Source organism: Pinus tabuliformis, chromosome 5_2 (assembly GCF_031772625.1).
Source record: "Pinus tabuliformis cultivar Carrire ecotype Pingquan chromosome 5_2, CPIR1, whole genome shotgun sequence".
In the NCBI taxonomy this organism is placed as follows: domain Eukaryota; kingdom Viridiplantae; phylum Streptophyta; class Pinopsida; order Pinales; family Pinaceae; genus Pinus; species Pinus tabuliformis.
The window spans coordinates 60891663-61180020 of record NC_142306.1 but is presented as its reverse complement, the minus strand read 5'-3'; the positions used below and the strand labels follow the sequence as shown (position 1 = coordinate 61180020).

The 288358-nt window shown below is 38.4% G+C and overlaps 1 pseudogene; it reads right to left on the bottom strand.

Moving 5' to 3' along the window:
* Positions 1–89685: 89685 nt before the first annotated feature.
* LOC149157543 (pyruvate kinase 1, cytosolic pseudogene) lies at positions 89686–218596 on the bottom strand (annotated as a pseudogene).
* Between the last annotated feature and the right edge of the window lie 69762 nt (positions 218597–288358).

Here is a 288358-nt window from a genome sequence, read left to right as displayed (position 1 = left end):
CATTGATCCCCTTGAAAGCACCTCGCCTGGTCAACTAAGACCATATCATGCTTTGACCCCAATTCAACTAGTCCCTATGGCCCCTTCCATTGCTCCGGTTCCACCACAATCTCAATAGGAACCCACTCTTGTTTCGAAAGCATCTATAAATGGGGAAATTCCAAGAGGAAAAAACCTAAGGACAAGGATCCCCAAGCTCCTCTAGCCCCCAAAGCTCCAAAGACATAACCTCTGTGCGCTTTGTGTAAAGTTGTTGGGCATGCCACCAATAACTGTCCTAAATTTCCTCATCTCAAACCTTTGGTTCATGAAACATTTCCTCAGTATAATATCCCTGAGGTCCAAGTTACCTTACTGGTTCCAGCCAATAAAATCAAAACATTATGCATAAATCACCCTTATGTGCTCAACATGGTTACTATTCCCATTTTTTCCCTCGTCTCGATGAATTTCTTGATTGCCTGGATGTGCTTTGCGAATACAAGACCACTCATAGGGGATCAACTACTCCTATACCCATGGATTCTAGTACTACTAGTACATTAGAATAGGGGGACTCTGGTCCCACCATCGTGATCCCTCCTCTCGATGTCGAGATGACAGACACCATGGGCCATATCCTTTACCTATTGTCATCCTTGAGTTCCTCGCAGAAAAACATTTTTGAGGTTCCCACACATACTTCTATCTAACCTCCTTTGTTAGAAATCTAGGTCTCAACATCAGTGGATCTTCCATATAGTAGCTCATCGTCTACCATTCTAGATGATGCGTATGTGAACCTTCTTTCTCAGGTTGATGCACTAGGTAAAACCACTGCATCATGTAGTCAGTCTTCCTCTCATTCGCCCATCTTCCATTTTGATGGGAACATCATGGAAGCCATGTCTGCCCTTGATTACCTTGCACTTAAGCAAGGGGGTATATATTTTGGCAGATTATGAAGGCCATCTCCTTCCTAATTCTCCCAATGCACTCTACCTCAACAAATTTCTCATAGCATGTCCCTTTGATTTGTGTGTATTTATTTCTATCATAAAGTTAGGTAGGTTGCATCATATCATCTGTTGTATTTTGTGCCTTTCAAATGGATCCATCATCCACACCATGTATCGGTTATGCTGACAGTGAAAGTTGCTTCTACAGGAATCTAGCCTTGGCAGCTTGGGCCATTTTTACCCTCTTTCATACGTTAGTCCTTTCAAATGGCATGTGCACTGGATTTTCCACCAATAAACAGGCCGAATATGATGCAGTGATAGGTTTGTTAATCGATTCCCTCACTCCTCGCATCCTTCATACTCATGTTCATTTAGATTCCTTGGTACTTGTCATGCAATTGAATGGTGTGTATCATATGGATAACTAAGTCCTATTTAGAAAATATATAAGAGTTAAGCTGTTGGTACGTGAATTTGAAACCATCACTTTCAGTCATGTTCCTAGAGCTGAAAATAACTATGTAGATACCATTGAAAATAACGTTCTAGATTGGCATTTATCACATGTATACCATAGAAGAAAGCCATAAACAAAACACATGGTTAACCATCATCATCATATAAAAATGCATAATCATATTATGTATCACATAAAACATATAAGTGTTTGGATCCCATAGCTCTAAATACATCCGAAATGCCCATAACATGTTCCAAAATCAAAACGAAAGGAACCCACATGTCCTTCACTATCCGATGGATCTTGAGTCAAAGGCTCTACTCCACCTGCACATAGATCATATACTTCTTGACCAGCCATCACCATTCACCACATGATCCCTCTCCACTCTGAGGGAAGTCCTATACACTCATCTGTGTATCGATCGTCTAACTCATGCCATCTACACTCAAAAACTCTGGTCAATAGTACCTCACACCTACAATGTAGATCAACGAGTAGTGCACTATCCTGTAGACTCTGACGTGATGATGGTGTTCCTTGATCTACAACCCCTGGTGCTACGGCTTGTCCTACATATCCTTCTTGTTTTACCAATGATATGTCTACTTACCACATATTTTACACTAAGTACCACATACATGTGATAAAAATATGAAATGCACCATAAAAATAACAACTTAACACTTACTGTCTAGTCCCCATGCTCACCCAGGTGGAAGTGGAAGGTCAAGATCACCTTGATAGTTCAACCTGCTATAAGGATAATCATAAATGTAGAGGGGCATATGATACTAGTATGTGAAAAATTTGGGTCAGGACACCCATCCGCTCCCCCTCCTCCTCCTCTCCATAGTAGCTTCTCCTAGCGGCGCATCCTGGGCTACTATGGGTCCCCATCTCAGATTTGTACATGAGGATGGATGGTGGGTATCTTCTCAAAGAAGAACGCATACATCATTGTACCAAATGCATAGTCACAGTTCACCTACGTCCTCAATAGACTTAGCTGTCATTTCATCGATGACATCATCATCTGGGCCCACCCATAGTAGGTCCCTGCCAAAATGATCTCAATCAATGTCATCTGCCCACTAGTAATGTGGTGGAATGCATGGCTGCACAAAACCCATAGCACTGCTGCAGTGACAACCCATGTCTCTAATATGTCTAGATAATTGACTGGGGTGGTCATGCCCTTCACACACACACACCCCGTGGGCAATGGCACTCCACAAACTCTGTAATGTTCCTCCCACGAGGCAACACCAGATGTATATCTCCCACCACTCCTAGGGGAGGGAGTGCAGTCAAGAAATAAATATCCCATAATGTGAGCTCAATCTGGTGCCCCTGCACTACAAAGACCTTCTGGTCTGGATTCCAATAGCTCACAATCCTCGATAGCAAGGGCTCAACTTGCCCTCATCAGTGGGTTCTCTACCAACTTGAGAACCCCTTAGTGAGTTAACACCCCTCGAAGCCCCAAATCCTTTTGAATCTCAGATTGAAGGGTATCCTATTCTTGCTCACACCAGTGGATTCTCAACTCTACCATACCTCCATAACACCACATGTCTTGTCAGTTCAGAGAAGAACACACTATCCTTGTTTGGTAAACCTACAACCTCCACCAGGCCAACAGACGACCCCTCTTTTTAGCTCCAAATCACAATTTTCTGCTAGAAACTACGAGCTCACAAAATTTTCCCTCTTTCCTGCGATCTAGATCACAGTTATAGGCCCAAAAAGTTCTACCTAGATGAGAAGAGGAGTAGGGGTTTCCCAGGGAGCTGCAAGATGCCAAAAATTAGGAAATAAACCACTAAAATTGAAAAGATGAGTAAGGCCACCTACATGAAAGTGGCAGATCTAGATTCTGATGGTCGATTTCTCTGCTACGATATTTACAAGATTTAAGGCCTCTTCCTCATCTCCAAATTCACCACAACTTACTTAGCAAATTAATTCAAATTAGAGGGAAAACATCCTTTTATATAAAAAAACTGAGTTTTGTTGTAACCCATTGTGACCAAACCATAGCTCAATTTGACAAATCATTAACATGATTAGAAATCTCTCATCAGGTACTATAATGGGTCTTTCTTAGTTTTTGATGATTTGACACTTCACCCGGAAGCCATTTTTCCAAGAAGGGTCACTTCGTCACCTCCCAAAATCGAATTTATTCATATATGAGGCATGTACCTTAGGGACTACCTTCCTCTAATTCTTGTCATCTCACGTGTTGATTTTCGTCATGAGTGTTGACCACTATGTGTCAACAACCCATAGCAGTACATCCCCTTTTTTTCACAAAAGGGATAGTGCCTGATCGATGTGCTCGTGCCGTCCAGCTATCATCATCAGCTTGATCATCATATTATAATGTAAACCCAGTTTGCATGTGTATAATGTAAATGATCTCAGTAGATCTGTGTCGTGTATGTAATTACCTAGGTAAGCCTACTTTTCTGGTGACGATCTACATTGCAGGAGGTTTTTTGTCTCATCGATCCATTCTCAGATGGTCGGCAGAGTTTTCCTTCAGCCTTACCCCAAAGTCAAAATGGATTTTGTCACTAGGATCTTAGGGGAGTCCCAGTGTTCTTGATCGATTCTATGTAAAAGTGATTTGGGAATAATCCTAACTATTTAGTTAGGTTATTACAAATTGCTTGATCTGCAAGATTATATTTTGTGTCACAGAACTAGTTAGTCTGTGAGGGTCTTTTGCAAATGGGTCTTTCCCCTTGAGATGTAAAAATGTAAAAATCATGATGTAAAGTGTCTTAAGGGTTAGAAAAATAATTTATCCCCTCATAGGTTAATTAATTAAATTTTTTGGCCAAAATTAATTAAAATCCTAAGCAAAAAATTTGATTAATTCTAGGTCCTGGGTAAACTTAAATTTTCCAAAGGCAAAATTCATTGGTCCTTAAAAAATTAAAGTTTAAGAGGTCCAGGGACTACGGTAAATTAACTATTTTGCTAAATTTTAAGCATTTGGTCCCTGGGGTTAAGTCAAAGTAAAAATTTTGAGGAAATTAATTCAAAAATTTAATTTTTGAATTAATTAAAATGCATTTAATTGAAAATTTAGAATTTCCTCAATAATTTAAAATTTTGACGGATGAGATTAAAAGAAATTTTAATCCTCATCAACGATCGAGATTGCTTTGACGAGGATCACTCGAACTACCCATTGGAGGATTTATATTTAAATAGGAGGTCATTTGCTAGTCAATTCATCTGATCTTTGGATCGTGTACTAAGAGAAAAGCTCTCTTGTAATATTTTTATGAGCAATAATGAAAGACTTTGGGGTTAAATTTTTACTAGTGTTATTCTTCCTGGAAATACTGTAAGATGTGTCATTTTCATGCATAGATTTCTTTTTAGCCATTGATTATAGCTTTCTGAAGAGTGATTTGAGTACACGTTTCTTGCTCAATCACTGGGTTTTGAATGATAATTTAAGTTTTGAATACAATAGCAGGTATCTCTATTTATATGAATTTTATTATCATTTTCTCACTCTATGTTGATGGTTAAATTGAGTTTTGCAGGAAATCCTTGATTATTAGATCATCGGGTGTTCGTGGAGGTTCTTGGCTAAACTATCCAACTCCCGATCCATGTTTTTTGAAGAGCCCAACTTAGTTTTATCCTGGGCTTATCATAAGATATTTTTTATGGGTGATGCATGAAGGGTTTTGAGCTTAATACCTCCTCTAAAATTAAAAAAAAATAATTTTTTTGGTGCTAAATCGATAGGTCTGGCTGTTAAGAGCCTCAGATCATCAAATTTGGGAGCAGAATAAGACTCACACTCCCTAGATATGATACATCTTCCATTTATGTACATAGATTTGTAGTTATTTTCAGTTTTCTAACTTGGGTTTTTGGGGTTTTAGTTTTTTGTGTCATTGTATATATCATTTGGGTGTTTCTTGTTGTCCTGCAACTGCAGATCTGAAGCTGAAAGCTGTGTAGACTCAGATCTAGGCCCTGGAGGGTAAGATATGGATCTCTGGGTCTATCAACATCATTTTGGCAGGGTTTCTATCTAGAGATTTTGCAGTCCAAGAGTTTTGATTTTTTTTTAAAGAATCTGGAAATTTTATAAGGGTTTCAAAGAAATCTGAAGCAGAGCAATTTAAACATTTAATTAAGATTTCTGGAAATTTTTTTAGAGGTTCTAGTGGAAGTTTTGGGCCACCATTTTGCAAATTGATTGGCTGCTTGGTGGGGTTTACTGTGCATTTTTTATTTTTTTTAGGGCACTTGTTGCCATTTATCAGATCTGTGTCTGAGACTCCCATCACTAAATCCTCACTATCTCAGTAATCCTCATCTCTACATACTGACCAACATTCTCCCTCTTGCTACTGCATTCTTCATCTTTCCTCATTTTGCTGGCCTATGTAGCTCCTCATCTACTACTTGTTGTCCTCCCGTTGACCTACAAAAAATCCCTACGGTTTTCAAACCCTCATTCACTTCGTTCTATCCTCACTTCTTGTTCCAGCTCCCTCGCATTCCTTTTTTGTCTACTCCTCAGCACTACCCACACCAAATGCTTCACCTATCTGCAGCCTTTCCTATCCCTCACCTACGTGCTGCCTTACATCTATCCAAAACCTACACAAGCTTGTTGTTCAAACGCTGCCCTCTTCTTAACCCTAACACTGCTCTCTAACTCTTCCTCACCATTGAACCCTTGTCTCCACTTAAGACTACATCTCTCTATCCTGATCTGTGCTGCCTCCTCCATCGTTTCGTTGCCAAGAAACCCTCGACGTCGTCCCTGCTCCTTGCTCCTTCCGTCGAGTTTTCCTCAACCTACACCTGCACACAACAAATAAAAGGATCTCAATTTTTTTTTACTTATGTATGCATTAGCATCTTTTAGGGTTAGTGCATTCATTTTTATTTGATTTAGCTAATACTTTAGTTAGAATCATTTAGTTTTCAAAATAAAAATAAAAATAAAAAAAATCAATTTTGTTTGATTCAGTTTTCTTTAAATTCGATTTCATTTCCTTTTTTGTTTGTTTGTTTAATTTATAGCTAGGGTGTGTATGCTTTTTTTTTAGTTTCATCAAAATTTTAGCTTAGGAATTTAACAAAAAAAAAAAAAACTAAAATTTCGATTTTTATTTTTATTTTTATTTTTCTAATTTTTTTTGCGTTTCGCCTTTTTTATTTTAATTTTTCATTTAAAAAAAATAAAAATCTAAAAAAAAAAGACTTAAAAGAAAAGAGAAAAAACTAACCTTTTGACCTTTTTTAATTTTTTATTCCTAATTTAAAAAATTCATTAAAAATCATAAAAAATTAAAAAAAAATAAAAAATATTTAAAATTTCACAACATTTTTGAAAAACTTAAAAATCCTAAACATTAAAAAATTCTATTTTTTTATTTTTTTTGATTTCCGACTAAGGATTTAAAATGAAATAAATTGGGGTTTTTGCTTAAACATTAAAAATTTTAATGTGGCCTATGGCCCATTAAAAATTTTGATTTATTAACATGTTGATTTGTTTTACCTCTTCACATTATTGCCTAAGGGATAATGAAAGTTTAAATTTGAAGTTCCTTAGTGTTATTAAATGCGTTTTCATATTTATCTATGGTCAAGATACGAGAAATGTTTTAAGTTATATTGACTATTGGAGAAAATTAATTAATTCTAGACCTTGGTCATTAATGATAATCATTTTAAGTCTATAATATCTTGCATGATAAAGTTTTGGTCATCTTACATTTAATTATTCATAATTGTCACTTTTCGTCACATATTGGAAAATTGTTCTAGATAACTTGTCTTATTACTTAAATCTATAGTCAATTGAGCATAAAGGCACTGGTCTATAATGGTTCCTATCTTGTGGTCATGTCTTGGTTACATTAGCATTTAATTTATTCATCTGAATTAATCGGGATTCATTTAAATTCATTAAGTTGTCCATCATTAAAATCTCCTAGAGCCCATGTTTCACAGGCTCTCTCATCCATTTACATCAGGGACTACCCCCTTTGAATTGCCTAGGAGAGATTCTAAACGGAGTGAGTAAGGATCAAGAGTGACAACCCTTACTCTGAGCGTTGTCACAGTGCCTAGACACTTTGTGTGAAAACAATGAGTAACCATCATTTGCTCATGTTTTCATGGTCCCCACCGGGCCTATTCTTTGTGCCAATGTCATCAAGTCACCCTTGTTCAGAGCATCCACGATGAGTCAGCTTTTCATTCATGGATTCTATTTCACATCCCATTATATCATGTCATAGTATTCCATCCATCTTTCCATACCATTCATCCTGTGTTATCCATTTTGGCCTCCAGTCATACTATCCCCCATCCCCTCTAGAGTTGAGTTAGCCGCTGCCAAGTCAACCATGCACTTTACGCTCTGACAAGGGAAGTCATTTTTTTGTCCCTCAGTCCCATTTTTTCCATTCTCCTTGGTGTCATTCCATCAATCACATTACTATTTTCCCTCGTACCTTAGTTGAGGATCCTCATTTCATCACTCATGGAAAGTCCTATTCTATCGAAATCAACACATCTATTCCAGAAGAACGACCTAGAGGGTAGTGTATCTTGGTTCTAGCTTCCATCCTTGCTCAGTGCCTTAGATCAAGCAAAGGGACTCATCATTTCCCTTTGACGTGGTTGTTTCATGTTCTTGATTCATACACTTGATGGTGTAGTGATGCAGAAGATTGTGCTGTGATTCCCAGGTGTGTGTGAGACATTTCAGACCTCATGAGGTGTTGACCCTTTATGTAGCCCCCCACATGCTCGGATGACTTCATATTATGCTGCAACCTTAGACGCAGTTCCACAGATTTGATGGGTTCGGTTCCAGGCGCTTGTAACTTTCATAGCATGCACGTCTTCTTCAGATGATCCATTCAGTTTTGCAAAGCCCATTCTTGTTCAACAGGACTTCTTTGGTTGTTCTACCCTCCCTCGAACCCGTTTTTTGAGGGAAGGACTATTATATTGTTGGAAATACTGGGGGGGTGAACCAATATTTCTTTTCAATTGTTATTTTTTCAGTTAAAACATTTATATTCAGAACACAAGATGAACAACAAGAATAAATTCTTTTATTAATATAATCTTTGCAATAAAATAGATACAATATATATATATGGTTCCAATATGTTGCCAAGCACCAACCTTGGTCTTAGGAGCACTAACTCCCAAGACACCAATCCTTCTAGTTTTGAGGCACCAACCTCAAGGGCTCCAACCCTCTGCTGTCAAGGCACCAACCTTGGATATAGGAGTACCAACTCCAAGGACACCAATCCTTCCAACTTCTGAGGCACCAACCCCAAGGGCTTCGACCCAATCTTGTCAAGGCATGTTTGATAGTGATTCTCTGCTCCAAAAACTCTTCTTTACTGAATTCTATCTGTTTACATCTTCATTGTAGTCTCCATGCTACAACATCAATGGTAACCAGTCTTCATATGAAGAAGTCTTTAAAACTCTTCATACTGTCCACACAGAGTCTGCAAAAGTTATCTCATGATGATATCAAATAGCCATCATGATCTATGTTAATGTCTCCACATGGCTTTAGTGAGTCTACTATTGGCTGCACTAATCTCTGTACAAGAACCAACTCTCTATTTCAAGTCTTTGTTCTAACTATCATGGTGAATGCTTCCAGCATGACTACTGTGCACTGTTCTTGCTATTGCAATCTCTTACTTCCTAGATATACATTCACATATGCTTCAATACTGGTGCTTGCTACTGTTCCCTTCAAGCGATATCAAATGAAACTTTATTTATCTTTTCACGAAATTGTTCTTCAGGCTGTGTTATGTACCTGATTAATTCATCATTAGTCTGAGCCTTTCATAGGTTAGCATGAACAACAGAGTTGCTCATCCATCAGCTTCCTCCTGTCTTGCTGGACCTTTGGCTTCCTCTTGTCCTACTAGACCTTCAGCCCTTTTCTGTCCTGTTGGACCTAAGACTTGCTCCTTTCTTCTAGTTCGCCAACAACTAAACTTTCCTTGTTCTCTGTTTTATATTCCTGATACCCCTGACCTTTGGCTTCCTTTCTCCACTGGCTCTTCAGCTTCCTCTGCACTCACTATTCAGCTTCCTTTATCTCTTCAAATCCATCAATACACATAGGACACGTTAATGTGGAAGAGAGGCTGAATTAAAATATTGTTGCATATTAAAAAATATCAGAGAGGCCTTTTTTAATATTCATACAATATACATTAATTGTTCACGTAAACCATATAAGAGAGACTATAACCATATAGAAGTCCCACATGCCACGTCATCCTTTTATCGCAATCGTCACTTTAATATGACAAGGCCTTAAGCCTTTAAACCTGGGACCATAAAATATATCAAAATACAAGGATGCATAGGAAATACATAGAAAATACACCCTCCGAACACCTAAGGTTGGACTTCAAATGCATTACACCTGCATCTATAACTTCATCAGGTCCGCTCCTTCACAACTTTATCGCAATCGGTAGATTTGCACATAACATAGCCAATTCCTTGATACTAAGACACGATATTATTTTAAGCTGTTTTAATAACTTCGTCGAGTCCATATATATATATCACAATCGGTGCTTTCAATGTGGAAAGGATTTACAAGAGGCTTGTGATATGCGACAGATGCGATAATATATTAAGTCATATTGCAATGGTCCAGTCGGGTCTGTATATATATCGCTATCACAGTTTTAACATGACAAGGCTTAAAGCACTATGATACATAACTCCCGATATGGCAGACGCGATATATCATTAGGGCGTGATATAATAGGACCATTGGGTCTACAACTGTATATCGCAATTGGAGGTTTCCGGGTGACAACCCTTTGAGACTAGTGACACAGTGGATGCGATATTACATTAGGGTGGTTTATAATGGAGCCGTGGGTCCATGTTATTATCTCATCTATATAATATATATACTCCTCCATTCTTAAATTTGGTTAATGCGGACTTAACCCATAACCCTTTATCCCCTTTAATTATATTATAACCCACCTATAATGGGAATATACACAAACACACGAGAACTTGCATTTTCCACTTTTCCATAGCCTTGGCGCGTTTATCGATGCTTACCTTTATCAGGGTCATTCTCCACCATAGATTAACTCTCACTAGATCCAATGGCTTGGATGAATTTTGGGTGAGCGATTTGCAAGGGAAATAACTGCCTATAAAAAGTGGTTTTCTCTCTAAACCCTCACACTACGTGTCGCTCGGTTAATGGAATTGGGCACTCTCCTCTAAATACTAGTTACCGCCTAGCGTTCCCCTGAAAACCACTGCCACTATTACAAAATCCACCTTTTGGAATATGACCACGTTCCTTCACTTTGACTTTAACCCAATATTATATACTTTAACCCAATATATGTGGTGATATACTTTAACCCGATATATACTCCTTCACTCTTTTCTAGCCTGATATGATTCAACGATGGCTTCCGATACACTGCTCCAATAGCTCTTCTCTGACATCCTCCGATATCGCATGATATGGCTCCTCTGTTAACTGCTCTTCCACTGGCTTCTCCTCTTGATGTGTGTTCCTCTTTGTTCCTTCTAATTGACAATATGGCTCCTCTATTAATTGCTCTTCCGCTGGCTTCTCCTCCTGATGTGTGTTCCTCTTCTGATGGCTTCCATGATGGCTTCTGATACTGCTCCAATACCTCTTCTCTACTTTGATTGCTCTGCTCTGATAGCTCCTATGACTTCTAATATTCTCTCTAATGGCTTCACTGTCTTGGCTTTCCTCTGGTTTCTTCTCATGGCTTTTTTCTCCTGTTTCTTCACGGATCTGCTCTACTTCTCCTTGGTCTCACATCATTTTTTACTCATCGAGAATATTACCATATTGACATCAATGACAATCTAGGTCAACATATATCTCATGTAATCATATGTTATTGTATTTAGTCGTGGTTCATGTTCTTTCTAGACGTATTATGTATATGGGACAAATTGTATTATGTTTTGGCCCATTCATGGCATCGTGTCATGTACCACTCAACATGTACTTCATTACCCAGTTTTATATTTCCGGGCACATCATTATTCTTCTACTAAGTTATCTCGGTGGGTATAGGTATGCCTCCCCCGCCTCACTGAGATTCAGTACCACAACATAAAAGGAGACTTGCATTGGTCTTGCCCCCTCTGTCCCTATTCTCTTTTGCTTCAACGCCATCGGTCTCCTTCTCTCTCTCTCTCTCTCTCTCTCTCTCTCTCTCTCTCTATGACTCCACTTTGTTGTATAATGATTGTGTCTTTACAATGTACTTCGGTCATACATTTTTATCCTAACACGCATACGTTGGAAGGCAATTTGTTATAAAAAAAAATTGATCATCTAGCCTTAATTTACTAGATGGATCGAAGTACACAATGTAAGGACAATTTTACCATAGTAAAATTCCTTTCACTGTGAGAAATTACTTAATAAACCACATTTGTTAAGAAATTTATAATTAAACCCATGAAGAATAATTAAATAATCACTATTTATTTAATTATCTTCTAGGAATAATTAATTAAACCATTGTTTAATTAATATTCCTTATCACATTTGACCTAGTTATGAAAAATAGACAGATAAATTAGTAATTATCTTATTTTTCTCTAGGAATAATTAATTAATCACTAATTAATTATTATTCCCAATCAAGTTTGACTAAATCCCCTAGGAATAATTAAACAAATCATTATTTGTTTATTATTCCTTAACCATATTTCTTGAGATGCTAAATAAATAATTTATTTATTTATTATTTCTAAATAAAAATTTAAATACTTTTCCCCTCCTAACCAAATATAATAAAATATTCCAAGTGGTTAGTTCTAGAATGAGGTTAATAAAATTTGATTATTTCTCATTATTCGAGGATAACCTAATATTTTGTTATTATTCACTTTTGATTATTTTTCATTGTTGCACTCACTGTTCTAACTTTGATTATTATCATTGTTGCACACAATTTTTCTTTCCATTTGAGTTCTCACTAAGCTCAAACATTTCATTTGCTGGGTTTTACACATTATATAGGAGAGAGACTCTATCGAAAAGCTAAAGACATTTGAGGATAGCCAAGAACCCATCCCATAAAGGGGGAGTGGTAACATCTATTTGTTCCCTTCACATGGGTCGTTTAATAAAATATATTCTTTATATATCTGGTTTCCATTGGATTATTGGAGTTACCAACATTTATTACTATTTCATTTTTCTGTTTTACTATGATCGTGGCATAGATCAGGGATTTGGCAGGTTTTGTTTCTATAATTTGCTACAGATCTACAATGTTTAGCAGCCATTTTTATTGTTAAGACTATTTTTCATCCATAGTCTTAGGTGATTTCTTTTCATACACATATGAGGAAAAAAACAATATAACATCCATGATAGATGAGAGAATATTCATCTGGTCCTCCTAGCACCAGAAATATTGATGGCATTGGACCCGCCAACATGTCAAGGAATCTCCCTGGTAAGAAGTCCCAACTAGACCTCAGACTGTTTAGAGTAGGAGTCCCAGCAGTGGGTAGTACAATATCCCCTTGACTATAGTTGTGCGCAGAGGTAAGTAAGATGTCATTGTTGGAAGTAAGTTTGTGACCTTGCAGTAAGTCAAGAAAGGTGCATGAAGGGCTCTAATACATGGAAGGGGAGAGGAGTGCACCCCTTTGAAACCTGTGATAGCATGCAAATTGAAAGGGAACACACGAGAAGAAAGACATCACGAGATGGAAAGAAGGCTAGCCGATGATCCAAAGTGATGGATTATATCAACAACACACTTCGATAAGTTTCATACAAACACATATAGAATAGACCACACATACATGCATAAATTACAGCTACATAGTACATACATCATTAGAGTAACTAAGATAGCCAAAATACAATAACATATGCATTAAACATGTTGGCTCTATTATATTAAAAGAGTGAAAGATCCAATCATACATACAACCATGACAACCACTAGCCCTGATAGCGGAACATTACAATCACTGCCACTTGCTCCTCCAATGAAATGTACTAGCTCTGCACTGTGGAGAATCCAAGGCTCGTTACAATACATTCCAAGCTTTCTCTAAGTTATACCTATAGGAAGATTAACTCCCAAAAGCCTGTACAATGAGTTATGAGGTTCTATAAATAGAAAAGGGTGGGTTGACCCTTGAAATTCTCCTTTGTGACTCTTCACCTACCCTCACAACTCTTCAACTTACACATGATTGTTACATTATACTATTGACACCTAGTCTTTCACTTCTACAACATGTATACATGAGAATCTGCACATGTACCCATGTGAGACAAAATATGGGCTTGAGTAAGCCATGAAAGACATCACTAAGACTCAGACAACTATGGGAATACTAACTCTTCTACATCCTCTCGATGAGAAATGGTGGCAAACTGATTCCAAGCTTGGTAGTATGTTATGGTATCTGCATACTTTGTGGTGATATCATTATGAAAGTGAACCCTTGCCTCCATACAAAAATTACCTGCATACGAATTCTAAAACAAAAAAAATAAACAATAGTGAGATCGTAACACATAAAACAAGTATACACAGAGATTTTCCCCTGGATCCGAAAACTAGGGCTACCAGATTGATTTTTCATTAGGTTCCTTTAAATGTTACAATACATATATATGCATGCTGAAGCATCCAATACCATGGACCAAAAACCGTTGCACCCAAAACCATTTGCGAAAGCTATGAACAAAACCACAGGTAGGTCCACTCACCTAATATAGGGTCCAATTTTTTTTCCCAGAGCACTGCCCCAGACTCCATAGAGGGGGGCTAACCGCCCCACTGAAACTCCCTGTGACGCCCCCACTACACATTGGTGCAATGAAGGGGCAGCTGCACCCCCCTCATAACCCCCCGTTACACCAGGGAAGCTAGTTGTGGAAAGAATATAACACAACCCAACATTCTCCCACTTGTTGTTTTCTTTCCATAGGGGGCAAAAGAAGAGCTTAGTCATTTATCTAACCCCGCAACACCCATTGTTTCTCTACACCAAGAGAACTTCTCAGAGTTCACGGATTTTGTCAATTCATTTGCAATATTCTTCAAAGTGTCCACCTTTACCACCAACACCTTTTTGTCTTCTATCATATCCCTCACAAAGTGATACTGAAGATCAATGTGCTTTGTCTTTGAATGATAAACATGGTTATTTGCCAAGAAAATTACACTTTGGATGTCACAGTCTATCCTTATAGCTCCTTGTACTAACCCCGTCCTTGGACACAATCTCTGCAACCAAACTTTTTCCTTCCTTGCATGAGTGACTGCCATGTATTCTGCCTCTGTAGTTGATAATACCACTAAAAATTGTTTCTTACTCATCCAACTGACTGCACCTCCAAATAGGTTAAACACATACCCACTTGTAGATCTTCTCTGATCCAGATCTCTAGCTAGTTTGCATCAACAAAGCCACGAATATCCAAAACTCTGTCCAATCCTGGTCTTCCTTAGTAGCACAAACCATAATCACTAGTGCCACACAAATACTTGAAAACCAGCTTCACTACTATCCAATGCTCCTTCCTTGGTTTTGACATAAACCTTATTAGTACTTCCATTGCATGTGCAATGTTTGGTTTAGTACAGACCATCGCATACATTAGGCTACCAATTACACTTGCATATGGAGCATGAGACATTTCCTCTTCCTCTTCTTGTGTCTTGGGACACTGTTCAACATATAACTTTATACCTACAGGAATAAGAACCTTCATTGGTTTACGATCCTGCATATTAAACCTCTACAATATTTTCTTGACATACTTCCTCTGGTTTAACTAGAGCTTCCTCTTTGCTCGATCTCTTTTAATTTCATGCCCAAAATATAGTTTGCAGAACCAAGATCTTTCATGTCGAATTTGGAGGACAATGGGGTCTTCAAATACTGGATAATTTCTTTGTCATTTCCAACCAGAAACATATCATCCACATACAAGACTAGATAAATAACACAGTCACCAATTAATTGAAAACACACACAGTGATCTACTTTGCTTCTAATGGAACCAAGTCTCCATATAAATGTATCAAATTTCTGATACCACATCCTTGGTGACTATTTTAACCATGCATAGAATTTTTTAACATGCATCTAGTTCTTTCTTACCCTTCACCACAAAGCCTTCAGGTTTCTTCATGTATATTTCTTCTTCCAGATCACCGTGAAGAAATGTTTTCTTCACATCCATCTATTCTACCTCAAAATCAAAAGTAGCAGCAATAGATAAAAGTATTCTAATAAAAGCTACCTTAGCAACAGGAGAAAAAATATAACCAAAATCAATTCCCGACACTTGGGAATAACCTTTTGCTACCAACTGAGCTTCGTATTTCTCCACCTTTCCTTCTGCATTTGTCTTCTTCTTAAAGACCCATTTGCTGCCAATAGGTTTCCTTCTAGTCGAAAACTCCACCAGATCGCAAGACTCATTATTGTGCAAAGATTTCATTTCATCAACCATGGCCTCTTTCCAAAGTTTTCCATCCTCTGAATCTACTACTTCCTTCATAGTTTGGGGATCATCATCAGTAATAGATAAAGAAAAATTTGAACAAAAAGTGAATGGACTATACCTTTCTGGCTACCTTCTTTCTCAAACTAATATTCTCACAAGCAGAGTTTGCAACTCTTTATCTTCTAATTCCTATTTAGCTGTAGAGTCTGATTCTTTCTCTTTAAGCTTAAACTCTATCTTCTCAGGTTCCTTTGGTTGGACTTCATGTTTAATAACATCTTTCACCTCTCTGAATAACACATCTCGGGTATACACAACCTTCTTTGTTACTAGGTTCCAAATCTTATAACCCTTTAAACCATCCTTATACCTAATAAAGATGCACTTTTCAAATTTACTATCTAACTTTTTTCTTTCCTCCTTTGGAACATGTACATATGCATCACATCCAAATACCCTCAGATGTCAAATATTGGGTTTCTTACCAGTCCATACCTCTTGTGGAGTCTTATCCTCCAACGTTGATGAAAGTGATATGTTAACCAAGTAACATGCAATCTCCACCGCCTCTGGCCAAAATTCCTGTCCTAACCCGACACCACTGAGCATGGTTCTTGCCCTTTCCATCAATGTCTTGTTCATTCTTTCTGAAACTCCATTTTGCTGAGGGTTTTATGGAGTAGTCTTCTATCGTGTTATACCACCTTTCTTACATAACTCTTCAAATTCCTTCTTGCAATGCTCTCCACCATTATCTGCCCTCTCTTGGATTTCATGCGATTATGAAAAAAATACCATGTGGATGAGATGCTAAGTAAATGATGTATGGATGGAAAGGCTAAATAAATTCTATGTGGATGGGAGGCTAACTTAGGGATGGAAGGTTACTAAGTGGGTAAAATAATTTTACAAGCAAAGGAGTAAAACAATTTTACAGGCAGAAAGAGTAAAATAATTGTACATCTACCAGAAAAAGAAATTCATGGGTGCAATGAGAGACAATAAGAGGGAAGTTCATGAAATTAATGTACATGTCAGGAAAAATAGAGCGCTTCATGTAAGTGAGTTTTAGACAAAAGAGGACAAGTAAAAATGAGTTTTTCCAGAGAAGCAAGATATTTTTGATTTTACAAGGATAAAAGTGAAAACATAAATGTTTTACTTGCCATGGATTTACAACAAAAACAAAACATAGTTTTGGAAATCCATCCAAAGATTTACAGGAGGTAAATGAAATTTATAGGGGAAGCTAAAAGGAGAAACAAGACATGGTTTTTGAAAATAGCCCATGGATTTTTGAAAAATTCAAAAATTCAAAATTCACTGGTGGCTCATCCGCCTCTGGAGGGCAATCTCCTGCCCATATCGTGAGTGAAGCCCCAGCTCCCACTATCCAAGTGGTCCAGGACTCACTCGATGAAGCTTTGAAGTTCTCCGAAAGTGCCCTAATTTTCCGGTTCAATGGTTTTTGACCGCGGCTGATAGCACTCCACAATTGGATCTCGGAGGTATGGAAGCCTATCATTTCTGATGAAATTAATATCTACCCATGCGGTAGAGGTTTCTTTATAGTAGATTTTGAAAATCCTGAAAGCAGACAATGTATTCTAGATTTCGGCCCTTGGTTTTGGGAAAAATCAGGCCTATTCATGAAGCCATGGAACCCATCATTCGATCCCTCTACAGCAGTGATAACCTCAACACCAGTTTGGGTGAGATTGCCAAGCCTACCCTTGCATCTCTGGAATCTCTCCTCGCTAAAAGCCATCGGAAATGCAATTGGGAAATTTTACTGCAGGTGCCCAGAAACAGAGGAATATGCCAGAACCACCTATGCACGCATCTGTGTGGAAATGGATTTCAGCGCCGGATTCCCAGCTGAAATAAACCTAACAAGTAAAGACTATGTGTGGAACCAGAAGCTTGATTATGAAAGTGTCCTCTTCAGATGTCGATCGTGCTTTGAGACGGGGCATCTAGCCAAAAATTGCCCAAAAGCCTCTGAGAAAAATTTTGCTAGAAAAAACCACCACAAATCTACATGGTGGGAAGGAGCACAAAAAGAACATTACACTGTCATCAAAGAAGAATATTCTAGAGAAAACTCTGAGTCACAAGAAATCAAGGAAGAAGGAAACAACTCTCAAAGCAAGCAAGGAGAAATCCCGCCCCAACAAATCAACAATTATGAGGATTTGAATACCGCAGAAAATAAATCTTCATTTAACAGCAAAGCAGATCTCCTAAACCAAACTTCTTCTCCGACTATAGATCGCGAAGCTAAGACACCAATGTCCCAAGAACCAGAAGAGATGAAGGAGATGCAAGACAAAGGAAGTTGGAAGACCGTAGAGAAAAGAAAGAAAGCTACAACACCAATCTCGCCAAGAAAGACGAGGAGCCAGACAAGATAAAATTAAGAAAATTGTAGGTCCGATAGACCAATTTGGTCTCAGTGGACGTTAACCATCATCATCATCATCATCATCATAAATCATTCTAATAAATAATTTGAATCATGAATTTCATTTAAATATTTGGAAATAAATTTAAATTTATTATTTAAATCCAAATATTTTGTGACAAAACAAAGTATTTAAAATATGATGGATAAGACAATACACATGACAACAACAAGATAAAGAGGGACATCAGTGCATACTCAGCACAACATTTCAGAACAGAATGCAGTATAAAGAGGGACAACAATGCATATTCAGCCCAACATTTCACAACAAAATGTAGTAGAGAGAGGGATGACCCAAAAATATGCTAGAAAGACAAACAACATTGCTCATTCAAAGGCCTAGTCACCACCAAAATGCCTAGAAACAACAAATTTCTAGTGTTCAATAAACCATTTCGGGATTTGAATGGTTAATACTTGCAGACAATTCAAAATTTATAGCAAACAAATTAGAGATATTATATTATCTTTAGTTTATTATGTAGGAGTTCTCTAGAAATAGTCACAATCATCAACAATTCACTTTAATGGCTGAACATAAGGTCAAAAATAGTATAGACTTCCTATTACTTAGTTGTGTTTTGGGAAATATCTACATGTTTTTGGTAGATATTGTTTATAATAATTTTTATTCAGATTTTTCCTGAGATTATTAGAGAATATTTTGTAAATAATATCATTTTTTTGGATTTGTTACTAGTTTAGCAGAAGATCTCAAGATAATTTATAAATTAACTATAAATAAATTCATCTTCAGAAGTATTAGAGGTTGATTTCCGAATGTAATTTCATCTTTATATTATATATTTTCAAGAACTGGAGCATTAATAATACAAGGACCTTTCACAGGATTCATGTGGTGTACTAAATGATGATGTGTCTCTTATTTGTATTTGCTTAAACATTATTTTTCCTTTCTCCATTATTCTAAATTTCTGAATTAATCAACATAAACTGTGATAAATAGGATTTGTTAATTAGAGCACCCTATTTTTGCTGTTGATAATTTAATGTTTTCCACTGAAGTCAAATCAAGGAATTCTTAGTTGCTCCTTGGTATCTATTGAACCTTACACTTCTACTATTCCATAATTCATATACTTTCTAAAAAGATCCATTAAGTGCAACCTAGCTTGCCTTGTGAGAACTCCACTAAAAATTGATGCAAAATTACATTTTAGTTTATAGAATCCATAGCCCAATGGAATTATAACACTCAAATAAACTAAACCATTCAAACCAAACAAACAAGCACAGTCATAACTAGCCTAAAATTTACATAAAAACAAAGCTAAAATAAATAGAGAGATCCCTCTCTAAAGATGGAAGGGCTAGATCCCAACTTCCAAAGTGGTTTTGATGTTGTCCAATGTGTTTACCCCTCAACCTCAAAAATACAAAACGAAACAAGATAAAATCTAGTGGATCATGTCTGTGCATGGAAACATGGGATACCTGCATGCAATCTGGTACAAGGCAGACTTGTGTATGTTGACATAGACTCTGCGGTCCTCCCGATTCCCCTTGAAGGTTCCTGAAAAGATGTTATTTTTGTCCTACCATTTCATCTTGATTTACATGTCTATGAACAAATTAGTGTCTTCATATATGGGAAAGCTCATAGAAACTTGCTCGACGACATCTCCAGTTGCACTCTCAATGGTGTCCTTTGACCCTGCTCTCTTGGAAGTCATTGTACATGTACTCCTGAGAGATGGACAAACACCTGTGGTACCTAGAGATAGATAAACACTCATGGCAAGCAAACTATTAGTTGAAAACCAAAAGTAACTTGAGGAATGACATGCAACACACCTGGATGACTGATAGGAAGATTTGCAGAATTTTCACTAGGAGGCTGGGAGACTATCTGTCAGAACTGCGTAGAACATAGTCCATACTGATTGACTGTTGAAATTGCACAAACCACAATCCAACTTGGCCTATTGAGGACTGAAACTATGTAATGCGTAGTTTTAGTCAGCATGAATACAACCCAATCAAACTGCATCTGCGCAATTCTAGGGGCCAACAAGGCACTTTCTCTCAAAATTGCATAGAGCAAGCCTGGGAGGCCAATGCGAGGCAATATCTATGCAATTATTGATGGCCTTCACTCTCAGAAATGTGCAGTGCAAGCCAGGAAAAGGCAAGGTCTGGGCCAAGGCAGACAAGACCCGCTAACGGGCAACTGTAACATGTAAAGGATGAATGCTTGTGTGAAGCTGAGTACAGAAAGGAGTGAATGGAAATGCATGCAAACAATGTGCAGGATTCAATAAATAGGAAATCAAGTAACTATGTGAAGCGAGTCCCTACAACAACGATCGTCAATGTAGAAACAATGTCATGCATGCGACAACGAGGAGATCCAATGAAAAAGTTGAAACAATGATTCTACAAGTTAACATACATTAAAAATACAACAAGGTTTCAACAAAACCAAGCAAGAAACACTCACACAAACCGAAAAAGAAAAAAAAAAGCGATAGAAAAACAACAAAAGTCATGAAAAGTGAATTTACTCAGAAAAAGCTGACTTGAATGTGTTGAATTCTCCTAGATGCAATGGGGAATGCCATAGCTCCAAGATTGAAGTGAAGAATGAACTCTGAAGTGTCGAATAAATAGTTTTGATAAGATCGAGGCTTATGATGCGCATGACACAAATCTAGGAAAAAGTGACACTTGGTGGGAGGTTTCTAAAATGACTTTTGCATGTAACCCCAAACTACTAAAAATAGCTCCCTAAAATCTAGGGATGATTTTTTGTTTTTTGGGAAAAAGCAGCCCATGCACGCAAATCAAGATTGCTTAGTCCTGGAGGGAACATGTCAACTTGGGAGCACATACAACAAAATGCAAGCCCTGGAGTGATTTTTGTGCAGTTTTTGGGCTGAGTGGCTCTGGGTGCCCCTTAGGCTCTGCACAATTTCTGGGTTGAGTTGCTCTAGGTGCCCCTCAAGCTCTACGCAATTTTTTGATTGAAGCCAATGCTGTCAACCATATCTGGGAAAATTTTGAGAGCAAGCCCAATGATGGGATGCTCTGCAAAATTTTCAAAGGGAAGGCTGCCTGCTTGATCTACGCATTTCTAGAGAGCAGTAGGCTTCCTTGATTCTGTGCACAATTCTAGAAATAAACGTTGTTTTCCTCCAGTTCTGCATAATTCTTCAAGTGAGCACAACATCCAGATGATAACCAAGTCACAAGATGTCAGTGTGCGGGTGGAAGGTAAACACGTGACCAAACACAAGATGATAAGGCACATAAACTCAACTGAAGTATAAGTACTTTTCAGTGCAAGACATGCTGCTAAGGATGGTTGGTAGGGAGGCTCCAAAATGAAGCTAAGGAAAATTTTTGGAGGGTGGCTATAGCCACTACAACACAATAATAGTGGATGAGGGTGGGGGTGTTGTTGTTGTTGGAGATTTTTCACAAATTGTGTGCTCTTTAGAAAATATGTGTTCACCCAAAGAAAGCATCAGTTCAAAAAAAATTCAAAAAATCAATAACAATGAAGTTAGATCATGGTTATCTTACCTATAAAATGCACATTTCTTGTTGTTTCTGATTTTCCAAGATCACGCAAAGTGCACAACAAAGAGAATACATAGTCAAGAAAACACTTTCTACTTTGTTGTTCATTTTCCAAGACCGCATAGACCATAGGTAAAAAAGCACATGCAAACTATAAGGAGTAGTGAACTAGGAATATAAACAAAAATCTAAAATATGAACACTGTAAAAAGAATTATAAAAGGGCATATTTGGACTGTATCCCTCTAGATCTGACAAAAAATGTTGTATCTTGGGAAAGAAAATACCTTTTCAGATGAAACAAAAGTCATTCTTAGCTGAAAACAATGTTACAAATTCAATGGAATAATCCATTTAGGAAAGAACGATATATAAATAGTAGATATTGGAAATGAAAAAACATAGACTTCAAGATCTCAATCACCAAAGAAATTAGTTCTTCAAGCAGGCTTTGATACCTAGTTTGGGTAAATAGTGTATTCCATATGGGATGAACACCTTTCACTTGCACCATTTTTATTGTTGCAAAAGAAAATATTTCACATATGGGAGTTCTCATTATCCATGACCATCCATGCATTGATTTTTGCATCTAGGGAGAAATCCCCTAGCCCTCCCTCCTAATTGAGCACACAAAGAATAAAAATAAAAATATTTATTTATTGAAAATAATTAATTATGAGCTCACCAAGTCGGCCTTAAACCTTGAAGGTATTTTTTTAAAATAAATTTTTAATTTTTATATCCACTTCAAGTCAGCTCAATTTGATCAAATCAACTTAGCAAAACTTTGTGTCCCTTCAGACTCTCAAACAACTATGAAATGAAGAATTCACGTCTCTCTATAATTTCGTTTGGTTTGAAGCTTCCAATGGTTATAGGTCGCTCTCTAGCTCTTGTACAGGCCTATCTCTTGCATATTTTTCGCTTTGTCTCACTATATTGGTATATGACTTCACACATTAGTTAGCTTGGATTATGAGATTTATGGTTTCAATTGACATGACATCAATTTATTTTATTATAGTTGACATTGATTTATGATATGTATGAGATCAAAACTCTCTACTATGGAATCACATGGCACATATGATCTAGTTCTCGCATGATTGTTGTTTCATATATATTATATGGCTCTCGCAATCAATATCTATGAGGCTTAGGTCGTGGATCACATAAAATTATTTTAGTGGCCATGTTTCTCATTATACAATGGCTACAATTGCCATTTTACCGTGGTGTCTTTTGATAACATGGTAACATTCTTTGGCATATGTATTTTTCCCGTTGCTCATTATTCTGTGACATGCCATAGACTATGGTTCAATATTTTTTAGTGGTTCATTCTATTCAGTATACAATGTCTCTATAGTATTAGCAGTAAGGATGTAACCATCATTATAGTTAATAGTGAGACAAAATTATTTTATTGACATAAATGCCTTTACTCCATGTTATATGATGACAATATTCACATGCTTGATTTAGAGTTATCAGGCTTCAATGATCTTGCTATATGATATCAATTTCCATTGATAAAGGAACCTTTCTCTTACATATACATATACATATACATGGCTTTGATATTGCTCATGTGATAAATGATGTTAGAAAATAAATAATCTTAACAATAATGAATGGAAGAAGTGAGTATGATTCTATGACATGTTATATTGAACTTGTCTCATTTAGTCACACACGAAGATGTGAACTATCCTAGGTTGGGCCTAGGATGCATGATGGATTGATGTATCTTGCCATGGATGTACTTTGTATCTTGAATAATTGATGAAATCTAATAGAAGAAGAAGAATTGAATTCAGAGTTTTCCCCCTTGTGGGGTTTCTCCCTGGTCTCTAACCAAATTGTGGTGTCCCTATTTGTGCATGCTTTTCTTCTATTGTTCTATTATGTTCCGATGCTATATTGATTATATTGTTCTTTCTACATAATTGGATCTGATGTTATTAACTTATTATCTATTGGGTTGAATACATATAATGAAAAAGGTTAAAATACAATTATCAAAAGCAAAGAACAATACTTTCCTAAGTAAAATTAACACCATGCCCTTTAAATAGAGATCATTGACCAATCTATGTTAAACCACATATCAATAATTGTTAGTATCAAGGATAATATGAGATTTTGGATCACTCTATGTATATAACATATCATGACCATTGGATTACAATGCAACTAATGCATACTAAATAAACACACGTTTATCTAATAGACACATTAGACCAAGTTGAACTTAACTAAATCCTATGTGTCTAAGAATCCTAAACATTTCCTTCATCCCTCTACTAAATCCATTGGAGATGAAATGGATGAAATTAATATCGTCCTCACTAATGTGAACAACCATCTCCAACTTTGAATTTTGGCGCCTCCTCTTAAAGAAGCACATTATCAAGGCCCTATTAAGGAAATATGTGAATCTCCTTAAGCCTAAATCATGTTGCTCACAACTCCTTTCTTTTCCTACACATCATCATCCAACCCCAACCTCTCTTAAAATTAACAATGCAACAAACTGAAACATCTCACCAAATGATGCATCACTAAATACCCACTGATCTAAGGGAGAGGGTCCAAACCCTTTAACCTAATGTGTGGAAATCCTCCAATTGTAAATGGTATAGGTCCAATATGAATAATGATTCAAGAAGAAGACAAATAAATTGAGAGATCCAAAGAGTTTATTGTCTAAATTTTAAGGTGTGATCCGAAATGATAACATCCATCAACACATCTATAGGAAAAATCTTACTTGAAAAGGACATATCCTCTCGCAAACCATAGAATCAATCCAAGTGAGCTTGAATCCTTTCATGCCATTGCCTATAGTTGTCTAGGTGAAAGAACTACCATAGTGAAGCCCATTTTCTTTTCCAATTGTGGTCCAATTAGAGAGAGACCTTAAAACATCACTAAGATTACTTCTATGTACCAATAATCATAGAACTTGTGCCTCCACATCATTCATCTTCCCATTCCTCTAACAATTCACTATTAAGTCAGAAGAGAAGAATCCATCCAATCCCAATTTCTACCACACAATGAACCTATATTAGGAGAATTATGGTAAAGAATCCTATCACTTGATCTTGGATTAGAAGTGTGATTCATACATGTTGATCCTCAAGGTTCAAACCATAAGCTACCACAAAGATTCACAAATAGGATAAAGGGAAACCACCACCCCTCTAATCATCTAACAATGCTATGGAAACCTACTCCATGTGTGGGTCTGGTGCTGGTGAAGTTGAGGAAAGGTAGTTACAAGAATATAAGAAAATTAATTTTTTCACTGATGCAAGAGCATCTAATCTCCAAGTCAAAACACTTTTTGACTAGACGTAGGGGTTTCCTTTACCAAGGGAGTTGGTTCTCTAAATTGGATTTAATTATTTAGTTTAAATAGGCTTTTAGAATAATTGTACATAAGTGATGAATGTGAGGAATATTCTAATCATATCTACTCTTTAGGAAAAATACTGAGAGTGTTTGAGAGATTTAGAGAAGTTTGAGGGTTAGTTAGATCTCTTGGAGGATATGTGGATCTAGGGGATCTAGAAATAGGGATTTTTTTGGTGATTAGTGGATCTAAACCAAATTACGATTTCAGAATACTATTGTATAATTATGTAACCAAAAGTACAAAATGTATGTAGAAGTGTGGAGGGGAAGGTTGAGAGAGACGAGTGAGGGCAAGTGCGATAAAAGGTCCAAAATTGGCCAATTCATTGTAAATTAGTCCTAAGAAGGCATAAATTTCCTGTAATATATTTGTATATAATAAAGGAAACATTATGCTTGATTGTTTGTAATGAGTGTGTGTCGAACATTTGTATACTATTATATGGAATTTCATTTTTGTTATTAAGCACAAGTGCATTCCAATCTTGTAGCATATAAGCTTAGGAGGGAGATAGTTTCAAGAATTCATATTAAAGTCAATGTAGAGGAAACTAAAACCCTTTTGAATTGGGGATGAGCCATTCCTTTACAGCCATCATGAGTAAATTAGTTGATCATTGATCCATAGAGTGATCAATGATCCATAGTCAATAATGAATTGAAGAGGGGCGCAAGTCTATGACAAGGACTTGACAAAAATGGTAAACCTTTGATAGAGCTTGTTGCAAAAAAGATCAAAGGGGTGCAGCGGAAGTAGTGGAATATAAAATCCACAACATAGAAAGATAGAGATTATGAGAGCGATGTTGAAGTATATTCTAAAGTTAGCATAATAGAATATTTCTTGTGAAATAGGGCTGCGACTTAAGTGGAGCATGCAGAATAAAAAGGGTAGAGGACTAGGAAATGGGAACAAAACTCAAAATTATATTTGAATAATCCTACCAAGATACATCATCAGGATTATGTGTCCTAGAAGGTTTTTCACATAATTGTTGATTTGTATAGCTTAGGAGGTACTCCAAGCCCTAGGGTTCAGGGTTTGGAGGGAAAAGTGCGACAAGGGTCATTTGTGGGCTTGGAATCCAAGTATGGGGTCTTGCACCAAATTAAGTTACAAGAATTTCTTGGAGTAGATTTTTACATGTGATGGCATGAGATGATAGAGGGTGGAAATGAGAACCCAATGCTTTGAGAATCATCGAATTTTGAGTTGTAGAAATGGAGATATGAATTTTGAATGTAGTTTTTAGGTTAAAAACATAGGTGTTAAGGTAAACCTAAGGTTATGTTAGGCCCATGACAGCTGAAAAGCCCTAAAATGTGACATTTTGGAGCCCATCTCTTTGGTATAAATAGAGGGCAAGTATGTGGCTTATTCCTCATCCATTTTTGCATCACAAGGCAATGTAAAGGATAAAGACACTTATGTTCTAGGCTGCAACAAGGAGGGATAACCAATGAGGGAGATAGGATTGTTTTGGGTCCCTTTTGGTGACCGAAATTGCAAGAAAGGAGGGAGGAGGTACAAAGTGAAGTATGGAATGTTTAAGGGTTTGTTGTGGGTAGTTTATCCCTGAAATGGTATACTACAAGCCTTGCTATAACAATAAATGGAAAATAAAGGGAGGACAAATCCTTCGAGAGGTAGTTGAAGCTGTTGTGTGTAGACCACAAGCCCCACCACCTTGTTTGAGGGCAACGTAGGGTGGATTGAGGGTTGTTCATGCCCAGAACAACAAAAGAAGAGGAGGAGACCTTTCTAAGAGATGACCACAACAAATAGAGGGAGACATAGGTGATTCAAGAAACTGTGTGTAGGGATATTGTATTATGCTAGGTTCCCTAACCAGGTAGTTAATAGACATAAAGAGAAAAGAATTTCTTGTGTTGGGTCAAGGATAGTGACTAGATTTGGATCAGATTCATAGAAGCCCATGGGAGCTAATTTGGAGGCGTTAATGGAATCCTTCATCAGTGTATATCTTTCAGTGTACTATTGGGCATCATTGGTTTGGTGGAGGGTAGCGTGTTGATAGCCCAAAGTAGCCCTAGATGAGCTATATTGAAGTGACAAAGAGGCACTGAAGATTGGGTAAATTTTGGTGCTAAAGTGCAACACCTTGATGGACTAAGGTAACTTCTAGCCTAGCAGTTTGGAGCTCAGGAATTAGACATACCCAGAGAGAAGATTGGATTAACCCATATACATGCTAAAAAAATGACTTGGAGTCTCGATGTGTTGTTCTTTGAAGGACTAAGAGGCAACTAGTGAGTAGTATGGAAGAAATGGACTGACATGACAAGATACGACTTCAAAGTTGCAGTGAAGTTTGTCATTGTATCTTGTATACCATAGAATTTCGTATTATTCAGATTTGGTTTAATATAACGAAGATTGGGTTGAACATTATTGTATAATATTTGTTAAGAAATGTGTATACTTGTGCATATGTGATTTAATTCTTTATATTTCCACTATGAAAATTAGTTTATGGTTGAGATTCTTGGTTTGGTAGCATCAATGATTTTAATACTCTAACCTAGACCCAAGGTCATGGAAATTCAACATGGAATCATAACATGCCTAAGCTACTTTTGAAGTTAATAAATCATAATTGTGCACAATTAAGTACAACATGAGAGGGAGTTGGTCACATTATAAGTGAAGGGCTCACTACAATGTTGAAGTTGCATGTAGGTCTTTAGTATGAGGACATGTTGGAGGGGTTGTACAACTATAGTCCTTGGAAGGAAAGGATCAAGTTCGTATTCCAGGTCAATAAGATCTGGGAGATCGCCGAGAAAGAGATAATGTAGCCAACCGACCTTATGGAGCTAGAAATATGTAAAGATTTAGATGAAAGAGAAAGATTGATCATCCCAGATGGTGTGAAGAATGACCTAATACCTCAATTGTCTGGGAAGAACAATGCACATGAGATGTCAATGGATCTTCAAAATTTGTTCCTGAATAAGACCGAGAACCGAGTAATGGTATTGGAGGATAAGTTGAAGTCCACCAAGAAGATAAAGGTTGAAAGCATGTCCTTGTATCTGACAAGATTGTCTTAGGTCAAAGATGAGCTTGCTGCCATTGATGTGACTATCTCAGATGGAGATATGGTAAGGATTGCCTTGAAAGGGTTCAATGAGGAATGGAAGCCCTTCATCAAAAGAATCATTTCCAAAAAAAAGTTGCTAGACTAGGATAGGTTGTGGGATGACTTCATTTAGGAAGATTTGTGAAACAAGGATCTTCATCCAAGGAAGAATTATTTTGATGATGATGTGCCACTTGTAGCATGAATGAAGGGTAAGCAAAACAAGGACTTCAGTAAAGTCAAGTGTTTCAATTGTGGTGAGATGGGTCATTATTCCTTTATATGTTCGATGAAGAAGAAGGGAGGTGATGAGAAGAGGAAAGGAAATCAAGCCACCGGTGTTTCCACTTCAGCTAAGATAAATGATCTCATTAAGAGATTGGAAGAGGAGGACTTTGCTATGATTTCTCATTTCTCATAGGGTATTATCAATGAGGATGGATGGTACATGGATAGTGGTGTGAAAAATCATATGACAACATCACATGAGATTTTTGAGACTATATTTGAATGGGACTCAAAGTTGCACATGGTGTTGTGTGAAAAGAGTCAGTTGGAGATCTAAGGATCATGTGTTGTGCCATTCAGGATGGAGACAAGATGTGTGATATGTGTCTAGGAGGTACTATTGTACTAGGACTCAAATATAGTGTGATTTCCATCTTGATGATCGAGAGGAAGGGGTTTGAGGTCTTGTTCCACGATGGAAAGGCAAGACTTAGGCCCAAAGGCTTTAAGTTCGATGGGATTGTACTTGGAATTAGAGAGAATGGTCTCTACAGGTTGATGAGAAAGCCTGTGGATCATGGAAAGAAGTAGGCAGAGATGGAAGAGCAGGTGCATGTGTAGGTGCATGCTTCATAAGAGTAGGTACATGTTCTGGAGAAGAAGGTACACTTTCCAGAGAAGGTCTAGGTTCCAGAGACTTAGAGGGAGTCAGGAGCTTGTAGGTTCAGAGGGAGAATATGCAGCCTAAGAAGAGTACGTGGTCAGTGGGGAGCAAGGGTGATCCTAAAACTACCAAGAAGGAATCATTGAAGGATTGGAAAGAAATAAATGAGAAAAAGAAGAAGTATAATGCTTCTAGTGACAATGACACTTCCAAGGAAGGCATAGTTCACAGAACAGGAATTGCTATGATTGTGAATGCCAAGAGTTGGGCAAGTGTTGCGAGCAGTGGTGATGATGATGAGTTACTTCCTATTGTTGAAATTATTCCCTCTCTAAGAGGGATTGTTGAATTTTGTAGCTTGGGAGGTACTCCAAGCCTTAGGGTTTAGGGCTTGTAGGAAAAACTGCCACAAGGGTCACTTATGGGCTTGGAACTCAAGTATGGGGTTTTGCACCAAATATTTTTTGGAGATTTCTAGGAGAAATTTTGTAAATTTGATGGCATTAGATGATAAAGGGTGGAAAGGAGAATCCGGCTCTTTGATAATCATCAAATTTTGAGTTGTAGAAGTGGAGATGTCAATTTTTGAATGTAATTTTGGGGCTGACACCATAAGTATCAAGTTTGGCCTAAGGCTACGTTAAGCCCATGACAACTGGGAAACCCTAAAATGTGATGTTTTGGAGCCCCTCTATTTGGTATAAATAGAAGGTGATTATGGGGCTTATTCCTCATCCATTTGTGCATCACAAGGGAACCCACAAGGAGAAACACACTTATGTTCTAGGCTATAGCAAGGAGGGCTAACCAACATGGGAGAGAGGACTATTTTAGGTCTCTTTTGGTGACCAAAATTGCAAGGAAGGAGGGCTGAGGTACAAAAGTGAAGTCTGGAATGTTTAAGGGTTTGATGTGGGTAGTTTATCCCTGAAATAGTATGCCATAGGCCTTGATGTAATAGTCCATGGAAAATAAAGGGAGGAAAGACCCTTGGAGAGGTAGAAAACACTACTATGGGTAGGCCATAGGCCTTACCACCTTGTTTTAGGGAAACATAGGGTGGATCAAGGGTTGTTCATGCCCAAAACAATAAGAGAAGAGGAGGAGATCTCTCCAGGAGAAGGCCACAACAAATAAAGGGAGCTGTAGGTGATTCAAGGGTCTGTGTGTAGGGCTATTGTAGTATGCTAGGTTCTGTAACAAACTGTAGTGAATGAAAACAATAGTTAACAGACTTAGAGAGAAGAATTTGTCTTCTGTTGGGTCAAGGATAGTGACCAGATTTGTATCAAATTTAGAGCAGCCTATGGGAGGAAATTTGGAACTATGATTGGGTGATTAGAAGCCTTCATCGGTTCATATCTTTCAGTTTAGTATTGGGAATCATTAGTTTGGTGGAGGGAATCACGTTGATAGCCTAAAGTAACCCTAAACAAGATATCTTGAAGTGATGAAGAGGAGATGAAGGTTGGGTGAAGTTTGGTGCCAAAGTACAACACCTTGATGGACTAAGGTGATTGCTAGCGTCACAGTTTGGATCAACCCATGTACATGTTACCACTGTCAAATGGTTTGGGTTCAAGTTTGAAAATGATTATGTTTGGTTTGAGTTCAAATTTTCTGATAAGGTTCATATATATATATATATATATATATATATATATATATATATATATATATATATATATATATATATATATATATATATATATATATATATATATCAAGGGTGGTTGAAAGACACTAGGTGGCCATTACATCCATGGGAAAAATTAAGGCAAATCAACCTAAAGGGATCTACCCACCAACCAAACAAGTAGGACCTCACCCTAAAGGCCTTGAGGAGATTTGACGCCATGACCTCCCAACAAGAGAGCTACTTAGCAATGGGAACTCGACCAATTGAGCTAACCCTTATGGCTTTATACACACACACACACACACACACACATAATGAATTATAGGATAAAATATTTAGAATTAAACATCAATAAACATCAAAATGTTATCACGGACATGGAAACTGGAAGGATAAATTACAAGCTTTAGTTCTTACATGAGGTTATGAGTTTTGATCTATGGACTTGGTCAATGGTTATGAGGTTTGATGAGGTTTTCCGAACCTCAATTTTTTTTAAGGTTCACAAAAATTCAAACATCAAGGTTAAAGTTCGATGGACCTTGTGACATAACATGCTACAGAAGTGACTTGCAACAGTGTTAGGTGGCAGTCCTCCTCGAGTCTTGATGTGTTTTCCTTTGAAGGACTAATGGGCAGCTAGTGAGAAGTACGAAAGTAAAGGACCAATAGGACAAGATACAACATTGAATCTACAACGAATTTTGTCATTGTATCTTGTATACCATAAACTGTTGTATTATTCAGATTTAGTATAATATAACGAAGATTGGGTTGTACATTATTGTACAATATTTGTTAAAAATTGTGTATACTTGTGGATATGTGATTTACTTCTTTATATTTCTGATGTGAAAAGTAGTTTATGGTTTGCATTATTAGTTTGGTATCATCGGTGATTTTAAGACTCTAACCTAGACCCAAGGTTGTGGAAATTCAACAATAAGAACAAGGAAGGAGCACATAAGAGAGAGCTAGGATGACTAGGCAATAGGCAGACATGGTAGTCAACCAATGAGAAAAGCGTCAGGGTGACATGGCTTACATTTTGTCAGAAAATTGCTAAAATATTGACATGAGACTTTTCCCCTTCCCTGAGTTCTGTCTCTTGGAGGTGAAGTCCTTGCACATTATTGGAAAAGGCTAGGATGGTAAAGGAGCAAGATGACCAGGAAGTCAACCAATTTGTAAATTTCCAGGATGATCTAGAGGTTTCTTTATTATAGAGAGACTAATAAGTGGGTCGTAAAGGAGTGGGGACTCTTCCAAGATGTAAAGGGTTTGCATGCTTCTAAAAGAGTCTGGGATGACAACTAACGAGAGTTGGGATCAATAGTTGATGAGAAAAATTCTCATTTCCTGAAGTCTATCTCCTAGAAGGTAGAGTTATGCAAATTCTTGGGACAAGACAAGATGATGTAAGCCTAGGAGGACATGTACAATGAATAAAATTTGTGCATAAAGACAAGTTAGGGAACCAAGGTCATAGACCTTGGTCACATAGGAGTTAATCAAGGCATCGAGGGCTTGAGTGTTAGTGTGAAGAAACACTAAGAATAATTACAAAGGAGCTTCGACAAAGGTAAAGGGGATTTACAACATAATTCTTCTCGCACACTTGTTTTATAGAGGAGTTGAGGCTACAATGGTTCTTCCCTATAGTTGGGGCCTGTGCACTTACTATAATATAAATACTTGAATTCGGTGGTTTTGTGGAATTCCTCCACCCTTGTGGCTCCTGCCACTTAATTTTAAATGGGGATTTAAAAAAGGATTCATCCCCCTAATTTAGGTTTAAGGAAGCACCTTTTTAACCATAAGGTTGGCATTTTTTGTTTTTGGGCTAGCAAAATTGCCACAACTAGTTTTAGCTTGACATCACCCACACTGATTATTCACATGAAAAGTGTTAAAATACCTTCTACTGCAATGTTGAGGGACTTGGAAGATGTTTGTTGACACAAAAAGAAGTTATTGTTATGCTTTTTGGAAAAGGTTTTAAATGTGTAGCACATATATAGAGAAATAATTATGTCATAGAAACTATTCCAAGACATATGGATTTTAGGCATATCTGATTTAATAATAGGCATATTTTTAAGAAGGCACGTGAAAAGGGTACTGTAAAGTATTGTCAGTGAGAGTTTTTGTAATGTCCCTTTGTAAAGAGGGATATCAATTTAATTGTTCACTATCACTTAAGAAGAAAAAAAAATTATAAATTGAAGTTGAGTAAATAAAGATAAAGTAGTTTATATTATTTTATTATTTAACCAATGTGTTGATATGGAAAAAACAAGAGAGAGAATATTTTATTGATGTATTGATATGGTCAAGGAGGAAAATGTTATAAAATGAGATTCATGTTCACTCCTTGATCATGCATTATTTATTGATTTTTGATAATTATTTCATGAGATATATTAGCTTATAGAGTGATATGAAACCCTTGTGGATATCCTAGTTTTGATGGTGGAACTATTGACTATAGAAGGTCACGATTAGTTTTGGTGGTGAAAAATGCACCCTAGCTAGTGAAGCAGGAGAATCACCTTAGGTTCTTCATTTGTGTTTAATGAATAAGGAGGGAAAAAAATATATATTTATAAAAGATCAAGTTGCTGAAGGGCGAGTTGTCTGGGAACTAGTGAAATTGTTGAGGAATTATCTAACCAAGGATTCCTAGATGATTTATCCATCAGGTTTTCTCAATTAAATTGATGTAATTTCCTCTCATAATTATAAATAAAGTAGTTGGGGTTTTGTAGCTATGTGTTAATTGATTTATTTGCTAAATTTCTTGGGAAAACTTGTGGAGGGTATTTTCTAGGGTTTGTAGTAAATTATTTGTAGCTTTATGATTACTAGATTTTTAATTGTTTAAATTGGTTGAATTTTCTAGCAACAAACATGACATGTTTTTCTAAAGAAAATCCATAATAAAAATTCTAGGAATTTTAGATAAAATTAAATAAATGGATATTATAGTGGTATCAAAGTTGTGCATCCTTCTAGACTAATGGGGTTGATCAATGAAATGTAAAATTTAGATTCCTCTTGACATCAATTTTAGTGGCTTGATTGGTTGGTTCATTGGGAAGATGGAGTCTATGCAGGAGATTTTTGCAGAAACCAAGTGGGGTAATGACGCAGTGCAGAAGCAGACTCAAGAAAAACCCAATAATCACCCTGTGGATTCCTTTTTACTTATAACCTAACTATTCTTCTTTTTAACAGAATACACTGAAAAAAAGTTGAAACAATGAATATTTACCTTTTTAATATTGGCGTGCTTATCGTACACCAGAAGTCAATGCATCAAACCTCGGTGACCTTTGATCTTGATCTGTGAGATTCGATGGTCGTTGGAGATTTCATATAGAACAATAGATCAGGGGATAACTACCCAATAAAGCAGTTTTCTTCCCCACCTCCTTTGCTACGTCTCGAAGGGTGAATGGGATCATGTGCCGACCCTTCAAAACAACTTACATCCTTTGGCGTGCCCAAAATTCCATCCATTGTAGCGAGACCGTTGGGCAATTCAACAATTGTGGTTGATCGTGATCCAACGGATGCAATTTAATGCACAATCACAGTTGCAATGTCCTCTTGGACAGACTCCTTATGTTTCAATGTGGTGATTGTTATAGACATATTTGGGCACTGCAACCCCAATCACATATGTCCATAAACCAAGGGCTTCTAAGTCCCTAAAAGTGTTGTTTCATAACCTAAAGGAGCAAGGTCAGCTGATTACATCATCTCCCAGAAGTTCTCCCTGAAAAACTACTTAGAACTGGTCAAAACTGGGCCATACAGACTGCTCAGTGCTAAGGGTGTGGTGCATCTCACCTGCCACATGCAAAAAGTGTGATGCATACTGAAAATCCCTTCTATAGGGTGTGATGAGCGAGAGCAGACAAATGGCAGAAGCAGTTTGCTAGGTGGAAACCCAGAGAATCTTCTAGAAGCTGTTCATTCGAAACTTCTCTGAATTCGCCCAGGGATGAGTAAGAGATCATGAAATCTCCAAGTGGAACCAAGAACTATCAGAGAGATGACACTAATCAAAATCCCAGATGCTAACTCACCCACCTGCAAATATCTATATACGGATCCCTCATCCTAGAGATCCAGAGGCTGGAATTGTGTATTTGGTAAGGAAGTGTTATTGGTTTCTCTATGCAACATTGTATTGTTGGGTGATCTAAGCTTTTCATGAGGTGAAGAGGGCTTTCATGCTGGGAGGATCATGCTGGGTCAGACCAATGAGTTGTAATCCTCTCTTCTACTACTTCTATCAATAAAGCTATTTGAGTTTTCCTCCATATTCTTGTGTATCTCTAAATCTTGTATTGATATATGAATTTGTATGGTTAATATACATCTGATCCTATATTGTTTATGGTTATAGATCTCTATGCTTTGATGGTATTATGCTGCTTTGACTCTAAAAGTGCTCTTTGAAGTGGGACAAGTAAGGAAAGAGTGGTGAAGTTCTGTAAAAGGGGAAAGGAAACAAGCAAGGAGCCAAGCGAAAGACTGAGGTTGGTACTCTCTGCTTCTTTCTCATCTATCTCTCATAAAGGAAAACATGAATGACTTTAGTTTGTTTGTTTCTAAGATAGCTACCCGTCTTAGCGGGACTAGCAACTCTGAATGGACACTAGTTTTCCTGATAACAAAATGGCGACTCCACTGGGGAGCGAATAGCTTGTTTGCTTGTTTATATTTGTTTACTTTATAAACTACAGACAGAGCCTGAAGTTAAGCCAGCTAGCCTTCAAACTGCATTTGCTATGCAAGTTCAAAGTAGATCAATGTTGCTTCAATCTATCTCCAGGTTTTGTTTATAAACTGAAAAACTGACTTGCAAACATCCTAAGTGCCCCGGTGGTAGCTCAAGTAACCTCATTAGATTAGCCCCTATACTTTGTTTTTACTGACTATCATTAGCTCAGCCTAAATTCCTAAACTAAGCTACAAACTGTGACCAAAAACCAAGTTAAAGTCTCATCCTTGGACCATCGCACTGTCTCCTTTTGGCAGTCTGGATGCATTGCACCTCCTATGTGCAATAGGTGAGATGCATCCCTGTTTCCTTGTGTTGTAGGTGCGATGATTAGATAAGACTATTTCTGCCTCCAGATTTTGGTTTTTTCTTCATTCTCTTCAGCTTTGTTCAAGAGTTTTGTTGTCTGTGATCAGTATACCAATGTTGAAACTCCCTTTCTTTGCATTATTCAGCCTCCATTGTACAAAGAATTATGAATGTTTTTATGTATTTTTCGTCATTTACAGTTCTCCTTTACAAAAAGTAGCTTAATCAAACTGTCGTCTTTTGATTTGGAAGTGTCACAAGTGTCGTTTTCAGTCAAAGAAAAGAATCCTACTCTTTTTGATGGTCGATTACACTATTACTCTTGTATTTGATTTGAATTAATAGTATTTCAAGTGTCGAAAGCAGTTTTCAAATTGAAGATGAAAGTGTTGTCTTAGCCTTACTTTCGTTTTTTAAATTTGAAATCACAAAGTTTCATCTTAGCCTTCCTTTCATTTTTTGAATTCGAAATCGCAAAGTAGTCTTCCTTTCATTTTTGAATTCGAAATTGCAAAGTATCATCTTGGTCTTCCTTTCATTTTTTGAATTTGAAATCGCAAAGAGTCGTCTTCGTCTTCCTTTCATCTTTTGAAGAGAAAATTGTTAGTACTATCGCTTTGAGAGAAAAGATAGTTCAGATTTGTATTTAGCATTCTTTTTGTCACTCACACATTAAGAAAGTGGAAAACAAATACATGCATGTGCATTTTCATTTAGACTGCTTGTTGATTTTGATTTAGGACAGTGCATCTAGTGTGTACTCTCTGCTTTATGTTAAAAGAATTTCGCTTCTCTTTCCTTAGTAGCTAGGATTTTCATTGCAAAAAGAAGAGTAAACGACTGTTTATCATCTTAGATTGCATATTTAAGAATTATATATCTACATCATGTGGTGAACCTTAAAGGAAAACTTCTTAAGAAATATCAACTGTAAAATAAATTCAATGAACATAAAAACGCTTTGGAACCTAACGCACAACATTTAGAAGTCTAGGCTAGAGACATATTTCGGTGTCATAAAGCTTGGTAACTATCGCTTTCATCATAGGTTGGGTGATTCCTCCTCTTTGAGATGACAAGTGCCAGTACGGACTTGTGCTCCCATATACCGTCGAGTATATATTGGGAGACCATAATAGGCTACATCCTTTATCCTTAGGAAGTCGTGTCTGCCACCCTATTGATTGCAATGCACTGAACACAACATTCAGGAAGATTGATTGTCGTACCGTAAAAAGTATTCTGCAGTTTTGCAATTGGTTTGGTAATCCCTCTATCTAAATTTCCAGAGTAGTTACTTTTGTTCCTTTTCAGACTCCTTAAAAGAAAAGGTCCATCTGAGCACTTGTCACTTCAGGCTCATTAAAAATCGAAGGTGACTAGAGTCATCTTTAGCTTTTTCTCGACTCTTAAAAATTGAAAAAGCAAGTTGTGTCAAAGTGTCATAAAATTTATTTTAATCGGAATAACATCCCTATTCCCTCGTTGATCTTAGGTTGAGAAAATGGAGTCCACCAACCAAGGATTTCTGCTTGGGGGAAATCCTAGTCCTTTCTCCTCTTGGGGAGATGTTGGTGCACCTCATATGGCCACATTGTCCCTTCTAGGACTGACAATTGGCCTGCCAGTATGGCTCTTCTCGACCTCTGTCGTTCAAAGCACCGTGATTCCTAAGCAATCAAATCAGCAACTGGATGATACTAGAGTTACCTCCCAACCTTCTACTTCATTTGTTTCTCCCTCTCCTTCTTCCTCTTCGCTTGGTGAAGCTGGTAAAACTAAAAACCAAGTAACTGAGAAGGAGAAGAAAGAGAAGGAAAAGAAGAAGAAGAAGCCAACAGCGAAAGGGGGAAACCAAGCATCGTCTAGTGAAAATCCACACGCTGCACCATCCAAAACTAAATCTCCATGTGTCATTTTCAAAGGGGACGACTATCATCAAGATTGTCCTTGCATCCGACAGATCTTAAGGGAGTGATCTCCCCGCTTGCACAATCTGGTGTCCTCAACCTCTGAAAATCATGTTGAAAGTACACCGTCAACTAGTGAAAACAAAGTCACTGGACAAAAAGGAAGATCTAAAATTCCTTGTAGACTGTGCGAAGACGATCATGCCATCCACCGTTGTCCCTTCCTAGACGAAGCTAAGAGAGTCTTGGATAACTGTCCTGCTTCATCGCTACAGCGTCCTCTTGGATACAAGAAACTCTTGCCGAGTCCATCACTATTTGAAAATCTGCCTGACACACCTTTTTTGTCAATCGAAACACCTATCATTGAAGGTAAACCCTCTAAGTCCACCCTGGACCAAAGTCAACAGGTCGAGATGACAGTCGACCCAATCTTGTCCTCAGAGGATCCGCCTTTAGATGATACTGTCACCCAAGAGAACGAGAATGACACCATTCAAATTCTTTTCGTAAACACAGACTCCGATGAACATAGGGGAAATTTAACCGTTCCTTTACCACAGGAAGGAAGTTCGTCAGAGATTTATCCATCCATTGATTCGGTCCCACCTCCAAGCAATCTAGTCATTTCCTTTGATTGGAATCTACTAGGCGAACCCCATCTACCATCTAATGTACCATTCTGAATCATAGTACAAGCTTACAGAATGATCATGGTTGGTACTATCATAGATGAAGGGGCTTCTGTGAGTATCCTTTCCTCAATTGCTTGGAAAGTGCTTGGTTCACCATCGCTTCTGCTTGAGATGCGAAATCTGACAAGCTTCGACAAAGGAACCAGTCGACTGTTAGGGATCCTTCCAAGTTTTCCTATAACTTTGAGAAGGAAAACTATCTACTTGAATGTAATGGTAGTCCAAGGACCTTTAGATTACAATCTACTCCTTGGGTGTGACTACATTTATAGCATGGGAGCTATTATTTCCTCACTCTTTTGAGTGATGTGTTTTCCGCATGAAGGCAGAGTGGCCCAGCTCATAGACCAGCTTTCATTCCCTGGCTCACACATAGCTAATAGTCAAATGCCATCCCTAACTGGTCTTTTAGCGCAAGAAATGTCTCATCAATCTCCAGTCTGTCAACCTAATGAGAGCGAGTGATTCGGTGATTGTGATTGAAACCCATGAGGCATGCGCCCTGGTCTGCTTCGGTAGAAAAACCCCAATTATAAGGTAGGTTTCCGTGTAAGAATATGACTAGTCTGACACACTTGTCCATTTAGGAAAATGGGATTAGACTGGGATAAGATTCCTTTGTGAGAAGGTATGCCTTTCTCGACAGAGCCATGGAAGTGTTTTTTCTACAAATTGAATGGTAACCTGGAAACTCTACTTTGTTATACCTGGGGGCATGCAAACATTTTTGCATGCAAGTGAAAAGCGACCATCTATTTTCTTAGTTTGTATGTTCATAACCCATTAAAATCGTAGGATTGGTCGTTCCTAGCTTGCATAACAAAAGGCTCCAGAGTAAAGTTTCGAATGGGGCAAGCTCCCTAAAAAATGAACCTATCGATGAGAAATCCTTATTATACGACTGGCACGAGCAGTTTTACGCGAAGTTCAAGCTCGTTAAGAAATAAACCTAGCAATGAGCATATGTTCCACCAGAGTTTAAGCTCATTAAAAAATGAACCCACCTCCGGTAAATAACCATTGTGATCACATTATTATCAGCTTTTGAGCCTTGGTCGTGTTCTTACCATCACCTCCACTCTTTTTTAGCCGATCATATGCCTCCATTTGATTGTTTACCACTTTTGAGGAACAACTGCAACGAGTGATCTTATTAGCTGCCTTCTTTACACTGCCATGATTGAAAAAGTTCCAAACCTTACCTGGAACCAACTGTTGTCTGAAAACATCACTTGTTCCTCAAAAAACGAGTCTCCTTTAAGATCTTTCCATCTGACTTGTAAAATATGAAAATATTGCAGAGCAATTAGCCTCTCCAGCTCGTTAAAGCGATTGGAAGTGCTATCCCTCCTCTAGATTTTAATCTTTTTGGACCTGAGGGATCATTACACAAAAATATCGAGCGCTTGTCTTGTTCGGCTCATTAAAACTATCGAAAATTCATCCCTTTCGTATTATTTTACACTTTTTTGGACTTAAGGGATTACATTGTAAAAAAGGAATACTGGAGTTTCCTTTCCGTCCTTTTTCAGACTCTCTAAAAATGAAAAGGACCAAGTTATCTTTGTCATTAAACTCGTTAAAACAATAGCGACAAACTTGTCCATCCAGGCAAGGGCAAGTTTCACTGTCGCTATGCTCGTTAAAACATAGCGATGGGTTTGCCCAAAGGGAAAATTATAGAACAAGCATATGTTATCCTCCTTAAGCTTGACAGAAATAAAGAGTTACTGGTCAAAAATGACTGGGGAAAAATTGGGAAGAAAACTTGAAGAAACTTTATTGGTAGCAGGTCGCTCTTGAACATGACACTTTCACTCCATCACCATGATTGAGTCGGGTTGGGTTATTCCGTTCATCGATCATATTACCATCGGTCCATTGTACCATCCACTTTTTGGGGTTAACACTACCAATCCATTTCAGTGTCGTCGATACGTTCAATATAAGTCGCTCAAATAATTCACCAACCTAGCTTGTGTCTCATCCGCTGCAATACCTTCACGCTTCATTCTTTCATGACCGCCACCCTGAACCTTATATCATCAGATTGATTTCACCTCCACAAAATTATTTGCTCCATTCCATGTCATAGATGTGGGATTCATTAATGCCCTCCTACAATAGGTCACTTCTTGTCAACATCAGCTCATTATCCAAGAAGTCGACCTAGGAACAACCCTTTCAGTACTTTGAAGCTTGCATGCCTCAATGGCAAGTTTCTCACTTCCGGCGACAGGTTTACATTAATGGCATTCGACATCGAATCATGTATTCACACCACGTGGATTGTACTATAGTACCTTGAGGGTCATTATCATTATTAGTGATTCCTCTCGCGCCTATTAACAGCTTACAACATTGGCTGGTAATCAGGCGATGTCTTTCCATGTTTGATGCCAGAAAATCTTTTCACATGGATCGACTTGTACTTCGGGTGAATATTGAACGAGTTTTGAAGACCCCGGATCTAGTTTCATCCATATGGGCTGCGATATATTCAGGAAAATAAAAACATCAAATGTACATCATTGCTACACAGATAATCATCCAAGCCAAAGGATTATGGCTCTACCAGAATCATCAGTCTGCCGCACAGACGGTTGTCTGTCCTATGAACATGAAATGAATCTATAAAGCTAAGCATGGGAATCCCCACCTCAGCTAGATCATGAAAATATTATGAAGATAATGTATTGTATTGTATCTTATTACGGGTAACCTTCCTATTCAAAAAACCTCGGATCCTCATGATAAAGCATTTCACCTGACATAAAAAAGATTTACGACCTCATGCTTTAGGGGGCAACTGTTATAGACATATTTGGGCACTGCAACCCCAATCACATATGTCCATAAACCAAGGGCTTCTAAGTCCCTAAAAGTGTTGTTTCATACCCTAAAGGAGCAAGGTCAGCTGATTACAACATCTCCCAGAAGTTCTCCCTGAAAAACTACTCAGAACTGGTCAAAATTGGACCATACAGACTGCTCAGTGTTAAAGGTGCTGTTAGAGTCGGTCTGGTCATCCCTCCATCAAAGATCGAAACTCTTTTTGAATTTCATGTTTAGGTGTCCCATCACTTTCGATCACTTGCATTTCACTAGGGGCATGCCATTGTATGACGGAAGGGTTTGGTGTTCTTGTTTCCCTCATGCTTGTACCTGCCCGGGCTAGTCAAAATTTCTCTATGTTCATCAAAGTTCATTTCAGTCATTCATAGTCATTATGCTATTTTGGTCAAAAATAATTATTTTAAGAGTCTAGGTCTAGTGGTTGGTCTTCAAACATGTCGAATAATGCCCGCAAGCCATGAGGATCATCAAACACATGTGAGGACATTTCTTGTTCAAAACTTTGTTTTGAGTAAGAAATTGTCGAATTCATTTTTTGTAATATTTTTCCGCCATGGAGTTTTCAAAGCAGGCTCTAGTTTTCCTTTGCCAAACATCAACGCCTATATCCCTGCAAAACATCGACCAATTTCATCATTTTGAGTCCAGAAAATCAATGAGAAAGCCAAAGGACAAAGTTTCATTAAATGACAAAGTGCCATAGTCAAAAACATTATGAAGGGAGTTTTTTTGAAGAAGTAAAACTTTAAATCATCTCTTGTCAAGATATTTCAAAACTATTTATCCCTTTGCAACAAGTGTCTTTCATAATCCAAGGGAGAAATTGTGTTTTGAAAGTGCAAGAGCAAAACAGTGAGTGGAAGAGGCCGATTGTGTGACTTGGAGGCAGCGCGACGCATATAGCAGGTGGCGCGACGCACATAGAGCGCGTGGCGCACTGGGAGTTTTCACCCAGTGTAATTTATAACGGGCACAACGCATATAAAGAGCATGGCGCACTGGGTTTTGAGCGTGGCGCATATAGCCTCAAGCTCGAAACTTGCTTGGAATTTCACCAATTCGCCCATACCTTGCATGAATTCGCCAGGTAGGCCCTCATTCTTGCTGTTGCTTTGAATTTGGTGATAAGTGTGAGTGGTTTATGGGTGGTAGCATTTGAAACAAAATCTATATCCTCCCTTTAAAATACATTCAAGGGAAATTTGCTGTGGGGTCTTGACTTATTGATTGGTCGCCAAGGACTCTCCCCTTCCCCATTTCTGTTTTGTTTCCTCATTTCCTACCCCCCCCCCCATCAAGCTCATCAATCCAACATTGCATTCAAATCCCAAAACTACTAAACCCCTATTCCCTATCCCTCCATTGATTGGTCAATGTAAACCCCAAAACCCTACCTTATAAAATCCCCAAACCCTCCTACATATCCTTAAACAAAATTCCCCCCCCCCCCATAACCCCTATCCCCATCATATTATTCCCCTTCCTAACACTCCCTTTTTACATTGTTCCCCTTGGTGGCAGATATCATAACAGCACCTAGTTTCACTACCATCATCAAAGGATGACAAATTTTTGGGCACAACATAGGTTTTTTCTCCCTGTGTGCCGTGCCACTGGTGTGACGCTTAGGATTGGGAGCTCCAAATCACAAATGGTTTGCATTTTTGGATTCAACATGAAAAATCATGCCTGCTGGTGCATGGAAAAAAAGTTTGGGTAAGTTTTGAGTCCCCAGGAGGTCAAAAACACCCTAAAAATGACCTCTCTGCCCCTAATTTCACACACAGAAAGAAGTCTTGGGAGATTGAGGTTTTGGAGGGGAAAATGGGCACCAAATTCAGAAATTCCACTTGGGTTGGAAAGTAGACAGGTAGGGCTTTCCAACAAGCACACTTGAGCTCAATTTGGACTTCAGAAAGTGCCTCAAAATCAGCACCAAAGTAGCGTGGCGCATATAGAAATTGGTGCGGCGCACAGAGGTTTTTGGCCCAATTTTTCACCTTCCAGCTCAGAAATTCGGCCAATTTGACTAGTTTTGCTTTGTGATGTAATTTTTGACTTATCTTGATGTAATTGAGTGAACATGATGTAATATTGACACTTAGTTACTTTTTCTAGAGGATTCATTCACCAAAGAGTGAAAATTTAATGAATGAATCCGTTTCCTACCTTATAGAGGCAAGTTGTTTTGATTGCCTAGATTTTAGTGCTTTGTTTAGAATTGGTTGAAACAACTCCTAGAAGGATGAGCTAGACCCCTAGAAGCAAGGGAAGAGGTTGTATTGTCTATATTATTTAATTTCTAAGTCATTTTCAGGGTTGGACTCTTGGGAAAAGCTTGGCACTCTATTGTACATTCCCTTTTGCATTTTTGGCTAAGGAAAGACCAGGGTTTTGCAGCACTGTTTGGGATCCATATGGATTTATGTTTTGATGGTGTGCTTCTCTGAGTAATTGTAAGTTTATCTAGTGTTATTTGTATCATTTTCATTCTTCTTCTTCTGAATTTGAAACAAATGAGTGATTAAGGTGGAATCCATAACTGTTATGCTCTGCCTTTGAATTTGTTTAAATTTTCATGTTTTCTTCAGTTTAAGGAGAATCCTTGAGACTCTCTTGCTCTCCTTAGCTCCTCACCTGTCTGATCTACCCATCTCACTTGCTTTAAATCATCAAAATGATTGCCTTCCTTTCCCCAATCAGACCTCTGCAGAAACTGTGCCTCATCCCCGAGCCTAAAATTGTCTTTCCCATTTTTTCAAAAAACCCTCAAAAACGCAAATCAAATCCTTTGCAATTAATACCTAGCCTAAAATCAGTTGCTAAATCAGTCATCTCAAGCCCCATCGCTTACCTTTTTCCGAGATTGACCCGGAGAGAGCCCTCTCCTGTCCTCGTAGGGCTAGCTACGAGGCTGAGCGTGGTTTGATGTGGACCTAGAACCTTGTCTTTTCAGCCTGAGACAAATCTAGGCTCTAACATAGTGGCGACCATACTGGGGAAGAAAATGGTTTGCTTGTTGATGTCATTTGTGTTATAAGCTACAGATAAACGCTGCTTCAGTCAATCTCCGGTCTAGCTTGTAATCGTGACACTTGACCTGTAAATCACCCCAATACATGTATCACGTTCAGATCTGATTGTTGATGGTGAACAACGATCAGACATAAGAAGGCTGAAATCATTCACCTGGCGACTTCATTCACTAAAAAATCTAGAGATCAATGCTTCATGGTGACTCCACTGCAGGAAGATTAGTAGCTTTGAGCTTTCCAAGATGGATCGGGTTGCAAGAAGATATGCTCCCATGAGCCGAGATCACATTCCAGGCTTTCCAAATAAGATTCCGAAGGTAGATTGGTTAAGGAATTTGCCTACATTTAAAGATGACGGTAGGAAGGATGCTGCTTTACATCTGGTTAGATTTCACATGCATATTCGCAAATTGAAAGTTGATTTTCCCAAAGATTGCTTGATGAAAATATTCCTGGCCACTCTAGAAGGTGAAGCCCAATCTTGGTATGAAAGTTTTCCACCTGCTTGTATTTACTGTTTGAAAGATTTTCATGCATGTTCTTTGAAAGGTATAAAGACTCTTATCCATCATTAAATTTAGTTCATGACTGTTGCAAACATGGTTCTACTTTTATTGAAAGTCTTGAAAAATATTATGAAGATGATAATTTCATGGATCATGAGATCATGGAAGCCTTGTATGAAAATCCGTTTCAGCAGCACAAAAAAATCTTAGAGGAAACTTTGCAGCAGGATAAAGATCAAGAGGTTGAAGATTTCCATATGGTTGAAAGTGATGAAAGAAGAAGTTTTATTTCAGATCTAGTTGAAATAAAAGAGGATATGCAGGAAAATGATGTTCCAATCTCAGAAAGTGATGATGATAAATCAGATTGAGAGACAGATTTTGATGAGGAAAAACATGTTGTTTCGGATCTCATAGAAGGGAATTGCATTGTTGGAGCCGCCTCAAATGAAGAAGACAGAGTTACAGACTTAATTGACCTCATCTCATCAGAACACAACCTTCATAACGAGGTAATCCAGTCATTTCATGAAAAACAAGATGAAATCTTTGTTCAAGTAAGTGAAAAAGTTTCCTTGAATGAATCGTTGGTAGATGATAGAAGTGATAGTGTTGGGTTTCACGAAACATCTGAAGTTTCTTTTCTTATGATTTATGAATGTAATGAGAATCCGGTTGTCATATCATGTGAAGATTATCTACAATATATTCAGACTTCCGCAGACCAGACCATTCATGATTCCCTTTCATATTCTTCTTCATATGTCTCATGTTTTGAAAAGTTCTTTCAGGAGGAGATCTACTCATCTACTTGTTCAGAATTTTTTGAAGATCAAGAACATACTCATACTGAAGTACATTATGAAGGAAAATCAGAAGCAAAGGAGAAGGACACCTTGCTCTTTCAGAAGGAGGATAGACTTCATGTTTTTCAGGATCCACTAGCAAATTTGTTGCAGTCAGCAGTGAAGGTGATTATTACAGTGTTCAGTGATGAAGGTGATCATGGTTAATTATGTTTTTGGATGCCTATTTATCAGTATATGTTGTTGACCAGGAGATTTGATCAGGAAAATCAATCAAGAAGGCATCTGCTTGATTGGTTACATTGGCATTTTGATATAGTTTGATGGTATATTGTCCTGTAAGAAACATAGGTGGTCATGTAACACCACCTAGCTTTAAGTTTTAAGTTCAGGTTTTGGTATTTTGAGTTAGTTTGTTAGAGTCAAGTTTTTCCAGTCATTTTAGTTTGCATTGAGTCCGCTTGAGTCAAGTTTCAGTCAATAAATTAAGTCATGTTGGTTTGTCGAAATAGTGGACTCCATGGCCCAATGGACGTAGGCACAGTCTGCTCTCCCAAAGCTCTGCGGTTCTTGACACCTCCAAGGAGTTACCATCCCCATTGGAGCCAATGTTAGAGTTGGTCTGGTCATCCCTCCGTCAGAGATCAAAACTCTTTTTTCATTTCATGTTTAGGTGTCCCATCGCTTTCGATCACTTGCATTTCGCTAGGGGCATGCCATTGTCTGACGGAAGGGTTTGGTGTTCTTGTTTCCCTCATGCTTGTACCTGCCCGGGCTAGTCAAAATTTCTCTATGTTCATCAAAGTTCATTTCAGTCATTCATAGTCATTATGCTATTTTGGTCAAAAAGAGTTATTTTAAGAGTCTAGGTCTAGTGGTTGGTCTTCAAACATGTCGAATAATGCTTGCAGGCCATGAGGATCATCAAACACATGTGAGGAAATTTCTTGTTCAAAACTCTGTTTTGAGTAAGAAATTGTCGAATTCATTTTTTGTAATATTTTTCTGCCATGGAGTTTTCAAAGCAGGCTCTGGTTTTCCTTTGCCAAACATCAACGCCTATATCCCTGCAAAAAATCAACCAATTTCATCATTTTGAGTCCAGAAAATCAATGAGAAAGCCAAAGGATAGAGTTTAATTAAATGACAAAGTGCCATAGTCAAAAAAATTATGAAGGGAGTTTTTTTGAAGAAGTAAAACTTTAAATCATCTCTTGTCAAGATATTTCAAAACTATTTATCCCTTTGCAACAAGTGTCTTTCATAATCCAAGGGAGAAATTGTGTTTTGAAAGTGCAAGAGCAAAACAGTGAGTGGAAGAGGCCGATTGTGTGACTTGGAGGCAGCGCAACGCATATAGCAGGTGGTGCGACGCACATAGAGCACACGACGCACTGGGAGTTTTCACCCAGTGTAATTTATAACGGGTGCAGTGCATATAAAGAGCGCGACGCACTGGGTTTTGAGCGCGACGCATATAGCCTCAAGCCTGAAACTTGCTTGGAATTTCACCAATTCGCCCATACCTTGCATGAATTCGCCAGGTAGGCCCTCATTCTTGTTGTTGCTTTGAATTTGGTGATAAGTGTGAGTGGTTTATGGGTGGTAGCATTTGAAACAAAATCTAAATCCTCCCTTTAAAATACATTCAAAGGAAATTTGTTGTGGGGTCTTGACTTATTGATTGGTCGCCAAGGACTCTCCCCTTTCCCCATTTCCCTTTTGTTTCCTCATTTCCTACCCCCCCCATCAAGCTCATCAATCCAACATTGCATTCAAATCCCAAAACTACTAAACCCCTATTCCCTATCCCTCCACTCATTGGTCAATGTAAACCCCAAAACCCTACCTTATAAAATCCCCAAACCCTCCTACATATCCTTGAACAAAATTTCCCCCCATAACCCCTATTCCCATCATATTATTCCCCTTCCTAACACTCCCTTTTTACATTGTTCCCCTTGGTGGTAGATATCATAACAACACCTAGTTTCACTACCATCATCAAAGGATGACAAATTTTTGGGCACAACACAGGTTTTTTCTCCTTGTGCGCTGCGCCATTGGCGCGGCGCTTAGGATTGGGAGCTCCAAATCACAAATGGTTTGCATTTTTGGATTCAGCATGAAAAATCATGCCTGCTGGTGCATGGACAAAAAGTTTGGGTAAGTTTTGAGTCCCCAGGAGGTCAAAAACACCCTAAAAATGACCTCTCTACCCCTAATTTCACACACAGAAAGAAGTCTTGGGAGCTTGAGGTTTTGGAGGGGCAAATGGGCACCAAATTCAGAAATTCCACTTGGGTTGGAAATTAGACAGGTAGGCCTTTCCAACAAGCACACTTGGGCTCAATTTGGACGTTAGAAAGTGCCTCAAAATCAGCACCAAACTAGCGCGGCACATATAGAAATTGGCACGACGCACAGAGGTTTTTGGCCCAATTTTTCACCTTCAAGCTCAGAAATTCAGCCAGTTTGACTAGTTTTTCTTTGTGATGTAATTTTTGACTTATCTTGATGTAATTGAGTGAACATGATGTAATTTTGACACTTAGTTACTTGTTCTATAGGATTCATTCACCAAAGAGTGAAAATTTAATGAATGAATCAGTTTCCTACCTTATAGAGGCAAGTTGTTTTGATTGCCTAGATTTTAGTGCTTTGTTTAGAATTGGTTGAAACAGCTCCTAGAAGGATGAGCTCGACCCTTAGAGGCAAGGGAAGAGTTTGGATTGTCTATATTATGTAATTTCTAAGTCATTTTCAGGGTTGGACTCTTGGGAAAAGCTTGGCACTCTATTGTACATTCACTTCTGCATTTTTGGCTAAGGAAAGACCGGGGTTTTGCAACACTGTTTGGGATCCATGTGGCTTTATTTTTTGATGGTGTGCTTCTCTGAGTAATTGTAAGTTTATCTAGTGTTATGTGTATCATTTTTATGCTTCTTCTTCTGAATTTGAAACAAATGAGTGATTAAGGTGGAATCCATAACTGTTATGCTCTGCCTTTGAATTTGTTTAAATTTTCATGTTTTCTTCAGTTTAAGGAGAATCCTTGAGACTCTATTGCTCTCCTTAGCTCCTCACCTATCTGATCTACCCATTTCACTTGCTTTAAAGCATCAAAATGATTGCCTTCCTTGCCCCAATCATACCTTTGCAGAAACTGTGCCTCATCCCCGAGCGCAAAATTGCCTTTCCCATTTTTTCAACAAAACCCTCAAAAACTCAAATCAAATCCTTTGCACTTAATACCTAGCCTAAAATCAATTGCTAAATTAGTCATCTCGAGCCCCATCGCTTACCTTTTGCCGAGATTGACCCAGAGAGAGCCCTCTCCTGTCCTCGTAGGGCTAGCTACGAGGCTGAGCGTGGTTTGATGTGGACCTAGAACCTTGTCTTTTCAGCCTGAGACAAATCTAGGCTCTAACAGGTGCAATGCATCTCACTTTCCACATGCAAAAAGTGTGATGCATAATGGAAATCCCTTCTGTAGGGTGCGATGAGTGAGAGTAGACAAATGGCGAAAGTAGTTTGCTAGGTGGAAACCTAGAGAATCTTCTAGAAGTTGCTCATTCGACACTTGCCTCTCTGAGTTCTCCCAGGGATGAGTAAGAGATCATGAAATCTCCAAGTGGAACCAAGAGCTATCAGAGAGATGACACTAATCAAAATCCCAAAAGCTGACTCACCCACCTGCAACAATATATGGATCCCTCATCCTAGAGATCCAGAGGCTGCAATTGTGTATTTGGTAAGGAAGTGTTGTTGGTTTCTCTGTGCAACATTGTATTATTGGGTGATCTAAGCTTTTCATGAGGTGAAGAGGGGTTTCATGCTGGGAGGATGGCACTGGGTTAGACCAATGGGTTGTAATCCTCTCTTCTACTACTTCTATCAATAAAGCTATTTCAGTTTTCCTCCATATTCTTGTGTATCTCTAAATCTTATATTGATATATGCACTTGTATGGTTAATATACATCTGATCCTATATTTTTTATGGTTATAGATCTCTATGCTTTGATGGTATTATGCTGCTTTGACTCTACAGGTGCTCTTTGAAGTGGGACAAGTAAGGAAAGAGTGGTGAAGTTCTGTCAAAGGGGAAAGGAAACAAGCAAGGAGCCAAGTGAAAGACTGAGGTTGGTACTCTCTGCTTCTTTCTCATCTATCTCTCATAAAGGAAAACACGAGTGACATTAGTTTGTTTGTTTCTAAGATAGCTACCTGTCTTAGTGGGACTAGCAGCTCTAAATGGACACTAGTTTTCTCGATAACAGCGATGCAATAACACTTTGTGGACCCGATAGACTATCACCCCTTCTCTATAACATTTCGGATCTGATTGTATCGCAATGTCAGAATTTGGCAGTTCAACAGGCCAGTTCCTCTCCACTAAAATGATGCGATTTGGGGTCCACAGACCCGATAACATTAAAAACCTCTGTCCATAATATTTGAAGTCCGGATTCCAAATCTGAATGTGTTTTGCATTCATTTTTAGTGTAATTTGGGTTTTCCACTTGCGGAACCAAAACAATATAATAAACTCTCCGATTACTCTTTTAACTCAGTATTATTTATTGTAAAGCATGGAAATAGAGCAAGCATCAATATCATCCAAATACAGAGAAAACAAGCACTCAAGGATCTCCACGAGCTGTATATATAATCATGTGTGCAACACCAATTTATTCATAATAAAAGAGTTACAGAGTCTCGACCTTGGGCTTGATTACACAAATAAAGACCTCTGTCTCAAAATACAATCCACACACGATCTTGCTCTCGCTCTACTAAATCCACTCCTCAATCTCTCTTTTATAAAATGGATATCACTCTAACTATGTCTAACAGTTCAATCCCCATTTTTAATAAATTTAACAACAAATCTTCTAATTCCTAGCTCTATCTCACACCTATGATAACAACTCATCTTTGAGCCTAAAATAAGACAATTTCTAACTTATTACAATAATGAAATACAACTCATTTCTCTAGAGATCGAACCCTCTCAATAAAACTGCCTTTTGACCAATCAGGTCAATGAATTTCAACTTGTTTAGCCACAACATGTGAACAAACTTTCACATTGTTGGCTAAGTTGGGATGCCCCCGCATCAGACTCCCCGAGAAGAAAAGAATCGTCCTTCAAACTTTCAAGACTTACTCCATACTTCTGTAATTCTGTTGTTGTCAACCAGCTAGAATCCTCCATTGGTTGTCCTTTCCATTTGACTAGATATTGGAAATAAGTCTGTCTTCTAGTTCTTTTGGATACTCTTTTCTCCAAAACAACTTCCACTTCCTTCTTAGTTGTCTTTGGCATCTTTTTTTCCCAGTTCACAGTTTGAACTTCATCCCCTGTATTTTCCTCCTGTAGCTCTATCTCTACCTCTTTGTATGGATACAAATCCGTGACATTGAAAATGGGTGATATTCCAATTCCTTTTGGCAACTCAATTTCATATGTGTTAGCTAAAAGCTTCCTTACAATTTTACATGGTCCTATCGTTTTCATTTTCAATTTATTGTAAGTTTTAGCAGGAAATATTTCTTTTCTTAGATATACCATCACTAAATCTCCCATTTGGAATTCTTTCTCTTTTCTTCTCATATCTACCCTCTGTTTGTGTTTGTTGCTGCTTTCCTATAATTCGCCTTTGACTTCTTCCTGTATTCTCTACATCTGTTTTGCAAACTCTTCAGCTTTTGCACTTCTAGTCTCCTGTTTACCCAAATGCCTGAGCTCATACATACCTCTTGGATTCATTCCAAAAACAATATGAAATGGACTCATTCCAGTACTTTGGTTTGGAGTATCATTATAAGAAAACTCAGCTTGAGTTAGTGCTAAATATCACTACTTAGGATTTTTATATGCTAAACTTCTCAATATATTCCCCAAGCTCATGTTTACTACTTCGGTCTGTTGATCTATTTGAGGATGGTATGCTGAACTAAAAGTAAGGTTAGCTCCCAATTTCTTCCAAAGATTTCTCTAGAAATGCCCTACAAACTTTGTGTCTCTATCAGACACAATACTTATAGGTAACCCATGTAATCTTACAATTTCTAAAAAGAATAAATTAGCTATGTGTGTTGCATCACTAGTCTTCCTACAAGCAATGAAATGTTCCATTTTAGAAAATCTAACTACTATAACATAATCCATGCTAACTGCATCCCATGGTTGGTTTAGCATTGGAAATGGCTGATACAATCCTGCATTCTGACTCCTTCCTTTTGCATGCTGACATATCTTGCACTTCTCAACAAATTTCTTAACATCAGTCTGCATTTTCAGCCAATAATAAAAAGCATTCACCTGAGCAAAGGTTTTATCTTTTCCAAAGTGACTAGATAATCCTCCACTATGTTTCTCCTTTATTATGTTTTCCCTCATAGAACATTTGGGAATACACAACTTGTTGCTTTTAAACAATAGGCCTCCATGAATGAGATATTCCAACCACTGACTTCTGTTATGACTCATTGGATTCTAAAGTGTTGTATAGATATCTTTGAAATTTTCATCACCCTTGTACATTTCAATCATTTCCTCAAATTCTCTAACACCCACTTTGAATTCTTGCACAATAAAACTTACCCTACTCAATGCATCTGCTACTTTATTTGACTTACCACTCTTATGCTTTATTACAAAAGTAAAGCTTTGCAGAAATTCTACCCACTTGGCATGTTTCTGATTCAACTTCGGCTAGTTATTGAGGAACTGTAAGGCACGATTGTCTGAATATAATATGAATTCTTTTGGCAACAAATAATGTCTCCATTTTTTCAAGGTCTGCAAAATACCATAAAACTCTTGAAAGACTTTCTCAAAATCAAGAAAAGCTAAAATTGGTTCCTTTGTGATTTTCTTCTTCAACAAATTAAAATTTCTATTTGCTGCTTCTGTCCACTTGAATGGCTAATTGATCTCCTTGTTTGTTTCAAGAATTGGTGCACAAATATGACTAAAGCTTTTGATAAAATTTCTATAAAAACTAACAAGACCATGGAAGCTTCTTACCACAAATATATTTCTGGGAGTAGGCGAGTTCCAAATTGCTTCGACTTTCTTTGGATCCATCTTAAAGCCTTCTTTAGAAACTACAAATCCCAAGTAAACCAGTTCTTCCTTCATGAAAATACATTTCTTCAGATTTATCAGTAGTTTCTCTTTCTGCAGAGTTATTAGGACCAACTTAATATTCTCTAGATGTTCTTCTTTACTTTTACTAAAAACTAGAATATCATCAAGATAAACAATAACAAGTTTTCCTGCATACTCCTTCAAGACTTCATTCATTAATCTCATGAATGTGCTAGGTAAATTAGTGAGTCAAAAAGGCATCACTAGCCACTCATACAACCCACTATTTGTTTTAAACACAGTTTTCCACTCATCACGTTCCCAGATTCTTATTTGATGATATCCAATCTTCAAATCTATTTTAGTAAAGTATTTTGATCCACTCAAACAGTCCACTAAATCATCCATGCATGGAAAAGGAAATCTGTACCTGATAGTTATCTTGTTGATGGCTCTGGAATCTGTGCACATACACCATTCTCCTCCTTTCTTTGGAATGAGTGCTGTTGGTACAACACATGGACTAATACTTTCTTTGATTAGGCCCTTATCATCAGCTCCTACACTTTCCTTCCAACTTCTGCGTTCTCTTGAGGAGTTAATATGCTACTTTATTTGGCAAGCTTTCTCCTGGTATCAGGTCGATATGATGAATAATACTCTTGATCGATGGCAATGCATTTAGAAACTCATCCACAATAATATTAGTGAAATAATCTAACAAAATTTTAACTTCTTTAGGAAAATCATCCAAGTTTGTGGAAGTAAAAATTACCTTTAGTCTTCCCAAAATAGCAAAATGTAACTCCTCATTCTTCACTACTTCATGTAGCAGCTCCTTTCCACTTATCAGCATAATACTACTTCTAGGTGTTCCTTTGTCAGCATCATCCTTCAATGGCAACAATGTGTGTTTAGTTCCATCCTTCCCCATAGTATAAGTGTTTCTCCTTCCATCATGAATAACTTTTCAATCAAATTTCCACTGTCTTCCCATAAATACGTGGCATACATCCATGGGCATTACATTACATAATGTCACATCTTTATACGTACCAATTTGTATCTCTGCCTTGCATTGTTCAGTCACAATAATGTGATGTCCCTTATGTAACCATGATACCTTGTAAGGAGTAGGGTGCATGGTCTTTTCTAGTCCAAGCTTGTCCACCATCTCTGTAGAAACAAGATTTTGAATGCTTCCGCTGTCAATTATTATTTTGTAGCACTTATCTTTTGATTTATAGGTAGTTCTAAACAAATTCTTCCTTTGTGTTGGTTCTCCAATTTCCAGCTCTTCCCTAAGCAAAGTCCTTCTCAATAAGAGTGATTCTCCCTCTTCAGGGGGTTCTTCCTTTTCCATAAGTTGAGGTGGTTTTGGCTTTGCCTTAGCCACATTCACATTCCTCTAAATTGATGGTTTATTATGAGGACAGTCCCATGACATATGTCCCCATTCTCCACATGTATAACACTGAACATCTCTTCCTCACCCTCTTCCTTTGGGCAAAAATATTCCTCTGTTAGATTCTCCCCTCTATGGTGGTCTGCTACTTGAGCTTCCTGCTTCATGTTGATGCTGTTGTCCCCTTGGTCTGGTAGTTCCCCTACCTCTTACTGAGATTTTTCCTCTATTCCTTTGACTCTGTTTCCTCAATATCTTCTCTTCTTCCTTCAAACTTTCTTGATAGGCATACTCAATAGCTTTCAGACTTAACAAGCTAATCTCATCTTGTATATCATACCTTAAGCCATTGATATATCTAGCTACCTTTTCCACATCATCCTCTACGTGCCCTGCTCTAATACTCAATTTATAAAACTCTTATGTATATTCTTTAATAGACATTCCTTTTTGCCTTAAATTTGCAATTACTTAAAAAGATTCAAATGATAGTCTTTAGGCAAAAACTTGGCTTTCATTTTACTTACCATTTTGTCCCATTGCTTGATCTTGGAGTTCCCTTTCCTCGTTCTTGATGTCTGTAACTCGTCCTAGCAGATAGCTGCATGACCCCTCAATATGTGAACTCTAAACTTCACCATCTTCTTCTCCTCAACCTCTTCAAAGTAAAAGTACTGGTCTAAGGATCTGATTTAATCCATTAGCTCTTCTGCGTTCAGACTCCCTTCATACATAGGGATTTCTACCTTAGGTTTTCCTCCTACATTCACCAACATCTTAATGACTTTGGCAATTTCATTTTCTTCGTCTACTACCTCCTCAGGAGATTCTTTTGAAGAACTTTCATCTCCTTCATGAGGTGCTCTTCTCTGGGCAGTTTCAATTGTCTCCATTCTCATAGCAGACTCCATACCTCTTCTAGTAAAATTACATTTTCTTCTGGTCTTCCTCGACTAATGCAACAACCCTTTCTTCTGCTCTGATACAACAAATGACACAGCACGGAAGCAGACTCAAGAAAAACCCAATAATCACCCCATGGATCCATTTTTAATTATAACCCAACTGTTCTTATTTTTAACAGAATACACTGAAACACAAGTCAAAACAATGAATATTTACCTTTTTAATATTGGTGTGCTTATCATACACTGGAAGTCAACGCATCGACCCTTGGTGAGCGTTCATCTGGATCTGTGAGATCGGACAATCGTTGAAGATTTTGGATAGAACAATAGATCGGGGGTTAATCGCTTGATAAAGCGGTTTTCTTCCCCACCTCCTTTGCTACGTGTCGAACAGTGAATGGGATTGAGTGCCGACCCTTAAAAACAACTTACAACCTTTGGCACACTTGAAATACTGTCCACTGTAGTGAGATCGCTTGGCGATTCAACGATTGTAGTTGATCGTGATCCAGTGGATGCGATTTAATTACATGATCGCAATCGCAATGTCCTCTTGGCCAGACTCCTTATGCTTCAATGTGGCGATGCAATAATGCTTCACAAACCCGATATACTATCACCCTTCTCTATAACATTTCGGATCCGATTGTATCGCAATGTCGGAATTCGGTGGTTCAACATGCTGGTTCCTCTCCACTGAAACAATGCGATTTGGGGTCCATGGGCTCGATAACATTAAAAACCTCCATCCATAATATTTGAAGTCCGGATTCCAAATCTGAATGTGTTTTGCATTGATTTTTAGTGTAATTTTGGTTTTCCACTTGCAGAACCAAAATGATATAATAAACTTCTCGATTACTCTTTTAACTCAGTATTATTTATTGTAAAGCATGGAAATAGAGCAAGCATCAATATCATCCGAATACAGAGAAAACAAGCACTCGAGGATCTCCACGGGCTGTATATATAATCATGCACACAACACCAATTTATTAATAGTAAAAGAGTTACAGAGTCTCAGCCTTGGGCCTAGTTACAGAAATAAAGACCTTTGTCTCAAAATACAATCCACACACTATTTTACTCTCGCTCTCCTAAATCCACTCCTCAATCCTCTCTTTTATAAATCAGATATCACTCTAACTGTGTCTAACAAATCAACCCCTATTTTTAATAAATCTAACAGAAAATCTTCTAATTCCTAGCTCTATCTCACACTTATGCTAACAACTCATCTTTGAGCCTAAAATAAGACAATTTATAACTTATTACAATAATGAAATACAACTCATTTCTTGAGAGATCAAACCCTATCAATAAAACTTCCTTTTGACCAATCAGGTCAATGAATTTCATCTTGTTTAGCCACAACATGTGAACAAACTTTCACATTGTTGGCTAAGTCCTTATGCCCCTACATCAGGTAAGAAATTTTTTATCATGGGAGACAAGCTTAGTGATGGTTCTCCATCAAAAGATGCCATTCTTAACTTGCTGAGGATGTGTTAGAGTGTTTACATAAGGTGAATTGAACACCTTCCCAACCAATGCAAGTAACTATGGTTCCGACATTGAATTACTTGGGTGATCATAAGGATTGATGTCACTGAATGTTTAAGTGAACATCTAAGAATTAAAAATCCAAAAACTCCCTATAAGGATGATAAAATTTGGGAGGTTTTACCCTTGATAATTCAAATTTTTGTGGGATAGGTGACATAGGAAGTCATTCCTTTAGCAAAAGGGCTAATATCCTAGATTTAATAACAAAGGTGAGATCATGTATTATTATGCTTGATTTAGATTGTGATGATATTGTCCTATATATGTTTCACCATTTCCTCAATTCCATCGATGAGGATCATGACACAACTATCCATGTAGGTTTTAACCCTGTACAGAAATTACCTGCATATGAATTCTAAAACACAGAAAATAAACAATGTGAGAGCATAACACATAAAACACATATACACAAAGATTTTCCCCTAGATCCCAAAACCGGGACTACCAGCTTGATTTTTCATTATGTTCTTCTCAATGTTATAATACATATTTATACATGCCGAAGCATCCAATACCATGGACCGAAAACCATTGTGTCCAAAACCATGGACGAAAAAACCATAGGTAGGTTCGTCCAACCTAATATAGGGTCCAATTTTTTTTTTTTCGGGGTGTTGCCTTGGACCCCATAGAGGGGGGCTACCCGCCCCCCTCAAACCCCCTGGATAGGGGGGGCTACTGCCCCCTCGTGACCCCCCCGCTATGCAATCGACACAACAAAGGGGGGGTTTTGCCCACCCTCTAACCCCCCAGTTCACTATGAAGGTTAGTCATGGAAATAATATAACAAAACCCAACATTCTCCCACTTGTTTTCTTTCCATAGGGGGCCACAGGAGAGCTTAGTCATTTTTCCAGCCTTGAAATGCCCATTGTTGCTCTACATCAAGGGAACTTCTTAGAGCTCACAGATTTTGTCAATGCATCTGCAGTATTCTTCAAAGTGTCCAACTTTACCAGCAACACCTTTTTGTCTTCTATCATATTCCTCACAAATTAATACTGAACATCAATGTAAGCAGGGTTCTCTGCCAAGAAAATTGCACTTTGGCTATCACAGTCTATTCTTATAGCTCCCTGTACTAACCCCTGTTATAGGCATTTTTGGGAACTGCAACCCCAATCATACATGTCCATAAACCAAGGGCTCCCAAGTCCCTAAAAGTGTTGTTCCATATCCTAAAAGAACAAGGTCAGCTGATTACGTCATCTCCCAAAAGTTCTCCACAGGAAACTGCTTAGAACTGGTCAAAACTAGACCATATAGGTTGCTTAATGCTAAGGGTGCAATGCATCCCACCTGCCCAGTGTAAAGGGTGTGATGCATACTGAAAATCCCTTCTATAGGGTGTGATGAGAGAGAATGGACAAATGGCAGAGATAGTTTGCGAGGTGGATGATCATAGAATATTCCAGAAAATTCTCCTATGACACTTGCCTCTCTGAATTTACCCAGGGACGAGTAGGAGATCATCAATCTCCAAGTGGAATCAGGAACTATCAGAGAGAGGACACTAATCAAAATCCCAGAAGCTGACTCACCCCCTTGCAATCATCTATATATGGATCCCTCATCCCAGAGACCAGAGGCTAGAATTTTGTATCTTGTAAGGAAGTGCTGTTGGTTTCTTGGTGGAACATCATAGTGTTGGGTGATCTAAGCTTTTCATGAGGTGAAGAAGGGCTTTCATGCTAGGAGGATGAAGTTGGGTCAGAACAATTGGTTGTAATCCTCTTTGCTATTCTTGATATTAATAAAGCTATTTAAGTTTTCCTCCACATTCTTGTATGTTTGATGATATATGCATTTGTGTGGTCAATATATATCTGGTCCTATATTGTTTGTGATTGTAGATCTCTGTTCTTCGATAGTGTTATGCTGCTTTGATTACATAGGTGCTCTTTGAAGCTGGGTAGACGAAGGCAAAGTGGCGAGGATCTGTTAGAAGGGAGAGGAACCAAGCAAGGAACTAAGCGCAAGACTAAGGTTGGTGTCCTTTGTTCCCCTCTTATCTACTTCTCATAAAGGAAAGCGAAAATAGTTTTAGTTTGTTTGTTTCTAAGATAGATACTAGTCTTAGTGGGACTAGCAGCTCCGAGTGGACACTAAATTTCCCGATAACAAAATGGCGACTCTGCTGGGGAGTGAATAGATTGTTTGTTTGTCTATGTTTGTTTGTTTTATAAACTTACAAACGGAGCCTGAAGTCAAGCCAGCTAGCCTTCAAACTGCATTTGTTATGCAAGTGCAAAGTAGATCAATGTTGCTTCAGTCTATCTCCGGGTTTTGTTTATAAACTGAAAAATCGATTTTCAAGCCTTCTAATTGCCCTAGTGGTGGCTCTAGTAACCTCATTAGATCAGCCCCTATGATTTCTATTTACTGTACATCACTTTCTCGACCGAAATCCCTGAACTGAGCTACAAACTGTGACCCGGAACCCAGTTGAAGTCTCGTCCCTGGACCATCGCACTTTCTCCTCTTGGGAATCTGGATACATCGCACCTCTCATGTGCAGTAGGTGCGCTGCATCACACTTTCCCTGTGTTACAGGTGTGCTGATCAGACAAGACCTCTTCTGATCTTAGATTTTGGTTTTTGTGTTCACTCTCTTCAGCTTTATTTAGGAGTTTTGCTATCTGCGATCAGTATACCACTGTGGAAACTCCCTTCCTTTCCATTATTCAACCTCCATTGTGCAAATAACTGTGAATGTTTTTATGTATTGTGTGCCATTTTCAGTTCTCTTTTACAAAGAAGTAGCATAATCAAACTGTCGTCTTCTGATTTGAAAGTGTCGCAAGTGTCGTTTTCAGTCAAAGAAAAGAATTATATTGTTCTTGACGATCGATTATACGGTTACTCTTGTATTTGATTTGAATTAGTAATTTTTCAAGTGTCGAAAGCAGTTTTCAATTCAAAATAGCAAAGGGTCATCATTATCTTCCTTTCGTTTTTGAAAAGAAATTTGTTAGTACTGTTGCTTTGAAAAGATAATTCAGATTTGTACTTAGCATTCTTCTTGTCATTCACACATTAAGAAAGCTGAAAACAAATGCATGCATGTAAATTTGCATTTAGACTGCTTGTTGGTTTGATTTAGGACAGTGCATCTAGTGTGTGCTCTCTGCTCTATGTTGAAAGAATATCATCTCTTTCTTTAGTAGCTAGGATTTTCATTGCAAAAAGAAGATTAAACGATTGTTTATCATCTTAGATTGCATTTTAGGAATTATATCTACATCACATGGTGAACCTGAAAGGAAAATTTCTTAAGAAATATCAACTGTAAAATAAATTTAGTGAACATATAAACGCTTTGGAACCTAACGCACAACATCTAGAAGTCTAGGCTAGAGACGTATTCCGGTGTCGTAAAGCCTCGTAACTATCGCTTTCATTGTTGGTTGGGTGATTCCTCCTCTTTGAGACGACAAGGGCCAGTACGGATTTGTGCTCCCACGTACTGTCGAGTATATATTGGCAGACCACAATAGGTTATATCCTTTATCCATAGGAAGCCGTGTCTGCTGCCCTATCGATCGCAATGCACTGAACACAACATTCGGGAAGATTGACTGCCATACCGTAAAAGGTATTCTGCAATTTTGCGATTGGTTTGGTAATCCCTCTGTCTAGATTTCCAGAGTAGTGTCTTTTGTTCCTTTTCAGACTCCTTAAAGGAAAAGGTCCATCTGAGAACTTGTCACTTCAGGCTCATTAAAAATCGAAGGCGACTAGAGTCATCTTTTGTTTTTTCTTGACTCTTAAAAATTGAAAAAAGAAGTTGTGTCAAAGCGTCTAAAATTCATTTAATTCGGAAACATTTTCTCGTTTATTTTTAGTTGATCGAGTAATCCACAATTGTGGAAGAAAGTTAATTGAAAATCTCGTCGTTCGCGGAGACTTACGAGTCAACCGTCTTTTTCCTTAGAATCAAAACTATTCCGGAAAAAGCGAACTCGTTTAACCGGCTCAAAATCCCCTGGTTTGGTTGGGACAAGTGTTTCGACACCCTCGGAGACTCTGGTTACTCCAAATATACCTGGTACCCCTACCTTTACAGAAGAAGTTCCGCAGCCACTAGAGGACAGTAGAACTGATCCTAGTATACCTGAACTGGCTCCATCTATGGCTGATTCGGAAGGTGTTGTTCCCCAAACATCAGTCGCTGCAGAATCTATACCTTCTTTGGCACTGGAAATATTTTACGGACCTGACAGTCTACCTCTTCCACCTGGTTTGATTGCTATAGAAGAGATTGTGGAGGATCCACCATCTAGTACTCCATCGCATTTTAGAGTTGGGATCACCCTATATCCTTCTTCATCAGAAATTAGTCTACCATTATCGGAAGTTCTTATAGAATCGCTAGGAAACCTTTTGGATAGACTAGATATGTCTAAACAATCGTCGACATCTAGGACTGTGTCATTTGACACAGTAGTGGCAGAACTGCCTGCTGCCACTCCAACAATGTTCGCCGGCGTACCATCTGTCACAACTAGCTCTCAATTGCTGGATGGAATCCGTCCAAACACTGTTTCGACAATATGGTCTATTCCCGTTTGTTCATCCGGAATCTGGAATCTCTTATGTTGAGTCTCAGCAAATTGATCCTTTGCAGTGTCAATTTGGGTAGTCCGGTCTTCAAAGGAAAATCATTCCATTAAGCACTGGACTATCGGCATATGGGGGGCAATATTCCCTTTCATTGTCTCCTCTGGGAGGTCAAACATAGGAGGGTTCGCAACAGAATTCAGGTTATCCTGGAATTACATCCAGTGGTTGGATACCAATACTGCCTCAACAACCAAGAGTTGTATACTCAATGCAACAAAGTATGCCTATGTCAAATATCCCCACTACGTCGGCTATTGTGACGATGTCGCAAGTATAAGCGTTACCTGTTGTATTGTTGTGGGGAAAAATGCCTATTTAGGATGATCCTATCCACCTAAGGTGTGACAGCGCCTTAGCAACAAACGAATACAGCTATCATGATTACTTCCTTTATGAAATATGAAAGAGAGGAGATCGGCAGACTTACCGTTGTCTTCCGGTTGTCCCTCGAACTAGATCCTCTTCTCTTTGTGTGTCCACAGCTACTTGCCTCCTCGTTTGATCAAGAGAACATCTACTTGAATCCCACGAGATCACAAGAGAACAGCTACCTTTGAAAAGAGAACAACTACTTGCAACAAGAGAAGGACACAATACAAAGGCAAATATACATATTCATAAATGATTCAGGATTAGAAGTAAATCAAATATACTAATGCAATCATACAAAATACACCAGCATATAGGAAAGAATCAAGATATCTTTATTGAAAGTAACAGGATTCAGGAAGAGATACAACCCATAGGGCTCCAACCCAGCATCTCCTTCCCAGCAGAATGGAATTCCTTCTTCAGCTCCTTTCAAAGCATAACACACCCAATGTTTCTAGCCACAAACCAACACCAATTCTTTGCAAATACCCAATTCCAGCCTCCTTAGACCTCATGGGAGAGATCTATATATAGGATTTTTGGAGAGAGGATGAGTCAGCTTGAGGCTGGTATGAAGCTGACTAGTGTCCTCTCCCACTTCCGTTCTTGAGTCCACTTGGAGGTTCTTGCTTCCACTTGGAGATTTGGAACCTATTACTCATCACCAGTCGAATTCCCTGATCCAAGTGTCATTTTGGAAGCTTCCTGGGCATTGACACCTTGAGAAATGACTCTGCCACTTGTCCAAACTCGCTCAGCGCATGTAGCCTTCTTTGCAGTTGACATTCAACGTAGGTAGACAGTGGAACAGTTGACATTCAGCGCAGATGCTCAGTGGAGCAGTTGACATGATCCAAAATTGCCTTGTTTTGAGTGTTTTCAGGTGCAGAACTTTTGTGAATTGCTGTGGTTACTTGGCCTTGTTCCTCTAGGGGTAGGAACAACATGTTTAGGGACTTTGGATCCCTTGATTATTGACATTTCATGCTCAGTGATGCAAGGCACAAAAATGTCTATAACAGTTGCCCCCTAAAGTATGAGGCCGTTTATCGGGTGAAATGCTTTATCCAGGAGGGTCCGAAGTTCATCCATCTGCTGGGAGGAGACCTATAATAAAATACAATACAATACATTATGATTCATACTGCTTTCATGATCTAGCTGAGGTGGGCATTCCCATGCTCAGCTTTATAAATTCATTTTTGTACATAGAACAGACGATCGTTTGATGGTAGACTGATAATTTTGGTGAAAATTATCATCCTTTGAGTAGGACGATCATCTGCTGCAATGATGTACATGTCAAATGTCTTTATTTTTTCCTGAATATATATCGCAGCCCAGATGGATGAAACTAGATCCGGGGTCTTCAAACTCGTTCGATCTTCACTCTAAGTACAAGTCGATCCATGTGAGAATTGCGCTGAAGTCGAACATGGAAGGACATCGCTTGATTATCGGTCAATGATGTAAACCATTAACAAGCGCGAGAGGAATCACCGATAATGATAATGACCCTCAAGGTACTGCAGTACAATTCACGTGGTGTGAATAAAGGACTTGGCGTCGAACACCACGCAAAATCTTCTGGTCGAAGGTCATTGATGTATACCTGTCGCCCGAAGTGAGAAACTTGCCATTGAGGCTTGCAAGCTTCAAAGTACTGGAGGGGTTGTTCCTAGATCAACTCCTTGGATAATGAGCTGATGTCGACAAGGAGTGATCCGTCAAAGGAGGGCCTTAATGAATCCCACATCAGTGACACGGAACGGAGCTAATGATTTTAATGGAGGTGAAAACAATCTGTGACATATGATTCAGGGTGGCGGTCATGAATGGATGAAGGATAATGTATGGCAGTGGATGGGACCCGGTTGACTCTTTCTGAATGACTTCTCTTGAACATATGGCAACACTGATGCGATGGATTGGTAGCATTACCCCAAATATGGATGGTATGGCAAGACCATGGTGATGTGGCCGGTGAATGAAACAACCCAACCCGATTGTGGTACGGAGGAAAAGTGTCATGTTCAAGAGCGACCTGCTACCATCAAAGTTTTCTTGATCTTTCCCAATTTTTCCCCAGTCAGTGCTGACCAGTACCTCTTTATTTTTGTCAAGCTTGAGGAGGATAACATATGCTTATTCTATAACCTGCCCTTCGGGCAAGCCCATCGCTATGTTTTAACGAGCCTAGCGATAGGGAAACTCGTTCTCGTCTAAAGACAAGTTTGTCGCTATTTAATCATTTTAACGAGTCTAACGACAAGGATAACTTGGTCCTTTTCATTTTTAGAGAGTCTGAAAAGGTACATAAAGTTAACTCCAAAATTCCTTTTTCGTCATCTAATCCCTTAAGTCCGAAAAAGTATAAAACAATACAGAAGGGATGAGTTTTTGATAACTTTAACGAGCCGAATAAAACAAGCGCTCGACCTTTTTGTGCAATAATCCCTCAGGTCCAAAAAGATTAAAATCTAGAGGAGGGATAGCTCTTCCTATCCTTTTTAACGAGCTGGAAGGCCAAAACTTGGCAATCTTTTCATATTTTACGAGTTAGTTGAAAAGAGCTTGAAGAAGACTCGTCTTTTGAGGAACGAGTGATAAACAGGGATAGCAACTGATTCCAGGTACAGGTTGGAATTTTCCAATCACGGCAATGTCACAAGGATGGCTAGGTGAAATCACTCTTCGCAGCTGTTCCTCAAAATGGGTAAACAATCATATGGAGGTGAACGATCGGCCAAATGAAAGTGGAGGTGGCAGGTGCAAACACGACCAAGGCTTTTATGGCTGATAAATTTACGATCACAGTGGTTATTTATCGGGATAGGTTCATTTTTTAGTTAAAAATGAGCTTAAACTCTGGAGGAAACATTGCTCACTGCTTATATTTATTTTTTAACGAGCATGAAGACCGCGTTAAAACTGCTCGGATCTTGCGTTTATTTTTTAACGAGCATGAACTTTATGCTAAAACTGCTCGAATACCCAGTCTTTTGATAAGAGTGTCTCATCAAGATTCTATTTTTTATGGAGCTTCATCTCACTAAGCTTTGCTCCCCCTCCTTTCTTTATGCAAGTTAGGAAACGACTAACCCAAAAAACAGATAAATAACCGCTCTTTGCTTGCACTCCAAAAGGTTTGCATGCCCCCAGGTATAAAACAGAGTTTCAAGGTTACCTCTACTTCAATTCCATCGAAACTTTCGTTTCACCGGGAGAGGCTTACCTCTTTCAGGCTACCCAAAGATTGTCTCGTTACTCTTTCAAACAAAACACTTCCTCGGCAATGTCTACCGAAATAGACAAGGGTGAATGACCATTGTCAAACACGTAACTTTGACAAAAGAATCTTATTCTAGAACAACCCCTCTTCCATCCACGGACGGGGTACGGACTAGTCATATTCTCCCACGGAAACCTACCCTATACCCAAAGTTTCCCTGCCGAAGCAGGCCAGGATGCATGCCCCCTGGGTTCCGGTCATATCCTCCCGGATTACTCGCGCTCATCAGGAGGACAGACCGTGGGTTGAGACACTTCTTGCATGAATAGACCATTTAAGGATGGCACATGACTATTTGCGATGTGTGATCCGGGAAACGAAAGTTGGTCCACGAGCTTGACCATTCTTCCTTCATGCGGAAAACACATTACTCTAAAGAGTGAGGAGACTACAGCTCCCATGCAATATATATAGTCTCGTCCAAGGAGTAGGTTATAATCCAAGGGTCCTTGAACGACCATCACGTTCATTTGAACGGTCTTCCCTTTCAATGTTATAGGCACATTGGGGAGGATCCCTAAAGGTCGACTGGTTCCTTTATCAAAACCTAATAGATTTCTCATCTCAGGTAAAAGCGCTGGCGAACCAAGTGCTCTCCAAGCAATAGAGGAAAGGATACTCACAGATGCCCCCTCATCAATGATAGTGCCAGCCATTACCATTCTGTATATTTGACAAATAATTCTGAATGGCACACTGGCTGGCAACCGGGGTCTGCCTAGTTGGTTCCAATCAAAGGACACAACCAGGTTGCTTGGTGGTGGAAACGAATATACGGCCGGATAGCGCTCTGATGAACTTCCTTCCTGCGACAAAGGAATGGTGGCATTGCCCCCTTGATCATCAGAGTCAGTGCTGATGAAGAGAATCTGGACGGTGTCGTCTTGATTCTCCTCTGTGATGGTGTCATTTGAAGGTGGAGCCTCTGAAGGCAAAACCGGGTCAACTGCCGTATCAACCTTTTGGCTTTCGTCAGGCATGGATCCAGACGGTTCTTCTTCAATGACAGGTGCTTCGGCTGACCATATAATTGGCTCAGCCGGATTCTCAACTAGTGAGGGACTTGGCAGGAGTCTTTGATATCCAGGAGGAAGATTCGCTCGTAAAATCGGTCGATCTTCCAGGACTCTTTTTGCCTCGTCTAAGAAGGGACAACGGTGGATGGCGTGATTGCCTTCACACAGTCTGCAGGGAAATTTAACTTTCCCATTCTGTCCTGGATCTTCACTCCCACTAGTTGACGGTGAGCAGTCGACATGGCTATCAGAGGTCGATGCTCCCGAATTGTGCAAACGGGGGGACCAGTCTCTTAGTATCTGTGGGATACAGGGACAATCTCTATGGAAGTGGTCTCCCCTGCATATGATGCATGGCGATTTAGGCCTTACAAGTGCGGTGTGTGGATTTTTGTTAGATGACATTTGTTTGCCCCCAGTCGCCTTAGGCTCCTTCTTCTTCTTTTCTTTCTTCTTCTTCTCTTTCTTCTCCTTAGGAACTCGATTTTTTGATCGACCAGTTCCGTCAAGCGAAGAGGAAGGAGGAGAGGAAGATGAAGTGGAAGGTTGGGAGGAAACTCTTGTCTGATCTAACTGTTGACTCGACTGTTCAGGAGTGGTGGTATTCTGAACGACATTGGTCGAAAAGAGCCAAACTGGTAGGCCAATTGTCAGTCCTGGAAGCGACAATGTGGCCATGTGGGGCGCACCAACATCTCCCCAAGAGGAGAAGGGACTAGGATTTCCACCCAAGGGAATTCCTTGGTTGGTGTGCTCCCTCTTTTCAACCTAAAGATCAACGCAGGATTAAAGGGTGATTGTTCCGTTTAAAATAAATTGTTAACGACGCTTTTTAGACACAACTTGCTTTTTCAGTTTTAAAGAGTCGAGAAAAAGCTAAAGATGACTCTAGTCTCCTTCGATGTTTTAACGAGCCCGAAGTGACAAATGCTCGGATGGACTTTTTCTGTTATAGAGTCTGAAAAAGGCCAAAAGAAACTGCTCTGCAGATCTAGGCAGAGGGTGTGCCAAACTTTTCGCAAAACCACAGAATACGTTTTACGGTACGGGTGGTCGATCTTCGTGAATGCTGTGTTCACTGCATTGCGATCAGTAGGGCGGCCGACACGGCTTCCTAAGGATAAAAGATATATGCCTATAGGGGTCTCCCAATATATACGCGACGGTACGTGGGAGCACAATCCGTATTAGCGCCACCGACTCTCAGGAGGAATCACCCACCTTCTTCGAGATCGACAGTCACTATGTTTAACGACGCCAGAACACGTCTCTAGCCTAGACCTCTATGTTGTGCGTTATGTTACAAAGCGTTGTTAGGTTCATTCAGTTTATTTTAGGTTGATCTTTTTAAAGTTTGCCTTTCAAGGTTCACCACGAGATGTATGATACAAATTCCTAAATGCAGTCTAAGATGATAAGCAAGCTTTACAATCTTTCAACTTTGAAAATCCTAGCTACTAAGGGAAAAGAGAGCGACTATCTTTTCTCAAAGAGCAATCAGCACACTCTAATGCACTTTCCCTAAATCCAACATGCAAACTTATCAAATGAAAAATGCACAATGCAGGTGTTTGTTTTCACTTTCTTAGTATAACTGCCTACAAAGAAAGCTTTTTGCACAAATTTGAATTTGCTTTTACAATGATCAAAATAAACAAGTTCACTTTCTTCGAAATCAACAAGGGTAGAAGAGATTATAATCACTTTGCTATTTTCGAAATAAAGACTCGTTTTGATACTTTGAAAAGAACAAATTCAAACCAATAAGCAAAAGTAAAACTATAATCAATCTGAACAAACAGCCAATGAACTCTCTTCTAAGATCACTCTCAATCAGATCTGAATCAAAGGCTACAGAAAGACTACTTTACTCATGCAAAGGAAGACTGTAAATGACGTCACAAACACATAAAAACATTCACAATATTTTTGTACAAAAATGGGGCGGAATTCAGGCAAAGAAAAGGGTTATCAGACCAGCACCTATACTTGGTTAAAGGGTGCAAAAACAGAGATCAAAACAGGGCAAAAGAGGACAAAGAACCCCAGCTGCACAAGGCCATACTGGTTCAGTGTAGGTACAACACTGTCAGTTTGACATTCAGCGCAGGTAGCCCCTTCGGGACCTGCGTTGAAATGCAGACTGCCTTCACAGTGTCTGCGCTGAAAGGGAAAACTCTCGTTTCCCTTGGTTTCTGGGTCACAAAATGCTCAAAAATACACTGTTTCAGGCCAAATCAGAAACACAAGCAAGGTATAAACAGAGGGATGCTTTGATAGGGTACTAAAGACTATCACAAGGATCAATCAAATCATTTGTGGATCTAGTTTAGATCATAGACAAGTCCAAAATACTGGATCAAAGCAACAACTTTTACTTTGCATCCGGGAAAGATGCAGTTCAAGAATTGCTGTCAAGTCTATGATGTAAACAAATGACGGAAACACAAATGAAATGAATAAATAAGTTCTTCCCCAGCGGAGTCACCAATTTGTTGTGGGGAAAAATGCCTATTTAGGACGATCCTATCCACCTAAGGTGTGACAGCGCCTTAGCAACAAACGAATACAACTATCATGATTACTTCCTTTATGAAATATGAAAGAGAGGAGATCGGCAGACTTACCGTTGTCTTCCGGTTGTCCCTCGAACTAGATCCTCTTCTCTTTGTGTGTCCACAGCTACTTGCCTCCTCGCTTGATCAAGAGAACAGCTACTTGAATCCCACGAGATCACAAGAGAACAGCTACCTTTGACAAGAGAACAACTACTTGCAACAAGAGAAGGACACAATACAAAGGAAAATATACATATTCATAAATGATTCATGATTAGAAGTAAATCAAATATACTAATGCAATCATACAAAATACACCAGCATATAAGAAAGAATCAAGATAGCTTTATTGAAAGTAACAGGATTCAGGAAGAGATACAACCCATAGGGCTCCAACCCAGCATCTCCTTCCCAGCAGAATGGAATTCCTTCTTCAGCTCCTTTCAAAGCATAACACACCCAATGTTTCTAGCCACAAACCAACACCAATTCTTTGCAAATACCCAATTCCAGCCTCCTTAGACCTCATGGGAGAGATCTATATATAGGAGTTTTGGAGAGAGGATGAGTCAGCTTGAGGCTGGTATGAAGCTGACTAGTGTCCTCTCCCACTTCAGTTCTTGAGTCCACTTGGAGGTTCTTGCTTCCACTTGGAGATTTGGAACCTCTTACTCATCACCAGTCGAATTCCCTGATCCAAGTGTCATTTTGGAAGCTTCCTGGGCATTGACACCTTGAGAAATGACTCTGCCACTTGTCCAAACTCGCTCAGTGCAGGTAGCCTTCTTTGTAGTTGACATTCAATGCAGGTAGACAGTGGAGTAGTTGACATTCAACGCAGATGCTCAGTGGAGCAGTTGACATGATCCAGAATTGCCTTGTTTTGAGTGTTTTCAGGTGGAGAACTTTTGTGAATTGCTGTGGTTACTTGGCCTTGTTCCTCTAGGGGTAGGAACAACATGTTTAGGGACTTTGGATCCCTTGATTATTGACATTTCATGCTCAGTGATGCAAGGCACAAAAATGTCTATAACATGTATGCCAACCTCAAGTCTCTCAGGTCGCGATCCAACAACCCCTTGTCCCTGTGATGCCACCACAATCATCAGTTAGTGGCTCCTTAACTGGAGTGACCCAGGCTCAAACGGGTACCATCACCCCTCATCTCGGTCAAACAGCTAGTATTGGACAACAACACATGGTCTCACAACCATGGCTGGTGCAATATCAACAACCACAATTCCAACAAGTTTACCAAGGACCTGAGCACCAAGTCTTTGCAAGTAATGGGCAGCCATATATTCAAAACAGACAACATCAACCATTTCATAATGGTTATGCCCATCAACCTTATCAAAGTTATGAGCATCAAATGCATTATGCTTGTATGCAAAGACCCGCTGCTCAAGCAATCCCATCTTATCCTGGGTATGCTTCGCCGAACCTGAATCAACATTTGCCCTTCGTTGCAACTTTAGGGTTACCAGATCTAAACCGGCTAACAAACGATCCAATCACTTACACCCCTTGGTGGCCAGCGGTTCCTCATAAAATTCCATCAAATATTCCCAAATTTAATGGAAATCCGGGTGAAGATCTGTCGAATCATGTGATGGCCTTTCATCTATGGTGTTCATCTAACACTCTAAACGATGATTCGATTAGGCTTCACCTTTTTCAGCGAACGTTAACTGGTTCAATAGCAAAATGGTATATCGAACTTCGTAGAGCTTCGTTTGATAACTTCAGTACCCTAGCCATAACCTTTTTAACACATTTTCAGTTACCCATAAAGTACGAAATGGGAACAGAGCTTCTTACCAATTTCAAGCAAACGAGGGCCACTCACATATCCGATCATATTCATGAGTGGCGACGTCATCGTAGAATGGTAAAAACATATGTTCCTAATTAGCTGTTGGCAGAATGGTTTATTAAGTTGTTGTTACCTTCTATTATGGAAGATGTGGCAAAGGGAGGAGTTATCACTGAAGAGAAAGTAATTGCTCGTGCACAATATTTAGACTTGATCTATACTCAGTCTCGCACGCTCTACGATAAAATCCCTGATGCTCCTAGACTGGAATTTTTCGTTCCTCCCTCTCCTAAATCAAACAAAGACTCTCATGCTGGGGACGGTGTGATAGGAACGACTAGCACGAAAACCGTTAAGGCTAAGTCGAAGAAGGCCCGTACGGTTTTAGGTAAAAATGTAAATGAAGAACTTCTCGCCTCAGAAGTAAATGCCGTATCGACTGACAAAGGCAAAGAAACCAAGCAACTAGGAGGCAAGAAGAAAAAGAAAGGGAAGAAGAAGAAACTGGAGGAGTCGTCCCCTGAAAAACCTTCTGCAAACCCTTCTGGAGATAGGAAACCAAATCATCCATACCTTATATGTGATGAGGATCATTGGACAAGAGAGTGTCCGTATAAAGTTGAGCTTAGAAAATTCTTCAAGAATTCAAAAACCTTGGCAGTATTGACTGATCCGTTTCCAAATCCTGGAACAAATCTGGTTGCTAGTGACAATGCTTCCCCGTCCCAAGTGCTAATGTTGTCAGTTTCGAAGCAGCAAAATGATGCTTTGATATCGACAAGGAATAAAGATTATGAGAATCCACAGCTGTCAGATAACAAGGCCAATGATCAACCTAGTAGTTCGACAACAACTTTGACCGAATTTGTGCCACCCATCATTCCTGAACTAACGATAAAGCCTCCAAAGGGAGTAATACATAAATTGACATTTAATCTTCGTGCCAGAGCAGCACAATATTATAATATAGTGGAGGATCTGGCCCAATCGCCATCCACTATGTTGACACTTGAGGTACTGCAAAATTTCCCCTCTCAAAAGAAAGCTTTATTATCAGCGATTGGTGGGATTGACCCAACGGATTCCAATCTTGTGTCCTTTAATCACAAAGGATATGACCCTTAGTTACCAGCTCAACTAGCTTTCCTTATTCAAGTGAAATCCCTCAACAAAATTGTTCATCAAACAATTATTGATGAGGGAGCATCTACATGTATTATGTCGATGAGTTTCTGGAAAACTTTATGATCTCCACTCTTGTCGTGATCTTCGACAACATTAAAAGCATTTGATGGACGAACATACACCCCATATGGGATTTTAAGTAACTTTCAAGTCGAACTGGGGGGAAAAGTAGTAGAAATAGATGTTGAAGTAATTGACGGAAACCTCGATTACAACATCCTACTAGGAAGGCCCTGGATATATGCTATGGCAGCCGTTGTGTCGAACTACTTTAGGAAGATTGCATTTCCCTTTCAAGGAGGAATTACAATCGTCGACCAACAGATATTTCTCCCCAACAGTTCACAAGTTACAGGAAGCATTCCGATGATCCACAGAAGCCATCCTTCGCTTCAAAATATCGAAGTAGGCCTACTAAAAGACCCTATATTGATGGGGACTTTTGCCCTATCGCCTCCAATCAATCTGGCGGAAGTGGCAACGGTGGGAACCTAGAATATGATATCTTCTATTCAAAAGATCTCTGAAAATGATACTAACATGGATCATCTGCAGGTATTACCTCCAAGCTCAATGGAAATATTGTAGCAACCAATGTTTTCGGCATGGGAGGCAAACCCAAATCAACGCTCATCAAGCGTTTGGATAGATAGGTCTAAAGAATATGGTACCCCTTCAGATCCTTGGTCGCAAGTACATTATACAGACAAAGGAATTGTTCAATCAATGATGATTGACGGGGCACCATGGGAAGATTACCACCATCATTCCCATCTTTTGGATTACAAAGAAGATACTCCTAGTGACCTTCATCATCCCTTGGTTTTTGATTTTCTATCAAATACTGTAAACACGATGGATTCCAAGTGAAACTTGTCCAATATTGAAGAGACTATCGCCATAAATATCTCGACCAAAACAAATGTCGTAGAGAATATTCATGTCAGCAAATCTTGTTCCCCTTCAGAACTGGAAATATATCACGCTCTTTTTCATGAATTCAGAGATGTCTTTTCTTGGTCGTATGATCAAATTCCAGGCATTGACTCGAGCATAGTTGAACATGAAATTAAGATGTATCCAGATGTCAAACCGGTACGACAGTGGCTATGGCAGGTGCACCCCAAGAAAGCCGCTGCCATAAAGGTAGAAGTTGAAAAACTTGTCCATGCTGGTTTATTTACTTGGTTCCTCTAACCAATTGGGTATCAAATATTGTTCCTGTAATGAAAAAACAAGGAACGATTAGAGTGTGCGTTGATTATAGGGATGTAAATCAAGCTTGTTCGAAAGACAACTACCCTACACCCTTCATTGGCCAGATAATTGATGAATGCGATGGATGTGAAATCTTTTCATTTATGGGTGGATTTTATGGGTATAATCAAATAAATATCCGCCCACAGGACCAGTCAAAGGCTGCATTTATTTGTCCGTGGGGCACATTTGCATATCGCAAGCTACCCTTTGGTTTAAAGAACGTAGGGGCAACATTTTAGAGGGCAATGAATTATGCCTTCCATGACATCAAAAACATCGTTCAACCATATCTCAACGATCTTCCAGCTCATTCGCGAAAGTAGATCAATCATCTATAACATTTGAGTGCGATATTTCTACGTTGCCGACACTACAAGATACGACTCAATCCACACAAATGTGTGTTCTGTGTCAGTTCTGGTCGTTTACTTAGATTTGTGGTGTCAAAGGATGGGATTCATCTTGACCCATGTAAGGTTCAGGCAATCATTAATTTTCCTCCACCTTCAAATTTGGTTCATATTCAGAAACTCCAAAGGAAAGCAAACTTTCTAAGGAGGTTCATTCCAAATTATGCCGAAATTGCTAAAGGTTATACTCGTCTATTGAAAAAAGAAGTACCCTTCATCTGGGATCAGGTCGCACAAGCTTCCTTTGATGCTTTAAAGGAATCCCTAATAAAAGCATCATTAATGTATGCTCCTCATTATCAAAAAGACTTTAACATGTATCTGGCTGCAGCGGATACGACTATCGCAATGGTTTTAGTTCAAGAAGACAATGGAATTGAACATCGTATATATTATTTGAGTATAAACTTAAATGATACAGAAAGCAAGTATTCCTACGTTGAAAAGCTGGCTCTCACAATTGTTCAAGCGATACAGAGATTTCGACACTATGTCCTCTTTTGAAAAACTACCATTCTGTCAGATTGCAACCCCATGAATTATATATTGTCGCGACAGTTGCTGGGGGCAAATATTCAAAATGGATAGCAATTCTACAAGAGTTTGATATGGAATTTATAAAATCCAAATCGAAGAAATCCCTGGTTTTTGCGGAGTTACTATGCGATCTCCCATCGTTGTTCAACGATGCAACATCAGAAGAAGCAATCGTGGACGAATCTTTGTTTCTGATATCTTCAAGCAATCCATGGTATGGAGACATAATAATCTATCTCCAAACCCAAACATATAGGTCTAATACCTCCCGCTCGGAACAACGACGCATTCGATACCAAGAAAAAGACTACATGATCGTCAGTGATACACTTTACCATCATGGTGTCGATACAGTTCTGAGGAGGTGCCTCACCCACGAGGAGGCCAAAAAAGTCCTGAATGATTGCCATTCAGGCGTGTGTGGGGGGCATCAATCTGGTTACGCTACGACACAAAATATTTTACGAGCAGGATACTTCTGGCCAACAATGTTCAAAGATTGCATAATCGTAGTTAGAAGTTGCCATGCATGTCAAATCTTCGATCGAAAAACCAGAATACCACCCGCACCTCTACAACCAGTAGTTGTTGTTGGGCCATTTGCCAAATGGGGCATAGATTTCATGACATGTAACCCCACCTCGGCCGGGGGCATGGGTATATCATAGTTGCAGTAGACTATTTTACCAAATGGGCCGAGGCAATGCCTAAATTAAACAACAGTGGCGAAATGGCTGCCCTCTTATTTTTCAATCATGTTGTCTCCAAATTCGACATTCCACAGGCCATAGTCATAGATCATGGATTGCATTTTCACAATCACATGATGGTTGAATTGGCTGCCAAATTAGGGTTGTCGCACGATAGCTCTACTCCATATTATCTGCAGGCCAACGGACAAGTTGAGGAAATCAACAAGGTCCTGAAGCGGATGCTGCAAAGGATGATTGGAGTCCATAAAAGGAGTTGGCACCTGATCCTATACTCAGCCTTGTGGGAATACCAGACATCAGTGAGGAATGCAATCGGGTTTACACCCTTTCAACTGGTGTATGGCTTAGAAGCAATCTTACCGGTTCGGTGTGAAATCTCATCCCTCAAACTCGCGGTCGACCTTCTCCCCGGAACTTCAGAAGAGGAGGCTCGTTTCTTGGAACTAATCTAATTGGATGAAACCCATTGTGATGCCGCTTTGGCTAATGAAGCCCATAAGAAACAAGTCAAGGCGCAGTTCGACAAGAATGTCAAACCCCATGTCTTCTCAGAAGGTGACCTGGTCTTACTTTATGATCAGGAATCCAATAAATTGGGAGCAGGTAAGTTCAAGTCCTTATGGATGGGCCCCTATATTGTTAAACGTGTATTAGCAAAAGGAGCCTACAAGTTAGTAGATTATGATGGGATTCCACTAGTGCAACCTTGTAACGGGCTGTACCTTAAGCGTTACTATGATTGACTCAAGATAGTGACCCCTATGCTTTTGTTACATTTTTGTTTTCGCTAAGGGTAATTGTTTTGGTTAAGTGATCTGCTTTTACGTTTGTTGCAGATGTCGGACCTATTGGAATCATTTGTTGGATATGCCGATGAAGCGAGTCGTAGTTCGCGGAACCTATCTTCTGTGGCTGGGCCATCTTCGATCCAAGTGGTGAGTTAGTGAGTTTCAGAGGGGTATGTATTGGTCAGTCAACGAACAATATTGTTGAATACAGTGCATTGATAGAGCTCCTCTCTGATGCCATTATGCATTGCATATGCCGACTCTTCGTCAGGCTAGAGTCACAACTCGTCATCCTACAACTCACTGGTATCTACTCCGTATGGAATCCAGCTATCTATCGCATGTTCCTAAGGGTCAACATTTTGGAAAGGCAGTTTGATTCTATTCAATATTAACATATTTCCAGAAACTTAAACACATTAATAGACTCATTGGCAAATTATGTGTTAGATAGACATTTACAACATATATAAAAGAAGCATTTCATCAAATATTTGCATCAAGATCACGTAACTCAACCAAAATAAAGCTTCGAAAATAAAAAATATATATATAACTATTTATGGTTCATACATAATGTTCTGTAACTAGGAAAAAACCTGTCAAATGACATAAAACTTAAAATGTTGGGGGGCACTCTAGTCTAATGATGCTGGTGATAACAAGTCACCGCTTGTGCAATCATACCTAAAAGCCTAGTCCATCGACTCGGCATGCCAGTGGTATGTCCCTGCAACCTCAGAGGTAGCTCGTCGGTCCTCACGTCCGAAATACCGAGAGTGAGGCATTCAATCTGATCCTGTAATGCTGAAATACTCTCAGCCACATCAAGGTCTCGAAGGATAGCCCTCCCCACAGCCTCTCCTGCTGGAGTGGTAGCTAGTACTCTCAGACGTACTGCTGGCTGAACTGGTCCAATATCTACATGAGCACATGAGTTTTGATTAGTCCTGATAGAAGAAAGCACACAAACATTATAAAAAGAAATGATAAACATATATATGGTTAGAGAATTTACCGATAGCACCCCACTGCTCACCAGCCGGCAACACCGAATCCGGGTCACCCCAGAAATCCATACCAGCATATGGATACTCAGAAAAAACCATCTCCTAGCAGTTGAACCACTCGAAGAAGGTATCAGAAAAGGAAACCTGGGACTGACCAGCATGTCAGGCCATAAGGTCAACCCATCTCTACATCTGTGGCTCAGTCGGTGGAGGTAAGCCAAGTGAAATGTATTGCGGCTGCATCAGTGGGATCTTTTCCAAGGCAAAAGCGGTCAAAATAGAACAATAGCCGAAGTTCTTGGATTTTCCGCTTTTTACCTTGGTCGGTTGTTCTTTCATCACAGGGAGTACTGCGTCACACCAGTTGAACACCTTTGGTTCAAGGCATTCCAAGGCGTAGTGCATATAAGACTTGTTAGCCATGTGAAGAGTCGCACTACCAGCCAGTCTAGCAAAAGTGAACAGAATGGTCCTCAAGGACTGATCGTTAACATCTCGGATGTTGATCTTGCCATCCCTACTCGGCTGAGATCCCTCTCTGCAATACCGGTGAATATAATCTCTCACGGATTCGCCACCATGAGTGGAACCTGATAATGAAATAGGGGCACCATGCCTCGATAAACCGGTCAAAAATAGATGTCCATGACAGTCAAGGGGATAGATTTTCCTCTGATCTGAAACACGTGGTTGGTAGGATCCCATGCATCGAGAAGATATTGCAACAAATTGATTTGTTGTCTCATGCTAGAGATGCGGAAAAACTTGAACAGGCCACAGTTCCGTAGTGCAGTTACCGTAACCAGATCATGTAAAGCAAGCATGTCCTCTTCTTCATGCTCACATTCTCACCATGTAACAACCATTTTTCTTTGATGAATCTCTGCAAAACAAGCAAGAGAAGAGTCAGGGTCCTGATTTGGAAAAAAACAGGGAAAAATTCCATGAGAAAATAGTGCAAAATTTCCCTTCTCGTGCCCATCGCACCCCGAGCAGTGTACTGGGTGAGATGCATACTGACTAGCCAATAGCCAAGCTAGTATGCATCACACCTTTCGATATAGGAAGGGTGCGATGGAGCCAGGGATAATTTTTCAAACCCCAGAGGCTCAAAAAAACAGGGAAACATGCATAGAATTCAAAAGGAAGGAATGCAACTGAATAGCTCAGGTTTAGCTCCTACCTGGTCCAGATGGCACCGAGAATCATCCACATAATCTCCCAGAATCAGCTGGTGAAAATCAAGGGGGAAAAGCACCTCCAAAGCTCCAACAAACCACAGTTCAAATGAAATGGTAAAATGAGGGGTAAAAACCACTTTTAAATTACTTTTCACGTAATTCGAGTAAAATATTAGTGTTTTAGCTCAATTTTTAAAACATATATTGTTCATTTCTAATCATTTTGATGAAGCAATTGAATAGGCAGTATAGCCTTTGAAGGAACAAAGTGATTAGTGGTGAAATTAAATTGATGACCATTGGCACAAGCAGTTTTTATGCGAAGTTCAAGCTTGTTAAAAATTAAACCTTAGCAATGAGCAAGCGTTCCCCCAGAGTTTAAGCTCATTAAAAAATGAACCAATTTCCAGTAAATAACCATTGTGAATGCATTATGATTAGCTTTTGAGCCTTGGTCGTGTTCTTACCATCACCTCCACTCTGTTTTAGCCGATCATTCACCTCCATTTGATTATTTACCCCTTTTGAGGAACAGCTACGAAGAGTGATCCTGTTAGCCATCCTTGTGACACTACCATGATTTGCAAATTCCAAACCTTACATGGAATTAGCTGCTACCTGAAATTATCACTCGTTCCTCAAAAAATGAGTCTCCTTTAAGCTCTTTTCATCTGACTCGTAAAATATGAAAAGATTTCCGAGAAATTGGCCTCTCCAGCTCGTTAAAGCTACCAGAAGTGCTATCCCTCCTCTAGATTTTAATCTTTTTGGACCTGAGGGATTATTACACAAAAAGATCGAGCGCTTGTTTTGTTCGGCTCATTAAAATTACCGAAAATTCATCCCTTTCATATTATTTTATACTTTTTCGGACTTAAGGGATTATATGACGAAAAAGGATTATTGGAGTTTCCTTTACTTCCCTTTCAGACTCTCTAAAATTGAAAAGGACTGATTTATCTTTATCGTTAAACTCATTAAAACCGAATAGCGACAAACTTGTCCATACAGACAAGAACGAGTTTCACTGTCGCTAGGCTCGTTAAAACATAGTGACGGGTTTGCCCGAAGGGAAAATTATAGAAAAAGCATATGTTATCCTCCTCAAGCTTGACAAAAATAAAGAGGTACTGGTCAACAATGACTGGGGAAAAATTGGGAAGAAAACTTGAAGAAACGTTATTGGTAGCAATTCGCTCTTGAACATGACACTTTCACTCCACGTCCGAGTCGGGTTGGGTTATTCTGTTCATTGGTCATATCACCATTGGTCCATCACACCATCCATATTTGGGGTTAAGGCTACCAATCCATGTCAGTGTCACTGGTATGTTCAAGATAAGTCGCTCAGAGAATTCGCCTGTGTCTCATCCGCTGCAATACATTCACGCTCCATTCTTTCATGACCGCCACCATGAACCCTGTATCAGCAGATCGTTTTCGCCTCCAAAAATCATTTACTCCGTTCTGTGTCATAGATGTGGGATTCATTAAGGCCTTCCTATGACAGGTCGCTTCTTGTCGACATCAGCTCATTATCCAAGAAGTCGACTTAGGAACAACCCTTTCAGTACTTTGAAGCTTGCATGCCTCAATGGCAAGTTTCTCACTTCCAGTGACAGGTTTTACATCAATGCCCTTCGACTGAAAGATTTTGCGTGGGGTTCGAAACCAAGTCCTCTTTCACACCACGTGAATTGTATTGTAATACCTTGAGGGTCATCATCATTATTGGTGATTCCTCTCACGCTTGTTAACAGCTTACATTAGTGGTTGGTAATCAGGCGATGTCTTTCCATGTTTGACTCCAGAACATCTTTCACATGGATTGACTTGTACTTCGAGTGAAGATTGGATGAGTTTGAAGACCCTAGATCTAGTTTCATCCATTCGGGCTACGATATATTCAGGAAAATAAAGACATCAAATGTACATTGTTGTTGCACAGATGATCATCTGAATCAAAGGATGATGACCCTATCAGAATCATCAGCCTGCTGCACAGACGGTTGTCTGTCTTATGTACATGAAAGTGAATTTATAAAGCTGAGCATGGGAATGCCCGCCTTAGCTAGATCATGAAAAATATTATGAAGATAATGTATTGCATTGTATCTTATTACAGGTCGCCTTCCAGCTCCGAAAAACTTCGGATCCTCATGATAAAGAATTTCACTCGACATCAAAAGATTAAAGACCTCATGCTTTAGGGGGCAACTGTTACAGACATTTTTGGGCACTGCAACCCCAATCATACATGTCCATAAACCAAGGGCTCCTAAGTCCCTAAAAGTGTTGTTCCATACCCTAAAAGAACAACGTCAGCTGATTACATCATCTCCCAGAAGTTCTCCACAGGAAACTCCTCAGAACTGGTCAAAATTGGACCATACGGGTTGCTCAATGCTAAGGGTGTGATGCATCCCTCCTGCCCAATGTAAAGGGTGTGATGCATACTGAAAAGCCCTTCTTATGGTGCGATGAGCGAGAATGGAAAAATGGCAGAGATAGTTTGCGAGGTGGATGATCATAGAATCTTCCAGAAACTTCTCCTATGACACTTGCCTCTCTGAATTCACCCAGGGATGAGTAGGAGATCATCAATCTCCAAGTGGAATCAAGAACTATCAGAGAGAGGACACTAATCAAAATCCCAGAAGCTGACTCACCCCCTTGCAATCATCTATATATGGATCCCTCATCCCAGAGATCCAGAGGCTGGAATTTTGTATCTTGTAAGGAAGTGTTGTTGGTTTCTTGGTGGAACATCATAGTGTTGGGTGATCTAAGCTTTTCATGAGGTGAAGAAGGGCTTTCATGCTAGGAGGATGACGCTGGGTTAGAACAATTGGTTTTAATCCTCTTTGCTATTCTTGATATTAATAAAGCTATTCAAGTTTTCCTCCACATTCTTATATGTTTGATGACATATGCATTTGTGTGGTCAATATATATCTGGTCCTATATTGTTTGTGATTGTAGATCTTTGTTATTCGATAGTGTTATGCTGCTTTGATTACACAGGTGCTCTTTGAAGCTAGATAGACGAAGGCAAAGCGGCGAGGATCTGTCAGAAGGGAGAGGAACCAAGCAAGGAACTAAGCGCAAGACTGAGGTTGGTGTCCTTTGTTCCCCTCTTATCTACTTCTCATAAAGGAAAGCGAAAATAGTTTTATTTTGTTTGTTTCTAAGATAGCTACCAGTCTTAGTGGGAATAGCAGCTCCGAGTGGACACTAGATTTCTCGATAACAACCCCATACTTGAACACAATCTCTGCAACCAAACTGCTTCCTTTCTTGCATGAGTGGCTGCCATGTATTCTACCTCTGTAGTTGATAGTGCCACTACAAATTGTTTCTTACTCATCCAATTGACTGCACCTCCAAATAGGTTAAACACATACCCAATTGTAGATCTTCTTTGATTCAGATCTCCAGCCCAGTTTGCATAAACAAAGCCATGAATATCCAACACTCTGTCAAATCCTGGTCTTCCTTGGTAGCACAAACCATAATCACTATTTCCACGCAAATACCTGAAAACCTGCTTCACTACTGTCCATTGCTCCTTTCCTAGTTTTGACATAAAACTACTCAATACTCCCACTGCATGTGCAATGTCTGGTCTAGTATAGACTGTTGCATACATTAGGCTACAGACTGCACTTGCATATGGAACATGGGACATATCCTCTTCCTCTTCTTACGTCTTGGCACAATGTTCAGCAGATAACTTTACACCTATCGGAATAGAAACCTTCACCGGTTTACTATCCTGCATATTAAACCTCTGCAGTATTGTCTCGACATACTTCCTCTTGTTTAACCATAACTTCCTCTTTGCCTGATCTCTTTTAATTTCCATGCTCAAAATATAGTTTGCAGCACCAAGATCTTTCATGTCGAATTTGAAGGACAATTGGGTCTTCAAATCATGGATAATTTCTTTGTCATTTCCAACCAACAACATATCATCCACATACAAGACCAGATAAATAACACGGTCACCAATTAATTTAAATTACATACAGTGATCTGCTTTGCTTCTAGTGAAGCCAAGTCCCAATATAAATGTATCAAATTTATGATACCACATCCTTGGTGACTATTTTAACCCATACAAAGACTTCATTAACTTGAATACTAGTTCTTTCTTACCCTTCACTACAAAGCCTTCAGGTTGCTTCATGTATATCTCCTCTTCTAGATCCCCGTGAAGAAATGTTGTCTTCACATCCATCTATTCTACCTCAAAATCAAACACAGCAGCAACATATAAGAGTAACCTAATAGAAGTTACCTTGGGAACATGAGAAAAAATATCGCCAAAACCAATTCCCGACACCTGGGAATAACCTTTTGCTACCGACCAAGCTTTGTATATATCCACCTTTCCTTCTGCATTTGTCTTCTTCTTGAACATCCATTTACTGCCAATGGGCTTCCTTCTAGCTGGCAACTCCTCCAGATCCCAAGCCTCATTTTTGTACAAAGATGCCATTTCATCAACCATGGCCTCTTTCCAAAGTTTTCCATCCTCTGAATCTACTGCTTCCTTCGCAGTTCTGGGATCATCATCAGTAATAGATAAAGAAAACTTTGAACAGAAAGCATATGGACTATACCTTTCTAGTTGCCTTCTTTCTCGAAATGACCTGCTTACACCCGGAGTTTGTGGCTCTTCATCTTTTGATTCCTCCTCTGCTGTAGAGTCTGATTCTTCTTCCTTTAGCTAAAACTCCATCTTCTCAGGTTCCTTTGGTTGGAATTCATGTTTAATAACATCTTTCACCTCTCTGAACACCACATCTCGGCTGTACACAACCTTCCTTGTTGCTGGGTTCCAAAGCTTATAACCCTTTAAGCCATCCTTATACACAATAAAGATGCACTTTTCAAATTTACTATCCAACATGGTACATTTCTCCTTTGGAACATGTACATATGAATCACATCCAAATACCCTCAGATGTGAAAGAGAGGGTTTCTTACCAGTCCATACCTCTTGTGGAGTCTTATCCTCCAACTCTGATGAAGGTGATCTATTGACCAGGTAACATGTTGTCTCCATCGCCTCTGCCCAGAATTCCTGTCCTAACTTGGCACCACTGAGCATGCTTCTTGCCCTTTCCATCAACGTCTTGTTCATTCTTTCTGCAACTCCATTTTGTTGAAGTGTATATGGAGTAGTCTTATGCTGTGCTATAGCACACTTCTTACATAATTATTCAAATTCCTTACTGCAAAACTCTCCACTGTTATCTGTCCTCAACACCTTTATCTTCTTCTCTATCTGGTTTTCCACCAAAGCTTTAAATTCTTTAAACCTGTCAAATACTTTAGATTTATTCTTAAGCAAATATATCCATGTATTCCTTGAGAAGTCATCTATAAATGATACATAGTACACAAACTTACCCAGTGATGGAACCTTCACAGGTCCAAACACATCAATGTGCACAAGTTCTAATATCTGTTTTGCCCTCTTACTACCAGAGGGGAAACTCACCCGATTCTGCTTCCCATATACACAATTTTCACAGAATTCAAAATCTAGAGAGCTATTACTCTTACCTTCTACCATACCTTTACCATGAAGTATTCGAAGGCCCTTCTCTCCAATATGTCCAAGCCTTTGATGCCACAACATGGTCTTCTCTCCAGAGACCACTATATTTTCTGCTCCACTTTCAGGAACCACAAAACTGTTGCACCCATCAACAACAATGCTACCTTGTAGCTTGTACAGAGTTCCAGTCCAAACTGCCCGCATCAATACCAGTGCTCCCCAAACCATCTTGCAGGTATCCTTCTCGAACACTGTTTTTACACCTGCATCATCCAACTTGCTTACAAAAATCAAATTTCTGGCCAATGCAGGAATATGCAGAACACCCGAAAGTGTTCTAACCCTTACACCTTGCAACTTCAACTTTAGTTTTCCGCGACCAATGATTATAGCCTTCCTATCATCCCCTAAGAAGAAATAACCACCATCGTATTTCTCATACTCGTAGAACCACTCTCTATGGGGAGTGAAGTGAAAGGATGCACCTGAGTCAATCAACCATGCCTTATGATCTACATGTGTACTTGAAGAGGCCAAGTACACATCCCCACCTTCATCTGAGGTGGTTTTCACCTCTGCAGAAGGAGCATCATCAGATCCCTTTCCTTTATCAGGAGCTTTAGATTTACAATCCCTTTTGTAGTGCCCTTCCTTTCCGCATTTCCAGCACACCACCTTTATAGGTTTTCCTGGAGATTTATATCTCCCTCTAGATTTAGATCTCCCACTCGATGAATTATTTTTGTTTCTGTTCTGGGACCGCCCTCATACAGACAAGGCATCAACATTCTGGCTTTCCATATTTTTCCGTCTCATCTCCTCCGTCAGCAAGGATGAGTCCATTTCATCAAAATGCAAGGCAGTTGCATTGCTACCTATTGCAATAACTAGACTATCCCACAAATTTGGTAGAGAACACAAAAAACTGATGCACTTATCTTCATCTGAAATTTTAATATAAACAAATGCTAATTGACTTACCACAGTATTAAATGCGTTTAGATGTTCTGTTAGTGAGTCTCCATCTTTCATCCTCAGGTTATATACAACATTTTCTGCAGGAACAGTTTATTCACCAGAGACTTATATTGGTACAAAGTCCCTAACTTGTCCCACAAAGCCTTCACCGTAGCTTCCCCTGATACATTCAGCAATATTGAATCTAAGACACACAATCGTATTGTGCTCTTTAACTTCCAATCCAACTTCTTCCATTCTTCATCAGACACTCTCGTTGGTTTAGTACCTAGATCTACCACGATCCACTAATATTTATCCACCAACAGATCCTCCATCTTGAGTTTCCACAACTCAAAACTTTGACCATTAAATTTTTCGATCTCTACCTTTCCACTACTCACCATCTTCTTTCACCACTAGAATCGATCTCACATATCTCCCACTGAACATGGTCTACCACTGGCCCGAGCGAAAACCCTCAGTAACAAAGGCATCCCCCTCAAGCCAAAACAACTCTGATACCAAATGTAGGTTTTAATCCCATACAGAAATTACCAGCATACGAATTCTAAAACACAGAAAATAAACAATGCGAGAGCATAACACATAAAAAAAATATACATAGAGATTTTCCCCTGGATCCCAAAACTGGGACTACTAGCTTGATTTTTCATTATGTTCCTCTCAATGTTATAATACATATTTATACATGCTGAAGCATCCAATACCATGTACCGAAAACCATCATGTCCAAAACCATGGATCAAAAAACCATAGGTAGGTTCGCCCAACCTAATATAACACAACCCAACAATCCAAGATCACATGGAAGCCATTATTATTTAAATTATTAATAGAGTGATGAGACTTCCCACCTTATCATGTCTTTATTCATGGTTGTTCTAAAATAAAAACAATACCTCTTTACAACTGCTTACAACTTGGTACAAAATGTTTCCAAACAATGTGAAGGGAAGCTCAAACTTCACTTCGTTGACAAGGAACTAGGGAAATAACAAGAAAAGGTTGAGGATATTTGTGTGGATGCACATTCTGTGTCATCTCCAAATTCCATCACATGGGAGGATGATAGAAGTATCATGGATTTGACTATTACTTCACTAAGGCTTTCAAGTGTTAGTCACCAAAAACATACTCGAGAAGAGATAAAAAAAAGGCATTTCAACAATGAAGAAGGGAAATAGAGCACTAAATGAATCAACAATACAAAAATACATTGTTCTTAAAGACTTCGGAGTTAGGAGGGATATGAAAACTACCAATCTTGTCAGTATTCAGGGAAAATTAGAGTTTCTAGTGGAGCAAAAATAAAAATTTCCTTTGAGATATGGAGTAGCCTCTTAGGCAATACATTGACAAGACTTGCAGTGCCATATGTCCAGATGAGAAAATGGACGGATTGCTGGTATGAGGAAGCAAGGGCCCAATATTGTAGGTTTCTTCTATAGAATGACTATATTGGTATTTTGATTATCATTAGAGTCGCACAGTGGAAGCATGATGGAATTCCACTATGGAAATGATATTTTAGTGGATTGCTTCAACATGCGACATAGTTTTTTCAGAGTGACTGAGGTACACTATATTCTATTGGTGTAGCAAGGATTCTTTAGATTTTTTTGGGATCTTGGAATTGGCACACAAGTTCAGATTGCTTGAGAAAAGGTAACCTCAGGAAGGGAGGACTATAATATACATTTCCATATAGGGATATTGATTTAATTTTTCACTATCACTTAAGAATAAAAGAAAAATCATAAAGTGAAGGTGAATAAATAAAGATAAAGTATTTTATATTATTTTATTATTTAAACAATGTGTTGATATGGAAAAAAAAAGAGAGAATATTTTATTGATGTATTGATATGGTCAATGAGGTAAATGTTATAAAATGAGATTAAATCTCACTCCTTGATCATGCATTAGGTATTGATTTTTGATAATTATTTTACGAGATCTAGTAGCTTATGGAGTGAGGGGAGACCCTTGTGGAGATCCAAATTTTGGTGGTGGAACTATCCACCCTAGCTAGTGGCAATTAGTTTTGGTGGTGAAACATGCACCTTAGCTAGTCAAGTGGGAGAACACTCTAGGTTATTCATTGGTGCAAAATAACTAAAAGGGCCGAATTTATATATTTCCAGAAGATCGAGCTGTTGAAGGTTGAGTTGCAAAGGATCCAATAAAATTATTGAGGAATTATCCAACCAAGAATTCCTGGATGATTTATCCATCTCGTTCTCACAATTAAATTGATGTAATTTTCTCTCATAATAATAAATAAAGTAGCTAATATTTTGTAGCTCTGTGTTAATTTATTTATTTGCTAAATTTCTTGGAAAAAATTTTGGAGTGTATTTTCTAGGGTTTGTTGTAAATTATTTGTAGCTTTGTGATTATTGGATTTTTAATTGTTTAAATTGGTTGAATTCCCCAGCAAAAATCAAGACATGTTTTCTCTGAAGAAAATCTATAATAAAAAATATAGGAATTTTAGATGAAATTAATTAAAGGGATATTATAGTGTTTTATTTTAATATTTTACATAGGAAGTGAAAAGGGCTAAGCAATAAACATATTCACATTGCAACCAATTCACCATTATGTTAATAGGAGGGACCACTCTCTTGTGATTATCTCTATTGGCGTCATGATCATGGCATATTGGAGCTTATATGTTGTTGTGGTCCATTTAATCTTCCATTTTGTATGAGGATTGCATATGTTATTTTCAACACACGACCCCGTAATTTTCAGTGTAGTGTGATGATTCTAACCTTCCAAAGGTTGGAAATTTGGTGGAAGCTACTTATGTTGTGCTTCATGTTCTTCTTAGATCAACTTAGCCCTCTCTTGTTGTATGAGGAATTTTTTGGCTTGGAAATAGGGCTATGTGACATGATATTTACATGATTTGTTTAATGCCATATTAGTAAAGAGTTCCTGGCATTTTTTTGGAACCTAGACATCATGTCCAACAGTTGAAGAAATTTCTATCTACAAGAAGTTTGGCAACACAAAGTCTACTAATTGTTAAAATTATTGTAATTTTATCTGTATAGATCCACTTTGATGTGATCATCTTGAGTCATAGTTGAGAGGCATTTTTCCTACTTCAGGGCTTAGACATCATAGCAGGCAAGAGATAGGATGAAACTTGGAAGAAAATATGGTGATTATTCATGCCCGGAGACAACAAACGGATACACTGGATGAATTGGAATCATGTAGCATCAGATTAGAGAAGGAATATTATCCTTTGATTCATTAACCAACTCAAAAAAGGGATGTCTACCTAAAATAGTAAATGATCCAACTAAGTGAAGTCATATTTATGCATAAATTTTCTAGGGGAAAGGGTTATAATGATCTACAACTTGAGGTAATATATTTTGGCCTCATGGTGTGCTATTTGTAGTGTCTAAAACAACATATATATTTTGGTATGGTTTCAATTTCTTAAAAGGGGGAAACAAGCTTCATACTTTTGATTCCTTTGCTATTTCATTTTTTATTTTTCTATAATACAAGGGGTATGATTACCCGAGAATTTTATGAATTGATTTTAGTCCAAGGATTTGACACATGATCCTTAAATAGTGCTATGTAAATGTTGTTTTTGCCTACATTGGTCTATGCTTTTTGAAATGTACAAAATAGGGAATTATGAAGATATTGTAAACCTAATTCAGAGAAGCATATAAACCCTTGAAATATCAGTTGTACTGGTGCCTTAGTTTAGATTCATTTACCATTTCTTTGGCTATAGGAAGCACCCAGACACATTTTTATGAAAAACACCTTTCTTTACCTTTCTTTACAACGAATATCATTTGATAATGCATCAAACCAAACCTAAAAATGTAGCTCCAAGGCACCTTAAAACAAATATAATTATGTTACTGTGCTCTTTTATTTGGTTTTACTATTGTATTAAAAATTAAGCTAAATCAGATCAACCTATTTAGGTCGAGCATCATATTGCATGGAGAATTTGGCTTACTAGTAGATGTTGTAAAGGAGATGACATGGTAAAATGCATGGTGTGAGAAATGCCCCCAACTATTTTGATTAGTATAGGTGTTCCTAAGGTGAAGTAAGATGAGATCTATATTTTAAGGGGTTTGGAATATGGAGGTTGTTCTAACAACGCTTGACATATCTTTGCACAAAATCCAAACCAGATCCACTTTGTGAAGAAGAATTCCCAATTTCTAAAGGATAGTTTTGGTGGTTGTAACAACTTTTGGAACACATTATAATGATATTGTTATCTCTTTGGAGAGCTATGTTGTACTTGTTTCCCGTAGGCAATCCTTGGATGCAAAAACCATGCTAGGAAACCAACTCAACCAACCTTTAGGTTCAAGTTGGCCCTTGAACCAGAGGGGGCTCCCTTAGTTGTTACAAGGCTTTGTTTAACACTATTCACCTGTCACTAAACAACAAACTTTGAAGCACAACATAAACATTTATGGTTTTAATTGGGCGGTTGATTATGATTTCACAATCCCTGTTCATAAATAAATACCCCTCTTACAGAGTCCTTCCTCAAAGTGTCAGCTTCTAGCCTGACATAATAACATGATTTATAAATAATTTGATAGAATAATAAAGATATTCTTGATAATTAAGCAATCAAACTAACTACTTAATCAATCAGGGATATTTGGATGCGTGTAGAAAACTTCTACAGTCCAAGAAAACACATTGCAGAGGATGACATAAGGCAATAATTATTAAATATGTAGAGGAGCTATCTCAAACAAATAGTATAATAAACTGGTCTCTTTAAATTATTATAATTTTGCAGGGTATTCCAAAAATATTGATACTCAATCTATTCTTACCCATAATCTTCTATGCAAACTTGAACATGTGCAGAAAGAGAGTATGAAAGTACTAGAAAAACAACAAGAAACACATGTTTTGCCATAAACTGGAGCCGAAAGGCTTTGATTAGGAATTCCATAATAAAAGTTTTACAAAGTTGACATGTCCTTGGCATCAAAAGCCAACCCATTTACATTACAAATGAAACAATATATAGACTAAATCTGTCCTAAATTGTTACAATAATCCTGTAATAAAATCCTGAATATTATACTAAAAATAAAACAATCTCTGAATAGTCTGCAAGAAATTTAGAATTGTTTGCAAACTCCCTGCTTTATAATTTGGAATTCGTCCCTAATCTACTTATTTTGTGCTAAGAACATGGGAATTGTGAAACTATTCCTGAAGATCTACCCATTTCTCAGGTTTATGTACAGTATGAGAGCTCTTAGATTCATTGAACGTTCACTTTCTTTGCTTACAAATTTCTATCCCATTATTTCATCGAATCTTCTGTATGAATTCATATAATCAAGCTTTGAGGCTGTCAAAGACACCTCCTCTCCTTGGTTTTTCATTATGACTCACATAAGTCAGAAGCTTCTCAAAATAATTAATTCTTTGAGCCCTATTATCTTTTCAACTGATGAGTCAACAACTTTTTGAAACACAACTATACGATCATGAGGCTTAAATATGCCTGTTGTTTTTCCATGATCCAACACTATCTTCAATATAGACTCATTTGTAGCACTTGTAGACTCAACCACGTGTTTAGGGTCTGCTAACATAAGAAAAATTCTTCTGACAGCAAGGCACTTCCTTGCCTGAAATGCTCCAGTAAAACTCCATTTTAACCAATTAGTTGTCAACCATGGAATGAAAACAACTAAACTGGTATAGTAGGCCTATATTTTTCTATCAACCTTGGAGGATGTCTAGATGATATGAAAACAACTATAACAAAGGCCTTCAATTTGATTGTTGAACGTACTGTAGATGATGCAATTGATTCCAAATGTGTCATTGATTCTCCCACATATTTCACAGTTTTCTTGAAATAAGAAGCCTTGTTATGAACCTTCTCTAATTCTTCCTATATTTTTTTGACTATTTAGATCCCACATATGTAAAGACAAAATCATGATTACCAAATGAAACAACTTTTTTCATTAATTGCAATGATTTCTCTTTTGTTTCATCCTTCACAATTGTAAGGACCATAGGCCTTTGGTCATCCTTTAACAACTTCAAGTTTCATATCTTATAGGTACACATAGTGGTAGCAAATTTTGTTGGATAAACTCTTGCAAACAATCTCCTTCAAAGGGACCATAAAATATGTATTCCTCCTATCTTTTGGGTGAATGACCAACAAAGTTGGCTTCTTGTCAAAATCATATTGCACCATAGATTCATCTGAAATTTCCTTTGCTACTGAGAACCATGCTCTTTGCTTGTACTGCTTCCCAAAATCTACCACTAGGGATTCTTCCATGCCAAAATCAATAAATATGGGAAATTTGTATCAGACACTTTGATAAATTCATTAACTTCAACATTTGAGTTTAGAACAAAAAAAATCTAGAGCAACATATTTTTTCTAGATAAGGAACAAGTAAATCTGCTTTCCGTGGGCTTGAGTAATCTGTAGGGAAGCAATTGTTGAAATACTTCAGTGTTGGATATACACTCACATCATATTTTGAAGCAAGACTCTTGAACTTATCTGCATAAATAATCTGGTTTGAAATCACCAGGTCAAGACATAGAAAATTCTCCAATTTCTTTTCACCATCACCAAATGACAATAGGCATGAATAGAATTCCCTGATCATTTCAATTGATAAGGCCGACAAAATAAATTGGAATATTGTGGACTACAAATTTGATTTCTAGTTGCATCTAGGCTTTTGCAGCTCGACAAAGATGGCATATTTGACTCATGCTCATTCACATAAACTAGGTGTAGATAATCTGTTCCACAAGTCGCCAAAACTAGAAGCTATAATCTTAACATTTTCTAATTGGAAAGAGAAGCCCATGATTGAACATGACTAGCTTCATTTTCAATGCCTCACAACTGTATGAAGACATTGCTTGATCATGAAATTTGGGTATATACCCTTGAGAGAACTGAACAAATCTCCCAAACGACTCAAATTTTTTCAAAAATTCCTACATGAGATATAATTGATGTCATTATGCAAAAATCCCATGCCATGGATTTTTGAATTTCATCTATGTTTTTCCGGAAATGGAGTTTGAAATTCATTGTCTGTAGATGTCCATGAATTTTTGGTCCACTGTTTTCCTGAAACCACAAGTGGATTTCTGAGGGGGTCTCTACTGTAAATGGTTTTGGACGTGGGGGGCCCGAAATGCACATGAATATGCTCCGTGGAAAAGTGTTTTTTTTTTAAACAAGACTTTGGAACCCACCCCCACTGTTAAAAATCTCGGATGACCTTGGGGGGTCCGAAATAGAATGAAACCCATTGATTTAGTATTGAAAACCTCCGCAATTAAAAAATCCCTGGACATTACGCTTGCCCTTCCTCATATTGGGGCTTGTTGTTTGATCTTTTTACTTGCATGGCAGATTGGTGAATGCTGAATTTGGGATTAGGATTGACCCAAAACCTTTTTTAATAACATAACTTCAATTTAAAATAAATATTTTCATAAAAATATACAATTATTATTTTATAAAAATACAATTGTTTTAAAAACAAAATTATTCTAAAAAAATAATAAACCATTCAAAAGCACTAATAAGTACATATATGAGCATGTAGCCAAGAAAGAAATAACAATTTCTCACTGGAAATTTGTAATTTTTAGTGTACCAAAATATGGTACAACATTGAATCCAATGGGGACTGCTTCCCCTTGAGGGATGTAGAGAACTAGTAGACCCTATGCCTTTTTGTTGAGAAATGGAGTCATGCCATCAACCTATGACCTGAAACTGCATCCTGGTATAATTAAACTGATACTCCTTGAACACTACAATATTTAACTATAACCTCAACTTATAATCTGACCACTGCAATTTGTGACCTATTCCAAATCCTTTTCTTAGATTTGATAACATATCTTGATTTTTATATCAGTTGTCAACACAACTCATTGTTCCCATCCAATGCTTATCAAAACCCTTTGATTCACTAACAATTGTTTCAACTTTGGATTATCTATGTGATGTTTGATAAGTGATATTCAAAGCTTCATTAAAAATAACTTGTTTTCTGACATGCAACCCATACCTTTAAGTGTTTGTGATACATCAAAATTTTCAAGGCCGCTGCAACTATGCATTATATCCTCAAAAACATCAACTTTCCTATCTATATGTTGGGAAAACATGAAAGAGTTCATAGTTGATAATCTGTCAATGTCTAGGCCTCCAAATTAATTTTGAGTAATGTTTTTTATTTCCATTTTTCTTCATTTATAATACTCTCAACAACATCTCTCTCACTGTCAAACAATGATGCAGAATAAAATTGAATGATGATGTGCAGCCTGGATAGGATTTCTTCCAAGACAATTGATGTAAGTATTACATCAAACATATGGCTAATCTAAACAATATTACATGTCTATCCATTGCTGACTATTCCTGGTAGAAATAATACAACTCTTAAAATAGTTAAGAAAATCTCACCAAAACCTACAACATTGTTGCTTTAAAAATAATTACTCATTTACTGCTTACCAACTACTTAAAATGAAATAATCCTTACACTGCAAACCAACCATGATCTACAACACACTTAAACATAACTAAAACAACTGTTGATCTAGTACACACTGAATCTAAAAATAACTAATCAATCTTGCACACCTCTATCTAACTGAACTATTTTTTTTTACACTATTACGTGTAATATGCTTTCCAATGTAACGAAGTGAGGAGTGGGTTTATTGACAAACCACGATGCCAACAGGTGAAAATCTGAAATATACGTACAATAGAAACATCAAATCCCATAGGAAACTTATACTCATAAGTGAACTTTGGGAGCTACATCCTCTATGGAAATATTAGATTTCTTATCATGACTGAGAGGAAAAAACAAATTCTATTATCTATAACTATCAATGAGTTTTGTCTAGATGAGGTATCGAAACAGTGGGATTGCTAACCCAGTGGAATCGCCATATGAAAAAGTGGAGTCGCCAAGTAAAAGCAATGCAACCGATAATGAATGCGTACTCCTTGTTCACCAACAAGGAATAGATCTAATCTTTATCATTCTCCAAAGAAATATCTCTTCATTACTTCGCTCCCCGATAGTGGTGCTAAATTTTATATGTGTTTCCCATAGGTAGTCCTTGGCTGCAAAACTTGTGTCAGGAAACCAGCTCAACCAATATTTAGGTTCAAGCTAGCCTTTGAACTAGAGGGGGCTCCCTCAATTGTTACGAGGCATTGTTTAACATTGTTCACCTGTCACTAAACAACCTTTGAAGCACACTGGCCATATTTATGGTTTTAATTGGGTGGTTGCTGATGATTTCACACTCCCTATTCATGAATAAATACCCCTCTTACAGAGTCCTTCCTCAAAGATTCAACTTCCATCCCGATAGAATAACATGATTTATAAATAATTTGATATAAGAATAAATATATTCTTGATAATTGAGCAATCAAATTGAATACTTAATCAATCAGGAAGATTTGGATGTGTGTAGAAAACTTCTACAGCCTAACAAAACACATTGCAAAGGATGAAAGAAGGCAATAATTAGTAAATATGTAGAGGAGCTATCTCAAATAAATAGTCTAATACACTGATCTCTTTAAATGATTATAATTTTGTAGGGGATTTCAGAAAGATTCATACTCAATCTATTCTTACCTAGAATCTTCTATGCAAACTTGAACATGTGCAAAAAGAGAGTTTGAAAGTACTCGAAAAACAATAAGAAACTCAAGTTCTACCATAAACTAGAGACGAAAGGCTTTGATTAGGAATTCTGTAATAAAAGTTTTACAAAGATGACAGGTCCTTGCCATCAAAATCCAACCCATTTACATTACAAATGAAACAATATATAAACTAAATCTCTCTTAACTGTTACAAAAGTATTGGAATAAAATCCTGAATAATACACTAAAATTAAAACAATCTCTGAATAGTCTGTAAGAAATTTGAAATTGTTTGAAAATTCTCTACCTTAGAATTTGGAATTGGTCCCTTATCAACTGATTTTGTGCCAAGAATATGGGAATTGTGAAACTCTTCGTGACTATCTGTCCATTGCTCAAGTTTATGTGTAGTATGAGAGCTCTTAGACTCATTGAATGTTCACTTTCTTTGCTTACAACTTTCTATCCCATTATTTCATTGAATCTTCTGTATGCATTCATATAATCAAGATTTGAGGCTTCAAAAACACCTCCTCTCCTTGGTTTTTCATTATGACTCATATGAGTTAGAAGCTTCTCAAAATAATTAATTCTTTGAGATTTATTATCTTTTCAAATGGTGAGTCAACAAACTTTTAAAATACAACTATATGTCACGAGGATTAAATATTTATGAGAGATTTTTCGGCGTCAATCACAAGATATTTCATTTGTCAACGCGTTTCGAACCAGCTGGTGTGGTTCATCGTCAGGACAAGTTGAATGAGCAAATTAGGCTTTTCATGTTAAATAGATAGAGCAGAAACTCCAACGGCTAAATTCCTTGACCAAGTAACGGCTATATAGATAATGGTTAGATTTGGTATGACCATTATATAATTAAAAAATATAACTTAGGTTAGTTAAATTCTTATTAAAATAAGAGTAAATGGATAATTTTTAACCAATTATAAATATGAATATATGTTTTTAAAAATAAATTATAACCTAAAATAATTTAGGTTAATAGTTAGTTGTAGATTTTTTTATTAAATATATAAATATGCATAAATATAATATTATTCACATATAAGTCAATGGGATTATTCCACAAACTAATAAATATTAATAATCTACTAAATTAATTTTAAATTTTAAATAATAGTTATTTAAATAAGTCAGAGTAACTAGAGTAATTTAATTATAATTATGATATTATATATATATATATATATATATATATATATATATATATATATAAAATGAATTATTTAAATTAAAAGTAAGTTATCCAAGTTGTTAAATCTAAATATTAGAAAAGTTAGTTAAAAGTTATAAATGTTAGGGTAATATATAAATAGCAAGTTATATAATTTTTAATTATTATTATTATTATTTTTTTAGTAAAAAGTGAGTGCTAGTTTATTTATAGTTCTATATATTAAGATAAATTGATTAAAAATAAAATAAAAGAATTCCAATTCAATAGTTATTTAAAAGTTAGTTAACTATATAAATAATAGAGTCATATAAGGGTTAAAAAGAAAATTTTTAATATTAAAGTTAATGGATAAAAATAAACAAAGAATAATTTCAAGCTCAAATACTTGAAGTTATCAGCAAGAATAAGTGCTACAACAAAACCTTAAACTAGGAAAACCTCAAGGAAGAAAGACCCCAATAAACAAGAAACTAGGGGAAAAATAAAAAAAGACAATGAGAGAAAACAAAGGGAAGGGAAGGTAGGAAGACCATGACTAGGAGGAGAGGGCTGGAACCCAACAACTACTGACCTTCCAGCCATCCTCCCTATTGAGATTGTTCGGCCTTTTCTCAATCTCGAGCGCTTCCCTAAATTTCCGGTGATGGAATTGGGACACTCTGGCAATCACACTAGCCTCCTTAATGCAGATATGATGATTGGTTTTCTCGACATGCTTTTCTAAAGCGGAAGACTTGGCTCTCCTATGCTTAAGGTCAGCTACATGTGGAGAGCCTTAAGCATAGGAGAGCCAAGTCTTCTACTTTAGCAGAGCATGTCGAGAAAACCAATCATCATATCTGCATTGAGAAGGCTAGTGTGATTGCCAGAGTGTTCCAATTCCATCACCGGAAATTTAAGGAAGCGCTCGAGATTGAAAAAAGGTAGAACAATCTCAATAGGGAGGATGGCTTGAAGGTTAGTAGTTTCTGGGTTCTAGCCCTCTCCTCCTAGTTGTGGTCTTCCTGCCTTCCCTTCCGTTTGTTTTTTCTCATTGTCTTTTTTTTATTTTTCCCCTGGTTTCCTATTTATTGGGGTCTTTGTTCCTTGAGGTTTTTCTAGTTTAAGGTTTTGTTGTAGCACTTATTCTTGCTGATAACTTCAAGTATTTGAGCTTGAAACTATTCTTTGTTAATTTTTATCCATTAACTTTAATATTAAAAGTTTTCTTTTTAACCCTTATATGACTCTATTATTTATATAGTTAACTAACTTTTAAATAACTATTGCATTGGAATTCTTTTATTTTATTTTTAATCAATTTATCTTAATATATAAAACTATAAATAAACTGTCACTCACTTTTTACTAAAAAAATAAAAAAAAATAATAAAAATTAAAAATTATATAACTTGCTATTTATATATTACCCTAACATTTATAACTTTTAACTAACTTTTCTAATATTTAGATTTAACAACTTGGATAACTTACTCTTAATTTGAATAATTATATATATATATATATATATATATATATATATATATATATATATATATATATATATATATATATATATATATAGATATAGATATATATAATATCATAATTATAATTAAATTACTCTAGTTACTCTGACTTATTTAAATAACTATTATTTAAAATTTAAAATTAATTTAGTAGATTATTAATATTTATTAGTTTGTGGAATAATCCCATTGACTTATATGTGAATAATAATATATTTATGCATATTTATATATTTAATAATATTTTTTTATAACTAACTATTAACCTAAATTATTTTAGGTTACAATCTATTTTTTAAAACATATATTCATAATTATAACTGGTTAAAAAGTATCCATTTACTCTTATTTTAATAAGAATTTAACTAACCTAAGTTATATTTTTTAATTATATAGTGGTCATACCAAATCTAGCCATTACCTGTGTTATCACTCAGATTTTCCTTGAAGTTGTTAGGAAGAGGAAAGGGGTCCGAGGTAACCACAAACCAACTTTTAGGTACAGAATCTAGCCAATTTGTACCCAGAGAGGGCTTTCTCTTTATGATTTAGCTTGGTTTTGAAAGATATTAGGCTAGTTGTGAAATTTAGGAGTTTTGTTTGAGTTTGAGTGGTGAGATTCAATAGCAGAGGGGTAAAACTAAGTAGCTTAGGCCATTGGGCTAATGGAGTCAAAGAAGATGGCTTAACTGGATTTGGTTTCTTAACAAAGGATGGTTTCATAGGGCAAGATGGTCAAACAGGGAACAAATAACAACTTGGGATAGATGGAATGGGCTCAAAATCAGTGAAGGGCAGTTAAGAATCCTTCAGCATATTTAAAGAGGGAACTTGAATGATTACTACTAAAGAACAGTTAAGTATTCTTTAATAAATAATCAAAATGAACGAATTAGAAAACATGAGCAATTAAGATTTCACTGTTTATCCTAATTCAGAAGAAAACATGGAGAATAATAATGATTGAAAACAGAGTGCAAACAAACATATTTTGAATTATTTTTTTTCGTTTATCATTTAGATGTGAAACATAGATGATATAATAAACAAGGAAAACTTTAAAACATAAGGTATAGAGGACTTATTGATCCGGTGTTTGATTCAAGAAATTTGTGGAAAGTCCTACTCCTTTGCTTCAATTCTTTATCCAGCAAGCCATACCAATGTTGGTCCAATCAGCAATTTATTCCAAAATAATCAATATTACCACAATGTCTAAGAATCCGCCCAAAATACTTCAAATGAAGAAGTATTTATACTAATTGTAAACTGAAATATCTTGAAAAAATATCAGGATTAGTTTCACAAATATCTCCATCTGTTTACATTAATAGAACTTAAATAAAGGACATTCAAAACTAATGAATCTATTTGGCACTATGTTTATGGATTTATGGTGACAAAAGAAGAGAAACTTGAATTTGGTAGCAACTCTTAGTTGATGATGAGGCATCCTAGTCACTAACTGCATCCTTCCTTTGTGCATTCTGCCCCAGAAATTATACAAACTTAGGGTCCAATGATACGCTTGTATATCTCAATCCATGATAGATATGTAAAAAGTGAAAGAGGTTTTTGTAGATAAGAATGATTTTGAGATAAACCTCCCTCCTTTTTCCAAAATTCATATCCAACTGTTCACAATATTCCCTTCAAAACGATGTCAAAAATAGGACTTTGCACAAACTGAAAAATAGGTCGTGAATACATGAACTTATATCCCTCTTGGTAATAACTGTGTACAAAGTAATATAGGTTTTTGTAGACTGTCCTGTTAGGAACAAAAACATTCTTCAGTTTCTCGAAATACTTCTTGGATCGGCCAAAATAGTTTCTACAAAACTATGACTTAAACAGGAAATTTCTGAAGAATGTACCATTTTTGCTCTAATTTCATCTTTTAACCCTAAACTTCTTTTGACTGTTTTTCACTTTTACTTTGGATAAACTTCATTGTAGCTGGTGAAAGTGTTGTCATCAGTGTTTAACCCTCAATGTCTTCATGTTTACTTTTACTCTTTACTGTTACCACTCTGTTTTTTCATCTGTCTTCACTTTGACAGGAATTTGTATGTTATGCTTTGTAACTGTCTTCCCTGTTGTTTATCTTTATGCTAAATGATTTACTTGACTTGGTCTTCAATCTGATACTCTTTAATCCTGATACACTTTCACTGTTCTTTACTGTGTCCTTTTACCTTCAATGTGTAGTTTAGGTTTTTACTGTCTGTTTCAACAGTAAATCCTTTTAATTCCATGTTTCCTCTACTTGTCTTTTAACTGTATGTTTATCTTCCATCTTTGTTTGAATAGTCTTGATAACAATCCTGGAGTAAACAAGTCTTATGACTAGTATTAAGACTATTTATCCAAGGCTGTGGTCTTCTGATCACTTGTACGACAAAACAAATTGTTAAGAAAACATTGGCTTGCAGGGGAGGTCGAAAAGGTTTCATTTGAGCTTGAGAGGTCTGTGGAGTGAGGCCAGAATGCTTTTCAAGAGGTAAACCATGCTTGAATCAGTTAATGGAGGCTTCAGGTGGTGCAACTAGGTTACACAAGGTTTTACTGCACAATCAGTTGAAAACGAGCAAAACTAGGGTTTTTGTGTTTAAACATGTAAATGGTTGATATTGGAAGGTGAATGAAAGTGAAAATTGGCAGAAACTAAATGATGAGACATTTTGTCATTTATTTAAAAAAATCAATGTTGGCGGGGTTTTTTTGGATTATCGGGCGACTGACGTAGGCGGAGAAATGATGTTTTGTCGCTTTATGGAGAGCGGTAAGTGGTACGGGATCGCACCGCTTTTGGAGTTAAGCAGTTTTGGGCAGAGGGCGAGCGATCACATCGAATGCATGATGCGTGGCGGAGGTACGGGTGGAAAACCACCTGGTGATCACGCGTTAAAGTGCGGTCACCAGGGGGGAGCGATATCAGCGACGACTGTCGGATGATGGGGGAGCGATCGTGCGGTGGACGGGAAGTGAGGTACAACAAGATTTTATGTATGTGGGCCCAATACATTTAACAATTAATCAATTATATCTGGTCAACTGAGAATGGATGGGAAGGTTATTAACTAACCCAGAGGGTTAGTTAATCCCGTGTAATAAAGTGAAAAGATGAGGTTCTTAATGAGTTACAGATTAACTCATTAATCCTTTTTTTAAACTTTGATTAGGTCGTATTCAGCTGTGGGTGGGATATTTAACCATTTGGGGTTTTCTATGTATATTTACATATTACGGGTAGGGTAAATTTCTTCAGGAGCTATATAATACAAGTAAGAAGTTAATATGACAAATGAAATGAAAATTCTAAGTTAAAACATTTTGGATATACATTTAAGCTTAGGCTTTAAGTGGAAAAAAGGGGTTTTTTAGGTGATATTGTGTATTTTCCTAAGTAAAAATAGGATTTTTACTTAGGAAATGAGTTCATGAAGTCAAATGAATGGTTTATGGATAATTTTAAGTACTTAGGCTTTTTAAATCATTGGGCTGAGGGTCCGGTCCCTCCAAAAGTTAAAGAAATGCTCTGAGCCCCTTTAATTTTCAAAGACCTTAATATTTCAGGGGGAATTAGTGAAATCTTTAGGGAAAAATGTGCAGGTAAGTTAATTATTTGACCTTGTTTTGCTTGAACTGCATCAAGTGAAATGTCTTCCATGCACTTGTGATAAAAGTGAAAATTAACACATTTCATAGACATTATCCATCACAATTAATTCTGCAACACCATCTACCTACCCTACCTACTTTAGCCCGACATTTTTTTCTTCTTTATTAGGGTGCACTTGAACTGGTAAACCCTTATCACACCTTTTCTTTTAAATATAGAAGTCTATCTAAATCTAACCTTATTACATCCAAGGGCTCAGATTAAACTGTTGAGCTCCTGTTATTCACTCTACCTATCTACTTATCTACCAAGATTAATCAGTTTGGTCAGATTTTATTCTCTACTTCTAAAACATGAAATTCAAATCTGAACTAGCCAAGCTTAAGCTGTTTGACTATTCATCAATTGTCGCATAATTTACAGGTTGCACACAATTCGATTATTACACAAGAGTAAAAAGTAGTGGCATTTAGACTTGCACACTTTCCTTTGTCTTTCTTTTGGTGGGGTTCATTTTTCTTCACTTTTTTGACCATTTTATTTCTTTTCACCCTTTGATTTTTCTTTTAGGGTATACCTTCTTTACATTTTCTAAATTTTTTGATTTTTTGAAAATATGGAAAACCTTTGCAATAAGAAAAGGTGTGAACATATTATAGAGCTCATCAAGTCAATCATGAAATATGACACCTATTGGTATAGGAGCATAACAACCTCGTCAAGGAATTTAGTCGTTGGAGTTTTTGCTCTATCTATTTAATATGAAAAGCCTGATCTGCTCATTCAACTTGTCCTGACGATGAACCACACTAGCTGGTTCGAAATGCATCGACAAATGAAATATCTTGTGATTTACGCTGAAAAATCTCTCGTAACCTTAATATGGATCACAGAAGCCTCAATTCGAGGATTAAATATGCCTGTTTCTTTTCCATGCTCTAACACTATCTTCAATATCAACTCATTTGTAGCACTTGTAGAACCAACCAGGGCCTGCTCACATAAGAAAAAATATTCTGACAGTAGGGCACGACCTTGCTTAAAATGCTCCAGTAAAACTCTATTTTAACCAATTAGTTTTCAGTCGTGGAATGACAATAGCTAAACTGGTATACTGGGCCTATATTTTTCTATCAACCTTGTAGCATGTCCAAATGATGTGAAAACAACTATAACAAAGGCCTTCACTTTGATTACTAAACGTACCACTAATGACGTAATGGATTCCAAATGTGTCATTGGTTCTCCCACATATTTCACAGTTTTCTTGAAATAAGCAACTTGGTTATGAGCCTTCTCTACTTCTACACATATTTTTCCCAATATTTTAATCCCACATATGAAAATGTCAAATCACAATTACCAGATGCAACAAATTTTAATGCCTTGATTAAATGCAATGGTTTTTCTTCTGTTTCATCCTTAAAAAAATGTAAGAACCATAGCCCTTTGGTCATCCTTTAACAAATTCAAAGTTTCATATCTTATAGGTACACATAGTGGCAACAAACTTTGCTAGATAAACTCTTGTGAAAACTCTCCTTCAAAGGGACCATAAAATATGTCTTGCTCCTGTATTTTGCCCGAATGACCAAAAAAGCTGGCTTATTGTCAAAATCATATTGCACCATAGATTTATGTGAAATTTCATTTGCTACTGATAACCATGCTCTTTGCTTGTACTACTTCCCAAAAGCTACCACCAAGGATTCTTCCATGCAAAAATTAATAAATATGGGAAATTTTTATCAGACACTTTCATAAATTCATTAACTTCAACATTTGAGTTTAGAACAAAAACATATGGAGCAAAATTTTTTCTTTAGATAAGGAACAAGAAAATTTGCTTTCTGTGGGCCTAAGTAATCTATAGGGAAGCCATTTCTGAAAACCTTCAGTGTTGGATATCCACTCACATCATATTTTGAAGCAATACTCTTGAACTTATCTGCATAAATAGTTTGGTTTGAAACCACCAGGTTAAGACATGGAAAATTATCCAATTTCTTTTTTCCATCACCAAATGAAAATAGGAATGAATAGAATTACTTGATCACATACTTTCAATTGATAAGGCTGAGAAAATCAATTTGCATATTGTGGATTAAAAATTTGATTTCTAGTTGCATTTAGGCATTTGCAACTCGACAAAGTTGTCATGTTTTACTCATGCTCGTTTACATAAACTGGGTGTAGATAATTTGTTCCACAAGTTTCCAAAACTGGAAGCTATAATCTTAACATTTCTAATTGGAAATAGAATGCCATGACTTAGCACGACTAGCTTCATTTTCAATGCCTCCAGATGTGTGAAGATATTGCTCCATCGTGAAATCTGGGTATATACCCTTGAGAGAAATGATGAAATATCCCAAATGGATCAACATTTTTCAGTTGATGTTGTTATGCAAAAAACAAATGTCTCAGATTATTAAATTTCGTCTTCATTTTCTCAGAAATGGAGTCCGCAATTCACTGTCTGTAGATGTCTGTGAATTCTTGGTCTAGTGTTTTCTTGAAACCACATGTGGATTTTGGGAGGGGGGGGTCCCTACTGGTAAAACAAGACTTCGGACCCCCCCACTCGCTGTTAAATCTTAGATGAACTTGTGGGGTCCAAAATAGAATGAAATTATTTGATTTAGTATTAAAAACCTCTGCCAACAAAAATTACCTAGACATTATGCTTGCCCTTCCTCATCTTGGTGCTTATTGTTTGACCTTTTGACTTGCATGGCTGATTGGTGAATGCTAACTTTGTGATTAGGGTTGTCCCAATTTCTTTTTTAATTACACAACTCCAATTTTAAATAAATATTTTCATAAAAATATATAATTATATTTTTATAAAAATACAATTGTTTTAAAATCAAAATTATTAAAAAAAATAATAAAACATTAAAAAGCACTAATAAGTACATATCTAAGAATTTAGCCAAGAAAGAAATATCAAATTTTTAGTGTACGAAAATATGCTACAACAAGCTATATGTCCACCTCTTTTAGGAGCCTTTTTCCTTAGGCATTTTGATAATGCACATGGAGTTGTGATATCGTTGTGGGTGTTGTAGCATTGCATTGATAGTTGTGACATTGCATTGGGAGCTGCAACGTGTGCCACATGGATATCATTGCACACCTTTCAATGCACTTGATGGGACTTCCTACTTATAAGGCGACACATGCCACCTTATGAAGTCTTTACATGGTATTTGGGCATGCATTCATGGTTTGAATATGTCTGCATTGGAGAAGAGAACCCATTCTTCTAAGGAGAATTTGTTTCATATCTGTTGAGGAAAACTTGTTGATGGAATTTTTGTGGTCAAACCCTAATGCGTCCCATCTTTTAGAGCCTTGATTCACATATGGGAGACTTCATTTGAAGGGCACACATGGAGAGAATGTTATCCATTGTTTTTAGAGGTGGTTGTGTGCTCCTCTCCTTATAGGAGGTGCCCTACTTCATGGTACTATCCTGGGAGATGGTTACTAACTAACTCCATCATTTTATTATTTTTTGAATTATCTCACATAGTTAGTTAATTAATAGTTTTATTGCATTTTTATGTTGGAAATAATACTGAGAGGTGGGGGGGTTGAATCAGTATTAGCAATTTAACAATTTTTCATTTGCATAAACAAATTGATATATGCTACTTCTGTTAATTAAACCTGCGTATATACGCAACTGTGTTTAGAGGAAACCCGCGTATATCTTGCAGACTTCTAATTTAGTTAGCTACTCTTAATCTGTGTTTCATAACCATTAAAATTGTAATCAAGTGCAGTAAACAGTACAAGAAATCACACACATGAACACAAGATATAAGGTGGAAACCCAATGTGGGTGAAGAACACCTGCTGCAATTCGTCTCTATCTTCTTTCAATAAGAAACTTAATTTTACAATATTTATGTACTGGTGCAGTCTTATACCAGTATGCAGTCTTCTACCTGCAAAAGGCTACAACATTTTCTTGTTCTCTAACTTCTCTTGGAAGGGAGCTACAACCCCCTTAGCTCTTGTAGTAGCTGATGTACTAGTACGTAGGTGCTAACCTACAGAAGGCTACAACCTTCTCTTTTCTTCCAGGGACCACATTTCATAAATTTTCAGACTGGATCCATCAATCAATCAAAGATCAAATATATCTGCATCAACCAATATCCTTTGCACCAATTGCACCAATAATCACTTCTCTGAAGATGTAACCAAAATACAGTAATAGTAACCAGAACCCAATCCTGAACCCAGAACATTGCAGCAATAAACAAAAGTAAACAAAACATATTTCATGAGACGTACGCTACTTCAATATGTATAACCTGCATGCATACGCTGTTATATTAAATAAAACCTACGTATACGCAGTTTTGAAATACCATACCAGCGTGTATACGTGTTTTTTCTATGCGTAACCTGCATACAGATCTATAAAAGATAATTTACCTTTTTCAAATATCCAGACATCATTTATACCCAGATCATCATATTTATAGATCAAGTCATGCGCCAAATATAACAGATCAAAATCACACAAAGATACTTCTCTTTGAGCCTTGAGATCTTGACCCATCAATAGAACTTATCCTTCTTCTAGCGCTCAGGTTCCTCCTTGATTCAGATCCAGCTATGCACCATTACCCAATGACCTGTATTCTAGATCTTGTTCTTCATAAGATATCCAATACTTGAGTGCCTTTGCCTAATGATCTCCTTCCCCTTTTATAGTCTTAGGCCTTACTCAATACCATGGTTCAAAACCACTTAGAACCAATACCTGGGTTCAACACTTTAGACGAGATACCATGGTCCAAAACCATAGGTCTGAATACCAAGGACAGAAAACCAAGCTTTACAAACTATACGTGCTTTTCTGTGCATGAAAGTGCATGTATACGCATACGTGCCTTTTGGTCTATTAATTCGCGTGTATATGCAGCTTGGTCAACGGGAATATGCGTATACCTCATTTTCCTTTATTTTGAGAGCCTATGATCCTGAACTCTCATATGAGTGAGTTTTCATCAAGGATAACACCTATATCATACCTCTGAGTGAGTTGCCATCAAGGACAACACCTGTGTCATACATGTATCATAATGCCAACAATCTCCCCCTTTGGACTTGATGGCAACAACCACACCAAGTCACTCTCCCCATTTGTCATTAAGGGCAAAGGGCAGAACAAGATATTCCCTTCCTTGATATACATTCTGCTGTCCATACTCCCCCTGAGTACCTGCTGAAATCTCTGATTGAGCTCCCCCTTTGTATATGCCAAGATGTACGAATCTGTCCATGCTCCCATTGAGTCCATGCTGAAATCTCTGCTCTGCTAAAGTGTGTTGTTCTGACTGTAAGAAAGGTCTGCAAAAAGATGCTACAAGAACATGACTCTATACATCATAAATGGCCTTCCTACCATCAAAGACTCATACATACATCCATCCCAGGCATAGTGGGGAAACAAGATAGGTCGTTACATGACCTTGATAATAAAAGAAATACATGACATAGAGGCTAAATATCTAAGACAAGACTATGATAGTCGTATCATTAGCAGCATCTATCAATCACCATCTAGACCAACAATCAAGATCTCCCTCTGCATCTGTTCCTCTTGAATAAAAAAAACAACTGTGAAATTGTACCAAAATCATCTAAGGTAATGCCAACAATGATAATGCATTATATGCTCCCCCTGAACCTATGCCAGATGATCACTGATAGACCCCATATCAGACTCTTTTCATCCTGAGTCTGGCCCACTGATATTATTCAAACCATAATATATGCGGATATATCCACAGAAACCGACGTATGTACGCGAATCCTCTTCATGAAACTCGCGTACAACCACTGTTCTCTAAAACAGATAAGTTCAACAACAACATGATGCATCAACTAATCCCAACTTCTGTCTGAGGTATTCAAATGTCTCTCTGGGTAGTGGTTTGGTGAATATATCAACAACATGTTCCTTGGATGGAACATACTCCAATTTGACTTTTTGTTCAAGCACTCGTTTCTGAAGAAAATGATATTTGATAGGTATGTGCTTGGTCTTGGAATGCATGACAAGATTCTTTGAAATACTGATTCCACTTGTATTATTACATAAAATGGAGATAGGTGGAGTACAAGTGATTTGAATATCTTGCAATGTTTGCATCATCCAAAGGAGTCGTGTGAAGCAAGATGCAATAGCCATGTATTCTGCTTTAGCTGTTGATAATGCAATTGAACTTTGTTTCTTGCTGAACCAAGACACTAATCTAGAACCCATAAAGAATGCACCACCACTAATACTTTTTCTGTCATCCATGCTTCTTGCCCAATCTAGATCTGTATATGCATGAAGTGTGAGATCTATATCTCTAAGATACCATAAGCCATAGTTTTGAGTTCCTTGAAGATATTTGAAAACTATTTTAATTTCCTAAAGGTGTGCTTCCTTTGGATTTTCCTGAAATCTTCCAACGATTCCCACTGCATGCATGATGTCTGGCCGGGTACCTGTCATATAGAGCAGACTAACAATCATGGATCTATAGGTTGGTTGATGTACTGTTGCTGATTCATCATTTACGCTGAGGCTGCATCCTGTTACCATAGGGGTACATACCGGTTTCGAATCCTCCATGCCATATTTCTTCAAGATCTGCTTGAGGTACTTGGTTTGTGATAGAAAGATACCATCCTTGTTTTGTTGGACTTGTAAACCAAGAAAATATGTGAGCTCACCAAGCAAGGACATTTCAAATTCTTTCTGCATTACCAAGGCAAAGCTTTGACTCATGTCTTCTTCATTACTACCAAAGATGATATCATCAACATACACAACAAGTATTAGCAATTTATCATTTTCAATTTTTATATATAGATTGCTATCTGCTGATCCTTTTGGAAAACCTTGTTGATGGAGGTATTTGTCTAGACGATAATACCAAGCACTTGGAGCCTGTTTAAGACCATAGAGAGCCTTTTTGAGTCTTCATACAAGTTTTGGATCATTTCCAAGGATAAATCTATCTGGTTGCTCAGTAGACACTTCTTCTTCTAAGTCTCCATTTAGATAGGCATATTTCACATCCATTTGATATACTTTGAACTTATGAAAGCTAGAAAGAGCAAGGAACATTCTTATGGCTTCAAGTCTGGCAACCGGTGCAAAAGTTTCTTCAAAGTCTATACCTTCTTGTTGAGCATACCCTTTACAAACAAGTCTAGCCTTGTTTCTAATAACATCTCCATTTTCATTCAACTTGTTTTTGAATATCCATTTTGTTCCTATGACATTCTTATCATTTGGTCTAGCAACCAACTCCCAAATGTTATTCTTTTCAATCTGCTCAAGTTCTTCATTCATGGCCTTGACCCAGCATTTGTCATTGCATGCTTCACTTACATTTCATGGTTCAATGGAGGAGAGCAATGCTAGATATCTTGAAGCTTCTGTAATAGTTCTTCTTGTTTGTACACCTGCCTCTTTTTGCCCCAAAATTTGAGTCTCTGGATGGTTCTTCTGGACGTACCTAGATGGAGTCTTTTCTTCTACCCTTATCTATTATTTTGGTGTCTCATAGGTTTCTTCTTCATCATTAGTCTAATTTTATGTTGAAGGATAGTCCTCATCATCTTCAAAAATCTTCGGATTTTTCCTGCTTTGGATTGTTTCTTGCTTCATCAACCACCACATCAATACTTTCAACAATTTTTCCAAGTCTTTTACTGTAACACTTATATCCTTTACTTCAGAAAGAGTAACCAAGGAGAATGCCTTCATCTGCTCTAGGTTCAAACTTGCCAAGCTTTTCATCAGTCCTTTTGATGTAACATTTGCTTCCAAAGACTTTGAAGTATTTTACAGTAGGGGTCTTACCATACCAAATTTCATGAGGAGTTTGAGTGCTGTTTACCTGGACGTTTGTTTTGTTGAGAATAGTAATGGCAGCAAATGCAGCTTCACCCCAAAAGGTTGCAGGAGTTCCAGATTCATCAAGCATAGAAAGAGCCATTTGTTGAACCATTCTGTTCATACTTTCTACCACTCCATTTTGCTGAGGAGTCCTTGCAGTAGAGAATTCCCTTCTTATTCCATGTTCTTCACAAAAGTCAAAAAATTCATCCAAGGTAAATTCCCCTCCTTGATCAGACCTGAGGCATTTGATTTTACGATCTGATTCATTTTCAACCAAATGAGACCTTCCTTTCCTTTTCTAAGGCATTATATGACTGAAGCTTTTCTTTATCACTTGTCATATGTTTCGAGCATCCACTGTCGATGTACCATTGATTTTCCTGTCCTTCCGCATATAAGGCTATACCACATCTTTCTGTTTGCACTTCTTTCTTTCTCCATGTTTTGGGACCCAATGAAGCTTGCTCCTTCTGAGATGTTTTCTGAAACTTACTCTTGCATTCAGAATCTTCATGACCGAAGTTGTTACAAATATAGCATTCTATTTCATTTTCAAGAGCAGAAAAGTTATTGTAGGTCCTCTTCACGATCCCAGTCACACTCCTTTGATTTCGTGCTTCTCTAGTCATGATGGTCTTGTAGGCAATACATTGAGCAGCTTTGTGTCCAAAGTTATGACATGAGAAACATTGGCCATTAAAGAAATTCTTGTGATTATCAAATCTACTGACCAGGTGATTGTAGTTTTCATTGACATTCATTCTTAAGGAAAATTGAGAACGATTGACCTGCAGTTGGTTGTAGCTTATGTTCATCCTTGAAGTAGATTAACCCCGATTTACCTAGTGATTCGCTTTATGCATTTGCTAGCGATTGTCAACCTGTTCACTTCTCCTTATTGCATCAAGATAACTTTTGGAGGTGGATGGCTTCTGTGCTTGAGATGCTTCTTTAGTATATCCAATACCTATCTTAATTAGAGGAGAATGCTGCACATTGATAATCTCATCTAAAGTTTCAGATCCTTTAGCAAATCTAAGATTAAGAGCTTTTGTTTTCTCAATATCTTTTCTAAGTCCCACATTTTCACATTCTAACTTTTCATTGTGTTTTTCCCTTTCAACAAGTTGGAATCTCAAAGTATCTATAATCATACTCTTTTCTTCTAAATAGATTTTAAGTTTAGATAGAGATCATCTTCATCTATAACATCCAAGAAATCATCATCTTCAAAAGCCATCAAAAGTCTATAATCATTACCATGTTCATCTTCATCAGTATTTGATAATCCATCGCTATCTTCATGTGTATAATTGCTCTTCTTACTTACGTTCTGTTTTCTGTTCCATTTAATTGGTTCCTTACCTTTATCAAGCTTGTCTTTATGAGGACATTTGGCTGCATAATGACCGACTCTTCCACAAGAAAAGCATTTGAAAGGTAGCTTTCCTCTGAATCTTCCAGAACCCCATTGAAGGTTCTTGACAAAGTTTGATTCTTTCTCTCCTTCTAATGTATGTCCTGACTCATTGTATTCTCCTTATCTTGAAGCTTTGAATGCAACTTCTTTCATGTCTGATGGACCCCCTTTTCTCATTTCGAAAGCAGTTAGGATTCCGTGCAGCTGTGACATGGTAATGCTATGACTATTTTTCTTGTCTTCTATGGCAGGAACTTTTGGTTCAAACTTAGAAGACAAAGATCTTAGAACCTTTTCAACCAAAGTAAATTATTTTATCTCTTCACCCAAGTTTTTTATACGATTAACAATCTCATCTATATGTAAGAAATAATTAGCCACTCTTTCATCATTATGCACTCTGAGAGTTTCATATTGAATTCTGAGAGATTGTAGCTTTGCACGTTTACCTGATCGTCTCATTCATAGCTTAGAATGATCTTGTCCCATATTTCTTTGGTGGTTTTGAGATGCATAACCTTGAGGAATTCTGATTGAGATAAACTCTCTAATAGAGTATTAACAGACTTTGCATTTGTTTCATACTGCTTCTTACCAACTGTATCTATAGGAGTTGTTGATGGAAATGTGTATCCTCCTTCCACGATATCCCAAACTTTTGTACCAAGAGATTGAAGATAGGCTGTGATTCTTACCTTCCAATAGACAAAGTTGCTCCCATCAAAGATTGGTGGCCTGATAGATGCCTGTTTTTCGTAGTTGCTCATTATGATAGATCTTCCTTCAAGCGATCAGGCTTCTTTTGAAGGACCTGCTCTAATACCAATTGTTTGAAATAATACTGAGAGGGGGGCCAGTGAATCAGTATTAGCAATTTAAATTTTTTTCATTTCCATAGACAAATTGATATACGCTACTTCTGTTAATGAAACCTGCATATATACGCAACTGTGTTTAGAGGAAACCCACGAATATCTTGCAGACTTCTAATTTAGTTAGCTGATCTTAATCTATGTTTCAGAACCATAAAAACAGTAATCAAGTGTAGTAAACAATACAGGAAATCACACACATGAACACAACATATAAGTTGGAAACCCAATGTGGGTAAAAACCACATGCTGCAATTTGTCTCTATCTTCTTTTAATAAGAAACTTCTTTTTACAATATTTCTATACTGGTGTAGTCTTATACCAGTATGTAGGCTTCTACCTATAGAGGGCTACAACCTTCTCTCATTCTCCAGCTTCTCCTGGAAGGGAGCTACAACCCCCTTAGCTCTTGTACTAGCTGATGTACTAGTACGTAGGTGCTGACCTACAAAAGGCTACAACCTTCTCTTTTCTTCCAGGGACCACGTTTCATAAATTTTCAGACTAGATCCATAAATCAATCAAACATCAAATATATCTTCATCAACCAATCTCCTTTTCACCAATTGCACCAATAACCACTTCTCTGAAGCTATAACCAAAATACAATAATAATAACCAGAACCCAATCTTGAACCCAAAGCATTGCAGCAATAAACAGAAGTAAGTAAAACATATTTCATGAGACATACGCTACTTAAATATGTATAACCTGCATGCATACACTGTTATATTAAGGCAAACCTACGTATATGTAGTTATGAAATACCACACCAACGTGTATACGTGCTTTTTCTATGTGTAACTTGCGTACAAATCTATAAAAGATAATTTACCCTTTTCAAATATTCAGACATCAGTTATACCCGGATCATTAGATTTATAAATCAAGTCATGCACCAAATATAACAGATCAAAATCACACAAAGATACTTCTCTTCAAGCCTTTAGATCTTGACCCATCAATAGAACTTATCATTCTTCTAGCGGTCAGGTTCCTCCTTGATTCAGATCCAGCTATGCACCATTACCCAATGACCTGTATTCTAGATCTTGTTCTTCATAAGATATCCAATACTTGAGTGCCTTTGCCTAATGATCTCCTTCCCCTTTTATAGCCTTAGGCCTTACTCAATACCATGGTTCAAAACCTCTTAGAACCAATACCCGGGTCCAAATACCCGGATTCAACTCTTTGGACGAGATACCATGGTCCAAAACCATAGGTTCGAATACCAAGGACCAAAAACCAAGCTTTCCAAATTGTAAGCACTTTCTGTGCATGAATGTGCGCATATACACATATGCACTTTTTGGTATGTTAATTTATGTGTTTACGCAGCTTGGTCAACAGGAATCTGCATATACCTCCTTTTCCTTTATTTTGAGAGCTTTTGATCCTGAACTGTCATTTGAGTGAGTTGTCATCAAGGATAACACCTGTATCATACCTCTGAGTGAGTTGCCATTAAGGACAACACCTGTATCATACTTGTATCATAATGCCAACATTTTATCCTTGTATATTTTATTGTATCTTCTTGGAAGAAAATGTGGATCTCAACAACTCACACTAATTTTAGTAATGAGGTTGTTGATGTTGAAGTTGTAACTAGGTTTGGTATTCATAATTTTCATTGTATCATTATGTATTTTATATAAAATCAAAATAAGAAAAAAATATTATTTTCTAGAATGTTCTTCATGCTTTATTTTGGTTAAAAAGAAAAATGTAAAAGGGCATGTTCTTTGTGACCGTTGTAAATAAGAAAATTTGAATTTTTGGAAAGCGTCATTTGTTCTCCAATTTTCCACGTCAACCCTCCATAAAACAATTTGTCCTAACAAAAAGATGTGTCCTTTCAAATAGAAGAATAACTATATATTGGAACCTATCATCCACCATTTGGCAAGCAATTTGATTTTCATCTATTTGAATGTATGAGGCATATTCTCTATGGTATACTAGCTTAGTAGGGCACTACATTTTTTTGAGAAGGGTGAGCTACATGAAGGTCATTATGTTTGAAAAATGTGAGTTGTAGGAAGGGTCTATATCTCTAAAATGTGAGTTGCAGGAAGGGTCTATATCTCTAAAATGTGAGTTGCGGGAAGGGTCTATATCTATGAAATGTGAGTTATAGGAAGGGTCTATATATATGAAATGTGAGTTGAAGGAAGAGTTTATATATCTGAAATATGAGTTGCAGGAAGGGTTTATATCTCTGTGGAATTCAAACCATCAAAGACACCCTGTATATATGAGACATGGCATCTGAGGATAGACATGTGGCCGAATTATTAAAGGTGGAATTTGAGTTATGGATATAGGGCTGACCTTGCACTTGGGCTACTGGTCAATTTATCTATGACTTATATTTCTCTTATTGACTAAAGATTCTATAAGGAAAGGATTGTTGGGTTTTCCCCTTACCTCTAGTTTTCCCCTTTCCTCTAGCCTCTTTATTGTGTTCTTTGTCTCTTTTGTGAATTATATTTGTATAATTGCTTGATGACCTAATGAATGAAGAAAAGTTCCAAATATGAAACATGTAGAGTCTAAAGATTGTCCTACAGTGACACCCTTTATGCCTAAAGATCCTCTCTTTTTCATATATATATATATATATATACCACTTAAATAAAGCCATATCTATCAGTTTTGATGAAAGTATGCATTGGTATGTTTTCTTGTTCATATTCAACTGTATACCCTATTGTTTTAATTAAAGTTACAATTGGCTACCGAGTCAGTTTGTTTCTGCCACTAGTCCAGGATTTCATAGCTTTCTTCATTGTTCACGAGGTTTTAGAGCTCCAGGTCAGCAGTGAAAGGTGCATATGGATAGAAGATGGCTCCCTCATGGATACCTTCCTATCCACTTGAAACTATTTTCCAAAAGAAGCACATGAGATCGTGGTCAAACTCCAAGTCAACTTACGGATTAATGCATAAAAGAACCTGAGATCAACTGAAACCTTATCGTTTTGCTTTCAGAATAGCAAAATGATGGTTTAATGATATAAGTTTAGATAGGATTAAGAGATATTAGGCTTAAAATATTGATACAGTTATGCCAAGAAACCTACTATAGAGCTAATGGCCGGACTGTTATTTGGGTGCACGCCAAATGATATGTTTATTAATAGTTTGTGAATTTCGTGTGAATGAAACCAGTTTTTGTATGCAAGAATTGTATTGATTTGAAGCTCTGAACTACTATGTGGAGGGCCCCTACAAACAGTGGTAGGCTTTAATCAAATACAATCTGATTTCCTTTAAATTCTTCAATTGCTCTGTTTTGTGTGATAATTTTGTATAATGATCTCGAATTGTTATCTACATAAGAACTTTAATTTTCTTTATACCTAGATTAGAATGTTATCTAATTTGATTTATGCCTGGTACTGCATAGTTATTTCCTTTGCTTATTATCTAGCATAATTGAAGTGTGTTCAATTCATAGATGTTGCTTGAATTACTTTTTCTGAGCAGAATTTAAACAAGTGAGAAGACCTCTCGTAAAACAATTGAGTTCAAAAGTATTCCTTCATAGCTGATAGAATAGGTTTCTTTTTTCACTTAGAAAATTAGGAGCTGCAACAAAGAGATTGAAGATAAAAAATCCCAACAATCTAACATATGTAAAATCACCCTCACATCATCTACAAAATAATTGGATAGAGATAAATTCCTAGCAAACTTAATCAACATCCCTAAGAATTACAAAACTAATGCAATTGACAAACATTGCCCCATATTGAGTTTCGATCCTAAAAAATACATAACGACCTAATAAATAAATTCTAAGCACATATTGTGCACCCGTACTTCATCAGTCTACGCACCTTGGTTGACAATTTATGATTTCTAATTCAAGGACATTGAATTGACCAAACAAAACATATATAAACATTCACAAGTAATTATCATGTTAAGAAACTCACTCTTGCATTCAAATTTCAAAATGGTTTTAGAGATAAGGTTTTGAAGAGCTGGTTGAGAGGAAGGCACCATTAATCATCATCTGAAGTCTAGGATTCTCGCTGAATTTCTTGAGGCATTTTACCTTTGTAATAGCCAAATTCTTCATATATAATTGAAAGCTCTTGTGGTATCCTATGTGAATTCCCATGGCACCAATTATATATGAAAATTGCAGATCTGTATTACCTATATTTTGAAGAAGAAATGCAAATATGAAGCTATAACATACGAAGTTTATGAAGAAAAATTTTGTGGTAATTTGTGAGTTCTATTCAATGGCATCAATCATCTTTGTGGCACTATTCTCTGATGTATTTTCTGTGGTTCATGATAGTTATTTTTTCCACTATTCTCGTACAATATACGAACTTCTCTACGATATACAACACTATTCCCTACAAATACTTATATATGTAAATTAAAGTTTAGTGGCTTCAAATATGCGGACTTGAGAAAATATGTATATTTGAGGAACTTTGAGCCATGCATATTTAACTGGGGCACATTTCTTTGTTCATGCAATAAAGTATGAATTATAATGTTGCTAGTCATTTGAAGACTTTGCTGGAGAATCAACCTAGTTGTAGAACCGATTGAAGGGTATATTTGTTGGCATATTAAAGGATTGAGTCCAAGATTGCTTACCTATGTGATTAAAATGATTAATTTGAATTACATTCGATCTCTTCTGTGGAATCCATATTACTTGACATTTAAGAGTTGGTTGGAAGGTTTGAAGATGAACTATCAAAGTCTTGTATAAAGAAGGCATCATATCCATTTTTTTTCTAACAGGAGCCTATGTGACCAAGTCCTTAACCAATAGAAACAATTCATTGGATCAAGGTTTGAACATTCAATAAAATTGTAAATCCAAGCTACATTATGACACAATCTAAGTTTTTGGAAGAATGACTCGGTGATAGTACAAAGCTACACATATATGTGGAAGATAATGAAACTTGAAGAACTACTCCTCCCTCAAAAGCAAATTCCTTGAATCATATTCTCCTGTGGTTAAGAAAGTCCCTGAGGAACTTTATTTCAATGGTATATGACATCCCAGTAGCATTACAAAAAAACTAAAGAAATTGTGATTTGGTGCCTTATTCAACGAAGATAGCTAAAGTTTTTAAAAGGGGTACATATAAATTTTGAATTAGGCATATATCAATGTTAAATATCTCTTGCATCTAATGTATCCTAAGTTCTTCTAGGATGTATGCTCTTAAAATACCTTGTAAATCACATTGCTACATTTTCTATGAATGAATTACATTTAGATATTGTTGATATCTAATGTAGTATGAGGGTTTGTATCCTCTCTCTTGAGGACAAGAACATAATCTATATGGTAGATACTGCTCCTTTATGTTTTGAAGGTTAGATATTCAGAGCCATCTCATAAATAGAAGGTATGTCTATAAAAATGCTAGGGTTTATAACTAACACATTAATGTATGTAGAACTTGTAATTTGAAAGTAAACAGGTCTTGAAGACCTTGGATATTGAAGAATCTAGGTTTTGTTTGAAAAACCTGAGAACAAAAACCCTAGGACCAACTATTTCCACTGAAATAAGAACCCCTAGGTCTTGAGAATAACATAACTAAAATCATGCTAATATGAGGACTAGGATGATTACAAGAAGTAATAGATTAAGAAGGAGCTCATTCACTTCTCAAAAGATAAGTACTCTGCATCTTATTTATTTGATTACTACTGTTGTTAGTATCTTTGGATAACTTTTCTTAATCATACTTATTCTTCCATAACTTCCTAATAAAATTTGAAGGTCAATGATAAGACTTGACGACAGATTTGGAAGGATGTAATAAAGCACAAGGAATTTTCTGAATCATAGAAGATGTGAATGCAAAAGGAGAGAGCAGTTTGAAGTATGCATTAGAGAAGTCAGAAATATAGAAAGCACCAAATAGTAGCATAAAAACAAGAAGGTTCTCCCAGTAAGAGGGAGAGGATCATGTTAATATGATTTCCTTAGTTAGAAGAGTTACCCCAAGATTTTGAAAAGGAGCATCATGATTAAAGAATATTTCATGCTTCGAAAAAGGACTCGTGAGGTCAAAGCAAGAAATAATGACTTCAGAGAGAGCTGGAAGCAGAAATTGACATACAGTATCTCACACTACAAATTGGGACTTGAGGATACATTGTTTGAGTAGGTAGTGCTAATAATTAATAAAGTTACTATAGATGGTTGATTCTTGTATGGTTTCTTGAAATAGCACGATGCAAGATTCTATTACACTGCATAGGTAGAAGATATTGTAGTTTGTACAATAAGATGTGAAGCAATTTTTGGATCTGTGAAACATTTGATGGATTATTTGATGACATTCTAAATTCAATCATGATACTCTATAAATATTGTCAGAGAACCTAGTTTTTCATAAATTTTTGAAGCACATTATGATTCATGACATGATGTAGAATTGAGCTATGAAGCTACAATATATCTCCACAAACGAACATGTAGCAAACGCATTAATGAAGTTCCTTCCTAAGGAAAAGGATGAGTGTTTTTTAGATAAACTTGGGATTGTGGATATTTCCTCCCTATTTGAGAGGGAGTGAGGATGGAAACTGAGTTATCCATGCGTCATGTACTATGGCCAGGAATAACTATAGTAAGTCTAGTATATGAACACAAATAGAGAAAATGGTGGATTGGATAAGCATCAAGGATGAACAATTGATGAACCCTAGAAATGGGTAATTATATGGGCTCATTTTGCCTCCTAAATTAGTTTAATCCACCATTCTCTTAGCTTATTGCATGTTTTTTTATTATATTTATGCTTATGGAGTGAGTTGGATTGGTTATGATGCCATGGATTCTAATATGTGTTTAATGCACATTTTTGTCAAATTTTCAAGACAAAGTCAAAGATTTAATGGACAATTGGCAGCAATAATTCAAAGTGGACAAAGGAGAGGATTTATATGAGGGTGTCCTCCTCATTTATGAATCCCCGCTTCAAATTCTCCTTCATGAAGCTCAGAGCTCAAACAACCAAATCAATGCACTAGGAGGCAGCCGAGCAAGTGGAAGATAACTTCTGTTTATCTCGAGTTTTTGGAGCCAAGCCTCCCTGGTTTTAAAGAAGTTGTTGGGAGCTTCAGTTGTATAAGTAGAGAGGCCTAGGGCCTCATTAGGAAGTTGGTCAATTTTTTGAATTTTTGTTTCAACTTTGCTCTGCTCAACTTCGATCTTACTTTGGTTGACAGTTTCATGTAATCCTATTATTATTTTGATAATAAATATGAGATCATTTTTGAGCTAGCACTGAGTCTTCTCAGAGGGATGAAGCCCTTGGGTTAGGGCTTGATCCAAGAATCCATGCTCCTCTTTTCCTATACTTTTATGTTTCATTTCAGTTTATGGATTAGTTGTTGCTAGATGAATTTCTTTCTTGATTAAGAATACGTTGCTTTCGCTGATTTAGAAGGTTGTTTCCATTTCAGTTTTCTGTAGAGAGTTGAATAGTGATAGAAAGAAGATACAAAAAGGAAATAAATAGAGCCTTGGCCTCCTTTCCTCCCCTTAGGACCATGAACTAAGGCCAAGACCCTCTTGCTGCCACAAAAACAAAATTTTCCTTCTCCATAGGATTTCTAGTGTTGTAGTTTGTTAAAAGGTTAATGCTTTGCTTTAGATCTATTTCACCATGATCATTTCTATCTTTGCAATAAGTCTTCTTCCATACTTTCTTTCCTTGTAGCATTTCTCATCATTTACTTTCATAGATCAGAGTTTAGACTAGATTGATGCAAAATTCTATTTTTTTGATGTACTTAGTTTCCTTGCTTGCTTAATCTCACAGTTTGATTTTTAGTTCTCTTGTAGAAAATCTCTTCTCACAACCAGGTAGCCAATCAGCCATCACAATATCTCTTTAATATATGCCCCACAGGTTGCCCAAAGTTCCTCACAAATCTGCCTTAATTTTCTGCACTTTTCCCATAGACTTTCCTCTCTTTCCTTGAATAAATCCAACCATCTTTCCCTCTCCTAATAATTTTTGCTGAACCTTAGACACCTTAACACATCATCCTAGCCATCAGCTACCCTTTCTACCCACTCTCCCACCTTCAAAACCTCCAAAACTGCTCTCAGCATCCTCCTGTAGACCTCCTGTAGATCCCTTGCATCCTCCTATAGATTTTCCTGTAGGTTTCCTTTTGAAGTCTGATTGCAGGAAAAGCCTTCAAAAGGCCACCTGAGACCTCCTAGGACCCATACACACCTTCCTACACCTTTGAAAATCTGAAATTCACACTCCATTTCCACCTAATCACTGCCACATTCACAAACAAATAAATTAAATGCATGACAATTTCACATAAAAAAACATAAAAATCCAAAAAGATGTTTTTTTCCTCATTTACTTCTAGAAATGGCTTTATTAGATGTTGTTTACTTCCTTGAGTAGTAATGGCATTCATTTCATGGTTTTCATAGTGCTTTCTGCAAAAGTAGGATTAGTTGGTTAAGTAGGGTTTGCTAGGTCTGTTTTACATTTCAGTCTTCCTTTCTGCAAGTAGAGTAGCCTCTGTAGAGTAATATTTCCTTTCTTTCATCACATATAAAGCTTCTTTTGGGATCCATAAAAGTTGGCTTGAGCTACTAGAGATCTTATGCCAGCTAACCAAGTGACAACCTGCAGTAAGAACTAGTACTTGTGCATACAACACCGTCGCTTCCAAGTTTGTTACAAACTACCGGGATGATAAAAGTAAAGTAGGAAGCCCATGAGTTGCAGCATTATTGCTGCAATACTGGTGCTCACCAGCGTTTTGGTGCAGTTGCTGGGGAAGCGTCAGAGTATTTTGTGATTACTGCATTCTTCTATTTTCTCTTGCAACATTCTGCTATGTAGTTTATTTCAGCAAAAGTAGAAATATTGTTTCTTTCAGTTTCTGCATTTCCTTGTTTCCTTTTCAATTTTTCAATTTCCATTCCAGCAAAAGTAGAAATTTTTTTCTTTTAGTTTCTGCATTTCCTTGCTTTCATTTCCAATTTTGCAATTTCCATTTAAGAGAAAGTAGATTAGTCATTTCCTTGCTTTCAGTTCTACATTTCATTTTCTTTCCTTTTCAGTTCTGTAATTTAATTTAGCAAGTTCATTCTAGTTAGTTGCAATTTGTTTGTTCAATCAATTTTAGTTTTGTAGGAACAATCAATGAAAAAGCAAAAACCAACCAAAATATTTCTTTTCATGCCTTGTCAGAACAGAGATAATTAAGGAAAATTCTTGCCCAATACCCCCACTAAATCACATAGTCAACCTTCTCTCTTATTCGGTGGCAGTGATCAAGAAGAACCTTTAGGTGAACAACTAGAGATATTTGAGGACCCTATAAGGGAAGAAGAAGAAGAAAACATCCCTCCTGAAACAATGGCCGAAAATAGAAATGCTCGGGGGAATGGAGAAAGAGTATAGGGTACCTTTCCCATCCAGGAGACCAATGGGGACACCAAAATGAAGAATATAAGTCCCTCAACCCTACCTCACTTCCATGGTCTGACCACAGAAGATACTAACACATTCTTGTTTGAGTTTGTTTTCATCTGCCAAACCTATGATTATGCAGAAGATGAGAAAAAGTTGAAACTATTTCTTTCTACCCTCAAGGATGCAGCATTGCACTGGTTCATGGGGTTACCTAGCAATAGCATCACAACTTGGGCTCAGATGCAGCATGCATTTAATAACAAATATCGAGACTACTATAGGTCAAAAGATACCAAGGAAGGAATCTTCCGAATGACCATGGGAAGTGATGAATTCTTGGAAGAGTATGAAGAGAGGTTCCAGCTCAGTTATAAAAGGGCCAGTACACACTTGACCCCGAGTCTCTAAAGTTGGTCCTACTGAGGGGAATTCCAGAAGACCTTTTAGACACCCTCCATCTACTAGCTAAGGGAGACACCTACCAACTACCTTATGAAGACATAAAGACTATTTTTAGAAACCATTATAGAGTAGCCAGAAAGGGAGGTAGGGGGAATCAACCCATAGCCAGTACCTCCTCATCCAATTCATCCATCAAAGGTGAACTTGGAAACATGCTGGAAGAATTCAAGAGCGAGATGTTGCAGACTCTTTCCATGCAAACGGATACCTTGCATATCAAAATGAAACAAGAGGAAGCAAAGAGGGCTTTGGCCATTTTTTGTCCTAGGTGCACCAGGAGGCATCCTAGGAATGAATACCCATTGAAATCTATAGAGGTTTGTTTAGTCTGTGAAGAATATCATTATACAGATAAGTGCTCCTCCTTGCCCAAACTTAAGGTTGTATATCAGGGGGCTGAAGGAGCAATTGAACCACTCTATTTCATGAACCCGAGGAGACCGCATGGACCTAGACCATACCAACAGGGGATGCAAGGGAAATCCTAGGCATACTACAACCCCAACCAAGTCACTTCTGTACCTTCTTGGGGCCCTCTTGCTCATCCTTCCTAGTCCATGCCTCGTCCTTCATCCTATCCATCTCTGTATCATGCCCAACCAGCTGCTCATTCATTTCAATCCTATGCTCAACCACAACCTCAGTGGAATGCATCTCATCAGGGGTGGAGGCCCTAGTACAACACTCCCCTCACTCTTTTGCCTCCACCACCTGCTCAACCTCAACCATTGCCTCCCGCTCCACCAAGTCAACCCCAAATGCCTGCCTAGCAGAACCTGAACCTGAACAAGAGATAGGCTCAACAAGTATATAGTGGGGTACCATCATGCCCAACTTATGTTGTGGAGATTTAGGAGATTAACCTGCGATCTGGGAAGGTTCTCCCAGATAGCTAGCCTCCCCCTAAGGAGGTTGAGGAAGATAAAGAGGAAAGTTAACCTAAAGCAATTCTACCCTTTCCTGAGAGACTATCCGGGGAAACACAACCCACCCCAGAATAAATTGAACTTCTGATAGAATTGAAACAATTATGTGTGAAGATACCACTTCTCCATGACATAAAAGATGTGCCTATATACAACATGATGGTCAAAGAGAAGTTCTTTAGGCATCCAGGCAGGCGCAAGAGGGATGCCTCAACCATCAATGTCATAGGACAATTGTCCGACCTGATGTTGTGGTAGGTAATCTGTCCAAAATATCTAGACCCTAGAAGCCCAGTAGCTGATGTCCACATCAATGGCACCATGATCCCACATACCTTGATTGATCTGGGAGCTACCATTAATGTGATGACAAAGGAAACCATGCTTGAACTTAACGTCCAGGGCTCCCTGAGGAAGACCATGACAGTACTGTAGCTAGTAGACTGCTCCACCATGACCCCTGAATGGATTGTGGAAGATGTGATGGTCTCCATTGATTCTTGGGAGTACCCTGCTAATATCTTACTTCTCTAGCCGAAGGAAAAGCTCACTGGGTATCCTCTCATCCTGGGGAGACCTTGGTTGGCTACTGTCAATGCCTACATCAGCTGTCGAGCTTGGAACATGACCATCAAGAATGGGCATATGTCCAAACAGTTAATCCTATACCCTTGTACCCAACCCTTGCTAGAACATGATCTACCTCTCTGATTGAAGGAGGAGGATGAGAATGAAGTCTATTCTAGACCACTTTGTGCATTAGAAACTATCATGGGGGGGAACCACAAAATGAGAATGATATCATTGAAAATTTAATTCGGAATCCACCCCCAATACCTTTCCATTAGAATATGTAGTGAAATAAACCCAAGACAATCCCTTAACTAATCTCTATGTGGCCAACCCAACCTCTCTCCTTGTTAAGAATATAGAGTTCGGCCCAGAAAGAACCTTGAAAATCAATCCATCCCTATCCACTTCCTAGGAGAAGGAGCTGTGCAACTTATGGAGAAAAAATTTAGATGCCTTTGCCTGGAGTTATAAGGAGATGAAGGGAGTGTACCCTTCAGTATGTACTCATCATATACACATTAAGGAATATTGCAAACTATTCGGGCAACCTCAAAGGAGGATGAATCCAACCCTTAAAGACATTGTTAAGGAAGAATTGCAAAAATTACTTGATGTAGGATTCATCTACCCCACCTCTGACAATGAATGGATCTCTCCTTTGGTGCTAGTGCCAAAGAAAAATGGTAAGTGGAGAATCTATGTCGATTATCAGGAATTGAACAAAGCCACTAAAAAGGACCACTTTCCTTTGCCTTTCATAGATCAAGTGTTAGATGGTCTAGCGGGGAAATTTTTTTTCTCCTTCCTAGATGGTTTTAGCAGGTACAATCAGATTCAAATCAACCCAAAAGACTAGGATAAGACCACTTTCACATGTCCTTGGGGTACCTTTGCATATTAGGTCCTCCCTTTTGGTTTGTGCAATGCTCCATCCCCTTTCCAGAGAGCAGTATTGAGTATATTTTCTGAACTAGTTCATGATGCAGTGGAAATATATATGGTTGATTTTACTCCTTATGGTTTTAACTTTCAGGAAGCTTTATCTAACCTAGGAAAAGTTTTGGACAAGTGTATTGAAATGAACCTGTCCCTCAGTCTATCAAGAGGCCCTATATGCCTTGAAAAGCAAACTTGTGACTGCCCCAATTTTGAGAGGCCTACATTGGGCCCTACCTTTCCTCATTCACACAGATGCCTCAAACAAAGCAATAGGAGTAGCCTTATGAAAAATTGATGAAAAGTTACCTTATGCCATATACTTTATAAGTAAAAATTTGTCGAAGGCAGAGTTAAACTACATAGTAACCGAGAAGGAACTCCTGGCTGTAGTGCATTCCTTAAACAAATTTAGACATTACATCATAGGCTATAGAACCTTTGTACACATTGATCATGCTACAATTAGATATTTAATGATCACACCAGATTTAAATGCTCGCATTATTAGATGGTTGCTTTTACTGCAATAGTTTGATTTGACCATTGTTGATAAGCCTGGTAAAGAAAATGTTGTTGCTGACTTTTTGTATAGACTAAATTTTCCTGCAGGTGAAGAAGGAATGGTGGATGATCAAATGCCAGATGAACACCTGTTTGCTATCTCTGTACTCTCTCCATGGTTTGCTGATATAGTAAACTACTTGGTTTTAGCACAATTCCCACCACACCTGTCCTTAAAGGAGAAGAGAAAGATCGTGAGGAAAAAATGCCCCTTTCACTTGGATTGGGGGCAATCTCTTCAAACTTGGCCCAGATCATATCTTGAGAAGATGTGTTAGGGAGGAGGAAGTTTTTGAAATTCCCCTGACCTATCATGATGGGCCTTGTGGAGGCCATTTTGCAGCAAAGAGGACTACCTTCAAAATATTGCAAGCATGCTACTATTGGCCCACTTTTCATCAATATGTGAGGAGATATACCAGCCAATGTGATCGGTGTCAAAGGATGGAGAAACCTACTCAAAAGGATGAGATGTCCATGCAAACTCAAGTGACTTTTAAGCCATTTGAGAAGTGGGGCATGGACTTTGTGAGTCATATCAACCCTCCTTCAAAGCAAAAGCAATACATCATTGTGTGCACTGATTATCTGACAAAATGGGGCAGAAACAAAAGTAATTAAAGCAGCAACAAAGGAAATAGTAGCTGAGTTTTTAAGAGATAACATATTCTATAAGTTTAGGTATCCATGAGAGCTGGTCACAGATCAAGGTAGATAGTTCACTTCCAATTTGATTGAAGACCTGCTCACACATCATAAAATCAAGCACAAGACTTCCACCCCTTACCATCCACAAGCCAATGGGTAGGTGGAAGTCACTAGCAGAGCTTTGGAAGGAATTCTGACTAAGGTAGTGAGTAGTAGCAGAAAATATTGGGCAGATAGACTAGTTGAGGCCACTTGGGCCTACAACACAACATGGAAGACCACCACAGGGTTCACACCCTATGAGCTGGTCTATGGATAGAAGGCTTTGCTTTCAATAGAATTTGAATTCAATACACTAAGGATGGTAGCTCAGCTGGACCTAGACCTCAGCCATGCACAAAGAGAAAGACTACTACAGCTCAATGGATTGGATGAACAAAGATTGCAAGCCATTCTCCACACAGAGGTAGTTTGGCTTCAGAGGAAGATATGGCATGACAAAAATATCAAGGAGAAGCAATTCCAAGAGGGATATTAGGCACTACTCTATGACTCAAGGTATAAAGAATTCAAATGCAAGCTGAGGATAAGATGGTTGGGAACCTACACTGTGGAAAAATGCAATGACAATGGTTCAGTTCTGATAAGAACCATTAATGAGGAAGCCATCCCCATGCTTGTCAATGGACATAGGTTGAAAATTTACAAGAAGCCCCTATCCAAGTGAGAGTTCATTGAAGCTCTGAATAAGACAATGATGGTAGTGGACCAGGTCTTAGCCTACACTTCATCCACTCACTGAAGAAGCAAAAAAAAATAAAAAAAAAATAATAAGGACTCAAGTGAAAACCTCCATGAGGCGTTTGAGTCCCATAATTGGGTTGAAAACCTCTTTTGAGGGGGCCCAGTGATGACAAAAAAAAAAAAAAAGAATAAGATCCCTGGGTGAAAACCTCCCTTGGAGGTGCCCAGGGCAGGTAATTAGGGTGAAAACCTCCTTGAGGCGCCCTAGTTGTCTTTCAATATATATATATATAACATAGAAAATAAGAAAAAGAAAATTCAATTTTAATGTGCATTGCAGGTTAAAGGTGGACCACAGGGAGCAAGTGAAGATGCCATAGAGCCTATTTCATCTTCTCCACACTCTTCTCCATCATTTCAAACCTTTCTTCCACCCCACTGTGCTTTTTTCTGGAAACTGTGTGTTCTACAAGAGGCCCTGTGTTTTCTACAGGAGGCTCTTGTATAATTCAAAGAGAGCCAGAAATGGTCCCAAAAAGTAGTTTAAGGGGCTAGGAAGTTTTATGAAGAGAATGTAGACCATCCTATAGCTATCCACCCTCCTTTCCATCCACTCCACATCTGCATCACATCATCATCATCATTTTTGCCTTCTTGTCATAGAAAACACAGAAAACCAGTTTCTAGAAAAAAAATAAAAAAAAATAAAGGGAGCGGCACCTCCAAATCTCACCTGCAACGTACCAAGTACCTCTCCATATTCATCATCATCTTTGGCATCATCCTCATAGCTCCAAGCACAAAAATCAGCTAAAAAATTTAAAGGGAGAAGCAGCTACAGGAGCTCCTGTAGGAATTTCTGTAGTAGCTAATCCCATTAAAATCAAGCCACAACAGCAAAAGGGGTGAAACCATGGGATTGAAGGGGACATATGAAGCTAAATCCAGCCAAAGGATACCTACACAAAGCTAACAAGCCACACATCAGGAAGCAGAGAGCATGTAACAAAGGAAATATAGGCATGCAACAACTAAAATATAAGCATGCAGCAACAAAAGGAACCAAAATACCCCATAAGCACATACATGCAACTCAAAGGTAAGTGACTAACCCTCTCCTCTGTTGCATCAGTGTAATTGAAAAATTTTCATAAGCGAATGAGATGGTTAAGGTTGAATGAGAAAAGGTGGCTAGTTAACTAGCCACCCTCATCCAGCTGACTGCACTCATCCGGAGATGCCACCACACATGTGCCTAATCAACTGAGAGAAAATCTAAAGGACAGGTAGTGGACGGTATGCAAACTCTGATGCAATGATGGGAAGTGATTGCGAGAAAGAGCCATGATGACAAGGCCAGTGGGGATGAACAGTCCAAATATGGTAACGTACATTTCTGCTAGCTCACCCCATCACTGGAAATATCTAAAAGAAGGAATAAGTACTCCTCAAAACTCCTTCACCACATTTTCTTTCATTTCATCCTCATCCACTTAGTTGCAGCAATCTCTTTTTCACCACCACAGCCTCAAAACCATCATTCTCCATCGCTTTCATCCATCCTCCTGCTATCAGCGTTCTATAGGAGCACCTACAGGTTCTACAAGAGCACCTACAGGTAGTTCTACATGAGGGGCAATGAGTTGTTTTTAAGGAGACAACACGAGATTTTTTCTCGATTTCTAGCTTGAGGAGGTAGGTTTTGTGCATACACCCCTTGATTATCAATATGTGTAAGGAATGGTATAATTTTAAGGAGGAATTGAGTCCATAGAAGAAGAGGAAGTCCATAAATGTTTTTGCTTGTTTTCGTAAAAAAGAAACACAGTTTTTCTCTATTTTCCTGTTTCTTCAAAATTCTTGTCTCATCTCTACCTTGGCTGTTCAAAAGGGGTATAAGCACAATGACAGGGGGATTCATGAGGAAGGAGCCGACAAATTCACCCAGGCTCCATGAACACCCCCAAGTAGTGGCTATATTCACCAGAGCAAATTGGATGCCATTTTTTGAGAAATTCCGAGGTTTTGATGAAGAAGTGGCTTAGGAGTTTTCCCTCTATTGAGTCCCTCACTCAAGGACCCATGCCACTTTTAATTTTAGAGGTCTCTCCATGGAAATCACCCCAAAATTTATCAGTATGGTTAACACCCTTCCTCTTGGATTACCTTGGAGCAAAGATGAAAGCCAATTGGACAAACTATCAAGAAAAACTTCTTCCAAAACAATGAACTTCCTGTAGAAGACAAGAATGGCATTAGGAGGACAAGCATACCCTACCCTTGGGATGATGTTAGTTAGTAAATCATCAAATATATTTCTTGTGAGGGAATGTATAGCATAGTCTATGGCTACCATTTTAGACTCCTCTATGAGATGAGATATGGCATGAACACTCCAACACCCTAGAAACTCAACATTCCCTATTTCCTCCTAGAATCCCTTATAGAATCCAGTATTAAGTTTAAGGCAAGGAGTCCAGATCAGCTAGCTCACCATGGGTTAACTAAAATGTTAGTGGAAGAAGCCCTCCATACCTTCACAATCCCCATTGCAAGGGAAATATTCAGGAACATGACAGTAGAAGATGACATAAAGGCCCTCACATATGATATCAGTCCTTCTGACAGTGAGGAAGAAGAGAAGAAAGGGCACTAGTGCCTAGATTTACCTTAGGCTGAAAAGGTAGGATACAGGGCCAACATCAAACCACGCTTAGCCTGGTAGCTAGCCCTAACAGGTTAGGGGAGGGCTCTCTCCGGGTCAATATCAGCAAATTAAGATCGATGAGGGCTTGAGATGATTGAAATATCTTCTGATATTAGGCTAGGCATGAGTTCAAAAGGGTTTGGTTGAATAAAATAGTGTTTTGTTGGCTCAGAGGGAAAGGCACATTTTGGGGTGCGGGGATTGAGGCACAGTTCTGCAGAGATCTCAATGGGGCAAGGTAGGCAATTGTTTTGGTGCTTAAATTTGAGTGATATGGAAGGAATAAATAGGTGAGGTGTTGAAGAGGGCAAGAGAAATCATGAATCCTCCCCAAACAGATGAAAACATCAAATAACTAAAGAAAACTTCAAGTAGAGCATTGCACTTTCAATGAATTCTACTTACACTCTTGTTTGTTTAGTTCAGAAGAAATAAGATAGATAATGCAATCACATAGAAAAATTCACAATCACAAAGAGAAGCACTATACCAAGACAAAGTGCCACATGAATCGCAAATATTGGTGCAAATCCTGGTCTCAATTCCTTAGCCAAAATACTGAAAATGAATGTACAATGAAGCTCAAGGCTTTCTCAAGAGTCCAATCATGATAATGACTGAAAACTAACATAATATAGACAAACATAGCTCATCCTTGCCTCTATGGGTTGAGCTCACAAGTTTAGGAGCTGATCCAACTGATTCTAAACTCAGAACTAGAAAATAGGCAACATAACAGCATGCCTCTAGAAACAAGGGAACTGATTCATTCAATTTCAAACAACCTTTAAACTGATGAATCTACCTCTACAAGTGGAAATTTAACATATTTACATCATGATCCATCAATTTTCATCAAATTACATCAAAAATTTTCCATTAAGAAAGTAAAAAAGTCAAACTAGGCAAAGTTGGGTGAAAAATAGGGCAAAACTTGGTCAAACTGGCAATTTTTCCTCTATGCGCCGCGCCTGATTCTCTATGCACCGCGCCTGTTTGGACCCACTTTTGGGGGCCTTCCTAATTTCAAAATGAGCTCTGGGTGTGCTTGCTGAAAAGGTTTGTCTGTCTACTTTCCAACCCAAGTGGAATTTTGCAATTTGGCCTCCATTTTTCCCTCCAAAAGTCCATTCTCCCAACACTGCTTCCTGTGTGTCAAAATAGGGGCAGCGAGGTCTTTTTTTGAGTGTTTTTGACCTTTTTGAGGTCTAAAAACCTGCCCAAATTTCTTGGCCATCGGTAGGAAAGCATAATTTCTCATGCCAAATCCAAAAGCGTTGAGTTTTTGTGATTTGGAGGCCCCTAGCAAAAGCGAGCGCCAAGTGGCGCAGCGCATAGGGCAGAAAATTCTGTGTTAAAAATTTCTATGCCTAGCGCCTTTTTGCAGACCAACTTTGAGGGCCTTCCCGGTGTCAAAATTGTGTGCAAAATAGCTCGTTGTAAATCTTATTGAGTCTAATTTTTAACTCAACTTTAATTTTTCAATTTGGAGTTTATTTGCCTTGTCAATAGTTAAATCTCCCAAGATTGGTCAAAATGTGCAAAATGAGGCTACCTAGAGGTAGAGTGATGTTGCAGTCAACTTTCGAAGGTCTTCATCAACCCAAATTTAAGCTCATGATAGCTCATTGGAAAGATATTTGTGTCTAAATATCATTTGACTCATCAAAAAAGTCATTTGGCCAACCAAGCTAGGCGAAAACTTGATTTTCCTATGGTCACTTCAGAGGTGCATCAATTCTCCCGAGGCAACTGTACTTTTGACATTTCTCTAAAATCATGACACTTGTGTAAAAAGTGAAGGAGGTTTTTCTTCCTTGTCCTATTTTGGGAAAAAATGTCTCTCAGTTTTCCCAAATTCATTTTTTATTGCTCAGAAACATCATTGGAGTAAAACCTATCCCGATGTGTGGAACAGGGGATTTGTCGAAATGAAGTGAAATGAAGGGGATAAAGGGCTCCTAAATTCTTGAGAAAATTTTGGGAATTAGGGAGGGATGCTAGGAAGTAGGGGAAAGTGGAATTTCAAATATTGAGTGATGGGAGGAGCTCCAAAATTGCAAAACACAAGCCTAGCCTAGAAAATTGTCAAGTTGTAGCAAGAAACTAGGGTTTGTGCAAAAATGAGGAATTCAGGGGATCTCAGTGATGGGAAGCGTTTAATAAGGTAAATTAAGGATAGGGGAAGGTGTATGAACATCAGGATACAAGTTTTGCTGATGATTTGACCATCCAAGAGAAATTAGCTTCAAAACCCTAGGAGAGGGAAATGAACCTTACCTAGGGACAACTGAAGCATGAACAAGGTGTAAAATGACCCATTGGAACTTGACATGATGATGACAATCCTCTGAATGATGGTAAACTCAGCTGAATGGTGATATGAAGCTCTTGGGACAATAATTAGGGTTTGGGAATTTTTAACTAGGGTTTGGGATAGTTAGGACTAGGGATTTGGGAAAATGGGAATTGGGGATAGGTATGACTGAATATGGGAGTTAGGGAATGGGTGGATAAGCTGAGAAAATAAATGGAGTGAAAAGTGAGGGAGTGGTAGAAGGCAACAAAATGACAAGTACAAAACCCTAGGCAATGGCTTTTGAGAAGTTGCAAGATATTAGGGTTTGGATTTTATTTTACACAACCACCATAAACTTTAAGAAAAACTCCTTCACTAGCAAGGAAAAGAGCTTGGATTACTTGCACACTAGAAGGTTTGAGCAATTTTGGCAATTTGAGGGAGTTATTAATGAAATAGGGCTTGGAAGCTCTATGCACCGCGCCACCTATATGCGTCGCGCCAGTGAAAATTAACACTGAGGAGATCAGCTCTATGCGCCACACCACTTGTATGCGCCGCGCAACTCACCCAATGCATCATGTCTCCAAAACTGAGTGCCTTTGCTGCAATTTGCTCTCCCTTTTCCAACGTTGCCTTCACTTTGCTCAATCTTTCTTCTTGGAATTCCAATGAGCTTTTGAATTGTGAAAAATGTTTTATATACAAGAGTTTTTAATTTTTGATTCATGAAACCCACTTTTATAATGTTTTCATTGTAAATTTACCTCTTCAACTCTGTTTTTTGGGCAGTTTATTTTCTTTGTGCCTTTGATGAACTGAATGACTTGATTTTTTGTTTGCCTTGCAGAGGATGGAGCAGCTGAAGTTTGGGAAGGTGACCAGTGTTTCCTCTTAGCTGATTTACATTCAAGAGAACTAAAAATACATGAATTAATACAATAAAATCCTAGAATAGTCTGTTTCTCCTCAAAACGGAGTTTTAAGGAAAAATACATTGTTGATCAATTTATTATGAACTTTATTGGTATTGGAACTCCTCATGTGCCTGCTGACTGTTATTAGACATTTTGGAGACCTTTTTGATGAAACCATAACGAAACCCTAGACCTAAATGACAATGAAACCCTAGAAAATAATTCTGCAATCTTTAAGACAAAAAGGTGACTGTATACAATTTTTGATGAATAAAAATGAGCCAACAGGCAAATGACATGAGGGAAACTGTACAGCAAGCCACTATCATCAGATGATCCATGCTCCTAATGGAATGCAGCTGACTGAGTGAGACACCTAATATGCAATGCAACAAGAGGATTTTATCTCTGACGGAGGGATGAAGATACTGACACTAACATTGGCTCCAATGGGGATGGTAGCTCCTTGGAGGTGCCAAGAACTACAGATCTCTAGGAAAGCAGGTAGTGCCTTTCATCGATTGGGCTATGGAGTCAATAACTTCAAAACACCCAAAAACCAATTACTACGAAACTTTGACTCAAGACTCATAGTTGAACTGACTAATCCAAAAATGAAACAAGACTTTGAAAAGTTGAAACTTGACACTCAGCTGAAACTATCGTTAGACTGACTAAAACAAAAAATGGCTCAAGACTGAATTAAATGAAACAAGTACTTACAAAGCTTTTAAATGGCAGCAGACCATCGAGATTTAAGAACTTCAAATCCTGATGACAACCACCTACCTACTGATGAAATATGTACAATCATGTGTAGTGAGCCTTCCAATGTAACCAATCCAACAAATGGCTACTCAATGAAATTCTGTTCTCACTTTCCCCGAGCAGGCAGAACGATGTACATGTAGGCAACTCATAATAACCACTGAAACCAAGGCTTATGATAACGAACCAGGCAACATTTATCTTCTCTAATGCTTGCACAAGAATGCCAAAGGGATCTTGATAATCCTGAAGCACTATTTTGTCTTGAGATCCAGCAGCAAAAATACAAGAACTCCCTTCATTCTGATCTGAAAGAACCACAGGTTATTGAGTGATAGGAAGGCATAGAGAGGTATAAGCTTCTACCATCTGAGTGTTCGCTGTAAATTCCTTGACCGTGAGAAATTCTGGCATATTGTCTCTCTCAAGCTCATATTCCTCAACTTCATGGTCTAGGTCATTCTTAAATAGAAAACAATCTTCAATATCATCAAACATGACAGCCTTATCATCTTCATGAAAGAAAATACTATCTGTTTACTAATCTATAAAGCTAATTTCAGGACTGTCATCATTTTCAAAAGAGGAAGAAGTTCCACCATCACCTTCTTGACCATGTGCACACTGCAGATCTGCGTTAACTTGAGCTGTAACATGACCTTTCAAGAGTTGATCTATCTCATCTTCAGACAGAGGAGATAATACTTTTTGTTTTCTTTTGCTCAAATAGTGATTGTCTTCATTAATTTCAAGCAAAGGAGGATACAAATTTTCCTCATGCTGTTGATTCATTTCATGTGTTTCCTGTTGACTATCAAGATGCAAAATTCTTTCATCTTCAAGCAAAGAAAAACCTACTATATGTTGATTATGATCTTGTGTAACAAAGTGACTAGTTTCAATGATTTCCTCATCATCACGACCTGAATCTTCCTCATCATCATGATTTGAATCTAAATTTGAATTAACCGACTTGACTTTATCACATTTTGAGATTGAAACTTGACTTTCCTGCATGCTGTCTTCTTCTATGGACAGATCTGAAATAAAACCTTCTCTTTCATCATCTTCCACCATACTAAGATCTTGATCCTGCTGCAAATTTTCCTCATCATCTTGATAAGTATCACTCTCTTTATGCTGCTGAAATGGATTTTCATACAGGGCTTCCATGATCTCATCATCCATGAAGTCACCATCTTCATAAACTTTCTCAAGATTTTCAATAAAACTATAAGCATGTTTGCAACAGTTCTGAACTAGATTTAATGATGGATAAGATTCTTTATACCTTTCAAAGAACATGGTATGAAAATCTTTCAAACAGTATATACAAGCAGGCAGAAAACTTTCATACCAAGATCGGGCTTCACCTTCCAAAGTGGCCATGAATATATTCATCAAACAATCTTCAGGAAAATCAACCTTCAACTTGCGAATTTTCATGTGAAATCTAACTAGATGTAAAGCAGGATCCTTCCTATCATCATCTTTAAACGTAGGAAAATTCCTTTGCCTATCTACCTTAGGAATTTTATTTGGAAAACCTGGAATGTGATCTCGGCTCATGGGAGCATACCTTCGATCTAGTGAAACCATTTTGATAACAATGAATTCACTAAGAAATTCTTCAGGCCACTGATTTTTTGAAGGGTAGAGTCACCATAAAAATTCTAAACCTTGGGATTCTTCGACACTAGAGTCGCCAGGTGAATGATTTCAGCCTTCTGATGTCCGATCGTTGTCCACCATCAACTATCAGATCTGAACTTGATTACATTTTCCTGAGGAAATTTGCAAGTCAGATGTTTCTGTTTATAAGACTAGACCGGAGATTGACTGCAGCAACTTTTATCTACTTTCGCTAATGCAAAGAAAGAGCGTTTTGAAGGCTTCCTGGCTAACTTTAGGTTCTGTCTGTAGTTTATAAAGAAAAAACATTAACAAACAAATAAACTTTTCTTCCCTAGTATGGTCGCCACTATGTTAGTGCCTAGATTTACCTCAAGCTGAAAGGGTAGGATCCAGGGCCAACATCAAACCACACTCAACCTGGTAGCTAGCCCTACCAGGTCAGGAGAGGGCTCTCTCCAGGTCAATCTCAGCAAATTATGATCGATGAGGGCTTGATATGACTGAAATATCTTATGATCTTAGGCTATGTATGAGTGCAAAAGGGTTGGTTGAATGAAATAGTGTTTTGTTGGCTCAGAGGGAAAGGCACATTTTGGGGTGCGGGGATTGAGGCACAGTTCTGCAGAGGTCTCAATGGAGCAAGGTAGGCAATTGTTTTGGCGCTTAAATTTGAGTGATATGGAAGGAATAGATAAGTGAGGTGTTGAAGAGGGCAAGAGATATCATGAATCCTCCCCAAACAACTAAAAACATCAAATAACTAAAGCAAACTTCAAGTAGAGCATTGCACTTTCAATGAATTCTACTTACACTCTTGTTTGTTTAGTTCAGAAGAAATAAGATAGATAATGCAATCACATAAAAAAATTCACAATCACGAGGAGAAGCACTGTACCAAGACAAATTTCCACATGAATCCCAAAGAGTGTTGCAAATCCTGGTCTCAATTCCTTAGCCAAAATACTGAAAATGAATGTACAATGAAGCTCAAGGCTTTCTCAAGAGTCCAACCATGCTAATGATTGAAAAATAACATAATATAGACAAAAATAGCTCATCCTTGCCTCTAGGGGTTGAGATCACAAGTTTAGGATCTGATCCAACTGATTCTAAACTGAGAACTAGAAAATAGGCAACATAACGACATGCCTATAGAAACAAGGGAACTGATTCATTCAGTTTCAAACAACCTTTAGACTGATGAATCTACCTCTACAAGTGAAAATTTAACATATTTACATCATGATCCATCAATATTCATCAAATTACATCACAAATTTTCCATTATGAAAGTAAAAAAGTCAAACTAGGCAAAGTTGGGTGAAAAACAGAGCAAAACTTGGTCAAACTGGCAATTTTCCTCTATGCGCCGCGTCTGATTCTATATGCATCGTGCCTATTTGGATCCACTTTTGGAGGCCTTCCCGATTTCAAAATCAGCTCCAGGTGTGCTTTATGAAAAGGTTTTCCTATCTACTTTCCAACCCAAGTGGAAATTTTCAATTTGGCCTCCATTTGCCCCACCACAAGTCCATTCTCCCAACGCTGGTTCCTGTGTATCAAAATAGGGGCAGTGAGGTCATTTTTTGAGAGTTTTGACATTTTTTAGGGCTCAAAACCTGCCCACATTTCTTGGCCACAGGTGGGAAAGAATAATTTTTCATGCCAAACCCAAAACTTCTGAGTTTTTTTTATTTGGAGGCCCCTAGCAAAAGCGAGAGCCACGTGGCGCAGCGCATAGGCCAGAACATTTTGTGTTAAAAATTTCTATGCATAGGGCCTTTTTGTAGACCAGTTTTGAGGGCCTTCTCGGTGTCAAAATTGCGTGAAAAATAGTGAGTTGGAAATCTTATTGAGTCTAATTTTTAACCCAACTTGAATTTTTCAATTTGGAGTTCATTTTCTCTATCAAAGGTCAAATCTCCCAAGACTACTAAAAATGGGCAAAATGAGGCTGCCTAGAGGCAGAGTGCTATTGCAGTAAACTTTTGAAGGTCTTCCTCAACCCCAAATTGAGCTCATGATAGCTCATTGGAAATATATTTGTGTCTACTTATCATTTGACCCATCAAGAAATTTATTTGGCTAACCAAGCTAGGAGAAAACTTGATTTTCCCAAGGTCACTCTAGAGGTGCATCAATTCTCCCGAGGCAACTGTACTTTTGACATTTCTCTAAAATCATGACACCTGTGCAAAAAGTGAAGGAGGTTTTTCTTCCTTGGCATATTTTGGACAAAATCACTCTCATTTTTCCCAAATTCATCTTTTATTGCTCAGAAACATCATTGGAGTAAAACCTATCCCGATGTGTGGAACAGGGGATTTGTCGAAATGAAGTGAAATGAAGGGGATAAAGGGCTTCTAAATTCTTGAGAAAATTTTGGGAACTAGGGAGGGATGCTAGGAAGTAGGGAAATGAACCTTACCTAGGCACAACTGAAGCATGAAAAAGGTGTAAAATGACCCATTGGAACCTGACATGATGATGGCAATCGTCTGAATGATGGTACACTCAGCTGAATGGTGATATGAAGCTCTTGGGACAATAATTAGGGTTTGGGAATTTTTAACTAGGGTTTGGGATAGTTAGGACTATGGATTTGGGAAAATTGGAATTGGGGATAGGTATGACTGAATATGGGAGTTAGGGAATGGGTGGATAAGCTGAGAAAATAAATGGAGGAGCGAAAAGTGAGGGAGTGGTCGAAGGCAGCAAAATGACAAGTACAAAACCCTAGGCAATGGCTTTTGAGAAATTGCAAGATATTAGGGTTTGGATTTTCTTTTACACAACCACCATAAACTTTAAGAAAAACTCCTTCACTAGCAAGGAAAAGAGCTTGGCTTACTTGCACACTAGAAGGTTTGAGCAATTGTGGCAATTTGAGGGAGTTATTGATGAAATAGGGCTTGGCAGCTCTATGCACCGTGCCACAAACCCAATGCGCCACGCCACCTGTATGCGTCGTGCCAATGCAAATTAACACTGAGGAGAGCATCTCTATGCGTCGCGCCACTCACCCAATCTGTCGTGCCTCCAAAACTAAGTGCCTTTGCTGCGATTTGCTCTCCCTTTTCCAACACTGCCTTCACTTTGCTCAATCTTTCTTCTTGGAATGCCAATGAGCTTTTGAATTGTGAAAATTGTTTTATATACAAGAGCTTTTAATTTTTGATTCATGAAACCCGCTTTTATAATGTTTGCATTGTAACTTTACTTCTTCAACTCTGTTTTTTGGGAAGTTTATTTTCTTTGCGCCTTTGATGCACTGAATGACTTGATTTTTTGTTTGCCTTGCAGAGGATGGAGTAGCTGAAGCTTGGGAAGGAGACCAGGGTTTCCTCTGAGCTGATTTACATTCAAGAGAAGTAAAAATACATGAATTAATACAATAAAAACCTAGAATACTTTGTTTTTCCTCAAAACAGAGTTTTGAGGAAAAATAGATTGCTGAGCAATTTATTATAAACTTTATTGGTACTGGAACCTCCTCATGTGCCTGCTGACTGTTATTGGACATTTTCTAGACCTTTTTTAGGAAGCCCTAATGAAACCCTACATGACAATGAAACCCTAAAAAAGACTTCTGCAATCTTTAAGACAAAAAGGTGACTGTATACAATTTTTGATGAATAAACATGAGCCAGCAGGTAAATGACATGAGGGAAACTATACAGCAAGCCAATACCGTCAGATGATCCATGCTCCTAATGGAATGCAGCTGACTGAGCGAGACACCTATTATGCAATGCAACAAGAGGATTTCATCTCTGATGGAGGGATGAAGATATCGACACTAAAATTGGCTCCAATGGGGATGGTAGTTCCTTGGAGGTGACAAGAACTACATATCTCTGGGAAAGCAGGCACTGAATTTCATCCATTGGGCTATGGAGTCAATAACTTCAAAACAACCAAAAGCCAATTACTACGAAACTTTGACTCAAGACTCATAGTTGAACTAACTAATCCAAAACTGAAGCAAGACTCTGAAAAGATGAAATTGGACACTCAGCTGAAACTATCTTTATACTGACTGAAACAAAAAATGACTCAAGACTGACTTAAATGAAACAATTACTTACAAATCTTTTAAATGGCAGCAAGCCATCGAGATTTGAGAACTTAAAATCCTGATGACAACCACCTACCTACTAATGAAATATGTACAATCATGTGTAGTAAGCCTTCCAATGTAACCAATCCAACAAATGGCTACTCAATGAAATTTTGTTCTCACTTTCCCTGAGCAGGCAGAACGATGTACATGTAGGCAACTCAGAATAACCACTGAAACCAAGGCTTATGATAATGAAACAAGCAAGATTTATGTTCTCTAATGCTTGCAAAATAATGCCAAAGGGATCTTGATAATCTTGAAGCACTATTTTGTCTTGAGATCCAACAGCAAAAATACAAGTACTCCCTTCATTCTGATCTGAAAGAACCACTGGTTGATGAGTGATAGGAAGGCACAGAGAGGTATAAGCTTCTACCATCTGAGTGTTAGCTGTAAATTCCTTGACCGTGAGAAATTCTAGCATATTGTCTCTCTCAAGCTCATATTCCTCAACTTCATGGTCTAGGTCATTCTTAAATAGAAAACAATCTTCAAGATCATCAAACATGACAACCCTATCATCTTCATGAAAGAAAATATTATCTATTTGTTTATCTATAAAGCTAATTACAAGACTGCCATCATTTTCAAAAGAGAAAGAAGTTCCACCATCACCTTCTTGACCATGTGCACACTTCAGATCTGCGTTAACTTGAGCTGTAACATGACCTTTCAAGAGTTGATCTATCTCATCTTCGGACAGAGGAGATAATACATTTTGTTTTCTTTTGCTCAAATAGTGATTGTCTTCATTAATTTCAAGAAAAGGAGTATACAGATTTTCCTCATACTATTGATTCATTTCATGTGTTTCATGTTGACTATCAAGATGCAAAATTCCTTCATCTTCAAGCAAAGAAAAACCTACTATATGCTGATTATGATCTTGTGTAACAAAGTGACTGGTTTCAATGATTTCCACATCATCACAACCTGAATCTTCCACATCATCATGATCTGAATCTAAATCTGAATTAACCAACTTGACTTTTTCACATTCTGAGATTGAAACTTGACTTTCCTGCATGCTGTCTTCTTCTATGGACAGATCTGAAATAAAACCTTCTCTTTCATCATCTTCCACCATACTAAGATCTTGATCCTACTGCAAATTTTCCTAATCATCTTGATAAGTATCAATCTCTTTATGCTACTGAAATGGATTTTCATACAGGGCTTCCATGATCTCATCATCCATGAAGTCATCATCTTCATAAACTTTCTCAATATTTTCAATAAAACTATAAGCATGTTTGCAACAATTCTGAACTAGATTTAATGATGGATAAGATTCTTTATACCTTTCAAAAACATGGTATGAAAATATTTCAAACAGTAAATACAAGTAGGCAGCAAAATTTCATACAAAGATTGGGCTTCACCTTCCAGAGTGGCCATGAATATCTTCATCAAGCAATCTTCAGGAAAATCAACCTTCAACTTGCGAATATGCATGCGAAATCTAACCAGATGTAAAGCAACATCCTTCCTATCATCATCTTTAAACGTAGGAAAATTCCTTTGCCAATCTACCTTAGGAATTTTATTTGGAAAACCTGGAATGTGATCTCGGCTCATGGGAGCATACCTTCAATCCAGCGAAACCATTTTGATAACAATGAATTCACCAAGAAATTCTTCAGGCTACTGATTCTTTGAAGGGTAGAGTCACCATAAAAATTCTGAAGCTTGGGATTCTTCGACACTGGATTCGCGAGGTGAATGATTTCAGCCTTCCGATGTCTGATCATTGTCTGCCATCAACAATCAGATCTAAACTTGATTACATTTTACTGAGGAAATTTTCAAGTCAGATGTTTCCATTTATAAGACTAGATCTGAGATTGACTGAAGCAGCTTTTATCTACTTTCGCTAATGCAAAGCAAGAGCCTTTCGAAGGCTTCCTGGCTAACTTCAGGCTCCGTCTGTAGTTTATAAAGAAAAAGCATTAACAAACAAATAAACCTTTCTTCCCCAGTATGGTCGCCACTATGTTAGTGCCTAGATTTACCTCAGGCTGAAAAGGTAGGATCCAGGGCCAACATCAAACCATGCTCAGCCTGGTAGCTATCCCTACCAAGTCAGGAGAGGGCTCTCTCCGCGTGAATCTCAGCAAATTATGATCGATGAGGGCTTGAGATGACTGAAATATCTTTTGATCTTAGGCTAGGTATGAGTGCAAAAGGGTTTGGTTGAATAAAATAGTGTTTTGTTGGCTCAGAGGGAAAGGCACATTTTGGGGTGCGGGGATTGAGGCACAGTTCTGCAGAGATCTCAATGGGGCAAGGTAGGAAATCATTTTGGCACTTAAATTTGAGTGATATGGAAGGAATAGATAGGTGAGGTATTGAAGAGGGCAAGAGCAATCATGAATCCTCCCCAAACAGTTGAAAACATCAAATAACTAAAGCAAACTTCAAGTAGAGCATTGCACTTTCAATGAATTCTACTTACACTCTTGTTTGTTTAGTTCAGAAGAAATAAGATAGATAATTCAATCAGATAAAAAAATTCACAATCACAAGGAGAAGAATTATACCAAGACAAATTGCCACATGAATCCCAAAGAGTGCTGCAAATCCTGGTCTCAATTCCTTGGCCAAAATACTAAAAATGAATGTATAATGAAGTTCAAGTATTTCTCAAGAGTCCAACCATGCTGATGACTGAAAAATAACATAATATAGACAAACATAGCTCATCCTTGCCTATAGGCATCGAGCTAACAAGTTTAGGAGCTGATCCAACCGATTCTAAACTGAGAACTAGAAAATAGGCAACATAATAGCATGCCTCTAGAAACAAGGGAACTGATTCGTTCAGTTTCAAACAACCTTTAAATTGATGAATCTACCTCTACAAGTGAAAATTTAACATATTTACATCATGATCCATCAATTTTCATCAAATTACATCACAAATTTTCCATTAGGAAAGTAAAAAAGTCAAACTAGGCAAAGCTGAGCGAAAAACAGAACAAAACTTGGTCAAACTGGCAATGTTTCCTCGATGTGCCGCGCCTGATTCTCTATGCGTCACGCTTGTTTGGAGCCACTTTTGGAGGCCTTCCTGATGTCCAAATGAGCTCTAGGTGTTCTTTCTGAAAAGTCCTGCCTGTATACTTTCCAACCCAGGTGGAATTTTGCAATTTGGCCTCCATTTGCCCCTCCAAAAGTCCATTCTCCCAACACTAGTTCCTGTGTGTCAAAATAGGGGTAGTGAGGTCATTTTTTGAGTGTTTTTGACCTTTTTGAGGTCTCAAAACCTGCCCAAATTTCTTGGCGATAGGTAGGAAAGTACAATTTTTCATGCCAAATTAAAAAGTGATGTGTTTTTGTGATTTGGAGGCCCCTAGCAAAAGTGAGCGCCGTGTGGCGCGGTGCATAGGGCAGAAAATTCCGTGTTAAATATTTCTATGCGTAGCGCCTTTTTTAAGATCAGTTTTGAGGGCCTTCTTGGTGTCTAAATTGGGTGCACAATAGCGCGTTGGAAATAGTTTTGAGTCTAATTTCTAACCCAACTTTAATTTTTCAATTTGGAGTTCATTTTCCCTGTCAAAAGTTAAATCTCCCAAGACTGGTCAAAATGTCCAAAATGAGGTTGCCTAGAGGCAGAGTGCTATTGCAGTCAACTTTTGAAGGTCTTCCTCAACCCAAAATTGATCTCATGATAGCTCATTAGAAATCTCTTTGTGTCTAATTATCATTTGACTCATCAGACAAGTCATTTGGCCAACCATGCTAGGAGAAAACTTGATTTTCCCAAGGTCACTTCAGAGGTGCATCAATTCTCCCGAGGCAACTGTACTTTTGACATTTCTCTAAAACCATGACACCTGTGTAAAAAGTGAAGGATTTTTTTCTTCCCTGGTATATTTTGGACAAAAATCTCTCTTAGTTTTCCCAAATACATCTTTTATTGCTTAGAAACATCATTGGAGTAAAACCTATCCCGATGTGTGAAACAGGGGATTTGTCGAAATGAAGTGAAATGAAGGGGATAAAGGGCTTCTAAATTCTTGAGAAAATTTTGGGAAGTAGGGAGGGATGCTAGGAAGCAGGGGAAAGTGGAATTTCAAAGATTGAGTGAGGAGAGGAGGTCCAAAATGGCAAAACATAGGCCAAGCCTAGAAAATTGTCAAGTTGTAGCAAGAAACTAGGGTTTGTGCAAAGATGAGGAATTCAGGGGATCTCAGTGATGGGAAGTGTTTAATAAGGTAAATTAAGGATAGGGGAAGGTGTATGAACATCAAGATATAAATTTTGCTGATGATTTGACCATCCAAGAGAAATTAGCTTCAAAACCCTAGGAGAGGGAAATGAACCTTACCTAGGCACAACTGAAGCATGAACAAGGTGTAAAATGACCCATTGGAACCCGACATGATGATGAAAACCCTCTGAATGATGGTACACTCAGATGAATAGTGATATGAAGCTCTTGGGACAATAATTAGGGTTTGGGAATTTTTAACTATGGTTTGGGATAGTTAGGACTGGGGATTTGGGAAAATGGGAATTGGGGATAGGTATGACTGAATATGGGAGTTAGGGAATGGGTGGATAAGCTGAGAAAATAAATGGAGGAGTGAAAAGTGAGGGAGTGGTAGAAGGCAACAAAATGATAGGTACAAAACCTTAGGAAATGGCTTTTGAGAAATTGCAAGATATTAGGGTTTGGATTTTCTTTTACACAACCACCATAAACTTTAAGAAAAACTCCTTCACTAGCAAGGAAAAGAGCTTGGCTTACTTGCACACTAGAAGGTTTGAGCAATTTTGGCAATTTGAGGGAGTTATTGATGAAATAGGGCTTGGCAGCTCTATGCGCCACGCCACAAACCCAATGCGCCACGCCACCTATATGTACTGCGCTAGTGCAAATTAACACTGAGGAGAGAAGCTCTATGCGCTGCGCCACTTGTATGCATCGCACTACTCACCCAGTGCGCTGCGCCACTCACCCAGTGTGCGGCGCCTCCAAAACTGAGTGCCTTTGTTGTGATTTGCTCTCACTTTTCCAACACTGCCTTCACTTTGCTCACTCTTTCTTCTTAGAATGCCAATGAGCTTTTGAATTGTGAAAAATGTTTTATATACAAGAGCTTTTAATTTTTGATTCATGAAACCTGCTTTTATAATGTTTGCATTGTAACTTTACTTCTTCAACTCTGTTTTATGGGCAGTTTATTTTCTTTGTGCCTTTGATGAACTAAATGACTTGATTTTTTGTTTGCCTTGCAGAGGATGGAGTAGTTGAAGCTTGGGAAGGAGACCATGGTTTCCTCTGAGCTGATTTACTTTCAAGAGAACTGAAAATACATGAATTAATATAATAAAAACCTAGAATACTCTGTTTCTCCTCAAAACAGAGTTTTGAGGAAAAATAGATTGCTGAGCAATTTATTATGAACTTTATTGGTACTGGAACCTCCTCATGTGCCTGCTGACTGTTATTGGACATTTTGGAGACCTTTTTGATCAAACCCTAATGAAACCCTAGACCTAAATGACAATGAAACCATAGAAAAGACTTCTGCAATCTTTAAGACAAAAAGGTCACTGTATATAATTTTTGATGCATAAACATGAGCCAACAGGTAAATGACATGAGGGAAATTGTATATCAAGCCACTACCGTTAGATGATCCATGCTCCTAATGGAATGCAGCTGATTGAGAGAGACACCTAATATGGAATCCAACAAGAGGATTTGATCTCTGACGGAGGGATGAAGATACCAACACTAACAAAGGGGAAGAAGGTTAAGCAAGTGATGACTTTGCTGAAAAAGAGAAGGAGGGGGAAGATACCAAGATAGAAGAGGAGAAGGATGAAGAGGTAGAAAAGGAAGAAACAGAGGAAGCAGAAAAGATAGAAGTGTCTCCAGAGACCTTATAAAGAGAGAGAGCAGTTGCGCTCATTGCCTTGAGCAATCCAATTAAACCAAAAGAGAGAAGAAAAAGGCAGGCCTCCATGTATTTCAAGGCCAGGAAAACCACAAGGGTAAAAACAGGAAAACCACAACAATCTTCAATAGTGCCCATTATAATTGAAGATTCACCCACTGCCAAAGGGAAAGAATCTCCCTCTAAAACCCCTATCACATATGAAAGAGGGACGCCCAGATCTTCCACCTGGAAGGAAAGAGTGCAACTACAGGACTCAAAAATAGCTCTACAGGAGGCACAGACTGTTCCACAGGAGACCCTGTCAAATCTACAGGAGACCGAGAAACTTGAGAAAAGGGTAGAAGAACAGCCAAAGGGGAAGGAGAAAGTGACATAACCACAGGAACCTGATCCCCAGCCTAGCCTTGCCTCCTACTACCACCTCCTTGAAGGAGGAAGGATAATTCCACAAACATTTGCAATTCCACTATTCTTTGAGTTGGAGAAAGAAAGAATAAGGAGCCATAGGTGGATGAAAATCACCAAATCCAAGGGAGTAGAGGATATTGGCCACATGGAGAACAAGCTTAGAGAAATGGGTAGGGAGTTAAGTTTTGTAAGACATAGAGAGGCAATCACAAGAACTCACTTGGAAACAGAAAATGCATTACTTAGAAGACAGCTGCAAGAGAGGGAGACACAACTAGCATGCATGGCCAGCTGGTCCATGGAGGCACTACAATGCAGAACACCAACAAAATCATATGGATTATACCTCAAGGACCAATGGCTACAGTTTCAAATAAAGACTTTGGCACATAGAGGTACAATGCCTTTCCAAGATTACAGACAGTTCATGGACCTATATGACCAAAGCTCTTCAGAAGACAAGGAAAAAATAGCAGAATTCTATTTGCATAACATGGCCCTCACAAACATGAATGTGTGGGACCCCAATGTTAGGCTAGGGGACCTACAACTAATGGCCGTGGCCTCATGGATGAATCATGAGGAGTTAAGGGAAACATACATAAAAAAGTTGATGGTAAAAGAGAAGAATGAGCCCTTAATGATCAGAGCTGAGCCATTAGATCCCATGGCCCTCATAAGCACACATAACCTACTTGAAAAAAATCCCCAAATTTCCCCTAAATATATGAATGATCAAGCTCAAACCATTGCACATTTTGAGGATATGGAAATATTACTTGGGGATAATTGTATTGATGCTTGTATGAGGAGATGGAATACTTTACCACACAGTTTGCAGATCAGGGAGTATCACTCTCCAACAAGGATGAAAGAAGCATTAAGGAGAGTGCCACTATATAATTTCTCTATCCAGAGTTTGAAGGTCAATTGGATTGGCCTCAAACTGAGTCCCCCACTGCTGCTAGGAATGCTAGAATGTGGAATAGAGGAAGAAGAGCAATAACAGTGGGAAGAGGTGGATAGAAAGGCAAGATTCCATGACAAGGAAGAGGAGCTCACATTAGAAGCATGGGAGGTCAGGGAGGCCATCAAGACCATCAAAGATGAGGAGATGGACTAGTTGCTCAGAGGATGAGAAACACCTTCAGTAGGGGGGCGATGATGAGCCCCAGAAATGGGTAATTATATGGGCTCATTTTTCCTCATAACTTAGTTTAATCCACCATTTTCTTAGCTTGTTGCATGTTTTTTGATTATATTTATGCTTATGGAGTGAGTTGGGTTGGTTATGATGCCATGGAGTCCAATATGTGTTTAATGCAGATTTTTGTTGAATTTGGAAGACAAAGTCAAAGATTTAATGGACAATTGGCAGTAATAATTCGAAGTGGACAAAGGAGAGGATTTATAGGAGTGTTTCCCCCTCATTTATGACTCCCCACTTCGAATTCTCCTTCATGAAGCTCAGAGCACAAACATCCAAATCAATGCACTAGGAGGTAGCTGAGAAAATGGAGGATAACTTTTGTTTATCTCGAGTTTTGGTAGCCAAGCCTCCCTGATTTTAAGGAATTTATTGGGAGATTTAGTTGTATAAGTAGAGAGGCCTACGACCTCATTAGGAAGTTGGTAAAATTTTTGAATTTTTGTTGCAACTTTTCTCTGCTCAATTTCGAGCTTACTTTGGTTGACAGTTTCATGTAATCATATTATTATTTTGATAATAAAGATGAGATCCTTTTTTAGCTAGCATTGAGTCTTCTCAGAGAGCTACAGCTCTTGGGTTAGGGCCTGATCCAAGCAACCAAGCTCCTCTCTTCCTATACTTTTATGTTTCACTTCAGTTTATGGATTAATTGTTGCTAGATGAATTTCTTTCTTAACTAAGAATAGGTTGCTTTTGGTGATTTAGAAGGTTGTTTCCATTTCAGTTTTCTGTAGCAGGTTGAACAATGATAGAAAGAAGATACAAAAAGGCCATCAATAGAGCCTTGGCCTCCTTTCCTCCCCTTGGGACCATGAACTGAGGCCAAGACCCTCTTGCTGCCACAAAAACACAGATTTTCCTTCTCCATAGGATTTCTAGTGTTGTAGTTTGTCAAAAGGTTAATGTTTTGCTTTATATCTATTTCACCATGCACATTTCTATCTCTGCAATAAGTCTTCTTCCATGATTTATTTCCATGTAGAATTTCTAAACATTTACTTTCATAGATCAGAGTTTAGACTAGCTTGATGCAAAATTTTGTATTTTTTTTAATGTACTTAATTTCCTTGCTTGCTTATTCTCACTGTTTGATTTTTAGTTCTCTTGTAGCAAATCTCTTCTCACAACGAGTCAGCCAATCAACCATCACAATCTCTCTTTGAGCTATGCCCCACAAGTCGCCCAAAGTTCCTCACAAATCTGCCTTAATTTTCTGCACTTTTCCCGTAGAATTTCCTCTCTTTTCTTGAATAAATCCAACCATATTTCCCTCTCCCAATAATATTTGGTGAAACCTAAACACCTTAACACATCATCCTAGCTATCAGCTACCCTTTCCACCCACTCTTCCACCTTCAAAACCTCCAAAACTGCTCTTGGCATCCTCTTGTAGACCTCTTGTAGATCCCTTGCATCCTCCTGTAGATTTTTTTGTAGGCTTCCTTTTGAAGTTATATTACAGGAAATGCCTCCAGAAGGCCACCTGAGACCTCCTAGGACCCATCCGCACCTTGCTACACCTTTTCTAATCCCAAAGTCACCCTCCATCGCCACCTAATCGCTGCCACATTCACAAACACATAATTACATGCATGACAATTTCACATAAAAATACATAAAAATACAAAAAAAATGTTTTTTTCCTCATTTGCTTCTAGAAATAGCTTGAGTAGATGTTGTTTACTTCCTTGAGTAGGTAATGGCATTGATTTCATGGTTTTCATAGTGCTTTCTACAAAAGTAGAATTAGTTGGTTAACTAGGGTTTGCTAGGTCTACTTTACATTTCAGGCTTCATTTCTGCAAGTAGAGTAGCCTATGTAGAGTAAGCTTTCCTTTCTTTCATCGCATATAAAGCTTCTTTTGGAATCCGTAGAAGTTGGCTTGATCTCCTAGTGATCTTTTGCCAGCTGACCAAGTGATAGCCTGCAGTAAGAACTAGTACTTGTGCATAGAACACCGTTGCTTCCAAGTTTGTTACGAACTACCGGGTTGATAAAAGTAAAGTAGGAAGCCTAGGAGTTGCAACATTATTGCTACAATACTGGTGCTCACCAACAATATTGAGAAATATACTATTACCATGACTAACAACTATATGTCAACTACAATGATATAATATAAGGATGGCCTGGGGGATTGATATTTCCTTTTGTCAAGTATTGTGACAATGGATTATGACATGATCCTATGAGGACATACCTTGGTGAACCTAGGTTGGGTATGTGCCTCAAGAGGTGGTGGTGTTCTACTGAATGCATCCCAGAATTGTGATCTGATTTAGTGGATAGATATATATTAATTGTCAAGGCCTTGGTATTTTCAAAATGTCAGTTATGATGATGTTCTCATCATTAGTTTTTATAAATCCAAATCCTTTTTTATAGAATTCTTCAACTTGAGAATATCTCGTGGGTCATTATGAATACCTCCCTACTTAAGAGGGAGTGTTGAATTTGTAACTAGGTTAGGTATGCATAACTTCCATTGTATCATTATGTATTTTATGTAAAATCAAAAGAAGGAAAAAATATTATTTTGTAGAATATTCTTCATGATTTATTTTGGTCAAAATAAAAATGTAAAAGGGTATGTTCTGTTGGAATTTTGAAGTTGAGGAAGAAATTTCCCCTTTGGAGAAGCCCAACAACCCCTAAGGAGACCCATATTGTACTTGAGAACAATCAAATTTTCACATGGAAAATTATTATTATTTTGTTGGTTCAAGTCAAAATGAGAAACTACAAGTCAACCTTTTTGTCACCTAAAATGTACACCTAAGTGCAGGGAAAGTTTGTAACCACACAAGTTATAATCTTAGAGGTACAACGCTCAGAGCAAGGGTTGTCACCTATTCCCTACTCACTTTGTTTAAGCTCTCTCCTAGAAAATTTAAGGGGGGTAGTCCCTAAAGATGGAAAATGAAGAAAAATTTGTTGGAAGAACAAGTTCTAGGATATTAAGGGCAAGGCCACTATTTCTCTAGGAAACTTGAATTAATATTGATTCAACAAGTGTAATTATGATATGAGAAATGTGTATGTATTAAATGATAGATTCAATTTAAGAGAAATATGGTAACAATAAGATTAATAGATTAGAGACCAGTGCCCTAATAACAAATATCAAATGAAATTAAAGTACTTTCACAATAATAAAATAGATCTCAAGCTACAATATAAGTAACGTTGCAAGGAAATGTTAGTACAAGAAATCAATAGATCAAGCTAACCAGATATATGAGTAATAAAGAATTAAGACCAGTTGAAAGGAAAATATACTTGTGATTCCAAGTAAAGATGATATTCAAAATACAATAAGCTTTAAAAGACAAGTTAAATGAAGTAAAACTTGCAATTATAGATTGAGATCACAATTAAAATTACTAATGACTAAATTATGAATGAAAAACCTACCTAGTTTGAAATGAAATATCTTGGTAAATTTTAATTAAATTCCTATTCTAGATGAAGGCCTTCTCCTCAATTGTTTTGAAGAAATTCTTAAACAACGTTGTAGAAAGAAGGTCCAAGGAAGAAGGCTAAGGACTTATATTAATGATACCTCCTTTTGCTTCTAACAACGCAAGTACCTTCATTCATATAAGGGATTACTCACAAGAAAAATGCAAGGTCATCTATTTTAAACATTGAGTAAGGGTCAAGCTTCTCAAATTGAATAGTGGAGAAGGAAGTCCTAACTTTATATACATCCAATCTTATGCTTCAAGGTATGTTTCAAGGATGTGAAATTTATTTCGAAGATGAAATATGCATTGATTCAAATATATATACTGATTTAAATATGCTTCAAAAATAGATATATGCCAATATTATTATAACCAAGATATAGATATATGTTTTGAGCACAAGATTATTAGCCTATGACAGTAATTAGTGAAGAAATATTAGTCACTGAATGAAAAAATAACAAGAATGACAATCATAATTAGATGAGTTAGCAATAGCTCAAAATTCCTTTAGATATGTTTATTTAGAGATATTTCCACTTAAGTTAGGCAATGAATTAGGTCAAAATTTTATGATGTAAACAAAAATGTAGCATGGAAGATGAGATTGCTACTAGTGATTAGAGAAACTACTTAGATCATAAATAGAAAAAGAAATAAGTCAATAAATATTCTAGTGCAATTTGATCAAGGGTTAGAAACTAGATCTAAGTTAGAGAGAGTTAGTAAGTAAGTAGATTCTCCCCTTTAAATAAGGAGAAAATGTTTCCTTGGAATGATATTCCAAGGTCCCTCAAAAATAAATATTTCTTTTATTAATGAAAGTTACAAGAGACGAGACTCTCTAGGAAAGGGGAGAGACTCTTCTTCAAGGCGATTCACAACAAGAGATAATAGCTTTACAAAAAAAATGTACCCTCAAGAAGAAAATGGATTCACTTTATATTTTAGATCAAAGTAATCAAAGTGAGAAGGCTAAAAGATTGTCCAAGGATCAAACTTCAAACGGTTTGGCCTCCTGATAAGATGATGACATTGAAAAAGTTCTCAGCCTAGAAGAAAAGGAGATAATTTAAAATGCGACGAATCTTTGCTATGAAGGAAGCTTGACACCTCAATGAATATCACTCTTGAAAAACAAAATAGACCTTGAAATAACTTTATCATCGGATATTGAAATTTGCTTACAGTCAGAGAATCAAGCCTAAAAAAAACAATTAGATGTAAGTTATATTTTAATTTCAAGGGAACTTTATTAAGTTCTAAGGGCTTGAAGCCTTGGAAAATTGTGAATACTTTATGCCCTTTAGGAACCTTTCACACCAGGTAAAATAAAAAGGCTTAATTATCCTAGAAAAAAGGATTAGGCCTTCCCACAAATATATCTTAGATCTATCAAACCAACAGGTGTTAGTTCAACACTTTATACGCCAAATTTAATTGAAAAACCCTCTTAAAAATAAATTATGAACCTATACAAAATATTCAAAGGATAGGTGCAATAAAATTTTCCAGTCTAGACAAAAATAGGCCCTAAAGCCCTAGAAGCCAAGCCTAAAACCAATTGCAAGTGAATCAAGGTTATTTTATCTCCCCAAACTGATGAAAATTTAACTCCAATTTAATTTGTTTTGAATTGCAAAATGAGAAAAGGTTAGAATAATTTAAAATTTTAAATAGAAATCCCCCTACGACTAAGGTAAATTTTTTACAAAAATATGAAGCTAAAGCCCTACAAAAATATTTTAGATCTTTCTGCATTTCAAAAGTTGAAATCAATGTAGAACTATTTCAAAAAAAGCTTGCAACTTCCCTTAAATACTTTAAAAATTTCTGAAACCCCAAGTGAAATAATATATAGATATATGTATATGTATATGTGTGTGTGTGTGTGTGTCTATATATCTATATATATATACATACACACACACATATACATATACATATACATATATAGGAAGAGCAAGCGTTTTGAGATATATTTAGGGTTGTGACATATTGAAAATATGTTTCCAAAGTCTCCAAAAACAAATCAAATTTGATGAAAAATATATGATAATTATGTGCCCTATTTTTTTTTTAAAACAAAGAAAAATTCTCCGAGCCAAGAGAAAGGCAAGCCTTCTAGGCTTGCGACTAGTGTAAAAGATCTCTGATAAAATTTAAAACCCCAAATATGAAATTATATGCATGGATATCAAGGGTTTTGGACGCTGATAAGGCCTACATCCTATTTAAGATTGTGACTTCCAATGTCTATAAGACCGATTAGATCATAGAAAAATCCTTTAAAAAGTTTTGTCTAAAGTTCCTAGGCTTCAAAACCCTTTCCAATTTTTTTTTTCAAGGAATGGAGAGCCTTGGAGAAGAAAAATATATGTATGCTACTTCTCAAAATAATCCTTCTAAGGCCTCCAAGACCTAACCCTATAGGCTTGAAAGCTGGTCTTCCCTTAAAGAACTTGATCAAGCCTTAACGCATGGTGGGAATAAGTTTGTAAACAATATATTGAAGTAGATCTAAGTCCAAGACTAATATCCCTATTCATATCTGTAAAAATTCACGAAAGAAACTGATGACATATACAAATGGATGAAATATATACAATGTTAGAGTGAAATATATATACAAACTTATTTTCAAATTTACAAATGATAACCTTTTGATAGTAGATTTATCCATTAAGCACCCTCCATAATAAGAGAGAAAAAATAATTTAGTTTATGGAGGAAATGGATAGAAATTCCCTTTTATAAATTTCACATCATGATAAGTCTCCGGAAGACCACTATGGGTGATCAGTTGTTATTTTTCAAGTAGATAGATGGTTCAAACAAGAACATCCCCAAATGCCAAGCCCAAGTACTTAGCTGATTCAAGCAAGAATTTACTCAAGTCCTTGATATCTGATCACAAATATATTTTACACAACTTTGAAATATTTTTTAAGATTCATAGGGATTTGATGGCATAGAGATAATGAACTCTAGTGGTTCAAACAAGAATCCACTAGATCTACACAATCAACTATGTTTCCAAAATCCAAATATCTATAGAAAATAAGTGACCAATAAATCCAGATGGCTAATGAATATAACAAATTTTTTTAAATAGTAGAAACTAAAAGCACATTTCAAAAAATATCACCATAACAAGTTGAGAACAACACCATAGCTTAACCCTAAATACTTTTTGTATTATTGCTCAGTAGAAAAAAATACAAGACCAATAGAGCTTCTTAGCCAAGAGCTCCATTACATGATGATATAATGAGTATCAAATGCTTCCTTATATAGAAAAATGAGAGATCAAGATACCCCTCCAAGTTGAAATTGACTAGATCTAGAGATGTCCACAACTTTGAATTGATCTTGGAGAATAAAAGCTAGTTGATTCTTGATCCATGAGAAAATTAAACACTAACCCTTGGTCTTGGAGACAAAATTTGAATTTGTCGATGATGGATTTGATCCCTTTCCAAAAATAAAAATTTCAAGATTTTCTCCTTGAAAAACCCATTTTCAATTAACCACCATGGTCCAAAAGTTTTATTTTTCTTTGAAAATCAAAATTTTCCTTTTGATAGAGGGCCTCAAAGATATTTTACATTTTCTTTCCTCCTAATTCTCTCATTCAATTCAACTACCTAGACCCAAAAAATTGATTTTCCTTGAGAAATTATATTTTCTGGTCCAAGGAATGTTTTGTGGGATTTTTCTGCCTTGGAAATGAGTCTTTCAATTTTAATATTCCTTGGGAAAGTTGAACTCCTCCAAAAATTTGTTTTTCCCCTTGGAGAGAATTTTATTTTCTCTCATTTTTAATTTTTTGGCTAATTTTTTGCCATATTTTGCTATAAAATCGAAATAAAAAATCATTTGAGGGGATAAACACGATTTTCAACCCTGAAAATGTGTCTAAATAAAAAATTGAGGTTTAGAGGTTCTAATTATGAATATTCTACCCCCTTCAACTTATATAAACATTAAATTTTCCCATTTACATCAAAATAATCATTAAAATCTCGACTAATGGGAAATTTTAATAATTAACATTAGACACTTAGACTTTACCAATTTTTTCAATTCTCAATATATAATCTAGTATGATAATTTTACATTGAATATATACACTAGGAATCTATTAAGACATAACCATCAAGCCCCACTCTAGATTTGGGGTATGTTTGGGAGAACAACTTTGCCAATTATAAGAGTTTATAGAACACAAATAATTGGCAGGGGGTAAAAGAATCCATAGAATGAAACTCTTTGCTAAAAATCTTAATCTTAACTAGGTGTGTTACATGGATTTATAAACATACTAGAATAATTTTTAAAATGGCCACACAGTGCTGGAGAATTTGGATTATAATATAAATCCATAAGCTAAAATATGATGATTAAATATTCAAAATTCTAACTGCTCTATTTTTTTTTCAAGTGTTCTCTGCTATAGGGGAGTTGACATAGCATGGTCAACATCTGGCTCTACATGGGGATACATTGCTTCATTGAAAGAATGTGATAACCTAGAATATGTATCCAAGAAAAAAAGGTTATGTTAGGTAATTATTCAATCAAATATAAAGAAGAAATCTTAATATAATATCAAGTGCTAGGACAAAAATTCTATTTTGATATACTGAAAAGAAAAACTATTATAAGGACATGTAAGTACTTAAATGAAATTTAATCTACTAAATGAAATGAAAAAGAGTAGGGTTAGAAATATAATATAGAGGATGCCCAATGGCATCAGATGTCATCTTTGTAAAACAACTTGAGCACTTGGCCATTTGTAGGTAAGTCAAGTGGTTCAATATCCAGTGCTCAAGTTGAAGGAATTTAGTTTGGAAATTGCTCCGATGATATAAGTTCCCAACCACAAGCTATCAAAATTTCAACGACTTCTCAGATTCTTATTCTGGTTATTGGGATAGGATCCCCTGGGGTCATGTTTTGGTCCTTACGTTTTTGTACAAATGTTAAAAGTCTTCGCGATTTGAGGAAGTGGAGTAGGAAGATAATAAGAGTCAAAGGGTATTTAGTCCCTTAGGTTGTTAGGAGATAAAAAAATTTGAGACCCACCCATGGTCCACAGACCATGGTATTGTAAAAGCAAAGAATATATATATAAGGGTCATAGTGAGTCTAGAAGGTAAGTCATAACAGAAGATCACTGTTTTGGGAAAGTAAGCTAAGGTAGTAAAAGTCTGTTTCCTGTACTTAGGTGAAGGAGAAGGATCCTACAACTGAGTGCATGGAGACCTTAGCAAGTCTGCAGGCTGAGTGCGTAGGCCCCTGCAGTTGAGTGTGCAAGGAAAAAGAGTTTTTACTTGAAGGAATACATCTAATAAAGACAATTTTGATCTAGTAAATGTGCATCTGTGTATCTAAAGGGCCCTACCGGACCTCTCCTTAACAGTCGAGTGTGCTTACGCACCCTTTGGTCGAGCGCAACCTCACTGTCATCTGTTAACATATATAAGATCAATGGTATACAACCCCCTTTCAATCTCCTTTAGGGATAGAGATTGAAGTGCCGCGGAGATAGAGAGTGATCTCTACCCATTTCATTGATGAAGCCGGGAAGATGAGTTTTTTGTATTTTTTCTCTGTATTGTAAATTATATGAATGAATGCTTATCTTATGCATGAAAGCAGTAGACCAGTAATATTTGTTGATGCTATGAGTAATTAAGGATCTTTGTGAAGATATAGACGTTGTTTAGGTGAATTACTATAGTTTACTTTTTTATAAAGGTTAAGGTTCGTGAAGACAGAGCTACACCCTAGCTACCTCAAGAACCCCTCACATAGGCCTCTAGATGCAGAAACTTGGTTCTGTCATCCCCCAATACTGCTTCGGGTGAGACTGCAGCCTGCACTACATGGGTTGTTTTCTAAAGGGCCAGAATTTTAGGGTTTTGTTGGTTGGCACAACTAACACTAAACCTGGGTTAGGGCCCATCAAGCAAACAATTGGTTCCATTTTCGTGACCAAGATCTATCTGAGGAATGTGGGATAAGTGGTTCCACACTACGAAAGAAATTGAAAAGTGGATAGATAAAAAAATACATGCATTTGCAACTCAGGAGAATATGAATCCGCACCTGTCGAAGGAAGAGTGGTTGAATAGATACCTATTTACAGACAAACATGAGATATTCTTCTGCTCTTTCCCTTGTGAATTATACGAGTGGCTGTCGAAATTGGTGGATAGTCAAGGTACGTGGAAGCATGACGACCCTATTTAGTGGATGCCAGAACTAGTGAAGCACTTGGAGGCTTCATAAAATAGAATTGTATAGGCTGTCGACCATTGAATCGATATTTTTCTAGGAGGATTCATTACTGAGTTCACAATCGATACATCCACCAGTTATAGTGAATCAGAGCGTAGGCTTTTCAAGGGACCAAGAGGTAAGTACCTAAAATCCTTGGAGACCTGGATTAAGATGTTATTGTGTGAAAAGTGGGTTATGCCTTTAAATTGATGCTTGGGACTACGTGAAGTGGGAGAGAATTTAGAAGGAACGAAGGTTCAGGCTCTGAATATAGTTTGCTATTAGGATTGTCTGATAGTGACTGTGAAGGTAATATCTTAAGGATCTCGCAAAGCATGCTGCAGATCGTAAGCCAAGGTTTCATGGGGATACCTCATCCATCCACTCCACCTCCATCTCCACCTCCACCTACATCATTTAACATGTCAAACATGATGAAGATGCATGTATTTAGGTGTCTGGGGACTGAAGACCTTGAGAAATTTTGGTTCATTGCAGATGTTGTATGAAAGGCATAGTAGATTACCAACGACGACATGAAGAAAGTGCAACTAGTCACAACATTATAAGATAGAGCATTGAGTTGGTATATAAAGTTTTTCTCATGTAAACCCAACGAGACTATTTTGGAGACACAACAGGTGCGAAATAATGAATTTAAGAAACCCAAATCACAAGCCCAGTCGGTAAATTTTTTTAAAGAGATTCAGCAGAGGGTGAATCAGTATGCATGGGAATTTGATAAAAGACTAAAGTATCTGATTCAATAGGCTAACATGATAATCAAATATGATCAACATAGAGACTGGTACATTTCTTCTATCCTACCTCACCTAATATTACCACTGTCACAGTAGAAAATAGGAATGCAAGGTGGAGCCTTGGAGATTGCCGTGAGATTGGAGGCTTCACTTGTGCAAGATACGAATCAAGGGGTACAATAGATTCAGTCACAACTAGCCATCCTGTACATGGAGTTACAGAGTCTTAAGAAGGGAAAGGAAGTTTAGCCAGAGGTGCACGTGGAAGTTTGGTGCCTGAAGTGTAAAGGCCATGGTCATGATAAGGACCACTATCTAATATATCAGAATTACCTTATTGGGGGAGGTCCTATCCCTTTGAAACTAGAAAACACCGCTAAGATGAGTAAAAGAGTAACCTTGTGGTACACTATCTGTCAAATCTCCGGTAAACACACAACTGATAACTGTCATCCTCTGTAAAAGTTTGTGAAAACTCCCCAATAATTTTTTTCAATTTATACAAATCAGTTGGGCATGATGAGCACAATTGTCGGAGCTATGAACTAATGATGGTGCGGAACCCTACGTATATGATGTAGGTGGAAAATAGGCCTTAGGATCAGGGCATAGGTGTAGTGTGCGGATGATTCCAAGGCTGAGGAAGAGGAGGAGTAGGAGGAGCTGGAAGGGGTCGTGGACAGGTTATTTTCTACAATTATGGAGAGGCAGGTCATTTTTCACATGACTGCCAGAATCTGACCTGCCCCTCCTATCAGTGTTATCGACAGTTCGACCATGTCATAGAATATTTCCTAGTACTTATAGAAAAGATTCTAGAAAAGAAATCTCAAACACCTACGCAGAATATCCAAGTGATGAGAGTGGAGCCTTGCGAAGAAGAGTCTAGTGTAAATATCATAACACTAAGTGGCATAACCATAGGAAAGGATAAGGGAAAGAAGCCAAAGGTTGAAGGATGGGTATGCAAGGCTAATGATAAGGAAGTTGGGTTCGACCTAAGCCACATAGAGGAAACTTTTATGGAAGCTAAAAAGAGCTTCACAAAAGCCTCTACCTCAGAAAGTCAAGAGAAGGCTGGAGGAAACAACAGTGCACAAGATGTAGACCCCTGATTGTTAGCTACCTTTCTGAAGACTTGTATGAAGCTTATATAGGATAGAAGGGTAGTAGAAGGGCGACAGGAGCTGATTGATATTTGTATAGATAAGATTAAGGTTGCTCCAAAATATGGAGAAGTACACAAAGTGGGAAAAAGAAAGAAACGAACAGGTCACAAGAAGAGACTGACTGCGCAAATTAGGGAATATGAGATGGACCAAGTTATTCTTGATCTAGGATCTGATGTGAATATTATGTTGAAGAAGACATGGTTAAAAATGGGGAGGCCTGCATTGCAATGGTCTCCTATCCAAATATGCATGGAAAAGTAGTAAAAGATCATTCCTATGGGGCACCTATATGGGGTCATGGTGGATATTGAAGGAGTGAGTGCCCTAGATAACTTTGAAGTAATCAAGATAGTTGAAGATAGTAACCATTACCCTACACTACTAGGCATTGATTGGGCCTTTGATATGGACATGATTATTAACCTTAAAAAGTGTAGAATGAAGTTTGAAAGAAAGGAGCTCCAGGTCATTGCTCCATTAGATCCAACTGAAGGTGCTCGGTCTACCGAACCGGTCCATGATTATGAGGAGGAGGACGATCTTGATAATATTTATAAGATCACTGCACACGATGAAGAGTAGATAAACCCTATGATAGATGGATAGATTGCTTGGGACAAGGATAGTTCTTTCACTTCATATTCTGATGAAGAGCTTAAGCATTGGCAGAACTGATTACACGAAGTCTCCTCACTATGTTGTAACATGTTGATGAAATTGATACGATGCATATCCACTTAGGTAAGGAATTTACCTTATTATGATGGGTTAGAAGATGTTAATTTAGTTTTGGAAAAAATTGAGAGGATGTGGTAAAAGAGCATCGGTTTCGAGCGCTAGATTTGGCACTTCACACTACGCTTGCCCAGTGGTGGGGTATGCATAATGACAACTTCTCCAATTGGAAAGAGTACAGGTGGATGATGAAGCTAAGGTTTGGGTATGGTAATACTCATATGACAGAGAAATACACAACAAAGGACGATTCACACAAACATTTGGCACGATGGACTAAGGCATGGGGAGAGGAACCACAATTGGAATGGTTTCACATATTTTGTCACACTTTGGATACCATTCCAATGACTTGGTATATGGAAACTGAGTTGCGACATGGAGTGACCAAATGGGATATCCTAAAGGAAAGTTTCCTGTTGACATTCAACTTTGAAGATGGATTTAAATGTATTGATGAGGGGCTCCAAGAAATAAAATCTACGATCTTTAGAATACCTGAGGAATCGGTAGCATGGGTTCAACCAGATTGGAATAACTGGCTATGCCATGCACTGGAATGCTATAATGTAATGGTAGAAGAAGGCAAAGATGACCCTAGAAATATCAATATTCCTGAGTCTGAAGGATAGTGTGAGGTCAAGGGACCCAAAGCAGCAATCCTTGACATAGAAGAGCCTTTAAAATCTAAGTAGGTAAACACTGGATCGGGCATGCAGCTGAAGTTGTCTAAGATAGGTTACTATTAGGATGAAGATATGGTTGATAAGGTCGTAGAGCTTTTGTGTGAATATTCGAACATGTTTCCCACCAAGTTTTCTAATATGAAAGGGATAGTTGGGGATTTGGGTGTCATGAAGATTACTTTGAAGCCAAACATGAAGCTTGTAAAGAAGCACCCATACCATTTAAATCCCAAATATAAGGAAAATGTGCGCAAAGAGTTGGATAAGATGCTAAAAGATGGGATCATTGAACTTGTGGAGGAATCGGATTGGGTAAGTCCCATGGTATTCCAAGAAGAGAAGCAGCAAGATCAAATTTGGATATGCGTAGATCTGAGGAAGTTGAATGATGCATGGGTGCATGACCCATTCCCTATGCCATTTACAGATGTAGTGTTGGAGAATGTTAGAGTCTAGGAAGCCTACTCGTTCACTGATGGGCTCTTGAGGTACCATCAGATCAATATCATGCCAAAGGATCGAAGTAAGACTACCTTCACAATCGAATGGGGTTGTTTTCAATATATGGTAATTCCTTTTGGACTAAATAATTCCCCTGCAATATTTTTCAGAGTGGTAATTGTTCTTTTAAGGAATTTATCCAAAAATTTATAGAAGTCTACTTTGATGATTGGACCGTGTTTGGGTTGGTCAAGCACCATGTTGCAAGCCTGTGCCTCATGCTGGATACCTGTTGTAGATATCAGATTGCCCTTAACCTGAAAAAGTGTATCTTCTAAGTATGGTATGGAATATTGATGGGTCATGATGTTTGCAAGTAGGGCTTGATGGTAGACCCTACCAAGATAATTGCCATTGTTAATTTGGAAGCACCAAAAAATGTAAAATAACTACGTGCAATGTTGGGCCATATAGGGTATTATAGGAATTTTATCAAGGCATACATGCAAATAACTGCACCGATGGAGAATTTGTTGAAGAAGGATAAACATTCTACTGGGATGAAGATAATTAGACTAGTTTAGACATTTTGAAGGAAAAAATGGCCACCATGTGCATTTTGGTGTTCCTGGATTGGAAAAACGATTTTCATGGTCATGTGGATGCATATTTTATTACGTTAGTTGTGGTGTTGACCCAAATGGGTGAAAGAGACATTAATCATCCTATAGAATTTGTGAGCAGGAAATTATGAAAGGTAGAGAAGAACTACTTGACTACAGAGCGCAAAGGACTAACAATGGTGTATGCGCTACAAAAATTACGGCACTATCTATTAGGCGCACACTTCAAAATGTATACAAGAAATTTTTCTCTAAAATAATTGGTCAATAAGCCTGTGTTGGGGGGGAATATTTGCAGATGGTTGTTGATATTCCAGGAGTATGATTTTGGGGTGACCGTGAAGCCATGATGCTTGAATGTTGGTCCTAATCACCTATCCAAGATTGAGACTGGTGATGGGGCTACAAGTTTAGAAGAAGGGTTGCCTGATGTACAACTCTTTATTGTTCGTATCACAGATGATCACTTTGCTGATATAATTAAATTTTTTCCTCTAGGAATATCCCCGAAAGGATATTCGACACAAAAGAAAAAGGAGTTGATGGTTCATGTAGCTGACTTCTCTATGATCGCTGGAAAATTATACAAAATGGAATCTGATGAGATACTTCACAAGTATGTTACAGAATATGAATGGCAAAACATCCTTGCAGAAGCACATGTAGGAGTAGCGAGAGGACATTATGCAGGCAGAGCGATTGCATAGAATATCTTGCCCATAGAAATTTGGTGGCCCACAGTAAATAAGGGCTGAAAGGTGTTTTATAGGGTGTGCAATACTTGTCAGAGGATGGAGAGATCATCATGAAGGGCTGAGTTGCCATTAAATCCACAAATAACCTTGTAGGTGTTTGAAAAATGGGTGATCAATTTTTTGGGTCCAATTCAGCCACCATGGAAAAAGACCGAGGGGGGATAAATTATTATAGCAACTGAATACTCAACACAATGGGCATAGGCACAACCAGTGAAATACTGTAGCATAACTACCACTGTGAAGTTCAAGTTTGAGTTTATTTTGTCCAAGTTTTTCTGCCCTATTATCTTAATGCGTGATAGGGGAACACACTTCCTCAATGAAACAATCCTGGGTGTTATAGACATTTTTGTGCCTTACAACATTGAGCATGAAATGTCCATAATCTAAGGGATCCAAAGTCCCTAAACATGTTGTTCCTACCCCTAGAGGAACAAGGCTAACAAACCACAGCAATTCACAGAAGTTCTCCACCAGAAACTGCTCAAAAACAAGTCAATTCAGGATCAATTCAGAGGCTCCACTAGCTGTGTGCACTGAAATGCAAAATCTGCACTGGCTACCTGCACTGCAACGCAGGTAGAAGCACTACCAGGGTGCGCTGAGCGGGAATTGACAAATGGCAAGTTCATTCAACAAGGTGTCAAGACCCTGGAAGCTTCCAGAATCTTCCTCAATGACACTTGCCTCAGTGAATTCGACTAGTGATGAGTAATAGGTTCTCAATCTCCAAGTGGAAGCAAGAACCTCCAAGTGGAAGCAAGAACTGACAGAGGGAGAGGACACTAGTCAGATCTCAAGCTGACTCATCCTCTCTCCAAACATCTATATATGGATCTCTCCTCCATGAGATCTAGAGGCTAGAATTTTGTTATTGCAAAGAATTGATGTTGGTTTGAAGTTGGAATCATTGGGTGCTTAATGCTTTGAAGGAAGGTGAAGATAGGAATTTCATTTGCTGGGAAGGAGATGCTGGATTGGAGCCCTCTGGGTTGTATCTCTTCCTGAACCTTGTTATTCATCAATAAAGCTATCTTGGTTTCTCCTATATGCTGATGTGTCTTTGATGTATGATTGCATTAGTATGTTTAGTTTATTTCTAATCCTGAACTAGTTATGAATATGAATCTATGTCTTTGTGTAGTGTTCTCTTCTTGTGATCTTGCAGGAACCTGTTGAAGCTGGGCGAGAGAGAAGGCAAGTAGCTGGGAACTCTCAAAGAGAAGAGAAACCGGATCGAGGGACAAACGGAAGACACCGGTTAGTCCATCCATCTCTCTTCATTCTTAATTCATAAAGGAAGAATACTAGAATAGCTGTCTCTGTTTGTTGCTAAGGCACTGTCACACCTTAGGTGGATAGGATCGTCCTGCATAGGCATTTTTCCCCACAACAAATTGGCGACTCCACTGGGGAGATCTGTTTAGTCATTTTATTTGTGTTTCTATCATTGTTTGTTTCATAGACTCAACAGCAACAATCGAACTGCATCTGCTATTCTCAGATGCAAAGTAGAGAGCTGCTGCTTTGATCCAATCACTGGATTTGTCTATGATCTGAACAATGGACTCACAAATGATTTGATGATCCTTTGTGATAGATCTTAGCCCTTCCTCAAAGCATCCCTTTGATTGTACCTTGCTTGTTGCTTTTATTTGGCCTGAAACCGTAGATTAATCAGCAAACTGTGACCCAGAACCCAGTGAGAAACTCTCGTTTCTCCTTCAGCGCAGACCTTGTGAAGAGGTTCTGCATTTCAACGCAGGTCCCGTGAAGGCTACCTGCGCTGAATGTCAAAACCTCTGTGTTAGGGGTGCGTTGATCCAGTTAGGCCTTGTGCAGCTGGGGTTCTCTGCTCTGTTTTGCCTTGTTTTGATCTCTGATTTTTGCAGCCTATAACCAACATAGGTACCTGTCTGATAACTCCTTTTCTCTGCTTAAATTCCGCCTCCTTTTGTACAAAAAGACTGTGAGTGTTTTTATGTGTTTATGGCGTCATTTACATTTTTCCTTTGCAAGAGTGAAATAATCATCCTGTAGCCCTTGATTTAGATTTGTTGATTGTGATCTTAGGAGAGAGTTCATTGGCTGTTTGCAGTTGATTGTACATTTACTTTTGCTTTTGGTTTGAGTTTGTCTCTTTTAAGTGTCGAAACAAGTATTCATTTCGAAAATTGTTAAGTGTTGTAATCTCTTCTACCCTTTCTGATTTCGAAAAAGTAAACTTGTTTGTATTTGTCATTTAAAAGCAAATTCAAAGTTGTATAAAAGCTTTCTTTTTAGGCATCAATACTAAGAAAGCGGAAAACAAACACCTGCATTGTGCATTTGCATCTTGATAGTTTGCATGCTTGATTTAGGAAAAGTGCATTAGAGTGTGCTGATTGCTCTTTGAGAAAAGATGGTGTCTTTCTTTTCCCTTTGTAGCTAGGATTTTCATAGTTGAAAAGATATAAAGCTTGCTTATCATCTTTAGACTGCATTTAGGAATTGTATCATACATCTCCTGGTGAACCTCAAAAGGCAAACTTCTAAAAAGATCAACCTAAAATAAATTGAATGAACTTAACAACGCTTTGTAACTTAATGCACAACATAGAGGTCTAAGCTAGAGACGTGTTCCGGCGTCGTAAAGCCTGGTGACTGTCGATCTCGCTGATGGTGGGTGATTCCTCCTGAGGGACGATAGCGCCAATACAGATTGTTCTCCCACGTACCGTCGAGTATATATTGGGAGACCCCTATAGGCATAAAACCTTTATCCTTAGGAAGCCGTGTCGGCCGCCCTACTGATCGCAATGCACTGAACACAGCATTCAGGAAGATTGACCGCCCGTACCTTAAAAAGTATTCTGCGGTTTTGCGAAAAGTTTGGCACACCCTCTACCTAGAACTCCAGAGCAATTCCTTTTGGCCTTTTTCAGACTCTATAACAGAAAAATTCCATCCGAGCATTTGTCACTTCGGGCTCGTTAAAACATCGAAGGAGACTAGAGTCATCTTTAGCTTTTTCTCGACTCTTTAAAATTGAAAAAGAAAGTTGTGTCTAAAGCGTCGTTAAAATTTATTTTAAACGGAACAATCACCCCTTCTTCCTGCGTTGATCTTTAGGTTGAGAAAATGGAGCACACCAACCAAGGAATTCCCCTTGGTGGAAATCCTAGTCCCTTCTCCTCTTAGGGAGATGTTGGTGCGCCCCACATGGCCACATTGTCGCTTCCAGGACTGACAATTGGCTTGCCGGTCTGGCTCTTCTCAACCAATGTCGTTCAGAACACCACTATTCCTGAACAGTCGAATCAACAGTTAGACCAGACCAGAGTTGCCCACCAGCCTTCTACTTCATCTAATTCTTCCTCTCCTCCTTCCTCTTCGCTTGACGGAGCTGGTAAAACAAAAAACCAAGTTCCTAAGGAGAAGAAGGAAAAGAAGAAGAAAGAGAAGAAGAAGAAGGAGCCAAAAGCGACTGGGGGCAAACAAGTGTCGTCTGACAAAAATCCGCACACAGCACTGACCAGGCCTAAATCGCCATGTGTCATATGCAAGGGAGACCACTTCCACAGAGATTGTCCCTGCATCCCTCAGATACTAAGGGACTGGTCTCCCCGTTTGCACAATTCGGTGGCGTCAACCTCTGATAGCCATGTTGACAGCTCACCGTCAACTAGTGAAAGTGAAGCCACAGGACAAAGAGGGAAAGCTAGATTTCCCTGCAAACTATGCGAAGGCGACCATGCCATCCACCGTTGTCCCTTCTTAGACGAGGCTAAAAGAGTTTTGGAAGATCGCCCGGTTTTACCAGCGCGACTTCCTCCTGGATATCAAAAACTCCTGCCAAGTCCTTCACCAGTTGATAACCCGGCTGGCCCGCTCAGGTGGTCAGCCGAAGCACCTATAATTGAGGATGAACCGTCTGAATCCATACCTGACGAAAGTCAAAAGGTCGAGGCGGCAGTTGACCCGGTCTTGCCTTCAGAGGTTCTATCTTCGAATGATACCATCACAGAAGAGAATAAAGACGACACCGTCCAAATTCTCTTCATCAACACAGATTCCGACGAACAAGGGGGCAATTTGCCCATTCCTTTATCGCAGGAAGGAACTTCGTCAGAGTCATACCCGGCTGTATATTCGGTCCCACCACCAAGCAACCTAGTTGTCTCCTTCGACTGGAACCAACTAGGCAGACCCCGGTTGCCAGCAAGCATACCATTCAGAATTATCGTTCAAATATACAGAATGGTAATGGCTGGCACCATCATTGATGAGGGGGCATCTGTGAGTATCCTTTCCTCTATTGCTTGTAAAGCGCTTGGTTCGCCAGGGCTTTTGCCTGAAATGAGAAATCTGATAGGCTTTGATAAAGGAACCAGTCGACCTTTAGGGATCGTCCGCAATGTGCCTATCACATTGAAAGGGAAGACCGTTCAAATGAACGTGATGGTCGTTCAAGGACCCTTGGATTATAACCTACTCCTTGGACGAGACTATATATATTGCATGGGAGCCATCGTCTCCTCACTCTTTAGAGTAATGTGTTTTCCGCACGAAGGAAGAGTGGTCAAACTCATGGACCAGTTTTCATTTCCCGGATCATGCATCGCAAATAGTCATATACCATCCCTAAATGGTCTCTTCACGCAAGAAATGTCTCAACCCACGGTCTGTCCTCCCGATGAGCGCGAGTAATTCGGAGGGATATGACTGGAACCCAGGGGGCATGCGTCCTGGTCTGCTTCGGCAGGAAAACTTTGGGTATAGAGTAAGTTTCCGCGGGAGAATATGACTAGTCCGTACCCCGTCCGTGATTGAGACAGGGGTTGTTCTAGAATAAGATTCTTTTGTTAAAGTTATGTGAGTTGGCGGGCATCGTCGCTCACCTTTGTTTATCTCGGTAGACATCACCGAAGAAGTGTTTTGTTTGAAAGATTAACAGGACAATCTTTGGGTAACCTGAAAGAGGTAGGCCTCTCTCGGTAAAACAATTGTTTTGGCGGAAGTGAAGTAGAGGTAACCTTGAAACTCTGTTTTATACCTGGGGGCATGCAAAACTTTTGGAGTGCAAGCAAGGGGCGACTATTTATTTTTTAAATTTTTAGGTCCTCCCTTTAAACCTGTAGGTCTAACCCTTTAAACTCGTAGGATTAGTCGTTTCCAAACTTACATAAAGAAAGGATCTGGAGCAAAGCTTTGTAAGATCTAAGCTCCATAAAAAATAGCATCTTCAATGAGACATTCTTATCATATGACTGGGTTATCGAGCAGTTTTAGCACATAGTTCATGCTCGTTAAAAAATAAACGCAAGATCCGAGCAGTTTTAGCGCATAGTTCATGCTCGTTAAAAAATAAACATAAGACCGAGCAAATGTTTCCACCCACGTTTAAGCTCGTTAAAAAATGAACTATCCCGGTAAATAACCACAGTGAATGTAATATCATCAGCCATTAAAGCCTTGGTCGTGTTTGCACCGTCACCTCCACTTTTCCATTGGCCGATCGTTCACCTCCATATGATTGTTTACCCATTTTGAGGAACAGCTGCGAAGAGTGATTTCACTAGCCATCCTTGTGACACTGCCGTGATTGGAAAATTCCAACCCGTACCTGGAATCAGCTGCTAACCCGTTTTATCACTCGTTCCTCAAAAGACGAGTCTTCTTTAAGCTATTTTCATCTGACTCGTAAAATATGAAAAGATTGCCGAGTTTTGGCCTTCCAGCTCGTTAAAGCGACCGTAAGAGCTATCCCTCCTCTAGATTTTAATCTTTTTGGACCTCAGGGATTATTGCACAAAAAGATCGAGTGCTTGTTTTATTCGGCTCATTAAAACTATCGAAAACTCATCCCTTCTGTATTGTTTTATACTTTTTCTGACTTAATGGATTAGATGACGAAAAAGGACTTTCGGAGTTAACTTTATGTACCTTTTCAGACTCTCTAAAAATGAAAAGGACCGAGTTATCTTTGTCGTTAGACTCGTTAAAAGCATTAAATAGAGACAAACTTGTCTTTAGACGAGAACGAGTTTCACTGTCGCTAGGCTCGTTAAAACATAGCGATGGGCTTGCCCGAAGGGCAAGTTATAGAACAAGCATATGTTATCCTCCTCAAGCTTGAAAAAAATAAAGAGGTATTGGTCAGTAATGACTGGGGAAAAATTGGGAGAAACTCAAGAAAACTTTGATGGTAGCAAGGCGCTCTTGAACATGACACTTCCACTCCATGCCTGAGTCGAGTTGGGTTGTTTCATTCACCGGTCACATCACCATGGTCTCTCCATACCATCCATATTTGGGGTAATTCTACCGATCCATCACATAAGTGTCGCCATATGTTCAAGAGAAGTCGTTCAGAGAAGTCAACCGTGTCCCATCCACTGCCATACATTATCCTTCATCCTTTCATGACCGCCACCTGAATCATATGTCATCAGATCGTTTTCACCTCCATCAAAATCATTTGCTCTGTTCCGTGTCACTGATGTGGGATACATTAAGGCCCTCCTTTGACGAATCACTTCTTGTCGACATCAGCTCATTATCCAAGAAGTTGATCTAGGAACAACCCCTTCAGTACTTTGAAGCTTACATGCCTCAATGGCAAGTTTCTCACTTCCGGCGACAGGTATACATCAATGACCTTCGACCGAAAGATTTTGCGTGGTGTTCGACGCCAAGTCCTTTATTCACACCACATGAATTGTACTGTAGTACCTTGAGGGTCATTATCATTATCGGTGATTCCTCTTGCGCTTGTTAACGGTTTACCTCATTGACTGGTAATCAAGCGATGTCTTTCCATGTTCGACTTCAAAACATTTCTCACATGGATCGACTTGTACTTAGAGTGAAGATCGAATGAGTTTGAAGACCCCAGATCTAGTTTCATCCATTCGGGCTGCGATATATAGTCAGGAAAGATAAAGACATTGACATGTACATCATTGCAGCAGATAATCATCCTACCCAAGGGATGATAATTTCATCAAAATTATCAGTCTACCATCAGACGATTGTCTGTTCTATGTACAGAAAAATGAATTTATAAAGCTGAGCATGGGAATGCCTGCCTCAGCTAGATCATGAAAGCAGTATGAAAAATAATGTATTGTATTGTATTATGTTACAGGTCTCCTCCCAGCAATGAATGAACTTCGGATCCTCCTGATAAAGCATTTCACCCGATAAACGGCCTCATACTTTAGGGGGCAACTGTTATAGACATTTTTGTGCCTTACAGCATTGAGCATGAAATGTCCATAATCTAAGGGATCCAAATTCCCTAAACATGTTGTTCCTACCCCTAGAGGAACAAGGCTAACAAACCACAGCAATTCACAGAAGTTCTCCACCAGAAACTGCTCAAAAACAAGTCAATTCAGGATCAATTCAGAGGCTCCACTAGCTATCTGCGCTGAAATGCAAAGTCTGCACTGGCTACCTGCACTGCAACGCAGGTAAAAGCACTACCAGGGTGCGCTGAGCGGGAATTGACAAATGGCAAGTTCATTCAACAAGGTGTCAAGACCCTGGAAGCTTCCAGAATCTTCCTTAATGACACTTGCCTCAGTGAATTCGACTAGTGATGAGTAAGAGGTTCTCAATCTCCAAGTGGAAGCAAGAACCTCCAAGTGGAAGCAAGAACTGACAGAGGGAGAGGACACTAGTCAGATCTCAAGCTGACTCATCCTCTCTCCAAACATCTATATATGGATCTCTCCTACATGAGATCTAGAGGCTGGAATTTTGTTATTGCAAAGAATTGTTGTTGGTTTGAAGTTGGAATCATTGGGTGCTTAATGCTTTGAAGGAAGGTGAAGATAGGAATTTCATTTGCTGGGAAGGAGATGCTGGATTGGAGCCCTCTGGGTTGTATCTCTTCCTGAACCTTGTTATTCATCAATAAAGCTATCTTGGTTTCTCCTATATGCTGATGTGTCTTTGATGTATGATTGCATTAGTATGTTTAGTTTATTTCTAATCCTGAACTAGTTATGAATATGAATCTATGTCTTTGTGTAGTGTTCTCTTCTTGTGATCTTGCAGGAACCTGTTGAAGCTGGGTGAGCGAGAAGGCAAGTAGCTGGGAACTCTCAAAGAGAAGAGAAACCGGATCGAGGGACAAATGAAAGACACCGGTTAGTCCATCCATCTCTCTTCATTCTTAATTCATAAAGGAAGAATATTAGAATAGTTGTCTCTGTTTGTTGCTAAGGCACTGTCACACCTTAGGTGGATAGGATCGTCCTGCATAGGCATTTTTCCCCACAACACTGGGGTGAAGTTTTAATCATTACTTTTCATACAAATGTAAAGTCTCTGTAATTTAAGGAAGTGGAGTGCAAATATAAGAAGAGTCAAAGGGGATTTATTCCCTTAGGTTGTTAGGAGATAAGAATTTTTGAGACCCACTTATTGGGATAGGGTTCACTGGGGTCAAGTTTCAGTCCTTACTTTTTGTACAAATGTAAAGTCTCCGCGATTTGAGGAAGTGAGGTGAAAAGATAATAAGATTCAAAGGGGCTTTAGTCCCTTAGGTTGTTGGTAGATAAGAATTTTTGAGACCTGCCCATGGTCTGCAGACCATGGTATCGTAAAAGAAAATAATATATATAGAAGTTTCATAGTGAGTCTTGAAGATAAGTCATGATCATTGTATGGGGCATGTAAGCTAAGGCAGGAAAAGTTTGTTTCCCATACTGAGGCGAAGGGGAAGGCTCTTGCAACTGAGTGTGTGGAGACCTTGGTAAGTTTGCAGGCTGAGTGCATAGGCCCCTACAACTGAGTGCAGGGAAAAAGAGTCTGTACTTGAATGAATACATCTAATAAAGACAATTTTGATATAGTAAATGTGCATCTGTGTATTTATTTTTACTTTTGTAGTTTTTTGTATTTTCTCTCTTTATTGAAAACTATATGAATTAATTCTTATCTTATGAGAGAATGTGGTAGATCAGTAATATTTGCTGATGTTATGAATAATTAAGGACCTCTGCGAAGATATAGATGTTTTTTAGGTGAATTACTGTAGTTTACTGTTTCAGAAGGGTTAGGGTTCGCAAAGACAGATCTAAGCCCTAGTAGCTATAGGAACCCCTTACATAGGCTTCTGGATGTAGAAAACTAGTTCTTCCATCCCCCAATACTACTTCAGGTGAGACTGCAACCTCCACTACATGGGTTCTTGTCTAAAGGGCCAACAATTTAGGGTTTTGTTGTTTGGCATAACTAAATTTTAACCTGGGTCAGGGCCCATCAAGACAACAAAAGGTTTCATTACCAGGACTGAGATCTATGTGAGGAATGTGTTATAAGTGATTCCCCACTAAGAATGAAATTGAAAAGTGGATAGATCAGAAACTGCATGCATTTGCATCTTAGGAGAACAGGAACCCACGTCTGTGAAAGGAAGAATGGATGAATATATACCTATTTACAGATGAAAACGAGATATTCTTATGCTCTTTCCACTGCAAATTGCATGAGTGGTTGTCAAAATTAGTGGATAGTCAGGGAATGCGAAATCTTGCTGGCCCTATTGTGTGGACCCCAGAAGTAGTGAAGTGCTTGGAGGTTTCAGAAAAAAAAAATTGCGTGAGATATCAACCACTGGATCGATAATATTATGGGAGAATTCATTACTAAGTTCTCGATTAATACGTCCAATAGTTATAGTGAAGCAGAGCGTAGGTTTTACAAGGGACCAAGAGGTAAGTACCTGAAATCCTTGAAGACCTAGATTAAGATATTATTGTGTGAAATGTGGTTTATGCCTTTAAATTGATGTTTGGGACTACATTAAGTGGGAGAACATTAAGAGGGAATGAAGGTTTAGGCTCTAAATATAGTCCGTTGTTAGGATCTTCTGATATTGGCGACAAAGGTAATATCCTAAGGACATTGCCAAGGTTTCATAGGGCCATCTCATCCATCCACCCCACCTCCACCTCCACCGCCACCCCACACACCTACACCTTTGCCTCCACCTCCACCTCCATCATTTAACATGGAAAACATGATGCAGATGCCTGTATTTAAGCGTCTGGGGACTGAAAACCCTAAGAATTTTTGGTTCGTTGAATATGCTATATGGATGGCACAACAGATTACAGATGATGACATGAAGAAAGCATAGCTAGTCATAGCATTACAGGATAGAGCACTGAGTTGGTATATCAAGTTTTGCTCAGGTAAACCCAACGCTACTATGTTAGAGACACAACAACCACTGAATAATGAATTTAATAAACCCAAATCGCAAGCCTAGTTGGTAATAGAATTTAAAGAGATTCAACAGAGGGTGAACAAGTCTGCATGGGACTTTGATCAAAGACTAAAGTGTTTGATTTAGCAGGCTAACATGATAATCACAGATGATCAACATAGATATTGTTACATTGATTTTCTCCTTCCTCACCTGATATTACCACTGTCAGAATAGAAAATAGGAATGCAAGATGAAGCTTTGGAGATTGCCATGAGATTGGAGGATTCATGTGTGCAGGATATGAATATGGGGGTACAACAGATTCAGTCACAATTGGCCAGCCTGCACATAGAGTTACATAGTCTTAAGAAAGGAAAGGAAGTTCATCCCGAGGTGCGCGTGGAACTTTGGTGCCTGAAGTATAAAGGCCATGGTCATGATAAGGACCACTATCTAGTCGTTCAGAATTCCTTATTGGGGAAGGTCCTATCCCCCAAAACCAGAAAACACCACTGGACTGAGTACAAGAGTAACCTTGTGGTGTACTATTTATCAAATTTCTGGGAAACACGTGGCCAATAACTGTCATCTCCTACAGAAGTTGTGCAAAATCTGCAACAGTTGTTTTTCATTTTCTGCAAATTGGGTTGGCATGATGAGCACAATTGTCGGAACTATGAAATGATGACAGAGATAAACCCTACATATATGATGTAGGTGGAAAATCGGCCTCAGGATCAACGTGTAGGTGTAGTGCGTAGAGGGTTCCAAGTTTTAGGAAGAGGACAAGGTGGAGGAGCCAGAAGGGGTTGCAGATAGTTTATTTGGTACAATTGTGGAGAGGCAGGTCATTTTGCATGCGATTTCTAGAATTCGATGCACTCCTCTTGTTAGTATTGCCAGTAGTTCAACCATGTCATTGAATATTTTTGAGTACTTATAGGAAATATGCAGGAAAGGAAAGCTCAATCACCTACGTAAAATATCCAAATGATGAGAGTAAAGCCTCGCGAAGAAGAACCTAGTGTCAATATCGTAACACGGAGTGGAATATACATAAGAGAGGATAAGAGAACAAAACCAAAGGTTGAAGGATGGGTATGCAAGGCCATTGAGAAGGAGGTTGGGTTTGACCTAATCCACATGAAGGAAACTTTTATTGAATCTAAAAAGAGCTTCACAGAAGACTGTACCTCAGAAAGTCAAGAGAAGCCTTGAGGAAACAATAGTGCACAAGTTTAGACCGCTCATTGTTAGCTACCTTTTTGAAGACTTGTATGGAGATTATACATGATAGAAGGGTGGTAGAAGGGCTATAGGAGTTGATTAATAATTGTATAGGTAAGATTAAGGCTCCTCCAAAACAATGCGTAGTACATAAAATGGGAAAAAGAAAGAAGCGAACAGGTTGCGAGATGCGATTGACTGCAAAAATTGGGGAATATGAGATGGACCAGGTAATTCTCGATCTAGGATCTAATGCAAATATTTTGCTGGTATAGACATGGGAACGAATGGGGAGGCCTATGCTACAATGGTATCCTATTCAACTATGCATGGAAAATCAACAAAAGATCATTCCTATGGAGCGCCTGTATGGGGTCATGGTGGATATTGAAGGAGCGAGCGCCCTAGCTGACTTTGAAGTGATCGAGACAGATGATGATAATAATCCTCACCCTACACTACTAGGCATTGATTGGGCCTTTGATATGGACATGATTATTAACCTTAAAAATCACAAAATGACATTGGAAAGAAAGGAGCTTCAGGTCATTGTCCCATTGGATGCAACTAAAGGTGTGCGATATACCGAACTGGTCCACGATTATGAGGAGGAGGATGACCTTGATTAGATTTATAGTATCACTATGCGTGATGAAGACTGGATCAACCCTACAGTGGATGGATGGATTGCTTGGGATAGGGATAGTTCCTGCACTTCCAATTCTGATGAAAATATTGAGCATTGGTATAACGACTATTCGAAGTCTCCTCACTGCACTGTAACATGTTGACGAAATTGATCGAGTGCATATCCATTGAGGTAAGATATTTTCCTTATTATGATGGTTTAGAAGATGTTAATTAATTTTCAGACAAATTTGAGAGGGATGTACCAGAAGAGCATCGATTTCAAGCGCTCTATTTAGCACTTCAAGCCACACCTATGTTTCAGGGAAAACTAGTGTCGATTTGAACTGCTAGTCCCACTAAGATGGGTAGCTATCTTAGAAACAAACAATCAAAGAAATTCAAGAATTCCTTTAAGTGTAATCGATAAGAGGGAAGAAAAGAGGACCAACCTGGATCTTACGCTTTGATCCTAGCTTGATTTCTTTTTCCCTTGATAGAATTTTCCACTCCTCTCCTACTTGTCCCGCTTCAAAGAGTACCTGTAGAGTCAAAGTAACAGAAAACCATCAAAGCATATCCATCTAAAACATCATAAACAATGTGGAATCAGAAACACATTGACCATACAATTGCATTCATAAACAATAAGATTCATAAACACATGATTATATGGAGGAAAACTCCAAGAAATTTATTAATAGTGAAAGAGAGGATTACAACCCAGCTATCTAATCCAGCATCATCGTCCCAGTGTAGAAGCCCTATTCACCTCATGAATAAGAAAATCACGAAACAATGCAATGTCTCTTCTCACAGATAAACCAACAACACTTACAAATTACAAAATTCCAGCCTCTAGATCTCTCAGATGAGGGATCCATTTATAGATGTCTTACAAGGGTGTTAGTCATCTCTGGGTTTTTTATTAGTGTCATTCCACTGATAGTTCTTAGTTCCACTTGTAGATTTCATTGATCTCTTACTCATCCCTGGGTGAATTCAGAGAGGCAAGTGTCACAGGAGAAGTTTCTGGAAGATTCCATGATCATCCACTTAGTAAATTGTCTCTGCCATTTGTCTATTCTTGCTCATCGCACCCCATAGAAGGCCATTTTAGTATGCATCTCACATGGCTAGTGAGGCAGCCAATATGCATCGCACCTTGACCATGGAGCAGTTAGTATGGTCTAGTTTTGGCCAGTTCTAAGTAGTTTTGCAGGTGGAACTTCTGGGAAATGACGTAATCAGTTGACCATGATCCTTTAGGGTATAAAACAACACTTTTAGGGACTAGAGATCCCTTAGTTTATGGACATATGAGTTTGGGGTTACAGTGCCCAAATATGCCTATAACAGTTGCACCCTAAAGCATGAGGTCATAAATCTTCTGATGTCAGGTGAAATACTTTATCATGAGGACCCGAGGTATTCGAACTGGAAGGTGACTTGTATAAGATACAATACAATACATCATCATCATGTTATTTTCATGATCTAGCCAAGGCAGGCATTCCCATGCTCAGCTTTATAAATTCATTTTCATGTACATAGGACAGACAATCGTCTGCTGTTGCAGACTGGTGATTCTTCGCATGAAGAGTCATCTTTTTTGTTTAGATGACTATCTTTGTAGATTCTGTGCACATTTGATGTCTTTATGTTCCTGAATATATTGTAGCCCAGATGGATGAATCTAGATCTGGGGTCTTCAAAACTCATTCAATCTTCACCCAATGTACAAGTCGATCCATGTGAAAAGATGTTCTGAAGTCGAACATGGAAAGACATCATCTGATTACTAGCCAATGATGTAAGTTGTTAATAGACACAAGAGGAGTCACCGATAATGATGATGACCCTCAAGGTGCTACAGTACAATTCACATGGTGTGAATATATGAGCCGACGTCAAACACCACACAAAATCTTTTGGTCGAAGGTCATTGATGTAAACTTGTCATTAGAAGTGAGAACCTTGCCATTGAGGCATGCAAACTTCAAAGCACTCAAAGGGTTGCTTCTAATTCAACTTCTTGGATAATGAGCTGATGTCAACAAGAAGTGACCTATCGTAGGAGGGCCTTGATGTATCCCACATATATGACACGAAACGAAGCAAATTATTTTTTCTGGAGGTGAAAACAATATGATGATATAAGGTTTAGGCATGGCGGTCATGAAAAATGAAGGGTGGAGGTATCACAGTGAATGAGGCTTTTGCTGGATGGTGAATTCTCTAAATGAATTCTCTTGAACATGTCGGTGACACTGATATGGATTGGTAGCATTAACCCCATGGATGGTATGGAGGACCAATGGTGATAGTGAATGGAAAACCCAACCCAACTCAATCATGGTGATGGAGTGAAAGTGTCATGTTCAAGAGCGACCTGCTACCAATAAAATTCTTCAAGTTTTCTTCCCTTTTTCCCCAGTCATTGCTGACTAGTACCTCTTTATTTTTGTTAAGCTTGAGGAGGATAACATATGCTTGGTCTATAATTTTCCCTTCGGGCAAACTTATCGCTCTGTTTTTAGCGAGCCTAGCGTCATTGAGACTCGTTCTTATCTGGGTGGAAAAGTTTGTCGCTATTGTTTTAATGAGTTTAATGACAAAGATAACTCGGTTCTTTTCATGTTTAGAGAGTTTGAAAAGGAACATAAAGGAAACTCTAACATTCCTTTTTCATGGCATAACCCTTAAGTCTGAAAAAGTATAAAATAATACGAAAGGGATGACTTTTCGATCGCTTTAACGAGCTAAAAAAGAAAAGCACTCAATCTTTTTGTTTGATAATCCCTCAGATCCAAAAAGATTAAAATGTATGGGAGGGATGGCATTCCATTTACTTTAACGAGCTGGAAAGGCCAATGGCTCGACAATATTTTTATATTTAACGAGTTTAAAAAGAGTTTAAAAGGGACTCGTTTTTTTGGAATCAATGATATTTTCAGGTAACAATTGGTTCTAGGTAAGTTTGTAACTTCTCAAAACATGGCAGTGTGAAGAGGGTGGCAATCAGAATCACTCATCGCAATTGTTCCTCAAAAGGGTAAACAATCAAGTGGAAGCGCATGGTCGGCCAAATGAACGGAGGTGACGGTAGAAACACAACCAAGGTTCAAAAGGACTGATAGCAAGGTGATCACAAAGGTTATTTACCAAAGGTGGTTTCATTTTTTAATGAGCTTGAACACTACTATAACATGTGCTCATTGCCTTTTTATGTAGGTTAGAAACAACCAAGCTACGAGGTTAAATGGTTGAGAACCTACAAACTAAAAAAATTCAAAGGCCATGCTTCGCTTACATATAAATATTTGCATTCCCCCAGGTGTTTTAGAAAAGGAGAGCTTCCAAGTTACCAAATGGAAGTTCCTACGGTTAGGCAGGATTGTTTCTGTCAGCAGACAAAAAACTCTTCCTTTGCTTTGTCCATCGAAATAGACAAAGGTGAATGGTGTGAGCTTCCAATCACATAACGTACAAGGAAATATGCGTTCCAAACTGATCACATAACCTAGAAGGGAATGTTTCTTCAGTCCAATCATTATAACCTTTCAAAAAAATCTCTCTTTTCCTTTGAGTTCGCCTGTCGAAGCAGGCTAGGGTGCATGCTCCCTAAACTTCAGAACATTCACCGAACTACTTGCGGTAATTGGGTGGATGGAATGAAGGTTGAAGAGACATTGTTGACATGAAGAGACCATTTAGGGATGATGGTTGATGCATAGCTGTGTTTGAACCAGGAAATGAAAGTTGGTCGACAAGTTTCACCAATTGACCTTCATGTGGAAAACACTTCACTCAAAAGAATGTGGAAACAATCACTTCCATACTATATATATATATATAGATATAGTCACGTCCAAGGAGTAGATTGTAATCTAGTGGCCCTTGGACCACCATCACGTTCAAATGAACGGTTTTCTTTCTCAAAATTATTGGTAACTTTGGAAGGATCCCTAACGGTCGACTGGTTCCTTTGTTGAAGCTTGACAAATTTTGTTTCTCAGGAAAAAGCGATGGCGAACCAAGTTCTTTCCAAGTAGTTGAGGAAATGATACTCACTAAAGCCCCTTCATCTATGATAGTGCTAGACATGATCATTTTGTAAACTTGTACTATGATTCAGAATGGTACATTAGATGGAAGGCGGGGTTTTTCTAGTTGATTCCAATCAAAGAAAATGACTAGACTGCTCGGAGGAGGTAGCGGATAAATGGTTGGATAAATCTCATGAACTGGGGGGGTCTCTTCCTATTGTAAAGGAATGGGTGGATTTCCCCCAAGTTCATTAGACTTTGTTTCGACAAAAAAAATTTGAACAGTGTTGTTCTCATTCTCTTTGGAAATTTTATCATCCGAAGGTGGGTCTTCTAAAGCAAGACTGGGTCGATTGCCATCTCGACCAGTTGACTTTGGTTTGGTATGGACTCAAAAGGTTCACTTTCAATGATAGGCGTTTCGATCAACAGTTGAGTTATGTCAATCGGGTTTTCAACTAGCGAAGGACTTGGCAAGAGTTTCCTGTATCCAAGTGGAAGTCGTTGTGGTGAAGCAGGACGGTTATCCAAGACACTTTTGGCTTCATTCAAGAAAGGACAACGATGAAGAGTATGATTACCTTCACATAACCTACATGGAAATCTGACCTTTCCTTTCTTCCTATTAACTTCGTTTTCACTAGTTGATGGTGTGTTGTCAACCTGACTGCTAGAGGTCGATGACACCGAATGGTGCAAACGGGGAGACCATTCTCTCAAGATCCGTGGAATGCAAGGGCAATCTCGATGGTAGTGGTCTCCCTTGCAGATTGCCCATGGAGATTTTGGATTGGAAAGTTTAGTGTACAGATTTTCACCGGATGATGCATGGTTGCCTCCTTGTTTAGCTGTCTTCTTCTTCTTCTCCTTCCCTTTCTTTTTCTTCTTAGTTACTTGGTTTTTAGTGTCACTAGTTTCAAGAAGCAAAGAGGAAGAAGGGGAAGGAGAAACAAATGAAGTAGAAGGTGAAGGGGTAACTTCAGTATCATCTGGTTGCTGATTAGATTATTGAGGGATTATGGTGTTTTGAATGACAGAGGTCGAGAAAAGCCATACCGGCAGGCTGATTGTGATTCCTGGAAGGGACAATGTAGCCATATATGGAGAACCAATATCTCCCCAAGAAGAGAAATGACTAGGATTCCCTCCAAGAGGGATTCCTTGATTGGTGGACTCCATTATCTCAATCTCAGATCAATGAAAGAACAATGATGTTATTCCGATTTAAATGAATTTTAAGACATTTTGACGCAACTTGCTTTTTCAATTTTTAAGAGTTAAGAAAAAGCTAAAGGTGACTCTAGTCGCCTTCATTTTTTAATGAGCCTGAAGTGACATGTGCTCAGATGGACCTCTTCTTTTAAGGAGTCGAAAAGGAATGAAAGTGACTACTTTGGAAATCTAGACAGAGGGATTACCAAACCAATCGCAAAACTGCAAAATACACCTTGGTGATAAATGATAAAAAAATTACCAAGGACTTATGTATGGCAGTCAATCTTCCCGAATGCTATATTCAGTGCAATGCAATCGATAGGGCCACAGACACGGCTTCCTAAGGATAAAGGATATCAGCCTATTGTGGTCCCCCAATATATACTCGATGGTACAGGGAGCACAAGTACGTATTGGCACTTGTCATATCAAAGAGGAGGAATCACCCAACGTTTGATGAAAATGATAGTTTCCAGGTTTTACGATGCCGAAACGCGTCTCTAGCCTAGACTTCTAGATGTGTTGCATTAGGTTCCAAAGAATTTTTATGTTCATTGAGAATTATTTTAGAGTTGATCTTGCTTAGAATTTTGTCTTGTAAGGTTCACTGTGTGATGTAGATGTAAAATTCCTAAATATGAAATCTAAGATGATAAACAATTGTTTATTTCTTTTAGCAATGAAAATTCTAGCTACAAAGGAAAGAAGATTATGATTTTTATTTCAGCAGAGAGCATAGAGCACACGCTAAATGCACTTTTCTAAATCAAATTTCGCATGCAGTCAAAATGAAAATGCACATGCATGTATTTGTTTTCCACTTCCTTAAAGTGTGAATGCCAAAAAGGAAAGCTAAGTACAGATCTAAACTATCTTTTTTAAAGCGACATTGCTAACAATTTCTTTTCAAAATGAAAGGAAGACTAAGACGACACTTTTCGATTTCGAATTGAAAACTGTTTTCGACACATCAAACATTAATAACTCAAATCAAGTACAATGATAAAATTACAATCAACTATCTAGAAGAGGAAGACTTTACGACACTCTTCTTTTGATTCAAAATGACAATTATGACACTTGCATCGAAATGACAGTTTGATTAAGCTACTTTCGACAAAGGAAGACTGTAAATGATTCACAAATACACAAAAACATTTATAATTCCTAACTAATGGAGGCTGAAATATGTGAAGGAATAAGGTTTCAGAAAGAAGATACTGATCATGAACAACAAAACTACTGAATAGAGCTGAAAACAAGGAGAAAAAACCAACTTTCAGAGAGGAAAAACAGTATCACTCAATCATCACACCTGTAACATAGGGAAATAGGGATGCATCTCACCTGCAACACATAGGAATTGTGATGCATACATGTTTCACAATTACAGACAGTGCGATGGACCAAGGAGTGAAACTAAGCTCGGTTTTTGCTCAAAATTTACAACTATGTTAAGTGATTTAGGCTGAGTTATGATGGACAGTAAAAACAAAGTATAAGGGTAAGATCTTATGAGGTTATGAGCTACCACAAGGGCACTTAGAATTCTTTTAAGTCAGATGTTCAGTTCATAAACCAACCCGGAGATTGACTGAAGCAGCATTCATTTACTTCGCAATTGCATAGCAAAGGCATTTCAAAGGCTAGCTAGCTAACTTCAGGCTCCGTCTGTAGTTTATAAAGCAAGCAATAAACAAACAAAACAAACTATTCATTCCCCAGTGGAGTCGCCATTTTGTTTCAGGGAAAACTAGTGTCGATTCGAACTGCTAGTCCCACTAAGATGGGTAGCTATCTTAGAAACAAACAATAAAAGCAATTCAAGATTTCCTTTAAGTGTAATAGATAAGAGGGAAGAAAAGAGGACCAACCTGGATCTTCCGCTTTGATCCTCGCTTGATTTCTCTTTCTCTTGATAGAATTTGCCACTCCTCTCCTACTTGTCCCGCTTCAAAGAGTACCTGTAGAGTCAAAGTAACAGAAAACCATCAAAATATCTCCATCTAAAACATCATAAACAATGCGGAATCAAAAACACATTGACCATACAATTGCATTCATAAACACATGATTATATGGAGGAAAACTCAAAGAACTTTATTAATAGTGAAAGAGAGGATTACAGCCTAGCTATCTGATCCAGCATCATCCTCCCAGTGTAGAAGCCCTCTTCACCTCATGAATAAGAAAATCACCCAAAAATGCAATGTCTCTTCTCACAGATAAACCAACAACACTTCCTAACAAATTACAAAATTCCTGTAATATCCCATTTTCGGGATATCCCTCAAACCCAAGAAAACTCCAACCAAATACGTCCAAATGATATAGTGACTAGGAAACTCAAAGTGATAAAAATAACAGTAGTGCAACATATAATAATGTGAACATGAAATATAAGCAGATACTCAAGAAATGCAGAGAGAAATGCTAGGTCATTTTATTATACTGAGCAATGGAATGAGTACAGGAGGTGATCAGAAAGATGGCACCTCAACTTGCACAAGGCAAGTGAAGAAATACACTCAGAATAGAAAAGGAATGGCCTCTCTCTGAACTCCATCCAAGCTACTGGAGAACTGTCATGCTACTACTACTGGGAATCAAATAAGGATTTGGGGCTATTCCCCTCCTCAGAAAATGCTGAAACTCTGGAATTAAGCTCTACTCAAGAAACCCAAAAAAACACAGAAAGCTTTTCTGAAATAGCCGACCCTTGAAAATCACCCCCTTGGGGATCTACGCTGTCCCTCAAGGCTCTGTGCTACCACTGAATGAATCCACCAAAACTCAGCCCTAAACTCTACCAAAATACTCCAATATGCAAGAGCTGATTCCTTGCTCAATCTCCCAGCTCTAATCCTCCACAAACCCCCAATCTAGAACTCCCACCAAAAGAACAGCATCCCTCTCTCCCAAGACTGTGCAGTCCTCAAATGCTCGGCTCCTCCATAATGCCAAAGATCAATCCTACTGCAAAATACTGCTGGAAACTACCTGGCCCAAGTAGGCACTCGAAGCCCCCCAGGGCTAAGGGTGATATTTTCAAACAGAGACACTCAACACACTAAACAGTGCTGCAGACCAGCTAAACAACTAGCATGCTCTAAGTCGAAGTGACTAGCTCAAATGCACATAATGAAATGAAAAAATGAGGAGACTCCCCTCTCCTTTATAGCATTGGCCTCTCTCAATCCCAAGGCCCAACTCCTCCAATGCAATCCCTTTCTTGCCACGTGTTCCTTTCCATCTGCGCAGTCCCTCCAAGTGTTTGCGTGGGCCCCATCTCTGCGTGGTCCTTTGGCCCCCTTGGCTCCCCTTTAAGTCACAAGGTTGTGCTACTAGGAAGTGACTTTATTCTAAAGGTGAGTTATTTCCCCCTTTTACTCACCTTTTAATTTATAAATAATTATAGAAGGTAAAATTGAGCAAAATCTAATATTCCAATTAGCCATGGCTAATTAGGAATATTACAGTCTCCCCCAGCAAAATGTTGCTTGTCCTCAAGCAACTGAAGTGATGGATGCTACAAAATTTTCTCACTCTCCCAAGTGGCATCCTTATCTATAAATTCTTCCACCTCACCAAGAATTCCCGGACCATCCTACTCCATAGCTGCCTCTCCCTGGTATCAATAATAGCCTTTGGCTGTAACACCAAATGCCCCTCATCATCTGTGGGCGGTAGCTCATCTGTCACTATCACATGCTGTCCCAATGCCTTCTTTAGGTATGATACATGAAAGATATTATGAATCTTGCTACCTTGGGGCAGCTCCAACTCATACACAACCTATCCAATCCTGCGTATCACCTTGTATATCCCATAAAAGTAGGGATTGAGCTTTTCAGACCCCTTCTGCTTCAGTGACAACTGTCGATATGGTTGTAACTATAGGTAGACCAAGTCGCCTACCTGAAACTATATCTCCACCTAACCCTTGTCAGCATACAGCTTCTGCTAGTTCTGTGTTGTAGCCATATTATCCTTGAGAGCTCGAAGAATATCATGACTCTCTTAGATCCAAATCTTGGCTCTCGGAGCCTTTCTAGCACCAAACATTATGTCAGCAAAAGATAAGGGATGATATCCATACAAAGCATAGAAAGGTGACATACCAATGGACATGTGATGTGTAGTTTTGTAGCAGTACTCCCCCAGATGCAACCACTTCAACCATGCTTGCTGCTGCCCATTGACATAGTTACGCAAGTAGCCTTCCAGCCACTTGTTAACTATTTATGTTTGCCCGTCCGTCTGTGGGTGATAACTGTTACTCGGTGTCAACTTCATCCCCACCAACCCAAAAAGCTCTTGCCAAAATCCACCCATGAAATGGTTGTCCCTGTCACTAGTGATGGTCTTGGGAAGACCATGTAACCTGAAGATCTATTTGAAGAACAACTCGACCACCCGTGTTGTTGTGTAGTGTGTGGATATGGCGAAAAAGTGTGAGTACTTCATCAGTCGATCAACGATGACAAAGATGTAATCCTTGCCCTATACCATGGGCAACCCTGTGATGAAGTCCATCGAGATACACTCCCATTTCCCCTCCGAAATGGGAAGAGGCTGAAATAATCCTGTGGGATGGCTCATCTCCCCCTTGTTCCTCTGGAAAACTTCGCACTCTCGGATATGCTGGAGTATGTCCTCCTTGAGGCCCTTCCATGAGAACCTCTCTCTAATGGCCCTGTAAGTTTTGGTAAACCCCTGATGGCCGGCCAAAGGTGAATCATGTGATGCCTGGAGTATCTTATTCTTGAGCTGAGATCCCTCAGTCAAGAAGATCCAATCCCTATAGTAAATGATCTCATCGATCACCCTGTACTTGTCATCCGCCACCTGCCCATCTAGAACCTCACATGCAAATCTATCCTTGGAGTACTCTACTAAGAGTCGAACCCTCCAGTCTGTGTCCAAGCTCATAAGAGACAACGTGGCTGGTCTACGTGAAAGGGCATCTGTTATCGCGTTGTTCTTACCCTTGACATACTCAATGTCATAGTCATATGCTTAGATCTTACTGATCCACTTCTGCTGCCTCTCCTATAGCTACTTCTGCTCCAAAAAGAACCTGAGGCTGTTGTGATCGGTCCTCACCATAAACCTGTTACCCACTAAATACTACGAGAACTTGGCCAATGCATGCATGATGGCTAGCATCTCCTTGTCGTATATAGAATACAACCTCTCGTGCGGAGGGAGATTCCATCTCTCAAAGGCTATAGGGTGACCTCCTTGTATCAATAATACACTGATCCCCTCTCCCGACACATCACACTCCAAAAAAAATGGCTACAAAAAATCTTGCAATAAAAGCACTAGTCAGCTGCTCATCACCTCCTTGAGCCTGTCAAAGGATCACTGTGATGTATCCGACCAACTGAATGCTCCCTTCCTCATCAAATCTTTCAGGGGTGCAACAAGCTGTGAGAAAATCTTGACAAACTTCTGGTAGTAAGTACAAATACCAACGAATCCCCGAAGTTCCGTCACCTTCCTCTGCTCCAACCAATCTCTAATGGCCCTAATATTCTCCTCGTGGACTCTCACTTTGTCCACCCCTATGACGTGTCCCAAGTACAACATCTCCGTCAATAAAAACTCACACTTGGCAAGCTTGGCATAGATCTGAAGCTCCTCCAATATGCGCAACATTGTCTCAATGTGCTGGAGATGCTCCTCCCATGTCCTGTTGTAAATGAGTATATCATCAAAGAATACCAACACAAACTTCCTCAAGTGACTGTGGAAGATGTGATTCATGTAAGACTGGAATGTAGCTGGGCCATTGGTTAGCCCGAAGGGCATCACCAAAAACTCAAAGTGCCCATAGTGACACCTGAAGGTGGTCTTGGGAATGTCATGTTCCCTCATGCGAATCTGATGGTACCCAGATCTCAAATCAATCTTTGAGAAGAACCGGGCTCCTCTCAACTCATCAATCCTGGGTATGGGGTACCTTTTCTTCAGGGTCTTCTTGTTCAGGGCCCTATAGTCAATGCACATCCTCAATGTGTCATCCTTCCTCTTCACCAACACCATGGAAGAAGCATAAGGACTCGTGCTCGGCCGAATGTGCCCAAGAGCCAGCAACTCCTAAATGGCCTGCTCAATCTCATCCCAATAGGCTTGGGATGCCTATAGGGGGTAGTAATTACTGCCTGTATGCCCTGCTCAAGCTCATTGTTGTTCTCAAACCCCTGGTCCTGTGGCCGTCCTCGCGGAATCTCTCCAAATACTGTGGCATACCAGTCAAGGATGGACTGTATCTCTGGGCGCACTGTCTGCCCTGTAGTCCCTACCTCTGATGCACATAGCTCCACTGCCCACTCTACATCTCCCTTTCAGAAGACTACCTCCATCCGATGAGCCAAAACATTCTGAGGCAGATATGTGTGTTGTCCCCGTATCTTCTCATGCTTCCATGTCTTCTCATCCTCCCACTCCATCTCTAGGAACTTCCAATATATCATGACCTTCCCTAGAGTGATAAGCCACTGAACACCCAATATCATGTTGGTGTCCGGAATATTGACCACAAAAAAGTTGCCAGTTAGTGTGTAGGTGCCCATCGTCACTGATAACTCTAGAACATAACGAGCACACACCATGGTCTGATCTCCTGGGACCAAAACTGAAAAGCCATCGAAGCTCTCTATCTGTATACCCCTCCTCTCAACCATTTGTGCATCGATGAAGTTGTGGGTTTCCCCACTGTCAACCAAAACTGATACCCGTTGGCCACGTACTTTCCCCTGTATGCGCAACGTCAAATACTTGGGGACTCGCAATGCTACAAGGGCCCTTCCGGTAGGTGCAAAAGCTGCACCACCTACTGCTAGTGGTGGAGGTGGCAAGTGATCCTGTGCGGCATGACTACCTCCTGCCTCCACATCATCCTCCTCATCCTCTTCCCCGCTGTTCTCGGAGAAGACCTCAATAAAATGTGCCTTGCCAGCAGCACATCTATGTCCCGGTGCCCACGACCCCTCACAGGTAAAGCACAACTGCTTCTTCTTCAACTCCCTCCTGGAATCATCATCAATATGTGCTCGTCCTAGATTCCCCTTTGGAGGCGGAACCCTCACATCCTTCCCCTTAGGTTGGAAAGCCTGTCTCTAGGGGGTAAGGTGTCTGGGTCATGGGTAAGGCATCTTGTAAGTCCCAGGTCCTGCTAATAGCATCCTGGAGTGTGGCTGGTCTAATGGACTTGACTAGACCCCAAAGTGGCTCTGCTAACCCATCAACATACATGTAGATCCTCCGTGCCATGGATAGATTGGGCACCATCACTGAAACTCTCAAGAAGTCTGCAATGTGGGTCTCTGGGTTTCTAGTCTGTTTGAGCCTCATCAGCTCAACAAAATGCTCTTCCGGATCCCTCCGGTCGAACCTCTCTATCATTCTCCTAGTGAACTTGGCATATGTCGTCACTGTGGAGTGTTCAAGTGTAACCAACCCATGGAACCACTAGTCCTAGGCCTCACCATCCAAATGTAATGTCGCCACCTTGATGGCCTCCATCTCTGACATATGGTTAAGCTGGAAATAGATGTCCAGCTTCTCCAGCCAAGACTTTGTTGAACTGTTTGACGAGCCATCAAACGTAGGCAAGTGAAATCTACTAGCTATGCGGTGGGTGTCCCCATCATGATAATGCCGGTATCCTCTATGATGGTCACAGGGTCTACTTTCTTGCTGGAGCTGAACAAAGTCTCTAAATGAGAGAGCATCCCTGAACTCTGCCCATAGCCTAGTACTCCACAAAATAATCACCCATATGACCGATCTCTACCTCCTGCTATGCTCTGGCCGCCATATCTACTCCTAGGAAAATGGGCATGGTAGAGTGTATAGGGGCATGTGCGGCCACCTGCTGAGTAGTATCACACTGAGTGGCACCCTACTCTGGAAAATGGTCAGATGCACCTGATCCCTCTCCAACCTGGAAAACTAGTGGGCTCTCATGTTGTCTAGCCTCCACTGCCATGAATCTCTGCCCCATCACCTCGATCTGCCTCGATAGATCCTACACTAATTTGAGGAGCATGTCCGCAAATTTCTTCCCATCATCATCTGCCATCGGTTCCTCTTGCTCTGCATCCACCACAGGCTCCTCCTATTCTGTGTTCACCACAAGCTCCTCTTTTTCTGTGTCCACTACCCGAACACAATCTCCCTCTTCGTAGGTGTTCTCCAACCTACGCCTAGTGTCTCTGTATCTCCTACCTCTGTAATAGATGTATGGCTTTTCCCCCAGTGTCATAGATTGCTAGCTCCAGAGGCTAAGCCAGATCTATGCTCTGATACCACTGTAATATCCTGTTTCCATGATATCCCTCAAATTCAAGCAAACTCCAACCAAACACGTCCAAGTGATATAGTGACTCGGAAACTAAAAGTGATAAAAATAACAGTAGTGAAACTTATAATAATGTGAACATGAAATATAAACAGATACTTAAGAAGTGCAGAGAGAAATGCTAAGCCATTTTATTATATTGAGTAATGGAATGAGTAGAGGAGGTGATCAGAAAGATGGCACCTCGACTTGCACAAGGCAAGTGAAGAAATACACTCAGAATAGCAAAGGAATGGCCTCTCTCTGAAATGCATCCAAGTTGTTGGAGAACTGTCGTGCTGCTGCTACTACTAGAAATCAAATGAGGATTTGGGGTTGTTCCCCTCCTCAGAAAATGCTGAAACTTTGGAATTTGACTCTACTCAAGAAACCCAGATAAACCTAGAAAGTTTTTCTGAAATAGTCGAACCCCAAAAATCACCCCCTTGTGGATCTACGTTGTCCCTCAAGGCTCTACGTTGCCACTGAATATAATCCACCAAAACACATCCCGAAACACTACCAAAATCCTCAAATATGCAAGAGTTGATCCCTTGCTCAATATCCCAGCTCTAAGCCTCAACAAACCCCCAATTCGGAACTCCCACCAAAAGAACTATGTCCCTCTCTCCCAAGACTATGCAGTCCTCAAATGCTCAGCTTCTCCACAATGCCAAAGATCAATCCTACTGCAAAAGACTGCTGGAAACTACCTTGCCTGAGTAGGCACTCGAAGTCCGCCGGGGCTAAGGGTGAGATCTCCGAACGGAGACACTCAACACACTAAACAGCGCTACAGACTAGCAAAATAGCCAGCGTGCTCTAAGTCGAAGTGACTAGCTCAAATGCACATAATCGAATGACAAAATGAGGAGGCTCCCCTCTCCTTTATAGCATTGGCCTCTCTCAATCCCAAGGCCCACCTCCTCCAATGCAGTCCCTTTCTTGCCACATGTTCCTTTCCATCTGCACAGTCCCTCCAAGTGTCTGCATGGGCCCCATCTCTGTGTGGTCCTTTGGTCCCATTGGCTCCCCTTTAAGTCACAACATTGTGCTACTAGGAACTGACTTAATTCTGAAGGTGAGTTATGTCCCCCTTTTCCTCACCTTTTTATTTATAAACAACTATAGAAGGCAAAATTGAGCAAAATCGAATATTCCAATTAGCCATGGCTAATTAGGAATATTACAAAAGAGTACCTGTAGAGTCAAAGTAACAGAAAACCATCAAAATATCTCCATCTAAAACATCATAAATAATGCGGAATCAGAAACAAATTGACCATACAATTGCATTCATAAATAATAAGATTCATAAACACACGATTATATGGAGGAAAACTCAAAGAACTTTATTAATAGTCAAAGAGAGGATTACAACCCAGCTGTCTAATCCAGCATCATCCTCCCAGTGTAGAAGCCCTCTTCACCTCATGAATAAGCAAATCACCCAAAAATGCAATGTCTCTTCTCATAGATAAACCAGTAGCACTTCCTTACAAATTACAAAATTCCAGCCTCCAGATCTCTCAGATGAGGGATCCATTTATAGATGTCTTGCAAGGGTGTGACTTAGCTCTGGGTTTTTTATTAGTGTCATTCCACTGATAGTTCTTGGTTCCACTTCGAGATTTCATTGATCTCTTACTCATCCCTGGGCGAATTCAGAGAGGAAAGTGTCACAGGAAAAGTTTCTTGAATATTACATGATCATCCACTTAGCAAACTATCTCTGCCATTTGTCTATTCTCGCTCATATCACCCCACAGAAGGCCATTTTAGTATACTTTGCACCTGGCTAGTGAGGCAACTAGTATGCATCGCACCTTGACCATGGAGCAGTCAGTATGGTCCAGTTTTGGCCAATTATGAGTAGTTTTTCAAGTGGAACTTTTGGGAAATGATGTAATCAGTTGACCATGATCCTTTAGGGTATGAAACAACACTTTTAGAGACTAGAGATCCCTTAGTTTATGGACATATGAGTTTGGGGTTGTAGTGCCCAAATATGTCTATAACAGCTTGCCTGGTGGTGAGGTATGCTTAAGGACAACGTTGCTCATTGGAAATAATACATGCAAGTGATGAAGATGAGGTTTGGGTATGCTAATACCCGTATGAGAAGAAATACAAAGGAAAGGATGATCGACGCGAAAATTTGGCGCAATGGACTAAGTCATGGGGAGAGGAACCGCTGCTGGAATGGGTTCACATCTTTTATCACACTTTGGATTCCATTCCAATGAACTAGTATCTAGAAACTTAACTGCGACATGGGATGGTTGAATGGGATATCTTGAAGGAAAGTTTCCTATTGACATTTAGCTTGGAACATGGCTTTGAATGCATTGATGAGGTGCTCCAAGAAATAAAAGATGCGATCTTTAGAATACCTGAGGGACTGGTAGCATGGGTTCAACTGGATTAGAATACCCAACTATGCCATGCACTAGAATGTTATTACGTAATTACAAAAAAAGGTGAAGAAGACCCTAGAAACATCAATTTTCCTAAGTCTGAAGGACAACACAAGGTATAGGGACCCAAAGAAGCAATCCTTGATGTTGACCAATACGTGTCAATGACCCATAGTAGTACACCCCCTTTTTTTCGCAAAATGGATAGTGCCTGATTGATGTGTTCATGCCATCCATCTATCATCATCAGCTTGATCATCATCTTATAATGTAATCCCAGTCTGCATGTGTATAATGTAAATAATCTCAGTAGATCCATGTCATGTATGTAATTGCCTAGGTAAACCTACTTTTCTAGTGATGATCTATATTTTGGGAGGTTTTTTGTCTCACCAATCCATTCTCGGATGGTTGGCAGAGTTTTCCTTCAGCCTTACCCCAAAGCTCGAATGGATTTTGTCACTAGGATATTAGGGGAGTCCTAGTGTTATAGATCAAGCCAATGTAAAAGTGATTTGGGAATAATCCTAACTATTTGGTTAGGTTATTTTATTACAAATTACTTGATCTGCTAGATTATATTTTGTGTCGTAGAACTAGGTAGTCTGTGAGGGTCTTTTGCAAATGGGTTTTCCCCCTTAAGATGTAAAAAACGTAAAATCATGATGTAAATTGTCTTGAGGGTTAGAAAAATAATTTATCCCCTAATAGGTTAATTAATTAAATTTTCTGGCCAAAATTAATTAAAATCCTAAGCCAGAAATTTAATTAATTCTAGGTCCTAGATAAATTTAATTCTCCGAAGGAAAAATTCATCGGTCCTTAAAAATTAAATTTTAAGAGGTCCAAGGACTAAGGTAAATTAATTATTTTGCTGAATTTTAAGCCTCTGGTCCTCGGGGTTAACTCAAAGTCAAAATTTTGAGGAAATTAATTCAGAAATTTAATTTTTGAATTAATCAAAATGCATTTAATTGAAAATTTTGAATTTCCTCAATAATTTAAAATTTCGGCAGATGAGATTAAAAGAAATTTTGATCCTCATCAACGATCGAGATTGATTTGATGAGGATCACTCAAACTAGTCGTTGGATGACTTATCTTAAAATAGGAAGTCATTTTTCAGTGAGTTGATCCGATCTCTGGATCATGTACTTAGCGAAAAGCTCTCTTGTAATCTTTTTATGAGCAATAAAGAAAGACTTTGGGGTTAAATTTTTTGTTGGTGTTACTCTTCATGGAAATACTGTAAGATGCGTCATTTTCATGCATAGATTTCTTTTTAGCCATTGATCATATATTTCTGAAGAGCGATTTGAGTACAGGTATCTTTCTCAGTCGCTGGGGTTTGAATGATAATTTAAGTTTTAAATATAATAGCAGGTATCTCTATTTATCCAAATTTTATTATTGTTTTCTCACTCTATGTTGATGTTAGAATTGAGTTTTTTTTGTTTTTTTAGGCTATGGTTCATGGACACCCTAGTCAACGGGTGGTCATTACAGTCAACGGGTGGTCGTTATGTCCACATAAATATTTGGGTTGATCGACCCTGAAGGGAATCTATCCCAACAACCCACTAGCTAGGCCTAACTCCAAGGGCTTCGGGCAGAATGGACCCTGTGACCTCCCGAACGACGAGGCACTGATTTTGACCAACTGAGCTAACCCTTGGGGCTATGTTTGAATTGAGTTGTGGTTTTTAGATGATCGGGCGTTTGGGGAAGTTTTCAATTGAACAAGCCAACTCCCTATCCGTGTTTTCTAAAGAGCCCAACTTAATTTGATCCTGGGCTCATCATAAGATATTTTTTATGGGTGATGCATGAAGGGTTTTGAGCTCAGTACCTCCTTTAAAATTCAAAAAAATTTAAATTTTTTTGTGCTAAATTGATAGATATGGTTGTTGAGAGCCTCAGATTATCAGATCTGGGAGCAGAGTTGGACTCACACTCCCTAGATCTGATAGATCTGCCATTCATGTACATAGATCTGTAATTATTCGTTGTTTTCTGACTTGGTTTATTTTGGGTTTCTATATATATTGTTTGGGTGTTATTGTTCTACAGCTACAGATCTGAAGCAAAAATATGTGCAGAGTCTGGATCTAGGCCTTAGAGGGTAAGATTTGGATCTCTGGGGTTCATCAACAATTGTTTTCCAGAGATCTTATTCAGACATTTTGCAATCCAGGGTTAAAATTTAAATTCAGATCTAGAAATTTTTAAGGGTTTTACAGGGAAATCTTAAGCAAATGTATAGAATCTTAATATCGTAAATTTATCTTCGGTTCTTGGGTTATAGTTTCTCTGCTACCTAGGGTTTCCTGAGCAGAAAATTTTGAATTCATTTTTACTGTCTTTTTCTGGAAAATTTCAAAATTATTTCTCTTGATATTGGTATTTATAACCTTAGCGAATATTTATTTACTTATTTTTTATTATTATTATTTATTTATTTATCTAATTTATATTATTTTTATATATATTTTAATATATATTTTAATTAATTAATTTATTTATCTATTAACGAATATATATTATTATTATTATTATTTACTTATTTACCTATTTCTTTGAGTCGTCCCCCTTTTCCCTAACTGCTATTAGTATTTATAATCATAACAAATATTTATTTACTTATATTATTATTATTATTATTATTTATTTATTTATTATTATTATTATTATTATTATTATTTTTTATTTTTATTTTTATTCTTATTTTATTTTATTTTTATTTTTATTTATTTATTATATATATATATATATATTTTAAGTTATATATATTATTATTATTATTTATTTTTATATATATTTTAATCTATTTATTTATCGATTAACGAATATATATTATTATTATTTATTTATTTGCTTATTTTTATTATTTATTTAATTTAACTATCATCTTACATTTACCTTATTTATATAAAAGTGAGGTCTCCAATTTAACTAATTCCCATTTAAGTAAATTTTTAATTATTAAATTGTTCATTTTTTACTAATTAATAATGTAAACCCCTTCTAATATTATTTCATTTATATAATTATATATTTATATATAGGTATGGTCATTAACTATCTTCCCTTTAAATATTCAATTTGACTTTTTGACTGTCCCTAAGTCATAGCTAGTCGTTGATCTAGATAGCTATTGGAGGCCCTGCTTAGACTATTTATCATGCAAAGCTGGATTTTTTTCTTCAACTCATCCTGACGATGAGCCACACTTGCTGGTTCAAAACGCATCGACAAAGATCTTTCAATATGTGATTTACGCCGAAGCTCTTCTTACAATTATTTCTCTTGTCTGCGTTTGGGTTTTAAAAAAAAATTATCTGCAAAATTTATAAGGGTTTTTTGGTTCGCTATAAATTTTTGAATTTTTGTTTAGAAACCCTCTCTTTTCTTCTCTCTCCAGATCCTCAAACCCTCACTGGCAGCCATATCTGCATTTCATAATTTCATCCATCGCTCAGATTCTAGCTTGCAACTATGCTAGCCCTGTCCATGGCCCTCAAAAATCCTCAATGCTGCTTCCTCATCTCCAAACCCTCGTTTATGCTTTCTCCTTCATTCACTACCTAAAACCCCTCTATTACATGTCCCTCTCTATGTCATCCCATCCCTTCCATGAATTCCGCTCTCGAAGCCTGCATTTGTCCCTGTTGTCTTTCCCTCAAAATGTGAAAAGCCTCATCCATCAAGCTCGCCAAAACCCTCTTCCCTCCATACATAAACCTCACCCCTATCTGCATTTTATCTGCATTTTCTCTCCCTTAATGTGTACCCTTTTCATAGTTGTGTATTTCCTTTCCTCATTGAGAGATCCCACTCCATCTCTATGCTGCCCAGCCTTCTAACCCCGCAACTCTCCTTTTCGCTGCTGTGATTACTCCTTTCGTCCAGCGTCTCTCCCTGCCAGTCTATGGTCTTTGCTCCTCATGCAAACCTACAAAACCACAAACAAAAAAAATTCTACCCCATTTTCTTTTATTATCATTGTGATATATGTGTTAAGTTAGTTATTTTTATTTTACTTCATTTGTATTTATTTAGGAGTTAGGGTTGTATGCATTTTTTTTTAATTTGTATTCAACAAAATTGATTTTGTTTTGATCCGTTTATATTTTGATTTTATTTGTTCTCATTTCATTTTTTAATGTATGACTTTTGTTTTATGATTTTTTTAAAAAAATTCTATAAGTTAAAAATCTAGAAATTAAAAAAATAAAGAAAATAAAAAAACTAAAACATTTAAATTCATTTTAAAACATTTAAAAAATCTAAAATATTAAAAAAAAATATAAAGTCTCAAAAATATAAAAAATAAAAAACTTAAAAAAAACCGTCCTTTTGACATTTTTTTTTAATTCTAATTAAAAAAATTCATTAAAATCATAAAAACTTAAAAAATTCTAAAAAATTTAAAAATTCATAACTTTTTTGAGAAACCTAAAAATCCTAAACATTAAAAAATTCTAAAATTTTTAAATTTGTGACTAAGGATTTAAAATAAAATAAATTAAGGGGTTTTCACTTAAACATTAAAATCTTTAATGTGGCCTATCACCCATTAAAAATGTCGATTTTTTAGCCCGTTGATTTGTTTTACTTCTTTAGCTATTGCCTAAGGAATAATTAAGATTTGAATTTGAAGTTCTTTAGTGTTATTAAATGCATATTTTCTATGGTCAAGGTGCAATAAATGTTTTAAACCATATTTGGCTGTTGAAGAAAATTAATTGAATTTAGATCTGGGCAGTCAATGAAAATCATTTTAGATCTAGAATCTTTTGCATGTTACAGTGTTGGGCATTTATATTGATTATGCATGATTGTCATTATTCGTCACATATTGAAAATTGTTCTAAATAACTTGTTTTATTTAGTTGATGGTTATTTCAAATATATAAGGCACTGGTCTATAATTATTTATATCTTGTGGTCGTGTCTTGGTTACATTAGCATTTAATCTATTCATATGAGTTAATAAAGATTCATTTACATTCGTCGAGTTTTCCATCTTTAAATCTCCTAGAGCCCATGTTCCATAGGCTTTCTCATCAATTTACCCTAGGGACTACCCCACTTGACCTGCCTAGGAGAGAGTCTAAACAAAGTGAGTAAGGATTAAGAGTGACAACCCTTACTCTGAGCATTTTCGTGGTGCCTAGACACTTTGTGCGACAACACCTAACATAGAAGAGCCTTTAAAGACTAAAAAGGTAAATATTGGATTGGACAAGTATCCGAAGTTTGCTAAGATAGGTGACTACTAGGATAAAGATATGATTGATAAGGTCACAAAGCTGCTACGAGAATATCAAAACTTGTTTTCCACCAAATTTTTGGATCTAAAGGGGATAATATGGGATTTGGGTGTCATGAAGCTTACTTTGAAGCGAGATGCGAAGCCTGTAAAGCAGCACCCATACTGATTAAATCCCAAATATAAGGAAAAGGTGAGCAAAGGGTTGGATAAGATGTTGGAAGCCCGGATCATTGAACCTATGGAGGAATCAAACTAGGGAAGTCCCATGTTAGTCTAATAAAAGAAACAGTAGGATGAAATTCAGATATGTGTAGATCTAAGGAATTTGGAGGATGTATGCATCCATGACCCATTCCCTACATCATTTACATATGAAGTGCTGGAGAATGTTGGAGGGCATGAAGCCTACTCATTCACTGATGGGTTCTCGGGGTACCATCAGATCAAGATCACGTCAGAGGATCGAAGTAAAACCACCTTCACAATAGAATGTGGTTATTTTGAATATAAGGTAATGCCTTTTGGGTTGAAGAATTCCCCTGCAATCTTTTCGAGAGTGGTAATTGTGGCTTTTAAAGAATTTATGCACAAATTTTTAGAAGTCTACTTTGATGATTGGACCATGTTTGGGTTGGTGAAGCGCCATGTTGCTAGTTTACGACTCATGCTAGATACCTATTGTAAATATCAGATTTCCATTACATTGAAAAAGTGTATCTTTTGCGTACTTTACGGAATATTGCTAGGTCATGTGGTTTGCAAGAAGGTCTTGATTGTAGACCCTGCCAAGATAGCTGTCATTGTTAATTTGGAAGCACCGAAAAAAATAATTGTGCCAATGGAGAAGATGTTGAAGAAGGACACAACATTCTACTGTGACGAATATTGTCAAGCTAGTTTAGACATTTTGAAGTAAAAAATGGTCACCATGCCCATTCTGGTGTTCCCGGATTGGAAAAAGGAATTTCATGTTCATGTGGATGCATACTATATTGTGTTAGGTGCGGTGTTGACCCAACCAGGTGAAGGAGACATTGATCTTCTTATAACATTTGCAAACAGGAAATTATCAAAGGTGGATAAGAGATACTCGACTACACAGTGAGAAGGAGTAGCGATGGTGTATGTGCTACAAAAATTCTGGAACTATCTATTAGGAACACACTCCAAAATGTATACAGACCATCCTGATCTAAAATATCTGGTCAACAAGCTTGTGTTGGGGGGAGGATTTGCAGATGGTTGTTGTTATTCTAGGAGTATGATTTTGAGGTGATCGTTAAGCCAAGACACTTGAATGTTGGTCCTGATCACCTATCTAGGATTGAGACTGGTGATGAGCCTACAACTTTGGAAGAAGGGTTGCCTCATGCTCAACTCTTTTTTGTTCGTATCACAAATGATCACTTTGGCGATATAATTCAATTTTTGTCTATAGGAATAGCCTTGAAAGGATATTTGACACAACAAAAGAAGGAATTGGTGGGCCGCGTGGCTAAATTCTCTGTGATCGTTGGAAACTTATAAAATATGGAATCTGATGAGATACTGCATAGGTATGTCCCAGAATATGAACGACCAAACATCCTTACAGAAGTGCATGCAGGAGTAGCAGGAGGACATTATGTAGGCAGAACGTCTGTGCAGAAGATCATGCATGCAAGACTTTGGTGGCCCATGATACATAAAGAGTCAAAGGTGTATTATAGGGTGTGCGATGCTTGTCAAAGGACGGGGGGACCATCATGAAGGGATGAGTTCCCATTAAATCTGCAAATAACCTTGCAGGTGGTCGATAAATGAGCGATCGACTTTGTGGGTGCAATTCAGCCACCAGGGAAAGAGACCGGGGCATGATACATTAATAATAACAATAATAATATCCATTTTTAAGGTCACAGCCAAGCTAGACATCAAATTGGTGTATGATACCCCCTTGTTTGTGGGACAAGGGACCCACCTCTATGAGGCAGTTTGACTGCTAAGTCTACGAAGGCATACATACTCTACCCCCCTCTGTTGTTGGGAAACGTATCCAATACGGAATGACCCTATCCCACTCTAAGGGTGATAGTACCTCAGCAACAACTGAATGCAAAGCTATTCGAGATTACTTCTTTATGAGATGTAAGAGAGGGGAGAAAGAGATCCACTAACCGTTGTCTTCCACCAATGATTGATCCAATCTTCTCTCTTTGCTGCTTGCTCCCAGCTCCTTGCTCTTTCACTGGCCCAGCTACACAAAGATCCTGTAAAATGGCAAGAGAGGGAAACTACAAGAAGCATACATTCATAACTGATTCAAGGATTAGAATAAATCAAATATACAAGTATCAAAAAGCCATTGAGACACATGCATATAGAAGAACCTCAAATGCTTTATTAATGGAAGAAGTAAAGTTCTGGGAGTGTTACAACCATAAGAGGCCCAATCCAGCAACACCTCCCAGCAGAAAGAAATCTCCTCTTCACCTCCTTCAAGCAAATCACCCAATAGTTCTATACTCAAACCAACAACACTTCCTTACATTCACAAGATTCCAGCCTCCCTTAGACCTCGTGAGAGAGCTCTATATATAGGAGTTTTGGAGAAAGGATGAGTCAGCTTGAGGCTGGCATGAAGCTGACTAGTGTCCTCTCCCACTTCAGTTATTCTTCAGTTCTTGAGTCCACTTGGAGTTTCTTGCTTCCACTTAGAGATCTAGATCCTCTTACTCATCACAAGGCGAATTCCCTGATCCAAGTGTCATTTTGGAAGCTTCCTGGGCATTTGACACCTTGCAGAATGACTGTGCCACTTGGCCAATCTCGCCCAGCGCAGGTAGCCTTCATTAGAGTTGACATTCAGCGCAGGTACAGAGTGGAGCAGTTGACATTCAGCGCAGATGTTCAGTGGAGCAGTTGACATGATCCAGAATTAGCTTGTTTTTGAGTGTTTTCAGGTGGAGAACTGATATTCAGTGCTGTGGTTTGCTGACCTTGTTCCTCTAGAGGTAGGAAAAACATGTTTAGGGACTTTGGATCCCTTAGATTATGGACATTTCATGCTTCATGCTGTAAGGCACAAAAATGTCTATAACAGTTGCCCCCTAAAGTATGAGGTCGTTTATCGGGTGAAATGCTTTATCAGGAGGATCCGAAGTTCATTCAATCGTTGAGAGGTGACCTGTAATAAAATACAATACAATACATTATTTTTCATTCTGCTTTCATGATCTAGCTGAGGCGGGCATTCCCATGCTCAGCTTTATAAATTCATTTTGGTACATAGAATAGACGATCGTCTGATGATAGACTGATAATTCTCTGCTGAAATTATCATCCTTTGAGTAGGATGATCATCTGCTGCAATGATGTACATGTCAAATGTCTTTATATTTCCTGAATATATATATCGCAGCCTGGATGGATGAAACTAGATCCGGGGTCTTCAAACTCGTTCGATCTTCACTCTAAGTACAAGTCGATCCATGTGAGAATTGCGCTGAAGTCGAACATGGAAAGACATCGCTTGATTACCGGTCAATGATGTAAACCGTTAACAAGCGCGAGAGGAATCACCGATAATGATAATGACCCTCAAGGTACTGCAACACAATTCACGTGGTGTGAATAAAGGAATTGGCGTCGAACACCACGCAAAATCTTCTGGTCGAAGGTCATTGATGTATACTTGTCGCCGGAAGTGAGAAACTTGCCATTGAGGCATGCAAGCTTCCAAGTACTGAGGGGGGTGTTCCTAGATCAACTTCTTGGATAATGAGCTGAAGTCGACAAGAAGCGATCCGTCAAAGGAGGGCCTTAATGAATCCCACATCAATGACACGGAACGGAGCTAATGATTTTAGTGGAGGTGAAAACAATCTGTGAAATATGATTCAGGGTGGCGATCATGGGTGGATGAAGGATAATGTATGGCAGTGGATGGGACACGATTGACTCTTTCTGAACAACATCTCTTGAACATATAACGACACTGATGCGATGGATCGGTAGCATTACCCCAAATGTGGATGGTTTGGCGAGACCATGGTGATGAGACCGGTGAATGAAACAACCCAACCCGATGTGATACGGAGGAAAAGTGTCATGTTCAAGAGTGACTTGCTACCATTAAAGCTTTGAGGTTCTCCCAATTTTTCCCCAGTCATTTTTGACCAGTACCTCTTTATTTTTGTCAAGCTTGAGGAGGATAACATATGCTTGTTCTATAACCTACCCTTCGGGCAAGCCCATCGCTATGTTTTAACGAGCCTAGCGATAGGGAAACTCGTTCTCGTCTAAAGACAAGTTTGTCACTATTTAATCATTTTAACGAGTCTAACGACAAGGAAAACTCGGTCCTTTTCATTTTTAGAGAGTCTGAAAAGATACAGAAAGTTAACTCCAAAATTCATTTTTCGTCATCTAATCCCTTAAGTCTGAAAAAGTATAAAACAATACAGAAGGGATGAGTTTTCAATAATTTTAACGAGCCGAATAAAACAAGCGCTCGACCTTTTTGTGTAATAATCCCTCAGGTCCAAAAAGATTAAAATCTAGAGGAGGGATAGCTCTTCTGGTCATTTTAACGAGCTGGAAGGCCAAAACTCGGCAAACTTTTCATATTTTACGAGTCAGTTGAAAAGAGCTTAAAGAAGACTCATCTTTTGAGGAACGAGTGATAAACAGGGAGAGCAGCAGATTCCAGGTACAGGTTGGAATTTTCCAATCACGGCAGTGTCACAAGGATGGCTAGGTGAAATCACTCTTCGCAGCTGTTCCTCAAAATGGGTAAACAATCATATGGAGGTGAACGATCGGCCAAATGAAAGTGGAGGTGGCAGGTGCAAACACAACCAAGGCTTTTATGGCTGATAAATTTACGATCACAGCGGTTATTTACCGGGATGGGTTCATTTTTTAGTTAAAAATGAGCTTAAACTCTGGAGGAAACATTGCTCACTGCTTATATTTATTTTTTAACGAGCATGAAGACCGCGTTAAAACTGCTCGGATCTTGCGTTTATTTTTTAACGAGCATGAACTTTATGCTAAAACTGCTCAATGATAAGTTTGCATGCCCCCAGCATAACAACGCAAATCGAGGTGCATGCCCCCCAAGCTTCATTGCATTCAACTTGGTGGTTGGAATGAAGGTTTACCTTTGAGATTTGGAAAGGGGATTGTTTTCATTTTTTAATGAGGTTGACATAGTAAATGAACTATCCTCATGACTCCTTGTTTCATTTTTTAACGAGGTTGACACAAGATAAGAAGGAGCTCACTGTATTTACAGTATTTCTATTAGGGCGATGATCCACGCTGACAAAATATTTAGGAATCTTCCGAATCCATTTGATATAGAAGATTTCATATTGTAGGTTTCCACTGTGGCCACTTCCGTCAGATTACTTGCAGGCGGTAGGGCAAAAGTACCCATTAAGTCAGGGTCTTTTAGGAGGCCTACTCCAATATTTTGAAGCGAATGATTGCTTCCGTGGATCATTGGAATGCTTCCCGCAACTTGTGAACTATCGTGGAGGAAAGTTTGTTGGTCGACGACTGTAATTCCTCCTTGAAAGGGAAATGCAATCTTCCTAAAGTAGGTCGACACAACTACGGCCATGGCATATATCCAGGGCCTTCCTAGTAGGATGTTGTAATCGAGGTTTCCGTCGATTACTTCAACATCAACTTCTACTGTTTTGCCCCCCAGCTCAACTTGCAAGTTACTTAAAATCCCGTATGGAGTGTATGATCGTCCATCAAATGCTTTTAACATCGTCGACGATTTCGACAAGGGTGGTGAGCCTAAATTTTTCCAGCAACTCATCGACATAAGACATGTAGATGCCCCCTCATCAATAATTGTCCGATGAACAGTTTTGTTGAGGGCTTTCACTTGAATAAGGAAAGCTAGTTGAGCTGGTAACTGAGGGTCATATCATTTATGATCAAAGGCCACGAGATTGGAATCCATTGGGCCAATCCCACCTATTGCTGATAATAAAGCTTGCTCTTGGGAGGGGTAATTTCGCGGTACCTCGAGTGTCGACATAGCGGACGACGATTGAGCCAGGTCCTCTATTATATTATAATTCTGTGCTATTTTTGCACGAGGATTAAGTGTCGATTTGGGTAATACTCCCTTTGGCGACTTTATCATCTGTTCAGGAATGATGGGCGGCACAACTTTGGTCAAAGTTGTCGTCGAACTACTAGGTTGTTCATCAACCTTGTTATTCGACCGCTGTGGATTCCCGTAATCTTTATTCCTTGTCAAAGCATTATTGTGCTGCTTTGAGGTAGACAACATAAGCACTTGGGATCGGGAAGCATTTCGATTAGCAACCAGATTTTGACCTGGATTAGGAAACGGATTAGTCAATACTACTGGGGTTTTTGAACTCTTGAAGAGTTTCTTAACTTCAGCTATATGTGGACAATCTTCCGTCCAATGATCCTCATCGCATATATGATACCCTACCGGGGGTTTCCTTTTTCTGCCTGTCTTTTTCTTCTTGCCCCCTGGTTGCTTTAGTTGTTTGCCCTTGTCGGTCGACATGGCATTTACTTCCGAGGCAAGAAATTCTTCATTTGCTTTTTGACTAGAAATTTTGTGCTTTCCAATCACGCCATCGCCGGCGTGAGTGTCATTGTGTGATTTAGGAGGAGGAGGAATTTAGAATTCCGGTCTAGGGGCGTCAGGTATTTTGTCGTAGAGCGTGCCAGACTGAGTATAGACCAAGTCTAGATATTGTGCACGAGCAATCACTTGCTCCTCTGTTACGACTCCCCCCTTGGCCACATCTTCCGTTATGGCAGGAAGTAATGACTTTATAAACCATTCAGCTAACAGCTGATCTGGAACGTAAGTCTTTACCATCCTGCGACGACGACGCCACTCATGTATATGATCGGATATATGTGTGGCCGTCGTCTGCTTGAAGTTGGTTAAGATTTCCGTTCCAGTTTCATACCTTATCGGTAATTGAAAATGGGTTAAAAAAGTCATGGCTAGGGAACTGAAGTTGTCGAAAGAGGCTCTAGGTAATTCAATATACCATTTAGCCGCTGGACCTGTCAATGTCCTCTGAAAAAGGCGAAGCCTTATCGAATCATCGTTCAGGGTGTTCGACGAACACCACAGATGAAAAGTCATGACGTGATTCGATGGGTCTTCACCTGGATTTCCATTGAATTTAGGAATGTCCGATGGAAGTTTATGCGGAATCGCTGGCCACCAAGGGGCATAAGCAATTGGATCATTCGTCAGCTGGTTTAGATCTGGTAATTCTAGAGTTGCTACAAAGGGCAACTGTTGATTCAGGTTAGGTGGAGCATACCCAGGATAAGATGGAATCTCCTGAGCAGTGGGTATTTGCATACCAGCATAATGTATTTGATGCTGGCAACTTTGACAAGTTTGATGGGCATAATCGTTATTATACAGTTGCCCATTACTTACAAAGACTTGTTGCTCGGGTCCTTGATATGATTGCTGGAATTGCGGTTGTTGGGTTTGAACCAGCTCCGGTTGTTGGACCATTTGCTGTTGTCCAATACTGGATGATTGACCAAGATGAGGAGTCATAGTACTTGTTTGATCCTGAGTCGCTCCAGATAAGGAGGCACTAACTGGAGGTTGTGATTGAGTTGTCGAGACAAGAGGCTGTTGTATGGAAACCTGAGAAACTTGGGGTTGACATACAACAGGTAGCGCTTGCACTTGCGACGCAATTAACATACCAAGTATAGTGGCGACATTCGACACAGGGTGGACTGGTTGCATTGAATATGTAACCCTTGGTTGCTGAGGCAGTATTGGTACCCATCCGCTAGATGTAATTCCAGTTTGACCTGAACTTTGTTGTAAACTCCCATATGGTTGTTCTCCGGGGGGGAACAATGAAAAGGCATATTGCCCTCCATATGGTGGCAATCCAGTGCTTAAAGGGTAGATTGGCCTTTGAAGACACATTGGATCAAGTTGTGGAGTTTCAACATAAGAAATACCAGATGATAATCCGGATGAAGAAATAGGAACTAACCATGTCGTCGAAACAGTCTCTGATTGGACTCCAGCTTGTTGTTGACAATTTGCCAGGATAGATGGTATACCAGCGAACATCGTTGGAGTAGTAGCAGGAGGCTCTGCCGCTGCTGTGTCGGATGACACAGTCCTAGATGTCGACGGTTGTTTAGACATATTTAGTCTATCCAAAAGATTTCTTAGCGATTCTACAAGAACTTTGTGATGAAGGTAGACTAACTTCGAAGATCAACGCAAGAATAGAGGGTGATTGTTCCGTTTAAAATAAATTGTTAACGACGCTTTAGACACAACTTGCTTTTTCAGTTTTAAAGAGTCGAGAAAAAGCTAAAGATGACTCTAGTCTCCTTCGATGTTTTAACGAGCCCGAAGTGACAAATGCTCGGATGGACTTTTTCAGTTATAGAGTTTGAAAAAGGCCAAAAGAAACTACTCTAGAGATCTAGGCAGAGGGTGTGCCAAACTTTTCGCAAAACCACAGAATACATTTTACGGTACGAGTGGTCGATCTTCGTGAATGCTGTGTTCACTGCATTGCGATCAGTAGGGCGGCCGACACGGTTTCCTATGGATAAAGGCTTTGTTCCTATAGGGGTCTCCCAATATATACGCGACGGTACGCGGGAGCACAAGTCCGTATTGATACTTATCGCTTCACCGTGGAGGAATCACCCAACCACTCAACGCTAAGATATCACGTTTAACGACGCCGGAACACGTCTCTAGCTTAGACCTCTATGTGTTTGCGTTATGTTTCAAAGCGTTGTTATGTAAATTCAATTCATTTTAATGTTGATCTTGTTTAGCAGTTTGCCTTTATGGATCACCACGAGATGTATAGTAACACTCCTAAATGCAGTCTAAGATGATAAGCAAGCTTTTCAATCTTTCAACTTTGAAAATCTTAACTACTGAGGGAAAAGAAAGACATCATCTTTTCACACAGATCATAGAGCACACACTAATGCACTTTTTCCTAAATCAACATGAAAACTATCAAAATGTACATGCACAATGCAGGTATTTCTTTTCTCTTTCTTAATGTTTGTGCGACACAAAAAGAAAGCTGTTGTATAATTTTGAATTCAATTTCAAGTGAAAACAAACAAGCTTGTCCAAAATCAAAAGACACCTTAAGATTTACTTGTTTCGACACTAGAAATATACAAATTCAAACCGTATGACGAAAGAAAAAGCTCAATCAGCTATGAACAACAAACAAACTAACTCTTAAGATCAAAACGACACTTTATCACAGGTCTAGATCTAAGAGGCCACAGCAAGACTAGTTCACTTTCGTTATGGGAAACTGCAAATGATATAAGAAATACACAAAGAACAAATACAGTTTCTTTATACAACTGAGGCGGAATAGTGGCAAGGAAAGTTGGTTTCAAATAGGTACATTGACTGGTAACAGGCAGCAAAAACAAGAGTGAAGACAGGGCAAGAAACAGCAGGAAACCCCAGTAGCACAAGGCAAGACTGGTTCAACGCAGGTGATACACAGGCAGTTTGACCTTCAGCGCAGGTAGCCCCTTCGGGAACTGCGCTGAAATGCAGACAGCCTTCACACAGCCTGCACTGAAGAACGAAACTTACGTTTCTCTTGGTTTCCGGGTCATAGATTGCTAAAAAATTCACATTTTTTGACCAAATCAGAAGCTATCAGTCAAGTACACACTAAGGGATGAAAAGGAGGATGAAAAGCTATCACTAAGAGCTTATTAGAGTCCTTGTGGATCAGCTCTTCAAATCATAAACTTGCCCAGAAACTGAGCTAGAGTAGCTGCCCTCTACTTTGCATTTGAAAGATCCAAATGCAGTTCGATTCGGTACTCTCTGTGTTTATGAAATGAATAGCAAAAACACAAACAACCAACAAGATACGTCCCCAGTGGAGTCGCCAATTTGTTGTTGGGAAAAGTATCCAATATGGAATGACCCTATCCCACTCTAAGGGTGATAGTACCTCAGCAACAACTGAATGCAAAGCTATTCGAGATTACTTCTTTATGAGATGTAAGAGAGGGGATAAAGAGATCCACTAACCGTTGTCTTCCGCTAATGATTGATCCAATCTTCTCTCTTTGCTGCTTGCTCCCAGCTCCTTGCTCTTTCACTGGCCCAGCTACACAAAGATCCTGTAAAATGGCAAGAGAGGGAAACTACAAGAAGCATACATTCATAACTGATTCAAGGATTAGAATAAATCAAATATACAAGTATCAAAAAGCCATTGAGACACATGCATATAGAAGAACCTCAAATGCTTTATTAATGGAAGAAGTAAAGTTCTGGGAGTGTTACAACCATAAGAGGCCCAATCCAGCAACACCTCCCAGCAGAAAGAAATCTCCTCTTCACCTCCTTCAAGCAAATCACCCAATAGTTCTATACTCAAACCAACAGCACTTCCTTACATTCACAAGATTCCAGCCTCCCTTAGACCTCATGAGAGAGCTCTATATATAGGAGTTTTGGAGAAAGGATGAGTTAGCTTGAGGCTGGCATGAAGCTGACTAGTGTCCTCTCCCACTTCAGTTATTCTTCATTTCTTGAGTCCACTTGGAGTTTCTTGCTTCCACTTGGAGATCTAGATCCTCTTACTCATCACAAGGCGAATTCCCTTATCCAAGTGTCATTTTGGAAGCTTCCTGGGCATTTGACACCTTGCAGAATGACTGTGCCACTTGGCCAATCTCGCCCAGTGCAGGTAGCCTTCATTAGAGTTGACATTCAGTGCAGGTACAGAGTGGAGCAGTTGACATTCAGCGCAGATGCTCAGTGGAGCAGTTGACATGATCCAGAATTAGCTTGTTTTTGAGTGTTTTCAGGTGGAGAACTGATATTCAGTGCTGTGGTTTTCTGACCTTGTTCCTCTAGAGGTAGGAACAACATGTTTAGGGACTTTGGATCCCTTAGATTATGGACATTTCATGCTTCATGCTGTAAGGCACAAAAATGTCTATAACACCCTCTAGTTTTGAACCTGTGACCTCTTAGGAGGGAAAGAATTCTCTTAACCATTATGACAACTGAATACTTGACACAATGGGAGGAGGCACAATTGGTAAAAGGATGTAGTGCAGCAGTTCATTTTTGAGTTTATTTTGTCCAGGTTTGGCTTCCCTAAGATCTTAATAAGTGATAGGGGTACACACTTCCTCAATGAAACAATCACTGCGATGCTTGAGGAATTCCAATTATATCATCAAAAGAGTATTCCATATCACCCTCAAGCTAATGTTATGGTAGAAGCCTTTAACAAAATCTTGGAGAGTGCCTTGAGCAAGGTTTGCAATGCGAAGCGAAATGACTGGGACATGCGCATACCAACAATTCTTTGGGCATACAGGACCACTTGTAAGAAGTTGATAGGCCAAACCTCTTTCTAACTACTATATGGATAGGAGGCTATAATTCCCATGGAATACATTATGTCAAGTATGTGGATTGCAACATTGACAGATATGGTTGATCATGATACCATGGAGGAGTGTCTCATGCAGTTGGTAGAACTAGAAGAAGATTGTTTCACAGTAGGATTTCATCAATAGGTACAAAAGGACCTTTGAAAGGAATGGCATGATCTCCATATCAAACAGCGCACCTTCAAGAACGAAGATCTGGTTTTTCTATATGATAGTTAGTTTACAAAGTTCCCTGTAAAATTTCAAATGAATTAGCTAGGACCTTATGTTGTTAAGGAAATTACAGATGGGGGCGCAGTTCAACTCATGAAGCTGAATGGAATTCTGGGAAAGGTCAATGGAAGTTGTTTGAAGCTATACATGGGTGATCCCACCCCTGCGTAATGAATATATGATTGCAGGATAGTCTTAGTACTCCAGGCAGCTGAAAGGAGGTATGAGACTTTAAACTACACTGCTGAAGAGCTGGAAAAGCAAAGTGAAGGCGCTGCATGACAGGTCCAAGGATGGTGTCGAACTGGGCCACACCAAAGGAGTTGTGCTAGGTGGGTGGGCCCCATGCAACTTGGCCAAAAAGTGTCCATTGGCAGCACTGTAGCTAATTGGATGGAGAATTTTCCATTGAAAGGAGCAGGGGGTGGGAGAATTTAAGATGTAGATCTTTGGAAATCTGTCACAAAATGTGTATCAATGACGAAGAATTAGAGGGAATGGTTGGATTTAAATTCAAATGTATCTATAAATACTACATGCTACCCTGCATTCAAACACTTTGCTTTCGAAGAGTCTGCCTTAAGATTTTGTTCTAAGAAAAGTGTTGTATGTCTGAGGAATATTGGTATGAAATTCTCTCATAACTAGAGTTCTCTAAACTACTTGAGTGGCACCATCAGATTATCTTTGATAGGATGACTGCAACTCCCTCTGAAATAGAAGCAATGCCATTTGTCCCTGAGGGATTTTTGACTATGCTGCCTAGGCCTCCCAGACGTAAGCCTTCTACTTCTAAGGCGAGAGATGAGAAGTAGAATAAACCTCAGCAGGTCTCGGTGAGGTAGTCACCAAGGAGAAACCCCATGGAAGTTTGCCAGAAAGGGAAGATGGATTGGTCACAACAACTAACCGAGCCGAGGGATTTGAGTGAAGAATAATTGCGTGAAGGTATCAAAGAGATTGATGCCAAGGAGGGTGAGCCAATGACTCCACTACCAAAGTATATATCATTGTGTAAGTCCACGACTAAGGTGCCTAAAGACCTCGACAACACAAAATCCATGGTGACTATGCCACTCTTGCCAGAGAAGTTGTTTGAAGGTGCAATGTTGGCCCGCATACCAACCCTAAAAATGGAGGACTGGGACTTGGAGGATCACGAGAAGTTCCCTCAGTTGGCGCTGACCAAATATCTGTCCAAAGTATATTATGAGACATTAGATGTTACGTGTAGAATTTTGTAGAATTTTTCTACAAATCAGTCAACTCTGATACCATGTAGAAATTTCCCACCTATAGATCAACCTGGTAATGCAATGTACTAAAGCAAAACACTTGATCTACTTCTACAAAAAAATTAGCGGAAGCTTAATCAACCAAGAGCAACATCAATAAGAACACATATAACTGATAAGAAGGAATCAATCACACATAACACAGAAGAATTTACTTGGGGAAAGCACCTGCCTAAAACCCCATCTCTGTATTATCATACAAGTGGAAATATAGTCCAGATTACACAAAGCCTTAGCTTGGAAGATATCCAGCTCTTAGTACAATCCCTCTGTTGCTCATAGATAGTCAAAGGCTTCTCACAAACCTTCTTCTCTGCCCTCCAAGCCTCTTATTTCCTTGTGCAGTTTCCTTGAGGTCCAGTGCTGCCACCTGTGTGAATTGGCCTCTTCACACACTCACTAACCTTTGATCTAACTACACAAACTTGAAGGAGATAAATCCTCATCATGGATGAGCTTCCTTTATAGGAAAAATATTCATCCAACTGATAGTACACTGTCCCTTCTCTGATCTCAATTGCATCTCTGTCTGAACTGACATGCATCAGTTATCCATGAGTGAATACATAGTTATCTGAAAATAATAGTTGTCACATGCATGCAAGCATCAACAAACTATATCTCATTAATTTAACAACTTGTTAAATTAATCTAACTAAACTTAACTAAGTTAAACTAAGTCAACTGATCCTCTCAATATAGAACTCATCCTTAATTCCTCAATCAGTAGAGCAAATCAAGGACACATTCCCTAATTAGTGGAGAAATAATTGCATGTTCTCACAAAGACTTCAGTTTGCTTTTCCATAACTAATTAACTCATGGAGATTTAATTAACTAATATTCCAAACTTCTAGTAAGACCAAATTCGAATTTACTTCCTATAGATAGACCAGGGACTGCTATAAATAGGAAGGAACCCAGAAATGCTATTTTTAGAAGATGATATTTTTAGGAGTTTCACCTCTCACCCAAGGTGGCAAAAATGCTCATTGGTTGAACTGCTATTTTTAGAAGTGTTATTTTTAGTAGTTCTATTTTTAGCACTTTCTAAATTTAGCATTTCTTGTTACACATTTTCCAACACTCCCTCTCAACAAGAAAGGCTTCCTCTCGAACCTGATCCTGTAACTCTAGAATGTTTTTCATGAAACACATCTACCAGGTGCTGTTGCTCCAGAAACACTTGGAACAAAAACTCCCAACTAACCTCTCTGTTGGGTTAGAAACATACTCTGATGCTGGAGCTCTACTTGCTGCTGACAAGTGCTCCCTCTCCGACATCTACGCTATCGCAACATCTCCATGCATCTCGCACCGTTGCACCCTTCTCTATGCTAACCTGCACTATGCAACACACTTGTGCCTCTCGCATTGCTGCAGCCTGCATGCTATGCGGTGTCCTAGGATTCCTTGCACTGTAGCTTTCTCTACTGCTCCATCCGCATCTGTCTCGACCGAATCAGTCAGTTCCTTCTACTCCACATCGGGGCTCTTGTAGGAAGGTCTCATCCAAGAGGTTGGGTACCTCAAGGATCTTGCCCCTCCTCCTTGTGACGATCACTCTACATCGCCCCACCTCCTACCTGGAGGTATGGCTACATGTGATCCCTCAACCCACCTAGCTCAAGTTTTCCCCCTACTAGAGGTCTCTGCATGAGTAGATGTCTCTACTCGATCTCCTCTCAGCTTCCCCTGTTGTGGCTGCTCCACAACCTCCTGAAGTTGCTGCACCAATCATGGCTCCTCCACAATTGTCTGAGACTTCTTCTGGCTCTGCATGTTGAGAGGTAATTTACTCTCCCTCTCAACCACAAAGTATCTAACCTTTGCCTTGCTCCTCAATGCTTTGCATGCATCTTGTACCTCAAGTGCATATAGGTTCTTCGCTAGCACACCAATCTATTTCCACTTTCCCACCGTCACGAAATTTTCTAGAAAAGGAGTTGATTTTAAATCAGTGATATCTCCCTCATCTAAACTCTGATTCAGTCAATTTTTTTTTTGATTTTGGGTCCTTTTCCACAAGGAATCCAAATATACTATTTTTTTTCTAGAAATTTTGTACAGAAATTTTCAAATATTCTCTATAAAATCTCGGCCCAAAACTCAAAACTTTGAAATCTCCTCTCAGTATATTGTTCTTCCTTGATAACATGTGCTCTGATACCATGTAGAATTTTGTAGAATTTTTCTACAAATAAGCTAGCTATGATACCATGTAGAACTTCACACCTGTAGATCACTTGGCAATGCAATGTATTAAAGCAAAACACTTGATCTACTTCTACAAACAACTTAGTGGAAGCTTAATCGAACATGAGCAACATCAATAAGAACACATATAACTGATATGGAGAAATCAATCACACATAACACAGAAGAATTTACCCGGGGAAAGCACCTACCTAAAACCCCATCTTTGTATTATCATAGAAGTGGAAATATAGTCCAGATTACACAAAGCCTTAGCTCAGAAGACATCCAACTCTCAGTACAATCCCTCTGCTACTCATAGATAGTCAAAGGCTTCTCACAAACCTTCTCCTCTGCCCTCCAAGCCTCCTATTTCCTTGTGTAGTTTCCTTGAGGTCTAGTGCTACCACCTATGTGAATTGGCTTTTTCACACACTCACTAACCTCTGATCTAACTGCAAAAACTTGAAGGAGATAAAACCTCATCATGGATGAGCTTCCTTTATAGGAAAAATATTCATCCAACTAATAGTACACTGTCCCTTCTCTGATCTCAACTACGTCTCTGTCTGAACTGACATGCATCAGTTATCCATAAGTGAATACATAGTTATCTGAAAATAATAGTTGTCACATGCATGCAAGCATCAACAAACTATGTTTCATTAATTTAACAACTTGTTTAGTTAATCTAACTGAACTTGACTAAGTTAAACTAAGTCAACTGATCCTTTCAATATAGAACTCATCCTTAATTCCTCAATCAGTGGAGCAAATCAAGGACACATTCCCCAATTAGTGGAGAAATAATTGCGTGTTCTCACAAATACTTCAATTTTCTTTTCCATAACTAATTAACTCATGGAGAATTAATTAATTAATATTCCAAACTGTTGGTAAGACCAAATTCGAATTTATTTCCCATAGATAGACCAGGGACTGCTATAAATAGGAAGGGACCTAGAAATTCGATTTTTAGCAGTTTCACCTCTCACCCAAGGTGGCGAAAATGCTCATTGACCAAACTTCTATTTTTAGAAGTGCTATTTTTAGCAATTCTATTTTTAGCACTTTCTAAATTTATCATTTCTTGTTGCACATTTTCCAACATTACGCGATTGGATCCAATGAAGTGGGTCACTGGTATTGGGGCCATAGGGCTCCTCAATATGCTCTGGGTGCCGCATTTCAGTTGCACCAATATAAATACCATTTCTATACGACAATTGCTGACATTAGTGCATGGTGGGTGTCTTTGGCTGGGACAACCCATCCTTATTACCCACATGCTGATCCACCAGATCACTTTGCTTCCATACCAAGGTGTGGATCCGGCTGAAGCATTTGCTGGAATGACGTAGGGGAAGAAACTTGCAAACCAGATGAAGAGTGAGTTTGGGCTTATCAAGAAGTCACACAGATATTCTATCTGCAATATCACAAATCCTGTGGTGTTGTTTTTCGCATAGATATTGGCATCCAAAATCATGCAGAAGTGTCACACAGATGAATTTCCAGTGCCAGTAATCTCTTTGGCTGTGCAGTGCACCAAGGGGGTCCAGTATAACTGGGTTCAGTACTTGTGCAATGAATTTTTGGAGAACTGTCAGGAGGCTTGATGAGCCTCATCATTGGGTAACTATATGGACCTTAATACACCTCCAAGCTTATTAAAATCAACTCTTCTCATAATTCCTTACATGTTTTAATTATATTTTTCTTAATGAGATGAGTAAAAGTAAGATGTTATGTCTAGTGGTCTAATGTGCATTCATGGCAGGTTTTTGAGAGAAAATCATGGCAATTTTGGCCAATGAAGGGCAAAAAATCAAATGAGATAAGGAGGAGAGATTATAGGAGATAGATCCTCCTCATTAAATCCTCACTCATTCGATCCTCCTCATTAAATCCTCCTCATTGTTGAATTGATCTTAACATTGTTTCCTTGCAAGTAGTGGTAAATTTGATTAGTTTGGTTCCATTTGTGCATAGCTTTAGTAGTAGATTTAGAGAGGTAAAGGAATACCAAAAAGGTTGATAGCAGGTGGATTTTCCCTCACTCCTCCCTTAATGGACCATGGTTTGAGGAAAAAATACTATTCAGCCCCAAAAAGACAAAATTATGATTTCTTATGGAATTTAGGGTTTTCTGCTACCTAGGCCAACATCTCTTCAGTTTTCAAGAATATGTTTCAGTTGTCATTTCTGGTATCTCTAGCTTTGTATTAGGTCTCATGGTGTTTCACAATATTCTGCAAGTATTTCCATGCATGAACTAGACAACTAAATAATGAAATTTTGTTTTCATAATTTGAAATCTTTCTTGTTTGACATGATTTATGGATAAATGCTAATGATGTATGTATTGTAGGAGTCTCGATAGCATAGGAAGATCTCATGTCAGCAATGCCATCCTAACCTCATCCATCCATGACAACCAAAATCCACTAAGTCCCTCAACCAATTCATCATTCCATAAGAACAACTTTCTAGGTTTGTTAAGCAAATCCAACCATCTTACAAACTCTGTCTTGAACTCTGAAGAATTCCTAGCCTCTCCCTTGCTATATTTCATGCACCCTTCACCTTCATAATGCCTACACCACCTTCCATATCAATTCTATTTCTCTCGACCAGATCCTATAGGAATACAGGCGATCCTGTAGGAGCATTAGGACATCTTGTAGGAAGTACTAGGACATCCTATATGATGACCTGTAGTGACCTAGTTTGAGGCTAATTTGTGGAAAAAGCATCTAGGGAGATAGGAGAAGACCCCTACTTTCCTCCCAAGCAAAATAACCTTTCACCACCATCTCTAACCCACTTGCCACATCACCAAGAAGATTTAGCATTCACATTTTCACAAAAAATGACAAGAAGAAAAAAGTTATTGTGTTCATTCATATGCACAACAGTAAAATGTTTGGTTATTTCAGATTACATGCGTAGGACAGTTAGGATTACACACATGTTAGCTTAGAATTCTTCTGAAGAAATATATCTTAGAAATTAGTTAGATGAGTGGTGTGTTTAAAGAATTTATTTTAGTTTTTCATTGCTGCAGTAGATAATGTTTCCATTCTTCCAATTAGGGTAAAATTCCCCTTTCTTCATTGGTAATCAAACTTCTTCTGAATCAATAGAAGGTTGGTTTGAGAAACCATAGTAGTTTATCACTAGCTCAATAGTGACAAAGAGTGGATCCATCACATCTTCTTGTGTATACAGCACTATCACCTCCAAGTTTGTACGAACTCCAGGTTGATAAAGTAAAGTTGGTAGCCCCAGGAGTTGCAACATTCTTGTTGCAATACTAGTGTTCATGAATTTTTGGCATCGTTGCTGGGGAGATGTCTAAGTAAGATGTGATTTCTGCTTTCTCTCTTCCATTTCTTATCTCTTTCATTCTGCTATTAGCTTGATTTCTTCAAAAGTAATTGTAAGTTGGTTTGTTTTCATTTCCATTCTGCAAGTGAGATTTCATTCAGTGGTTAGTTTCCATTCAGTTTGTTATTTCAATTCTTCAATTAGTATCAAATCTTGAAAAACAAAGAAAAACAAAAACCCTTCCTTCATTCCTCGTAGGAATAGGGATAACTTAGGGAAATTTCTACCAAATACTGCCACCACTTCAAAGAGCCAACCTTCCCTCTTCTTCGGTGGTTGTGAATTGAAGGACCCTTTATGTGGGAAACCAAATATTTTGAAGAGCTTCCAGGGGCAGAAGAAGAAGGAGAATCCATTCCAACTAACCTAATGGTTGAAAATAGAAATGATAGGGGAGATAGAGAAAGAATTGAGGGTGATTTTCCCATTAGAGAAACCAATGGGGATGCTAAGATGAAAAACATAAGCCCCTATGAGCTTCCTCACTTCCATGGCCTGACCTTAGAAGATCCAGATATTTTCTTGTTTGAGTTTGTTGTCATATGAAGAACTTATGATTACACCATTGATGATAAGAAGTTGAAAGTATTCCCATCCATTCTCAAGGATGCAACTTTGTGCTGGTTCATGGGTCTACTTGGGGATAACATCACCACCTGGGCTTAGATGCAACAAGCCTTCAACAACAAGTATTGGGACTATTGTAGGTCTAAAGACACTAAAGAGGAAATTTTTAGAATGAACTTGGGGCATGATGAATCCTGAGAGGATTATGAGGAAAGATTCCATCTTATCTACAAAAGGGCCAGGTGCACACTTGATCTCGAGTCACCGAAGTTAATCCCGCTGAGGGTGGTAAGGGAAGATCTTCTGGATACCCTAAACCTGATAGAAGGAGGGGACATCTACTAGCTACCCTATGAAGATATCAAGACTGTCTTTAAGAATCATTTGAAGCCTCACAAATTGTTTCTTACAACATTGGGGGAAAACCACCCGGTCCAAACCTTGGTTAGCAACTCCTTTTCTGTTTGGTGTAGTGGCTCCCACTGGGGGTAATGGGACCAGTTTCCCAATGTAAATTATGATAATGTTGATGGGGTGATTTATGATAGTTCAGAGGAATGTTTAAGCTAAAAGTAATCTAATCTAAACTATTAGTCACATGCATATATCCTAATTTAAACACTATCTAGCTATTCCTATAATCGGCAATAAAATTGAAACATGCGATCTACAATAATGTCCTAAAGCAATTGGTAATAAAGATCATTCAACTACAATAGGAAATGAAATCATTTTAACAATAATCGTTTCGGATAAATAGTTAGTTGAAGCAATTGTGAAAGATATATCGCATAAGAAATTATTCATATATTCAACATAAAATTTAGGCCATCACCATACAAAAGTGCAATAATGCTAACCAAGCTTTAAACTTTCATACATAAAAAATTTGAAGGAAAATTATTACTTAATACATAAACAAAACACAATCACAAGATAAAAGTACCATTTATAATAAGTTCTGCTCATGTTTTTCAACAATATCGACCTACTTCCAATCAATCCAACACCATCTAAGAGTATAGAAGTGCAATTTCAGTATAATATGCCATATAAGATAAAAATATTTCATGTTCCATTCATTTCACTAGAACTTCCTCAAAGGTACAAAAGTGCATGTTTTTAAGATTTTTTCTGATAAGATTTTTGGACCCCTCTCTAAATGCATGAGAGGAGTTTAAATACTAAACTATAAATCCTAATAATAGATTATTACAAAAATAGTTGAGGAGGTTTAAACGACCTTCCTCAAATTGTGCAAAACAAAACAAAGATAGAAATTAAAACATGGTGAGTAACTCCTTGGCATTTGATCCTTGAGATCACAGATGCCCTTCATGAGTTTGAGATGTGTCGGTCAGTTGATCGCAAATTTCAATTGCCCAGTGAACATGGCATCAGTCAGTGTTGGCACCATCTTCTGCTTGGATGAGGTTAGGCATCACATGGTCATCCACTAGCTGTAAGGTTTAACTATATATTTCCAGTACTTTTCCGAGTTTAACCTAGTCATTCGCCTAATTGCTTCCTCTTTTTCTCTTGTTGCCTACCTCCACTGTTGTTCGAGCTATTTGACATTCAGAAGAAAACTTGGTACAGAATCTGCCACCAGGTTTTCATTGTGTAGATTTTCATTCATGTTTTCAATAACACAGTTTTCTGATGCTGTTGCAACCTTCGTTGCCTTTTATTCTTATCTAAGAGAGAATCCCAGTCTACAAATAAAATTTCTTTATGTGACTCCTCTAGTATAGGAATATCATCCTTCCTCCCATCATCTACTAGGTGATGAAGTCAGAAACTCTTGACAAGACTTCATCATATTCGAGTCTCATGTCAATGACTTGACTCCTTAACTTGTCACTAGTCTCGCAATAAGGACTCAACTGCAAGACCTTCTGGCATAGAATTTATTTTCAGTGCATTAGCTGGGATTTCAAGATGAGCGCTTTGATTATAAACTGATCAATATTTGGGTTATCCTTATACTTATATGTTAATGCTTGTATCCACGCTTCCTTTTCTGCTAAGTTGGCTTCATGTTTTATTTGCATCTGCTTGAATTCTTGCTGGAACTTGGCTATTTGCAATTCCAGTTTTTGGTTAAATTTTTCTTTCTCTAACCATTGTTCCAATAGTAAAATTTTATTTTCCTTTTCTCTGAGAAAATTTTTCACTCATGTTGCTTTGTAAATACTCACTATTGCGTAGGCTTTGCAAACTAAGATAGTCTAGTATGGTTGTCAGATGGGTCGATGGGTGAGTCTTTCTAGACAATATCCATCGGTTCATTATTGAGAGTAGTAGCTGCTGTAGCATCCAAACTCCTCTTCTTTCTATTCCTTTTTGACAATATCTTTGTGGGTTGGGCTATAGAACACATCTAAAGGAGGAATCTCCTCAATTCTCAAAACAATTTCAGAGGTAGGAGTGGTAGAAATGTGCTCTACCTCTTGAGTATTTACAGTTTTCTCTACTCTAATTTCTTGAGTTGTTTTGTGTTGCGGAGTCTATGGCTCAGGTGCTTGTTTCTCTATATGGATATTTTTATTAAAATTCTCCTATTCTTTCTCTACATCAATCACCAGGGGATTTGCTGACTAGGTGGAGGCAAAATGAATTTTAGCCTGTTTTTTAGCTGAGGTTTGCTCAGCTATCTTTCCTATAGATTTGGCTGTATCCTTTTCTGACTCCTTACTTTTTCTTCCCCCATTCTTTAAATGTTATTATTATTTCTCTGATTCCCTGGTAGACTTCTCTTGGGACTTTGCTTGGGAATCACCTTTAGAATTTTCTTTAGAGCTTCCTTCTAGGCTTACGCTGGGAGTTGGCTCCCTTATTGGTTCAATTAGTAATTGGTCCAATGGGAACTTTAATAATCTCCTTTCTCTGTATTCATGAAAGGCTTAAAGCTCCTCTGGGTCAAAAAGTAGTGATGAAATGTACTTCACCTCTATGAATATCTCTTTTTGTAGGAATATGCCATCAAATGCATATTCATCATGACTGAATACCTTTACTTTTACCATGGTAGTGAAGTCTTTGGCAGTGCCATCTGGGTCATACTCCCTTCCTGGGAATTTAGGTAATCTTAGAGATTACATGATGTCTACTTCTTTAAATTCATGGCTTAGATCTGTAGTGAAACTTCTCCACACTCTAATAGAAATGTAGTCCAAATGGCATTTTTCACTTCCTTTAATCCTTTCCTCAACCCTCCCTCACTAGCTGTTTGATAGGAAATCTCTCTAGCCATCAATTTGTCCAGAACATAGTATGGGAGGAAATGAGGTGAGGTGATGCTCCCAAAAACCTTGATATATGTGAATGTTTCCTCCCAAAACCATCTAGCCACTGGGAGGAGATATACCTCAGCTTCCTTAGAAAACCTAGGGGCATCTCAATTGTAAACCTATTTGTGGATAGGTAACATGGTTCCATGAAAATTTTTATAAAAATGCAGGTGAAACTGAGACTCCCATGTGTCCTTATGATATATATGAATGGGAAGTGGATCATTCACAGTCCACTTCCATCCCATGATAGGAAATTTTGAACCAAAACAAATTGCATCCATCACATAGACACTCATAAAAAAATGAGGGTAAACCATTGTTCAAATACTCCTTTTCCTCCTATAATCAATTATTGCCTTTGCTAAATTATCAGACAAAATTTGGGAACAATTCATTATGGTTGCATTTACAACTACATCTATTAATGGCAACCATTATGGGGAAAATTTAGTGCTATTGAGCTTTCCAAACATCCTACTTAGCATGGTTGTTGCAAGACTACAGGGAGGAGAAATAAATGTTGTAGAGTACATACCCACTTTGTCCTTTTTGATATTTCCCTCATTATTCGACCAAGTATAGGTGACATCTGTTGGGTCCTCATTCTCTTTGGAAAACTTCTCAAGGAACTACGTAGGTGGTACATAAGTCGTAGGTTATCTGGCGAAAAATATCCCATAACCTCTTGGCACATATTCTTAAATTCTATGTTTGAGATATCGGCCTGATCAATAATCCACTTGACCATATCTGTGTAAGGGATTATCTTTGGGCGTGGTGGCTATGAAATGAGCATGCCATCTCAAAAATGGTGGAATCTAAGGAAACACAACCATCAACTGTGACCTTTCTTTCTAGAGGTCTTGGTTCCTCTTCTTCTAATACATCATACATGGTTTCCCACGTAGAGGTCCCTCCTTCTTTGTTGCATGTAGTATCTGTGAATAAAGGAGTCATTTCTGATTTCTCAGACACAACTTCCTTGCCCTTATTTGGCATTTCTTCCAAAGACTCCTTCTGTGGATTTTCCCTGAAAATGGAGAAAAAAACAACTATCGGATATACAAAGATAAGAATGACCGTAAGCTGGGATAATACAGATAACTTGAAAAGGTGGTAAGAAAGGAGTTTTATTTGGACGCAAGTGAGAAGATATCGTATCACGTTGGATGGCTGTTCACACATAAATTCCATTAACCTTTACTAAATTCCCACTAATGGTTCATTATCTCTTAGTTTTAATGCTCATTAATGTATGCATCGTAAGTCAAGAAGGAAGCTTCTAGGGTGGCGAGCCTTTAAACTGCAAAAATATTCGTATGCTTTCCTTATTATTTCTGCAAGATGCAAGATGTGGGTTTCTTACTATTGTTTCCAATACATAGCTCATTTGCTAGGTTTTCTTGTGTAAAGAGCTTTTTATTAAGCAACAAACCCTCTTGTCTGTGACGTATCTCGGGAGTGGGTCCGAGTCTCAATCACAATTCACAATCTCGATGGATGGTAAGTTTGCGGTGTTATTTTAAATGTACAAAATGTGATGCGGTAAGGGAAATGTTGTCATCATAATTTCACATCTCACACATTTTAAGGTAACTCACTAAGGTGCACTTTCTAAAAATAGAGTTATGCGATGCGGACCTTAGTTTTAATAAGAAATGCCTTAGGACTTAGTTGATATAAGAAACGTACTAGTTTCGAGATATTAAAGTGCAAGGTCCTCTTTTGATCACTTTTTTGCTAGATTTGGTGGATTAGCAAGGCTTTGAATCATGCTTGATCATGAGATATGCCAGAAAGGGAGACATTTAATAGTTTTTGCAAAGGTGTTTGATTGATATCTTGTTTTATTCCAAAATTTACTAAGGAAAATTCCTAAATGCTAAACTTATTTCTGGAAGGATTTTTTGAAGGGTCCCCATTTATTAATTTAATACTGACTACTACTATTAACAAATGGGGGGGTTGTTGAATAGCACAAAAATTGGCGATTCACTTGGGAGAACTAGTTATCTTTGAGATTTTTTTGAAATTTCAAAAAACTTCCAAAATAAAGATGCTTTTAGAAAATAAAATTTACATCAAATATAAGATAAGTCATAGCTCTCTTTGAAAATTTAAACAACATCCACTTGAATATCATCCTTTTGATTATCCTCGTACATAAGAAATTTACTTTGTCTACATCAGTCATTACTTGGTTTCAAAGATAAAAACAGGGAGGCTCTTCACATATCAGTTTTCTGGGATACTCAATTGTCATAGGTAGAGCCTCTGTTGCCAGCAGGCGTTCATAGCTTCGACCGGGTTACCTTTTAACCAAAAATGATTCAGTATTCCACCAAGGCTAGAATACAATTTTTAAAGATAGGCTCAGATTGTATGATTATTTTTTTTTGTAAGTAAAGGTAGTACCGTATTTTTTCTTTTCAATTATATCAAACAGGGCAACCATATACATTGTTCTGGTGGCCTCACCCTGCCCCTGAGGGAAACCAGGTCTGTTGGCCACCTTAGATTGTTATAGGCACTCCAAAAACAAAATTTTACTAATCTGTCCATATTGGCTACATACACCAGTCAACTGAAACTATTTATCAGACTACTAATACGCATGCAAATAACAAAGAAAGAAAATCAAAACAGTTAACATCGAGCCATCAGAAGCTCATTCTCCCCTAGTTCCTGTTTGCTGGTCCATCTCCATGGGAATATGCACCTGATCAGCTTGGCTGGGGCCACGTCCAACCATCCTGGATAGGATTTGAGACATCTTCTCAATCTTGTTATTCTGGTTTATCATGATAACTTGAAAATTCTTCATTTCCTTCTGAATATTAGGCACCCCATTGGCAAGTTCAGCCATTTCCTTAGCCACCTGTTCAAGGGCTTTAGCCAACAAACGCTTAAGGACCCAGTAGATATGCAAGGATTATCTGTACAGGGTCATCCTACCACTAGTATTGCCCGGGTCGGTCACCTCTTCTGCTAATTCCTCTGTCTCAGAACCCGACTGCTCTTCTAGTATGCTGGATTCCATGTTTTAAATAATGCACCTGATATCTTCATTAGTCCCTTCCTGATAGGCACGGGTTGCCTCTTGAACCGCAGTCAAGGTCATTCTCCTTCCCCTGTGCAGTCCACCTAATGAGTGTGCAGTCCTACCACCCTAGGTCTCCTGCCTTGGGCGACCCCGACCACCACGACCTCTTCCCCGGCCCGAGCGCGCCATCCCTTGTCTTGCCCTCACCTGTAAACATTCATTAATTGCAGGAGCTAGTTTGTGGATATGCTTCTCATCATCCGCCCTTGCCTCGACACCTTTGGATAATCCCTGGCTTCTACTACAATTCCCTTTGTTTTCATATGTTTGATTCTGCTCTCGCCCATCCGGGTAAAAAAACTCAATTATACCCTCTGCCATACGAACCAGATGATGGGAAATTGGAGTAATTCTCGGGTCACCCTTACCAGGTTTCTTCTCCTCTTCATCCTGGGGATACTTGTCACAGGATCCCTCATGCTTTCTCCCACTATTATCTCTGTGACCACTTTCCTTTTTCACAGAATTTCCCGCCCGGTATAATCCCTTATTACCTTCTCCAAGAATTACAGAGGGGCACTCATAACTCTCGTCCTCCCCAGCTTCACAACTATTAAACATTTCCATTCTGACAATAGCGCAATATGGAAAAGAAACACAGTTCACAGTAAACACATACTCGTGGATGCCGACCTCCCTGTTGAAAGCTTCTGGTTGTGGATCTTGCTGCTTCACCCTCGCCCTGAACAGGATAAGTTTACAACTACCTCCCTCAGTCTTCATATAAAAACTGCTCTCCATCCTATTCTCTCTGCCACTCCCGTCGCCACTCCTTCTACTCATTTGCAAACCACTACTGCCACTACGATGCCTTGAGGCTTGGGATGACCTCCTACTCATTATTTTTGTTGGGGGTGCCGCCTTTTCCCAGGAGTCACATCCACCTGCCCTCTCTATGCTATGATTACTCCTGCCATCTCTACCTACCCGGCTCTTCATTCCTATTGAGAGGGCTCAGATTGTATGATTATTTCCATTTATTTAATGAATTAATTCTTTTTCTTCAAAATTTCATTTTTTATCCCTTAAAGGACAATGTCTTGGTTCAGTGACCAAAATTGACAATGCCATTCACTTGATTATAACTTAACAGAAAAAGCTGGCTCTTAATGAGACCCCTTATCTTTTAATCGATACAATCTCAAGCCATTACCTTGTTTTGATATGCAGTATTGGTAATGTCAGGTAGTTACAACATTATGATCATGGTAAGTCAGCTCTTGATGAGACCTCTTATCCTTTAAGTTTTGAGTATATTTTAGAATTACACTCTAAAAAATGTAAACTAAATAGATGGGGAGAATCATTCGCTCCTTAAGAGCTTTTGGATGAAAATTGTAGAGTTTTAAATATGCTTTTCTATAGAGAGACTTTGTTCTTTTATTGATACTTTTCTTGACTGATGTAGAGGCAAAGTTCCTTTCTAAAGTTAAGTTTTATCAAAGATCGAATAATTTTGGCAGAGAACAAGCAATTTGAGAGCAACATGACTTAACCCTATGTTTTATGTGTGAAAGTCATTTTCATAATAATATTTAGTTATACAAGCGAAAGTCAAAAATAAAAAGAGACTATTATTTTTAAAGCCAAAATTAAATGTTCTTCAACTTGTATTATTCTTTCTAGAAAAATAAAATAAAGGCAATAATAAACAATGAATATAAGAGATAATCTTCTACGGAAAATATTTCTTTAAGATCCGCCCATTAACAGGTAGATATTCTCTCTTGCCTCATAAATCTTGCAATAAAAAGGTTGATGGGCCTATTTGTTCCATAATCTGAAATGGGCGAAGCCACATTTGTTGGAACTTGGTATGCTTACCTTTTTATTCGTGGGTTTTATCTCATTTCAATACTAGGTCTTCGAGTTGAAATGATTTTTAACTTACAGAATTTTAATAAAAGGAATCTTTGACTAATTGTTGATGATGTGCGTGTGTGATTTTTTCCTTTTCTCTTTCCTCTTTGAGCTCAAGTATTTGTAACTGTCTAACTTGCATAGAAGAGGAAGGAGTTTCTTCAATGAACTGAACTAGGGCTAAAGAGGAAATAGCTACATTTGTAGGTAGGACAACTTCTTTCGCATAGACCAAATTAAAAGGATAAGTGAAAATGGAGTCCTTCTGAGTTATTAGATATGCCCATAGAGAAAATATTAAATACTTATGCCAGTTCTTCTGATTTTGGTCAACAATTCATTTAATAACCCTTATGAGATTTTTGTTTGTATATTCGACCAACCCATTTCCCTGTTGATAATAGTTAGCAAAGTATTTGAGATTGAAAACTATTTTAAGAGAAAATTCTCTCATACCATTGCTTGAAAATTAAGATGCACTATCAAACATCATCGTAGATGGAAGACCAAATCTGGTAATGATAAATTGATCGATGAATTCAATGATGTTTTCAGAATTGAATACCTTGAGTGGAATTTCTTCCACCCATTTTGTGAAGTAATCAGTTATTGTAAGGATATATCTATGTTGCTTAGAAGAATGAGGAACAATCACACATATTATGTCCAAACCCCATTACTCAAATGGTTGTTAAATATTGACTGGCTATAATGGTAATGCGGGTTTTCTCTGTCTCCTAGCAGCTATCTGACAAACTTTACATCTCTTTTTTTTATTGACGATATGTGATTCATTTCACTAGTTTCAATCCCACTTCTTCACCCCTGTGAACATCACATGATGTAATGAGTGCTAAGTGGACTATCCAAAAATCATGAGAAATTAGTCAGTTACGACTACCTCTCATGGAAATGGTCATAGATGAATGACTTTCTTAACGCAGTTGAATCACAAAAAATGACATCTAATAAACTTTACATATCCTTACATAACTGTGTGCATCCTTGAATAATATTGGCCAGTAATAGCCAACATGCACGATTTTATGTGCAGTGGTATCTCCTCTAAAATGTCCACCAGCTGGTCCATGATGGAGTTCTTACAACACCTTTTCTACCTCAGATTTCTCAAGACATCTATGTAAAACAGAATAACAATTTATTCTAAATAGCACATCATTGGCAACTTGATATTGTTTAGATTTTAGCTTCAAGGCCCCTCTCTTCTTATAATTAAATTGCATTGGGACATATCCATTTCTTAAGTAAAATATGGTATCATCATAACTTGACTCAGTGTCGTTAAGGCTTACGTCATAGACTTGTACATCGTCACCTGAGTCTTGTAGTGTTGATAAATCAGATGCTCCTGCTAACATCCTGCAAAAACCTTGACCTTTTACAATTTTTGTTGGTCTAATTTCAATGTCATATTCTTGTAGAGCTATCACCCAATTTCCTCTCTTCCCCCCTACATCCCTTTATATCAACATATTTCTTACTGCTGAGAACGACACTATTATTTTAGTGTAGGTTTTGAGGAGAAAAGGTCTGAAGTGTTTTATTGATTTGAAAACAATAAAAGCTTGTTTTTCAACATTTGAATAATTCAATTCAACCCCCTACAAATTGGAGCTAAAGAAAGAGATTGGGGCTTTAGCTTTTTCTTCATTAACTTGTGTCAATATGGCTACATACGATTTCTCAGAAGCGAAAGTATATAGAATGAAATGATTTGAAAAATTTAGAGTCGCTAAAGAGGGAGCATTAATGATTTCTTGTTTAATTAAATCAAAAGCTTTGTGTTCTATGTGTCCCCATTTAAAAAGAGAAATTTTCTTTATCATAGATTGAAGAGGTAAAACAATCTGTGAGAAGTCAGGGACAAATCTTTTAACAAAATTTATCTGACCTAGGAAAGATTGCATTGAGCTTTTGTTATGAGGTAAAGGAATTTAAGAGATTTCTCTTATTCTATCACGGTCAATGTGAATCCCTACTTTGGATACAATGAATCCAATAAGTTTTCCTTCACTTAATGTCAAGAAAGATTTCTTAGGATTAAGAAAAATTCCATACATTTGACAATGCTCAAATATTTGTTTTAAATCTTTCAGATGATTACTGCACTTTTTTGAATATACAGTTATATCATCTAAGTAGATTACTACTAATTTGTTCACTAAACCTTTGAAGGCTATGTCCATGGATCTTTTGAAAGTTGCACCAACATTAATTAGTCCAAATGGAATCTTGTGATAAGAATAAGTTCCCCATTTTGTCCTGAATTTAGTTTTCAACTGGTCATTTGGATGTATTGGGATCTGATTATAACCAGAGAATCCATCCAGGAAAGACATTAGTTCTGAGCCTACAATTAATTGCAATATCTGTTCCATGGGATGCAATGGAAAGTTGTCCTTTTGACATGCCTTGTTTAGATTGCAGAAGTCTATACATATCCAAATATCACCACTCTTCTTTCTGACTGGGAAAAGATTGGAGACCCACCTGGAATGTTTGACAGGGAAAATAATCTTGGCTTTCAACAGTTTATTTAACTCAGATTTAATATGATTTTCTAAATTAGGATGGATTTTTCTTAATTTCTACTGAACAGTTGTCTCATCAGACGCCATGGGGATAGTATGTTGAATAATAGAAGTGTCATACATTTTAAGATCTTCATAGTTCTATGTGAAGACGTTCTTATATTTATTCAACAAACATATAAAGGTTGATTTCTCATCTGACGTAAGTCCGACGCCTATATTAATATTTTGAGGTTTCAGGTCAGTCCCAAGGTTAATAAATTCAAACTTTAGAGTTGAACTCTGAAGTTTTGAATTGGTGGGTCATTTGTATTTGTCCTTAAGGTCATATAAATCTTCCAACTTAACCACAAACTTTGGTATAGAATTATTGGATGTTTCTTGCTTAAGTTGGTTGTCATGTTAGTCTTCGTCAACTATCTAGTCATCATAAGATCCTTTTGATTTCAAAAAGGTTATTATACCAGATTGTTATTAAAGACTCTCCATTTTGTGATATTTTCGGGAATAGAAGGCCTAAAAGTCAATTCAATGGACAAACGATCAGGACTATAATCTCCTGGTGGAATAAGCTTGGAAGCCACTTTACCTAAGAGATCTGTGCTTACATTTTGGAGTCTCAGAATAGGGGTAATATTAAATGCTGTAAAGTGGGAAGTTAGGTCTTGGAATAAAGACGGATACTGTTTCAAAGTCCTGAAAAATAGTGTATAATATTTCTTACCTGCTTTATCACAATTTCTGAATCTTGAAACACTTGGAGGTGTTTGATATTAAGGCCAATGGCCTTATACAAACCTTGAACTAATGCTTCATATTCATCCGTGTTATTTGTGCAATCAAATTCAAGTCTGCATGCTAACATTGTATTTTCTCTTTCTGGGCTAACTAATATGCATCTTGCTCCTACTCCATCATTAGATTTAGATCCATCAAAAAATAATTTCCAAAATAAAGAGCTAACTATAGGTTTATCTACGAAATTTACACACTTAGAAGTATCTATTTGTGAAAAATTTTCAACTTTAGATACAACAGAGTTTTCCAAGAAAGGTGAGGTATAAGCATTAAAATTTCCTAGAAATGATTCTATTGAGTAGTTTCCAATGATATTGTTGCTATACACAACTGGTTCATTTTCTCCTTCTAGGTATGTGACTATGTAATTTTGATGTTTTTCATGATAAACCCTTATTTTATTTGGCTTGCCATTATAGGGAAGCCACATGTGAGACCAGTCAGTCGCAAAATATCCATGAAGCCTTTCTAACCAGTCTCTACTAAGGATTAAGCCATAGAATTCAAGAATATCAGCCACAAGAATTTCAATGGATTGATGGACTTTGGGATTTAACGAGAGTCTGATGGTTACTTGATTACGTTCCCCAACAACTTTGAATTGAGAGCGACCTAACTGTACAATGCGTACAACAGATTTTTGGGGTTGAACATTCAACTTTGTGCAAACTGTTCTAGATAAAATGTTAGATGAAGCTCCTAAATAAACTAAATAGTTGTGTAAGTTTCTATTAAAAAATTCAAAAGTAAGGAGAAATGGAGGAGTATGGGATTTAGATATTCCTCCAATCAGAGTAATGTCGGTTGGATCAATTTTGTTTAAAGAGGTGCTAGGAGGTCTTCTAGTTTCTTGGGAAGCTTGTGAGATCATAAGAAGGAAGAGGTGAAGTAGGTACTACTTTGAGCTCCTTAAGGAGTAGCTTCTATTGATGTTTCAATTTGCTAAGTTCATGAAAGGTGATGCTTGCCCTAGTCTTTTTCATATCATCAACAATATTATATTCCATTTCATTAGATACTATTAGGGTTTTAGTTGAAGGTGAAAAGTTCAACTGAGAAGGAGTATTTTGAGTGGATTTTGGTGAATATTTATTAGCTATTGTTTTTTCCTTGGGAGGTGGCATTGAAGCCTTCTAATTTGGATTTGTTTGTGGTAAATGAACAGGGTTTTTACTTCGGGTGGCAACATGTAGTGCTTCTTATGTTTCTTTGTTGGAAAGTATAAAATCCCACATTCCCTGTAATTCTGCCACTTCCTCATCACTTGTTTGCTCTTCATTTGTTGAAACTTTATCTTCCTCTCCATATGATTCAACATTTGATATAGCATTTGAAGGTTTAGGATCAGAAGGGGAATTCCTTTTAAATGATTTAAAATATTTCTTAGAGGAAGTCTCTGCTACCTGTTTTTTAATATCAACCATTTCATTAGACATGGTTTTGAGGACCTTCTGCAAACCTTCAAGATCAAAAGGATCTTTTGGTGGTTTCTTCTTGGATTCATCCCTAAAAATTCACTTTCTTAGATTTTCGTTCTTCTAATGTGTTTTTCTTATCTACAGCTAGAATGTGTTTTTTCTACAACTATTACCTCTTTCATATTTTTTTCCAAAGTTGGTTTGGTAGCTCTATTGATGAAAATAACTGTATTTGAAGGGAGAGAGAAAATATACCACTCATTTTGGACCTCATCACTGGGCTTACATGCTTCTGGTATCTTATTCAATAATTTATTAAAGAGAGAATTGAAGTCTTTTATTGGTTCTTTAGGTTTAGATTTCAAATTGGAGAGATCATTGATTAGGGTAGTCGTGGATCTATCATCTCCAAATTTAGTTAAGAACTGCTCTTAAAAAGCATCCCAACTATTAATAGAACCTTATGGTAATGAGAAGTACCATGATCTTGTGCCTCCTTGTGTACCATGTTATGACTTGGATTGAACCTCAAGCTGAAGGAAGGCAATGCCAGGGTAACCACAAACCACGCTTAGCCAAGTAGTTAGACCTACTAGGCTCGGAGAGGGCTCTCTCCGTAAGGATATCAACCAAGATGAATGGATCAACAAAAAAATATTAGGCTAGGTACAGTAGCACAAGGTTTGATTTGATTTTGAATGGTTTTGCTGGACTAGGAGGAGCCAAACAGTTAGGGCAAGGAAATTAGTTCAAAATTGCAAGTTGTTTGATGGGGCAAGGTAGGCACAAGGCTCAACACTCTAGGGTTTAATGGGTGAGGTGATTCAAGACTAGTGAGGAGCTAGAAAGAGCATGTAAGCAACATGTATTCTTCCTAAACTGAAAGAAAACATAGACTGTGAATGTTTTCCCAAAACAGAGCATAAATATTATGGGTTCTGCCTATCAACCTGAAAATATCCACTTAAATAGCATGAAATGATGAAATAGAATCAACAATAGATTTTAACACATGAAAACATAAGAAAAAAATGAACTGAGCATCATACCACATGGATCCCAAAGAAATATCTGCAATTTTTCATTAATCTCCTGTTGTAACTGATACAAAATAATGTCTATTAAAGCCTAAGCATCCCACTGAGTCCAACACTTTACAATGAGAAAGAATAAGAAGATATAGACATTGATTCAACCTCCTACCATCCTCAGGGGTCAAATCCCTAGGATGAGGAACTAATGCATCAAAAACTGAACAAGAAACTGCAATCTAGGCAACCTAACAACTTGCCTCTAAAAGGGAGGAAACTGATTCATTTGTCCTCAAGATAACTTTTGATCTAATGAATCTACCTTCTAGTAACTATTATTTGTCCTATTTACATGCCTAGTTACCATTTACATTAGCAAAACCATCATCCATGAGAGAAAACTCAAAATTATAGTCATGGTACAATGAAGTGAAAATTTAGCATAAAATTGCCCTATGTCCAATGCCTAAGCTCTATGCATAACACTTTTTGCAGGACCATTTTGGAGGTCTTCTCGGTGTCCAAATTGTGCTCATGATAGCTCATTGGAAATACTATCTTGTATAATTTAAAAATATGCCTTTATTTTCCCATTTGGAGTTGATTTGACCCCTCAAAAATGGGATCTCCCAAGACTGCTTATGTGGCTCAAAAAGAAGGTAGAAAGGTCATTTTTTGGGTGTTTTTTGACATTTTGGTTGACTAGTTATACTCCAAGAGCTTAGAAAATACATAGGGTGCATGTATGCATCATTGTGAATCCAAAAATGCTAACCATTTCCCGTTTAGGTGATATAGCCAATTTTGCTGAGTAAAAAATTGCAAAATTCTTCAAAAGGGAAAAAATTCTCAAAACTTACTCAAAACATGTGGAGAACACCACCATCATGTATCTGGGTTAGCCAAGGAAGCTTCAGGAAGTAACCTAAGCCTATCACCCTCATTTTTTTGTATGAGTGCTTGTTTTAGCCTTGTCTTCATTTGCTTGACTCTTATGTTGCAAATCTTGTTTTGGGTCCTGTAATCGCGAGCCATGTGCATAATGATTTGATTGTTCCTGTTGGACCTTTGTAGCAACTTCTCCAAATGAAAATTAACCATGTCAATCCAAGTTTATCTATCCTCCTCAATCTCCTTCTCAAGCCTTTGTTTTGTAGTCAAGGTGGCTGGGGTTTCTTCTTCTTGCATTACTGACTTGCCTTTGTCACCTTGCCTCTTTTCTTTAAGAAGTTCTAGCTCCATGAGGAATTGTTTGTCACTTAGCTACTTGTTCTCTTGCTCAAGGTATGAAATGACATACTTAGCTCTCAGCAAGTTGTCCATCAGTGCTTGGATCTGTGCATCTTTTTCCCTTATGATTATATTTTCATTTTTTGCCTCATCTTGAACCTCCAAGTTGACTATCTCAATGCCATGAACAATGTGTGGCTATTCTAGTCCATCATTTTCCATCAAATAAAATTCCCTTTCCTCTTCATCATTGAGGCTTTCCTCCAGCATCTTTTCTTTCCCTTTATGCACCTACTTCACGTAGTGTACTTGTTGTGTTGATGAATAAGGCAAAGCCCCTTCCACAATTCATGGAGCAAGCATTTTGCTATGAGCTGATGAAGAAGGCAAGGCCCCTTCCACATCAAGTGGAGTAAACACTTTCCTATCCACTACAAGCAACTTTCTAGCCCTTCTTTGATATGTTTTGTAGGCTTTTGGCTTCTCAACAACTTTATTCTCTTTAGCCTTCTCACTTTTCTTTACTTTGGCACTGCAAGAAGGCCTTTCTTCTTCTTGGGACACTGGTGGAGGAATTTGATGACAATTGAAGATGTCATTGGAAATAAATGTATCCCAGGAGATGTTGAGGAGGTTGAGATGATGTAGCATAATCATCTTAATGAAGCAATAGTGATAAATACTACTCATCTATTGGGGGTATGGCTTTTTTTGTACAATGTAGGCCATCTTCTCAATGTTCTTGAATAAGAAATATAGGATGTTCAACATTTTCACTCTTGTGAAGTGCATAAGAAGCCTAATATGATAGGTGTAAAATCTAGAAAATATGACCTCACATGTAAAATACTTCATAATCATCCTCATCATAGGGCCATACTTGTCCTCAAGGAACCTGAAAGGAAAGGTCCTCTTCTTTTTATTCTTGTACCTAGATTTAATGTATGGATCATAGTAGTGCTCATCCAAGTCTTGTCATTTATACCATTTTCCCCCACATTTGGAATCCTTGTAGAATCAACAATGATGGACGATGAAACTGTAAATGTCACCTCGGCAAGAGTTACCTTGTTATCATGAAGATTGGCTACAAAAATCCTGTTCAGCTTAGGATGACATTGAACTCTTTCTACATGCACACAAAACTCATAACACCCTAGATGCCTGAAACAAGAGATAGTCATATGAGAAGCCTGTAACTCTCTGATGTTTGCTGGTTCCTCTCTGATGATTCTACCTCACTTATGTGGTTTTCTTTGATGCTGAGGTTCATCTCCCATGCTTTCACTACCATTGTTTTCCTCCTCCTCATAATCTCTATCCTCTTTATCCATGTCTTTTGAATTTGAAGCTTTGAAACCCTAGAGAAGGTAATCAAGAAGTGAGTTATGGTGAATAGGGATAGGCGAAGGGGAGAGGAGTTTTTTCAGTGTAGGATGAGATATATATGATGTGAGAGTGAGAAGGAGCGTATTTTTTGGTAGGGACTCTTTAGTAAATAGGGGTTTAAGGATTTTGTTTTGGGGATTTAGGGTATAAGGAATAGGTGTAGGAATTTGGTTTTGGGGATTAGGGTATAGGGGATAGGTGGGGGGATTTTTTTTTGAGGGAATTAGGGTATAAGGAATAGGTGGAGGGATTTTGTTAATTTAATGTGGGAATAAAGGATATGATTAGCAAAGAGGGCTTTTTAGGAAACCTAGGGTTTGAAAATTTAAATAGAAAACAAACTTCAAAATCATGAAATGAGTGTCGGGAGGATAGTTTAAGGAGGGTACTTACTTTTTTAGAGGCTCTAGATAACAAAAGAGTGATTTAGATGGTTGATAGGGTATTTTTGGTGTTTGATGGCCCTATTCACAGCACCGTGCAAAAATGCACTGGAACACAGGAGATATGCACAACGCTCTATCTGTATGTGTAATATTCAGTCCTCTATGCACAACGCCTCCACAATATGCTCTATGCACAATGCCTCCTACTCTATGTGCAGTGACTCTTCTTTGCTCAGCCACCAATTGGCTTCAACTCCCTTCTCTCTTTCAACTCTCTTCTTTCTCTTTGTCAAATGAATATGGTGAATTTGAAAAATGATTTTGAAATATTATATAGAGGGTGATTTTGATTTTTCCTTTAAAAAACCCACTTTATAATGGTTTTTGGAATTTTTACTTTCCTCCAAATCTCTGTTTAATACTTTTCTCTCTATGTCTCTTTTTAGGTGGATGATGCTTGGATTGAACTGATTTCTTCAATGGATTTCATTAATCGCAGCAAGGGGAAATGCTTGGGTAGCTTATGGGAACACTTATTACATGAAATGACTTGAGTTACATCAAAAGAAAAAAATCAACGAAAATACTTTGTTTTCATCTCAAAAACATATTTTTGAGATGGAAATTACATCATTGAAATAATTTTTTTGTACAATAACCATGACTTCCTACCAATCACTCTTTGTTTATTGGTCTTCCTCATACCTTTGCTGCCCTTTATTTACACTTGAAACTATACTTTTGACCTTGGAAATGGACCCTAAGACCTAATGGAAAGACCTTGGAAATGAACCCTAAGACCTAATGGAAACACAACTACCTTGACTCTAAAAATAACATAACTGAAACCATAACTAAATGCAACATGGAGATGGGTCATAAAATGTATCTTATGAGGGAAAATTTGATTTTCTAAGAAGAAGACAACTATCAGTGGACCATTTTGGCATGACCTAGTGGAATGATAAAAAATTTAGAATGAGACACCTAAAATGAAAATTCAAAGAGTAGATTTTATCGCTAATGGAAGTATGCATATACTGACACCAACATTGGCCTTATTGGGGATGGTAGCTCCTTGGAGGTTTCAAGAACACCATAGAACAAGTGCCTAGCTGATTGGGCCAATACGGTCAAACAAATGAAAGACTGAAATTTTTTTGAAACTTTTGAAAAATGACATGATACAAACTGAAGACTAACGCATAACTGAATCTAAGCTGACTAAAAAACAAACTAAACAAAACACAAAGAATTTAAGCTTTATATCCTTCACTTTGGGCCCCAAGCTCAAATGACATTGTACTTCAAAACTTGCAAGGAAAGAAAACTGGTATATACATTGATAGTGAATGAACTTCAGCAAGCTGCATCAGAAATAATAGTGTTTCAGGAGCCTACCATTCACTGGTCCTCCTGAGCATTCTTGACCATCCATTTCCTTTAATAAAGATGCATTTTGTCCTCAATAGGCTGAAATTTTATAAGGTCCTTTCCACAGATTGTCAAACTTACCATGTTTCACTTTTTATTCATTTCATGTATCCCAATGCAGCACTACATCTTCCACCTAAAACTTTTCTACCTTGGTTTTATGGTCATAACGTTTCTTTATCTTCTCTTGCAGTCGGAAAGTGTTTTGAGAAACATCTTCTATTTTTTGTTGAAGGTGAATCATTTGATTGATCTGGCACTGAATATCATCTTCTTCACTGTCTGCTTCTTGTAATAATATCATGAATGAGACTACAAGGGAGGTAGGGAACATTGTATCAGTACCATAAACCAATTCAAAAGGTGACATACCTATTGATTTCTTACTGCTCACTCTGTCAGCCCACAAAGCATTGAAAAGCTTTCGATGCAAATTCTTTTGTTTGCCTCCAACATCTTCTTAATAATGTTTACCAAGGATTTATTTGAATACTCAGCTATTCCATTGCCTTGCGGGTAGTATGCCATGGAGTGACCCAATGTGTTGTTGTATTTGTTGAAAACTCAACCATTCTCTTCGACTTAAACACTACTGTATTATCTGTAATAATTTTGTGAGGGAAACCAAAACAAGACAAGATATTGGACTTTAAAAATTGAATAAGTACCATGCTCATCTCTTGCCTTGTCTGAATGGCTTCGATCCATTTGGTGAAGTAATTGGTAGCTGTCAAAATCCATCTGTGTTGTGCTGACGATGTAGGATGAATTTCTCCTATGAAATCAAGTCCCCACTGTTGGAACAGTGCATTAAGTACAACTCGTTTCAAAGGAAGAGGAAGCAACTTCCTTTTTCCCTGAAAAACTTGACATTCATGGAAGCTCATGACTGTTTTATACAAATCTAAAAACAGAGATGGCCAATAATACCTTGCTCTCAAGATTTTATTAGTTGTTGTTTTCCAAAAAAAGTGACCCCCACAATCTCCTCTATGAAAATCATTCATTACTTGTTGAGCTTCATTTTCAACCAAACAATTAAGAAGAACCCCTCCTAGATGTTTCCAATAGAGAGCACCGTTTAAAATGCATAATTTTGCAGACTTCAGCTTTAGTGATCTACCTTTACTTTTCAACATTATAGGAGGAGGAGAAAGATGTTGAAGAACATATACTATATCAGAATACCAAGGTGAATTGAGAAACATCTCTGATACTTGAATGAGGGTGCCACTTTCTTTGTCATTTGAAATTGCTTTCATGAGATTTATGTCTAGAGCATGAAGATTTGACTCAGCCATGAGTTTTGCCAAGCCTTGAACTTTGATTAGTTTCGTGGGCTTAATCTCAAGATCATACTTTAACATCACTGTTATCCACTTACCTCTTCTTCCCTCTAGCTCATTTTACATGAGGACATATTTGATAGCCGGGAACATATTCTATGTTATGTGAATGCAGAATGTAAACTCGAAAATCCTTCAATGCCTTTATAAGAGCCAATGCTTGTCTCTCAATGATTTTATAGTGCAGAGTAGCATCTCTGATAGTTTGAATGAAAAATGTAATGGGATGCTCCGCCTGATCCTTGTTTTGCATCAACACTGCAACCAAAGTGTGCTCAGATACAAATGAAAATATAATAAAGTCATGAGTATAATCGAGACTAATCAAAACAGGGGCTGTGGTCAAAGCAAGCTTTACCAGGTTGAAATATTTCATGGCATCTTCGGTCAGAAATATAGGCATACCATCTGTAGTGAAGAAGTGATTTGTTTCAATTACTGGGTCTTCCTCCTCTTCTTCTTCCACTCCTTGAACATAATTCTACTGTGAGGTAGTTCTGATCTGTTGTTGTTGTTGTGCTAGTTGTTCCAGTTCTTTTTTCTCTCTTTGTTTGATTCAGAATTGGGGTTGTTGCTGCCCTCTAAAGTTTGGGTTCTAGATCTGCGGTTCAGGTCTGTCTGTGATGGACAACCAGTCAACCATCCTTTCCATTGTTTGAATCAATGTATCCATTTTTACATCTGAAGTAGATGCTTCTTCTTTCACGGTCACTTTTTTCTTTGAACTCATTCTTGCTCTTTTGGCCAACAAGTTTGCTTTTACACTCACAACAGCCTTTTGCATGTATTCTAGAGTTGTAGGATCATGTTCATGCAACTGATATGCCATATCGGCATCAAATCCATCTAGAAACTTAGGCAAAGACAAACACTATAGTGGTTTGATATTTGCAGGGATAGCATTGTACATTGCATTAAATCTCACACAATAGTCTTGCACACTCTTGCCAACATTTCTTTTAATGTTCTCATATTCAAACAAAATCTGAAGAGGATTCTTCTTCACCTCCCACTGATCTAGGAACTACCTCTATAGGATAGGTAGATTAGTGATAGAAGTTGTTGGTAGGGCTTTGAACCATTTCCGAAATTCTCCTCCAAAACATTGTACAAACAACCTCATCATCACTGTTATAGACATTTTTGTGCCTTACAGCATGAAGCATGAAATGTCCATAATCAAAGGGATCCAAAGTCCCTAAACATGTTTTTCTTACCCCTAGAGGAACAAGGTCAGCAAACCACAGCACTTCAAATCAGTTCTCCACCTGAAAACGCTCAAAAACAAGGCAATTCTGGATCATGTCAACTGCTACACTGGCTACCTGCACTGAATGTCAACTGCTACACTGGCTACCTGCACTGAATGTCAACTGCTACACTGGCTACCTGCGCTGAATGTCAACTCCAACACTAGCTACCTGCGCTGAACGTGTTTGGACAAGTGGCAGGCTCATTTCTCAAGGTGTCAATGCCCAGGAAGCTTCCAAAATGACACTTGGATCAGGGAATTTGCCCAGTGATGAGTAAGAGGTTCTTAAACTCCAAGTGGAAGCAAGGATCTCCAAGTGGACTCAAGAACTGAAGTATAACTGAAGTGGGAGAGGACACTAGTCAGCTTGAAGCCAGCCTCAAGCTGACTCATCCTTTCTCCAAATCTCCTATATATAGAGCTCTCTCATGAGGTCTAGGGAGGCTGGAATTTTGTGCAAAGTAAGGAAGTGCTGTTGGTTTACAGTTAGAGCTATTGGGTGATTGCTTTTATAGAGGGGAAGAGGAGATTTCTTGCTGCTGGGGAGGTGCTGCTGGATTGGAGCCATTTATGGTTGTAACCTTCTCAGAACCTTTTTCTTCTATCAATAAAGCTTTGATGTTCTCCTATATACTTGTATTGCAATGATGTATTATTTTTATCTGTATATTTGATTCATCCTAATCCATGCATTAGTTATGAGTACATGTTTCTTGTAGTTTCCCTCTCTTGTTTTTGCAGGATCTTTGTGTAGCTGGGCCGGCAAAGGGAGCAAGGAGCTGGGAACAAGAGGCAAAGATAGAAGACAGGATCGACAAAAGCGAAAGACATCGGTTGGTCAATCTTTTCTTCCTTCTCTGTACTTTCATAAAGGAAAAATATCAAAGCTTTACTTTCAGTTGTTGCTAAGGAACTATCACCCTTAGAGTAGGGATAGGGTCATTCCGAGTCGGATACTTTTCCCCACAACAAACTGGCGACTCTGCTGGGGAGCCTAGTATCTTGTTGGTGTTTGTAGTATCTTTGCTATTCATTTCCTGAACAAAAGAGTACCAAATCGAAAAGCTTTTGACTATATCAAAAGCGAAGTAGAGGGGCTGCTACTCTTGCTCATTTTCTGAGCAGATTCATGATTTGAAGAGCTGATCTACAAAAGACTCTTGTGCTCTTTGTGATAGATTTTCATCCTCTTGATCATCCCTTAGCTTGTACTTGACCTATAGCTTTTTATTTCGGCAAAAACAGTGAATTTTTGAGCTTTTTATGACCCGGAAATCCTTGTAAACGCAACTCTCGTGTCTCAGTGCAGGCTGCCCAAAGGCAGTCTGCATTTCAGCGTAGGTACTCCCTTCGGGAACTGCGCTGAAAGTCAGTTTGACAGACCAGAGCCTGCGCTGGACCAGTTAGCCAGTGTCTTGCTGAGGTTTCCTACTGAGTCTTAGCCCTGTTTTCACTGTTATTTTGCTGCTGATTGCTTGTCATTTGTACTTGCTGTAAACCAACTTTCCTTGACATTATTCTGCCTCAGTTGTGTGATGAAACTGTGATTGTTCTTTCAGTATTTCTTGTTTCAGTTACAGTTTCCCATTGTGAAAAGCAAACCAGTATAGTTGTGGCCTCTTAGATCCTGAACTGTAAAAGTGTCTTTATGATCTTAAGAGCTAGTTTTATTACTGTTCATGGCTGTTTGAGTTTGTTTGTTTTTCATTTTATGGTTTGAATTCATACATTTTTAGTGTCGAAACAAGTACCTGTAAGGCGTCTTTTGATTTTAGACAAAACTTGTTTGTTTACGCTTCAAATTGAATTCGAAAATTATACGACAGTTTCCTTTTGTCTTACATCAACATTAAGGGAAAAGAAAAGAAATACATGCGTCTTGCATTTGCATTTTTTGATAAGTTTGCGTGATTGATCTAGGAGAAAGTGCATTAGTTTGTGCTTTGTGCTCTGTGTGGAAAGATTATGTTTTTCTCTCCCCTCAGTAGTTAGGATTTTCAAAGCTAAAAAGATTGTAAAGCTTGCTTATCATTTTAGCTACATTTAGGAATTTGTACCAATACATCTCGTGGTGATCCTGAAAGACAAACTGCTAAACAAGATCAACTTAAAATATATTGAATGAATCTAAAAACGCTTTGTAACATAACGCTCACAATAGAGGTCTAGGTAGAGACGTGTTCCGGCGTCGTTAAACGTAGTGACTGTCGATCTCTACGAAGGTGGGTGATTCCTCCTGAGGGACGATAGCACTAATACGGACTTGTGCTCCCGCGTACCGTCGCGTATATTGGGAGACCCCTATAGGCATTTATCCTTTATCCTTAGGAAGCCGTGTCGGCTGCCCTACTGATCGCGATGCAGTGAACACAACATTCACGAAGATCGACCACCCGCACCGTAAAACGTATTCTGTGGTTTCGCGAAAGGTTTGGCACACCCTCTGCCTAGATCTCCAGAGCAGTTTCTTTTGGCCTTTTTCAAACTCTATAACTGAAAAAGTCCAACCGAGCATTTGTCACTTCGGGCTCGTTAATACATCGAAGGCGACTAGAGTCATCTTTAGCTTTTTCTCGACTCTTAAAACATGAAAAAGTAAAGTTGTGTCTAAAAGCGTCTAATAAAATTCATTCAATACGGAAACATAATTCCCCTTTTTGTATTTTAGTTGATCAAGTAATCCGCAATCGTGGAGGAAAGTCAATTAAAACTCCGTCGTTCGAGGAGACTCGCGAGTCAACCGTCTTTGTCTCCGGAATCAAGAGTAGTACGGACAAAGCAAACTCGCTTGACCGGGTCAAAATCTCCCATTAAAGTTAGAACAACAGTTCCAACAACATCTGAGATTCTGGTCACTCCTAATATTTCTGGAATCCCTGCCTCTATTGAAGAAGTTCAACAGCCACAGAGGGACAGTTTCACTGATCCTGGTCTGAGAACAAGTACTTGCATAACTGAACCGGTTCCATCTGTAACTGGTCCACAGAGTCTTGTTGCTCAAACGACTGTCGCTGTCGAAACAACCCCTTCTTCGGCACCAGAAATCTTTTACGGACCTGACGGTCTTCCTCTTCCTCCTGGTCTGATTGCAATAGAGGAAATCGTAGAAGACCAGCAAGCAAATACTCCAACTCATTTTGGAGTAGGCACCACTCTTTTTCCTTCTGCATCAGAAGTTTGTCCATCGCCAGTGGAAGTTCCTGTAGAATCGTTAGGCAGTTTATTGGATAGACTTAAAATGTCTGAGCAACCGTCGACATCTAGGACTGTGCCAAATGACACGGCGATAGCAGAAGCTCCTGCTGTCACTCCGACGATGTTTGCCGGCATACCAGCTGTCCCGACTAGCTCTCAACAGCTAGAAGGAGTCCGCCCAGGGACTATTACGACAACTTGGTCTGTTCCAGTTTGTTCTTCCGGTATAATACCCGGTAATTCTTATGTTGAAACTAGACAAATTGATCCCTTTGGAAATCAGTTTGGACCATCCAGTCCTCAAAGGCAATCTATACCCTTGAGCTCCGGATTGTTACCGTATGGGGGGCAATATGCCCTTTCACTTCCCCCTCCAGGAGGATACCCATACGGCAGTTTTCAACAACATTCAGGTTTGACTGAAGTAACGACGAGTGGTTGGGTACCTATGTTACCCCAACAACCGAGAGTTGTATATTCCATGCAACAATGTGTACCTATGTCTAGCATCCCGACGACGCCAGCAATTGTAACCGTGTCGCAAGTTCAATCGATGCCTGTTGTATGTCAACCCCAAGTTGTAATGCAACAGCCCCTTGACCCTGCAACAAAACCACAATCGCCAACTGCCGGGACGACACAGATACAAACGGGAACCGTAACCCCGCATCTTGGTCCGTCGGTTAGTATCGCACAGCAAAACATGGCTTCGCAGCCATGGATGGTGCAATACCAACAACCTCAGTTTCAACAGGTGTACCAGGGATCTGAGCAACAGATCTTTGCAAATAGTGGGCAACCCTATATTCAGAACGGGTTAAATCAACCACTTTACAGTGGCCAAGCCCACCAGCCATATCAGTCCTATCAACATCAGTTGCATTATGCTGGTATGCAAAGGCCTACTGCTCAGGCGATTCCATCGTATCCTGGGTACGCCTCGCCAAACCTGAATCAACAGTTGCCATTCGTGGCAACTCTAGAATTACCAGATTTACATCGATTGACGAATGATCCAATCGCCTATGCCCATTGGTGGCCAGCGATTCCTCACAAACTTCCTTCGGACATTCCTAAATTCAATGGAAATCCTGGCGAAGACCCGTCGAATCATGTGATGACTTTCCATCTGTGGTGTTCGTCGAATACCTTGAATGATGATTCGATAAGGCTTCGCCTTTTCCAAAGGACATTGACTGGTCCGGCGGCTAAATGGTATATTGAATTACCTAGAGCCTCTTTCGACAATTTTAGTTCCCTAGCCACGACTTTCTTAACACACTTTCAGTTACCTATAAGGTACGAAACTGGAACAGAGATCTTAACCAATTTCAAGCAGACAACGGCCACACATATATCAGATCATATACATGAGTGGCGTCGTCGTCGCAGAATGGTAAAGACTTATGTTCCAGATCAGCTTTTAGCTGAGTGGTTTATAAAGTCGCTTCTTCCTGCTATAACAGAAGATGTGGCCAAGGGAGGCGTCGTAACAGAGGAGCAAGTTATTGCTCGTGCCCAGTATTTAGACTTAGTATATACTCAGTCTGGCACGCTCTATGACAAGATACCTGACGCCCCTAGACCGGAATTTTCAATTCCTCCCCCCTGGATCAAATAGTGACTCTCATGCCGGCGATGGTGTGATTGGCACTGCAAACGCAAAGTCAACACGGGATTCGTCTAAGAAAACCCGTAAGACTTCGAATCAAAATGCAAATGAAGAAATTCTTGCCTCGGAAGTAAGTGCCGTGTCGGACGACAAGGGCAAACAACTGAAGCAACCAGGAGACAAGAAGAAAAAGAAAGGGAGAAAAGGGAAACCCCCTTCGGGGTGTCATATATGCGATGAGGATCATTGGACAGCAGATTGTCCATGCAAAGCTGAGCTTAAAAGATTCTTTAAGAGTCCGAAAACCTCAGCTGTGTTGACTGATCCGTTTCCTAATCCTGGTCAAAATCTGGTTGCTAATCAAAATGCTTCCCGATCCCAAGTGCTTATGTTGTCTACCTCAAAGCGGCAGAATAATGCTTTGACAAAGAATAAAGATTACGGGAATCCATGGCTGTCGAATAACAAGGCTAATGAACAACCTAGTAGTTCGACGACAGCTTTGACCAAAGTTGTGCCACCCATCATTCCTGAACCAATGATAAAGTTGCCAAAGGGAGTAGTACACAAATCGACATTTAATCCTCGTGCCAAAATAGCACAGAATTATAATATAATAGAGGACCTGGCCCAATCGCCGTCCGCTATGTCGACACTTGAGGTACCGCAAAATTGCCCCTCCCAAGAGCAAACTTTATTATCAGCAATAGGTGGGATTGGCCCAATGGATTCCAATCTTGTAGCCTTTGATCATAAAGGATATGACCCTAAGTTACCAGCTCAACTAGCTTTCCTTATTCAAGTGAAAGCCCTCAACAAAACTGTTCATCGAACAATTATTGATGAGGGGGCATCTACATGTCTTATGTCGATGAGTTGCTGGAAAAATTTAGGTTCACCACCCTTGTCGAAATCATCGACAACGTTAAAAGCATTTGATGGACGATCATACACTCCATACGGGATTTTAAGTAACTTGCAAGTTGAACTAGGGGGCAAAACAGTAGGAATTGATGTTGAAGTAATTGATGGAAACCTCGATTACAACATCCTACTGGGAAGGCCCTGGATATATGCCATGGCAGCAGTTGTGTCGACCTACTTCAGGAAGATTGCATTTCCCTTTCAAGGAGGAATTACAGTCGTCGACCAACAAACTTTTCTCCCCGACAGTTCACAAGTTACAGGAAGCATTCCAATGATCCATGGAAGGAATCATTTGCTCCAAAATATCGGAGTAGGTCTCCTAAAAGACCCTGCCTTAATGGGTACTTTCGCCCTACCGCCTCCAAGTAATCTGGCGGGAGTGGCCACGGTGGAAACCTACAAAATGAAATCTAATCCAATCTTCTGGTTGGATTCGGAAGACTCCTAGATATTTTGTCGGCTCCGAGGACGGTTCTTATCTCGTGTCAACCTCGTTAAAAAATGAAACAAGGAGTCATGAGGATAGTTCTTTTACTATCTCAACCTCATTAAAAAATGAAACAAATCCCCTTTTCAAAATTCAAAGGTAAACCTTCATTCCAACCACCGAGTTGAATGCAATGAAGCTTGGGGGGCATGCACCTCGATTTTCATTATTATGCTGGGGGCATGCAAACTTATCATCGATCAGTTTTAGCACATAGTTCATGCTCGTTAAAAAATAAACGCAAGATCCGAGCAGTTTTAACGCGGTCTTCATGCTCGTTAAAAAATAAATAAAAGCAGTGAGCAATGTTCCCTCCAGAGTTTAAGCTCATTTTTATCTAAAAAAAGAACCTATCCCGGTAAATAACCTTTTGAGATCGTAAATCCATCAGCCATAAAAGCCTTGGTCGTGTTTGTGCACCGTCACCTCCACTTTTCATTTGGCTGATCATTCACCTCCATTTGTGTGTTTACCTCTTTTGAGAAACAGCTGCGAAGAGTGATTTCACCTAGCCATCCTTGTGACACTGCCGTGATTGGAGAATTCCAACCTGTACCTGGAATCTGCTGCTATCCCTGTTTATCACTCGTTCCTCAAAAGACGAGTCTTCTTTGAGCTCTTTTCATCTGACTCGTAAAATATGAAAAGTTTGCCGAGTTTTGGCCTTCCAGCTCGTTAAACGACCGAAAGAGCTATCCCTCCTCTAGATTTTAATCTTTTTTGGACCTAAGGGATTATTGCACAAAAAGATCGAGCGCTTGTCTTGTTCGGCTCGTTAAAAGTACTGAACACTCATCCCTTCTGTATTGTTTTATACTTTTTCGGACTTAAGGGATTAGATGACGAAAAAGGAATTTTGGAGTTAACTTTCTGTACCTTTTCAGACTCTCTAAAAATGAAAAGGACCGAGTTTTCCTTGTCGTTAGACTCGTTAAAATGATTAAATAGCGACAAACTTGTCTTTAGATGAGAACGAGTTTCCCTATCGCTAGGCTCGTTAAAACATAGCGATGGGCTTGCCCGAAGGGCAGGTTATAGAACAAGCATATGTTATCCTCCTCAAGCTTGACAAAAATAAAGAGGTACTGGTCAGAAATGACTGGGGAAAAATTGGGAGAACATCAAAGCTTAATGGTAGCAAGTCGCTCTTGAACATGACACTTTTCCTCCGTACCACATCGGGTTGGGTTGTTTCATTCACCGGTCTCATCGCCATGGTCTTCGCCAAACCATCCACATTTTGGGGTAATGCTACCGATCCATCGCATCAGTGTCGTTATATGTTCAAGAGAGGTCATTCTGAAAGTGTCAACCGTGTCCCATCCACTGCCATACATTATCCTTCATCCATTCATGATCGCCACCCTGAATCATATGTCACAGTTTGTTTTCACCTCCACTAAAATCATTAGCTCCGTTCCGTGTCATTGATGTGGGATTCATTAAGGCCCTCCTTTGACGGATCGCTTCTTGTCGACTTCAGCTCATTATCCAAGAAGTTGATCTAGGAACAACCCCATCAGTACTTTGAAGCTTGCATGCCTCAATGGCAAGTTTCTCACTTCCGGCGACAGGTATACATCAATGACCTTCGACCAGAAGATTTTGCGTGGCGTTCGACGCCAAGTCCTTTATTCACGCCACGTGAATTGTACTGCAGTACCTTGAGGGTCATTATCATTATCGGTGATTCCTCTCGCGCTTGTTAACGGTTTTCATCATTGACCGGTAATCAAGCGATGTCTTTCCATGTTCGACTTCAGTGCAATTCTCACATGGATCGACTTGTACTTAGAGTGAAGATCGAGCGAGTTTGAAGACCCTGGATCTAGTTTCATCCATCCGGGCTGCGAAATATATTCAGGAAATATAAAAACATTTGTCATGTACATCATTGCAGCAGATGATCATCCTATTCAAAGGATGATAATTTCAGCAGAGAATTATCAGTCTACCATCAGACGATCGTCTCTTCTATGTACCAAAATGTATTTATAAAGCTGAGCATGGGAATGCCCGCCTCAGCTAGATCATGAAAACAGAATGAAAAATAATGTATTGTATTGTATCGTATTACAGGGCACCTCTCAGCACTTGAATGAACTTCGGATCCTCTGGATAAAGCATTTCACCCGATAAACGACCTCATACTTTAGGGGGCAACTGTTATAGACATTTTTGTGCCTTACAGCATGAAGCATGAAATGTCCATAATCAAAGGGATCCAAAGTCCCTAAACATGTTGTTCTTACCCCTAGAGGAACAAGGTCAGCAAACCACAGCACTTCAAATCAGTTCTCCACCTGAAAACGCTCAAAAACAAGGCAATTCTGGATCATGTCAACTGCTACACTGGCTACCTGCACTGAATGTCAACTGCTACACTGGCTACCTGCACTGAATGTCAACTGCTACACTGGCTACTTGCGCTGAATGTCAACTCCAACACTAGCTACCTGCGCTGAACGTGTTTGGACAAGTGGCAGGCTCATTTCTCAAGGTGTCAATGCCCAGGAAGCTTCCAAAATGACACTTGGATCAGGGAATTCGCCCAGTGATGAGTAAGAGGTTCTTAAACTCCAAGTGGAAGCAAGGATCTCCAAGTGGACTCAAGAACTGAAGTATAACTGAAGTGGGAGAGGACACTAGTCAGCTTGAAGCCAGCCTCAAGCTGACTCATCCTTTCTCCAAATCTCCTATATATAGAGCTCTCTCATGAGGTCTAGGGAGGCTGGAATTTTGTGCAAAGTAAGGAAGTGCTGTTGGTTTACAGTTAGAGCTATTGGGTGATTGCTTTTATAGAGGGGAAGAGGAGATTTCTTGCTGCTGGGGAGGTGCTGCTGGATTGGAGCCATTTATGGTTGTAACCTTCTCAGAACCTTTTTCTTCTATCAATAAAGCTTTGATGTTCTCCTATATACTTGTATTGCAATGATGTATTGTTTTTATCTGTATATTTGATTCATCCTAATCCATGCATCAGTTATGAGTACATGTTTCTTGTAGTTTCCCTCTCTTGTTTTTGCAGGATCTTTGTGTAGCTGGGCCGGCAAAGGGAGCAAGGAGCTGGGAACAAGAGGCAAAGATAGAAGACAGGATCGACAAAAGCGAAAGACATCGGTTGGTCAATCTTTTCTTCCTTCTCTGTACTTTCATAAAGGAAAAATATCAAAGCTTTACTTTCAGTTGTTGCTAAGGAACTATCACCCTTAGAGTAGGGATAGGGTCATTCCGAGTCGGATACTTTTCCCCACAACAATCACATATTCAATTTCAACTTCATGGAGGTCGAAGAAATCATTCATCTTCTCTACATGCTATTGAGCTCTGATGGTTTGGGTGCCATCAAAGAAAGGCATTTTGGTTTGATAATCAGGGGGCATGACACAGAATTTTGAGGAAAAGTAAGGGGCGCATATCGGGCAGCCATAACTGGAGGTGGGGGAGGTGGTGGATTTAAACAAGGATTGGGATATTTGGTATACTCAACGGGGGATTAATGATAGCTTGAGTGGTGTGAACAATCTGTGAATAAGAAGGTGGAAGGTGAGAGATAGTTTGAGTGGCAGTAGATGCAAAGGAGGTATTTAAAAAATCAAAATATGGCCTATGAGTCTTATTTTGTACCCAAGTGTTTAAGTTTGAAGAGAGGTTCTGCAAATTATTAGGAGTGTGAATAAGTTGTGACCCTGATTTATTGTGTGAAAACAAGTCTTCAATAGGGTTATAAATAGATATATAGGAATCAACAACTATCTGATAAATCCAACTTAAATATTTACTGTGAAATAAAATTTTCTCAAAATTAATATCAAGCTCAATGTCTTGCAAAGTGTCTAACCTTCCCGGGAGTGAATTAACTTGAGGAATGAAATCCTCACTTGATTTTTCACCAGCTAAACTAGATTTCTCTGTAACTTTCTTATATTTTTGCCCAATTTTATGAGGACCATTGATAATGGTTGGAGGATTCAGATCTGGATTGGATTTGGTGTACTTTCGAGAAGCCAGTATGTCTAATTTTGGAATTTAATATATTGCTTTACAACTTTCCAATTCAGCCTATTAAATTCTAAAACTCATCATCCACAAGCTTAAGAATTCAAATGAAACATCTTAATGGGGTGATTAACTTCTGATCTTTTGTTCCCCAGTATGGTCGCCACTATGTTATCACCTGGATTGAACCTCAGGCTGAAGGAGCACAATGCCAGGGTAACCACAAATCATGCTTAGCCAAGTAGCTAGCCCTACTAGGCCAGGAGAGAGCTCTCTTCATAAGGATCTCAACCAAGATGACTGGACCAAGAAAATGATATTAGGCTACGTATAGTAGCACAAGGTTTGATTTGATTTTGAAGGGTTTTGCTGCATCAGGAGGAGCCAAACAATTAGGGTAAGGAAATTAGGTCAAAATTGCAAGGTGTTCGATGGGGCAAGGTAGGCACAAGGTTTAGAACTCTAGGATTTGATGGGTGAGGTGATTCAATATAGGTGAGGAGCTAGAAAGAGCATGTAAGCAACATGGATTCTTCTTAAACTGAAAGAAAACATAGACTGTGAATGTTTTCCCAAAACAGAGCATAAATATTATGTGTTCTGCCTATCAACTTGAAAAAATCCACTTAAAGAGAATGAAATGATGAAATGGAATCAATATTACATTTTAACACATGAAAAAATAAGAAAACTAAACTGAGCATCATACCACATGGATCCCAAAGAAATATCTGCAATTTTTCATTAATCTCCTATTGTAACTGATGCAAAATGATGTCTATCAAAGACTAAGCATCCCATTGAGTCCAACCCTTTACAATGAGAAATAAGAAGAATATATAGACATTGATTCAACCTCCTCCCATCCTTAGGGGTTGAATCCCTAGGATGAGGAACTAATCCATCAAAAACTGGACAAGAAACTGGAATCTAGGCAACCTAACAACTTGCCTCTAAAAGGGAGGAAACTGATTCATTTGTCCTCAAGATAACTTTTCATCTAATGAATCTACCTTATAGTAACTATTATACATCCTATTTACATGCCTAGTTACCATTTACATTAGTAAAAACCTCATCCATGAGAGAAAACTCAAAATTACAGTGATGGCACAGCGAAGTGAAAATTCAGCATAAAATTTCCCTATGCATAACACTTTTTATAGGACCATTTTGGAGGTCTTTCGAGTGTCCAAATTGATCTCATGATAGCTCATTGGAGAGGATATACTGTCTACTTTCAAAATATTTCCTTAGCTTCCCATTTGGAGTTGATTTGACCCCTCAAAAATGGATCCTCCCAATACTACTTTTGTGGCACAAAAAGAAGGCAGAAAGGTCATTTGTTGTGTGCTTTTTGACCTTTTGGTTGACCAGTTCTGCTCCAAAAGCTTAGAAAATGCACAGGGTGCATGTACTCATCATTTTGAATCCAAAAATGCTGACCATTTCCTATTTAGATTCCCCTAGGAAAAGCGCAGTGCCAGTGGCACTGTATGTAGAGCCAATTTCTCTGAGTCAAAAATTGCAAAATTCTTCAAAAAGGAAACAATTCTCAAAACTTACTCAAAATTTGTGGATAACACCACCATCATGTGTCTAGGTTAGCCAAGGAAGCTTCAACAAGCAACCTGTTATCACTCAGATTTTCCCTTAGAAGTTAACGAAAGAAGGAAAGGATCCAAGGTAACCACAAACCAATCTTTTAAGTACAGATCCTAGCCAATCTATTCTCAGAGAGGGCTCTCTCTTTATGATTTAGTGATGTTTTGATATGATATTAGGCTAGTTATTAATGTTCAAGGAGGTTTTTTTGTTTGAGAGTGGTGGAGTTCTGAAAAAAACAGGCAAACTAGACTTTTAGGCCATTGGGCTATGGAGTCAAACAGGGAAAATTCACTGGATTACATCAAATTGCTGAGGTAGGATTCCAACAGGTAGGATAACAGAGTAAAAAAAAACTTTGAGGCTTGAATGGATGATAGTTCTAATCAAAACTAGAGGGCAATCAAGAATCCTCAAGTTAGGATTAGAAAGAGGAAGGGAAGATAGGTCAACTAGAAGAGGGAAATTAAGAATCCTACATCAGGGACCTATTAGAGAAACACTACAGGGATAGAGGAGTAGTTAAGAATTCCTTTATCGAAATAGTTCAGAAAAAAACATAGAAATGGTAAATTGTTGATAGCAGAGATCAATAAAGATAATTATAATATACTTTGACTATTTTACCATTTAGATTTAAGATGCATGAAACATTGGAACATATAGAAAACACATAAAATCACAAGGATAGAATACTTATTTGTATTTATACTGCACGAGAATATGATGAAATGTCCTCAACTTTCATTCCTTTTCCAACAAAAATCCAAATTTGAGTACAAAATCTTTCTCAGCTTGATAGCATAGATTTACAGAGATGTTATAGAATCCACCCTCAATACTTCGAATGGAGAAGTATTTATACAAAAGTTACATAAAAAATATCTCATAACCACATGAGATTTATTATAGGGAATACAAAATATCTTTTACAAAAAGATAGAGACAGATGGAAAACAAATTGCCACTATCCCTATATTTGTGAATGAGTTGGAGGTTGAAACTCGGATTTTCCTCTTGTTGTTTCTTTAGTGATTTTCTGATGGATCTTTGTTTACTTTCCCCTACTAATACTCTTTACATGTTCCTGATACTCTTTACCTCTTTACCATACTTTACCTCAGTAAATATTTTCTATTTACCTTAGAGTTACCATAGTAAATTATAAGATATCAGTCATATTGGTCCACTATTCTTCATTTGGTATCTTCACCCTAATCAATTTCCTATATATTTTGTCGGCTTCAGTGTACTTAGCAAAATTAGGTTGAACGGTAAACAGTTGTTTCACTTCATGCTCAATATAGAAAAGATTTTCCAAACCATCATACAACACTTTTCCTATAGGTAGTGCTTTTTCTATGGAAGAGTTGGCTTGAGTTTTGGCTTGTTTGTGCAGTTTCTCAATGTAGTCATCATGAGTCATCAGCTTGTCATTTATGACCAGTGGGCTTGGAAGTCCTTTGTCCCTTAGAATGCCATATTTTAACATAAAATCATATATGTCCTCTTGAATACTTTGACATCTTTTTTCCAGGTTAAGCATCAAGTTCTTTTTAATAAGAAATTTCTTAATTTCAAGGAAAGTAGCAGTTCAAACCTCGATATCCCATTGTTCTAGCTGGTTCTTGCTTTTGCTATTCAAGAAGTTGATCAATTGGGTTTCCTCTTCAGGTTTCTCTCCCAATTCTCCCCTGGTATTCTGTATAGCCTCTGTAGTTAGTTTAACTAACTCAGTCTATTCAAAAATGATCTGTATAGAAGATCAAATATTGTTGATGGAATCAATGATATTGGTCCATAAAATCTCTCTAATATCTCTCAAAGGCTTTTCCAATGTTAATTCCTTCTCTAATGTTTTGATTCTTTCAGTCATCCTTCTATTTTTTCTCTCTTCTTCAGTGTAATTAATCTGTGATAGCTCATAATTGTTTTCCAAGCTAGCAACCATTTCTTTTAGTTTCTATATCCCAGTTGCTTGGATTTTCATTTCCTCCATAGACTTTATTCAGTCCTCTATTTGCCTTGTTAAAGTTGCTACTGCTTCTGATGTACCTGTTGTTACTATTACTGGAAGAGCTTTTTCTAGGGGAATGTTAGGTGCCAAAGATGTTGCAATAGTAGATGGCACTGCTGTAGAAACTATGGGTACTACAGTCTGAGGAATGGTGGTCGGCTCGCCCTGTTTGGATTGCAAAGCTTTTTCTAGTTCTTGCTCTATTTCTTTCAACTGCTCATTCAACTTAAGGACTGAGTCCATAAGTTCTTCCTCGTTTTTCTTCTCAATTACTTCTACAGTTTTTGGATGTAGGAGGGGAGGGAGTTTGAGTTGTTTCCTGAGTGCAGCGATATCATCATTTTTTTTCTTTATCAATCTTTCAGCTACTTTAACATCTTTAGGATCATGTCCCAACTCAATCACTAGGTCTTCCAATGTTTTTATCTGGATCATGTCCCAACTCGATCACCAGGTCTTCCAATGTTTTTATCCTAGTGTCCTTAGCCTGAGAAGAGGCTTTTTTAAACTATAATTGTGCTATAGTATTACTCAGAGAATTCTGCAACTGATGTGCAGTGAGGGCTTTACTGGTCAATGTGGAATAGATCATCTCACCCGTTTGCTTGTGGAGCTCAATCTGATCAATTGGGTGGTTTTCTTTGGCAAGAACTTCAAAATTTGTTTTTAAATAATCAGCCATGGACTTTGTTTTCCATACTATTGGCTTCAAAAAGCTCAACTGCATCTTTCCCTCTTTGATGTCAAAAGCTGACATCAACCTTGTTTGATTTGTAGGAGCCATTTTCAGATATTGGGCATAGGTTTGAGCTTTGAGCTTCTCATTCCTAGCTTTAATCTCTTTGTACTTTTCTTTCAAATCATGGCTCTGCTCTGAAACTGTCCTCAGTGATGACACTTCTATACTTTGTTGTCTGTTTGGTGCCTGTATTTGGGAGGTGGATGGTGTCTCCCTCGCTATTGTTGTCTGCACTTTGTCACTTCTCCCAGTTGCTATGTCACTCCCTGTCTCTTCATATTCCTTCTCGAACAGAGGATTCAATCTATACCTCTTTACATATACCTGGTCTAATGCCACTGTAGAGGGGCTAGCCTCATTCCTACTTCTTTTTTGAATTCACTCCTCATTAAGAGGGGTCTGCAATACTGGAGAGTTGCCCATGTTTGTATCAGTCTGGGTTAACTCCTCATAAATTCTCTATGACCCTTAATCTTTTCCTTGTCCAGAAGCCTCTGGATGACCTGATGTTTGTGCACTATGCTCCTGTGTTGGTCTCTGTGAAGATTCTCCAGGCACTTGTATAAAGGAATCCAGATCAAGTCTTCTTTCCAAATATTTCATAACATTTTCTACTTCAACTTGTGTACTATCTTGTTCTTCAAGTGTTCCCTCCACCCATTCATTTTGATTTTCATACTGTTCTATCTATGGAATTCTATGATGGATGTAGGGGGGCAACTTATTTTTCTACCTTCTGTCACAAATGAAGCTATGAGGATCATAAGGGCAAATGAAACTCATTTTCAATCTCAATATCTCTAGTCTTTCCTCTGCCTCCTTCCCTACTTTTCTATTGTTGCAAATAAATGGGCCTAGGTGATCCTTTATCCTTAGCTGAGCTTTCTTCTTAGTCTTCATCAAGTGTATTTCATCATGATTGATCATTTTCCTGTGGTACTCCAGGGCAAATAATCACATGGGGAGGTATTTGGGCAGTTTATAGGGAGGCAACTCACACCCATAAATTCTGCTCTCGGTATGGTTCTGGTACAAGTACCAGTCCCCAACTGTGTAATTCTTGGATAACTGAATAGTTCTTTGAATATCAGCATTGATTCTGGGAGGGGGACTTCCTATCAACATAGTAGTCACTGGATGTACAAATTGGTTAATGAAAGTTGTATAAGGATGGGGAGAGGAGGGTGAATAGTGAAAAATGGAAGTCCAAAAGATGACTGACCTAGGGTTCCCTCTAGTGTCAAGCTTTTGTACAAAGAAAGGGAATTTATCAGTTTGGTAGTAGATGAAAAGATGATACAAGATTGTATAATATTTAAATACTCTCTTGTTCTCTAATATCATGAATTGGTCATGCATCTTATCAGTAATGAATGCAGCATAGTCAAATTTGGTTGTAGGAGGTTGGGCAGGGGTGAAAATAGACATGTAGGCAAAGGTGATTTCATCTATACTCATTAGTGGTTAAAACAAGAATGTAAGAAAACATGGTGACAATATCCTTGCCCAAACCAGTAAAGACACATGACATGTAAATTGGAAATGGACAGGGGAGTGAGGTACTAGCCAGGCTATAATTGCAGCATTTCATTTATAGACTCAGTTGTAATGGTGAAAAGGATTTGTTGCTCAGGGGACATTACAGCTCTCATATTGGGGTTGTAGTTTGCATGGCATTGGTGGACTATCTGGGAAAATATGGATAGTGGGAAATTGATATTTAGGTAGGTTTGATTCCCAAAGACCTATTTTATCAGTGTTATTCAAATAATTGTCTCGATACTTGCAGTGTAGCTTCAAGGGGGTTTCATCAAAAGTAAGGTCCTTGATTTGAAAATCTTTATTGGCCAAGGGAAGGTGGTCAAAATCCCTGTGGGGAGTAGTGATTGGTGTGACATTTAGGGCGACAGGAGCTTCCATCCTTGGTTCTTATGTATTCAAGGAAGAAAGTTGGGGGTTTCAAGGATTTTAGATAAAAATGTACTTGGGGAAGCCTTGGGGCTAAGAAACAGCTTGATTGTACTGGATTACTTGAGTTTAGAGTAATTTGGTGGAGGTTTCAGTACAAAAACAAGGTTTCTGAGAAGGAAATGCAGTAAATACCTAGTTATGCTTGACTGAAGGGACAAAAGGCTATGGTGAATGCTTTGCTGGGTGCGCATAGTATTCTGTAGGGGTTTGGAGTTCAGTGACTGATTGTGGTTGATGGTTGGGAGTAAGTTGCTGGTCTGGACGTACTCTGTGCGTGCATGGAAGGAAAAAGTTTATTTTCTCGGAAAAAAGGGAAAACAATGAGTGTTTTTGTTTTTATGTGAAAAGTCAATAATGTTTGGCGGGTGAATGGGAAAATGACAGTTGGCGTCAACTAACCAATGGGACACTTTTTCGTTTAGTGGAGGCGGTAAGCAGGATTTATCGCACCACTTTTGGGAGGTTGGTGTTTTTGGCAGAGGGTCATGTCATGCCACAAATCGGATGACATGTAGCATCAGCGAAAAGTCAAAACAACTTGCATCGGGTGGTTAATGTTCATCCAAAAGGCCCACGCGATATGAGCGAGAGTCGTTGGATGAGGGAAGGCAGATCAAATGGTAGTTGAGAGCGGAAAGTGTTAGGGAGTTAATGGAGGGGTCCGATCATAATTAAAATGACTTTAACTATATCGGGGATGATATGATTAGACGAATAAAGGATTAATAACTTTCATGATATCGGGGGTGATTGTATTGGCGGAGAGGTTATTCATTAATCCAGGTGATTAATTAATCCCTTTTAACATATAGGGAGGTTTTTGGCTCTTAATTAATCGTGGTTCGATTAATTAATCCAACTAAATTAACTTTATTATGGTTTATTTTGCAAACCATTGGGGTGGGATATTTATTTATTTTTTGGATTTTTATTAATAATACAGGAAAGGGTAATTTGTTTTGGGAGTTAAATAAATAATAAGAATTAAGATTTAACATGACCATGGTAAAAGAAAATGCGCTAAATAAATGTTTCCGAAATTACATTCATCATCCAACATTATGACTTAGGCTAAGATGTGTTTGGGGGGTTTTATAAGGAACCATTTATTTTTCCTAAGTAAAAGAGTGATTTTACCTTAAGAAAAGGATTTTAAGGGGATGAATGAATTATGAAGGGGGTGAATTTTGATGAATAGCTTTAGCACTTTGGCCTTACAAGTTATTGGGCCGAGGGTCTGGTCCCTCTAGAAGTCAGAGAAATGCTCTGAGCCCCTTTAACTTTCAGGTTGTTGGTTCCTTTAGTACTTATGGGAAATTAGTAAAATTTAGGGAAAAATGAGTTAGGGGATTAATTAGTTTGACTTTTTTCTATGATGTAAATGTCTTCATTGTCATCCATATCTTTAAGTGCTTTTGATGATGAGAGTATATGACTTGATATTTGGATAATCATTCTTCATACATAATTCTACAACCATTCATCTACTTACCCTACCTACTCATCCTACCATTTTTTCTTCTTTTATTAGGGTGCACTTAAACTAGCAAACCCTTATCAAACTTTTCTTTTCTTTTACAATGGGAATCTATCTAAGTCTAACCTTATTACATCCAAGGGATCAGATTGAATTGTTGAGCTCCTTTTATTCACTCTACCTATCTACTTATTTTCCAAGATTAAACAGTTTGGTCAGATTTTTATTCTCTACCTATAACATGGAAATTGAAGCATGAAATAGCCAAGTTTACACTATTTGACTACTCATGGATTGTGGCACAAATAACAAGCTGCACACAATCTTTATTATACAAAAAGTAAAATAGCAGTTGCATTTGGACTCACACACTTTCATGGTATTTTTCTTTTTCATTGGGGTTCATTTTCTTTCATTTTTTTGACCTTTTCCTTATTCTTTTTGCCCTTTTATTTTTCTTTTAGGACATACCCTCTTTCCATTTTTTAATTTTTAATTTTGAATATGGAAAAAATTTGCAACAAGCAAAGGTATGTACATATTTCATAGCTAAACCAAGTCAATCATGATATATGAAACCTATTGGTATGGGAACATAATAGTGGCTCCACTTGGGGATGGCTTTTACTGGTGGAAAGTCAAGAACTATAGATCAATGGCCTTTGAAAGACTTTGATTGTGCTATGCAAATCTCCTTTTCCCTGCTGCTTTATTTGTATGTATGACAATAATACTTCTGAAGCTTAGGGTCTTCTCTTCGGGCTTCAACATCAAAACATTTACCATCCAATTAGCACTGAACTGTAAAAAGAAAAAAATATATATAGTTAAAAACCTAGTAAGATTAGAAACTAGATTGAATGTAGTGCTTTAACATTCGACCATTGACTGGTCCTCCTTCGATCTCCGCACCATCCAATTCTTTAAGAAAATATGAATTATTTCCTCTGAAGGCATATATTATGTATGGACCTTTCCACAGGAAGTCAAACTTCCCATGTTTCCCTTTGTCCTCTCTTCTTGAATCCCACTTTAACACTTTATCTCCCAGATAGAAGTCTTTTGCTTTGGTCCTTTTGTCAATAATATTCTTAAGTTTTTCTTGCAGTACTTGGGCTCTATTGTATACTTTCTCCCTGGTTTGCTGTAAATGGATAGTCTAGTTAATTCTCCTCTGTATATCATTTGGTTCCACTAGGGATTCTTGAAGTAAATTCATGAATGGAACTCCTAAAGATGAGGGGAAAACTGCCTCCATTCCATATACTAGCTCATAGGGACTGGTTCTAATAGATTCTTGGTTGTAAGCCTATATGCCCACAAAGCATTGGTTAATTCCTTATTCAAAGTTTTCTTATTGTCTTCCAATAGTTTTTTGATAATATTAATTAGACTTTTATTGGAGGATTCTATAAGTCCATTCCCTTGAGGATAGTAAGTGGTGGAATGACCAAGTGTTATATGATACTTGTGATAGAAATAAATCATTTTCTTTGACTTTAAGGCTGCAACATTATCTGTGATAATTTTATTGTGGCAACCAAATTTGGACAAAATATTAGTGTCTAGGAAACCAATTACTATAGTATCAGTGGCCTGTCTAGAAGGAATAGCTTCTATCCATTTGGTAAAGTAAGCAGTTGCAGTGAGTATCCATTTATGCTGAGCAGAAGAGGGTGGATGGATTTCTCCAATGAAGTCAAGACCCCATTGTTGAAAAGGTTTTTCTGTGGAAATAGGTTTCAAAGGCAAGGGTAAAAGTTTTCTTTTGCCTTCCAAGATCTAGCATTTATGGCAAGAAGTTACAAATTTTTTAACATTTACAAACAAGGTTGGCTAGTAAAATCTAGCTCTTAGAATTTTGTCAGCAGTCGACTTCCAGTAGAGATGTCCACCACAATCTCCTGCATGAAATTCTTGGAGTACTTTGTTAGATTCTTCTTTTAATAAACAGTTCAACAAAATACCTTCATGATTTTTCCAAAATAAAGTATTATCCATAATGCAAAATTTCGAAGAATTCATTTTCAAAAACATACTCTTAGTTATGGATAACCCTAGAGGAGCCTGCAGGTTTTGTAGAACATATATAATATCAGCATACTAGGGGGAATCTAGAAAAGGATAGCTGATTTGTGGAGTGCCATCTCCTATTTATTATCCAACTCTGCAATAAGATTTATGTCAAGGGATTGGCAATTTGTTTCTGCCATAAGTTTGGACAACCCCTGTTTAATTAACTTGGTAGGTTTTATCTCTATATCATATTCTAAAATAGTAGTTATCCACTTTCCCCTCTTGCCATTAATTCCATCCTGTGTCAGAATGTCTTTGACTACAGCATTGGGAACATAAGCTATTACATGAGAATACAAAATATATACTCTGAAATCCTTAATAGCTTTTACCAAAGCAATTATTTTATACTTTGAGGCATCTCTAAGAGCTTTACTGAAAAAGGCTATTGGTTTTTCACATCCTTGATCATCCTTTTGTAGTAATACTGCAGCTATGGTGTGTTCTGATGCAAAAGAAAAAATAATGAAGTCTTTGTCAAATTTTGGGCTTGTAAGGACTGGTGTTCAAGTTAAGGCTAATTTTATTTCTTTGAATGATTTTTTAGCCTCTACTGTCCACTTAATAGCCAAATCTTTTTTCAAAATGTTATTCAATAATCTAATTAGTTTAGCTAAGTTAGAGATGAATCTTCTCAAAAAAATTATTTATCCTAAAAATTCCTGAAGTGTTAATGTTTCTAGGGTGAGGTATTTTCAAGATAGCTTCAATCTTAGTTGGGTCAATTCGGATTCCATCTTTAGGAATAATGTGACCTAACAATTTTCCTTCTTCCAACCCAAATAAAGATTTCTTTGGGTTCAGAGAAATGCCATATTTCCTACAATTAAGAAAAACTTGCCTGAGATGATCTAGGTGTTGTTGATCTGACTTAGATGGATTTCCCTTGCAAAGGCTATGTCCATTTCCCTTTGAAAGGCGACTCCTACATTTTTAGTCCAAAAGGCATTTTAACATACATGAAGGTGCCCCATGGTGTTGCGAATGCAGTTTTTTCTTGGTCATCAGGATGGACTAAAATTTGATTGTAACCCGAGAATCCATCTAAAAGTGAAATCCTTGTGGAACCTACTACCCTTTTCAGTATGTGATCCACTTTAGGTAAGGGATAGTTGTCTTTGAGTGAGACTTTGTTCACATTTTTAAGGTCAATGCAGTTTGATTTCTCTTATTTTCTTTCTTGTAGGGACAATATTAGATACCCAATCTAAAAACCTAATAGGGGCAATGATTCCTTCTTCATACATTCATTTGATTTCCTTTTCAATGGAAGGTAATAAAATAGGGTTAATTCTCCTTAACTTTTTCCTAAACGGTTTCTGATCTTCCTTCAAAGGGATAGTGTGTCGTATAATATTGGTATCATAGGATTTTAAGTCTTCATAAATCCAGGCAAAAACATCCTGGAATTCTTTCATAAGTGCAATATATTTCAGTTTTTCATCACGAGGTAATGATTTAGACAATTTTATCAGCTTAGGATTGTCTTGAGTGCCTATGTTGCATTCTTCAATGTCTGCTTTCAAAGGCTCCATCTTAGGCTTTTTAGGAATATCATTGGAGTCAAATAAGTCCTCCAAAGGAGTTAATCCCTTGGGTAATTGATTATCTTTGAGATTTATGACTTCAGTTTCATCATCAATTATTTCATCAATATCCATTTTCTTTAAGTCCTGAATATTTGTTTTTGCAAACATAGTAGAGTGAAGCATGTTTATTGAATTTTCTTCTAATTTTTTAATGTCTAACTCATTAGCATGATTAAAATTTAAAACTATGTCTACATCTATATTTATGCTAGCAAATTCTTCATCTAATGTTAGAAAGTGATTAATCTACTTATCGTTTTCAAAAACTTGCCAGTTCTTAAGATTATCAGGTATAGCTGGCCTTTGCCTAACCTCAACAGTGTATTGATGATTGGGATGAAAAGGTTGTTTTCAGGTGCTAGTAAACATGGCTAGGCTATGAACTTGCATGTTATGTTTTCTGGGAATGGCAGCAAGCTTGGTTTCTAAAAAAGTGTTAAGGATTTCTACAAATGTACCTTTGTAAAGTCTTAATCTAGGGTCTCTGGTTAGGTAAGCCCCATTAATATGTTTCACTATCAATTCAGAATCTCCCATAATTGACACCCTTATAGCTCCTAAGTTTTTAACCAATTTGAGACCTAATGGGAGGGCTTCATACTCTGCCATATTGTTTGTGAATTTGAAATTTAACCTATAGGCATGGCCTTCTGCATGATCATTTTATAAATTATATATCCAAACCCCTGCCCCTGCACCTAGTTTATTTACTGAACCATAAAACTGTAAATGCCATAAAATCTCATGTTCATAGTTTTCATCCAGGGTAGTGGAATATTTTTTAGTTAAGGCATCTGGATTTTCTTGGTCATTTGATATATCTTGAATTTGGACAGTTGACTTTTCTTTTTTAATTTCTTTTGGTTTCGTTGTTATATCTTTTTATTTTTCAATTTCTTTTGGTTCTGCTACTAAATTTATTGAGTTTTCAATTTCTTTTGGATTAGTTTTTGCATTATAGAGAATAAAGGAATCCATATCAGAATGCACTAAGTAAATAGGAAAGTTTTGAGGCTTCTCCTGACTACTCACTACATATTTCATTAAAGTTTCTCTATATAGCTTCTTGGGTTGTCCAAAAATATATATAGTGGCATATGACATGTCTAATTGTAGAGACCCTTGAAGTTTAGCACCCTAGGATCTGGACAACAACATGCAATACTTGGGTGGAATGTCTGCTACCACTATGTCCATGAGTATAGTTTTGGCAGGGTATTGAACCAAAGAAACACATAAATCCTTTATGAGTCCTAAACACCTCACTTAACTGGAATTAAAGGAAAATAAATCCTTATAGGGTCTAGTGATGTCTAAGTTAAGTTTCTCCATAACAGATTTGGGAATGAGAGTGTGTGAGGCACCAGAGTCAAACATGGCATTATGCAAAATTTTGTCATGGATATTGAGACTGACATAGAAGGGTGGTATCCCTCCTTCCATTAGTTTCCCATTTACTTCAGGGCCAAAAATCAACTCGGGCTGGTCATCAAAAAGATTTACAGAATCTTCATTTTCAACGATATTTAATGATTTATTTATTTGAGTCCTGTAAATATCATGTATTGCCAATTCGGTTAATGGAACTGAAATTTTAAGTTTGTCCACCTCTGCTCCAAGATTAAAGGGTAGAGTTACTTTGTCTGTTTGAACTTTTGGATTTTTTGCAGCAGTGTTTTCAATGTTTTCTTCTTTTTCAGGGTTTGGGACATCCTTTGCTGATTTTTCTAACACGATCTTTGGAGATTATTCCAATGTTTCCTTGGAGGGAAGTGAAGTGGAAGGTTGTTCATTGTTGGGTTGATTATCAGATATGTCTTCAATGGTGGGGATGGGAGGATTTTGGTTTGATTTAGAAAGGATCTGAAGTGTCTTTGTTACTGGAACTATTTTACCTTTTTTAGGCTGATTAGGACCTATTTTCTGGTTTTGTTCTAGGGCATCAATTTTTTTCTGCTTCTTAAATTATATTACTTATGTACCTCAAAAATAGAAGAGTCATACCCCTGTTTGAAATTGAATGATTCCCCAGTTTGGGTTTGGAATTGTTGGAGTATATGTGACTCCTGATCATCCCGAGTTAAGAAAACATCTTCCTCATCATCAAGACCCATTAAATTTATCTGAGTGTCCACTTCAGGGTCTTCTGAGTGTGAGGCTTCTACATAGTTTTCTTGGAAAGGTGGTCTAATATTCTTGTCAGGAATATTATTTCCAGCATTTTGGTTCTGATTTTTCCTAAAGTTAGGATTTCTCCCTATATTAGCTTGTTGGCCATCCCAAGGAGATTGCCTTTCAATAATTTCTAATCTGTCCAACAATCTATCCATTCCTTTAACTATTTCATCCATCTTTTGTTCAAAGAGTGTATTTTATTCTTTTAGAGGTATTCTATTGTCATTCATAGCTTTGGATCTTTTGGAGAGAAGGTTGGCTTCAACACTTACTGCTACGCTCTGAATTTCTTCCAAAGTGGGGGGATTTCTCTCCCTTAACTGGAAAGCCATATCTGAATCAAATCCATCAGGAAATTTGATTGGGGCTAAGCCAGGTGGGGTCTAAGGTCAAGTGGAATGGCACTATAAGCACTATTGAACCTAGTGCAATAGTCCTGAATAGTTTCATGAGGTCCCCTTCTAAGGTTCTCATATTCAGGTAAAATCTGAAGGGGGTCTTTCCTTTTCTCCCACCTATTCAAGAATTGTTGGTAGAGGACTCTTAAACTATCTATACTTTGGGGGGTTAAAGATATAAACCAGGTTCTAACTTCCCCAAATAGACTCTGAACAAAAATTCTCTTTTGAACGTTGATTGTGTCAATTTAATATATCTCGAAGTAATCTGTCATTTTCTTGGTGTGTTGCTGAGCTGTATAGGTTCCAGTGCCATCAAAAGTAGTAATTTTACTCTGATAGTCCTAAGGCATGGCACCTAGGGGAGAAAGCATCACCAGGGAAGCATATCTATTGGCCATGGTTCTAGATTGGGTAGGAGCGGAAACTGGAGTTGGGGTAATAGGAGGTGTTTGGGTTGTGGAGGAAGAACTAGAGGTGGTGGTGGGATGTTGGGTGATGATTGGTTGGAGAGGAGGTGAAGGGAGGAAGGGAAGGGTGGAATGGATTTCATAAGAGTGAGGGAATAATGATGAACTAGCAAAAAAATAAGTGGTTTCAAAAAGTTTAGGTGTTCTTTCAGTGGTAAGGGATGACTGAGAAGAGTTCTGCAAATATTGATCAATTGAAAAATTGGCTCGTTAGGTTTCAAGTTCTCTGAGGAATTCCAAATCTTGGACTAGATACAATAGTTCACTGTCAGATGTGGTTCTAAACAGATAGAGTTCAAAATGTTCGTCAAAAGGAACATCTTCTAAGAAAAGCCACTCAACTAGACATGAATGTGATCTAAACAATGGTCGAGGGTTAACAGAACTTTCTTGTCTTCTGAGGATTCTAGGGATCAGGTTGGGATTCTCAAACACAAGGGGTGGATTAGGATCAGGAGTATCCCTAGTGTAATGAGTCCTTTCTGAAGCCAGATTTCAAATTTTTATATGCTTTGTTATATGGATGTTCAAAATAACTTCTAAAAATCCTTTAATATGCTTTAAATCTGACTTTTGAGTTTCTTAAAGGTTTATTTTAACTGACGATGTGTCCTTCCCTAGTATGGTTGCCACTATGTTATCACTCAGATTTTCCCTTAGAAGTTAATGAAAGAAGGAAAGGATCCAAGGTAACCACAAACCAATCTTTTAAGTACAGATCGTAGCCAATTTATACTCAGAGAGAGCTCTCTCTTTATGATTTAGCGATGTTTTGATATGATATTAGGCAAGTTATTAATGTTCAAGGAGGTTGTTTTGTTTGAGAGTGGTGGAGTTCTGAAACAAATGGGAAAACTAGACTTTTAGGCCATTGGGCTATGGAGTCAAATAGGGAAAATTCATTGGATTATGTCAAATTGTTGAGGTAGGATTCCAACAAGCAGGATAACAGAGTGAAAACAAACTTTGGGGCTTGAATGGATGATAGTTCTGATCAAAACTAGAGGACAATCAATAATCCTAAAGTTAGGATTAGAAAGAGGAAGGGAATATAGGTCAACTAGTAGAGGGCAATTAAGAATCCTACATCAGGGACCTATTAGAGAAACACTACAGGGATAGAGGAGCAGTTAAAAATTCCTTTATCGAAATAGTTTAGAAGAAAACATAGAAATGATAAATTGTTGATAGTAGAGAGAAATAAAGTTAATTCTGATATACTTTGACTATTTTACCATTTAGATTTAAGATGCATGAAACATTGGAACATATAGAAAACACATAAAATCACAAGGATAGAATACTTATTTGTAATTATACTGCATGAGAATTTGATGAAATGCCCTCAACTTTCATTCCTTTTCCAGCAAAAATCCAAATTTGAGTACAAAAGATTTCTCAGCTTGATAGCATAGATTTATAGAGATGTTATAGAATCCACCCTCAATACTTCGAATGGAGAAGTATTTATACAAAAATTACATCAAAAATATCTCATAACCACATGAGATTTATTATAGGGAATACAAAATATCTTTTACAAAAAGATAAAGAGAGATGGAAAACAGATTGCTGCTATCCCTATATTTGTGAATGAGATGGAGGTTGAAACTCAGATTTGCCTCTTGTTGTTGCTTTAGTAATCATGTGCTAGATCTTTGCTTACTTTCCCCTACTAATACTCTTTACCTGTTTACCAGACTTTACCTCAGTAAATGTTTTCTATTTACCTCAGAGTTACCATAGTAAATTATAGGATATTGGTCATATTGGTCCACCGTTCTTCATTTGCTATCTTCATCCTAATCAATTTCTTGTATATTTCGTTAGCTTCAGTGTACCTCGTAAAATTAGGCTGAATTGTAAACAGGTGTTTCACTTCATGCTCAATATTGAAAAGATTTTCCAAACCATCATACAACACTTTTCCTGTAGGTAGTGCTTTTGTTGTGGAAGAGTTCGCTTGACTTTTGGCTTGTTTGTGCAGTTTCTCAATGTAGTCATCATGAGTCATCAGCTTGTCATTTATGACTAGTGAGCTTGGAAGTCCTTTGTCCCTTAGAATGCCATATTTTAACATCGAATCATCTATGTACTCTTGAATACTTTGACATCTTTTTTCCAGGTTTTTTTCCACCAGGAAAAATCGTAATCTTTTATTTATATTTGAAAAATTACATATAGTAGATGCTGAGTAGCATATGCAGTTTGGCTTGTAGCCATGTCTATGAAATAATTACATCTTTTGGTTGGCACTATGACTCAAAAAAGTGCTGATTGTTGGTCTCATACCACGCAGGGTAGTAGTCTGATAAATACTATAAATGAAATAATTACAATGTAATTCGCCACACAGGGCGAGTGCATAAAGAGTCTGTGGATATCATGCAATGATATATACAATGTAGCTGTCACATAAAACTGTGTGTTCATAAATGTAAAAAACAAAATTTTATAAACTAGGGCCTATTTGCCCTATGATATGCCTGATCTATGTACGACCGGTGATAATACTGGTACTACTCAGCTCCATTCTATTCTTGAATCAACCACTGCCCTCTGGGTAGTAGCGTGGCCTCCTTGGAAAGCTGATCAACACATTGGTTATATTCCCTATAAATGTGATGACATGAGATTCTGTTAAATTGTGATTTGAACAATATCACTTCATCTATTATATGTCTAAGAGAATGTGCATGGCAGGCTGTGACATTGTTGAACCAGTTTATTATAATTTTTGAATCACCAAAAATCTGTAGGTTGATGCATTCGTGTCCCAATGAGAAATGCAATAGATGGCGGAGAGTGATGAGTTCAGCAAAATTATTAGTGCCTCCTCCAAGTCCCAACTTGACACAGAATTTGTGATGTTCATTTAGATGCAAGGTAAAGCCACCTCCACATCCATGCTCTTGCGTCGCTCCATCAAAGAACGCCCAGGGAGTGGTTTTATCGATCAGAGCATGGGCTGTAGGGCGGCGCGGTGCTGGTGATATGCTATCAGGTAATTCGTGATAGGCTGTAATGATTTTAGCAGTCATAATAGGCCCGTTTGCATTCCCATCTTCAAAAATGATTTTATTCCTCAACAGCCAGATGGACTAGCAAAAAATTAGGGGAAGGTTTAGCAGTTTAGAACCTAGATTGGTTGTGCACCAGTTTTTCCATGCACTGGATATATTGTCCCTTCCCATCTACCAACTTGTAATGGGATTGAGATGGATTCCCAGAGGTTTTTGGTGAAATCGCATTTTAAGAAAAGATGGTCCAAGGGTTCGGAGTCCTGTTTACATAGAACGCATCAGCTCGGACCTTGGAAGAAGGGATGTCCTAAAAGATCCCCTATAGGGACTTTATTATTGAGCACACACCAGAAGAAAAGTCTGGTCCTCGGGGGAGCATTTAGCTTCTAAATCATTCGCCACCAAGCTAGAGAGTTCTCTGGTTGTCTATGTTCGCTGATAGCAAGGTAACCAGCTTTTGGTGAGTATATACCATTTTCAGCCATGCTCCATCTAAGTTCATTAGGACCCTCCATTATGCGAATATGGGATTCTGTCAAAGCAGTTATGTAATCATGCCATTCATGGTGCCATTGAGGAGGTAAGTCGATAGCTTCAAAAGATTTCCATCCTTGGGAGAGGATGGTAGTGTTGTCATGGTCAGCAATGTGAGCTATGACAGATATGTCCCTCTAGTTTAATAGCATAATTAGATCTCTCGGGAGATGGTAGCTGGCACCCCACCTGACCAAGGATCCATTCCAACGCGGAAACTTGTACCATTGTTTATCTGCCAAACGAGGTGATTTCAAATGGTCGAGAGGGAATGAAGGAGAGCTTTACAAACAGTGGAAATACCTATGGTATTCTAGGAAGGTAGACACACCCAATCCATAATCTACATGGGCCAGATATATTTGTGGAAGGAGACAGTGGTCCAGAGGTTCTGTCCCGTGAGTAGGGTCCATCCCATTTTTGCAGCCAAAGCCTGTGCAAAATGGCTGAGATCTTTAAGGCCCCATCCTCCCCATTTTTTAGGTAGTGCAATCTTTTTCCAGCTCACCCAAGCAAATATCCTTTTATCTTGATGCCCATTCCAGAGGTATCTGCTGCAAATTTGTTGTAGACGGGCCAATATGTTCCTGGGAATCCATGCAAGAGACATCCAGAAGACTGGTGTGGCCTCCAGCACAGATTTGATGAGGACCAATCTTCCTGCTCGGGATAAGAAACGATGACTCCAATGAGTCAGCCTTTTTTCCAGCTTGATGACCAACCAAATCCAATCAACAATTTTTTGACTCAAGGGCTTGATCCAAAAGCCCAGGTATTTGAAACCTTGATCCAGAGGAAGGATGTTATAAGGAAAGTGGTGTTGGGAAAACCGAGACTCTTGTATGGTGGTATAGGCTAGGGTGATGGTGGATTTCCCCTGATTTGCTAGCATTCCCATAGCCCTAGAGAAAAGAGAGAGTGCATTTGCAAAAGATGTTGAGTCTCTGATGCTACCATCAAGGAAAATAAGGACATCATCCACGAATAATAGATGTGTGAGGTAGCACTGCTCAGATATTTTAAGCCCGAAAAGTCGACCATTTCTCTTTTCCTGGATAAGGATTCTGCTGAGACCTTCCATGACAATAAGGAAGAGGAGGGGTGATAGGGGACAACCTTGTCTTAGACCCCTTTTAGCATGGAAAAAATGTGATGCAGATCCATTAATGAGAACACTGAAAGTGGTTGAGGTAATGCAGGACATGATCCAATTGATGAAGTTGTGGGGGAAGCCCAAGTGCATAAGAAGCATTTTGATTTAAAGCCAACTAACATGATTAAAAGATTTGGAAAAATAAATTTTTCGTATGAGTCCCTTAATCTTCTTTGAGTGAATGGAATGAATGGCTTCCTAAGCCGTGCCTATGGCTTCATGTATCTGACGGTTCTCTAGGAAAGCAAATTGTTCAGGGGAAATATGCTGAGAGAGGATGGGGCAGATCCTATTGGCAATGATTTTAGCTATGATCTTGTATAGACAATTGCAGAGAGAGATGGGCCTGAAATCGTTAAAGGATGAGGGGGAGTCCGACTTAGGGATGAGAGCAATGAATGTGGTGTTCATAGCATCATATAATCTCCCAGTAGTTTTGCATTCCTCAATCACTTGAAGCAAGTCATTCCCTAGTAATTTGTAAAAGGCCAGGTAAAATTTGGTTGACCACGCATCCGTCTAGGGCTTTTGTCCTTTTTGAACCATTTCAGGGTTCCTTCAAGTTCAGCTGAAGAGACAGGGGAGGTACGATCTACCTTCATGTCTTCATCAACGAAGCTCAGAAAATCGCCAGCCACTTGGATGATATCTACTAAATTTTTCCCAGGAGGTGACTTGTAGAGGTTTTGAAAATGAGTGGTGCCCAACTGAGATAATTTGCTGAAGGTGTCAGCCACACCTCCCTCAGGTAAGGGAAGGTTCCAGATGGTATTAGAGACCTTTCTACCCTTTCCATAATTCTGAAATAATTGCATGTTGTCATCCCCTGCTTTCAGCCACAGAGCTCTGCTCTTCAAACACCAGGATTCTTCTCTCTCTTTTAGGATCTTCTCCTTGGACTTCTCAAGCTCGATGAGGTGTAGTTTATCTTGTATGGATTCAAAACCCTTATTGTTGTCATCTAATAAAATTTTTAGTTCAGATTCAATTTGTGTGAGAGCCTAACCCTCCCTTTGTGATTTTTCTCTTTCCCAGGTAATACATAATCTCTTCAACTGGAAGAGATTATGATAGAAACCCTCAGCTAAGGAACGATAACCCGAGATAGGATTTGTATTCAAGAAGTCAGTGACAAGCTTGATGAATCCAGGGTCTTGTAGCCAGGTGTGATTGAACTTGAAAGGATATTTTGGCTTTGGGTGGGGACCTAGAATCTCCATGAAAATGGGAGAGTGGTTTGATACACCTCCCACCCCCACCCATTTTCTATATCTATGCATAAACTGAATCAATGGAATCTTGATCGTGAAGCAATCAAGCCTTCTGGCTAGAGCTGCCTCCCCAACCCTTCAATTCCTCCAGGTGGGAAGGGGTTTGTTCATGGGAATATCAACAAGGTTATGGCGATCTAATATGTTCAACATGAACTTTGAGAGGTGGTCCACTTGTGCTTGTGATCCCCACGATTCTCCGAACCCCAAAGAGAAATTTAGATCCCCTCCCAAGATAATATTATTGGCCGAGACCAAGGCAAGATTTAAAAACCTGTGCCAAAAATCCTCTCATCTGTGGCAAGGCCCATAAATGTTAATGATACAGAACTCCTAACCTATCTCAGCAGAAAAAAATATCCAGCCCTATAAATCTTGCGTCGCCCCAAGCAGACAAGGATTTGATGGATCTAGGGTTATACCCAATGGCAAGTCCACCAGATCGACCCGAGGCTCCCACAGAGTGAAAATGCCAACCAGGTTTTAGAGTTTCCAGGGTATTAGTAATGGTCCTGACCTCACCCAGGGTTTCTTGCAGCATGATAATGTCGACGGGCTCAGACTCGAAGAGTCTCCTCAGGGCTAGTTTTTTTGAGGTACTAGCCATACCTCTGCAATTAAACGAGGGAAACTTCATGAGGGGGCTCGCTCTTGGTTATTCATTGCTCTAAGTACCCTATCAATGAAGGATTGTCTTCCAGAAACTATTTCGGTCCCTCCCTGAATAATATTTTTTGATAGAAAAGACTTGCGGCCTCGAGAATATTTGGTGGAAGGACTAGGTGTAGAGAGACCTAGCCCAGATGCAGATAATGATGTTTCGTCCTGGTGGGATTATGAGCGTAGATTATATGAATGTGAGGGTTCAGACCCATCCTTAGAGGATGTGGGAGGGGATGTAGTGACAGATGGGAAGGATGGAGTAGTAGTAGAGAAAAAAGGCGGGGGGATGGAAAGGGAGCAAGGAATGGAGGGAATGAAATGCAGAGGAGATGATGTAACATGAGAAACAATACATGATACAAATGTAGAGGAAATGGGAAAAGAGAAAGTACCTACTTTCCTTGTGGACTCAGCAGCTGCCCTGGATCATGTCATAGGAGGTGACGGAGTTCTGTGAGAGCATTCTACCTACAGGGGGGAGACCGCATGAACAGGGGCCCTTTTCGTCGGCATAGGAGGATATTCTGAGCATGGAGTAGATTGTCCCTGAGTATCAACAACTTTGGCTGATGTATCGAAGCCTTTTTTACCAGGGGACATTCCTTGAATACATGTCCAACCTTGTGACACCTCCTACATCGAAATGGGACTCCCTCGTAGTCCAGAATCTGCACCCGAGTAACATTTTTCCACTGAAGAGTAATTTTCTCTTCCAGCCCCTCTCTAGTATCCAAATGGACTAGTATTCGTGTGAGGGTTCGATTCTTCGACTGGATGTAGGATCTGTCATAATCGAGATAGGTACCAAGCATGTTCCCTATCCGCATGAAGATATCCTTTGACTAGTACTGCAGTGGGAGCCCTGGAAGTCATACCCAAAGAGGTCCGGCACCTATCTATTCTCGTTCCAGATCAATCATCAGGTTTCAGCACTTGAGGAGGACCGGGGCCATCTGAATATGCCAGTAGCGGGCAAGGACCAGATGTGTGTATTCTTCCTTCAAGAAGTGTAATGCAAACCATCTGCGGGGGAGGAGCTGCACCTCCCACAGCTCTTTCAGAGTATTTCCCCAAATTTCTTGAACCCAAAGAGTTAGGCGCTCTGCCGAATATGCCCTTCCCCGGACATGGCCAACCAGGACAGTACTAGATTTATCTAAATCTCACCCATAGATAACCCTTTGCTGCAATTTATTGTAAAATCCTTGGAGGTGGCTCTAATGAACTTTACCTTCCATTTGCAGGTACGCAGTGCGGTGGGATGATCCTGTAAGGGATCCAAGGGAGAGCCCCCTTCCTAATGTTGTTGCGATGCCGACTTGTCCTTGATCACAGGGGTCTCAAAGCACCCAAACAGAGAGATTGTGGCCGAGGTGGGCAAGTCGGGACCCTGGAACGAATGCCCCATAGATGGGTTTGCGGTCAAGCCATTCAAAGCATGTTCGCAGAGGGATGGTGAGGGGTGCCTCTGGTAAATAGCATCCATAGGGTGGGGTTCAAAATACGGTGAGGACAGAGAGGCCACAGAGAGTAGGTGTAGAGTGCAGGTGAAAGCAACGGATAATCAAGGGCTAGGGAATCTATAGAAAGCATTTTGAAGTGAAGGGAGGAAGCAGAGAGCCCCGAGAAAGTGACCATAGGAGTAGAGCAGGACAGAGGGGATATGGCAGGCATAGGAGAAGTAGAATGAGGCTGGCTAGGACACCAAGAGACGTCTGATGATAGGAGGCAGCTGCAATGGAGGCGAATGTAGACAGGAAGCCAGCCGAAAAAAGGAACAACAAGGTAAATTGTCAAGCTATGGTGAAAACTGCAAAAATTAACCTAACCCTAAATGGAGAGGCGTGAATGGGAGAGGAGCAAAAAGGAGCTCCATCAAAAGGATCCACCATTAAGCATCATATTTGCCATCTTTTTTCTAGGTTAAGCATCAAGTTATTTTTAATAAGAACTTTCCTAATTTCAAGGATAGTAGCAGTTCGGTCCTTGATATCCCATTGTTGTAGCTAGTGCTTGCATTTTCTATTCAAGAAGATAATCAATTGGGCTGCCTCTTTAGGTTTCTCTCCCAATTCTTCCCTAGTCTTCTGTATAGCCTCCATAGCTAGTTTAACTAACTCAGTCTATTAAAAAATGATCTGGATAGAAGACCAAATATCATTGATGGAATCAATTATTATGGTCCATAAAATCTCTCTAATATCTCTTAAAGGATTTTCCAATGTTAAGTCCTTCTCTAATGTTTTGATTCTTTTAGTCATCCTTCTATTTTTTCTCTCTTCTTCAGTGTAATTATTCTGTGATAGCTCATAATTGTTTTCCAAGCTAGTAAACATTTCTTTTAGTTTCTGTATCTCAATTGCTTGGATTTTCATTTCCTCCAGAGACTTTATTAAGTCCTATGTCTTGTCAAAGTTACTGTAGCTTCTAATGTACCTGTTGTTGCTATTACTGGAATAGTTGTTGCTAGGGGAATGTTAGGTGTCAAAGATGTTCCAATAGTAGATGGAACTGCTACAGAAACTATGGGTACTACAGTCTGAGGAATGGTGGTCGGCTCGCCCTGTTTGGACTAAAAAGCTTTTTCTAGTTCTTGCTCTGTTTCTTTCAACTGCTCATTCAACTTAAGGACCATGTCCATAAGTTCTTCCTCATTTTTCTTCTCAATTACTTCTGTAGTTTGTGGATGTAGGAGGGGAGGGAGTTTGAGTTGTTTCCTGATTGTAGCAATGTCATCATTACTTTTCTTTATCAATCTTTCAGCTGCTTTAACATCTTTGGGATCATGTCCCAACTTAATCACCAGGTCTTCCAATGTTTTTATCCTAGTGTCCTTAGCCTGAGAAGAGGCTTTTTCAAACTATAATTGTGTTGTAGTATTACTTAGAGAATTCTGCAACTGATGTGCAGTGAGGGCTTTAATGGTCAATGTGGAATAGATAATCTCACCCGTTTGCTTATGGAGCTCAATCTGATCAATTGGGGGATGTCTTTGGCAAGAACTTCAAAATTTGTTTTTAAATAATCAGCCATGGACTTTGGCTGCTGTACTGTTGGCTTCAAAAAGCTCATCTGCATCTTTCCCTCTTTGATGTCAAAAGCACATTGACCTTGTTTGATTTGTAGGAGCCATTTTCAGATATTGGGCATAGGTATGAGCTTTGAGCTTCTCATTCCTAACTTTAATCTCTTTTTGCTTTTCCTTCAAATCCCGGCTCTTCTTTGAAAATGTCCTTAGTGATGACACTTCTATACTTTGTTGTCTTCTTGGTGCCTTTATTTGGCAGGTGGATGGTGTCTCCCCTGCTATTGTTGTTTGCACTGTGTCACTTTTCCTAGTTGCTGTGTCACTCCCCATCTCTTCATATTCCTGCTCGAACAGAGGATTCAATCTCTACCTCTTTACATATACCTTGTCCAATGGCACTATAGAGGGGTTAGCCTCATTCCTACTTCTTTTTTGAATTCACTCCTCATTAAGAGGGGTATACAATACTAGAGTGTCGCCCATGGTTGTATCAGTCTGGGTCAACTCCTCATAAATGCTCTGTGACCTTGAATCTTTTCCTTGTCTTGAAGCCTATGGATGACCTGATGTTTGTGCACTATGCTCCTGTGTTGGTCTCTGTGAAGATTCTCCAGGCACCTGTACAAAGGAGTCCAAATCAAGTATTCTTTGCAAATCTTTCATAACATTTTCTACTTCAACTTGTGTACTATCTTGTTCTACAAGTGTTTCCTCCACCCATTCATTTTGATTTTCATACTGTTCTATCTATGGAATTCTATGATGGATGTAGGGGGACAGCTTATTTTTCTGCCTTCTTCCACAGATGAATCTATGAGGATAATAAGGCCAGATGAAACTCTTTTTCAATCTCAATCTCTCAAGTCTTTCCTCTGCTTCCTTCCCTGCTTTTCTATTTTTGCAAATAAATGGGCCTAGGTGATCCTTTATCCTTAGCTGAGATTTCTTCTTAGTCTTCATAAAGTGGATTTCATCAGAATTGATCATTTTCCTATAGTACTCCAGGGAAAATAATCACATGGGGAGGTATTTGGGAAGTTTATAGGGAGGCAGCTCAGACCCGTAAATTCTGATCTTGGTATGGTTCTGGTACAAGTACCAGTACCCAACCTTGTACTACTTGGATAACTAAATAATTGTTTTAATATCAGCACTGATTCTGGGAGGGGGAATTCCTATCAACATAGCAGTCACTGGATGTACACATTGGTTAATGAAAGTTGTATAAGGATGGGGAGAAGAGGGTGATAGTGAAAAATGGAAGTCCAAAATATGACTGACCTAGGGTTCCCTCTAGTGTCAAGCTTTTTTATAGAGAAAGGGAATTTATTAGTTTGATAGTAGAGGAAAATATGATACAAGACTGTAGAATATTTAAATACTCTCTCGTTCTCCAATATCATGAATTGGTCATGCATCTTATCAGCAATGAATGCAGCAAATTTGGCTATAGGAGGTTGGGTAGGGGTGAAAATAGACATGTAGGCAAAGGTGATTTCATCTACATACTCATTAGTGGTAAAACCCAGAATGCAAACAAACATGGTGACAATATCCCTACCCAGACTAGTAAAGGCACATGACATGTAAGGAGGGGAGGTATTTTGATATGTATCTTTCTTCCATGAAAGATTGACAGACTTGAGTGATTTCTGAACTGGACAATTTTGAATATTTTTCAAGTAAATTGGCAATGGATAGGGGAGTGAGGTCCTAGCCAGGCTATAATTGCAACATTTCATTTATAGAATCAGCTGTAATGGTGAAAAGGATTTGTTGGTTAGGGGACATTACAACTCTCATATTGGGGTTGTAGTTTGCATGGCATTGGTGGACAATATCTGGGAAAATATGGACAATGGGGAATTGATATCTAGGTAGGTTTGATTCCCAAAGACCTATTTTATCAGTGTTATTCAGATAATTGTCCTGATACTTGCATTGTAGCTTCAAGGGGGTTTCATCGAAAGTAAGGTCCTTGATTTGAAAATCTTTATCGACCAAGGGAAGGTGGTCCAAATCCCTATGGGGACTAGTGATTGGTGTGACATTTAGGGTGACAGGAGCTTCCATCGTTGGTTCTTGTGTATTCAAGGAAGAAAGTTTGGGGTTTCAAGGATTTTAGATAAAAAGGTGCTTGGGGAAGCCTTGGGGCTGAGAAATAGCTTAATTGTACTGGATTACTTGAGTTTAGAGTAATTTGGTGGAGGCTTCAGTACAAAAATAGGGTTTCTGAGAAGGAAATGTGGTAAATACCTGGTTATACTTGATTGAAGGGACAAATGGCCGTGGTGAATGCTTTGCTGGGTGTGCACAGTATTCTGCAGTGATATGGAGTTCAATGACTAATCGTGGTTGACAGTTGGGAGTAAGTTGCTCGTCTAGACATACTCTGTGTGTGCATGGAAAGTAGAAGTTTCTTTTCTCGGTAAAAAGGGAAAATAATGAGTATGTTTGTTTTATGTGCAAAGTCAATAATGTTTGGCGGGTGAATGGCAAAATGACAGTTGGCATCAACTAACTGATGGGACGCTTTGTTGTTTAGTGGAGGTGGTAAGTAGGATTTATTGCACCGCTTTTGGGAGGTTGGTGGTTTTGACAGAGGGTCACGTGATGCCACAAATCGGATGACACGTAGCATCGGCAAAAAGTTAAAACAACTTGCATCAGGTGGTTAATGTTCGTCCAAAAGGCCCACGCGATATGAGTGAGAGTCGTTGGATGAGGGAAGGCAAATCGAATGGTAGTTGAGAGAGGAAAGTGTTAGGGAGTTAATGGAGGGGTCCGATCATAATTAAAATGACTTTAATTATAGTAGGGATGATATGATTGGACGAATAAAGGATTAATAACTTTAATAATATCAGAGGTGATTGTATTGGTGGAGAGGTCATTAATTAATCTAGGTGATTAATTAATCCCTTTTAACATGTCGGGGGGTTTTTGACTCTTAATTAATCATGGTTCAATTAAATAATCCAACTAAATTAACTTTATTATGGTTTATTTTGCAAACCATCGGGGTGGGATATTTATTTATTTTTGGGATTTTTATTAATAATACGGGAAAGAGTAATTTGTTTCGGGATTAAAATAAATAATAAGAATTAAGAATTAATATGACCATGGTCCACATGGGGTAGCTCAAGCGGCAAGGGCCATTGAAATGAAGTCTCACCGAACCGGAAGTCTTGGGTTCAAATCTTGGGCTACCCCTCCCCCGTAGAGGGGTATATAATGGACATGTAAATCAGAGAGTCCCACCCCAGCTTACAAAAAAAAAAAGAATTAATATGACCATGGAAAAAGAGAATGCGATAAGTAAATGTTTCTGAAAATACATTCATCATCCAACATTATGCCTTAGGCTAAAATGTGTTTGGGGGGTTTTATAAGGAACGATTTATTTTTCCTAAGTAAAGGAGTGATTTTACCTTAGGAAAAGGATTTTAAGGGGATGAATGAATTATGAAGGGGGTGAATTTTTATGAAGGGCTTTAGCACTTAGGCCTGACAAGTTATTGGGCTGAGGGTCTGGTCCCTATAGAAGTCAAAGAAATTCTCTAAGCCCCTTTAACTTTCACGTTTTTGGTGCCTTTAGTACTTATGAGAAATTAGTAAAATTTAGGCAAAAATGAATGAGGGGGTTAATTAGTTTGACTTTTGTCTATGATGTAAATGTCTTCATTGTCATACATATCTTTAAGTTCTTTTGATGATGAGAGTATATGACTTGATATCTGGATAATCATTCATCATACATAATTCCGCAACCATTCATCTACTTACCCTACCTACTCATCCTACCATTTTTTCTTCTTTTATTAGGGTGCACTTAAAGTGGCAAACCCTTATCAAAATTTTCTTTTCTTTTACAATGGGAATCTATCTAAGTCTACCCTTATTACATCCAAGGGCTCAGATTAAAATGTTGAGCGCCTTTTATTCACTCTACCTATCTACTTATCTGCCAAGATTAAACAGTTTGGTCATATTTTTATTCTCTACCTATAACATGGAAATTGAAGCATGAAATAGCCAAGTTTACACTATTTGACTACTCATGGATTGTGGCACAAATAACAAGCTGCACACAATCTTTATTATACAAAAAGTAAAATAACAGTGGCATTTGGACTCGCACACTTTCATGGTATTTTTCTTTTTCATTGGGGTTCATTTTCTTTCATTTTTTTGACCTTTTCTTTATTCGTTTTGTCCTTTTATTTTTCTTTTAGGACATACGTTCTTTACATTTTTTAATTTTTTATTTTGAATATGGAAAACATTTGCAACAAGCAAAGGTATGTACATATTTCAAAGCTAAACCAAGTCAATCATGATATATGACACCTATTGTTATAGGAACATAACACAACCTAAGCCTATCACCCTCCTTTTTTCCTTTGAGTGCTTCTTTTAGCCTTCATTTGCTTGACCCTTATGTTGCAAATCTTGTTCCGGGACCTGTAATGGTGAGCCATGTGCCTAATGATTTGATTGTCCCTGTTGGCCCTTTGTAGTAGCTTCTCCAAATGCCAATTGACCCTGTCAAGCCATGTTTCTCTGTCCTCCTCAATATGCTTCTCAAGACTTTTTTTTGTAGTCAAGGTGGCTGGGGTTTCTTCTTCTTTCATTACTGACTTGCCTTTGTCACCTTGCCTCTTTGCTTTGAGAAGTTATAGCTCGATGAGGAATTGTTTGTCACTTAGCCGCTTGTTCTCTTGCTCAAGGTATTAAATGGCATACTTAGCTCTCGCCAAGTTGTCCATCAGTGCTTGGATCTCTGCATCTTTTCCCCTTATGGTTATATGTCCATTTGTTGCCTCACCTTGAGCATCCAAGTCAACTATCTCAATGCCATGATGAATGTGCGGCTGTTCGGGTCCATCATGTTCCTTGAAATCAAATTCCCTTTCCTCTTCATCATTGAGGCTTTCCTCTAGCATCTTTTCTTTCCCTTTATGCACTGACTGCACCTATTGTACCTGTTGTGTTGATGAATAAGGCAAATCCCCTTCCACAGTTTGTGGAGCAAGCATTTGCCTATGAGTTGATGAAGAAGGAAAGGCCCATTTCACATCAAGTGGAGTAAACACTTGCCTATTCGCTACAAACAACTTTCTAGCCCCTCTCTCATATTTTTTGTAGGCTTTTGGATTCCCAACAACTTTAGTCTCTTTAGTTGTCTCACTTCTCTTTACTTTGGCATTGCTGGAAGGCCTTTCTGCTTCTTGGGGTACCGGTGGAGGAATTTGAGGATCATTGAAGATGTCATTGGCAATAAATGTATCCTACGAGATGTTTTGGAGGTTGAGATGATGTAGCACAATCATCTTAATCAAGTAATAGTGATAGATAATACTCATCTATTGGGGGTATGAATTTTTATTTACGATGTAGGCCATATTATCAATGTTCTTGAATAACAAATACAGGATGTTCAAAATTTTCACTCTTGTGAAGTGCATAAGAAGCCTAATATGATTGGTGTACAATCTAGAAAATTTTCTCTCACATGTAAAATACTTGATAATGATCCTCATCATAGGGGCATACTTGTATTCAAGGAACTTGAAAGGAAAGGTCCTCTTCTTTTCATTCATGTACATGGAATTAATGTATGGCTCATAGTAGTGCTCATCCAAGTCTTGTGTTGTATACCATTTTCCCCCTACATTTGGAATCCTTGTAGCATCAACAATGATGGAGGATGAAACCGTAAATGTCACCCTGGCAAGAGTTACCTTGTTATCATGAAGATTGGCTACAAAAAGCTTGGTCAGGTCAAGATCATGTTGAACTCTTTCTACCTGCTCAAAAAGCTCATAAAACCCTAGATGCCTGAAACAAGAGATAGTCATATGAGAAGTCTGTAACTCTCTAATGTTTGATGGTTCCTCTCTAATCATTATGCCTCCCTTATGTGGTTTTTTATAATGCTGAGGTTCATCTCCCATGATTTCACTACCACTGTTTTCCTCCTCCTCATAATATGTATCCTATTTATCCATGTCTTTTGAATTTGAAGCTTTGAAACCCTAGAGAAGGTAATCAAGAAGTGAGTTATGGTGAATAGGGATAGGGGAAGGGGAAAGGATTTTGCGTGATGTAGGATGAGATATATATGATGTGAGAGTGAGAAGGAGGGTATTTTTTGGTAGGGATTGTTTAGTAAATAAGGGTTTAAGGATTTTGTTTTGGGGATTTGGGGTATAAGGAATAGGTGTTGGAATTTTATTTTGGAGATTAGGGTATAGGGGATAGGTGGGGTGATTTTGTTTGAGGGAATTAGGGTATAGGGGATAGGGGGAGGTATTTTGTTAACAAAATGTGGGAATAAAGGATATGATAAGCAGGGAGGGTTTTTTAGGCAACCTAGGGTTTGAAAATTTAAATACCAAACAAACTTTAAATCATGAAATGAGTGTCGGGATGATAGTTCAAGGAGGGTAATTACTTGTTTAGAGGCTCTAGATAAGAAAAGAGTAATTTAGATGGTTGATAAGGTGGTTTTGGTGTTTTCTTGTCGTATGCGGAGTGCCTTGTACAAGTGCACAACGCTCTGGATCTATGCACAGCACCATGCAAAAATGCACTAGAAAATAGGCCCTATGCACAACGCTCTGTCTGTATGAACAATGTTCCCTCCTCTATGCGCAATGCCTCTAAGAATTTTCTTTGTGCACAGTGCCTCCTGCTCTGTGCACAACACCTCCTCTTTGCTCAACCACCAATTGGCTTCAACTCCCTTATCTCCTTTGACTTTCTTCTTTCTCTTTGTCAAATGAATATGATGAATTTGAAAAAGGATTTTGAAATCTTATATAGAGTGTGATTTTTATTTTTCTTAAAAAAAAAGCCCACTTTATAATGTTTTTTGGAATTTATACTTTCCTCCAAATCTTTGTTTAATACTTTTCTCTCTTTGTCTCCTTTTAGGTGGATGATGCTTGGATTGAATTGATTTCTTCAATGACTTTCATTACTTGTAGCAAGGGGAAATGCTTGGGTAGCTTATGGAAACACTTATTACATGAAATGACTTGAATTACATAAAAAAAAAATTGAACTAGAATACTCTATTTTCATCTCAAAACCATATTTTTCAGATGAAAATTACATTAGTGAAATAAGATTTTTGTATAATAACCATGACTTCCTACCAATCACTCTTTTTTTATTAGGCGTCCTCATACCTTTGTTGCCCTTTATTTACACTTGAAACTATACTTTTTACCTTGGAGATGGGCCCTAAGACCTAATGGAAAGACCTTGGAAATGAACCCTGAGACCTAATGGAAACACAACTGCCTTGACTCAAAAAATAACATAACTAAAAACATAACTAAATGAAACATGGAGATGGGTCAACGAATTTACCTTATGCGGGAAAATTTTATTTTCTAAGAAGAAGACAACAATCAGTGGACCATTTTGGCATGACCTAGTGGAATGATAAAAAATTTAGAATGAGACACCTAAAATGAAAATGCAAAGAGAAGATTGATTGAGTTTATGACTTTTTTCAAGCGGGGTAGGAGCAAGCAGTGATGGTTTAGAGAATAGCAGAGGTGGTTTCTTATGGAGGGCAAAAAAGGAGGGAGCTCGACTCCCTCCTACAAGGACGTGGTATCCAACAAAGGCAAAGCAATGGTGACAAACAACAAAGGAGTGGCTGGGGAAAAAAATAGTGATAATGATAAGGGGACAGAGGGAACTAAGACCAAGGTAAACAGTAGCATAAAGGACAAGGAGGAAGAAGACAAAAATCATGGTTCACGAGACCATAGGAAAAAGGGACCTTGCAAGCCTAAAGCTGAAATCACTCCCAGAGTAATATTAAATGACCCTGCTATGCAAGCACATAGAGAACACATGGGGAACTATGCCATTATCTGTAAATTCATGGGACTATGGCCCACTAAAAAAGCTTTACAAACGTGGATCAAGTATCACTAGAAACCCAAAGGAAGCATTGACCTACATCTTGGGTCAAAGGGATTCTTCACAGTAGTGTTCTCAAACATCGAAGACAAAGATAGAATAATCGAAGGAGGACCCTACTTTTATGCAGCAACTGGTCTCTATATGAGGCCCTGGATAATGAACTTCATCCCAGAGTAGGAGACCTTCACCTTGATTCCAGTTTTGGTAAGGATATATTCTCTTCTTCTTGATTATTGGCAAATTAAATCGCTAGCAGCTATTGGTAATAAACTAGGGCGTTTTATCAAAGTTTCTGAAGCCACAAGAAGAGGGAAATATACTTCATTTGCAAGAATATGTGTGGAAATGGATCTTTCAGAAGCTCTTCTGGATGAAGTTATTTTGGAATTTTTTGATGAGGAGTGGGTGCAGACAGTGGACTATGAGCATATCCCATTCAGATGCCGTAGATGCCATGAACATGGACATCTGTTCAGAGATTTCCCTCTCAGTAAAGCAGACAACAAAGGGCACCTTAATACTTCGAAGGAGACAGAGAGCTTTCAGAAAGTGGCAAGCAAAGGTAAAGGGGGAAAAAAGGGAATAAAGCAACAATAGAATGAAAGGCAGAAGGCTAGTCAGAACAAGTTTCAAGTGCTGGAAGAGAATGAAGAAAACACGAAGGAAGATAATTCTCAGGAGAAAGATCCTAATGAAAAAGAAAAGGAAGAAAACATTAAACAATCTCAAGATATGGGTCATCAAAATGAAACTGTTATGAGTGAGACAGAAATGGAGATGGACCAGGAAATGACCCAAAGTGAAATAGATCTAGAAGATCATGAATTACAGGAAATTCTAGACAAGGAAAACCTGGATCTGGAAGGATTCCTGAGGCAGGGATCCAAGGGAGGAATAGAATCAATACCTCCTGAAGAATGCTCTAGAATACAACAGTTATTTTTATGGAAAACCCAGGAAAGAGGGTCAGATAAAGGTAAAAGTATTCACAAGCAGGAGCACAGAGGTGTGAAAACTATGAAATCAACTCCAGGATTAGCAACTAGAAATCTAGGAAAGAAAAGGGGTAGGAAAAAGAAAAACGAGCTCTTGATGGAATGTGGAAAGCTAATGATAGATTCAGGTAAGATGAAAGACCTAACCAATTACTCTTTCACAAATATTTAATTATGAAGTTCATCTCTTGGAATATCAGAGGTCTAGGTAATAAAAGAAAACAAAGAATGTTAAGTAACAGAATGAAAATAGCAACACCAGATATAATCTTTATTCAGGAAACAAAGTGTTCCATTCAAAAATTAAAGCAAATCCATAGCAAATGGATGGACAGATTTGAGTTTCTCGAAGTGAAAGCAGAAAACACAGTGGGAGGCATCCTCACTCTATGGAACCCCCAAAAAGTCAACATATTAGATGCGGAGGCTTCAAGAAATTATTTATCTATAATTATTCAACCAGTGGGAGTTGTGGATACCTTCCTCGTCACAAATGTTTATGGTCCACAAAGAATAGAGGAGAAACTAAGACTCTTAAACTCCTTGGCAGAGCTCAGAAGCAGACATGAAGAAATACCTTGGGTCTTGGGAGGAGATTTTAATATGATTAAATCACTTTCAGAAAAAAAAGGAGGCACCAAATTGCTTAATAAAGACTCAGAATTGTTCCAAACCTTTACAGATGATATGAATTTGGTTGACTCAGCAACGCATAATGGCCTTTTTACTTGGAACAACAAAAGAGGAGGTGAGGCTCAGGTCGCCTCCAAGTTAGACAGATTTTTGATCTCAGAGGAGCTTATGCTAGCAAATAGAGAAATAACAGCTAAAGTTCTACCCTTTGGAGGTTCTGATCACTGGCCGATCCAACTAGAACTCAAGGGGTTTGATTCTCCCAAGAATAGACCCTTCAGGTTTGAGAATATCTAGCTCTCCCACCCAGAGTTCATCATCAACATTGGAAAATGGTGGGTAGAATATTTGCAGATCCAGGGCACTAATATGTTCACCCTACACAAAAGATTTCAGCATATTGAATTCAGACTCAAAGAATGGAACAAGAAGGTATTTGGCAACGTTTTTGTGGATAAAAAGGTAGTGGAAGCCAAACTACAGGAACTCAATCAAGCAATGATCACGGAGGGTTTTGATAAAGTCAAAAGTCAGCAAGCTGATAAACACCATCAAGAATGGGAGAAATTATGCATACAAGAGGAAATCTTTTGGAGACAGAAGTCTCGAATTCAATGGCTCAAAGAAGGTGAACGTAATACTAATTTTTTTCACAGATCCACCATAGCCAATAGAGCTCACAACATAATCTCTTCGATTTTGAATGACAACAAGCAGCTCCAGACCTCTCACAAGAATATCGAAGATGTGTTGGTTCAACATTTCAGAAGTATCACTAAGGAAAATAATCCAGACAGAGAGAAATGTATCAAAGAAATTACAAAAAATATCCCTAATATGGTGTCAAGAGAGGACAATTTTAACCTGAACAAACCAGTCATTGAAGAGGAAGTTAGTGAGGTTATCAAGGACATGAAAAATGGCAAAGCTCCAGGTCCAGATGGTTTCAATGTGGATTTTTTTAAGGCCTACTGGAACATTGTCAAGCATGACATTCTGAATGTAGTGGAGGATTCCAAAAGAAGCAGGACTATTCTGAAAGCCCTCAACACCTCCTTTATCTCTCTAATCCCCAAACAGGATTCAGCCCTAACTGCTGATAAGTTTAGACCCATTTCTTTATGTAATGTGGTATACAAGATTATATCCAAGGTATTGGCTAGCAGACTCAAACCTCTTCTTCCTTCTTTAATCTCAGGTGAACAATCTGGTTATGTGGAAGGCAGACAAATCCTTAACAATATCATTCTAGCCCACGAGATAGTTCACATGCTAACCAACAAAAAACAGGCTGGTATGATCATGCAATTAGATATTTCCAAAGCCTATGACAAGGTAAACTAGCTCTATATCAAGAGGATCCTTACTACTTTTGGGTTTGATCACAACTAGGTCAGATGGGTTATGGCTCTGGTTACATCCTCCAGCTTTTCTATTCTGGTGAATGGATCTCCCTTAGATATCTTCACTCCTTCTAGAGGTCTCAGGCAGGGAAACCCTCTCTCTCCCTTTCTCTTTATCCTCATGATGGAAGGATTGGGTAGAGCCATTAAGCAGGCTAAAGCCTTGGGAAAAATTAAGGGCCTTCAATTATTAGAGAATGGTCAGACAATGACTCACCAACAATTTGTGGATGATACAATGCTGCATGGAGTTCCTATAGTTAAAGAATCTTCAGTGTACAAAAATATCCTAAATAAATTTGCCTTGGCTATAGGTATGGAAGTCAATCTCTCCAAATCATTTTTTTTTCCTAAATACTAACATTGCAATTTAAAGAAATATCTCAAGAATTTTGGGCTTTCAAAGGGATTCCCTCCCTTCAAAGTATTTGGGAATTCCCCTTATAGCCAGGCCCCTGCACAGAAGTATTTGGGAACCAGTGCTCAACAAGATGCAAGACAAAGTTAAAAAATGGACAATCAGATCATTGAACCTGGTGGGTAGGTTGATACTGACAAAAGCCATTCTGCAGTCAATCCCGGTTTTCTTTTTATCAGCTCTCCCAGCTCCCAAAGGGGTCTTACAACAATTCAGGAATATCCAGAGAGACTTCCTCTAGGGCAAGGAAGAAACAAGGAAGAAATGGGCCCTTGTTTCTTGGGATAAAATCTGCAAACCTAAGAGTCACAGGGGCCTAGGATTAGATGATCAGGAAATTTTAAGTAATGTACTAGGAGCCAAACTCTGGTGGAGATGGGTTAAAGAACCAGAAGCTCAATGGGCTAAAACCTGGAAAGAAAAATATGCAAGTTCATGGCAAACTAATGATCTTATTAGAATGTCTGGCAACATAAAGGGCTCTTACATCTGGAATAAAGCCTGGGAAAACAGAAGCCTAGTTCAAGACCACAGTTTCTAGGAAATCAGAGCAGGAGATCTTGCTCTCTTTTGGGAGGACAAATGGCAACAAGAACCAATGCTGTTAAAAGAGGACTATATGAACCTCAAGTAGGAAATAGATTCCCAGGGACTAACCAAAGTTAAAGATTTCTGGAATCTTCCTCATAACTCAGGAAAATGGAGAAATTGGAGGAGCCTAGACTGTAGAGATGACAGCCCCCTAAAAATAAAAGCTGAGGAAATTATGAGCATGCTAAGACAAAGGAAAATCTTGGTAACAGAGGGGCAGGATCAGTTAAGATGGGGCCTCAATAAAGAAGGCTCCTTTAATCTTAAGGAAGCTAAGAGGATTATCCTGAACCTAGATTCCAGTAATGCAACGAATTCTTGGCAACAACTTTGGAGCCACCAAGGGTGGATGAAGATCAAGCTATTCATGTGGTTAGTTCACCACAAAAAAATCTTAACTTGGGACAACATTAGGAAAAGAGGAGTTATTGGGCCTTCTAGATGTCAGCTATGTGAAGCTCAAGAGGAAACAATGGAGCATATTCTTAATAGTTGCACCTTTACCACCTGGTTGTGGGATTCTTTTGCCACCATTTTTCAACAGACAGACAGAGATAAAGGAAGCATCACCAATACCCTGAACAAGTAGAAAAGGTAATTTTCAGAGAATGAGATTCTCAATTTGGCCTGGGCCTTTACGCCAAGCTTCATCATCTGGAATGTTTGGAAAGAATGGAATAAAATAATTTTCAAGGATGAAAAAACTAGCCCTCTTCACCTGATGGATCTGATCTTGAAGCAGATTAGGGAGACAGTTAGTACCACTGTTCGCAATTATCCCAAAAACCCTCCCACAGAAAGTGAGATGAGAACTCTCAGGCAACTAAGAATGCAAGAGATCAGTAGCAATGGACTTAGTAGAAGAGAAGGAAATTTGGGAAAGGAAAAGAATTTCTAGCAGCCTCCTCCGAAAGGATACCTGAAATGAAATATTGATGGTGCTTCAAAAGGCAACCCTGGAATAGCCAGATATGGAGGGGTGTTAAGAGATGAAAATGGAAGTATAAGCTTCATTTTCCATTGCTACTTTGGTAAAGCCACAAATAACATGGCTGAATTAATGGCCTTAGAACAATGCCTAGAACTACTGAATCTAAGTCATAGCTCAAATGTCATCATAGAGGTAGACTCAGAGATCTCAATAAAAGTTGTTAAAAGAATCAGTTGTGGAGCAGCACTGGAGAAGGTCTCAAAACACTGGAGACTAATACAAGTGTATCAAAGAATACAAAAGCATCTCCTGAGTCTAAGAACTGTTAGTTTCAGACATGTTAGACGTGAAGCCAACAAACTAGTGGACACTCTAGCCAACCAAGGAGTGATTAATTCAGAGAGCAGATTTGAAATGAACTGGCAGGAGATGACTCAGGGCAGAGTAAAAGATCTTTGTGAAGAACAAGCAACAGAAGATAGAGAAACTTTTAAACATTGGGCCAGAAGGAAAGATACGGTATAATGATGTCTAAACAGGTTAGATCTCAATTCTCGGGGTGGCACCTGGTAGATGGACATGCTCAAAGTAGTCCCTTTCCCTTCAGATTGTTCTACAGGGTTCTATCCATAGTCAACGGCGGTCTCTGTTGCATATACAGGGTTCTGGTTTCCCGGCGAAGGCAGTTCCCCTTCATTCCTCTCACTGGTTGGAAAACCAGGCTCAAGTGGTTTACGGGTGATCGTGCAACTTTTGTATGGTAAGTGGTTTACCTTTTTTGGGAGCGATTCCACTAGGCTCCCACCACGTGGCTAGGGAGGGGTGATGAAACCACCCTCCATCACGCATTAAGTTTCGCACATCTTATGTGGTGTGATATTTTTTCGTGCCATCCAATTTCATTGGTTGATCTAACGGTTAGATTTGCAAGTGCTTTTTGTGGGGCCACGGGTCTTTTCAGGCTTGTCGGGTTAAAGACGTGGGTGGTTAGTGAAGCCTTTGATTAGGCTTTGGTTTTTATTGTTCAACCTAAGGTTTGATTTGAGTGATTAATTTTGTTTGTTGTAGAGGGGTGGGGCTTCACTATGGCAGCACGCCCTTGGTTTTCCTGAGTCCATTTGGAGGTCAGGCTTATTGTACATTCTGTAAATTTATTTTTGGTTTAATGAAATAGAAGGAACTACTCTTTCTTAAGCGAAAAAGAAAATGCAAAGAGAAGATTTGATCCTTGATGGAAGTATGCATATATTGATGCTAACAGGTATCTTATTCAATAATTTATTAAAGAGAGAGTTGAAGTCTTCTATTGGTTCTTTAGGTCCAGCTTTCAAATTGGAGAGATCATTGATTAGGGTAGTCGTGGATCTATCATCTCCAAAGTTAGTTAAGAACTGCTCTTGAAAAGCATCCCAACTATTAATAGAACCTGATGGTAATGAGAAGTACCATGATCCTATTTCTCCTTGCAAATTATATGGAAATAATCTTACAACTGCATCTTCTTCTACTACTTTGTTTAATTTAATGGACAACATAAAATTGTTTATGTGTTCCTCAGCCAGTAGGCCACTATCAGGATTGAACTTTGGTAACCATTTATTTGGATGGGTTGGCAATGGATGTAAAGGTGTAGCCATCCTAACAGCTCCTGGATTTGTCCATGGACTTTGAGGAGGTTGATCCATTGTTGGTATTCGAGAAGAGGAAGATGTGGCAATGGTTGAATGTGATTAGGTAGAGAAATATGGAGTTCCAGTACCTGTGTGAATCACGATCTGGAGTGGTGAGTTGGATGATTGGTCTTGTGATGATATGGATGGAATGAATGAAGATGATGATTATGCTGCTGAAAGAACTTTGCTGTGAGATTAAGATGGTGTCTTCTTAGCTTTCTTATGGCTTGGTAGAGGGAATTTGAATTGTGGGATTCCATACTTTTCTCTCTGTGCGTTGGCATTATGATACAAGTATGATACAGGTGTTGTCCTTGATGGCAACTCACTTACATGATAGATCATAGTACAGATAGAATGATCAGAGTGGTATACGTGGGTTCTCTGTGACAAAGAGGTGTATACACATGGGTTCACCATATACCAAGTCGCGTATACGTACACATTCACGTTTACCGAAGGAAAGGCGTGTACATGTTGGAAATCTAAGTTTTGGTATGTGGTATTTGGTCCATAGTATTTGGTTTGAGGTATTGACCCCAAGTATTGGGTACAAGGTATTGGTCCTACGTGGTTTTGGACCATGGTATTGAGAGAGGCCTAAACCTATATAAGGAGAAGAAGATCATTAGGCCAGAGTGCAAGTGTGCAAGTGATGAATATCTGATGAAGTGGGAGATCTAATATACTAGTTATGGGTTTGTGATGCTTTGCTTGATCTGAACCAAGGAGTCTCCTATATGGTTGACGAAGGTTGTTGGACCGGTAACATGAAGACTAAAATGCATTATAAATATATGGTATGATCATGAATAGATCTGAATACTGACGCATATCTTATTCTTTATATCTTATGTTCTAGGTAGATCTGAAGTTGAAATTTGCAGCGAAGGTATAACTAATTATTTTTAGATTTGTACATGGGTTCCCTCTGGTGAAAGAGTGTATACACACTGGTTCGACATAGTCAAGTAGCGTATACCTTATGATATTTGATATTTGAGGTTGTTGTTGGTTCTATTGGTTGTTCCAGAGTTCTGGGTTCTGCTCTATGTTCTGGTAACTATGTTTTGGTGACAGGGTTTCGGTGATTTAGTTGTTGGGTGATTCAGAGATTAATGTTGTAGATATAGTTGATGATTGTATTGCAATGGTGATTGTTCTGTATTGATGGATCCAGTTTTAAAATTTATGAAACGTGGTCCCTGGAAGAAAAGAGAAGGTTGTAGCCTTCTCTAGGTCAGCACCTACATACTAGTATATCAGCTAGTATAAGAGCTAAGGGGGTTGTAGCTCCCTTCTAGAAGAAGTTGGAGAATGAGAGAAGGTAGTAGCCTTCTGCAGGTAGAAGCCTGTGTACTAGTATAATACTGCACCAGTACAGTAATATTGTAAAAAGAATTTTCTTATTGAAATAAGATAGAGACAAATTGCAGCAGGTGGTTTTCACCCACATTGGGTTTCCACCTTATATCATGGTGTTCATGTGTGCTTCTTATGTGTGATGATTTGTTCTATTTTACTGCACCTGTTTACCATTCATATGGTTAATAATGTTCTAATGCACTCATTAAAGATCAACTAACTAAATCATAAGTTTACTGGATATACGCTAGTTTCATTAAACACAATTGTGTATACATGCGGGTAGCCTTAACTGAAGTAGCATATATGAATCTAATAATGGAAATGAAAAGATTATTGATTTGATAATACTGATTCACCCCCCCCTCTTAGTATTATTTCCAACAATTGGAATCAGAGCAGGTCCTTCAGAAGAAGCTTGATCGCTTGAAGGAAGATCCATCAGGATGAGTAATCAAGAAAGAGAGGGAGCCATCAGACCACCAATCTTCGATGGGAGAAATTTTATGTACTAGAAGATAAGAACCACAACCTATCTACAATCACTTGGAATGGATATTTGGGGAATCGTGGAAGGAGGATATGCATATCCATCAACAATTCCTACTGATACAGTAGGTAGAAAGAAATATGAAATCAATGCCAAAGCTATTACTATCTTATTGGGAAGTTTGTCACAATCAGAATTTGTCAAGGTCATGCAGCTCAAATCAGCCAAAGAAATCTAGGACAAAATAATTCTAAGCTATGAATGAGATGCCCGGGTAAAACGTTCCAAGCTTCAAACTCTCAAAATATGGTATGAAACTCTTAAGATGCATAGTAATGAAATCGTAGCTAATTACTTCCTACGTATAGATGATATTGTCAATTGTATGAGGAATCTAGGTGAAGAAATTAAGGAAGTTGTTTTAGTTGAGAGAGTTTTGAGATCCTTGTCTACAAAATTTGAATCCAAAGTGTCTACCATAGAAGAAAAGGAGGATCTACAGAAAATCACTATGACACAGCTTCATGGAATCCTAACTACTTTTGAAATGAGAAAAGGAGGACCATCAGATATGAGAGAAGCTGCATTTAAAGTATCAGCAAAGGGAAAAGAAAAACTCAGTGAATCAAGATATATTTCAGAAGAAGAATATGAGGTAAATTTTGTTAAGAATCTTCAACAGGGATCTAGAAGGTTCGAAGGTAGGCTACCTTTCAAATGCTTTTCTTGTGGTAGAGTTGGTCACTACGTTGCTAGATGCCCTCATAATAAAAGAAATATGTTTGAAGAAGGTAATAGAAGTTATTATACTCATGATAAAAGTAATGACTAATCCAATAGTGATGAAGACATTAGACTTCTCATGGCATATCAAAATAAGGACGTAGAAACAGAAGAAGTTACCATATTAAAAGATCAACTGGAGACAGTAACCAGAGTAAGGGAGTAGCAATAGGATGTAGTAAGAGATCAGAGCATAACAATCCAGAGACTTGAATCTAAGATCCTCTCTCTAAAAGAAGACCTTGAAAAATCAAAGAAGCAGAATGAAGGAGCTCTTGAAGAACAAGAACATGAAATGCTCGAATTAAGGAAACAAGTGGAAGAAGGAAGAAAAGCTGAAGAAAACATAAAGAAGCAATATCTGGAAAAGGAAGAACAACATCAAGTTGAGGTAAATATCTTAAAAGGTAAATTAGAAGAAAAGGATAAAATGTTATGATTTCAGGATAGTACTAAGATTTTGGATGATATTCTTAGTAGTCAAAGATCCCCTGCTATCAAAACTGGTCTTGGATTTTATGAAACTGTTGAAGGTGAATCTAGCTCAGAAGGTGAGGGAAGGAATTCTAATGCAAAATCTGAAATGATCAACAAGGAGATAAGTGGTCAACCCCAGCAGCAACCAACGAAAGGAATTCATCAAAGGAAATCGTTTGATCCTAACTATGGAAGTGATAGACAGTTATTTCCTCCGATGAGTAATATTGAATGCTATGAATGTCATAATCTTGGACATGTTGTAGCCAGATGTAGAAGAAGAGTGCTTCAATACCATCACACAGAAAGATCATCACGTTCCAAGTACTTTAAGGGATATTGTTTTGCTTGCAATATGTTTGGTCACAAAGCTATTGATTGCAATAAAAGTAATATGAAACATGTAAGATGTTATGCATGTAACAAGTTTGGACATAAAGTAAGGGAATGCAGGAGCAAAATTCAGACACCAAAGCAAAATGATCATACATCATCGCAATTTCGGGTATTGAAGAAGACAGAATTAGAGTCAGAAAGAGGTGGCATAACTCAGTTAGTAGATGTAACAAACACAGGGGAAATTGAAAGTGTAGACCTTCAATATTCCAATTTGCATACAAAGATATTATAAAGAGAAGTCACGTATATACGCGATTTGGAGGCTTCAGAGTTGCATATATGGAGCTCTGAAGAAAAATCAGTAGAACAAGAAAAGAAGTCTGATATGGTGGCTAGCACAGGTTCAGGGGGAGCATATGCTTCGAATAATGCATTTTTGGCATTGTGGTTAGAAGACTTTGGTGATAATGCTTATGTAGCTAAATGATACATCTTGCTACTTACTTTTGGTTGGTCAAGAGAATGATATTACAGGTTACAAGTTGTTGATGTTGATGAGAGATTCTTATAGTGCATATCATATGGTGTATGATAGTTGTTGATGACTATCATGATCTTATTTAGACTCAAAATGTGCTCAGGGGGAGCATGGACATAGTGATACATCTTAGCATATACAAAGGGGGAGCTTAATCAGATATTTCAACATGTACTTAGGGGAGTAGGGACAACAAAATGTATATCAAGGGAGAGAATATCTTGGTCCGGCCTTTGCCCTTGATGTCAAAGCGGGAGAGTGACTTGGTGTGGATGTTGCCATCAAGTCCAAAGGGGGAGATTGTTGGCATTATGATATAGGTATGATACAGGTGTTGTCCTTGATGGCAACTCACTTAGATGATAGATCATAGTACAACTAGAATGATCAGAGAGGTATACACAGGTTCTCTATGACAAAGAGGCGTATGCATGTGGGTTCACCATATACCAAGTCACGTATACGTACACATGCACATTTATCGAAGGAAAGGCACGTACATGTTGGAAATCTAAGTTTTGGTCCATGGTATTTTGGTATTTGGTCCATGTTATTTGGTCCGAGGTATTGACCCTAGGTATTGGGTCCAAGGTATTGGTCCTACATGGTTTTGGACCATGGTATTAAGAGAGGCCTAAACCTATATAAGGAGAAGAAGATCATTAGGCCAGAGTGCAAGTGTGCAAGTGATAAATATCTGATGACGTGGGAGATCTAGTATACTAGTTATGGGTTTGTGATGCTTTGCTTGATCTGAACCAAGGAGTCTCCTATGTGGTTGATGAAGGTTGATGGACCAGGAACATGAAGACTAAAATGCATTATCAATATATGGTATGATCATGAATACATATGAATAATGACGCATGTCTTATTCTTTATATCTTATGTTCTGGGTAGATTTGAAGTTGAAAATTGCAGCGAATGTATAAGTAATTATTTTCAAATCTGTAAATGGGTTCCCTCTGATGAAAGAGCGTATACATGTTGGTTCGACACATTCAAGTAGCGTATACCTTATGAGATTTGATATCTGAGGTTGTTGTTGGTTCTATTGGTTGTTGCAGAGTTCTGGGTTCCGCTCTGTGTTCTGGTAACTACATTTTGATGATAGGGTTTCAGTGATTTAGGTGTTGGGTGATTCAGAGATTGATGTTGCAGATATAGTTGATGATTTTATTGCAGTGGTGATTGTTCTGTATTGATGGATCTAGTCTGAAAATTTATGAAACGTGGTCCCTGTAAGAAAAGAAAAGGTTGTAGCCTTCTGTGGGTCAGCACATATGTACTAGTATATCAGTTAGTACAAGAGCTAAGGGGGTTGTAGCTCCCTTCTAGGAGAAGCTGGAGAACAAGAGAAGGTAGTAGCCTTTTGCAGGTAAAAGCCTGTGTACTGGTATAATACTACACCGGTACAGAAATATTGTAAAAAGAAGTTTCTTATTGGAAGAAGATAGAGACGAACTGTAGCAAGTGGTTTTCACCCACATTAGGTTTCCACCTGATATCATGGTGTTCAAGTGTGCTTCTTATGTGTGATGATTTTTTCTGTTTTACTGCACCTGTTTACTGTTCATATGGTTAATAATGTTCTGATGCACTCATTAAAGATCAACTAAATGAATCATAAGTTTATTAGATATACGCTAGTTACATCAAACACAGTTGTGCATACATGCGAGTAGCCTTAACTGAAGTAGCGTATATGAATCTGATAATGGAAACGAAAAGATTATTGATTTGCTAATACTGATTCACCCCCCGCCCTCTCAGTATTATTTCCAACACTGTGCTCTATTCAACCGTTGAGATGGGGTAAACTGAGAGGTAAAACTATCTTGGGATAACTCAGATTCCTCTTGAGATATCGAAATCCCCTGTAATTTATGAATCAAAGATTGGACTTTAGGGGCTTTGATAGAACAAGAATGATCTACCTTCTTTGGGATTTTAGCAGTGGGCTCTGTTGTTGTTTTTACAACTTCTCGCTTAGGATTAGGATATTTGA